The sequence below is a fragment of the Eschrichtius robustus genome, chromosome 3, assembly GCF_028021215.1.
Source record: "Eschrichtius robustus isolate mEscRob2 chromosome 3, mEscRob2.pri, whole genome shotgun sequence".
Lineage (NCBI taxonomy): Eukaryota > Metazoa > Chordata > Mammalia > Artiodactyla > Eschrichtiidae > Eschrichtius > Eschrichtius robustus.
In genome coordinates this window covers 103,878,430-104,166,787 of record NC_090826.1, presented here as the reverse complement: position 1 = coordinate 104,166,787, position 288,358 = coordinate 103,878,430, and the positions used below count along the sequence as shown (strand labels likewise).

The 288,358-nt window shown below is 40.1% G+C and overlaps 2 protein-coding genes across 4 annotated transcripts; both read right to left on the bottom strand.

Annotated features, from left to right (window-relative positions):
• Positions 1-14,033: 14,033 nt before the first annotated feature.
• On the bottom strand, positions 14,034-51,756 carry TENT5C (terminal nucleotidyltransferase 5C). Of its 2 annotated transcripts, none has more exons than XM_068538155.1 (2): positions 51,677-51,756; positions 14,034-15,235 (listed from the first exon to the last, which is right to left on the bottom strand). In XM_068538155.1, the coding sequence occupies exon 2, from the start codon at positions 15,207-15,209 to the stop codon at positions 14,034-14,036; it is 1,176 nt and encodes a 391-aa protein (XP_068394256.1). In that variant the 5' UTR covers positions 15,210-15,235; positions 51,677-51,756. The 2 variants fall into 2 exon arrangements, with proteins under 2 accessions (XP_068394256.1, XP_068394257.1); XM_068538156.1 differs by lacking the exon at positions 51,677-51,756 and adding an exon at positions 15,454-15,532.
• A 38,110-nt stretch (positions 51,757-89,866) lies between these two features.
• MAN1A2 (mannosidase alpha class 1A member 2) lies at positions 89,867-268,235 on the bottom strand. Of its 2 annotated transcripts, none has more exons than XM_068540587.1 (13): positions 266,532-268,235; positions 213,937-214,192; positions 205,217-205,313; positions 188,117-188,235; positions 182,553-182,633; positions 163,892-163,986; positions 157,479-157,602; positions 152,620-152,713; positions 144,281-144,396; positions 140,229-140,448; positions 134,505-134,677; positions 130,921-131,036; positions 89,867-89,978 (listed from the first exon to the last, which is right to left on the bottom strand). In XM_068540587.1, the coding sequence occupies exons 1-13, from the start codon at positions 266,831-266,833 to the stop codon at positions 89,882-89,884; spliced, it is 1,890 nt and encodes a 629-aa protein (XP_068396688.1). In that variant the 5' UTR covers positions 266,834-268,235; the 3' UTR covers positions 89,867-89,881. The 2 variants fall into 2 exon arrangements, with proteins under 2 accessions (XP_068396688.1, XP_068396687.1); XM_068540586.1 differs by lacking the exon at positions 89,867-89,978 and adding an exon at positions 96,761-100,382.
• Positions 268,236-288,358: the final 20,123 nt, after the last annotated feature.

Genomic DNA, 288,358 nt, shown 5'->3' with positions numbered 1-288,358 from the left:
TCTCCAGGTCAGTGTCCTGCCAGCTCTCACACCAGGTTCGGTGGGACCAGTGGGGAACTGATGAGTATTGTATAGATAAAGTGAAGGCTTCACCAGCCTGTCTTCCCTTCTCACCAGTGGGGAAGCTTGAGTGGAGGGCGTGGGGATGGGAGAGAGACCTGAAGGTGATTCGAGACCAACGGTGGAGGATCTGGAGCCTTTCTACAGGCAATGAGAAACAACTGAAGGCTTTTGAGAACAGGCTGACTTGATTGGAACAGGGCTTCCCATTGAAAAGAGGTGGGAAATGCAGTCTACCAGGGACCAGTGAGGTTACCAGAAGTGATCGGTCCTGATGTATGGACGCCACAGCTAGAGGTGCACAGGAAGGAGGCAGGCTGTGTCTCACCTGCACAGAGAGGCCTTCGCTGGAAACTCTCTCAGCTCGGAAGAGGTCATAATCAGAAGAGAAGACCCTCGGTAAACGGCAGCAGGGAGTCTGTCCCTGGATTCTGTGGTCTGGACCCAGGAAGTGTCAAGAGGTCAAGGATGTGGCCTTGGAGTAGCAGTGACAGTAACTGTGGGTCCCACCAGTGAAGGCTGAGACTGGGAGCCAGCCCCTAGGAGCTGGAGCACGGGACTGGCCAGCCAGGGATGGTGTGGGCTGCAGCCCCGAGGACCAGTTGACCTCGGGGAGCACCAGGAGCAAAGCTCTTCACCTTGTCCTATGGTTATACTCCTTGCTCTTTCTATATTTATTTTCTTTTTGTTCTCTTTTAAAATGTAGTAAAGTGTTGTTTTAAAACATCCAGACTGTCTCAGCTGGCTCCAGGGAACCAAGGGTGTTGGTGGTGCCCATGCAGGGCCAGGAGTGGGGGCAGCTCTCCAGGCCACTAGAGTGAAGGCTCCAGAGGGGTGGGAAGAGCTGCTGGTCACTTGCTCTGCCCACGGGAACATTCTCCTTGCAGAGTTAAACCTTCAAGACCAGGGATGTTGGGACTTCCCTGGTGGCGCAATGGTTAAGAATCTGCCTGCCAATGCAGGGGACACGGGTTCGATACCTGGTCGGGAAGATCCCACATGCCACGGAGCAACTAAGCCCCTGTGCCACAACTACTGAGCCTGCGAGCCACAACTACTGAGCCCTTGTGTCACAACTACTGAAGCCCACGTGCCTAGAGCCCGTGGTCTGCAACAAGAGAAGCCACTGCAATGAGAAGCCCGCGCACCACAACGAAGAGTAGCCCCCGCTCTCCACAACTAGAGAAAGCCCACGCGCAGCAACAAAGACCCAATGCAGCCAAAAAAATAAATAAATTTATAAAAAAAGACCGGGGATTTTATCATGGGAAGTGAAAACCTCTTACCACCACCCTCTGAGTGGATTTCAATTCTTGGACTCACTTTTGTTCTGCAAATCACAAATCCCCTTGATTTTATTACCATTCAGTACACAGTTCCTCCCCAGGAACAATGATTTTTTTTTTCAGAATCTGAAGTTAAAATGCAATGTATTAACAATAGTCAGCTAAAACCACAAAAACAAAACAGTCTTTTTGCATCTGATCTGGAAGCCTAAGAAAAAGACAGGCAGATTGGTCTCTCTTATTGAATCTGTGCGGGCAACCGTTTAAAAATTCAAACTAATTCTGAGGGTGTGGACATCTAGTTTATTGGTTTGATGTTTCTGGTTGTCTTTTTTTCTTGTTGAGAACTGTGACATGTGATCCCATTTTCAAGTGTTTTCTGCGCCCTGGGATGTCATCTTCGGGGACTGGGGCCCCGTTTTTCCAGCTCCTAAGGACCCTCTGGCCATCCCAGCTCCTGTGGTACATCTCCTCCTCAACCTTTAAGGCTGTGGTGTCCAAACTCCAAGCAGGTGAGAATTATCTGGGGATGATTCCCTGCCCCTACGCCAGACCTACTGAATCAGAATCTTGGGATGGGATCTGGGGAACCTGAATTTTTAACCAGCACTCCAGGTGATTTTATCAGATAATCTGAGGACCAAAATGAAAGCCACGACTTTACTGAAGAATCGCCCCGTTTAAACAAAAAATAGACGTGCCTACACACACAGGCTATCATTTATTAACTATCTGTTTACTGCTAGGGTCTTTACTAACTTTAGCTCCTTTAATCTTTATACTAACTTTAGCTCCTTTAATCTTTATACTAACCATAGCAGGTAAGCATCCCCATTTTTACAGCCAAGGAAACAAAGAGGTTAAATAACTGACCAAAGGACACGGAGTTGGGAAACGGCAGTGCAAAGTCCATCCATCTCCTCATCCCCCACCCACTTCTCACTCTCACTGCCTGTCCCCTCTTGAATGGGAAAAGGCAGACGCCCAGGAGGAACAGAGCGTGTGGGCTGGCTGCATGGCATCGTGGGCTCCATTCTCTCCTTCCCCAGGCGTGTGCCCTCCACATTCTTCTTAGTGAAGCCCAGTGTCTTTCAGATACTCTCTTCACGTCTTTGAGCCCTCTTGACTTATTCTTGGCAGGGTTGAGCCCCGGTCTCTCATCATGGCCCCTCCATCACTCTGTCCCTTGAACACCTGAACGGCCCGTAGAGTTACTGATGTCATTAGCGCCCTCCCCATCCCCTTCTGGACTCATCAGGGAGAAGGTCAATAGTTTTCCCGTTTGGAACCTCCATCTTTCTTGAGCATTTTGTATGTCAGGCCATTGTTTCTCCAAATCTCTGACAACCCATGTGCCTGCTGCAAAAGTGCAGGCTGAGCTCCTGGGGCAGGGAGGTCTGAGCCAGGTGGGACAGACCCTGCTGGATGCCCAGCCTGGGGGTACAGTCAGCTACTGCACTTTCAAGCAGCCCCAGGGACCCCCGAGAGAAGTGGTAAAGGTCTCTGGAGTCTGGGAGTCACCCCCCAGGATGCCAGAACAAAGGGCTCACTTTAGGCCTTAGACAAGTGTCTCAGGATTCTGGGGGATGTGGGCAGGAAGGATTCATTTGACTCAACGCTGAGGGGTACAACTTGAAAGTCCCAAGCAAAGCGACCCAAGGTCTCTGAGAGGAATTGTAAGGAGTAGAACCAGCCTGCCTAATAGGAGTTGTAATACTTGAGGGCTCTATGAAGAACCGAGGGAGAGAGTCCAGCCTTTCTGGGAACATGGAAGAAATTGTGACCCTCATGGGGAGAGGGGCTTCCCCCGCTGAGCGAGAGGTATGGTGGAAGGTGGACCAAGAGGACCATCTGGGGCTAGAGGGCAGTGGTGCCCACGTGGCTAGAATCTCTGGGCTCAAGTTCAGAGTCGTGGTGACAGAAACTCACGCTGGCAGGTACAGCGGGCCACCGCAACGAGACCCTGAGCAGGGAGCTCGCAAGGAGAATGTGACATGTGGGTGACAGGACTGGCAGGCTGCAGTTCCACCCGGTTGAGGGACAGGGTTGGAAGGGGGACAAAAAAGAGAAGTGTTTTTCTGTGAAGCAGCCTCTCATCTAGAATAAGAGCCGGCAAACTACAGTCAGTGGCTGCATCTGTCCTGCTGCCTGTTTGCTTACAGCTGGCAAGTAAGAATAGAGTTTACATTTTAAATGGTTGGGGAAAATAAAAATAATGGTATTTCACGATACATGAAAATTATATGAAGTTCAAATTCCAGTGTCCGGAAATAAAGTTTTATTGGAACACGGTTAATTTACATATTATCTCTGGCTGTTTTCGTGATAAAAACAGCAGAGTAGAATAATTGTGACAGAAACCATGTGGCCCACAAAACCTAAATTATTGCTAAATGCTTCTTTACAGTAAAAGACTGCTGACCCCTGAGCTAGAAAAATCCTGACACTGTCCCCAATGAGATATTTATCCAATTGGTTTCCACGACGGCCGGATCAGAAACTCACCCCAGCTGAACCCACGTGGCTGTGCAGTGTCCCCCCTCCACCTGCCCTTTTCCACAGGCCCTGACTGCTGACCCTGCTGGAAGCCACTGACTGCTCCCTGGGCGGGGGAGGCCCTTGTCTGGCAGAGAAAACACAATCCAGCGGGGTGGGGCGAAAGCGTTCGTGTGAAATCTCAGGCAGGGAAAGCCCCAGCTTTTGCCATTTTTCTGAGCTGCTGGGTCCCCGGTCAGGGGGAAGCAGGCCCTGGTGGGGGACGAGGGGGCTGGCTCTGGGGCTCGGGCAGTGGAGGAACATCTGAAACAGCAGCTTTGGAGAGAGGAAACGCCCCTGCCATGCAAAGTCCTCTTTGTTTATCATCACCATTATTAGAAATGTGCACATCCCAGCAAAACCAGTGGGTCACACAGTTACAAAAGAGCCTGCCACACTGGAGCAGGAGGTTTCTGGGCTTTTTCAGCGGGTAGGTTCTAATTCCTGGTACAGGGAAGTGGTTCAGTGAAAGAACAAAATGACTTCATTGTACAGCGAGTTCACTGTGGTCGTCCAGAACAGTATCTTTCATTCTCTGCTGACCGCCCAGCACAGGGGTGGGGGAAGTAGGTCTGAAGTTCCGGGGAACTGTGTGAGTTGGCAACAGGTCGGAAGTGAGGCTCATTGATTATCTAGTAGGAAGTATGATGATATTGCCACCCATGGGTCAATGGGCAATGAGGTGGTCTGCCAGGACAGAGCACTGGCTGGCGCCCCAGGGCTCAGCCCAACAGCTGGGCATGGTCCACACCATCTTGGCTCCAGGTATGAAACTGTTCAGCCCAGGCTGCTCAACCCCTCTGCGGCTGTGTGGGCTGTGACATGTTGCTTAACCTCTCTGAGCCTTGGTTCCTCATCAGCTAAGCGGGAGGTGGGATGGGGGGAGAGACTATCCTCACTTACCTGGCAGAGCTGTCATAAGCATTATCGATAGTACAGGTGACACCCTTAATTGGCCTTGTAGGTTTCAATAAATTGTAGCTAGCGTTACTATTTACTTCCTGATGTCCAACAGAGCTGAAGAATCTGTGGCACACGTGTTAGTGCTTTCACATAGTCTCTCTCCGCTCCCCAAGCAGATTATAAGCCCCTGGAAGGCAGAGGATATCAAGGAATACATACCATCTCTGAGCATCTGGTATTGGGCTTGGGGCTTTGTACCAAATACTTGCTTTTCTAATTCTCAGCAACCCCAAAGTGTGTACCATCTTCATTTACATCATCTCGAGGAAAGTTGGGCTGCGAGCAGTTTATGAGAGCATGCGGGGAGGAGGGGAGGTGTGCTGGGTTTGGAGCTCTGGCCCTTCTGCCTTTCTGGGTTGCTCCTCACCTCGGGTCCCTTGTACCCTGCTGGGTACAGGCCTGGCGCTTGGGCAAGAGGCTGGAAGCATAACGCACACAGCAAGCCTCTGGTTTGACGTTTCCTGACATAGGGGCTGCACCCGATTCAGCAGCAGCCAAACTTCAAAAGGCAAAAGCAAGGGAAGAATCATTTTCCTTTCAGTAGTGTCTGAAGTGGGATGGAAAATAAGCCTCTGCTGGAGAGCTGCCCGTGGGCCTGCGCTGGAGAGACGGGGGTTTTCTCCCACCCCGTGCTGATCGTGGGAAGGCCAAGGAAACCGATCCCTCACCTTGGGGGAAGGGACAAAAGCCACAAGGATAATCAGGTACGTGGAGCCAACCTAAAAGAAGGGCAGAAGCACAGAGGGAATCTGAAGTAGCGGGGGCGGCAGAGGAGTAAGAGGCTGCCGGGAGGCTGCTTCTCCCAGCCTCCAGCTTGCCTGAGCCAATGGCGAGATTCTTTTCTAAAAAGTCTTTACCTAGCTAGTGTTTATTTAGGGATAAGGTGACCCAACTACCACTATATTTAGTGCATGAAAATCGACAGGTGTTTGCCTCCGGGAACTGCTTCGGGTTTTGCTATTAGTTTTCTGAGTCCCCTCCCTTGTGGGTTTCATTGTGCCATGGCTGTGGGCAAGCTGGTTTCCTGACTTCCGCACAGTCCTCCCGCACTCCCGTACCCTGTGTTCCAGCTTGCAGGTAGTTTACGTACTCCTGTATCATGTAACTTCTTGTTTAAGGGAAAAAAGATGCTGTTTCCATTTTAATTCTGATGTTAAATTATATGCCAACCCCAATGCAACAGAGGCACCTTATTTCAGCTTAGTCAGTTGGCTTAATTTTTGTTTTGAGCTAATCAGTTTAGTGGGTCTCTTTGGCTTCCATTTAATACCACTTACTAACCATAGACTCGGGACGTGTGCTCTTCGCTCTCCAAACGCTCTTGCTGGAGGGCGGGATACCTGCTCTCCTGTACCTCCTCCACGTGCTACCCTGCAAAATACAGGTTGAAGGCAAAACAGCATATCGTAGAAGGGCTGAGAGCTTGAGCCCCAAAGTTACACGCCCCATAGCTTAGTCCTGGCTCTGCCGGCTGTACAACGTTCTGGTTTCCTCTGTAAACGGAATTGTCCCATCTCCAAGCTGTCGGGAGAGTCAGTGCCAACACAGCACAGGACATGGCGTTCGGTGATGTTCCCGGAACATGTCAGTGAGCCTGCAGTAGGTACCCCTCACCGTTCCCCACCTGATTCACAAAGGGAGGGTTGTCTGAGAAAAGCTGCTGGCCTGTCCAAGGAATTCCTTTCCTGCACAAGCGGAAGCGGATCTATTACCAAGCAACTCAACACCTCTTCGGCTCTTGGGCCCCGAGAGGCTGGCATAACAACTAATACTGTCCGGTGATTTATGGTTTACTGAGTGCCTTTGGGGGCATAAGAGTGGGAAGACTGGGGCCTTGGAGTTGGCCGTTGTGCACAGGCTCTGCCTCTCCCAAGATATGAAACCTTGGGGTGCTGGGAGCTTCCGGTCCCTTGTCTGTAAAATGGGAAAAGCGCTCCGCATCTCCCAGGTCTCTGAGGTCCACAAGCTGACACGCATGTAACGTGGACGCGGTAAACTCTAAAGCCTTAGTCAAATATGAGCAACTGTCATTCCATTTTCTCATGGCTTTAGCTTCCAACAGACCCTTTGAGCAAAGGCTCAGACGCTATCCATATTGAACAGATGCGAACTGTTTAGGAGAGTCACTGCTATGCTGCCGGTCTCCGTTGCTTTCTCTCTCTCTCTCTCTCTCTCTCACACGCACACACACAGTACAGCTTCAGACCCCTCCTTCCCAGGTAAGCATCTAAAAGAAGCCAGGTGACACTTGCTTCTCATGCCTTCCCCTAGGACCACTTGTAAGAAACTTCCTACAGTAAAAGGCAGCTTGAGTGGTGACCCTGATGAAACAAGCCTGTGATGCAGCTTTGGCCGGAACAGGTCGGCGGGCTTGCTCTGAGCTAGGTGAGGAAATCACCTTCCCAGGCATGAAGCCGAGCCTCCCGCCATGGCCCAGCTTCCCTGGCTTTTTGGCCGCGCTCAAGGAAACCTGCTCAAGAGAGGGATGCCGCTCAAGCAGCCGAGAGACATGTGGTTCATCTGCCAGGCCAGCACATTCTACTAGAGAGCATTCACCCTCGGGAGAGGGACACAGCCCCGTGTACAGGAGAAAGCACGGGGCCGGGAGGCAAGAAGCCAGCACCGTGGGCCCAGCTCTGGTGCTGTCACTCGGGGCAGGAAGTCGCTTGACCTCATCAATTCCCCCTCAGCTTTTGGGAGGTGTGGGGTACCAGACACCCCACCATAGTGCCTTCCAGCTCCTTACTATGTCCCACCTTGACCTGCCTCTCGACTCTACCTGCCATAAGGTGCAAAAGGAGCCGAAGGCCTCTGGAGAGGGTGAAGCCCCACCCCAGGTAAGGCAGTAGAGGGTGTGTCACACTGAAGCTTTGGCCTGTGCTTCTCCCAGAGGTTGTTTAATAAACCCTCTCAGGTCCTGTTAATGTTCTGAGCATCTTCCAGCGGATGTTAATCCCAAATCACATGTATGTGACTCTCCCACCCAAGTCACTACTTAGACAGTGAAGGAGAAAAAAAAATCCCCCACATTGAAAGTGTGCTCCTGGACATCCTGCGTGGCGATGGGAGCAGTATTCCAACGCCAAGGAATTAACCCTCGGAGGTGATTCAGGAGTTCTACTGAAACACCAGAAGGGAAAGTCTGGTGAGGGCGGGTATTAGGTGGGTGGGGAGTTAGGGAAGATACAACAGAGTGTGAAGTTTGCAGCCGTAAGTACTGACCTTGTTCAGGAGGTCGAGAGCTTGCGGTCAACAGTGTTCCAGCGTCCAGGAGATAACTACTCATTCTGGGGAACTGAGCACCACCACGGCCCGCATCAGTTGCTCTGTAAACACTGGTCTGGACGGTGCCTGGACTAAAATGTTTCCCAGCACGAGAACGAGGCATGATAACACATCCACGTTAGTATCCAGGATTCAGCCTCCTGGTTGCTAGTGGCCCCAGTCCAAGTTCTCGACGGGCAAAAACACCAAGTTCAACATTTGCACAAGTTCAATCTCTGACAGTTGTGTGGGAGGCAGGCTGGGGGAAACGAAACAAGCAGGTGTTCACAATCTAGGTGAAGAGCTGATGCAACACAGTTAAGTACAGGAGTCAAAACAGAAGCGGGGAAGGTGGCCTGGGAGGCAGGGTAGGTGCGACAGCCCCGCTGACTTTAGGGGCTCGCTGCACAGAAGGACCTGTGTGCCCTGGGACTGAAAGAAGGGCTGCTTAGCAGGGGAGGTATAAGGCTGGAGCTGCCTGCAAAGGACTCCTCATGGGTTTAAGTCTGACATCTGCCCTTGCACAGCAGAGCCTTAAGCAGGTTTTAATGTCTGGGAGGAGCACGGGCAAGTCTGTTTTAGAAAGAGCCCTTGGATGAGTCGAGAAAAATGGAGGAGAGACAAATGATCTGACTCATGAAATAACCCAGGCAAGAGGTGAAGGCCACACCAAAACAGGCAGAGTCAAACATTTCAGAAGGAACATGCAGTACAAATGAGGAGGAAAAGGATCCTGGCATTGGCTTGTAGGCAAACATAAAAGATTATAAAATTGCTCTCTGATGGATCCTAATTCTTGTGGCCATGGAGGGAGCTGCTCCGAACTTCAGGAGCAGCTCTAGGTCCACACAAAGTATAGCCCGTGTGAGTAGGTGGCCAGAACGGAGGTAGTCAACGTAAGGCTGAAGAGGCCACTGATTCGGATGTTGACAGCGCCACGATGAAGGGCGGGGTGAGGAGGCAACAGAGGTGGTGCAGGCTGGGACTCAGGGCTTCAGAGAAAGTGTCACCAGATAAACACGCCAAAGCAGTGATCTGGAAGGACTCCTCTGCATACTGGACTGCAGATAAGTCTCATCCTCAGACCAGAAGGTCTAAGAAGGAGCAGCAACAGGCAGGTGGAAGACAAGGGGGATGAAGGATTTTACACATTTAAAGACAAGACAACCACTCAGGCATCACTTGATCACTTCTATACTTCTTTTCCAATGTGAAGAAACCATGATAGCAGTTGTATACAGTATAGTTGAGGTTATTTTGGTTCTCTTATGGAAATAGGTCTGGGGCCAAGGTCAAGCTCAAGAGAACCTAGCCTTTAGCACTGAATCAAACAAGGTGCCAGAGAAGGTGGATTTCAAGACCACACCACCTAATGTAAACGTTAGCCGAGATGCTGTGGTCGATAACAAAGCTCAGTTTAAATCCAAATATTAAGGGAATTGCAGCCCCCAAGGTAACCACACAGAGAAAAGTACACCATCTTTCAGACAAGTATCCAAGGCTGATAATGTTGATAACCGCTTACCACTGTGCAACGTGTTTCCTGAAACCTAAAATAAGTTCACCATTGAAGAGACATAAAGAAATGAGCAGAACTGACATGGTCTTTTTAAATATATCTTTATTTCTCAAACTCAAAGCTTTATTTCATCAAGTTCTAACACATTTTGCATTGACAAGTGATTTCACCTGCATCCCATAAGAAGGTCAGTGGCCATTACACCAAAGAGGAAACCTCAAATATCCTAGGAAATTAATATTTGAAAGGCTATGCAAGTATAGAATAACAACAAAGCTTCCAATTTAGTCTAATCTGTATCTTTTCATCTATAGTAATTTGGAAATTAACGGATAAAAACTTAATTTTCCTAAAGCAGTGATTTTTTTAAAAATTCATGAAAAAAAAAAAAAGACCAGATTGCTTGAGTTTTAAAACACCCACAGATCCATATTATTTAACGACTTCCTCTTTAGCGGATGGTCTTCTCACCTTCCTGTGCAAACACACATGACAATTTGCACCACCCCTCACTAGCCCAGGCAAAACTCCAAGCATTTTCTTTTGCTTCCACTTAAACTATTCTTTAAGTGATAGGTAAACAAGATTTAGAACTTGAACTCAGAAGAAAGCATTTTCTTTCCTGATCCTCACTTTGGAAGTCTCCACAAATAATCCTGAAAAGTTGCCAGGTCTTTTTAAATACATCCCCTGCTACGCACCCCTCCCTTGGTCCTCTGAATGGAACTGGCCCCACTGGAGTATGTTCCAAGGTCAGCTGTGACCTTCTGGTCTCTGCCAGATTGAAAATCGAATCTAACCTTGGCAACTGGATGTTCTTTCACCTCACAGAATCTACCCCAAGGGTTCTTCCCTAGTGTGGAGCCCATCAGATACCCGGGAAGCAATGGCCCCAGGGAGCATTAGGGTCTCTGCTCACAACTAGATAACTATCATTTATTCTCTGGAAGAGGACGTTTGAGCTCAGAGTCTAGCTGCATCCTAAAACAAGGCACTGGTACCAGAAAGTTAACTAAAGAGGAGGTATTCCTAAAGTTAGGAAGTTGCTTTCGAGTGGCACCATTTTCCAAAGTTAACAAAGCAGTACTAGGTTAAAATCCTAATCTACCATGAAGGTAAGGGGCTAGTGCTAGCAGAGAGGCTGAAGGACAAGCAGATTCGGGGCTTTAGCAATTTCATTATTATTGCATCACCACAAAACACACGTTCACACACAGTTCTCTGTGACTCAAATCCCCAGTGGGGAAAGAATATCAAACCGGGGGGAAAAAAAAAAACAAACCCTTGAATGCCAAACCACATCTGTTACCACACACCAGGAACCCAGCATCTTTCCTACCCGCCTCTCCCCACCTGCGAGGTCCTCCCAGCTGTGAGCCACGCCACCTCCCATGTGCAGTCAGCAGGAACCCTGATTTGAAGGTGTCAGCGATGTAGTTTAGTTTCAGAGTTGAAGTTGTTGAGTGAGGAATAGTGTCTCACTGCCAAGGTAAGATTTAAAGGTGAGATTAAGCTCGAGGCCAGGAATTTAGTGTGTCCTCTTCCGCCAACACATTGGGGAAAAGGTACAGCTTTAATCTCACAGCTGCTCAACCTGATTCCAAGAAGCAGGCTGGGGTAACAAACTGCATGCCTGCAGAAAGCATCAGAAAACTGCTCAGAGTCCTGAAGCAAATGAGGCTGCTTACATTTATATTAGAACTTGCACTTGAACTTTAGTGCCCTTTACCACTGCCAAGTTTCATATTACTCAACACACAAAGAAGAGGAACCACTGGACTCAGTACAAGTTCAGAGTACCTGGTGCTTGTGTGAGCAGCACAAAAGGCAGGTTCCAGCTAGAATTTCCAGACACCTGAAATTCAAGGTTACCTGTTCCGAGGCAGGCAAGAGGCTCATAGAGCAGATGGAGACACCACTAGACCAGGGTGGTATTTAAAAGTGCAGCTTTGGGTGAGTGCAGCTTTTTACCCTGATGGTTCTAGAACACAGGTCTACTCTCAAAACTTCAAAACAGCTGGGCTGACTAAGAACTTCAGGTGAAGGGAGTCTATCGAGATGGCCATCGTGCAATGGTGGTAAATAACTGGGGGGCTGGGGATTTCTAGCAACTTCTGTGCCTCCCTTCATCCTTAAAGGAGGACTAGTACCAGATAGGAAAAAGATACAAGCAGAAAGAACTCCAAGGACAAACTGGAAATTTAATTACTTGATGCAGTTCTGATCCCATCTTCATCCGGACCCTCGTTACCCTGATCCACAAGCCTTCTAGTAGAAGCAACACTGACTTCTGTGAGCAAGTGCTTATGCTGGTGGCTTTGTCATATTTCAGAGCTTTGGTTAAACAGATCTGTCATCTTTGTGCAAACATGTTGCCATTTGACCACAATGGCAGCCTTTTAAGGTCATGGATGACCACAGAGTTTTTAAAGTTGGGGCTCACTCTTCACTGCCCTTTTTAACACTGAAGCACCCCAGGACCCGCCTCAATGTAGAACCAGCCTTGACTCAAAGCCAGTGAATTCAAATGTAACTACTGGTTCACAGGGAAATAGAAGCTGGTTACACTAAGAAGTGACTTCTATTCAACTAGTCCACAACAGCATGGATACCAACTAAGCCTTGGGTTTCAGTCATGCCCGATCTGCTTTCAAGAGGACCAAGACAACGTATTCCAGAAAAAAACCTGAAAATATAATCTTCAGAAAAAGGTAAACCACTCCTTTTCTACTAAGCATTAAGGTAACTTCATTGCTTCAAGCAAGGAGAAAGCAATCACTCAGGGCTTGGGATTTTTATGGCCACAGGAGAAAGTAAAAATCAGGAGCATGGATTTAATTAAATCACTCAAGAAACTAAGCTGGCTGGCAATATGGAGTTTCTTTGCCCTTGATACCCTAAAGTGATGCTTTCTAAGAGATCCCACAAAAAGCTTCAAAACACAAAGTCCCTTATCCTACTGGGAAAGCAACAGTAGCCTAGAACTCTCCCATTTGCTAAGCTTGCTTCAGACTGGAGATTAACACTGTTTGCCTTCTAAAGTGCAGAGTATAAACAAGTCTGGTCAATCTACCAGAGTAAGGAAGATTCTTCTTCTTCATTCTCTCAATTCTTCCCAAATACACCACAAGGAATCCTCTTGAGGATGCCCTGGGGGCTTGGACACACACGAGGCCCCACTGATGGAAGGAGCGTCCACGTCACACACAGCACAGGGACAGCAGGTGCGAATCTAAAGCAATTTTAAGCCAGAGAACTCTGCCCGCAGGCGCGGACCATTCCACAGGTCACTCGGATCTACTGAAATCCCTGGATTTGTCTGCTGTCCAAAAAAAGCCTGGAGAAGGAAACCACTATTTTTGAAAAAACAAAAACAGAAATCAGCCAAAGTACTCCAGAAAACACAGCCAGTCATACTTGGAATGTGACCAAAATGGGTTTCCGATTAAAACATGGGAAGACCCTCACATCAGTTACAGCAATGACTCTAGACTCGGCACAATCCTTAGTCTTGGGAAGAGCAAAACAAAAGTGATCAACTGATGAGGGAAACAAAAAAGTGTCATTCAATAAGAATTCCTCACTTTAAAGAAAAGAAAAATTGAACATTCACGTTTCCTATTTACAATCCCCCACCACAATTCTACTGAACATTATGTTGCACAGTTTATTTTATTTTCAAGTTACATTTCAAGAAAAGGTTTTTTTTTTTTTTTTTTTTTCTCAGCAATATCTCACAATTCCTCGTGATAGCACAGCATCTAAACCATAAACCACTTCCAACCAGATCGTGATTCTCCAGCTATCGGCTTTGGTTTATTGAGGAGAGAAATCCTCAGCTCTGCTGACAGAGACTAAACATAAGCAATTTAGTCCCTTGAACAAAAATTAAGCCACAAGAGCACCCTCATGTTTACCATTTTCTGCGGGACTAAAACTGACACAAGAAAATAGACCATCCGCACAACTTCCACGTAAGTGCTGAGAATTCCAGGGGAGGGCCGACATCCCCTACCCTAGGCTCCAGTGAGAAGCCCAGCAGCTGGAGACTTCTACACTGCCCACGTGTTTCCCAATCTCAACGACCGCACGGAGCTCAGACGTCCCCGTGCCGATGTTTGGAACACGGCATGTTAGTGTCTGTCTTGGAAAGATGTGGATAGGTCATAGTTCCTATAGCATTTTCCAAAGTGGCACTGGAATCACAGGTCCCTTTAGGGTTGGCTCATGATATACTGGAGACCCATTCCAATGGGCGCACAAAGAAAAAAAAAAAAAAAAAAAAGCAGAGTCAGAGCTGAGTTCCCCTTTAAAAGCCAAACACCTATGTCTAGAAGGAGGCTCCCCTAACCTGAGAGCCCTCGCCCTACGGGGGTCCCCCCTGTGGAAACCCTCGGGTCCCAAGGTTAGTTGCAGGGCAGCCAGGTGGGGTAGGGCTGGCTGTAGGTGACCGGAGGGTGGGCCACGTAGTAGTTGCTGAAGCTGCCGTCACTGACGTAGGGCGCGGGCTGGTAGTAACAGGTGACAGTGGTGGCGTTGGGGATGATGTTGTGCTCGGCCAGCACGCGCAGCGCCAGCAGGGAGATGAGGTTCAGGGTCTGCCTGCGCTCGTGGCCCATGAGGCACACGGTGCTCTCGTTCACCACCCTGCGCAGGGTCATGAGGTAGTCGTACTTGCTCCTCTCCTCCTCCGCGAAGTGGTTCTGCAGGTAGGTCTCCAGCTTCCTCTGCTGCTCGAGGATGTCGGGGAAGTCGATGAAGAAGCGGGAGCACATGTAGCGCTCCAGGGTCTTGATCTCGTCCTGGTCGGCGGGCCTGAAGTCCCGCACCAGGAGGTTGCTGTACTTGAGCAGCCCCCCGCCCCGGATCTCCTCGGGGTTCTTGGTGGCGATGAGTCTGTTCCGCAGGTGGGCCAAGGCTTCCTCGAAGTCCCCGTACACGCTCTCCCCGATGACAGCAGGGTGCAGGTGCTCGGAGAGGGGGCAGCTGGAGCAGTCGTAGAAGAAGAGCAGGGAGTCCAGGATGATCTGGAAAGAGTCCACACTGAACTCGAACTGACGCCGGATGGAGTCCACAAATTTCAGCTCCACGTTCCGCCCGTTCTTGTTGGAGAGGGAGATCAGACTCCAGCGGTCCGTGTCCGTGCACACCTTCACCAGCTTCTGGACGTACGCCTCCTTCAGAGTGACTGGGCTGATCTTGAGCTTGTTCACGCCCTCTGGCAGGAAGTTCAGGAGGGAGCACAGGACCACATCCCTGACCAGCTGAAACTCGGCCTCTGTGGGCAGAGCCACGTGAAAGATGAGGTCCAGGTCTTTGCAACCCAACCCGTTGTCCTTGACCAAGACGTGGCCGGCCGCAGAGCCGTTCAGCCGGACGTCCTGCACTTTGATGCCCGCCTCCTCCAGCCGGCCGCGGACCGTCTGCACGATGTCCTTCAGCGTGATCTCCAAGGTGGGGAAGTTGCCTCGTCCGTGGATGGGTACGACCTCGCTCAGGACCTCATGCAGCCGGCTCACCTGGTCCCAGGTGAGCACGCTGAAGGACACGCAGTCGCTGGTACTGCTGCTCTCCTCTGCCATCTTGGGGGATGTTCTTGCCGGGGAAACTGAAAGGGAGGGAAGAGAAACAGAGTTAGGACTCACTTCTATGTGGCAAAGCAGCTCCAGGACTCAGAGGTGATGCTGGTTTCTCTCTGAACACCTTCCTTACTGCAAAGTGGCAAAGAGCACCTACTGCCCGCTGCTGCCGTTGAGGATTAAATGAGTTTAAACATGTTAAGAACAGCGCCTGCGTGGAGTAAGGACAATACACACACAAACTTACCCTACACCAAATCTGACAACTTCGCACTTTTGTTTTCTGTGGGGTTTGTTTGTTTTGCCCGTTTTGTCCGCGTGAGGGTAGGGTCGGGGGTGGAGCCTGTGTGTGAAGGGAAGCAGACAAACTTACTAAACCGAGTAACCTAAACACAACATTATTCAACAGAGGGTCTATAGGTTTTGCTAGTTTTCCTTGTTTTCCACGGAAATCACCTCTCCTGCTTTTGGCTCCCTAACTGCATCCTGAGCTGGTTGATACCTCGGCTACAGTGCCCACACAGAACACAGGATCCACAAGAGAAGCTTCCTTCTCTTCGTGAACTGGTGGATTCTCAGCCCTGGGCTTAGTCCTGCTAGAATCAAATACGCCGATATCCTCTTCACTTACGGGAGCTGTCTGCCCCGTAACAAACAATCCTGTTATCCAGGGTAGGACCAAGGAGGTGTCTGAATGACAAAATTCCTGAGTAACAAAGGATTAGATCAGCTAAGCAGTGGAACCGCTCTGCCCAGCAAGGAGGCCCGACACAGGATGTGGAAAAACTCCTCAGGGCAGTGTGATTTTTCAACTGTATTTTGAAAAAGAATCCCTTCAGTCTACCCAAGGAGAACAAAGTTAGCACTCAGTACTAGGAGAAAAACGTGCTTCTCGCACATCACCGGCTAGAACCACAAGGTTACCAAAGTAATTTTCAACTAAGTTATATTGTTCAGAAAATGAAACAACAGATTTCCTGGAAATGCTAATATGGAATAACAAAAACGGATACATTAGAAAGTCCAGGTGCTGTGGATCCACATGGGTCCCACATTAGCTAGATGGATGTAAAAGGCTGAGGTGCTGTCTTCAGACTTCACTGCAAACAGGAAGTTTTGCCACCCTCTTCACTTTTCTGACTTGCTAGACACACAAAATCCATCCCAATGACCTGCAGCTTCATTGTTTGGACGCGGCTGCCTTTGAAAGCACATCCAGCATGCATAGTCCTGGGGTTCCAACTTGGGTTTTTAGTCTTGCACTGGTGCCAGGGACCCTCGCCTTATCTATAGAGCTCAGATCAATGGGATGGTTGTCGATCCATGTTGGGGGCACCACTGGACACACCAAGACGAGCTTTCCAGGAGCTGGCCATCAAGGAGGAGGGTGAGAACACAATGTCTCAATATGAGGCAGTGTGTCGGCGAAAGAAAATGTAATATGAAGGTAGAAGAAGTGTCAGTTGATCGGGGCGAACAGGAAGGCCACAGAGGAGCTCATTTATGGGGCGGGGACACAACCGACAGAAAGGCAACAAGAGCTCTCAGCTGGGGTTGAGGGGCGGAAGGCAGCCGAGACCTGACGAGTTGTCCAGTCCGGCCATCATGCGCCTCTTCTCAAGCCAGATCACAGGCTCCCTTTAGTATGTAGGTTAAGGGACTGAATTTGCTTAGTTGGCCATGGGAAAGTAGATCACGTGATTAAAGCAGGCTCCAGGAAGGCCAGTGGGGGATGGGCACTCTTCTGCTTGCTACTGAAGAATACTTGCCAAAGGGAAGGTAAACGTTTTCCTTCAAACCTGTTTGGACAGCGTTAGAAAGCCCTAGGCTGTCTAGATTATCCTACCAAAGCACTTCTAAGTTAAGGATACCAAGCAAAATTTGTGATGAAATACTTGATGTTTACTGTGGCTGGCCTTTGGTTTCAAGTCAGGTTTGGGACAGTAGAGATCTCTTTTTAATGTGCTCTATATACACTTGGTTCTTTGTGGCCCCTTTAATGATGAGCGTAGCACACATTACACTTGTGCCCACTGCGTAGGGCACTACCCAATTAAGTTCAAATGATTACAGAAAGGTATGGCTCCAGCTTTGTTTTGAAACACTGCTAAACTATGATTTAGTGACATCGATTTCTGCCAGGTGTGTTGATTTACCTATAAAAATACAACTTGCTTTACTCTGTGTATCAGCTGTTAGTGTGCTTCCAAGGCTCGGGTTTCTGGTATGGGCATAAGAAGTCACAGCAACAGAGGAGCTGCAATTCAGTCAGTACTTGGAAAAGAAGGAACAATTAATTTTAAGAAAATCTCTAGGAAGAAACTCAATAATGTTGTAGAGGAGAATAGTTGCAGGAATCATATTCCTTTTGACTCGTGCCTTTTTTTAAGGACTTGTTAAAAAAAGAAGTCATCTAAAGTCAGGACTACTCCCACCTCTAGAACAGTGGCTCTTAACATTAGAAGCGGGACATCTAAGATGAGGGAGAACCTGAGGAAAGCTATCACTCATTATTGGGGCGGAGGTGGAGGGTGGGAGGTGTAGTACATATGCATGAAAAATTTCACATATTTTAAAATCTCTGAAATTGTAGTAGATTCAGAGTTAGAATCTATTTTAGACTGAAAATTTGTAAGGTTCTAATGGGAGGAGGGGCAGGAATAGCCAGAAAAGTTATTAAAAATTGGAATGGTGTCTACTAGCCTGGTAAGAGATATTATGAAGCTACAATAACTGATAACAGCAATGATATTGGCAGAAAAAGGCAGACAAATAGATGAAACAGAATTTTTTAAATCTAGAATGAAAATCTAGTACATAAGGGGATTTAGTGTATAAAAAGGAGGCATTCAAAATAGTAAAGGGAAATTTTTGAGACATCTGGATAGTTATCTAGATTTTAAAAATAAGCAAGGATGGCTCCTTAGCTTGTGCCAATCTAAGATCTAGACGGATGAATCAAAGACTTAAGTGTAAAAGGATGAAACCCTAACAATACTAGAAAAACATGAAATTTATGTAAATTTACATAGAATAGGTATTCCTTTCTAAATCACACAGAAGTCACAAAAAATTGATACATTTGCCTATATAAAAATTAAAACATCTACATGGTGAAAACACCATAAAGATGTGAGAAGACAAAACCAGGAAAATACTTGTAACATTAGACAAAGCAGTCATTTCCTTAATGAATAAGGAGCTCCTACACATCAGAAATACTAGAACCCCAACATAAAAGAAGGGGCAAAGGACACGAACAGTGGCTCAGACACTTAACATATTCAAACTTACCTTAAGGGATGGGCAAATTTAGACTTCAATGTATCATTTTTACCTATCAGATTGGCAAAGACCAAGCAGCAGACACTTTTGGTACACTGCCCGTGGGTTCCCTCTGAAGAACAACATGGGACTCTCAATTTTAAGTGGACATACCCTTTGGCATAGCAATTCTACTTCTAGGAAGTCCACTTTGGATTTAATCCTGTGAGTATACTTGCAAGTATGCACAAGGATATTCACTGAAGAATTATTTATAAAGCTACAAATAGTCATCGGTAAAGAAGGTTAAATGACTTGATGCATGTATACAACAGGATACGAATGCCTGCAGTTGTCCAAAAGAATGGTGGCTGCTCTGTCTGTATGAATATGAAATGCTTATCAAGATTGATTAATAAAAAAGCAAGTGTGAAACTGTGTGTGTAAAAGCACAAGTCTATGCTTACACAATCAAAAATCTCTGGAAGGATATACAAGTAGTTCAGCTTACACCAAATACCACTGCTAGGTTGGGGTACAGGGTATAAAGAAAACTTATTTTATCTCTTTTGAATTTGGAACCTACATATGTATTAGTTGAAAAAAGTTACAATCTTATGAGCCATATTCCAAAATCTCTCCCCTTTGAGCCTTCTAATCTGCTACCTTGTTTAACTCCTTCAATTCCTTTCCTCCTAGCCCTCCCCACTATGCCTGTATCCACGTGCCAAAACCAAATACACTTAGAAGCTTCCCCTCCAAGCCTAAACACTGATCTCTAGCAGGGCAGGCAGAGGAGGAGGGACAGCGTTTATCTGGAATGGCTTTTAGTCAATTTTCTACTTTTGTGGTGTTTAAAAGATGATGTCCATTGTTTATCCAAAAAAACCCCAAAACTTTCAAAACAATGGATAAGTCATCTCATCTAGTGTCATTCTATGTTTAGTATCCAAAAATGTTTTCTGTAGTTTTACAAGAATTACTATTTCTCATTTCAGACATATTATTACAGCTATCCTCATGGTGCTGTTGGTGACTGGCTACAGTTGCAAGAACCTTAATAAATGCAGTAAACACTTTTTCAGGAACCTAAGATGCCTATAGTTGGCATCTTCCATGTCAGCAACTTCTGACATATATATGAATAATGGAGTTAACTCTTAGAAAAAAGTAGTCTATATGAAAGCACAGTGCAGAACATGTGCCAAGTCCATGGTATACTTTTTAATTCTCCCAATTGACTGTGACTTAGATCTGGAGCAGCTCTTGAAGCTACTGAAGGCTCAAATTTAGGCTGAGTTATATTTGTTGTTTAGCTTATTAGAAGAGCCCAAAATAAGTTATCAATGCCTATTAGAAATGAATCCTTTGTTTTCCCTCACCCATCCAATTTCAAATATCAAAAGTACATTTACAGGTTACTTAGACAAACGTGGTATTACCAGAATGAATCCAAGTCATAGGCCCTTAGTGCTTAGATAACACACCAGAGCTTAGTGTAACGGTTTTAGTTTTAATTAACCACTTGAGATCAACATTATTTATATGGGGATGAGATCAATCCCCATATAAAAGAATCACGTGAAACACACAGTCTCAATTCATGAAAGGCCCTGGTTAAAGGCAAATTCTAATTAGCAGAATTAACGAAATAGTAACTAGAAAAAAAGTTAATTTGCAGCCTGGTAAATTCAAACTAAAGTGTTTGATTTCCCTTTACTTGTCTGAGAAGCAGATGCATTGTATTTTGCACTAGAAACTGGGAAAGGTGGGAACCATGATTTCTCACTGATGTGAAAATTCAGGCACCTTTTTACAAGTGAGGATGGCCAACTGCCTGCTCAGTTTAAGCTACTTAATCTTCTAAAAAGTTTGACTTGTGATGAATGACTCTCTTAGGTTCCCTTGGATTCCCTTTTCTTTTAGCATCTGGCTGCAGCAGGAGGATAAAATGCACACATTAGTAGAAAACAAGTTTGTAGAGATGGCAGCAAAAGGTGAGAGGAAAAGACAAACTAAGCCCAAAGAGTAAACCAACCAAGCTCCCTGAGCACTCTAACTTACCTTTGTTTCCCACTGCCTGGCACACTCAAGGCAGGTTGATCTGAAAACCAGTTTGAGCCCCCATTGAAAAGAAAAAAAAAAAAAGTTATTTCTAGTCCCGCTCCCTACCTTATCCAGATCCCAGAAACAAGAGTGACAGAGGCTACGAAAGCATGAGGGGCCTCCGGGTGGGCAACAGGACAGGCAGACGGACAGGCTGGAGATGAATGCTAAGAGCCCTTGTAATACGTCTAGGCCTCACGGTCGAGGGCTGGGGTCAAATCGGCACTGATTTGTTTGCGCCTGGCAGTAGTTGTAGAAATGCCCAGAGTCTCCTTGGCATGTGTGGAGATGTACATCCGTGAAGTTAAAGACGGTACATATTTAAGCCTAGGTCTGTGACATCTGACATGGAAGCTCCAGAAGGTTTCATGGAAATGCTGCAGGGTGAAAGAGGCGCTCTCAGCTATGGCAGCCCAGCTTGCCCACAGACAACTGAGCGGCACCCTCTTCCCCTGACCCTGCTATGGGCTTAAGAGCACAAAAGAAACTCAAACACGTTACAGCGTTCCTTTGATGACAACATGCTGTTCACCGGATGTTACCCCAACGGCCTGGATCTTCCTAGTGACCCTTTCCAGCTCAGGGTCAGAGACCCAGCCATGCGCGGTAGACTAAGACTGGTGACAGACTCCAAGGGAGGTGTGTATGGGGCACAAAGGCCCCTGCCGTCCCCGGCTCCTGGCCCGGGGGGACCCATGCACCCGTGGCTGCGATCTTCCACACAAACTCTTCTCCTCCATGTACAACTGAGGGCCCTTTAAGCAAAAAGAAACTACTTCCTTGCCTATAAAAGCTTAGAGAATTTAAGCAGAAGTGAAAGTGCATGGCAACACTCGTCATAACATCCCATCCCACCTCTTCCCTCATCTGGCTGAGGGAATGGAAACCACAGCTCTGGGCCTATTTCTTTTTCTCCTACAAAATGAAGGTGTAGAGGTGTGTGGGCAAGCAAACAGAAGAGTACTTAGTACAAGCCACTTCACGTCCACTCCCATTAATCCTCACAAGTGCTCTGAGGAAGTGACAACTGTCCCTTGTACACAAAGAATAAGGATCAGGAAAGATTAAGCAAATTGACCCCAGATCCTCAGCTCTGGACCTAATGTTCTGACTCTTGGAACTGGAAACAACTTCCAACAAGGTCAAGTTCTGCCACTGGTGGGCGGCAGGTGGGGAGAAGGCAATAAGCTCTTAAGCTACAAACCCACACATACACTGGGATGACCAGTGCTTACTGCTACCAAAGTGATCTTTTCTAAAACAGAAATTGTACTGGTCTTATCCAAAAAAAGGAGCTACCTTCTGCCAACTATACAACTGCAACGCCTGGTCTTCCCATCGGCCCTTATCCCCAATGTACACGCTGAAGACAGCAAAGCTTCGGTCAACCAGCCTTTACTGCCTGCTTGAGTGCAGGCTCTTCCTGTAGAGACGGCCACAGCCAGGGGACACCAAATGTGACTAGATGTTTGGCCAGGTGCCCTATGAGCCACCAAACTATTTGACAATGTCCCAAACAGGCGGCAAAACAGTGCTGTAAGTTCATCTGGATCAACCCATCCGATTCCTACAACAATCCTGTAAGGGAGATACTATTTCCCTACTTTCATAGGTGGGGAAACTGGAGAACAAAGAGGATACACACATTGTTAACTGTCCAAGGACGCACTGCCGGGAAGTGGCGGAAATGGGACTTAGGAGGCTTCCTAGGTGGCAGACAGCTTTGGTATATGTGTTGGGGTAAGGGCAGGGCTTTGAAGGTAAGCTGGTTGTTCAGGTAGTTGTAGGAAGGAGATAGCAATAAGAAGTAAAAAGAGAAGAAAGGTATGAAGCTTTGTTATCAGAGGGTGGGAAAAGTTGACTAGAAGTGTTAAGGCCCCCTGCATGGAGTAAGGCCAGACGGCAAGTGCCGAAAGCAAGGCAGAAGCATTTAGAATGAAAGTAACTAACAACTGTCAGTACAGAAACTCTCTCCCTCAAAACCATCATGGATTTGGGGGTGCATCCAGCCTGATGGGAGCCACCAGAATGAACATAATTAAGTATAGTCATGCGAATGTTTGTTGTAAAGGAACAATGGCTGAAAGATGAAGGCCTAGGATCCTCATTTCTGAGGAAGCTCCAGGATACCAGCCAGGTTGGGAGGCAGTGGTGATTTCAGAGAAAGCAAGTCCTGAAGGGAGAGAGAAGCCAGGAGTGGAAGGAGCTGAGATAGTCAGCTTACCGGGCAAGCGTTAAGAGGCAAAAAGAATAGCACAGGAGAGAGCTTTTAGGAATGGGCTGATCCTGGTCTGGATCTGCAACTAAGGCACATGCCCTGCTCACAGAATAAAGGAACAGCTGCTGGGAGTCACTCTGGTGGCTGGAAGATCAGGAGTGTGAATCTGCGGATGAAGCAACAGAACAAGGCATTCCCTGCAGACAAGAGGGTAACTTTATCAGATCCAAGAACAAATAACCCAACTGGAGCTGCAGAGAGAAGGTAGGTAGATTGGCAAGAAGTGATCAGGACCCCAGGGGCTGGCACAGGAAGGAGAGCTGGAACAGACTTGAAACAGAAACAGCCTGGAACAGACTGACAAAGGCCTGCACGTTGAACCTAAGACTGGACACCTGCCCCTTTTCCCACCTGTGTGCAGTCTGACCCTTGAGATCCTTTCACCCTCGAGAGACAGCCAGGGACTTGGAAGGACCATGGACTTGATATACGCTGCAGCAGATAAGTGGGCAAAAAGGAGAAAAACCAGGGTCAACAGGGATTCAGCCTTCTGCAGAGAAATCCTCCCTTACTCCTTGAATTCCTAGGGAGGTGAAGGTCGAAGTCATCTAGGACCAGAGGGCAGCCTGAGGAAGCCTTTTGTCTGCCAGCTGCCAGCCCTTCGGCAGGGCCCCTGGCCCACCACCTGGGAGGAGGCCACATTCTGGAGACTCTCCCACTGCCCCCAAACACACTACAGAGTCACAGATAACTGAGACGCACACCTGTGGTTCATGTACCTGGAATAAGAGTTTCGATTAGTAGACAGCCCAAAGCAACAGAACCAGATAAAATGATGCCTTGTTTATTAAAAGGACAAGAAAATTTATTCTTTGTTAACTTTTTGCAAGAAGTTATGCTTACAGCTGCTCGCTCAAACACCCACAAATACACTCTACCTCAGTCCAAAGATATAAGTGCCCCACGCCACAAAACTGTGCCTGGGGAAAACTGCTCTCAGTCAGTGACACAACAAACCCCGCAGGTGGTCTTTTCTCACTCAGCTCCAGCACATTCAGCCAGAGGCCTCAACCTATTTTCTCAGCGTTATCAGTATCCTCCTAGCCATTCAGCACTGATGTGTACTAGAGTCTAAAAACTTGGATCAATTCCCACGGCAATGGGGATGCTGCCTGAGCCAAAGGCAAAGAGTGTCCCGGACGGAAGCAGAAGCGGGAAGAGAGGCCAGTGCCCCCTCGCTCTGCCCAGGCTTTCCCAGTGGGAGAGCCCTCACAAGCGCTCCCTCCCCACTGATGCCAACATACAGTCTTCACGGTTATCAATGCCTGGGCCCCGTCCACAGACACCCGCCCCGAGACGACTCCAAACAGAAAACTCTTTCCTGTCTTTCAAAATAGGACGCTTAAGTAAGTGTGGTTGGAGAGATAACGCTGGAAGAACTCATGCTGTGGCAGCAAAACAGCATGAGACAGAATAAAAACACTGTCCCGGATGTTGTAACAGGGACACCACAGAAGTTCAAGTGCTTAAAGGAATACCCTGAATCGTTGCAAATGTAAGTATTAACAAGGTCAGAACACAGATATCTCTGGATGGGAGAGAGGCATAGAAGCCTTGATTTTTCCAAGGTGTCAGCATGATTAAGTGCTACACACTCAACTTGAACTGGAAATAATCCTTGTTGCTCCTGGGTACCTCTCTCCCTTCTACCAAATGCCTCTTTCTAAATCAGAGATGTTACCAGTCTGAACTCATTTAAAGAGATCCCCAGAGCTGGCCCTACAGTTTTACAGACTGACTAGGCTGAGAAAAATAGGACAATTCCTAGGAGACTTTACCGTAAAGATGAACAAGTTTACATACAATCCATAGGGTTTAAGGGCTGACAGCCTCCAGGTTTTATCAAGGGCTGTGTCCACAAACTAATTTACCATCTAACTTTCTAGTTTAGAGCTTTGAACTGTTGTTAGTTGTCCAAAAGGAGGACCTCAGTCAGCTAAAGGCCCCACCTCATCACCAGCAGCGTCCCGTGGGCCTTATCAGGAAAGGGACCAGCACTCTCCGTTGCTCAAATGTAGCATTTCTCCAACTTTGGCCATATACCCCCCTTTCCCGATACCTAAGCATGAGCTGCCTCCATTTCAGCGAGGATGCTAATTACACAGACAGTTCCATCCCAGTTTTAGTTTTGCATAGAGCCTTCCCTGCAGAGTTAACTTTCGCATAGCAGGCACCTGACCTCCAGGTACTGAGCACGGCGGCAGCCCAAGTGAACAGCACCAGGCTCAGTGGTCCTTCTGACATCATCACAAATACTGCTAAGAACAGAAATTCGGGTAGGAGGGCAGGGGATGGGGGGAAGGAGTGGAGGGGTAGGATTAAAGTGAAGGAGCAAGACCATGGAGTGGTAGCTATTTCTGCACCAACTGCACATGAGGAGGCCAAACCGCCTTGTCTTCGGCGTCTTCACCTGTGTGAGCCGTACAAGCCGTGCACATGGCTCACTGGGATGCTTATCACCAAATTAGCATTTACCAAGTCACGTGCTGCTGTTATCAGGCATCTTGTAGACACCTTTCACATGAAAGTTATTTTCTCTCCCATTTTCAAAGTTTAATTGTTGTTAAGTTTTAATTGTTGATAAATTGTTAAGAGTCCTGGTCCCCTGCCAATCTCAGAAGATTTTATCTTCAGTGCTTCAAAATTCTATTATTACCTTATGATTATTCTCTAAGAAACTACAGAAAAACAAGAGAACAAGCACTGGACTAGGACTCAAACATCCTGCGTTTCAGTGTCAGGTCTGACTCACACAGTGAATGATTATCGGCAGGGGGGCCACAACAACTGAGCTTCCTTTCGTTCTGTCAGATGTCTGAGTACCTACAACATTCCAAGCACTGTTCTAGGAGCTTACGGTCTATTGGGAAGCAAGAGACCAAGATCTCTGCCCCTGCAGAGCTTAGATCCTAGCTCACACTCTTCCTCCAAAACCTCGTGTTATTAACTCTTGCCTCCCACGCGAGGAGAATCGGGATTTGACAGTGAAACATTTTTGCAGATGGTCTAGATCTGTGCCACCCAATAATGTATCCACAAGCTGTTGGGCGCTTGAAATGGGACAAGTCCAAATTGAGATGTGCTGTGAACATAAAATACACACTGGATTTTGAGGACTCCGTACGAGGGGAAAAAAAGTAAAATAACTCATTAATATTTTTATATTGATTACAAATTGAAAAGATAGTATTTGACATGATGGGTTAAACAGAATTATGTTCACCTGCTTATTTTTACTTTTTAATGTGACTACTAGAAACTTAACTGCGACTCATATTTCTACTGTCCTTCTTACAATGAAGAAACTGAAGAGGTAGAACCTAAAGGGGCAGTGGTGCTTCCAGGACCAGAACCCAGCTGTCCTCACAACTAAAGCAGCCTCAGAAGCAGGGAGGGGGTAAGGATGAAGACAACAAAGGGTCTGGGCAAGGGAGATAGCAGCAGCACCAGTGCCCCACCCAACACCCCCAGGGCCGGCACCTGGACACACAGCAGGTGCTCAGTTAGCGCCCACTTCATCTCTGCATGTGGGTCAGCAACCTTCCCAGGACTGGCCAAGCCCACACAGAGTCAGCCGGCTGCGGTGGTCCTGATGCCCACCTCCTCAGCCGTCGCGGCTCAGGGATAAACAGGGTGTGTCTGGAGGATAAGGGGTAGCCAGCCAGGCGAGGTGGAGGATTACCCCTTCTCCCACCCTGGTAAGGGCTATGCAAGGTGAGAGGAGCTTATGACAACACGAGAGGGTGGGGGCAGTACAAGATTCATGGATAATTTTCTTCTCAAAATGTGTTTACAGGGAGCAAATATAGAGACAGATATGGAACTTTTTGTGCTCATCCAATTTAAGATAAGGTTTGAAAAAAACTAGAAAATAAGGTACAAGGTAGAACTGTAAAGAAGTACTGATGAGAAGAGGCGTGGGATAAGGGGATCCCCAGATAGGGTAAGATCAAGACGCCTCTGAGAAGGGTCCAAAGCTGGATTAAAATAAAGTTTGGTGAGGAAGAAGGAGCATTAACTTGCTCACATATTTGAGTGTGTATTCCATGAGGCAAGGTAGGTCAATTAGGAAGGGAGGTCAGGAAAGAACAGATGGTCAGAAAGGTACAGGTCCTCAAAGGAGCGCATCTTCTAGAGGGAGGGGCAGTTCCCGTGAGCCCTTAAGGTGTTGGAGGTGCCGGGACGCAGAGCTGCCCAGAGGCAGGGAGAGGCGCTGGGCTAGCACTCTCGTGGAGCTGCTGTCTGCAGCCCTAAACCAGGTCAGCGATGGCAGCGGGAAACAAAAAGTTAAAAAGAGAAAGACTCAGCAGAACGAGCACCCAAGTGAATGTGGAGAGAGAAAGGCTGAGTGCGCGTTGTGAGGCCGTGCTGGGGTGGATGGGCAGCGGGAAGAGCTTGGAGGGCGCGGGTCTGGAGCTCAGCCTGAGGAGTTTCAGCTGTCAGCCAATTAGTCGTCACTGCTCCTCGCTCCAAACCTACACCCCTGAGGCCTCCGTTTTTAAAAAGGCCCCGAAGCCACTCAGCATTTTGGGCCCGGAGCTTGCGATCCAAAAATGTGTGCCAGCAGCACCTTGGCCCATCAGGACGCCATCTCCTGAAGTGTGCTTCCCTCTCTGAGAGGAATGGCAGTCGGATGCCAGCAGAGCACTGGATCCAGTTAACAGGCACTCCTTCGGAGTGCCAGGTCCTGCACTGGGCATTCAGCAATGAGCATAGACCCCTGCCTTCCTGGGGCTCACACGCCACTGGCTGCAACAAACCGGCAAAACCCGAGTGCCTCAAGGACATTCTGAGGCGGACCCAGCTCCTCTTGCATCCAGAGCATTTCCACAGGGCTTTTCACATACCATTCCCTTGGCCTGCTTGGCACCTGGCACAAACTACTACCTAGGAAGCACTTAACCACTTACGGACTCAGTCACTGTTATCCAAGAAATAAACACTTTACACAGTTGGGTGACCAAGACTCCCAAAGGCTCCAAGACTAAAAAACATCCTACACAGAGAGTTGCTTAACATCAGCAATTATTTCTTCACATTAGTTTTTCCCTATTGTTCCAAGAGGTTCTGCAAACAGTTCTAGAACAGGCTACAGGGCCCAGCTGTACAAAATCTATTAATTCTAAACAATTCATAAGGCTTCCTTACACAGTTGGGCTACACAAAGATGCTTCCTCTAAACCATTTAAATTTCAAACATAAGCTTCCTTATTAATGCATGTAGTGAAAAGATAAAAACGTTTGAAACCAGAAGTTCCACAAGCATCATAAGAGATCAGCACTACTGCTGTACCCAAGTGGCTTTAAACACATGAACATTTCTTTAAACATAGAGGTGTCTGCTTCATCATAATACTGCTTATGCCCATTTATTTAACATGTTACAGTCAAAACACCAAGATGGCAGAAAGCATTTTTCTATATTGCCTTGTTTATCTCAGTGACAACACATAAAAGCAATGAACCTTATCTAACCAGAGTAATGTTTTATCCCAAGTAACACCTCAGACTCTGCATTGCTTCCGCTTAAGCCCCGCCCCATCCCCCCCCCACCCCAATAACGACAACAACAGATACACCCCAGAGTCCCGTGTAAGACCGAGAAACCCAAACCACAGCATCACAAGTTTAACTTAACTCATGAAACTAGTCCTGGGTATCCATAAGATGTTTTCTCGGCAACACAAAAAGGGTTTACCACGTCCGTTCGCTGCTCTTGGCTTGTCATTCTTTAGTGACTGACACCATGCACAAAACATATCAAAGATGAAAATGAAGACAGGGTACTACTTAGTTGAGCAGTTGAAAAAATAATGGCATTTTCTAATTTAGTATCGAACGTGCCCAGTTTCTGGCACTGGGAGAACAAGGACGCTACAGTCCACTCTAAGGTATCTTTACTGCGGCGCAGTTCCTTGGACTCTCAGAAGTGCGAGGACTTCTCTGTTCTGATGGGTAGTGCATGATGTGCACAGTCTGGCCTGGCCTTGAGCACTGGGGGAGGGCAGGCTCAGTGGGGCACTACTGGGAGGTGGGGCAGGGGAGCTTCTGCAACTCAGGATGTGATTGCGGTGGCTACTTGTACTCACAGGCGAGCTGAGCACATTAGTAGGCAGAGCCATAGGTGCTCAACCAAATCACGGTCATTCTGACAAACAGGACAAACGCCAATCCTTTCCTTCAGTTACCCCAACTTAATCTCTGGATACAAGGCGGGTATTGTGGAAGAAATTCAACATAAAGAGTGCTGCTGTTCGCTCTATGGACACACACTAACTTATGAAATTAGGCACCTTTGTTTGGGGTAACAATTTAGAGGCCTTCTGGCAGAGAAAAAAGTTTTTTTTTAACTTTGAGGTTAAATTTACCCACAGCTACCTGAAAAATTATATATAATCTACCAAAATCTGCTTTCTAAAAACTCTTTTATTGAGAATAAATGGACTCTAAAGATGTGGGTATACCTTAAGACACAAGGTTTCAGTTATCTCAAGTAAAAGCTTGACTCCAGAGATAATAAGCTCTCCATCTTCACAAACAAGAATGTCAAAGGGCAGAACCCCTGCTGGTCCAGCTCAGAGCTTCCCTGAAAGGGAAGAGAAAAGTCAGCGTTCTCTAGTCCCCACCCTAACCCCTTCGATGGCAGGGTCTCAGGGTCTCCAGTTCGGGTCTCACTCCCTCGGTAACACCTCTGGGGGTTTAAGAAGGCACAGTTCCTGGTAAGCGCTCCTACCACCCTGACGGCTGCCTGGCTGCCTGCCTGGCTTGCTTCCCTGCCAAGTTACTCACGTTGAAAGGTTAGTGTAGCCAACAATGGCCACTCACATCCCCCCTGCAGGGCAGCTGGGCCAAGCCAGAAGTCTACTTCAGGAGGATTTAATAATCTTCACTTTATTTCCTGGGGAGGTTCAGGCTCCCAACCCACCTACCAAATATCCTGAATACCAACTGTCACAATACAAATGATTACAAAGTCTTTATAAACGCGTACTGTAATAAGTGCACTTGAACAGTCCACGGTTTGCATGCTGTAACTCCATAACAGATAAACAAACGTTAAAAGGCAGCAGGTCCCTACTTAAGACACAGATTTAGTCAGCCCTGAAGAAGTCTTCCTCCGGACAAAAACAAAAAGGGGGGGGGGGCGGAAGGGAACCGAGCTGATCCTTCCCGCGGGGTCCAGCCCTAACGGTCGGTTCTAGTGAGCCCGGCTCAACTCGCGTTCTCCAGAGAAACTCGCCAGGCATTTCCCCGGAAGTCCTCCCTTCCTTCGAGGTAGCGTCGTTTTGTTTTCTCCGGCAGGCGTTCTGCGTTTAGGTGTACAGGCTACCAACCTGTACTCGTCAGGTTCGTCCCCCTCCTCCGACTCCCTCCCACTGCCGCGATCTGGACTGCGACACCTCCTGGGCACCGTGCCTCTAAGCCGCCCGCGGCCCCGCTAGCCGAGTCCACTTAACGGCCGTGGCTTTCAGACTACAGGCTAAGCAAGTTTCACTCCTCAAAGGGGAGGAACCAGGTCACGGACGCAGTATTCCCGAGAAGTTTCCGAGAGGAGCGCAGCGCACGAGTCACTCGCTTGGATCACTTTGCGGCTCTCGGTGTCCCCAGTCTAGAGCGAGTGCAGGAAAAGTTAGGGATCTCCGCCCTCTCCTTAAAACCCCGGCCCAGGTTCCGAGCCTGGGGACCACCCCTCCCCTCCCCGGCCAGATGCAGCCCCTGAACGCTGCGTCTCCAACTGCGCCCTCCGAAACCGCCGCCGTCGAATTCGCGCCCGGCCGACCGGCCGAGGTGTGCGCGCCCGCGGGAGCGCCGGGGCGAGCCCGAGAGACCGCAAGCAAGGCAGTGGTGGGGCGGGCGCCGTCGGACCCGGGGAAGGTGCTGAAGGCCCCCATCACACACTCTTCGGCCGCCCGGCCCGCGCCCGGCCAAAGCGCAGCCTGCGCGATGCGCGGAGTAGGAACTCACTGAAGTTTGCCAGACCCGGCCGAAGTCTCTGGAAAGTTGTAGCTCCCTCTCGGAGCGTCTCGCCTGGCCCTCGGGGGCGGGCTGTTTAGGGGGCGGGGGTGACGTCGCGGGGGCTGGAGGGGAAGGGAGAACTGGGGCCTGGCACCTGTCCGCACCTCCCCTGTGGCCACCGTGCCCCCACCAGGCTTGGCCAACACTGTAGCTCCGCTCGGCCGGGGCAGATTTCCGCCCCCCCACCACCCCGAGGGCAGAACTCGCGGCTCTCCGGAACCGCGCATCCTCGCACCTTTAGAGGAGGGGGCCGTGGACTCACCTGGGCAGCAGCGGAGGAGACCACAGAGGCAGGTCCTTGGCGTGGGCAGCCCCCAGCAGGAGCGGCGCGGTCACTACAGCCCCCAGGCAGCGGCACAGAGTGAACCGTCCTGCCGCCGCCCCCTCCGTTCTTAAACGGCCTGACCACGCCCCCGCCCGCCACGACCGCCCCAACCCCCGCCCCTTAGCCTGCCCTCCCGGGGGAGCGAGGGGCGGGGCGGGGCGGAGCCGTCGCCCAAGGGATCCTTCCGCCTGGGCGCTGACGGCGAGGGCAGGGCGAAAGGTGCCCTCTGATTGGCTCCTCGGGTGAATGGTTGCCGAGAGACGAGTAAATCTTCGGCGGCTAGAAGGGGCAGGGGTGCCAATGGGGGTAGCACTACGCAGGCGCAATAGAGAGGGGCTGCGTCGACACCCCCTTAACTTTGGAGCTGCTGGGACTCCCTTTCTGCTTTCCACTGCGCTCTTTTCTGCCATTCCTATCACATAAACTTCTCCACCACCCCCCACACCCCGCCCAAGTTTTTCCCGTCTCTATTCCGCTCCCGCGCAGGCCTGTTTTTCTTTTGCTTCTCTGGGGATTTTCGCTTTAGTTCTCTCTCCAGGAGTGGGGAGTGAAACCTCCAAGCCTACCTCCGACGTGTGTTTTGAAGTCGGAAAAAACTTTTGGTTTCTGAGCGGGTCGAGCCTTCCTGATTCCCCAAGCAAATTGGCTGGACGTCATTGGGGAAAGGGCCGGCACAGTTGGTTCTCCGGTGCAGTTACCACCTGTGTGCAGTTAGTGGGACTAAGAGCCGTGAGGAATCCATCGCCAAGTCTGGCAACCGTGACAGCTTCAGCCCGACTCGGAATGTCACAGAGCTCAGTCGTGTATGTTATACAACATGCAGGCGGGGCTTGGACACCGTCCAGTCACTCCATAGCAAATGGTTTCGAGTCCAGGTTCTAAATTCAGATTAACCTGGGTTGGAATCTACATTCACCACCTAACTAGCTGTAAGGCCTTGGGCAAGTAACTTAACCAACCCTCCATAAGTCTCTGTTTCCTCACCTGTACGGTGGGACTAAAAATGGAACAGCTTTGTAGGGTTATATAAGTAATAAATAAGAAAATGGAAAGCTATTAGTGCAGTGCATGATATAAAGTGTGTGGTGAGTGTTATTTATATCCAGTTGTAGCTGTTATTATTTATCAATAAACGTTTATTGAGCTTGTAGTGATCTTCTATTAGGTTGTGGGAGGAAAGATTACTTCCGAGATGAAGTATTTCTCTACCCAGCCCCTCCATCCCTGCCTGAAATAAATGTAGTTCTCAATGTCTGCCAGGATAGAGTTCTCAAATATATGCTTTCCCTGGGGAGAGGGAGGTCCCCTGGAATATTAATGAGATAGAATATCAGTGTGAATGCTTGTAGGGATCAGGATAGACGGTCTAATTTTTTTTTTAACTTTTTCTTTTTGAGGTACAAATTCGGTAAAGTGCTTTGTGTACAGAACAATGAATTTCTATGTACGTGTATCCCCATGTAGCTGCCACCCAGATCAAGACATAGAACATCTCCAGCTTCCTCATGCCCCTTCCCATCCAGTGTCCCACAAAGGTAACCACTCTTCTCACCTCTATCACCAATGTTTGAACTTGTTGTGGATGAATTACATAGTATGTGCATTTTTGTGTCTAGCTTCTTTCACTCAACAGCGTGTCTATGAAATTCATCCATGTTGCATATAACATGGTTCATTCTTTTCCATTGCTGTGTATTATTTCATTACGTAAATACTCAATAGTTTATGTACTCATTCCACTGGTGGATGTTTGAGTTGCATCAAGTTTTTGCCTAGCATGAATGAAGCTGCTACAAACAATCCTTTTTACCAGCTTTATTGAGGTATACTTAACAAAAATTGTATATATTTAAAGTGTACTACATGTTGTTTTGATACACATGTACCTTGTGAAGCTAATTAACAGCCAAGCTAACTAACATATCCATCACCTTACATAATTACCTTTTGTGTGTGTGTGTGCTTGGGGACGGGGGTGGGGTACAGTGAGAATGATTAAGATCAAATTTCAAGTATATAATACAGTATTATTAACTATAGTCACCATTGCTGTACATTAGATCCCCAGAACTTATTCTGAACCTCTTTACCCTCTGACCTACGAACATTCTTATATATGTCTTTTGGTGGAAATACATCCATTTATGTTGGGTTTATACCCAAGGATTGGAATCGCTCGCTCATAGAGTACACACATATTAAGCTTTAAGTATACTGCGAAACATTTTTCCGAAGTGGCATAACAATTTATATTCCAGTGACGTGAGATTTCTGGTTGCTTCACATGTTTGCCAGGGTTGATATTGTCAGTCTTTTCAATTTAAAAATGGGGTTGTATATTTCATTGTGATTTATATTTACATTTCTCTGATGATGATGTTGAGCAACTTTTCATATGCTTTTTGGCCATTTTGATACCGTTTTAGTGAAATACCTGTTCAAGTCTTTTGCCTATTTCTCGGGGGTTTTCTGTCTTAATGATCTGTGAGAATTCTTTACACATCATGGATGAGTCCTTTGTCCAATATACGTATTACAAATACCTTCTCCCAGTCTGTGGCTTTCTTTTCATTCTCTTGATGTTATCTTTTGATAAACAGAAATTCTTAATTTTAATGACATCTAATTTATTAATCTTATCTTTTATGACTACCGCTTTTAATGTCCTGTTTAAGAAATCTTTGCCCAGCCTAAGGCCATAGAGGTCCTCTCCTTCATTTCCTTCTAGGAACTTGGTTGCCTTAACTTTCACATTTAGGTCTATAATTCATCTCAAATTAATTTTTTGTGCAGTCTGGGGTCAAGATTTATTTTTTCCCATACAGATATCCAATTAGCTCAGCACCATTGGCAAGTAGTTTTGTTGAATGAATGAATGGATATTTATTAAATGAAAAATTCGGTTAAGAAAACAAAGTGACCAGTTACTTAAAATCCAGATTGTCCAGAAAGATCCAGGGTACATGATCACAATAAGACGAATACAAATTATTACACTACATTGGCCCTAGGACCATTTCTACTTTTTCAGTATGTCATGGATACCATTAGCGCAAGCAGCCTCAGGGTAGAACACGGGTCAGAAATTCTTACCTAGAATTTGATCTAGCCTGATTTAGTTCTACCTTTGCTTAGGTCAAATTTTGTTCAGCGTCCTGACCCTTAGGCAATTTTGTGGTAGGGAGGAGGGGAGAGCCAAGAGCCAGAAGAGAAATTCCTTGTTCGTATGTCTGTATATATTTTTCTTTGAGCCCCTTTTTATTCCTGGGGCATTACTTGACTTTTATAGAATTTTATTTCCATTTTTTTGTTTGTTTGTTTTGTTTTTTAAAATACACACTTCTTTCTACCCCATGTGGCATCCTGGAACTGGAAGGAGACTCGAGAAGTCATCAGGTACTGCCCATTGGACATGGACCAGATATTGAAACTCTTTCCGAGATTACTGGAGCCTCCTTGCCAATTCAAAATGATTTAAAGACCTTTGCTTTGATTCACTGATCTGTACCTAGGAAAGCTGAGAAAAGGAATGAAGAGGGAGGAAATAGTCTTTAAAATGCAGGCATGGGGCTTCCCTGGTGGCGCAGTGGTTGAGAATCTGCCCGCCAATGCAGGGGACACGGGTTTGAGCCTTGGTCTGGGAAGATCCCACATGCCGCGGAGCAACTGGGCCCGTGAGCCACAACTACTGAGCCTGCGCGTCTGGAGCCTGTGCTCCGCAACAAGAGAGGCCGCGACAGTGAGAGGCCCGCGCACCGCGATGAAGAGTGGCCCCCGCTCGCCGCAACTGGAGAAAGCCCTCGCACAGAAACGAAGACCCAACACAGCCAAAAATAAATAAATAAATAAATTTATTTTTAAAAAAATTCAGGCATGACTCAACTGTCACCATGGCGCTGAAGAAGTTTTGTGTCTCAATAGGATTTAATTTAAATACTTAGGAAATTCTATCATTAATCCTCTTTTTTAAGGCAACAGCTACCTTTTGTATAGTGCCCAATTATCCTCATTTATCAGTTTTCCTAAGTCTTAAGTATTTGTATTACTTTATCCCAAGGTGAATCACCTTGGTAAGCATTTATTAAAATGTCCTTATCTAAATATCTTGTCTTAAAATGATTTTTAAGTTTTTATTGATGTTTACTGACATATAGAGAAGTACACAGATCATCAGAGCACAGCTCAATAAATTTTCACAAACTGCACAAACTTGTCACTAGCACACAGATCAAGAAACTAAGGAGCACCACAGCACTGGCAGACCTGTTTTAAAACAGTGGCATTTTCTACATCCTCACAAGTCTCTGGGGGGGCCAAGGCATGACTCAGCTTTCCACTTCCCACCTAGAACTCTCGCCAGTAAATCCCTGTCTCTTTTCAGGCTTCTTTAGAGCAATATTTTTCTTGGGTGTTGCAGAATGAGAGCTAGGTTTGGAGTAAGAAGGTGTGAGTTTTATGGGAGGAGGGAGAGGGCTGCATCTTTGGGCACAGCTATGACAGCAGGCTCAAGCACGACATGGCAGTGGAAGCACTGGGGCACGGAGGCAGCATGAAGCAAGATGGGGGACCGGAAAGGGGAAGGGGGTGATGGTGGCACTGCCAGAGAAATGAGAATGCCAAAGATGAGCAGGGCTGACCTCACCCCTCTGAGGAAGTATCTCTAGACACCCTTCCTGCCCACCACCCTAACAGTGTCACTTGAGAAAGGATGTAGGGTTTAGTCAGTTGGCTGGTATCCCTGTCAAATGGCTTAGCCCCTCTGAGTCTCAGCTCCCTAATCGACAAATGGGAATGGTAACTAGCCTCCCTGCTTCGTGGAGGTGTGTGCTGATCAAATGAGGTAGTGAATGCATGTGAGAACAGTTGCCCTGTTCACAGGATTTATCTCTTTGCCAACCTTGGGCCCTTTTCTCTCTTTCTGTTAGAAGAGCTTGGCAAGCAAGTCGGATGAGAGCAGAGAAGGGTAAATTCTCAACACCTTGCTATGGCTGCCTTCACTTCTGGGGCTCTGGATCTCTTATCTGAGGATTAAAGGTTTCAAATCTCCCTTCAGGGAAAAGGAATTCCATGAAAGTGTAAATTGTTAACTGATCATTTCATATCTCATCACCAATCACTGGGTCCATTCTGAGCCTGCCTTACATTTAGGTCCCGGATGTCTGTCTCGCCAGCCGCCATAACGCCTGAAACTCCCAGCACAGGAGTCTGTGCCTGTTGGCGAAGAGACTGCCGCCATTTCCACACAGATTACCAGAGGAAGAGGATGCCTCCCTGCTAGGAATGTCTACCTCACCTCCCAGGGGACCTCAAACGTTGTTTTCCAGGCCACATATTAGTCTAGATTTTCAGTTGCAAGCAATCAAAAATGACTCTGGATGATTTAAGAAAGATGGAATTTATTTTTAAAATATTGGGGAGCCCACAGAATCAGCAGGATGGCTAGAGAACTTGACCAGTTGGCTGTGCTACCAGGAACAAGGCTTAAAAATCATACTGTAGAACTGGTCCAGGGAAGATGCCATGACATCACCACAGATGTAGGCAATGCACGTTGCTGCTGCCGCCTCTGGAAACGATGTAATTGCCATTCCCACCACTGCCGCCACCCATTGATAGGTAGAATTTTTGTGTCCCATCACTAGCTTCCGATCCAAAATCTGGGTGGGCACATCTGATCAGCAGAGCCCAGATCATGTGCCCAAGCCCTGGTTGCAAAGAAGGCTCAAAAATCAGGTTATGTGATTTAACTCAGAGTTTTGACTCTGCAAAGTGGGCTCTACCTCTTAAGGTAGGGAATTCTCCAAACAGAGGAAGGAGGTTCAGATGCTGGATGGCCAGAACATGTGCCTCTTCCTTCCAGTCTTTACATCCGTCTCTTGTGAGCATTGATTGAATGAATAAGCATTCTTTGATCCATCTAGCCCTGGAACACAGATCCAGACAAGTTTCTGAAGCTTACAAGTTGGAGAAACAGGAAACGGACTCTTGAGAAGCTTTGAGGATGGAGACCAGCCAGCTAGCCTCACCTTGCCTGTACACTCTGCTGTTTGGCCAGGTGATACTTTTCCTCTTCAAAATTCTTCAAACAGACACTGAGTGAATGATGTTTGGTAAAAGGAAGGAAGGAAGGGGACTTCCCTGGTGGCGCAGTGGTTAAGAATACACCTGCCAATGCAGGGGACACAGGTTCAATCCCTGGTCCCGGAAGATCTCACATGCCTGCGGAGCAACTAAGCCCGTGCGCCACGACTACTGAGCCTGTGCTCTAGAGCCCGCATGCCACAACTACTGAAGTCCACGCACCCTAGAGCCCGTGTGCCACAACTACTGAGCCCATGCGCCGCAACTGCTGAAGCCCATGGACTAGGACCCATGCCCCACAACTACTGAGCCTGTGCTTTAGAGCCCGTGAGCCGCAACTACTGAAGCCCGTGTGCTCTATGGCCCGTGCTCCACCACAAGAGAAGACACCGCAATGAGAAGCCTGCACACTGCAATGAAGAGTAGCCCCCACTCGCCACAACTAGAGAAAGCCCGCACACAGCAACAAAGACCCAATGCAACCAAAAAAATTTTTAAAAGAAGAAAAAAAAGGAAGGAAAGGAGGGAGGGAAAGAAGGAAAGTGGGAGGGAGGGAGGGAAGGAAGGAAGAAAGGGAGGGAGGGAGGAAGGAAAGCGCCTTGAACACATCACCCACCCTTCCCCAAGTCTCAGGTTTCATTCCTAGCTCTGCGTTACTTTAACCACTGCTCTGGGCCGCAGTTTCTCCATCTGTTAACAAAGGAAAAAAAAAAGGACCCAGCCTGGCTTACCTCCAGCACCTCCAGCTCCAACAGTGTCATGAAGGAGGTAAAGGGTATGTGGCGCGGCTGCCCAGCACATCAGGGGGTTGGCTGCATATACTGACAGTGTCCCAGAGCTGGCGCTTGTGTAACAGGCGGATTTACTGAGAGGGGACGACTGTTTGCTCAGCAGCCGAGAAGTCTATAATTAGACTGTCACAACATCAGCAAAAGTACAGGATCAATGTAATCAGAGAAGAAATGGAAAAGAACATGGCATCAGTCAAAGTCTCCAGTGGGTCCCCGTGGTTTCCGGAGCACTAATCGCCCAGGCGATTCAACGTCCCGCTTGTGGGTTTCCTCCTGGTGATGACCAGGTTGGTTTGGGCCTGACTGCCCTTCACCACTACCCAGCTCTCCTCCTTCTCTTCTCCTTCTCCCTTCCCCTGCTCACTGAGTCTTAGGAATGAGAGACCAAAGGAGGCAGGACCTGTGCCCCAAACTCAGTGGCCAAGGCACCTCTGTTCCTCATGATGTGTATGTGTGTGGGAGTGGAGGAGAGCCAACTATAAAATCCAGATCCCTGGGCCCCATCTTGGCCCTACTGGCTAGGTGCCTTAGAATCTGCATTTAGCACATCCTCAGATGGTTCTATGTATGCTGAAGCTTGAAGACCACAAGGCTGAGCCATCCTCCTGCCCCATGGCAGCCCTGCCCTCTTGCTTCTACTCTTCATCTGGCCTGGTTATAACACCGTCAGGATGGCAGCAAGATTTGAGGCAGCCAAGGTTAAAGGGCCCTTCCAAAGCCAAGAAATGATAATGGGCCTCTTATTTTCTTTTTAATCACATTAAGAATTCCAAGCTGCAGACCGGTTTACCTCATTAATCCTCACGACATCTGATCTAGGGGGTAATGGCCAGTGTCTTTAGTTTCTTTCCATCAAAGTGGATCAGGGCCCAGGTCTGCCCCTGAAGGATCTGGATCCGAGGGCTTCTAGGCTTCCCCAAGCCCCATCCTCCTAGATAGAAACAACTGGATTTCATAAATCTGTGAATCTTCATTCATTTCAGACACAATTTTTTAACATAAATAATACATGTTGCATTGTATAAAAATCAGAAAGTGCAGGGACGCAAAAGGAAGAAAGAAGTCATTACTGAGCCCTGATCCCACAGCAACAATTCTGTAAATACTTTGGTGCTTATCCTTCCACACTAGTGTGTGTGTGAATACACACACACACACACATACACACGTATTCTGTCCCTGCTTCAGTCAGGGTCCCAGAGGAAAGAGATGGCACACTCGATCATGGCTACTGAGAAGAGCTTGATGAAGGGACCATTTATCTAGTCATGGGCAAGGTCCAGGGAGATCTTAACAAGGGCTGGGCAGCCCTGGAGGAGTAGCAGCAAGCAGCGGGCCATTTCCACGTTACGCCTGAAGGGGTGAGGAGAGGGAGGGCCGCCTCGCTGCAGCTAGGAGAGGGCCACCCGACAGGAGCTGTAGCCGCAGGCCCAACGACAGTCCGCTCCCAGCGGGGAAGGGGCCCGAGGAAAACCGCCTGACTACGTGTTCCTCCTGCCCTCTGCCCTCCTGCCTGGGCCTCCCTGTGTCCCGACTCAACCGGAAGGCAGGTGGGTGCAGTCACCGGAGAAGGCATCCTCCCCGAGACGCAGAGCCGGGAGTTAGAAGGGTGGTGGGAGGGTCTGGGTGGGCAGATGGAGACTGCCCAACACACTTTCCTAAGTGCCTTTATGCACGCGATGATTGCTTTTGAATTTCTAGAATTGCAGATCTAGGACGTGCGGTGTTCTGAGTTCATTCTCTCCTGGACCACAGTGCAAGAGTGAATTGTTGCTTTGTGGTGTCGCCCTCAACCCGGTGAGCTAGGAGCCCTGTCTGCTAGCTCTGACCCATCTATGTGGTCCTTTGAGGCAGAGACAGCTGTTGAGTCCTTCGGCCCGTGTGGCCTCCTCCACGTCGTAAGACCCAGTGCTGGGGATCAAGGCGGAATCCGAGCAGACTGGCCCCCAGGAGGCTAGAGCCGCACGGGGCGCTTCGAGGCCCAACACCAGTATCTTAAACCAGGCAGAGGGGCAAGCCGCACGGGGAAGGCACAGCGGTCTACACCAACAATAGTGAGTTAGTAATAAAAGCTAATATTTTCAGCCAGTAGTAGCTAATATTTATTAATAATGTTTACTATCCTGGCCTGTTCTAAGTGCTTTATAGGTATTTATATCATTTAATCTCCCAACAGCCCCGTGAGGCAGGTCACATTATTAGCCCCATTTTCGAGCTGAAGAAACAGGCATGGAAAAATTAACTCACACAGAAATTGAGGTATAGAAAGGTTCAATGGTGAAGCCAGAGTTTGAACCCAGGCAGTCTGATTCAAAAACCCACTTTCTCAAAATCTATGTTCTATTCCAGTGAGTCTGCCATCAAAATTATGTTGATGATAATACCAAGTCATCGTTTGCCTTTTGAATTCTCATCCTCTCATGAGTACCCTGTGAAGCTTCCAGAGGCTGCATGACGTGGGATGACATCACATTCAGGCTATTGGAATGTTCTGTGTTTTAAAACTTTCTCAGTTTGAGTTTCTAATACAGTCAATACCGATAGACATAACTCACATAGACAAAAGTTCCTACACGTCTTCAGGTGGGTCCTGCAGGGTCCTGTGAAGGACTCTTGAGGCCAAAAAGTTTGAGGACCACAGTACTACTCTTTTCCTGTGGGGTTCAGAGGAGGGGGTCCCACTGGATTATGAGATCAAATTTATTATCACTAGTTTCCTTGCCTAAATCATAGGACAGTGTAAGGCAGATTCTACACTAGAAAATTATAGAGCCTGAAGGAACCCAGAGGGGTCAAAGGGCCATTTTCTTGGTTTGGGGAGGATGGCTCCAGCTGGGCTGTGGGCTTCCCTGCCCCTGGCTGCCTCATGGGCCTGCTGATGGCCAGGGGGGCCCTGCTGGTATTGTCCAGGACCCCTGGGCCAAGTCCAGGTCATGTCAGGGGAATGGAGAGTATCTGGTTGAAAGACCACACCAGTAATATTTGTCATCTCATTTGCAAGGAAGAGTGAAAGTTTAAAGCTTTGTGATTTTCAGTAGAAGAGTATAATTTTACTTATCTGTCAAGATTTATAAAACATGATTGCCAGGTGCCCTTGTTTTTTTCAGTCTATGAAATGGGGAGTAAATAATAATAATTGCCTTTTAATTGGTAGATATTGGGAATTATAGCAAATGAAGTTTAGCCAATCATGGGGAAAGGCTAGAGTCTAACACTAGGGATGGCATAAAGTAATTGATGTTCCTTGCTTAAAAGTGAAGAGTTAATGGGAATATCTATGTAGTGGACATTCTAGGCTGGTGCCCAGCAACCAGTTCTCCTTCCCCAAGTGGGGAGCTGCCATGTTGCTCGGGTAGAACTGATGTGGACACCCCAGTGTCCTAATGATGGGCCTAAGCCCATCAGTGTAATTCCACCCCTTGCCCTTGACCAGTCAGGGGTGAGAAGTTATCTCAAGCTCATGTTCAGTGGCTGGAGGAAGGGAAGCCACAGATGTGCGTCTCTTTCTGGACAGGATGATGTGTAGATGTGAGTCCTGGGATGATTGTTGTCACTTTGCTGCCGTGAGAGAAGCAGATGTGTGATGAAGTCTACACTCCAACAAGAGCAGAGCCAAAGACTCAAGGACAGACAAGCCAGAAGACCACACTGCCACCGAGCTCGTCTCTTCCAGAAGCCCATGACTCCCTGTGTTTTAGCCAATTTAACTATTTTTCTGAGACTTAGCAACCAGAGCCTCTGATATAATTAAATAACTTTTTTCCAATTCAAATACTGTCAGATACAAAATGTAGGACTGTCATGTTGATCAAAGAGTGTCAAATCTGACAATTTAAGGATAATCAATCCTGATTTTCTATCAATCACCTTCACTTCCAAACCTTCCACATAGGCATTTCCTATACTAGTCTTTCTTTCCAAATAAAACACTCCTTCCCTCTTTGACTGCATAGTGACCAAGCATCAGATACTTTAGTCTCAACAACCGAAGCTTCTCAAGTGTAAAGGAACATGCGGGCCTCGAAGGACAGCACCACACGTATCATGAGGATCATTTAAGCCGACTTCTATGCAGCAGGACGAATGTGGCAGGCCGAGGGGCAGGACTCATCTGATGGTTGGAAGGATGGGCTCCTGGATCAGACTTGCTGGGTTCAAGCTCTGCCTGTCTCTCTGGGAGAGCTATTTGACCTTGCTAAGCCTCAGCTTCCTTATCTCAAGATAACAAGATGGTGATAATAAGAGGACCTCCAGCCTCTGGATGTTGCAGGATTAAACGAGCTAATGGATGTACCGTGCGTTTGTGTGGCAAACAGGAATTTTTCCAAAAATGTCAGAGACAGTCCAAGAGACTTCCCATCCCTGGGACTCAGGTTCCTCTCCTGACAAAGGAGGAGGGATGTCCAGGGTCCCCTCCAGTCAGACGTGCTGCCCTTGGCAGAGACAGGAGCCAGGTTCTCTGCTTGAGCAGCAAGGGGCCTGGAGCAGAGCTCTCTCCTGCAGGGAAGCCCTTCTGCCCTCAGAAATGACGCAGGGGCCATCTGTCAGGTGGCCTCAAGGGCCTTCAGGAAAGACACCTATGTTTGTTTGGTTTTGGCTTTGGTTTTAGGTGTAGAGACTGCAGCAGAGAAACAGGGCCGTCCCTGCTGGTTGGCACGTCAAGAGCGGGGCTGAGTGTGCAGACAGCATGGGTCCAAGGGTCTAAGATACTGTGTTGTTCATTCTGCTGGGCCTCACATTGTTCGTCCGTAAATAGGGACGCCCTCCCCGTCTCTCAGAGAGACTGTGAGGATTACAGAAAATAACCCACGCAATGTGGGAAAGTGCCTGTCGCACCTTAGCGCCTTGGTGTTAATACTGTTCCTTTCCTCTTTCTGGAGCCCAAGTCCACCAGCTGCCACTGCAACAGGGAATAGAGCTGGAAAGTGCACCCCCTGAGGGTGCAACCGAATAAGCTCTCTAAGCTTCAGATGGAGAGTTGCTGGGGTCCCGAGAGACAGGCATCACGCAAGAGACCCCCGACAGGGGAGAGCTGACCTCACGGCACCCAAGACCCACACCTGGATGTGCTAGTGTGGGAACTAACACATCAGGGTGGCTGTAGCGACCCATGTTCCTCATTGCCCTTCAGAAGTATATTCATGATTTCTGTTAACTCATGAGACTTGGCTACTCTCTTTTCTAGAGTCTTCACCCCCCACAAATTCCCAACTCCTCTGTTATTTAAAATTCAAACTCCCAGAGGGAGAATCTGAGGGGCAGGTTGGCATCAGTTGTCACCATGTGGGCGCCTTCCCTCTGGTGGCCTCCCTGTGTCAGGTGCTCTCAGCAGAGGTCACAGGGATGGGATCACAAGCACAGGTGCTCAAGGGACAGCAGAGGGGGGCCAAGAGCCTGAGGTCGCGCAGCTGGATGGGGCCACCAGCTTCAGGGACAGCAGTGTGACACAGTTGTCACCAGTGTGGGCTCCTTGCCCAGGGCTGCTTCCTCCCCCCACTTTCTCATTGTCTTGTTTTGGGGCAGCTCCACCGCAGGCCAAAGATCCTTTCCCGTCAAGCCGGTGCTACCCCCAGAGCTAGAGGGATCATGTTATGAGGGCCTGGCAGCTGTCTTAACCTATCGCCCAAAGGGCTTGTTTCTGTATGGAAGAGCCTGAAATAATCACAGGCCTGGTGCTTGCAGACAGCACCGAGGTTTTGTAACCACGTTGGCCCCCATCTGTACACAGTGGCTGAAGCCCAGGGTGAGATTGCTGCCGTGGCCTGGCCTGTGGGTGCAGGTTCCCTGCCCCAGTGTTTAGAACTCTGTTTCCAAGCTGTCTTGTTCGTCATCATGTACACGGGATGAGGTGACCCCTCTCCCTCGTTCTTGCTGGTGGGGTCTGGGGCAGCCTGGATAACTGAATGTCGCAGCAGTGAGGGATGACCCAGTATAACTGCATGGCAGAAGACGCTCTGGTCACTGCACTGCACCAGCACGGAGGACCTACCCTGGGGACCAGGCTGCCCTCTGTGAGGAGGGGGAGGGTCACCTCAGACCTGCTGTCAGTCACCCGGGGAAGAGGTGTGTCTCTCAGATTGGAATCAGCTGAGCTTCCGGGAGGAAGCCCATCGCTGGCATCTTGACCTGAAATGCCTAGAGAGGGCATCCCATCTGTGGGCATTAACTTTGCTCCTTTATTTAGGACATCGTTCTTCAAACTTTGAGACCATTGGAACCCCCCGGGGTACTTGCTAAAAAGGCACATTCCCATGTCCCAACCCCAGAGGCTCCTATTCTATAGCTCTGAGGTGGGACTCAGGGGTCTTTGATCTTGACAAGCACCCCTAGTAGTTCTGATCCAGATGACCATGGACCACATCTAAAGAAACCTGGTCTAAGAGGAAGGTTTGGGTGTCAGGTAAGCTTGGATTCATAGTCTGGCTCTGCCACTTGCATGCTCTGCGGCCTTTGGCGTGCTCTAACCTCTCTGTGCCTCAGTTTCCTCTTCTGAGAAATGGGAACAATCATATCAACCTCACTGGGGCATTAGGAAGAATAAATGAAGTGAGATGCTGCTCTCAAATGCTTGGGAAGGGTGGACATGGGTGATTGATAGAGTCTGACTGAAATCTCACTTGTAGAGCTGTACTTATCAAGGGACATGTTGCAGGAATGAATGGTAATTCTAACGTCCTGAAGAAATGCCATCCTTGGCTGCTCCATTCAGAATCATCGTTGGTAAACAAGGCAATCCTAACACACCCTCACCCCAGGCACACTCACACCCTCCTCCCTTCTCTCTCAACTGGCCAAGCCCTTCGCCTGGAAGTTCTCCATTGCCTGGTCCATGGTCTACCCCACGACCCCCAAACAGACCACCTGTCAGCAGGAAGCCTGTCTCCTGTGCTGACATCCCAACTGTGCAGGCACCCTGAGTACTCTTAGGTCTCAGACTTCTGTTTTTTTAAGTAGTATTCCAAGAACTGGTATCCAGCTTTTGGAGAAATAGGATATTCTGTGTGGTCAAATATCTGGGCTCACTGAGAGACGGTACGAATCAGTTGTTTGGCTGATTTTATATACATTAATATTTGAGAATATTTACATTACACAGAGCATCTGGCCACTCCCAAAGTCAACTAAAAATAATTGACTGTTCAAGCATTAGAAAGTTACATCAAAATCTTCCAAAGCTCTGTTGTCCTTATTATGAACAGTGATTATCATGGTATCTGAGAATCCCCGAAAGGGCATTTCTAATCATTAGAATTCAGGGTAAGCCAGCTTCTACCTCATTAAGCCTAAAGCCCTGGCAGACATCCAAGAATTGTGGCTATGCCACACAACCTAGCTGGGGACCTGGGTGGGGAGGGTTCAGAGACCTGGGTTCCAGTCTTTGCCCTCACCTTGTTGTGTAACCTTGGGCAAGTGTCTCTGAGCTTGTCCCATCCACACAGCTAGGGGGTTATCCCTCAGTCCCATACCTTCTAACGTAGAGCCTGTGTGTCTGGGTGAGCTGACCTTCATGTTTCCGTAGAATGACGCTTGGTCTTGGTTCCAGTTTAACAGGTCAGAGGGCAATTAGAATCCATCCTTGTTGCCAGTGATCCAATACAAAATACATTTCTATTTGTTTTGCACTAAACCAATTCCCCAGGGCAGCCATCCAAGCAGAGCGGAGTTGGTGGTAATGGAGAAAGCCCAAGATGAGGACGTAGTTTCCAGCACCAAGGCCATTAGCCAGGTCTTCCTGACGCCAGGATGGTGAGAGGAAGAGTGGACAGCCCCTCCGGGCACCCACGCTTTGGGCCTGACCTGTGCCTTCGGCCACTGTGCTGACAGAGTCCCTGCTTCTCTGGCATTGCGTAGAGGAGACACGGCTCTGAGGGGATGGCTGAGCAGCCATGGGTTTGTGCCACCCACCATGCCCCTGCCCTGTGTGCATGTCCAGGAGACCAGGGCCAGCTTCTTAATGGCCATCGTTTCCAAGATGGCACTTGGCAATGTCAGTCAGAGGGTGAGGGCTTGACCTGGCTTGTCCCTTCATCTGGCCAGCTTTCCATGGGTCACACTGATGAAAGGAGAGGCTCTGCAGGGTCGGGGAGAGGGGGGATTACAGAGCTTTGGAGCGAAGCTGGCCTGACTCTTCTGTTGGATTTGCCTCTTCTCCACACTCACCCTTGTGCCTGTTTGTTCCTGGCTGGGTCTGGCTCTAAGCTGTGGAGAAGCAGCAGCTGAAAAGGAGGAGAGGCTGCTGGAGTTGATGGTAACGATATTCCTAACGGTAGCTCACATTTGTTTAATGCGCCAGCAGCTGTACCAAGGGCTGTTTCCTAGAGGGAGGATCTTTTGTCCCATATGGAAAACCTGATGTGAGAGATTAAATGACGTGTCAAGGCCACAGGGCTGGTAACCCGGGAGAAAGGATTCGAATCCAGGCCATCCAGCTCTGGAGCTGGCCACTGTTGAAGAGCAATGCCTTTCTAGAATTTTCAAGGGCAGGGTGTCCTCCAGACACCTCCTGGGCAGCTCTGGGCACATCCCCTTTCCACCTCCTTTCTTGGAGCTCAATGCTGTGGCCTGGAGGGAAGCAGACTTCCCCCCTGAGAAGTTTCCACCGTTCACCCAGGGTGAGCAGTTTTGCTCCTTTGCTCCCGAGGGACGTGAGTGCGGCGGCCTCCGTTAGAAGCTGCGGGCAGGGGGCATGGCCTCTGCCCTCCTAGTCCCAGCTTTATAAACGCTCCTCAGGCCACTGTCTGGGGGGGCACCGCCTCTCACCCACCTCACACCGTCTGAACCTTAAGCAGCCAGAGGGCCTCTCTGGGGACCCCTAGCCTGGGGCGCTGTGCTCCAGCTTCGAGGTGGAAAGACCTGGGCTTATGTGCCATCCAGCCGGCTCCATAACCCTCTGAACCTTTGTTTCCTCTGAAAATATGGATAGCGATGACTGCCTCATACCTACTGCAGCTTTACCGTGAGGCTGAAATGAGGTCATCGATGTGACAGGTTTTTCATGAATTTTCATAACCAGCTCACCTTGACTGAACTTTCCAACTAAGGACTTGACAAGCAGCGTCTTCATTTTGTTTAGATGCACAAAAGGAAGTTCAGAGGAGTTCAGGAACGGCCCGGGACCCGCCGCTTAGGAGCAGCGGGCCCAGGCTTGCTCTTGGCTCCACCTGAGTCAGGGCCGTCCCCTCCCTCCCCAAGCCCCGGTGTCATACAGATGCAACGTAATGGTGATTCGGGACCCACCGCGAGGTGAGCCCGGTGTTCCAGAAGCCAGGGCGGAGCAGAGACGCTCTGCAGGAGTGTGGGAGCCGTTGCACTCAAAAGCGAGCCTTAGAAACATCTCCTGCCGACAGAACCTGCCGCTTCGGTCACTGGGCGCGGCTGTGTCACTGCTCTGCCTGCGGACAGGGACACCAGGTGGCAAGCATCTTCAGCCAGCCCCAATTCCGTGCTCTGGCCAATGGCTTCACCTGCTGCCTCCATCACATGCTTTCCCGGAGGCGTAGCCAAGGAGCAGGGAGACACTGAATCAGAAGGCATCACCACCCCCACTGCCACCTCTGTCACCTCTGCTGTCCAGCTCCTCACAGCTGAGTCCAGTTCACCACCAGCAGGCTTCCGCACCCCAGTCTTCCAGCCACGCTGGCCCGAGGGGCAGGCTTCAGCGACCTCCCTGAGACCCCAGACACAGGTGTTCGCACTCTCTTGGGAACCCCGTTCTGCAGCTGAGCTCTTGTGCCTAAATCTTTAAGCGTGAGTCCTTCCAGGTCCCAGTTTGTGTAACTAACATATTATTCTTTTACAATAATGTTAGCTACAAAGGAGTTGTTACTATTTTCCAGAGGACTAAGTATTCCTATAGGGCATTGTGCTGTGCCCTCTGCCTGCATTATCTTAGGGAATCATCCCAACTAGGACGCTGTTATTCCCATGGAACAGATCAGGAAACTGAGGTGCAGAGATCGGAAGCGATTAGCCATGCTCAGCAAGCTAGTAAGTGACAGAGGGGGGAATGAGCCGGGCTGTTGGGCACCCAGGCCACACTGGCACGGCCACCGTCCTTGCTCCCGGTCTGATCATCTGCCCGTCTCCAGACGCTGCCACTCCTCTGCCCTCCTAGAGGTCAGGGTGTGGGACCCGTGCAGAGACCCTGGGACCCTGAGCCCCCATCTTCCCGGACGTGACTCCTTCTCCACTCCACCAGGCCTCCGCACCGTCCATCCTCACGGGCCCTGCCCAGCCCTTAGCCAGGCCCGGCGTATTTCCAAAGCCTCCCAACCTGTCTCCCAGCTTCCAGGTTTCTCATGCTTCAATCCATCCTCTGGTGGCTGCCAAAGGCCTCCTCCTGAATCATTCATGCTCCTTCCTCAGCAAGACGCTCCAGCCCCAGCTGCAGGTGACAGAGTCAGGCCCAGACTTGGAGCCTGGCATCCAAGGCCTCAGAGTCTGACCTGAACCCCCTTCAGCTTCTCTCCCGCCCCGCCGCCTTCAGTCCAGCCATGCCTGCCTGCCCCCCTGCTCTTCACGGGTACCTACGATTTCTCCCTCCAGTCACATCGATGGTGCGGCTGGATTGCTCACTTAGCCACTCAGAAATGTCCATTGAATGCCTACACGTACTGGGCATCATTCAGGCACCGTGGGGACCAAAATGGCCAGCTCCTGTCGCATGGAGCTCGTAGATTCGCAGAGGACACCAAGTTTGGTGTCTCGGAGGAGCTGAGAAGCCAGGGTTGTGGTGCAAGGTGGGCTGGGGGCCTCTCAGGAAGTTTGACAGCAGTCACACCGAGGTGGCTCCAGCCAGTAGAGGGCAGCAGAGCTGAGAGACCCCACGAGGGAGGGCAGTCAGCAGATGCCACAAAGCACTAGACGGCGTGAGCAGTCAGAAGCACATGAGACGGGGAGGAGAGGAAAGAGACATGGCGGGTAGGAGCCAGGGAGGCAGCAGCCGAGACGAGCCGAGCTGCAAGGATGATGAAGACACAGGAGCAGAGAAGAGATGGTGCAGCATTGGAGGGACCACAGGCCACTGTGCTGAAGCCCTGCTGAGGCAGCCCGAGCTTCATTCCTGCTCACTGCTCTGCCGGCGATGCAGGAGGCTGCCCAAGCATGCGCCTGGTCCTTGCATCCCAAGAGCACCAAACGCAGGACAAAGCTGCCATGAGCTGGGGGGCCACCAGCCTACAGAGGCGGCTTCTTTTAAGGCCTCCTGTGATGATTACCCGGAGAGACCACACTAGACCAAGATTTGCTCGGAAAGTCTTCAGTGCAGGGAGAGCCTGCAAGGACTGGGTGGCAAATTGCAGGATTGGAGACCACAGAAGCCACAGGAAGATTCCCGTCAGGGCCAGGGGCAGACACAAGGGGAGAGGGGCTATGAATGGCTCCCTGGATGGGAGGGGAGATAGAACGCTCAGCTAGATGGTATGGAGGAAAATAAAGAAATGATGGAACAAATGCCTGGAACCCCTGAGTGGAAAGGCTGGCAGGGAGAAAGGGAACTATGTGACCAGATGTTTGCTTTGCCTCCTGGATGGAAAGCACTCCAAATGGAAAACTTGCCCGGACCAGTGAGGTCAGAATGTATGAGCAGCCCCTCTTCCAAAAAGCAAGATGGTGGTGTCTGCCAGCCCCTCTGTGCCTCTCGGGAGGACCGCTGCGGCCGGAGGGCAGGCAGCACGGCGGAGACCTCAGCCCCCTCCCTCTCTGGTCCCCTCTGAGAAGGACCACTTCTGGACCGGACAGAGTGTGGCAACACACCATTTGCTCCCCAAGTTTACAGACCTGGCTCTGGAAGGAAGACCCACGGGAAGGGAACCACATCCAACCGGAGGCTGGGAAATGTTTCCCTTGGTCTGTGGCAGCAGCTGGTGTTGGCCCTGCTTCCTTCTCATCCACAACAGGATGGCATGAGTGAAGGCAAACAAAACAGGAGCCAATGCAAAGGGTTCTTGGGCTTTCTGATGAGAACGATCCAGGAACCAAGGGCAGGAGCAAGGGAGGAGCCCCCGGGGTAGGGTGGGGGGCGAGAAGACCCTGTGGGAAAGCTAGCTGGCTCCAGGGACCTGCTGAGTAGTACAGGGTCTTATGGAAATAAAGGGCAGACGATGTGGAGGGTTTCTTTGTGTTTCACGTGTGTGTGTGCCCATGCACACCTGCGTGTGCATGTGTTTTGTCTACTTCAACCCCCTCCTTGACTTCAGCCTCCAAGACCTGACACCTCTCCTCTCTCGAGGCAGTGGGACACCTCCTTAGGGCCCCTCCCCCTCCCCCTCCTCCTCCTCCTCCTTTTTTCCCCAGTTTTATTGAGATATAATTGACGTACAGCTCTGTATGAGTTTAAGGTGCACAACATAATGATTTGACTTACATAGATCATGAAACGATTACCACAGTAGGTTTGGTGATCATCCCTCTTGACTCATACAGATACAACATTAAAGAAATAGAAAAAAAAAATGTGTTTTCTTTGTGATGAGAACTCTTAGGATTTACTCTGTCGACAGCTTTCATTTAAAACATACAGCAGTGTTGGGCTTCCCTGGTGGCGCAGTGGTTGAGAATCTGCCTGCCAATGCAGGGGACACGGGTTCGAGCCCTGGTCTGGGAAGACCCCACATGCTGCGGAGCAACTGGGCCCGTGAGCCACAACTACTGAGCCTGCGCGTCTGGAGCCTGTGCTCCGCAACAAGAGAGGCTGCGATAGTGAGAGGCCCGCGCACCGCGATGAAGAGTGGCCCCCGATCTCTGCAACTGGAGAAAGCCCTCGCACAGAAACGAAGACCCAACACAGCCATAAATAAAATAAAATAAATAAATAAAAAATGATAATAAAAATAAAGAAATTCCTTAAAAAAAAAACATACAGCAGTGTTAATTATCCTTATCATGTTGTGCATTACATCCCTAGTACTTATTTATCTTATAACTGGAAGTTTGTACCTTTGACCACCTTCATATTATTCCCTTCCCCCAAGCCCCCCACCTGTCTCTGGTAGCCACAAACCTGATCTCATTTTCTGCGAGTTTGTTTGTTTGTTTTTGAAGTGTCATTGACCTACAACACTATGTTAGTTCCTGGTGTACAACATAGTGATTTGATATTTATATACATCTCAAAATGATCACCATGGTAAGTCTAGTTACAATATGTCACCATACAGAGATATTACATAATAATTGAGTATATTCCCCGCACTGTACACTTCAGCCCTGTGACTCATTTATTTTGTAACTGCAAATCTGTACCTCTTAATCTCCACCACCTATTTCTCTCCTCCTCCCCACCCTCCCTCCCCTCTGGCAAGCACCTGTTTGTTCTCTGTGTCTATGACTCTTGTTTCTGTTTGGTTATGTTTGTTCATTTGTTTTGTTTAGATTCCACATGTGAGTGAAATCATACAGTATTTGTCTTTCTCTGTCTCATTTCACTTGGAATAATACCCTCTAGGTCCATCCGGGTTGTTGCCGGTGGCAAGATTTCATTCCTTTTTATGGCTGAGTAATATTCCAACCCCTCTTCCTCTCAATACTGTGTCAGTTTGGCTGCGGTAACAAGCAACCCCAGGGTCTCGGGGGCTCACAACCACGCACATCTCTTTCGCACTCACATCACCTGTGGGAGGCTGTCGGCTATGGCTCCACTGGCTCCGCCCCACAACTCCTCATCCCAGGGCCCAGGCTGTAGGAGCTTCCCCAGCTGGTCAGTGCATTCTTCTGACACACTTCTGAAGCAAGTGCGATGATGGAAACTCTCTTTAAACTTCTGCTGAGACCTGGAATACATCACCATATTTATTCACATTCCGTGGGCTGAATTGTATTACATGGTCAAGTCCAAAGTCAGCGGGGTGAGAATGAACATTTCTCCCAAAGGGAAGGAGGGTGCGAATGAGTGCAAACTACCATGTTATTTCATATCGTATGTCAATATTGTCTGCCTCCCTTCAAGCAGGTCTGTTCACAGCTCAGCAGTCTCCTCTGAGCAAGCCTCTTCCGTTCTCCTAACAACCTTAAGAAATAATCGCAATGGTAAAAGTAATTAACTTAAAAAAAAAAGTAATTAACTTTTACTACCTCTTTCTTTGTGCCAGGTGTTGTTCTAAGTGCTTTATAGGCGTTCTTTGAGTTAACAGTCACACCAGCCCCATGATGTAGCGACCACTGTTATCCCCATTGTACGTGTAAGAAAACTGAGGCTGAGAGGTTGACTGGCCCAAAGTCACACAGCTGCTAAGGGTCAGGTCTGGGATTCACTCCGAGGGCGCCAAAGGCTGTACTTTCAACCCCAGCACTACACGGCTTCTTCCTATGAGGCCAGGGTGGGGTAGTGGCCCCATATGACAGATGTGCAAACTGAGGCTCAGAAAGTTGACTTGACCTGACCAAAGATACACCCTGTAAACAGAACTAAAATAGAAATGCCCTGGTGTCTTCTCCTCCTCGGCAATCCCTCCCCTACACCAAGCTGGGGACATTGTCGTCCAGCGCTTTGGGGACACCGACCGCTACCCTGGCCTGGAGCCGTGCAGAGGGAGGGTCCAGTGATGGTGCCTGTCTGTCGGCCTTTTCCTACCGGTCAGCCCAGGGTGGTGAAGCAGCCCAGTCCTGGCTCGACCACTGACGACCTCAGGCAGGTTCCTCGACATCTCTGAGCTTTACCTTCCTGGTCTACAACACGAGAGCCACAGAGCTTAGAGCATAATGCCAACCAGAGTCACTGGCCTCACTTTCACTCTTCAGCTCCTCCACTCTAAACCCTGCTGGATTTCTTTGGTTAAGACACTCTTGCCCTCCACCCAACCTTCACTTTCTACCCCACCCCTCCATCCCTCCTTCTTGGGTTCGTGTCACCTCCACTGCGCACTCAGACAGGTTTGAGAGGAGGGAGGCGTGAGATGAGGTCGGGGCCACAGTCCCACCTGAGCTTCAACAAAGAACCAAATGGGCTGGCTCTCTGTGCTCCCCACCTGGATACACGTATACACGTGTGCACACACATGCCCACGTGTATATATCACACGCCCACATCACATGCGCATGTATACAACACGCAAAACACATACATACCTGTACACGAACACACACATACCCGTGTACCTGCATGCACACATGTACACACATATACACACAGACACCTGTACACATATACAGAGACACACATACGTATCCACATAAACACACACATACATATACCCACCTACACAATATACCTGTGTATACGTGTACACACATACCCACAAACACACACATGCACATGTCCACAAATAAACACACATATACACAAATATGCACACATACATACACTCCACGCAGGCACAGCCACTGGACCGGATGTGGCTTGTGAGCATATAATGCTGTCTGTCCAGCCGATCCCTCCCCTGGAGGGTAAGTGCTCTTCTGGGGGCGGGGCCTTGGTCACAGCCAGAGAACACGACAGAACATGAGGGCCCGTGGTGGTCAAGCCCCTCCCTCAGCTGCATCTTGCCAGTGAGGGAACCGAGGCTCAGAGAACAACGGAAGCACACGGTGCTTCAATATGCCAGGCACAGTTCCAAGCTACTTCATCTGTACCAACCCACTGAACACTCACAGTCACCGGCTGAGGGACCCATTATCTCGTTTGTCCAAACAGGAGAACTCAGGCCCAGAGGGTCACGCGTTAGTGGTCACCCAGTGGGTAGTGGAGTCAGGCTCAGGCACCAGCCCCGGTGCCCCTGCTCCACGCCGCCAACCTGGGCTGCCCCTCTGCTACCATCGCTGATCGTGACACTGGGCAGAGGGACCGTGATCGCTGCCGAGTCGGGTTAGACCCAGCCTCTGACCCCTGCTGCCTCAGTCAGCCTGGCTGAGAGGCTGTCGTCTGACCACGTGGTAATTTACAGGGACATGAGGACACGCCAGACAGGCGGGCCGAGGGAGGGAGGTGCCTGGGTGGGCGGCGCCATGTGTGCTGCGCTGGTCTCTGCCCCTCCCGCTCTCGGGGCATGAATGGCCCCCCGGCCCTGAGCAGGGAGCCCAGTGTCTGAGCAGGCCGGACGCCTGGTTTCTTTGGCAACTCAGCTCCCGTTCTCCTGGCCGTGCTTTCTGGGGCTGGATTTAAGTTTAATTCCAGCTGGAATGACTGGAAATACCAAGTATTCACTAGGATTAGTGCCTGGCTGGAAGAGCCAACTGCCTCTGCCACAACCAGGTACCATGGGCCTCAGAGGAGCGTTAATCCCAAGGAAATCTCCGTGACTCAGCCTCGAGTGGCTTCTCAGCCCCAGGAGGGCCAACCCAATGTACAGACGCCCAGGCTGGGCCCCTGCTGAGCGGGGGGAGGGGAGAGGCGGCACAGGAGGGCTTGCTGAGCTCAGAGCAGCCCTGCTCTCCTGCCCCCTGCAGGGACCCATCCAGCCCCTCCCCCAAAGCACACACCTCGGGGAGAGTGGGGAGCAGAGTGGGGCAGGGGAGGCACACAGCGTGGGCACGGCTCTGTGCCCGGGGGACAAGGAGGCACCGTCCGGTGGTCCGGGGCACAGCTGCCAGTCTCACCAGCACTTAGTGTCTCGGCCCTGGCCACGTCTAACCGCCCTGAGCTGTGGTTTCTCGTCTCTAAGTGGGGATACGATAACATCACCTCCCACGCGGAGCAGAGCGAATATGAAGATTAAACGAGGCAGGGTTTTCAAAACACACAGCACAGTGCCTGGCACGTGGAAAGCCCCAGATAAATACTAGGGATCGATGTGAAACATTAGCTTCTCCCACCTGCCAAGCCTTCAACATTCTGTGAAGGAAAACAGTCAAAAATGTGAAGCACCTCCCTTCCCAAGGTAATGGAGCTGGTTTTCCTTCCTACCTATTGGCTCCAGCCTGACAAAGGTGTCTACATCAGAGGAAGGTCTAGCAACAGGCTCAGCCCCACCTGGCAGCTCCGGGCTCCCATGTAGCCCTCTGAGCCCCCATGCTGCCGCCCAGAGCAGGCATCCCTAACTGCCTCTGCCTCTGCCCTACCCCATGGGCTTGGCTCCATCTTCTCTGCCCTGGTTCCTATGCCTGGTTCTGAACAGCCCTCCTACTGGGATCCCAGGTGCCCTCCGAGGTAGAGCCCTGCTGTGAGCCCCACGTGGTGATCAGTGAGCAGGTGGGGAGATTGCCCTTCAAAGCTGGGGTCCTGTCACCCTAAGACAGATCCCCACTAGTTCCCTGGGCATCAGCTGCCTGCAGGAGTCCCTGCCCTGCTTCTCGCCTCTCCACGAGCTGCTGGAGCAGCTCTAGACCCTGCTGTGTGGCTGGGAGGGTCCCGCAGTGCCTCACGCCCAGTCCCAGACTATCATAGAAGGGGCAAACCCAGAGGGAGACGGGGGAGTTAGAGGAAAGACAAGAGAAGGCCACGGGGAAAGGATGGCAGGGGCAGAATGCCAGCAAATGCCAATCAGACATAATTTGAGGCTGAAAGCAGTCAGTGAAGGATTGCCCACACTGCTTTCCAAGATGAACGTCTTCCTCCCCGCAGTCATGCTTGGTCACCCCAGCAACCCAGCAAGGACTTTATCAATGATCCTAGCTCTGTACCCTTCATGGACCTTCAGTTCTCCAGGCCCTACAGAAACTTTTCTTTCTGCTGGAATACCTGCCAGCCTTCCCGAGTATGCACCACGAATGAACTCCTATTTATCCTTCAAAACCCAGCTCAAACGTCACCTCCTCTAGGAGGCTTTCCCTGAACACTCCCTCCCATATTCAATCACAGCCTCTTGAGATGCCCCACAGTGTGCTCTACATCTATGTACCTCTCTTTGTTGTGGTTTACTGGCTCATATGTCATCTTCCCTTGCTGTGCTCAGGGCAATGAGTGTGTCTTATCTATCTCCACATCTCCAGCTCCTGTCACAGAGCTAAGCACGGAGTGAAGCCTCAGCTAAAATTTGCTGACATGGAAAGCAACAACAACAGAACAACATCTTTTGACTAATCCTTCACACCTCCCTGGCAAAGCAAATCTAAAGTCCTAGCTCAAGCCCTCTGAGGGGCTGAATGTCTAAGATAGACATCAAGACAAAGTCCCAAACATCACACAGCCCCATGGAAGTATCAGGACATGCCCGGCCTCTGGAAGGGTGAGTCAGAAGGAAGCTTCCAGGGGGGCTCAGAAGTCACCCAGTGGTGTCCTGCAGTGAGAAAGCCATCCTGGCCGGTGGCGATCTGAAGCACCAGCAGCATGAAGAATGAAAAGGCAGAGTGTGGCCAGAGCTGAGAGGTTGGCACTTGCAGGCTAGGAGCCGAGGAGGAGTGGCCCTGGAGGAGAAACTGAGCCAGGCGTGACCCCTAGCCCAGGGGGTTCCAGGCAGAAGAACAGCCCACTGATGTCCCTCTCAAGCTAGGAATATTGTGGGGACTGAAACCCCATCTCCTAAGAACACTCCACACTGCTCCAGTCCCAGGCCTGACTCCATCGGGACTGTAGTGCCCGGGGCATCAAGTCCAAGCTCCAAGTCTGCCTCCTGGCCCCCAGCACAACTGACCACCCCCACACCGCTGCCACCAACTGCTGCCCTCACTGAATTCTCTCCTCTCCCACCCACCGCCCAGGCCCAATCTCAGCCACCATCACCACCCTCCCAGCTCCTAGGGGCCAGCCTGTGGGGCTGTCGCTCTTCCAGCCCTGCCCCTGAGATGCACCTGGACAGTCCCCGTTAACATGTGGATCAGACCCTGTTTAAAAGTCTCCCTTATCGATCCTCCTCTGGAGGAGGCTGCTTTGGGAAATAAGGTAAGGGGTCAAATGCGTGAGAAACTCCCTGTCCAGCAGACCTGATGCCCTCTGCCCACCTCTCCAGCCACTTCTCATCATTCCCACCATACGACCTCTGATGCTCAGATGACAACATCCTTTCCTCCTTTTTCCACCTGCTGCCCTCCAGGTCTGTCCCCCTAGCTGAGGGAGGCACCCCCATTGTTCCCACAACCCCGCCCCCCATCTCTGTTATCTCTCTCTCTCTGGACTGGGGATTCTGAGCTCTAATTCCTGAACACCGGGAATACAACAGCAAACCAAACAGAAAAATCACGTACGGGATGGAGAGTACATAAGACGCATACGTAAGTATATATGTACACAAGATGTTTGGTGCTGGGGAGAAGTTTTAAGCAGGACAGAGGGAATAAATGCTGGTGGCGATTTAAACAGGATCCTAGGAGGGAGGGAGCCAGCTGTTGGATAACTGAGGGAACTTCGTGCGGTGGGGAAATGTTCTATATCTTGGCTGTGGCAGGAGGCTATGCAGTTGCATACATTTGTCCAAACTCACCGAACTGTACACTTAAAAACTGTGGATCCTACTCGTATAAATTATATACCTCAATAAATCTGACATCATAAAAGAGTGTCCCAGACAACAGAAACCTAGAGGCAGGAGTGTGCCCAGAAGAACTGGTACAGGGTTGGAGGAGCCACAGGCCAGGCACTGTGGACAGGGCAGAGCTGGTGTCCAGTGCGTGCGTGCGTGTGCCTGCGTTCCGTGTTCTGGGTGGGCCCAGGCGTCAGTCTCCTTATAGACGTCTGCAGGGGGAGCACCGCTGGTGCAGGTGCCGCCTGTCAGCATCTTCCTCGTCACCTACGCTGGCAGCCCCCGGAGGGCAGGAATTGTGCTCTACTCATGCCTGCATCCCTAGGAGGTACCGAGGAGGTGCTCGGTGCTCGGTGCATGGAGATTAAATGGAGCTGGTTCCCGCTGAACCACGCTGAAGGAATCTGAAGCTGTCTGCGGCAGTGGACGTCCCCCGTGCTGGAGGGGCAGGGCCCAGCCAATTTCACTGTGGATTTGGGCTGGGACAACCCTGTCTCTGGGGTTCACCTGTCCCAAGATGATGTGTAAGGAGGGGCCAGTCAAGGCCCGCTGTTCGTCGTGTGGATTCCAGACTCTCTCTCCCTCTACCTGACTCCGAGGGCTCCGGGTGGGGTGTCCTAAGCCTGGACACTGTCAGCCGCCTCTGTCTTCAGGGGCAAGAGAAGACGGCAGAAAAAGGCTGAGGAGCAACTCAGACTCAGCTTCCTTGAATGAGGTGGCCTGGCAGAGGCCTTGCATGCTTTATCTGTGTGCGCCTCTGGTGGGGGCTTGGGGAGCCTCACTTCAGAGACTCTGAGAGCAGAGCCTGCGGTGCACTTGGAGAGGAGAGGAAACCTCACATTTCTTGAGCAAATGCCATGTTTTGGGCACGAAGCCAGCACATCACCCATGTCATTGCTTTATCTTCACTGCAACCTGCAGGGCGCCAGGGTCCTCGTTTACAGGCAGGGAAAATGGGTCACAGAGCGGTTGAGTCATTGCCCAATGCGAGCGTGGCAGAACCGAGGTCTTTCTGCTCCCAGGGTCAGTGCCACCTCAGAGGCGAAGGAAGGAGGGGGCTGCTGTGAGGAAGGTCACTGGTTGAGAGGAGCTGGGAAGGGATGGGGTGAGTGGGGCGGCAGCGGCTGAAAATGGGCTGCTTTGTCCAGAAGCCAAGGGATGGCCCGGGACTCCAGGTAGAAAAGGTGCTGTTTCCCCCAGGCCAAGGTGAGTAAGTCTGGTAGGGGTCTGGGGTGGAAGTAGAGTCAGCCCAAGGAAAGGACAGGGGCCGCAGCAGGGCTCTGAGCCAAGGGCGAATGGAGCACAGGGGAGTCCAGGAGACCTCACTTCCAGCCTGAAGATGACAGATCCCTGTGGCGTGATTCACCAGCTGCATGACCACAGTCACAGCCCCTGACGTCTGCACGTCGTGTGGCACTCTCCACGGACCTTACAAGTGTCCACACATGACCACGTTCCATCTCACTAGCAGCCCCCTGAGGGTGTCAGGGAGGTGAGGCAACGAGGGCTGGAGGGGTTAAGTGGCTGCCGAGGTCACACAGGAGCAAATGGCAAATCAAGGCTTGAGCGACCCCCATAAAGGGCAGTGCTGATCCCCGGTCCGTCCATCTGTATAATCATCTGTGTGCTTCTGGAAGGCCTGGATGACCAGACTGAACGGTTGCCCTGGATGGAGCTGGTAGAGTGCTAGAGACTAAATGTTTGTGTGCCCCCAAATTCATATGTTAAAACCTAACCCCCAAGGAGATGGCGTTGGGAGGTGATTGGGTCCTGAGTGTATAGCCCTCAGGAACGGAATTAGTGCTCCTGTGAAAGAAACTCTGGAGAGCTCCCTCACCGCTTGTACCACGTGAGGCCACAGCGAGAAGACAGCTGACTAGGAACCAGGAAGTGGGCTCCACCAGGCAGAGTCAGCCAGCACCTTTCTCTTGGACTTCCCTGCCTCCAGAACCATGAGAAATAAATGTTTGTTGTTTAAGCCAACCAGTCTGTGATATTTTTGTTATAGCAGCCCGAACAGAGTTAAACCAGGCCAAGGATGCCAAGATCTTAGCCTCTGGAGGAATAGTATCACCCTCCGTGTCCATGCTCCCTAGGGCTCAGGGCTGAGTTGGCCAAAGCAAGTTGAGTCAATGGGCTTTTGGTCTGGGGACTGCCAAGGCAACATCTGTTTCAGCACTGGGGCTGTCAAACATGCAGAGACTGAAAACATCCATCCATTCATTTTGCCAGCCAGCCAGCCAACAACCAGAGCTCAGGTGTGTGCATGCGTATATGAGGAGACCTCTGACCCCAGGTCATCAGGTTATTCATGGTCCTCAGCACTTACCCCTTTGGGAGTCAGGGGTGAGGGTAGTGCCTCCCTCTGGCCTTGCTGGTGGGAGCCTGGAAGGAAAGGAAACCCTGTCCTTCATTGGGCACAAATGCTGGTGCCTATGGAGCTCTGTTAGGAAATAAAAACTGCCATCATTCCGGCCCCCATATTTATCTTCCCCCAGGTTCCCAGACAGGTATCCAGCAGACGGACCTCGGAGCCAATAAGCTTGGGATATTGTCCTCAAGGCCTGAGCAAGCCCCTCCCTGATCCAGGCTTGGAGAAGTCTCCCTAGTAGAGGGACCAGCTGACACTTTGTCACTCAGTGCTTCCCAAGCGTATCATCCCCAGGTCCCTTTTTGGGGTGTGTAGAAGTTTTTAGCCTGGCACATCAGTTGCCACGGGACTCACTAGAAATCACTGTGCCAGAGAAATTTCCTGCCTAGGGGCTCCCGTTTTCCATTCTGGGTCAGCACTCAAGGGCTTTGCACGCACACCTGCAGGGCTCCCAGAATCAAAGTGCTTTTTCATCAGAGGCGTTTTTGAGTGTGCAGCATGGAGAGTAGATTTGCGTTCCCTCATTCAAAAAATATTTATTGAGCTCCTTTATTGCCCTTCCCTTTGTTAAGTAATTGCTTCATACGTACTTTGCAGGTGGATCGACAGGAGGCAAGCATCTCCCACCAGGACCAACACAATCCTGAGCCTTCGGCCCTTCCCTTACTGCCCCCTTCGTGGAGCTGAAGGAAAGCTCCGGACCGGGGGCCCTGGCCAACTACAGAGCCAAGCAAGATCAAGCCTACGGCCAGTGAGGTATGTGCGTGGTGAGGGGGACGTGGGGGAAGGGCTGGGGCTTCAGAGACGTGAGAGGGTGGCCCTGAGAGGAGGGAGGCCATCCTGGGGTGAACGTGAGGAGGGGCCCAGGGAGAGGCCTGAAAGGCTGACGGAGCTGTGTCCTAAGCAAAAGGCAAAGGGAAGAGGAACGAAAGAGTTCCTTCTCTCCAAGGGGCAAGGAGCCCCCGAACTCAGTCCAGGTTTGGGTACCCTACTGGAGCCAAGGGCTAAGGACGTAGAGCTGGTTTGGGGAGGAATGGCAGAAGGGCAGAGGCCTGTGGGCCAGGCCAGGAACAGAAATCAGCCTCTGCCGTGACAGTAGGTATTGGGGGCCTGCACACCGAGCCCCACAGCTGTCACCAGCTCACAGGTTCCTGTGAGCCCCTCGCCGGTGACATCGGGTGCGCACGGTGCCAGGCCCCAGCACCGTGTTGGGTGGAATCGGGAGAAGCCCTGGCAGAGCTGAGCCTAGCACAGTGGTCCTCCAAGTGGGAATCACTCCGGAACTGGTTAGAAATGCAGACTCTCACGCCCCACTCCAGACCCACCGAGTCAGAACCTCTGGGAGTGGGCCCCATAGTCTGTTAACAAGCCCCCAGGTGATTCAGAGGCACACTCAAGTTTGAGAAACTCTGGCCTAAAGGAATCCCTGACTCTTCTTCCCCCCCACCACCCAGCATCCCAGGCCGGGGCTGGATCAGGGCAGGCGGAGCCTGTAGGGTTGGGCTCTTGAGAAACCCACGCAGGAGCACAGGAAGCCTGAGTGGTTAGAGTCTGTGAGCCGTGCCCTCTCAGGAAGGGAAGCCTGACAGATCAAAGGCAGCACCTGCCGTCCTGCTGCTCTGCTGCCGGGTTTGCAGCCTGGCTCCCCGGGCCTCGGGCCCTCCCAAGACCTGCCGCCCAGGAGGAGGCCTGGGCCAGGCACAGCCTCCTATGCGGGGACTTCCCTGGCCCCGAACAAGACCCCTCAGGGCACCAGGAGTGCTCCACATACATTGCATGCCCTGTTATCTCCACCCCAACCTACTGAATTGAACGCTTTCAGTATCCTGGCTGTGCAGATGTGGGTTTCATAGTTTCAGAGCTCAGTAACTTGGTTGATGCTGTTCACTCCTAAGCTGCAGAGGTGGGTCTTGAACCCGTTCTACACGTGCACTGCTTCTTCTGGTCTCACCTCTGATTCCCTAAGTCTTCGCTCTGAGGACGCCTGCTCCCCATCCCCGCAGCTCGGGGGGTGCAGACTGGCATCTCAGTGGCCGGTGGGTTCCCTTTCAGGGATGGGCGTTTGACTTGGTCTTCTCCTCCCGGAGCATGTGAATGTGTACACTTTGTCCAGCATCTCTCAGGAGTCTCCTTGTGGAAGGAGTCTCTAAGTTCTGAAGCCTCGCCTCCTGGTCTTCCTCCAAACCCAGCCCGCCGCGGGCATCCGCAGCCATCTGCAGGCAACATGGAGACAGGTGAGAAAAGCCCACCTTGTTTCTGGTGAGGCAGCGTGCTGGGACAACGGCTCGCTGGGGCCCTACTTCGTGCTGCTCTTGCCGTCTCGTTTCCACTGTGTGCTCACGCAAGGACCTCGCTTCTGGAGGAAAACAGATGTGACTGCGTGTGGGCAGGAAACCACAGGGCGGCCTCCTGCCTCATCTGTCCCCATCACTCGAGGCGGCCTCACGTGCTGACAGGGGGACGCTCCCTGGCGGGAATGCTCCGGAGCTCCAGCCTCAGCCTGGGATGCAGGGCCGGGGTGTCCCAAGGCAGCAGGAAGGTGGAGCTCAGCGCTGTGCAGCTGTCAGTAGGAACGGCTAGAAATGCAGACTGTCGGCCCAAACCCAGACCTACTGAATCGGAGACCCTGGGGGTGCAGCCGGGCAGCCTGTGTTTTAACAAGCCCTCCCGGCAATTGAGATGCACCCCGCAACGGGGGATGCCCAGACGGCCCCCATCCCTGTTTCCAGCCTCTTCTCTCACCACGGCCCACACCCTCGCGCAGCCCTCCTGCGTTGCTCACACCCCTCCTTCAGCCGGCACGTCCTCTTACCTCTTCCCGGCAAGCGGGCTCCAGGTTACCCTTCGTCATCCCCGGTGCCCCACACAGCATCTCACGTCACTTCCCTTCACGGCTCTTTTCTTCCACGTCCGACTCTCCCTGCCCGGGCTTTATGTCTATTTTCCCAACACCAAAAAAATTGAAGCCTCTGTTCATAGCGCACCTGCCTCCATCTAACATTTGTCAACTATTTACCACGGGGAATGCGGCAGCCGACAAGCAGCAGGGCCCCAGCTCTCGCAGAGCTGACAGTGCGGTGGGAACTCGTGGAAGAGGTGGGCTGAGGCCTTTACTGAGCCATCTCTTCACTCTCCAGGCACCCATCAGGCCCCTCCCGGCTTTGTCGCCTCTCTGAGCACATGCCATGCCCAGTGCCACGCCAGGCCAGCACAGCGCTTCCTCCCCAGGCCAGGCCCAGGGCTCAACGCTGCTTCAGCAAACCGGGAGGTGAGCACGAGCGACACACACTGGCACACACGTGCCCACACACACCGCACTCCTCACAGCCCTGCTGGGAAGGGGGCAGAATGCAGTGGGCACGGCTAGGCAGGACGCTGGAGAACCTTGGTGGCTACATCGATCCTTAGTACTGGTCGCTCTTGGTAGCCAAGGAAGAGGTACAAGGAAACATCCCCTTCCACTGAACGCAAAGGAAAATGCATAGAAACCATCTTCCATCTGTTTTGTGTACCTTGCCTCCTCTGACGGACACCAATACCTCACTAGGTCGTCTCAGGTATTGCTGAATCTCCCTGTCAGTGCTGTTCTCACAGGGGCTGACCAGAAGCTGGCCCCAGCCATGGGGTCTCAGGTCTCTGTACCCTCCTGCCAATTCAAGACTGGTTGACCAAGAGTCCCTGTTGCCCACCACCAGACAGTACAGCAGTGGTAACACTGTGCTGGGTGAGGGTATGGTCTGTAGAGTCAGACTGTCTGGAATCAGATCCCTAATCTACCACCTACTTACTCACTGTGTGACCTTAGACACGTTACTCGACCTTTCTGTGCCTTCATTTCCTCAACCCCCTGTTAACATGGGCATAATAATAAGGTCTATCTCATAGGATTACTATCAGGATTAATTACTTAATACACACAGCTTATTGAGTAAATACTCAATACACGTTAGGAATTGTTACGATTGACTGGTTGGAAGACGACAGACTCAAAGTCCCGTACTTCTCACAAGGACGGGCATTTTCAAGCAGCAGATGGCACCTGAGATCTCAGCACAAAGTTTCTGATAGGAGACTGTCAGCAGGAGGGGGAGATAATAAATCAACTCCCTCTTGATTTATTATCTACTTTACCAATTAGGCTTCCGTGGGAAGGTGCCCTGGGGATTTCCATAAACCCATAGAATAGATTCATGGAATTGAGTATTTCCAGTTACTAGTTAAGATAAGTTTTAACAAGTGTGAGATAAGGTCAGTTTTCAGGGGATCATCCAAATGGATGAGAGAGAACAGACGCCCAAGCTGGTTACTAATCTACCCTCACTGGCATGGCCAATGCTGCTCGTGGGAATGTGGATGTCTCAGCCTTTCTTTTCTGGAAAGCCGCCTGGCAACACACGAAGAACAGTAAATGAGTTCATACCCTTTCACCTGGTAATTCCTCTTCCAGGCATCGACCTCAAGGAAATAAGCAGAGAGGTGCACAAAAATTTCTATGTAAGTTTGTCCATCATAGCGTTGTTCGCATTTTAAAATAAAATAGGAACAAATGTCAAATACTAGAGAAACAGTGAAAGAAGGTACATGCCTAAGACAGAATATTATATAGCCTTTAGTAATCTCTGGAAGGACTATTTAACAGTGGCACGATGGCTGGTTTGCTCCTCTGTGAAAGAGGGTGAGCACACTGAACACACAGGCTCTCCCGAGCCTCAGCCCAGCGAGGCCCTGAGTCCAGCAGAGTGCAGGCCACCTGGTAAGCACTCAAAGGAGGGGCTGCCATTGCAAGTGAGAAGTGCAGCCACCAGCTGCCATGAGCTCCCACCAGCTGCCATGAGCTCCCACCAGCTGCCATGAGCTCCAAGGCCTAGCCTTCCATTTCAACAAGAAGGAACACAAAGCTCAGGGGCTGCAGGTCGGGACGAGGCTGTTCCAGCCTCAGAGGAAGTGGGTACAGGCGTGGCTCTCCCCGACACACCTCTCCCATCCTCACTGGCTAGCACGCACCCCGTCTGCAGAGCCCCTTTCGGCTCTCAGAGCACACTCTGCATTATTGCTGCAGATCTCTCTGCAACCCATGAGCCCAGCTGGGCCAGCGTCATTCCAAGTGCCCAGCCTGAGAGAAACACATTCAAATCCCGACACCACACCACTTAGTGGCTATGTGAACCTAGGCAAGCCAGCCTCGCGGGGCCTCAGATTTCGTTTCTCTGGCTTCCGCCTCTTCCTGGAGACGCTGCAAGGAGCAGATGTAGAAGTGTCTTTTTCGTCTGCACAATGCAGAGTCGTGCTCTGAGCCGTGCTTTTCAGAGGAGGAAACTAAGGGTTGAAAAGGTTTTTAAAAAATCTTGGTCCAGGTCCTGGGAATAGGTGGACACAAAGTTGGGAAGCACCCAGCTCTTCCAAAGTCCTAACCTTTCTTTTCTTTTCTTTTTTCTTTTCTTTTCTTTTCTCTTCTCTTCCTTTCTTTTTCTTTCCTTTCCTTTCTTTTCTTTTCTTTTTTAACAGCTTTATGCAACATAATCCCCATGCCATAAAACTTATTCCTTTAAACTGTACTGTTCAGTGGTTTCTAGTGTATTCACAGAGCTGTACCCCATCTAACTTTACAACATTCTTCTCGCCCCCCAACAAACCCTGTGCCCGTCAGCAGTCCTTCCCCATTTCCCCCCAAGTCCCTCTGCCCAGGGCAACCACTAATCTACTTTCTGTCTCTATAGATTTGCCTAACCTGGGCATTTCGTATAACTGGAATTATACTACATGGTCTTTCATGACTGGCTTCTTTCATTTGGCATAATGTTTTCAAGGTTTGTTTATGCTGAGCATGAATCAGCACTTCATTCCTTTTTATGACTGAATAATATTCCATTGTGTGGATATTTTGGTTATTCATTCATCAGTTCCTGGACATCGGATTGTATTCACTGCTTAACTATTATGAACAATGCCACTAGGAACATTTGTGTACAAGTTCTGTGTGGACATGTTTTCAATTTTCTTGGGCATATACCCAGGAAAGAAACTGCTGGGTCACCCTGCTTTTCTGTGCTGTTTCTCAGAACTTTTGACATAATGTGCATTTTCCAAACTTACTTGGCCAGGAAACCTTTTTTCCACAAAGCATCTCGGATGCCTTTGGGAAAGTCTGATTTAGCCCAACCCCCCTCATTTTGGGGAAACAGAAGCCCAGAAGGGTCCAGCACCCTGCCAAGATCACACAGGAAGTGAGAAGCGCAGCCACCGCAGAAACAGAAGAAACATGTGACCATCTGAATGGGAAAGGCAAACCAGGAGAAACAAGAGGAACCCCTTAAACATGAAAGATACTGAAGAAATCATAAAGGAAAAGAAAGATGAACATGGTTGCACACATAACATTTAAACTTCTGAACCCCAAGCTGCCTATAAAACAAAATTAGCAAGCAGATGATGATACAAAACTAGACCACCATATCCCAGCCTTGGCTACCTAGGAGAATGGCCTCGGGAATGCTAACAATTCCCACATCCAGGCCTCACCCACAGAGATGGATTTAAGTTTTAAAAGCTCGCAGGTGATGGGCATCTGGAATTAAAATTTAGAGGACCTAGTGTTCATGTAATTAACAGATAAAGACTTATTAAAAGATCAGTAAGAAAAAGTCCTGTACTGCAATAGAAGAGTGGACAAACAACAAACACATTATCTGTCAGAGAAGAAAGGTAAGAAATATGAAAGTTCAACTTTACCACTAGCCAAAGAAGTAAAGACGATACATTTATTAAGCACCTACCATGCTCCACATAGCTTACATTGAGGTAGTTAATTCTCACAACACTTCCACAATGTAACCCCATCCTACAGATGAAGAAACTGAGGCCAAGGAGTGTGGCCTAGTGCGAACAGGGCCGTATGGCCCTAGGGGCAGGGCCGGGACTATACCCATCAGTCTGCCCCTAGAACCTGAACTTAAACCAGCACAGCGTGCTTCATCACAGGGTGGGTGCCTTTTTTACCCATCAAACTGGAAACACTCTGCAAAAGCTAACTCTCCATGTTGAAGAGGACGCAGGGAAAGAAGTGCTTTCACCTACTGCTGGCGGAATTCTCAACTGACACAATCTCTCTGGATAACCATTTGGCAATATGCAGCACCAGCCTTAAAAGTGCTGATGCCGGGGCTTCCCTGGTGGCGCAGCGGTTGAGAATCTGCCTGCCAATGCAGGGGACACGGGTTCGAGCCCCGGTCTGGGAAGATCCCACATACCGCGGAGCGACTAGACCCGTGAGCCACAATTGCTGAGCCTGCGCATCTGGAGCCTGTGCTCTGCAACAAGAGAGGCCGCGATAGTGAGAGGCCCGCGCACCGCGATGAAGAGTGGCCCCCGCTCGCCGCAACTAGAGAAAGCCCTAGCGCAGAAACGAAGACCCAACACAGCCATAAATAAATAAACTAAAAAAAAAAAAAAAAAAAAAAGTGCTGATGCCCTTTGATCCAGGACTCCCACTTCTAGCAATCTGTTCTGAGGAATAAGTACAGGTGAGGACACAAGGACGTTCCAGGCAAAGTGAAATCCTGACCCCATTTCACAAAATGAGAAAATAGGGGCTCAGGAAGATGAGTAATTTGCCGAGGTATCTTGGGTCATTGAAGTTGAGGGGTTGCCACGCAGGGTCAGAAGCCCTGAGCCAAGCCTAGGGGTATGGCTGGCACCTCTCTTCCAGGGGCCGCGTACGGTTCCTGTTGGAACAATCCTAACCCTCCCAGAAGCAATGGACGGCACTGGCTGAGCCCGGAGAGGGCTGGTGGCAGGCATGGCAGGGGTGGGGGTGAAGGGAGAGCCCACAAATGGAGTTTAACACATTTCTCCCCATATAACAGGCGTATGTATGCATGTATGATTATTCTTATTTACCCGAGGCTGCCAGTGGAGAAGCCCCAGCTCATCACTGAACACTCCACAGGCACCACTACACGGCAGCTCTGGGTCCACCTCCCGCTCCAAAGTCCTGGAGGTCAGGGTCCGTGGTTTGCTCCTATCTTGATCCCCAGCCCCTGGCCCAGGTGCTGTTTGGATCACCTGAGATCAGGGACAGAAAATGTTAAATATTTAATAATTGTTAGTTATCCTTTGGTGACCCTTGCCCATCAGATCTGTTCTGCTGCAGGACAATGGCATCAAGGACGGCCTGAGGAATGAGTCCTCACTGCAGAGGCCTGCGGGACGGAGAGACAAGCCCTATGCCTGGAGGTATGTGACCTCGTTTCCAAATTATGTGACCTCTGGAAGTCAGCCTTCCCAAGCCTCAGGTTCCTTATCTATAAAATGGCTGCAATGATAGATTGGGAGGCCAAGAGGTATTCTTCGTAAGGCGACCTGGCTTCCTCCCGATTCTGGCATTTCAGGGCCTGCCACAGGCCAGAGGGTAGAAACGTGGTTACATACAGGCCTTCCCGGCCCCTCAGATCACATACTGTTTCCCCTGGGACCCATGTCCGGAAGTCAGCTGGCGCCGCGTGGTTCTGTGCCAGGACCGGGAAGCGGCGGGTGCTGAGCTGCCACGCCTCTGCCTGTCTATGAGCTCTCCACGCAGCTCGGCGGGCTCCCCCCAGCACAGCTGTGGCTGCCAGCCCATCCCTGGGCCCTGCAGTCGGCACCCTTCCGGGCTAACCAGGCAGACGGCTAGCCCTCTCCCTGGCCCTCTCCTGCCCCCGACCTCCCCCGCCCATCCTCCGTTCTGTCACCAAGGTAATGCTGAGCAGCGGTCTGTGAAAGCAGAAAGCAGGTGTCTGAGCTCCCCCAGGTCCATTAGTCGTGAAGTTGGAAGTGCCCTGGAGCCTGGAGCCTGAGGCGCAGGCAGACACCTGCGCACCCTGGGGAGGGCAGCTTCCTCGGAGCGGTCTTGGAGGCCTGCTTGTTTGTTGGCCTCCTCCCAGCCCCACGTGTGCTGGCTGGCCCAGCTCCCTCAGAAGTGTCCGGCCAGCCCTGCAGGGGAGATCTGGCTGGGGAGACCTGCCCCACAGCTCCTGCAGGGGCTTCCAGAGGCAGGGAATATGGTCGTCAGTGAGGCAGTCCTACGGCCCACTGCCCGTCCCCCAAACTTCTCCCCCACTCGCCAGCCACAGGATCGAGGATTCATTTTTTAACATATACAATGTTCCAGGCATCAGGCTAGACCTTTGAGAGACCAACTGCAGTCCCTGCCTCGTGGAACTCACAGTCTAGTCGGGGCACCGACAAGCAAAAGGAAAAATCACAACTCAGCCTAAAAAAAGCCATGACAGGGTATGTGTAGGCTGCTTTGGGAACACGCGTGGGGTTGAAGCAGGAAGGCTTCCCAAAGGAGGGGACGGAGCCTTGGATCGAATGGGGGCTGTGGAAGGGCGGCGCTGCGGACAGTGAGGCTGCACCCTGGCTCGTCCAGAGAATATCTTGGTTGACTGGTGATGTCTGTTTCAGAGAGAGAATAATGGCAGCACTTGTGCCAGATACCCACTGACCCTGTATTAGGCCTCAGCATGAGCAAGTTCATCAGATTCTTTCCAAGGAGCTGACAAGCGGAACTCAGATTATTTTGATTATAGCAGACACTGACGGATTATTTCTTATATGTCAGGCATAACCCTAGATGATTTCGCGGCAACCCTCTGAGGTAAGAACTATTTTTATCTCTCTTTTCTAGATGAGGAAATGGAAATCTGGAGAGGTTAAATAACTTGCCCAAAACCACAAGTCATCAAGTGTCAGTGCTGGGAGGAACCTCAGTGATCACTGGTTGAAAGCCCTTCTTTTACAAGTGAGGAAAAGGAAGGCCTGGAAGAGACGTGTTTTGCACCAGGTCATTCAGAGCCGGAAGGATGAGGAGCGGTCCCCATGTCCAGCCAGCTCGGGGGTGGGCTGTGGGCAGCCAGGGCCTGCGGAGGAGAGCCAGGCGCTGTTTAGAGTGCGACAGTGAGTCAAAGACCACTAACTGCCCCAAGCATCCATGCCGCCTTTTCCATTTGAATAATAAACCTCGCTGAGTTTCAGCAGGGCACGAGGCTGCTGCACTAGAAACTACATTTCCCAGGAGCCACTGTGGGATGCGTGACCATGTGACAGTTTAGGCTGAGAGATGTCAACAAAAACAACTCTAAGTCACTTCCCTAAAGACCAGCTAGCTGCACGCCCTCTGTCCCCTTCCTGCTGTCTGGAGAAATGGTGACACATGGGGCAGTTGCCTTGGACACATCAGGTGTGGAGGGTAGCAGGGCTGCCCCACTACTGGTCCCTGGATGGCCTCTGGGCCTACTCAGGAGAAAAGAGAGTCCTTGAGGGTCTCATGCAGGTGATGAGATATGCATCTCGGAAGGGGTCTGTGCCACTTCTGCCCTGAACTAGCTCCATGCCTCCACCCAACCACAGGGGACCTGGAAATCTAATCCTACCACGTGCCTAGAAGGTGGAGAGCCTTTGGCGAATGGCAGTAGTGAGGACTACAGCCTACTCTACAGTTCTGCCTGGGCTGGTTCTGAGAAGGGCTGCCCTTGACCCCATGAAGTCCAAAAGCCACAGTCTCTAGAGCCATGGCTCACAGACTGGCCCACAGACCAGCGTGGGAGAGGAAAGGCCTCCTGTGTTCCCTGGGCCATGTACCCTGGCGTGCCCAGAAGCTCCAGATGAATGCAGAGCTGTGTACCATCACCCCTCCTCCCCACGCCTTCCCAGCACCCAACCAGGGCCTGACCCAGAGCAGACGCTCAACCCAGGTGATGGATGGATGGATGAAGGGAGGCTGAGTGGCAAGGTGACAAGTAAAGGAACAAAGGGCTGAAGCCTCCCTCCTGCGGTGGGCATACCTGGGGCCTGTCTGCTTCCTTCCTGAGTCCAGATGCAGCTAAATTTGCTCCTAGGGCTTCTTAGTGGTGTCTGAGTATTAGATTGATCTGATTCAATTCCACAGGCACTGATGGAGCACCTTTCAAACGCCCGGCCCTTTTCTGGGCTCTTCTGGGGCAACGGGAATGGATCAAGCACAGCTCCTGCTCCTCTTGGCCTGGAAGGACTAAGAGACGCTTCCGAGGAAGGAGCCGCCCAGAGTGAAACAGCCCAAGCGGGACAAGACAGGAAGCAAGCCTGTGCTTCAGGAACACTGAGGAAAGAGCAGTGATTTCTGCCGCCTGGAGGTGGTGGGGGGAGGGGGGAGGGAGCTGGGAGGACGTCCTGAAGCGGTGACAGGTGAGCAAGGAGGCCCTGAATGATGGGTGGTCCATAAGGGTTCGGAAAGGGAGGGATGCAGGTAGAGGGACCTTCCTGAGCGAAGCAGGAGGGCAGGCGCGTGAATGCCAGGCTCTGGGTCACATAGGCAGAGCCAAGAGGGCTGATCACCTCTCATTTCCACCCTGGTGAGAGCTGACCCTCTCCGCTGCCTTGAAGCGGAAGACCTGGGCAGACCTCGCTGTTCTCTCGCTGTTTACCTTGGAGACCCAGTTATCTCTCTGGGCCTCGGGTCCTTCCTTGTGAATGAGGGCCCCGAGCTGTGGTAAGCAGCCCAAGAGCCGCCACAGGAGGAAGCTGCACGTGGGAGGCGTGTCTTTTGTCTCTGGGGGCTCTAGTGCCAGGTTCTCTCTACCCAGAGGGCCTCTGGCACCTGTGGGGCCGGCTGGCTGGCTGGTTCCCTGAGGTCCCACCCCTGGGGCCTGGGGCTCCTCGTTCTCTCTAAAGGTGAAGTGGTGACGTCAGCCAGGGCCCTGTGGACATTTCCCACTGGTTCTCCCTCCTCTTCCCAGGTGCTGATGACAGAAACGTGCCCTGGCAGCTGTGGGGAGAAAGGGCCTTTGACGAAGGGGGGCTGGGAGGGGCTCGGCTTTATTTGTTCACTATAAAAATGTCAGCTCCTTTGGGCAGCTTCTTGAATCAATATTTGCTGTTCTGAGGCTGAGTTCAAATGCTCAGTAATCCGCTCGGCCTGCCTTCTTCCTCCCTCACCTGGGTGAGGACTCACCCACAAATATTTGGCAGAGCCCCTTACTGCCCAGGATGGGCAGCCTGCTTCCTGCCTTCCCACCCCATCCCTCAGAGGGGCTGCCCCGAGAGCTCTGTGGCCCAAAGGTAGCTCCCTAGAAAGGAGGGCTCCAGGGGAAAGGATTTCTGAGTTTCATTTTGTTCATCTGAAAAATGGGCAGAATAATAACTCCTCCTGCCCAGGGTGTCGTAAGTTCGAATCAAAGAAGGGATGTGCAAGGGTTTCATCAGTTGTCAAGCTGGGCAGCACAACAACCATAATGACGACGACGATGATGATGATGATGATGATGATGGGGAAAGCCATAAAGCTTTCCAGGTGTTACTGTGGGGCAAGTTATCCTGTAGCCCAGTCTTGTGGCAGTGATCTGAGAGCAAACAGATTCTGGGACACTTTTCCTTGGGAACCGCCACACCAACTGGTAGTTCTCAACCTCCCGCAGCTGCCCACTTGAGGTCTCTTTCTGGTAAGGGGCCAGAGGAATGTTAGTGGAGAAACATGGGACTCTGAAGGTAGATGGATCCTGATTCCCCACTTAGTGCTGTGTGCCTTTTGGCCAGTTACTTAACCTCTCTGAATCTCAGGTCCTCATCTGCAAGGTGGAACAAAGCTTACCCTGCAGAGTTAAGTGGGGCTCAGAGACAACGCACATAAAATACCCAGCAGGGCACCTGGCACTTAGTGGGTGCATCATAAGTGCTTATTCTCCTGTTCCACAGTTGGTGTCTCCCAGTCTAACACAATTCTCCCCCTCGCACATGGAATTTGTATGGGAAAACACTGTCCTGGACATCAGCCTGAACAACACCATCCTGAGAAACTGTGACGCTTCTTAGCTGGCACATAAGCTCTCATTATACAGACTGCTTCCAAGTTCCTCTGTCCCTTGCCTTTGTTTAGCTTCTGAATTGGCTTGGCTGCCAGAGTTGGCAAGCAGCTTGATACCTGCAAGGCACAAGGGCAGGTGGAAGCCTGGTGTTTGATGCCAAGGGTGGCCTTGGGGTGAGGGCCACACAGCACCAGTCTGGGGCTCATAAACATCACTGCAGATGGACGCAGGGCCCCCCAGACTCTCCCTACCTACCGCCATTTGCCATGAAGCTCTGACGAGATGGCCATACCTTTGAGGAGGCATCATGGGGAAAAGTCTCATGTGCTAGAGGGAATAAAAAATTGTACCATTACTCCAGAAAACTGGAAGTTTCTTTAAAAGTTAAACACATATTTACCCTAATTTGATTTTATAGGGAACAACAACAAAACCACACTCCTGCATTTGAGATGTATTTTTAAATGTATCTTTTAAAATTGAAGTTATGAAGGTAAATGGTTGAAGAGTCAAATAATTCAGTATGATAAAAACGAATTTTCTTCAATTCCCCATTTCCCTTTACCAAGAGGGTTATCATTTTTCAATTCTATTAGTTGTTTCTTTTAGTTTTTTTTTTTTTCAGTTTTTCAGATTTTTCAGTCTAATTGTTTCTCATCAGAAGATGAGAATTTAGGTCTCTTTAACCACCACTACTACACATACTGGTATCTCTTCCCCCACCATCCTTCCAGTACAGCTATATCTCAAATTTTGTTGGATATTTAGTATTCATAATATTATGACTGAGCCATGTGCTATAGTAGTATTATTTTTCCTTCCTTGTACTACTTTTAGTTTTTGTTGAAGTTTCTTGTTGAGTCATTTGTTCAGTTTTAATCTTAGGCTACGTCCTCCAAAAAGCAGAGTCTGCAGTAGGGATTAAAGTGCATAAACCTCCTTTGGGAGATGCAAATCCAGGTGGGTGAGGATGAGGGGAAAGGAAGGGAGGCAAGGAAAGGTGGGAAGCAATGCAAAGTGGTATGTTATCAGGCTTGGCAACAAAAGAGCCACTAAGAGACACAGCAGGTTGCTCAGCAGGTATGTTCACTTGCACCTGCCATTTCTCCAGCTGAGCCATGCCCAGTGTCCTCTATGGAAAAGAAGAGAGAATTTATCTGTCTGGCTCCTTCTTCTCTCTGGTTTCTCATTTGGTAAAATTCGCCCCCTGTGAATTTATTCCCTTGTACTTCCAGATTGCATTATCCAGTTCCTTAGTGGGCTGCCCACTTGGGATACCAGATCCCACATCCTGTGGTGTAGTGTTTCATCCAACACTGGAAGTGATGGAAGGAGACGAACTCTGGGAACTGGCTAGTTGGCCCAGCAGCGGGAATAGCCAGAAGAGGCTCACAGAGTTTGTGTCTGATACAGTTTTCCATATACTTATTACTAAATGCAAGCCCAGCTCTCATCTGTCCATCTAAAATTCCCTTGAACAGTCGAACCCATCAGGTTTTCTGTCAATTTCCACTTCCTGGAGCTCTGCCTCTGGATCCTCCTGACCTGTTCTGTTTGGGACTGGCTGCTAGCTATACCTGTTGCACAACTATTGTCCTAAAATCTCCTTTCACCATAATTTGGAGACTTTCTTCCTCCCTTTCTCAAGTTGGAACTCCTGTTTCCTGAATCTCAGGTTTTCTTCTTTCTTGGTTTACACCTTTGTTTTGGTAGAAGACTGCCTAAGAAATGGGGCATAATATGCATAGGGTGCATACTAGTTCAATTTTGGCCTTGCTATGAAGCCTCAGACTTAAAAAGGCCAAAGACAGGAACAGAGACACAGACGTAGAGAATGGACTTGAGGACACGGGGAGGGGGAAGGGTAAGCTGGGACAAAGTGAGAGAGCGGTAGTGTATATATGGACATCTATACACTACCAAATGTAAAATAGATAGCTAGTGGGAAGCAACCGCACAGCACAGGGAGATCAGCTCGGTGCTTTGTGACCACCTAGAGGGGTGGGATAGGGAGGTGGGAGGGAGATGCAAGAGGGAAGAGATATGGGGATATATGTATATGTATAGCTGATTCACTTTGTTATAAAGCAGAAACTAACACACCACTGTAAAGCAATTATACTCCAATAAAGATTTAAAAAAAAAAAAAAAAGGCCAAAGAGCCAAATGCATACTTCAGCATAATTTCTTGCATTCATGAGTTTGTAATAATCAATAATCATGCGACCTTGAGAGTAACTACCATATATAATTAGTGCAAAAATGTCAGCAATGTGATAAGTCATGCCACCCAAATCACTGTTAATATTAGAATATTCACCTTCAAATATAAGTAATCATTTTTGATGTATTTTGGAGAGAGAACCTCCTTGTGTGTTAATTCTACACATTAGTTGAATATAAATATTATTGCAAAATTGAAATACTACCATAATTAATGAATAATTTTGCGTACAATAACAATTATTTTAAAAATTCAAATAAGGAATTCCCTGGCGGTCCAGTGGTTAGGACTCCGCACTTTCACTGCCGAGGGTCCAGGTTCAATGGTGGGGGAACTAAGATCCTGCCAGCTATGTGCAGCATGGCCAAAAAAAAAATTCAAATAGTTAAAGATATAGGAAACAGATTGTCAATTGATATGAAGTGTAAGAAAGAGTGGGTTAGAAAAACAGCTATAGGGAGAAATTTCTGAACCAAAAATGTTAATAAAAAGCTAAATACTATAGAAAAGAATAATAGAGTTTAGATTATAGCATGACTCGAATCATTATAGAATGGTCTGATATACTAGCATTCACAAAACTAACAAATTTCAAGAACTATTTTTAGCTTTGTGTCACTTAATTCCATTTAGGCCAAAGATATTTCAGTAAAATTTGTCACGGCTTGTGAGGACGTACTTTGTCCTCTCAACATTCCATAAGAAAGAGAAAAACTCCAAAACCATGTACAACATCATCCATGATAAACCATCATCTGTCTAAATACAGTATATAAATAATGTATAAAAAAGAAAATTTTTAGGAAAAAAATGAGGTAAACAAAACATATTTTCTTCTCACTGATCAGATTTCAAAGTAATAGACATCACAAGAGTGCTTTAAGATAGTTTTTCATAGTTTTGAGTCCTAGGAGGTTAAAAACGTAAACAATATACTCGACAGAAGAACTGAATAGAATGCCATTAATTTTCAGTAATTAAAGATGATGTATTTTTGAGATTTGTTCAAGCTATGATATTAGAAAACTTACTCCTAATATCTGCTATGCAGAAAAGACAATATTATCAGTAATATTTCTGATATATGCTTACTTTTGATTAGTACTTCCATGGTGTACCTTAATCCATTTTATTGCTTTTAACATTTCTTATCCTTATATTTCAACTGAATCCCTTGACAGCATCATATAACTTAGTTTTTTTGTTTTTTACTCCTTGCTGACAATATTTGCTTTTAATTGAAGCATTTACTTCATTTATATTTAATGTAATTGTTGAGGCATTTGGATTTAAATGTCATCTCATCATTTGTGTTTTGTCTCACCTGATCTATGTGGCTTTTTCTCTCCTGTCTTCTATTAAGTTAATCAAGATTTTTTATTAATTCTTTCTTCCACTCCATTAGCTTTTATTTTTCCTTTCATGACTACCCTTTGAATTTACAACAGGTGTCTTTGACTTATTAAAGTCTACCATAAATTAGTACTTTACTAATTCCCACATATGGTATAATATTGTGATATAATAAGAGAGATAAATGTTGGTCTTCATCCCCAGCTCCTGGTCAGTGCTCCTAAAACTCTTTATAATTTCCTAAGTGATAAAGGTGCTAGGAACATCTTTCGTCCTAATATTTGGTCTTTGATTTTGGTTCCTGACAGAGATTTCCTAAACCCCTTGGAATTTCCTGGGTGATAGGAGCATCTTTTGCTCTAATGAGGTGACTCTTGGTGGGCTCCTGGATAGCTTCAGGGTGGAGGCTGGGTCACCAGAAAGACCAACCAATGATTAGAAGCTTGGAACTTTCAGCCCCAATCCCCTCCTCCAGGGAGAAAAGAGGGGCTGGAGATTGAGTTTATAATCAATTATGCCTACATGATGAAGCATCCATAGAAATCTACATGGTTCAGAGAGCTTCCAGGTTGGTGAAGACATTTATGTGCTGGGAGGGTGACATACCCCAACTCCACAGAGACAGAAGCTCCTGCTCTCAGGGCCCTTCTGGACCTCTTCATGTATCTCTTCATCTGTATCCTTTATCATATCGTTTATTATGTAATAAACAGGTAAACATAAGTGTTCTCCTGAGTTCTGTGAGCTCTTAAAGAAAATTATTGAACCTGAGGACAGGGTCTTGGGAACTCTTCCTTTGTGGCCAAGTCAGACAGACATGTGGGTAACCTGGTGACCCACAGTTGTGATTGGCATATGCAGCGGGGACAGTCTTGTGGGGCTGAGCCCTTAACATGTGGGGTCTGATGCTAACTCCATGTAGATAGAATCAGAACAGAATCAAGTTATGGGACATCCAGCTGGTGTTGGAGAATTCGTTGGTGTGAAAAAAAATTCACACATTTGGTGACCAGAAGTATTGGTGTGAGTAGTAGTAGTGAAAGGAAACTGGTGTTTTTTTTTCCTTTTCGTACGATAAGGACTTTAAACATTTTAATTCCCTTTACCTCCTCTTGCTTTTTGTATTTTAAATATACATGTATTTTCAACCCAACAAGAAATTATTGCTGTTTGATACAGTCAATATTCATTCAGATTTACCCATTTAGGTACCCTGACCATTACTCTCCATTCCTCCTGTATTCCCAGGCTTCCATATGGGATAATTTTTCTTTTTCCTAAAGAAACATTTGTTTTAGTACAGCAGCAAATTCTCCCAGGCTTTGTCCCCCAGAAAATGTCTTTATCTCATATTCATTTTTGAAGGATATTCTAGGTTTCCAGTTATTTTCTCTTCAACATTTTACCAATATCATGCCAGTGCCTCCTATCTTCCATGGTTTTGTTGAAAAGTCAGCTATTGGTATTTTTGTTGCTCCTTTGAAGATGTATTTTTTTTTCCTCTGACTGCTTTTGTCTTTGATTCTTGGAATTTTCATTCTGATGTAGCTATTCTTTGTATCTATGCTACTTGGATTTCATAGAACTTTTAAATCTGTTGTCTGAATTTTAGAAAATTCTTGGCTAGTGGCTCTTAAAATATTGCTTCTGTCCCATTCTCTTTATTCTCTCCTTCTGAGACTCTAGTTGCATTTATATTAGAACTTTCACTATTTCACATATACCTCATGCTCTTTTTTATGTTTTCCATCTTTTTTTCCCTCACTCTTTGCACTTCAGTATGGATATTTTCTACTAACCTGTCTTCCTAGTCATGACTTCTCTCTTCTGCTGTATTGAATCTGCAGTTAATCTGTGTAATGCTTAGTTTCAATTATTTTATTTTTTACTCCTGTAACTTCCATTTGACTCTTTATTTTTTTACTGGAATATAGTTACTTTACACTGCTGTGTCAGTTTCTGCTGTACAGCAAATTAAATCAGCTATACGTATATATACATCCCCACTTTTTTGGATTTCCTTCCCATTTAGGTCACCACAGAGCACCATCCATTTGACTGTTTTTATAGGTTCCAGTTCTCTGGTAAAATTCTCCATATTGTCATCTTTTCTTAAATATATTAATCAATTATTTTAAAAATCATGTCTGATAAACTCCAATACCTGGATCATCTGTGAGACTGTTTATATTGTAAGTTTTTTTTTTCCCTTTGATTTCAGTTACGTGGTTCTATTTTCTATCCTGAATGGTGACTGTTATGTGTAAAAAACCGTAGAGCAGATTTGAGACTCTGGATGATGTTATATTCCTCTGGAGGGGAGTTACTTTTGCTTTCTGATAGAGTTAGAGGAAGGACAGGTTATATTAATCCAGTGTGGGGTTGTACTGCTTCAAGGTTGGGTTTCAGTCTTCTGTGAGCACCATCTATTTCTGGTTTACCCTGGCTCCCAGAGTTAGGCTCTTGGGGGTCCTAATGGGAAATCTGGGGTGTTTATTAGGGCCTGTTCTTGGTAATCCCAGGACTCACATCTTTTTTTCCTCAGCTTTTTTAGACTACGGAAAGCTCTGTTCAGCTCCCTATCTTCTCAGTTCTGTGCTGCTCCTAAATTGGCAAATGCGCAAATGTCTCCAAAGAAAAGCACTGCAGAATACAGGGTTCATCTCGATGCATCTTTCTTCTCTCAGGGATCTGGCCACTCAAGTCCCAGGTACCTTGTATCTAGCTCTCTGATGCCTTCAAAGAGATGCATTTTTGTATTTTGTCTAGCTTTTATACTTTTTCTTGGTGGGAGAGTTGATCTGCAACAAACCACCCCACCATTTCTGGAAGTAAAAATTTTCATAATGTTATTCAGTGTGCTACTTCTGTAACCTGTACTTCAGTATTTAGATAAGCAGAACCAAGCAGAAGAGTTTGTTTTTTAGAGATTGTCACCACAATGGATTAATGATGAATGCTTGCCAAGGAGTACAACCAGGGAGTGGGGGTAGGAAAAGGCAGTCTCACCAAGAGAATGGTGAAACTGATAGAAGACATAGTCACAGAATAGAAAACCAATCTTTAGACTGACAATAGAAAAATCAAAGTGAAGAAATTACAAGCAAAAAACGTCGTGTACATCCTTAAGTTGTGTATTAAGAGTTATAGCAGTATATTTGAACAGAATTCCAGGCTGAAGCAAAAAGATAGTGGGCCATTTTCATCATTCTTCTTCTGTAAAAGAGAAACTACGTGACTTTGAAATTGACCTGCCATTTACTGATATGAGATGGTCAAACAAGTTGGAACTGCAGCTATTACATATTAAAAATGACTTGACTTTTTAAAATGACTTAATATTGTGTGTCAGGTAATAATACTAAGTTGGTGGGATTTGCTAACACCCAAAGATTAGTTGCAAAGAAATAATTCATTTGCTGGAATCTGCCGGAAAATAACCAAAATAATGGACTTTGAGAGGGCAGGCTTTTCTTAAATTATATCTGTTGAAATCCTCTTTTCATCCTTCTCTAGGAAAGATGCTGAAATTAGTGTGCATGCAATAAAATCTTAGAGCCAGATGAAAAAAATTTTTAACAACTTCAAAACTCCATCATCTTTGTTTACCTTTATTTTTTAAAATTTTTTGGCCATGTCATGCAGCTTGTGGGATCTTAGTTCCCTGACCAGGATCAAACCCTGGGCTCTGTCAGTGAGAGCATCAAGTCCTAACCACTGGACTGCCAGGGAATTCCCCAGATGAAAATTTATAGAAGATTCTGAAACCCAGTTCTGTTACTTCATTTCCATACTTGATTATCCCAGGTTTAAAGAAATACAAATTTAAGTGAGAACAAAAATCTGAAGTTTCCTTATGAAAATATCCCAACAGTACAAAACTTCAGTTTGCAGGACTGCTTCAATCAAATGACATCTTCATCAGCAACCAGATTTTCAAGTAGGACTTGAAATAAGCAGTACCTTAGTTACACCAGAGAAAAGAAAAGATTAATATGTTGGGAGCATCATTACCATCAGGGGTACCTTGTGCTGGCGAGGAGACAATAAAAATAGCTGCTCTTCTAAGAAACCTCAGTTGAAAATGAGCATCTGTTTGTAAGACATATATAATGATCATAGGAGTAATCTAGCAACTTGCTGTGCTGACAAAATATCATTCCTGCATTATAATGCAAAATTTTTAAACTTGACCTCTAAAACGTTTAATAATAAAATTATATTACTAAGTAAACTCTAAAAATAAAATTTCTGGTTTAGTCATGTGTCTCAGAAGTTCATTCAATAATGGGGATTTTTGGCTTCAGCCAATTACCAATTTTAGCTTGCTGTTCTTCAGCATCTCTTATTAGGTGGTGAATTTTTAAGACCTTGCTTGTCTGAAAATGTCTTTATTTTAGCCTCTTGCTTGATAGTTTGACCAAATATAAAATTCTGGGTTGGAAATAATTTTCCCACAGAATATTGAAAGTAATGTTCTATATGTTCTTGCTTCCGGGGTTACTATTGAGAAATCTAAACCTATTCTGTTTCTGATCCTTTTTATCTGACTTTTATCCAACTGACCTTCTTTAGAAGCTCTTCAGATTTTTTCTTTGTTCACAGTGTTCAGAAATGTCACAGTTTCACATATGTAGTCTATTTTCACCTTTTGTGATGGGCACTCAGAATCCTTTCAATGCATAAGTTCATGTTTTTTAGTTTGAAGAAATTATCGTTATTTCTTTGATGATCTTCTCCTCTATTTCCTCTCTCAGGAACTATTAGTTGGATGTTGTGCCCCCCACCCCGCAGGAATTGCCTTCTGCCTCTTGAACTGAGAAATCTGTTAAAACCTAAATGCCAGGTTTTATATTTATCTAAAAATTTTCCTTCTTTGTTGGAAAAACACACAAACCAAAGAAGAAAGACTAGTGGGTGGGGCTGGGTGGAAATATCGGCTGGAGTTGGCCAGTTTCCCTTCCACTGCTCCCTCTTACCACCAAAACAAGCTCTCACACCTGACAGCAGAAAGAGTTGGCTCCACACCAGACAAGCTGGTTTCCATTTTCAGCTTTGCCACTTACCATTGAGTGATCCTGGGCAAGCCACATCCATTTCTAGGTTGGTGACTCCTCATCAGTAAGAGGAAATGTGAGAAATAATAATGCGTCCAGCCTAATAAAATAATAAGATCTCCTCACATGGTGAAGTGTGAAGGACTTGTGAGAGCAGGGTTTTTGATATCATCCAAGCTTTGTTCAAGAGGGAGGAAATCTTACTGCGATAACATTAGAGCTGGTAGTTTTAAGATACTGTGTGTGCGTGTGTGTTTCTCTCTCCCCCAGTGTTTTTCTAGTTTCTGAGAGAACAGAGTCTCAAATGACAATTCCAGAGACAGGGTTTCAGTGTGACAATCTGACAACCTCCTCCCTCAACAGCAGGATTAGGAGGCCCAGGCTGCTTAGAGCACCAACGATGTCACTTGTAAGTGAAAAAGGGTCAGCTTCTCACAGTTCCAGAGGCCTTGACGTTGAGCTCAGAATTCAGCTCTGGTTTCGGCACAAGGGCTTATGTGTCCCTGTTTGAGATCAGAGGCCCGAGGCTGTCATTCTGACTTTAAGGGCAGGGCCATTTGGGGCTTTATCTTAGGATAGCTGACATGTCTTTTTCATCTCCCCCACCCACCCTGCCTACCCCTGCTGTCGCTGCCAGAGCCTCAGCTCGGGCCCTCATCATTCCCAGCCCAGATGATGGTGAAGCTTCCTAATGTTTATTCCTGTTTCCTGTCTCGTCCCTTAGTCCACACTCCATGGTCCAGGCAGTCTCATCTTTCTAAAGCACAAGTCTGATGAGTCACTGTCTTATGTTAAACCCCTCAATGGGGGCACTTAACTTTTCCATGTCCTCATCGTTTAGTCTTGCCTGGCGTTAATAGCCTATCAAGGTTTTACTTTAACCTGACTATTTCTGGTTTTCTCCATTTTTGCCTTTTTAAAAAATTCATCAAGGTATTTCCTTTGTTTCTTTTTTTTCTCTCTCTTTACACATTTGGAATGTTTGCGTGCTATTTCTGGTCTTTCAGTGGTTACCTTCAAAGTTTACCATACATATTTAACCTAAAGTCTTAAGGTTGAACTACAACTTCCTTCCTCTCCTAGAATTCAGCTCTCTTCCTCCCTCTCTGAACTCACATAGTGCTGTTTAGAATATTTTTTAACTCAGCAAAGACATTTTTGAGTTTATTGATATAGTTACCATTTATTTGCTTCCCATTTTGCCTTGTACGTCATACCATCCTGTTGACATCACTTTCTTCCTTGAATTTTATTCTTTAGAATAGCTCTCCTGGTGGTAAACGCTCTCAATTTTGTTTCCTATATATAATTTGCCCTTATTCTTGAACAATACTTTTCGAGAAGTACACAAATCCAGGTTGACAGCTATTTTCACTCAACCCTTCATGGTCCAACTTCTGGCTTCTATTGTTCTGTTGAGAAGCTAGCGTCATTCTAACTGTCCTTGTCAAGTGATCTGTCTTCTCTTTCTGGCTGCTTTCAAGGTCTTCTCCCCATCTTGGATGTTTTGTCATTTCACTACAGTATGTCTAGACATGGATTTCTTTTTATTTATCCTGCTCCCTGAAGTTCAGATCCAAGTATCCCAACTGCCTGCTCTGTATCTCCACTCAGCTATCTAACAGCATTTTACACTTGCCACGTCCAAACTTAAGCCCCGGAAGTCCCCCGCCCCAGCATTACACCTCTTGCTATTTCCCTATATCAGAAAGGTCAACTCTACTTTCGTTTCTCAAATTGAAAAGATTTCACAAGTCCTCCTGGCTTCCCCTCTTGACCTTTTACAGTTTATTCTCAACCCCACAGTCATAAGCATCTCTTAAAAACACAAATCAGATCATCTGAGTCCCTATCCAAATCCTCCAATGGCTTCCCATCACCCTTAGAACATGATCCAAACTCCTGGTGTTGGCCCTTCCAGACCTGGTCCCTGCTTGCCTCTCCATCCTCATGCCCTTGCTATTCTGCTCATTCATGATGCTCCTGCCACGTGGCACTCAAACATGTTTCTACGTCTGCCGTTCCCTCCGCCGGGAGTACTCCTCCCCCAGAGCTCCCAGGCTTGTCTTGCCACTTCATTCAGGTCTTTGCTCAAAAGTCCCCACCTCAGAAAAGCCTTCTCTAACACTGTATTTGAGATGGAATACACATGCCTTCCCCATTTGTACTATTTGTCTCCTCCACCCTGTTTTAATTTACAACACTCATCATCACTGACATTATGATATATTTATTTATTCACTTGTTGGTATCTGTTACCCATCCCTTCCCTACTGGAATGTACGCAAATTGTTAGGCCTTTATCTGTGTTATTCATTGCTGCATCCCTGGTCTAGAATGGTGCCTGGGACATAAATATTTGGTGAATCTCTGGATGAATGATTAAATGAATGGACTTGGCTGGGAAGAGAAAAAGAGGATAGGACAGATAGAAGAGGGTGCAGAATTGAGGAGGGCTGTTTTAACTGTCTAAGGCCAACTTCTTCAGAATTTCCAGCCACGTGGTTTTACTCTCTCTGCCCACAGCATGTCATGCCTTTTTATGGCATGTAATTCACCTTGTAGTTCGGATATATTTAGACTGTGACCTTCTTGAGAACAGGGACTGTATCTTATTCACCTCCACACCCCTGGTGCCTAGCCTAGTACCTGCCATATAACAGATACTGACTCAATGCTTGCGCAGTTGAATTAAACCCATATTGGCTCAGCTAACTCTAATTAAAAATGTCTTTAGCCTAATTGTTAGCTGAGTCACTTTTGCCTAAAAACCCAGATTTAAATTCTACTGACAAAAAGCCTAGATGGAATGAAGCCCTTTCCAGGGCAATTTTCCTGATTCAAAGCAAACTGAGAACAAAGCTGAAATGACAATATAGTGATAGGTCCGTAAGGGTAGGGACTAAATATAACTAATCTTTGTAAACACTCCAGTAACTTGGCACTAATGATTACTGAATGTGCTTTGTAAATAAACAAAAGTTGCATGAATGAAGTTTTAAAAGAGCCCCCTCCCTCTCCCATTTTCTTTCTTTTTTTGGTTTCCTAATTTGCAAATTATCTTCAAGGACAGTATCTAGGACCCATTAAAGCTAGATTTAAAAGAAAATTCTAGCTTATTTTAGGAGGAGGCTGGTGGTTCTCAAGCCCAAGAAGGAGAAAGCTATGGGAAGCACAGTCGGCGGCTAACGTGTGCTGGGTGGTTTTGCCCTTTGCATCCTCTGCTCTCCTGATATTGCTGGGAAACCAGGAAGCATGTCAACCGAGGTCCCTTCTGGCATCTCCTGGGTCCTGGAGAGGCCAAGGAGGACCCTGCCTCTCTGTTCTTCCTTTTTAAGAAACTTTGCTGGCCTGGGAGCATAGGGGCAGGGCTCTGGGTGAAGTCGGCGGTTCTCCTCTGCAAGCGGTCTCCCTTGGTTCCTCCACCAAGGGAGGCCGAGTGGGCACAGCTGATCTAGGCGCTCAGCCTGAGCTGGGCTGACAGGGAGCGTGGGTGGAGGAGAAGGAAAGGACTAGAGTGAGCGACGAGTAACATCTGCCCTATAAATCATAGATGTTTGCCAAGTGGAAAGATACCCAACCCTCAGAATGTTTCATTTTGTGCTTCTTGTTTCATGAAAGGGGTCAAATGTAACGTGCCATCTCCACTGGAGCCAGGTGTGAGTTGCTTCCCTCTGTCCTCCACAAACAGGGCTGTGTTTCCCAGTATTTGGTCTGCAGTGTGCTGGGCCCTGAATGCCCAAAGGCAATGGCACACACTGCGTCACACACGGGTGCCCTCTTCAAGAGAGTATCTCTGACAAGCCTGGGAAGCTTCCAGCAGTGTCTCGTCCTCTCCTCACTCCTGAGCTCTTCAGGGACTGCACCCTGGGCAGCACAGCTCCTGTAAGCCACAGCCCGAGCAGGGAGGGACCTCAGGGCCACACGGGCACCCCAAGGAGCCCTTGAGGGCGGAGGCTGGCCAGGCTTCTGAGATCTGTTAGGTGCAGATCCCCGTGGGCAGCCCAGGGCTCCAGCTAGACTCACCCGGGCCTGGCAACACGCTTGGACCAGGATGGGGAAGAAGGGGCCCACCCAGCTCTGAAGGGAACTGCGGGATCCCTATACCTTTTCCAGTGGGTTCTCAGGGAAGGCTGGCTTCATGCTTAAGCTAAAGTGGCCAGCGCTGGGCCCGCAGGTGGACTCCGTCAGCCCGTGTCAGAGGTGGTATGGCTAGCGGTTAGGAGTATACGCTCTCATTTCAAACGACCATGGGGAAGCTACTTGGCCTCTCTGAGGTTCTGTCTCCTCATCTGAAGGTGGGAGTGATCATAGTACCTACCTCATGCTGTTAGGAGGATTATATGAGACGATGTCTGCAATGCGATTAGCAGGGTGCCTGACATTTTAGAGGGGCTTGGGATACAAGGGCATTATTGTTAATCTGAATGAGGAGAGCCTGAATTATAGAGGGATTTATAGTCATCACAGGATGTACGGCAACGACCCTCTACCTATAAAAGCGGTGGTAGACTGGGAGTTGTCGAGCAAGGCTGGAGCCAAGTGGTGGGTCTGTGAGTGAAGCCCTGACTCCTTGGCCTGGGCTCCCATCCAGCGGGACAGCTGTTCAGGAAGCAAGGCTGGTCTGAGCCTCGGCTGGTCTGGCCTAGTGGTGCCATGTGGGACAAGCTATTTAATCCTCCCAACCACCCTGTGAGAGGTATGTATTATCCCATTTTTCAGATGAGAAGATTGAGACTTAGACATGTTGGATTTGTGGCTCGTGGTCACCAAGTGAATATGCCCCAGACCTGGGATTTGAATCCCTAGTGTTTGACTTTATAGAATATCTGTCTTTTCTGTTGTTGTTTCTTGCCAGCACTTAGAACTTCCAAATTTTAGGGGATCCCTTACTACATGATTCTCGATGGGCAGAAAGCTCCTTGCCCCTGCCAGCCAGAGTAAGCAATTGGACCCTTCTCCACTGTTCACCAAACACAAACTTCCAACCTCACATGAGGCTGCAAAGCAAGGGGCCACTAAGAACAGGTCTGCGATCGTCCCACGATGGAAGCTGTGTCTGACAGTGGCCTCCTGCCCAGGGGTTTCTGTGTCCTGGCTTCCTGAGTCCCTGGTTCCCACCCAGTCTCCAAGCCTGTGCCTCAAGCTTTCCGCAGCTTTGCCCTAATAGGAATTGCAAAATTCACATGTTCAAGAACAAATTTCCAATTTCACTCCTCCTAAATATTAATCATTCCCATTCTGTAAGTGGTAACTCCATCCTGCCGGGTGCTCAGGTCAGAAACTCTGCAGTCAACCTTGCCCTCTCTCTCTTTCACATTCACCCCCACCCACGAACAGATCAACGCCAGCTTTACCTTCAAATTATAGACCTGATCACCGTCCCCACCACTGGTCTGAGTCACCACCATTCCTCACCTAGATTATTTCGGTAGCCTCTAAACTGTCCCCCAACAATCTGTTCTCCACACAGAAGCCAGAGGACCCTTTACAGGCACAGAGCTGATCACGTCGCACCTCGCTCAGTCTTCCAGGGGCTTCTATCTCACTCAACGTAAAAGCCAAACTGTCTACAGCAGACACAAGGTCTCAGGTGACTGGGCCCCTGTCACGTCTTGGGTCCCCTCCCCCTCTACTCCCCCCAGCTCATGCAAACATGTCATGCAGCCCTGCCTGGACGGACTGGTTGCTCTAAAGTGTAATCCCGCCTTGCCTCAGCATCTTAAATATGATCATATTCCTTTTCCTAGAATGACTTTCCCTTGTGTGTTGCAACTGGACTCCTACCACGTCCAACAAACTTCTTATTCCCCAAAGTTCAGTCAAATGCTTCCTCTCTGAAAGCTCGAGTGAGGATGGTTTGGTTCCTCGGCACTCTTTCTTCACCACCAAGTAGCTCTGCCTGCCCCAAAAGGTACAAACCCAGCCCTCAAACCTAGTCTTTGCTTAGGAAACTCACTTCCCCTGCTTCACAGATGGGGAAGACTTGATCAGGGCTGGTTATCGGTAATCGTGTTGCTGTCACATCCTCCTGCCTCCCCACCAGCAGCAGTTTCTCTTTTCTAAACTCCGGGAGCATTTGGTACACACCTTTACTGGAAAACATAATTTCTGGCTTGCCAATCTATCTTCTTCTAGCCCAGCAGATCCACAAGTTAAGTGTCAAAGCTGGCTCTGTATCTTCAGTGCCTTGCACGATTCTTGACATATAGATGTTCAATAAACGTTTAAAGAAAAAATAATTCCAAAAGGACTTAAGCAGAGTTGTATAAATAACTGCGAGCAATTAGCATTTGACTTATAAAGTGTCATTAAATACACTATTTCACAACATATCGATTGTCTATGTGAGCTAAAATCATTCGTAGGGTTCAAATTAGAATTTTTCTAGGTCTATCTTCTGGTATGAGATGTTTTTCATCTTCTAATAAGTCTTACCTATTAGTTCAAAGCTGAAGGGAGGTCATATTTGGAAAGAAATGGAAAAGTCTTTTTTAGGCAATATTTGTCTTCTGTTTGGCAAACGTTTCACCACTGACTTGGTTTCGGTGGGGGCATGAGCCGAGGGGTGGGCGGAACCCTGTGCTGAGGCTGCTGTAGGTCCCAGCAATTTCTTAGTAACAGGCTTTCCTGAGCAGCCAAGAGCTGTGGCATCTGTACATTAATCAACGTCAGGGTGTTTTGAAAAACTTAAGCAAGAGGTTTCACTGCATCTCAAGCCTCCCAGGCTTCAAACAGCTGAAGATTAAAAAAAAAAATTTTTTTGAGATTATCACCCTGTGGTGGCATACATTTCTGGCTACTTACTGCTGAACTGTTTCAAAATACTGTGCCCATGTTAATTTGTTTTGGAGTCATCCAAAGTTTTGATGAGTATTTTCGAAAGATATTTCCAGGGGACTCCCTTAACCTCTCCCTAAATAACATTCATTTTGTGTATCTCATGGGCTCCTTGATGTTGGTGGATGACTGAACCTAGACTTTCAGAAGGGACAGCCGCTCCTGGGATCTTGGTGGGTGCCCCTGTTGGCCCACTCTGGCTCATGGACAGTGCGATCTCAGGGCCTGAAAAGGACTGCGTGAGAGGACTGTTTTATGGGTCTCAGTGAAATGGGTGTACTTTCTCAAGTTCAAGGCTAGTCTTCCTACCTGTGCTTTGGATCTCATATCCCTTCCTTCTTCAGGTATCTCTGTCTTATCAAATAGCTCCTTTCCCCCTTACCTTCAAACTCTACTTCCTTGTGAAATTCAATTCAAATGTCTGGTTCTTGAAGAATCTTTCTTGATTATCTTCTCCCCTCCCAAACCTATCCTAAGCTTGATGAGATGCTCCTCCTACTCTGCCCCTATAATATGGAATGCATTCCTCTCTTAGAGCATTTGTCACAGTATTAAGCAGGCCAATCCCTGTTTGGGGATGGAGACTTTATTTTGATTTCTGTATACTTGAAGCTTATTAGAGCTTCTGGAAACAGCAGGTAAAAGTTCAGTAAACGTGTGTGCCATATAATAACCATATTAATTATCTCATGAATCACATGCAAATTTTCTAGTCCAGGTTCCTCATTTTATAGAAAATACACGGAGGTCCAGAGAAGTTGAATAACTTGACTAAGGCCCTACAATCATTCAGAGGAAGATAATAGGCTACAATTTTTGACTCCTGACTAATCGAAGATTCCTGTTCCTCCCACTAGGCCCTTCTGATATTCTGTGTACCAGCTGCACTGTGTATTTCCCATATTTGCATAAAAAGGACACAATACATGACATATCCCTTTTCTAATGTTTAGACTTTTCTTAGTGTATAGGCTTTTTTTTTTAACATCTTTATTGGAGTATATTTGCTTTACAATGGTGTGCTGGTTTCTGCTTTATAACAAAGTGAATCAGTTATACATATACATATGTTCCCATATCTCCTCCCTCTTGCATCTCCCTCCCTCCCACCCTCCATATCCCACCTGTCTAGGTGGTCACAAAGCACCGACCTTAGTGTATAGGCTTTGATAAAGTTTTTGCTGCAAGAAAACTCCAAATCAAGAGAAATGGACCCTTAAATGGGGCAGCCTGATCTGGTGGAGAGTACTGAGGTCTGAGAAATGGGTGCTCATTCGACAGATATATAAGTTGTTAAGTGGGTTAAAAAATGACTACCATACTATGTCCTTAAACGTCTGACAAGCTAGTAGGGGACGTAAAGGCATGTTCCCACATAAATGTAAGGTAGTATGTGAGAAATCATAAGAAAGTTAAGAATAAGAACAATGGATGTACAAATGTGGAAGAAATCGCTCGAAGTTAGGGAAGTTAGGGAAGTCAGGGAAGGTTCTGTAAAAGTTTCATTGTGTGAGAACACAAAAAATGAGTGGAATTTTGATAGAAGTGGATAAAGGTCTTTCAGGTGAGAAGAGCAGGGCTTTAAAGCTAAAATTTCTAGAGGAATTTACAAAGAATGTCAATAAAAATATCCATCCATCCATCCATCTTCTACTTATTCCTGGAATGGCAAATGGCAGAGTGAGGAGCAAATCTCTTTCCCCAAAAGGAATAACATAGATAAACTTTCTAGAAATTGAGCAAAGGCATACAACAAATCAAGAAGCACTTACTCAAGAAAAATTACTGACCTTTGGGTAAGGACAGTGTGTCTGCAGTATTTCAGCCTAGGGCTGCTCCCATGTCCTTCCAGCTCCATCAGCATGGCAGTTCTCCCAGGCAGGACAAACTGGAGTGGAGCGAGTGCAGAAAAATTCCATTCTCCTGGGCATTGTTAGAAATAGCAATCTCAGTGGCAAAAGAACTGGAAAGATCAATGCAGCTAGCCTGAGGTTTTGGATCTGGTTGGGACAAGCAACAGTTGGCAGACTGGCCAGACATTTAACAGGGAGATAGGTCCATGGAATGACACAAACATGGTGCACCTTGCCACATGTCCCTGGTGGTTTGGAAGGCTGCAAGCAAGAGCAAGGAAGAATATATATTCAGGGGAGACTAGAGAGAGCCCTAGCTATCTGTATACATTCCTGGCTGAATGTGAGGTCTTGGACCCAGGCAGTTATCACTAGTGAGGGCCCAAGGTAAAGTGAAAGCTACATGAACTTGTAAGATGCACACAGTTTGAATGTGTTCCACAACCTACACACAGATCCACTGGCAAAGGGTGGAAGCCCTTACTGGCTAAAGATGTTTGAGCACAACTTCTGACAAATCACTGGCTGATCACTAAGCTATGCTGACGCAGGGCTTACTCCTAGGAAGACGTATTTAAAAACATAAATAAGATTTAAAACATACAACACTGAGCAGAGATATCAGTGGTCATACACCCCAGGAAAGGTGATCTCTATAGAATTAGTCCAGGGAAATCACTAAACAAAAAAACAGAAAAATGGCAGTAGCAACAATCACCACCTCCCTGGGTGGAGGAGATCAGATCAGAATCCAGAGCTGCTACAATATTACCTAAAATATCCAGTTTTCAATTTAAAAAGATATAAGATATGTAAAGAAACAGGAGAGTGACCTATTTTCAGGGGAAAAAATGTAGCTAATAAATACTGTCTCTTGTCCGTGACCTCCATCCACTAGATGCCAGTAGCACCATCCCCCCAGTCCCCCCAGGTCATGACAATCAAACATGTCTTCAGACATTGGGGGATGCAGGGCAAAACTATCCCTTTATTGAGAACCAGTGCTCTAAAGCAACAGTCATCAACATAATGTGGTATTGGCATAAGGAAAGACATAGATCAAGGAACAAAATTAAGAATACAGAAATAAAACCTTACGTTTATGATCAATTGATATTTTGCAAATGTGCCAAAGCAATATGATAGGGAAAGGACAGCCTTTTCAACAAATATCAATAGCACTGGGATAATTAATACCTACATGCAAAAATGACTTTAGACATTTATCATACATGAGAAATTAATTCAAAATGAATCATACACCTAAATGTAAGAGCTAAAACTATAAAACTTTTAGAAGAAAACATAGGTCTAAAGTCTTTGTGACCTTGGATTAGGCAAAAAAAGGAAAATCCATAAAAGAAAACACTGTTAAATTACACTTTATCAAAATCAGAGTATTTTGCACTCAAAATAGAGAATTAAAAAATATTGTAAGATGACAAACCCACAATCTTAGAGAAAAGAAATACAGAATATATAAAGAACTCTTACAACTCAATAAGAGAGTCCACTTTTTTTAAATGGGCAAAATATTTGAATAGACATTTTACCAAAGACATATGCACAGCTAATAGCGTAGACTCAACGTCATCAGTCATCAGGGAAATGCAGATGAAAGCCGTATTCAGATGCAACTTCACACCCACTAGAATGGCTATAGAAAAGACAGTAACAAATGTTGGTGGGGGTGTGGAGAAACTGGTACTCTCACCCTTGTACGTTGCTGGTGCGTATGTAAAAACAGTCACTTTGAAAGACAGTATGGAAATTTCTTTAAAAGTTACACATAACTTTGCCATATTATCCAGCATTTCCAACCCCTAGGTAGGTCCATACACAAGAGAAATGAAAACATATGTCAACACAAAGACTTGTATGAAAGGTTCATAACAGCGTTGTTCACAATAGCCAAAAAGTGGAAACCAAAATGTCTATTAAGTGATGAATGGATAAACAAACTATGGTATATCCATAGAAATGAAATATTTTCAGCAATAAAAAGGAACATACTCTTGATACTTGCTACAGCACAGATACAGCTTGGAAACCCTGATAGGTTAAAGAAGCCAGATGCAAAAGACTGTATACATAAGATGCCATTTATATGAAACGTCCAGAAAAGACAAATCTATAAGATGAAAGGCAGATTAGCGGTTGCCAAGGGCTGGGACAGGAACAGAAACCATCTGCCAATGGGCATGCAGGATCTTTGTGGATTGTGGGAGGGTTGTGTAGCTCTATAAGCTTACTAAACATCACTGATATTCCCACTTACAATGGGAAAGTTTTATTTTATGTGAATCATACCTCAATAAAGTTAATTTTAAAAAGCAAATGGCAAAAAGTAATTCTCTTATATCCTTGCCAAAGAAAGATAATTGCTGTTAACTTTCAGTGTATTTATTTGTTGGTGTTGTGTATGTGTTTTAACAAAAAGTAACTTCTACTGTACAGTTTTTAAACTGATTAGTTCATATATATTATTTGCATGTCACTAATAACAATAAGAAAACTGCATGAGACTTCATGAAATCATGAATGATGAAACTGCAAAACCACTTTAGAGATCATCTAATGCCTTCACTTTATGCCCTTTTGTTTCAATTTCCTTTCGTATAAAACAAGGAGGTAGAACTACATAGTTTTCTTGGTTCTTTACTGCCTTTCCCCTCTTTATTAATTCTTTTCTATTTCTTTCGGAATTTTTACTCCAATCTGCTGCTAATGAAAATAATTAAAAAACAGCAACTATCTGCTGTTTGTGAGCTTATTTCAGTCCAGGTACCTGGATTTTTTCTTATTTAGTTCTCCTAAAAAATCAGTATTATCTTCCTTCTACAGACAAAAAAAAATTAAGATTTTCTTCAGATTAAGAAATTGAAATTTTCTTGAGGGAAGGAGAGAATGGAGAATTATTGCTTAATGGTTACAGAGATTGTTTGCAGTGATGAAAAAGTTTTGGAAATAGATAGTGGTGATGGTTGCACAACATTGTTAATGTAATTATTAATGCCACTGGGTTGTACACAAATATGGTTAAAATAGCAAATTTTAAGTTATATTTTATCACAAAAAAAAAGTTTAAGAAATTTGTTAGGTCAGCTAACAAGGTACAGTCTCTCACCATCTGAACCCACAATCTTTTTTTTTTTTTTTTTTTTATTACAGCCTTACTGAGATACAATTGGCATAACATGATGTAAATTGAAGGTGTATATGATTTGATATATGTATGTATTGTACAATGATTACAATAAGGTTAATTAACACATTCATCACCTCACATACATTTTTTGGAGTGTGTATGGTGAGAACATTTAATACCTACTCTCTTAGCAACTTTCTAGTATACGATAGTGTTAACTATAGTCATCATGCTGCACATTACATCCCTAGAACTTGTTTATCTTACAAATGGAAGTTTGTACCCTTTGACCAACATCTCCCATCTTCCCCACCCACCAGCCCCTGGCACTCACCAGTCTACTGTTTCTATGAACCCATACTCTTAACATGATTGCTATTTGCATGTTGACAGTGTTTTGTAACCCAATAAAATAATGACGAAAATTTCAGATAACTGGCAGACAGAGGCCAATTTTATCACATTATAGTCACTCTGAGATCTTATTCTTTTATCTGGTCCTGTTTTAGTTGCTTCTGAAAAGATAAGTCCATAATTAATTTTGATAAATCTATAATTTAAATTTCCTAGTTTAAAATTTTGATCAAGTTAAAATCTACTGTGCCAGGAAGAAGTAGACCTCAGTGATGTAAATTGGTTGTTATTTTGGGCTTTACTACTACCCTATTTGACACTCCATGGGTACAGAGTTTTAAATATCCTGTGCTTTACAGTATCCATAGATTAAACCACTATCTATAGTTTAGCTGATCCTATTCCTCAAGCCCCTTAGGCCTATTTTTGCTCAAGAATCACTTAAGAATTCTTAGGGTCAGGTCAGATTTTAATGTGACAGAATGAGATCCAGTGATTAAGCCAATTTTTAAAAAATATTTATTTACTTATTATTTATTTGGTTGTACTGGGTCTTATTTGCGGCACTCAGGCTCCTTAGTTGCAGCATGCGAACTCTTAATTGTGGCATGCACGTGGGATCTAGTTCCCTGACCAGGGATCGAACCTGGGTCCCCTGCATTGGGAGTGCGGAGTCCTATCCACTGTGCTACCAGGGAAGTCCCAAGGCAATTTTTAAGCTTGATGGTCTCAGAGGTTGGACTAGACTAGGTCTTAGAGATAACAGGCACAGTCATACTATAAGATTGCCACACAGGCCTATAGTTTGTTTTCTTAAAATCAGATGGCATGAAAATTACCCTTTAAGTAAGCTCTTCATCTTTCTATAACATCAAGGAATGTGAAGATTAGCTGAACCAAAAGAAATACTCTCTGAATGTGGGAGACTGAAGATTACCAGTTACTGTAAAAGCCAAAGTTGTTCTGAAAAGAGGAAGATGGAACTGTATTGTCATCCTGGGTACAAATGAAGGCTAAACAGACTTTTCACTTAAAGAACATCTTTATTTAATCTTTAATATACAATATTACCTTTAATTTATAAAAATTACATATGGAGGACATAACTGGAAATCAGTTCAGGAGCGGCCAGTGGGTACCGATTTAGGAGGTTATACTTGCCCCTCTTATTAGTTTAGGGAAAAACTTTACCACTGAATTTGAGACCAGTAAGATTGAGGAACGGCATTTCAACTTCCAAATCCAGTATTAAAATTGGGGAAGCTTTATTCAGTTAATCCAAACAAAAACTGATTTCTAAGTTTTCTAAAAAATAACTTTTCCCAAGAAGAGCTGAGCTTATCTCCATGGAGTTTTCTGGTATGCAATCTGCAGTAGAATTCTGTAGCATTCAAATCGTTTAAAATCCTCTGCATATTAACATGTATGTATGTGGGTGTGTTTGGGTACTCACACTTAACGTTCACACTGAGCTGAAGCCATCTGTATAGTACGCTGGACCTAGAAAGGTAGCTCATTTATAACGTGTGCTCCCCTATCACTCTGAGTACAGGCTTCCCCTCCTCTAGAATTTCCAAATACAGTGAAATATTTGATAAACTTCTTCGTGGAAAAGCTATTCTCAGGATGATTGGTGCACTGCAACATACATACATACATACTAGCAATATGGTGTCGTGTAATTTCATGAGTTCTGCTGTGCTCAAAGTTTAAAATGGATTAGTTGTTAAACAGTTAAAAGGCTAAGGCTGAGGATGCTTTAATTTAAATATGATGCACACTGACATTCGGAAGTAATGCTATTGACTTGAAAGAATTTGAGGCAAGTGCAAGAAGAGGAAGGGGAACTCTTCTTTTGGATACATCTTTTCTCTGCACTCCTCAGATTTAGGCTGTTGTAGAGGTAATAAGGGCAGTACCTTTCTGCACTCTAAAAAAGTAATAGTGGTTGCCAAATGGCAACTGAGGCACATAACCCATTTTTCCTGTTGCTTAAAATTTTTCCAAGAGATTGGTTTCTTTAGCACAACGGTCAGAAATTCTATCATATTCTTGTCATAGGGCTCTACGAGTATTCAAGTGGAGGAATTTTTGCAGCTCCAGCAATCCACAGTCGTTGGTCCAAAGGTCAATGAGCAGGCAGAACTTGGAGCAAATATACTATTTTGACACCACAGAGACCCTTCCTTTTACACAGAGACTCTGGAATTGTGGCATTAAATGACAAGGCAAGGATAAGGGCTGATAGCATACCCCATGAACAAAAAAATGCCTCTTTCAAGATAGTTGTACCATATTGAAACCTGAACAGACTCCAGTAGAGTATAGCTGTTTTCAAGACAACAAAATATATAGCTTTAGGTTACACAAATACATACAATCGTACATACACACATCTTTTATTTTGCTTTAAAAATGAATTATGTACTTCAAAACACAGATAAAAGATGCATATCAAAGATTATAGGGTCTTATACAAATGTAAATTGGGATCAAGGGTTAACAACTATGATCCATGGGCCAAATCTAGCCCTCCATGTTTTTGTAAATAAAGTTTTATTGGAACACAGCCACATCCCTTCCTTTATATATTGTCTATACTTGTTTTCACAGTTCAACAGCAGAACTGAGTAGTAAAGACAGAGACCGCACGGTCATAAAGCCTAAAATATTTATCATCTAGCCCTCTGGAGGAAGCTTGCTGATCCATTAGACATCACCAAGAGTGTGATCTGAATGAGCTGAAGGAACAGAAAATCATCTTCACCAGTGTTCCTGAACCAAGTAAGTGCATTAAAATACCTCCAGATCATATTTGGTTCCTCAAATATTCTGCTTAGAATTTGTGCAGCCAAAACGCGTTAACAACCGTGTTTGTTAATTAGCAGACAGAGACAGTATTAAAAATCTCTGCATACAACTGTATTTATGTATGTATCTACGTAAAGAGTGGATAAGATATGAGATAGCCAATTTGAGGGTAAGGAAACCTAAAGAAAAATAAGAACTCAAGGTACCATTACTAGGAACTGTTATTAGCAACTCAGAAATATTTCAGTATATTTTTCTTTATATTTAACAGCATGGGACCATTACTAGGAACCACAGCAGAGCATGAACAATTCACAACTGCAAATTTTACCCATGAATTAGGTGATAAAATTTTTGAATATAAAATAACCAGCATTTCTATAAAACATTAACTTTTAATTATGTAATTAAAGTGATAATAGCAAAATAAGAATGTTTTTATTTCTAAAGTAGATATTTTAGTTAAAGTTGCATCAGAAATCAAGTATTTCTTTGACATTTTCCAAGAGACTTTAGTTATTAACTACAATTATAGCTGTTAGTATTATATAGTAACACATTGTTTAAAATATATTATAAACCATTTCTTTCCTTATTTAATTTAAATGAAATACAAAATTAAGGATTCTGTAACATGAATCATACTGGAAAACACTTTAAATGGTATGAACAACTCTTATACAGTAAATGCCACTGGAATCACAAAATGTTCTAATACTTGAAAGTGCCTAGCACAACGCTTGGCACATATTAGGTACCCTGTGTTTATTCACTCACCCTCTCATTCACTCACTCATTCATTCAAAGAAATCCAGGCCTAAGGAGAAACTCCATGATGAGAATGGCAAGCACAACCTTTTAGCAACAAATTTGTAGTTTTGACAAAGACTTTGGCAATGGAGAATGGAGATGAGAAGTTAATGATCAAATTTTAAACTGCTTGGTTAAAATCTACCAAGTGAAGCCCTGGGTTGTCCTAGAGGACATCATAGAGAATCAGGGTCAATATTCCACAGAAGGAATATATTCCTTCAATATCCAGGTTTTGCTTTTACATATAAACATCTGCTCAAAGACAAGAATAAGTTGGTGTCAGAGAGACATAAAACAGCACATCTGTGCAACCCACGAGAAAGTAAGAACCCTGTGACTGGGTACTTACTTTTCTGCACCAAGACTTCTTTTTGATTGGGACCACATTCTCTTGGTCTTAACAACTTTATACTGGTTTGAACCAAAAAGTATGATCCTAAAATTCTAAAAGAAAAATAAATATAGAAGGTAGAGGGGGTGTTCAGCATCTCTATTCTTTTTTCTCATATACCAAATGATCTATCTACTCTGCACATCTGTGCCAAAGGCACGAAGTAATGTGTCTGCTTTTGAGGAGGCACCTGGAAAGGAGCATTTCTGGGCTCTCTGCAGAAGGTCTTATAAATGTAATGAGTATTTAACCTGAGTAATAAGGTCTACAAAATGCAAAGGACTGTAAAGGGACAGAACAAAGTAAAGTATGTTCTTGGAAACTAAGCAGAATATGGGATACTATGGAATAAGGATGGATCTCGGAGAAAGTAATTTTTTTAATCTATAACAAAAATAAAACATGACACTGGCAAGTCATTTGTAGCTGACTTAAATTTAATTGCCTTTGGTATTCAGAGAAGAAAAAACAACAAAAAAAGGAAGCATACTCATAAGCTCTAGTCTTCTCACAAGGAAGGTAGGGAGATGATGAAAAAGACTCTTCCTTTGTCCCCCTCAAGCTTTTTGCTTGTACCAGAACTGGCCATGCCTGTACACTTCTCAGCCTTTTCCCGAGCTCCACTCATCCGAGAAACACAAATGGAGCACTTGGGGCGGGGGTTTTGTCTTCTCATTCCTTGAGCAGTTCTTGGGGAACCAAGAAGGCCCCTTGACTCAGCATTCTTCTAAACGAAGTGAGGGAGGGTTCACTGCCATCTCTACAGCTGTTCTGGGTCTTTTGCCAAGTCAAGTTTTTCATTCTTTTTAGTGACTCATAAGTGGGCTTCTGCTATTTTTAGGAGGAAAGCTAACATTTTTTGACAACCAAATACTTTCCCCTTTCTCTTCTAAAGTTGGTCATCTACACTTTTCATTTAAAAATTTTAATTTTTCAACTAGTAAAAGGTATTATAGTCTCAAAATATGTACTAAAATTTAACTCTCCTAAAGATTTAAATAATCAACTGGCTCTACATCCTTACTTTCTATGTATACTGAAAATCTTGAGGTGGTTATCATTTATGGGTCGTTTGCTGAACTGCGAGGACTGCTTGACTATGTGTGATATAAGATGATCACCCTTAAAAAATATTTAATTACATTAATTTATTAAATCTTTCTCCAATTTAAATCTACCACATGCTAATAAAAGAGTAAACAAAATAAGAAAATAAGCCTTCAGAACTCTAAGGTGGGCTTCCTGCACACTGTTTCATGAAATCTTCAAATTCAGAGTAAATACTAGACTAATAATACTACTCCCAACTATTACTGTCAATGGAAGCAGTCTGTATTAAAGGTAAGGAAGAAAAAGTGTCTTGCTCTGTGACATAAATTCAAGGGACAGAAAATTTATTAAGTCTTAGATATTTATCTTACAGTTCTTGATAAAATTTAAGTGATTCCCCTCCCAATGTAGAGAAATCATAATTTCTTTAAAAAGAAATATCATTGCAAAATCTTTTGATGGTAAGAGAAAGCCCCTTAGATATATCCCATGTTTAGCGTAATATAATTAATTACACCACATTTAATCACTAAAAATTATTTTGAAGCTATTCTGATTAATTCTTTGAATTTCTGTAAATACCCTTGGAGAAAAAAAAGTTGAATTTATTTTTTACATAAAATATTTGTGAAAAGCTCCCTCATCTAATGGGATAATAAAGGATCCCCTGTCCCAAAAATACTTAAGGAAGTTTCACTATATTTTGTTTTTGATTTAGTAAATTGTAAAAGTAATTTGCCTCATCAAGGTAAATTCAGAGCTGCATGACAGTATAGTGAATTTTGCCAAGCCACATAAAGAGAGTTGTAAATCGAGGGATTCTACTAAGTTTATAATGAGGTTAAAGTAGATAAAATTTACTTGGTAGATTTGCTGCTTTGGAAAAATAATCTCCTACCAACAAAACCAAGGCTTTCTCTTAGAAGAGGTTTCAAGGCAACAAACTGCGGCATTTTCCCCACTTTTTGTCATGCTACCAACACTAGACTGAACAACATGCACAAAATCCCAAACCCAGGCTCGTAAGTAGTGGTTATGATAAACAGCAGTTTCAATGATTCCATATGGAGACAAAGACTTGAAGAGTATTCTTTGTGAGACCATGCCTCCAGAGAAAACAAATTTAACCAAGGAATTTCAATGGAATAGATAGACTGAGATTTGAAATGGCTGCCAGTCTGGTCATCTAATACGAAACTTGAAAATTCAGACAGGGATAGGTATTCTGTTTCCTTTTTGACTCTTCTTGCTGCTGATGCAGTTACACTGTTCTTTTGTTCTTATTTATTTTCATTCATTCCATTATTAAAAATGGAGAAAAAAGGGATAAACAATGTGTAAATATTTTGACTTGAGAGCTGCTCCACTTTGGGAGGAAACAAATATATAATTGGTTCCAAAGGCCATCTCCAACTCCTGCAAGGTGCTCCACATTCTTGGCTTATTCTCAGGAAATCTAGCCTCCAGATTCCAGGACTCTAAAAGCAATAAGCAGTAACAGGCATACTTTCTCATGTGACCATCTCGTTAAGAATCAAAGCACATCAGGTCTCTGTCCTACACACACCAGAATATGTTTTGGTCAGGTATAAAATGGAATCATTTCAAAGTTGAAATATCTACAAGTTGAAAAGTCTTGCGGGGAATAGTCACGTTTCACCCTGCCATGCTGACTTAAGAGGTCCAGGTTTTCAAAAGGCCCCTCTCCAGACTAATTTCTGTAGTGGTCCATGTAAACAAAACACAGGTGAGAATGGTCTTTCTGGAGCTGCTTTCATCGAACAGCAGGATTTCTTGAAAGTGTGGTGTTGGCTAAATGTAACACAGGCAGAGGGTGAGCCTCTGTATTAAATACCCAGTGGTCTAAAGGTAAAAGGTCATCACTGGAGAACAGAAGATACAAGTATCTGAAAATAAAAGGGGAAAATGAGTTTCAATTAGAATTCAACAAGAAGATCAAGTGATCTCAATTATAATGGCAGATGACACCCATGACCTATTTTGAGCAGCTTTGATGAAAAACACACCAGAAAATGAACCTCATCCATTCAAATGATTAGAAACACAAAATATTCCAGAAGAGTGCATAAGAAAATCCAGTAAGATGAACAACTAGACCTCTGAAATAAGGCAGTTAAAAAGCAAATCCCATATACCTGCCTGAAACACATAAAACAACAAACTGTAAAATGGCATAAAACAAACCAATTCAGAATTCTTTAGAGACCTTCTTTTAAAAATCAGATATAATATCAGTCATATGTTTTGGCAGCTTAGAGACCTCATAGTATAACTAGAAATTAATTAATCTATATTTATTAATAAACACTGAAGGAACAAGTAAAGGACATTATTTGGACACAGCAAGGACTTTCACATACTCCTAACACATTAGTTTTTGCAGTTCTTGTAGAAGGTACTGCAAACTTAAATAAAGGTTTCAGAAACATTATGGATTTACAGGAGGTTTAATAATTAGTCTCTCTTAATAGGTAATAGCACTGTCTTTTCGGGGTTTTTTGGCTGCATTGGGTCTTTGTTGATGTGCACGGGCTTTCTCTGGTTGTGGCGAGCGGGGGCTACTCTTTGTTGCGGTGTGTGGGCTTCTCATTGCAGTGGCTTCTCTTTTGGTGGAGCACGGGCTCTAGGTGTGCGGGCTTCAGTAGTTGCAGCATGCGTGCTCAGTAGTTGCAGCGCATGGGCTCTAGTAGTTGTGGCTTGCGGGCTCTAGAGCACAGGCTCAGTTGCTCTGTGGCATATGGGATCTCCCCGGGCCAGGGCTCGAACCCATGTCCCCCGCATTGGCAGGCAAATTCTTAACTACTGAGCCACCAGAGAAGTCCAATAGGTAATAGCATTGTTTATATGAAGGCATATGTTTATACCTTTCCATAAACACTGCAGGCCACAGTGGTAACTTAGAAATTAAAAATGATAGTCTACAAAATGATTCTTACCATTATAGGTAAGAATATTATATACTATAATTGGGCAAATTCTAATCTGAATTCTATTAGGGGGTCATCAAAGTAAGCCTAAAGAAACAGCTATACAGAGTGAGGAAATCTGGGTTCTAACTCTTGATCTTAGCAATGGCTGGGCCTTACTAGGCTTTGGTGGAGAATCCCTTTACAATATTTTAGCTAAACTTACTTTATTTTAAAAATAGGCACATTAATATCTTTTCTGCTTACTGTTATAGTTCTGGATGACAGAGTAAAAACACAGCACTGGGGTAAAGGAGGGTTGCTTATCAACTTTATAACTGGTAAAGCTGGAATGGAGAGTGACAGTGCTTCTAATTTCACTTTGATCCTAGACCTTGAGCTCTGCTTGACTGATTTATTCACCAGGTTACAGGCAAAGAAGCTAGCACTGAAAAAAGACTTGGATGGACGTAGCAAGAGACTCCGCTGGGTCAGCTTACGGTATGGAGATCAGAAGCACAAGCTCTTTGTGTTCTGGGCACAAATACGTCCAGGAGAGCTACGTTGTGTGCAGTTCCATGTCTCTTGGTTAAATGTGGGCTAATGTATCAGGCTCACTCTAATCTCATCACTACTTGGGAGAGGAGTTAAGTGAAGGAATAGAGAGAAAATGCAGTTTCCTGCAAAATGATTCCTTTCCATTGGGGATGCTATAGAAGTACCTCACATAAACACAACAAGTTATAAAAATCAATAAGATAGTGATTGTGTAAGTTTTAGATAACAGAAAGTGGTATTATTATTTTTAAACAATCATTTAAAAAATAATCGTAATACTACTGTAGTGGGTTGAACAGTCCCCACACCCCCCAATTCATGTCCATCTGGAGCCTCAGAATGTGACTTTATTTGGAAATAGGGTCTTTGGGGATATAATTAGTCAAGGATCTCAAGAGGAAATCATCCTGGATTTAGGATGGGCCCTAAATCCAACGACTTCTACCTTTACAAGAGAAAGGAGAGAGAGATTTGGACCCAGAGACACATAGGGACGAACGTCATGTGAAGGCAGAGGCGAAGACTGAAGATAAGCTCCCACCATCCAAGGAACACCTTCAGAAGAAAATGATTTCAGACTTCTGGCCTCCAGAGCTGTGAGAGAATAGAATTTCTGTAATGCCACCAAGTTTGTGGTAATTTGTTATGGCAGCCCTAGGAAACTAATAACAACTTCCATGTCTACCCTCCTTAGGACACCTCTGGACCTTAAGTAGGGGTTTGGAATAAAACTAACTACTTCTTGGAGAGTCAAATAATCCCTAGAGAGCAGAGGCTAGACTATAGATATACAGATATATTTTAAAATTTATAACAAAATAAATGTTTAAAAGTACAGTAATATAGCTAAACAATTCATGTCAAGGACATGGTACACTACTACTGACTTAAATTTAAGATTTTTAGCTTGGATTTTAAAAATAGAAAATTGGAGAAGTGTGATCTTTGCTGTGAAAGTTGAGGAAAGTCTAATCTAAATTAGCTATCAGACTACTAGATGTTTTTTCCTCTAATAAGGATTTTTTAAAACTATAGTTCAAAGTTAGAGATAATAGATGACAAATGGCATTGACAAAGGCCTGTAAGTATATAAAAAGGTGCTATTTAGTACTTCAGTTTTACTGGATGTCTTGCTGACTTTTTAGAGCTATTTTTAAATGCTGCTCACATACATCTCTTTTATCTTTCTCTTATCTACAAAGACAAGACATTCAGAGGAGGTGATGGTTACAGAAGTCATCTCAACATAAGTGTTGGCGGTAACCACCAAATAGGAAGGTTTTACAGAAAGAACAGTCAACAAAATCTGAGGAGAAACATTTAAGTGTCTGTGGAGAAATGGTAAGGCTAAAAGAACCAACTACCAAGCTAATATGTTCTTTACTTAATCCTTTATGTTTATCAAATGAGCTTTGCCAACATGTCTATTCTTTTTCACAACTAGCAGTGGCAATGTCCAGGGTATTATGGATAGATGTTACAAGGCTAAAGGCTTGCATTAGGGACTGCAAGTAACTCATAATAAAACCTCAGATTGTTTGAAAAATAATTTACTTAAACCTTCCATTTCATTTATACTCCTAATGTTTAAATAATGTCTTAGAATAGACTGGTTAGAAATCAAATTAAAGACACTCAGTGGAAATTATATTCTAAAAGATGATATATTAAAATATACAATTATTAACCTCTCCAAAAGATCTGCCCCTCTCTGCCTTTCCCCACATCTTTTCTCAAATCTTAAAGTTGTTTTTTGGCGGGAAAGGGTGGGGAAGAAAAAATATTGAAACAAATGTGGGTGTATTGTGGATTCAAATGCATTTTTTAAAAGATAAACTGAAGGAGGCAGAACATTTCTGGTATGCTTCAATGGTTTAGGCTTTGTCGTGAAACATAAGGGGGCTGGGGAAAATTCATCTTCCTCTGCCTTTAGGGGTCAAATAATTTAGGATGACTTTCTTATAGGATAGAGGATACCTAAACTATCAGTACGTAAACAGTTGGGGTTATCTCACATAACAAAAAGCCCAGAGGTAGATGGTAACAAAGGTTGGTTAATTCAGCGGTATAACACTGTCAGATCTCTGGGTTTTTAAAGATTAATGAAAAAATATTAAATTTTTCCTGGTGCCAAAAGACCTTATCCTTTTTCCCCTATTCTTAGGTCACTGCCTTGAGAAAACTTCTAACTGTCCCTTTGATATGTATGTAAAATCTTTTTAAAAGCTTCGTAAACCTCTTGCCAGCTTTAAAATCCAGGAATGTTTTTCTTAAAAGGCCTGGGAGCCATGCCTTTGAAATATAAACATCAAGGAAGATAGCACCCCAATCTCTCTGTCACTGTGGGAGGTTAGCTTAGGTACCTTTCTCCAAGCTCTGATTACCCCTTTGTCATAAATGCAGAAGTATTACTTTTCCACTGGATAAAGGCAATTAACACAGATGGCCACCCCAATCACCATGTGAATTTAGAATGTATAGCAAATGGTGTTGTCAAGAAAGTACCCCTGATCCCTAAACTACGTGGGGGTTAATTCGAGTACAGTATCCCCGGGTCCTCTGTATTCCTAGTTCCTCCGCATCCATGGATTCAACCAACCTCGGACTGCGTACTACTGTAGTACTGGATTGGCCAAAAAGGTTGTTCGGATTTTTCCATAATATGGCTCTAGGAGCGCTTAGTTGTCTTTAACTTCATTCAAAACAACTTTGTTAGATTGTATTGTGACAGCTGTCATATCAGCGTGCATTTAAAAAAAAACAACAACATCAAAATTGGTGAATTTTGTGTAGCCATTTTTATACTGAAGATTGAAGAAAAAAGCAACGTTTTCGGCATATGCTTTATTATTTCAAGAAAGGTAAAAACGCAACTGAAATGCAGAAAAAGATTTGTGCAGTGTATGGAGAAGGTGCTGTGATGGATCAAACATGTCAAAAACGGTTTGTGAAGTTTCATGTTGGAGATTTCTTGCTGGATGAGGCTCCACGGTTGGGTAGACCAGTTGAAGTTGACAGCGATCAAATCGAGACGTTAATTGAGATATAACAGTCAACGTTATACCACGCGGAAGACAGCCAACATACTCAAAATAGCCAAATCAAGTGTTGAAAATCATTTACACCAGCTTGGTTATGTTAATCACTTTGACGTCTGGGTTCCACGTAAGTTAAGCGAAAAAACACTTCTTGACCACATTTCCACATTTGATTCTCTACTTAACCGTCACGAAAATGTTCCGTTTTTAAAACAAATTGTGATGGATGATGAAAAGTGGATACTGTACAGTAATGTGGAACGGAAGAGGTCATGGGGCAAATGAAGTGAACCACCACCAACCACACCAAAGGCCAGCCTTCATCCAAAGAAGGTGATGTTGTGTATATGGTGGGATTGGAAGGGAGCTCTATTATGAGCTCCTTCCGGAAAACCAAATGATTAATTCCAACAAGTACTGCTCCCAATTAGACCAACTGAAAGCAGCACTTGATGAAAAGCATCCAGAATTAGTCTACAGAAAAAGCATAATCTTCCATCATGATAACCCAAGACTGCATATTTCTTTGATGACCAGGCAAAAACTGTTACAGCTTGGCTGGGAAGTTCTGATTCATCCGTCATATTCACCAGACATTGCACCTTCCAATGTCCATTTATTTTGGTCTTTACAAATTCTCTTAATGAAAAAAATTTCAATTCCCTGGAAGACTGTAAAAGGCACCTGGAATAGTTCTTTGCTCAAAAAAAGATAAAAAGTTTTGGGAAGATGGAATTATGAAGCTGCCTGAAAAATGGCAGAAGGCAGTAGAACAAAACAGTGAATATGTTGTTCAATAAAGTTCTTGGTGAAAATGAAAAGTGTCTTTTATTTTTACTTAAAAACCAAAAGAACTTTTTGGCCAAACCAATATTTACTATTGATAAATATCCACGTATAAGTGAACTCATGCAGTTCAAACCTGTGTTGCTCAAGAGTCAACTGCAGGGCTTCCCTGGTGGCACAGTGCTTAAGAATACACCTGCCAATGCAGGGGACACAGGTTCGAGCCCTGGTCTGGGAAGATCCCACATGCTGCAGAACAACTAAGCCCGTGTGCCACAACTACTGAGCCTGTTCTCTAGAGCCCGCGAGCCATAACTACTGAAGCCTATGCACCTAGAGCCCATGCTCCGCAACAAGCCACCACAATGAGTAGCCCACACACTGCAGTGAAGAGTAGCCCCTGTTCGCCGCAACTAGAGAAAGCCCGCATGCAGCAACAAAGACCCAACACAGCCAAAAATAAAGAAATAAAAAAGAAAGAAAGAAAGAAAAGAAAAAAAAAAAAGAGTCAACTGTACTTTTACAGAAGGATAAATTATCATTTATCTTCAGAACATGTATGTAACTGACATATCTGCCTGGTTATATAGAAAGGTAAGATTTCTTTCTGTCTTTGCAATCTGCCTGTGATGGAAACTGGTTTAATGCTTATTCAACAATAAAAATGTTTTCTTTCTCTGCTACATTTGTAAAGGCAGGAGATTTTATTTCTAATTTTTTCCCCAGTAATCAGACTCTCCATGACTTTCTTGACTTTCTCCTCAGAATTTTAAGATGCTCCACGCATTTTATCTCCACACAAAAAAGTCCAAACTCCAGAAATTAAAGAGACATATCTTCAGGTGTGGGTAAATTCTGACATTCTAATAGGTGTGTAGTGGTATCGCATTGTAGCTTTAATTTATGCTAATGACGTTGAGCACTTTTTCATGAGCTTATTTGTCATCCTTCCTTCTTCTCTGAAGATATGTGACGTGTCTGTTAACTCTTTTGCCTGGTTTTAAACTGGTTGCATATTATCTTATTCTTGAGTTTTGAGAATTTATTATATAACCTAGAAACAAGTCTTTTATCAGATATACACTTTGCAAAGATTCCAGTCTGTGACTTGACTTTTCATCATTTTACTTCATTTCCTTTCAAATGTCTTTCAAAGAGCTTATTTTTTTAAATGTTTATTTATTTATTTATTTCCTTATTAGTCATCCATTTTATACACATCAGTGTATACATGTCAATCCCAATCTCCCAATTCATCACACCACCACCACCCCCCGCCACGTTCCCCCCTTGGTGTCCATACGTTTGTTCCAAAGAGCTTATGTTTTTAAATTTTAGACCAATTGATCAATTTGTTCTTTTATGGATTATGCTTGGTATAATATCTAAGAAATCTTTGCCTAGCCAAAGGTCACAAAGATTTTCTCCTATGTTTTCTATTAAAAGTTGTATATTTTTAGGTTTTAAATTTAGGTCTATAATCCGTTTTGAGTTGATTTTTGTATATGCATACAGAAATCCAATTATTGTAGCACCTTTTGTTGAAAAGCCTATCTTTTCTCATTGCATTGCATTGCATCTCTTTGTACCTTTGTCAAAAATCAATTCCCCCCCATTTTTTTCATATATTTGGCTATCAATTATTATTATCTATTACACCAATACCACAGTGTTTTGATTATGATAGCTTTATAATAAGTCTTGAAATCACATAGTACTACGCTTTCAACTTTGTTCTTTTTCAAACTTGTTTTGGTTATTCCAGGTTCTTTGCATTCTCATATGAAATTTAGAAAGAGCTTATTAATTTCTACCCAAAAAAGCCTCCAGGGATTTTGACCGGGATTGCGTAACTATAGAACAATTGAGGGAGAATTAACAATACTGAATTCTCAGAACCATAAACAAAGTGAGTCTCTCCATTTATTTAGGTCTTTAATTTCTCTCAGCAATGATTTTTAGTTTTCAGTGTACAGGTCTTTTATGTGTTTTGGCAAGATTTATCCCTAAATATTTCAATATTTATAAGTTGCAATTTTTTCAGTTTCAATTTCTGATAGCTCACTGCTAGTATATACAATTGACTCTAATATATTAATCTTCTATCTGTAACCCTGCTAAATTCAATTAGTTCTAGTAACTTTTTGAGAAACTCCATAGGATTTTCATAGAGAACAATTATCCTCTACAACAAAGAAAAAAGGTAGCTTACTTCTTTCTTTCTAATCTGGATGTCTTTTATTTCTTTTTCTTGTCTGGCTGCACTGGAGAACCTCCAATACAAGGCTAAATAGAAGTGAAGTGAACAGACATCCGTGTCTTGTTTCTGACCTTAGAGGAACTTAGGAGGATTTTAGTTTTTCAGTATGATGCTAGATATATGTTCTTCATATACGGCCTTTTTCAGGTTAAGGAAGTTCCTTTCCATTTTTTGTTTGCTAAGAGTTTTACCAGGAATGGATGTTGGATTTTGTCAAATGATTTTTGTGTCTATTGAGGTGATCATATGGTTTTTCTTTTACAGTTCACTGATTGATTTTTTCCAATGTTAAATCAAGCCTCCATACATGGAATAAACCCACTTGGGTCATGATGTATTAACTAATATGTTGTAGATCTGATTTGTAAAAAATCTTGTTTAGCTATTTTATAGTTATGTTCAGAGGGATATTAGTCTTGTTTCCAATGAAAACTCTGATGTCATTCTTATATTTGCTCCTTTTTGCCTAACTTGTGATTTCCCTCTGGTTGCTTTTATGATTTTTTTCTTTATCACTATCTTTGAGCAGTTTCAGTACAGTGTGCCTTGGGCGAAGTATTCTTCACGTTTCTTGTCCTTGAAGTTTATTCAGCTTCTTGGATCTGTGAGTATGGTGTTTACATCAAGCTTGGAAAGAGTGTGGCCAATTTTTTTTTCATCCATATTTCTGTCCTCTCCTTCAGAGACTCCAGGTTCATATATTTTAAGCTACGTGCGGTTGTTACACAGTTCACTGATGCTCTTTTCATTTTTATAAGATTCTTTTTTTTGCCTTTGTTTCATTTGAATTTCTATTGCTATGTTTCTAGTTCACTAACCTTCTCTTCTGCAACGTTTAATCTGCTATTAATCCTATTTGGTATATTTATTTTCCAATTCAGACACTGCAGTTTTCATTTCTAGAAGTTTTATTTGGGTTTTTATATCTTCCATGTCTCTACTTAACGTTTTGAATGTATAGAATATAGTTATAATAACTGCTTTAATGTTGCCTGCGAATTCTAACATCTATATGAGTTCAAAGTTAGTTTCAATTGATTATTTTCATGATAGGTCATGTTTTCCTGCTTCTTTGCATACATGATATCTTTGAGTGGATGCCAGACATTATGAATTTTACCTTGTTGGTTGCTAGATATTTTTGTAGATTATCCACCTCTACTGAGGCAGGACTTTCCTGAGTACTCTACTTGGTGCACCATAAATTAGGAGTTTTTCCAGTCAGGCTACTGAAACCAGACACTATTCCTGGTCCTATGTGATTACCATAAACTGTTCCCTTTAATCCCTCACAGATGAGTCCTTCCCTCAATTCAGGTAGTTCCTTCATTCTGCTGAACACTCCAGGGGGTTTTCCTGGGATCTCTGTGCAGCTCTCTCCTCTCTAGTACTCTCCTGTGAACACTAGCTATCTTAGTTTCCTTGGAATCACAGCTCCATCTCCTCAAGGAATCTGTTGCACTCTGCCTCAGGTCCCCCTTCCTGTGCAGTGGACTGGAAACTCTATCAAGACAGCAAGCTGAGGCAAACACAGGGTTCACCTGGCTTGTGTCCCATCCTCAGAGATTACAGTCCTTCATTGCCTCTTGTCCAGTGTTTTGAAACCATTGTTTCAAACACAGTTTATCTGTTTGTTTCAAGAGGAATGGTAAATATGATCCCTGGTATTTCAGCTTGGAGGAAGCAAAAGACCAACTCTTCCATTTTGAAATACTTTGTCAAATGATTTGCTGAACACTATGTAACTATGTTCATGGAATCCCTTACCCTCTATTATCAACCCGATTCAAAAAGATCATTAGAGTTTATCCAGCAAGAACTTGTTCTTAGGAACCCTTTCTGGCTCTTCATGATCACTGATTCTTCTCTAAAGACTTCATACCATGACTTTCTAGAATTTTGTGAAAATGGACATTAAGTTCATCTATCTTTATTTTTCTCAATCCAACTTTTCCCTTCTTTAAAATTATGTATCTATTCTGTTGTGTTTCTCTCTATCATTCCTGAAAGAACATTAATATTGATTACAAAATCACATTTGTTGTAGTACCTTGATGTGTAATTTCTTTGGATCCTTGCAATCATTTAAAATAACAAGTTACTTTTCTCCCTTTGGGGCCCTCTCAGTCATATTTGTTTTCCTGTCACTACATTCCAGGGTAAGCTATAGGGGTTGGAGTTAAAGTACAGATGCTTTGGCATTTTATCTTATAATTCCCTTTGTAGCATGCCATTGATTCTCTAGTTTTTTATTGTGGCAAAAACACAAAACATAAAATTTACCATCTTAACCATTTTAAAATTCAGTGGTGTTATGTATATTCACATTATTGTGAAACATATCTCCAAAACTTTTTCATCTTGCAAAACTGAAACTCTACACCCTTTAAACAACAACTTCTCTTTTTCTCCTCCCCCAGCCCCTGATAACCACCTTTTACTTTCTTTTTCTATGAATCTGATTATAGATACTTCATGTAAGTGGAATCATAACAGTATTTGTCTTTTTGTGACTGGCTTATTTCACTTCCCATAATGTCCTCAATATTCATCCATATTGTTGCTTCCCTGATTTTGATTCTGGAATCCTATCTCCCATTACTTCTACTGAATATTCTTTAGTCAGGATACTTTTCTTACCGTATTTTTAAAGAAAGGTAGCATTTATTTTCTCAAGCTGGGTCCCTCTTTTCATGAAGTGAGTTTCTGCTTTATATCACCTATTAACATCTTATGTATCACTTAGCATCATTTCAATCTTTTTTCATAACTACTCTAGCTCACACCAAAGTTCCTTTCTCTGAATTTCCAAAACATTTATATTCTCTTTAGCACTATATATATACTTTGTACTGAGTTTGCCCATGACCAGAAGTAAGAGCTTTCTTAACTACATTGCAAGCTCATGAGTAGAGTATATGTTTCATACACTTTAATTCTCAAATAGCACAATTCTGAGATGAGAACAGCTCCTTAATAAATACTTTTGACTTGACTTAGTCTATAAACCAGGCTTCAGGGGTAAGTGAGCAGAGAATAGCAGAGAACAGGAGATTTAATGCTCTTTTCTCATCCAGCTGGAAAAATAGCCCTCTCATGGTAGAAAGTTAACTTTAGGATACAATTACAGATAAGATAAAAGATTTAAAAAAAAGATAAATGGAAGAGAATAGTGGCTTTGTTTTTTTGAGTGTTCCCTCTTGAACTATTTTTTCCTGTCTAAGAATCCTTACCCCAGTAATCTATCTCATTGATTCTTCCTCTCTCACAAATATATTACTTAGACACTTTTGATGACAAACTTGAATCATACTACTCTTGATGCTTTGTTGACAAAACCATTATCACAACTGTCTTTGAACCTACTTCAAAACCTTGTTCACTAGGGAATTAGCTTTAACAGTCTGGTAGCTGGCTAACTGTACATTCATTTGCTTATATTGAGAATAACTTTACAGGCAAAGGAAGATAACAGTAGCTATAAAAAGAAGAATTGGAACTACTATAGGATATGATAACAACATCAGCAATAATATCTGTCTCCTGGATAACAATTTACTGGCTCTTTTCCTCCTTCCTCCCACCTCAATATTTTATTATAAAACTTTCAAACCTACAGAAACTTGGAAAGAATTTTACAGCGAAACCCATATACACTCATTTTCTAGATGCTACAATTAACATTTTTGGTAATTTATCACAAATCTGTTACTCTATTTGTGTATTACTAGCTTTCTTATAATATTAAAATATTCCCCTAGAAAAAGTACCTAATTAGCCAACTTAACTAAATATCAAGAAAAACATGCGTAAAATTGCTTGCAAAGGGAGAAACAGAAGTCTCACTGGAATTTTTTGAAAACCAGGACAAGCTTAGAACAAAAAACTTCAGTCAACAATATTTACTTGAGTTTTGAGAGGAAGATTGTTGCCACAAATTTTAGCTCCTACAGTTCTATATTTGCCATCTCTGCTTTAAGAAGCACCAAGATTAAAAACATTTAGAATTTTATTTAATAGCAAATTATTTGATAGTAATTATTTGGTAACGGCAAAATAGATGGCATTAGTTACTTTTAAGGGAGAAATTTTAAAATTCCTAGATAGAAAAACCTAAGAGCAAGACACTGATATGTAGTCAAATGGTAAACAAACATAATTCCTTTTTTTTCTAGATTCCTTTCAAAAGTGTATGACTAATGAACCACCAAAAAGTGAACGAATAAAGAAAATGTGGTATAGCCATACAACAGAATACTATCAAGAGAAAGGAATGAACTACTGATACATGCAACAACACTGACTGATCTAAAAAAAATTATGCTGAAAAGAATGCCAAACAAAAAAAAGTGCATAATTATATGAAATTCTAGAACAGGTAACCTATAGTAACACAAAGCAGCTATGTGTTCAGGGTTGGGGTGGAACTCACTGCAAGATGAGGATGGAAATATTCCATATTACCTGTGGCTGTAGTTACCCAGGCTTATATATTTGCCAAAATACAATGAACTGTACACTTAGAATACTTTAATAAAGCCAATTTTAATTTTATTTATTTACTTTTTATTGACGTATAGGTGCTTTACAATGTTGTGTTCGTTTCTGCTGTACAGCAAAGTGAATCAGCTATACATATACATATATCCCCTCTTTTTTGGATTTCCTTCTCATTTAGGTCACCACAGAACACTGAGTAGATTTCCCTGTGCTATACAGAAGGTTCTCATTAGTTATCTATTTCATACATAGTATCAATAGTGTATATATGTCAATTTTTAAAGTTAAGAAAAAAAGAATGATGGAAAACGAAAATAATCTTATTATGTGTTACTGCTACATAAGTACAATTTGAAATGTAGCTCCCTCTACTGTAGCAAAAGAAAACTGGCAAGGATATTTCAAAGTACACAGCTTGCAAACTGAAAAAAAATGCTTATATTAAACAGCGCAAGTGAAATTCACTCTGTGTGTGTGTCCCCTAGTGTCTAATATGTGGATTGCAGTGACACTGTGGTAAGTCCTAAGAGGGATTAAAAAATATGGTATACCTTCAGTATACCATTTGAGGAGACTGGACCACATAAATATAGCCATGATTTGCCCACCTGACCTCATGGTATACTAGCTATTCCTTGTCAGTATAGGTAATTCCTTGATCCCTAATTGCTTCCATAAGTGGTTTACTGGGTCACAGGTGTCAGTGGTCTCAAAGTGTGATCCTCCAGACCAGCAGCAACAGCATCACTTGGGAACTTGTTACAAATGAAAATTCTCAGACCCCACTCTAGACCTTCTAATCAGAAACTTTGGCAATGGAGCTCAGCAATCTGTTTTAAGAAGCTTTCCAGGTGATTCTGATGCATGCTCAAGTTTAAGAACCACTGCCCTAGGTTTACCAATTTTCTAACTTCTATCAGCAGTTTGTACTGTTTCTGCTTTTCTCCTTCATGTGAGCATCTGAACCTTTGACTCTCTACTGAAAACAGATCAACTGCCCTGACTCCTCCACTTTTCACATCTTGCCTTGTGCCTTTCCTTCTTGCTTTATTAATTTCTTGACCCGCTCATTATTAGCTATATTCTAGCACTAACTGAATTCTGAGTTCAAGCCCTGAGCCTCAAGCAGGAAATAAAATAGTTCTATTATTCTCTTCTCCTTCCCACTCCCATTTTTGTAAGATCTTATAAAATTGCTGTTTTTCAGCTCTCTCTCAGAATCAAATGATTCAATCCTTTACTCCACAAATATTTGATACTGAAACAACTATGTGTGGCTCCACCACTGATGCTGGGGATAGAACAATAACTAAAATATACAAATATCACCACCCTTGTGGAGTTTGTATTCTAAGGCATATATTCTTATATGCCTAAGGAAATTATACAGTATGTTAGAAGATAGGCGCTATGGCGAAAATTAAAGTAAGAGAAAATGAGGGAATAAGGGGACAAACTGAAACTTTATATAGGATAATCAGGAATGCTTTAAAAAATACAGTTAGAAATGATAAAGTGATACAATCAGAAGCTACTTAAGACCTGAAACTGTAAAACTCCTAGAAGAAAACAGAGAAAGAGCTCCTTGACATGGGTCTTGGCAACGATTTTTTGGATATGACACCAGAAGCACAAGCAACAAAGGCAAAAATAAATAAGTGGAACTACATCAAACTAAAAAGCTTCTGCACAGCAAAAGAAACAATCCAAAAAATGAACAGGCAACCTAAAGAATGGGAGAAAATAGCTGCAAATCATATATCTGACAGGGGTTAATATCCAAAATATATAAAGAACTAACACAACTCAATAGCTAAAAACCAAACAACCCAATTAAAAAATGGGCAGAGAAATTGAACATTTTCCCAAAAAGACACACAAATGACCAACAGCTGATACATGTAAAGATGTTCAACATTACTAATCATCAGGGAAATGCAAATCAAAACCACAAGGAGCTACCACCTCACACCTGTTTCAAAGACTATTATCAAAAAGACAAGAGATAACAAGTGTTGTTGAAGATGTGGAGAAAAGGAAACCCTTGTGTACTGTTGGTGGGAATGCAGTACAAGTCTTACACATGATGTTCTACACGATGAATACTTAAACGATGATGATGACACAAAAACATCTCATTCCATACAGTTCTTGCCGTATAGTTATTAGATTTTCACACGGAGACACTCACACACATGCACAACAGATAAGTTTATTAACTGTACAACATGATGATCTAATCATTAAGTGGACCACCATCAGAAAGGTCTCCATCCTCACCATCTTCATGTTGAGTAGGCTGAGGAGGAAGCGGAAGAGAGGAGGTTGGTCTCGCTGTCTCAGAGGTGGAAGGGGAGGTAGGAGAGGCAGGCGCACCCAGCATAGCTTTATGGAAACACATCATAAATTCTGACTTTTTTGCTTTTTCATTTCTCCAAAAATGTTTCTATGTGGTTCCAATCCTTCCTCCACTGTTTGCTTTAGTTTCAGTGCCCATATCATAGAAGGTCCATGTCATAAAAGAAGTCAAAAGCAGTCTTGAATAATCAGAACCCTCCTGCCAGATTGTCTAAGGTCCATCTGTTTTCTGGCACTGCTTCTTCCATGTCTTCTTCCTCATCATCTGCCACTGGTTTGGAAGCGTTCATCTTTTGTTAATTCCTCTGGTGTGGTGCCTAATAGCTCTTAAATTCCTCCAATATCCGTATCTTGAAACCCTTCGCCTCCTCCCTGTTCTTCCATATCCACAATCTCTTTCATGACTTCCTTGACTGGCTCTGTAGTAAATCCTGTGAAGTTATGCACCACATCTGGACACAGTTTCCTACAACAAGAATTTAATGGCTTTTTCTTTAATAACGATGGCATATTCAGTGGTGTAATCCTTCCAGACTTTCATGATGTTTTCTCTGTTGTGGTTCTCTTCCACAGCGCTGACAGCCTTTTCCATAGAATACTGTGTGAAATGAGGCTTAAAGGTCCTTATGACCCCCTGATCTAGAGGCTGAATTAAAGATGTTGTGTTTGGAGGCAAGTAGGCCACTTTGACGCCTTGGGTGGTGAACTCTGGGGTTCTAGGGGGCCAGGGTCATTGTCCAATCATGAAAGAACTCTAAAACGCAGCCTCTCTTTTTTTTTTTTTTTGAATTTGATTTTACCTATTTTTTTATACAGCAGGTTCTTATTAGTTATCCATTTTATACATATCAGTGTACATATGTCAATCCCAATCTCCCACTTCTTCACACCACCACCCCCCTTCCCCGCTGCTTTCCTAAAAGGCAGTCTCTTACTGGCAAGGTACTTCCTGACTTCAGGGACAAAGCAACGATGGAACAAATTCAGAAAAAGGGTTCTCCTCCAGGCCTTCTTATTGTATAACACAACCAAAAGACGTGCTGCTGGTGTTTGTCTTTTCCCCTCAAGGCTCAAGGGTTAATTAGCAGCTTTGGAGATAAGGGCAGTTCTTACGATAAACCCAACTGCATTGGCACAAAACAGTAGAGTTAGCCTATCCCTTCCTGCCTTAAATCCTGGTGCTTACCTCTCTTCTTTACTGATAAATGTCCTCTGTGGCATTTTTTTTTCCAGAAGAGGGTAATTTTGTCTGCATTAAAACCTGTTTAGGCAGATATTCTTTCTCCTCAATGATTTTTTTAATGGTGTCTGGGAACTCCTCTGCTGCCTCTTGGTCAGCAGTAGCTGCTTCTCCTGTTGTGTTATCGTGACATTTTTTAAGCCAAATCTCTTTCTAAAATTAGCAAACCATTCTTTACAGGCATTAAATCCTTCACCTTCCTTTTGCTTTAAGTTGTCATATACTGACTTCGCTTTTTCTCAAATCACATTCGAGTCTAAAGGAATGCTTCTTATAGCAATCCTGCACCCACATAAAAAGCTGCATTTTCAATACAAGATTAAAAGGTATTTTGCAAAAAGTGCAAAGTTTTTGTGCCTGCTGGTGTAGCTGCAGTGATGGCTTCATGAATCTTTTTTTTTTTTTTCACACTCGTCCTAAACACTGGATTCATCTATCATGCAGTCGTGAGAAAACCCAGCTGCAGACCTCAATCTACGGTACATATCAAGCAATTCAACTTTTTCTTGAAATGTCAACGTCATGACTTTTCTCTGTTTCTTAGGAACATGTCCAGCATCACTAGTGGCACTTTGTAGGGGTCCCATGGTGCTATTCAAGATTTACAGCATTACACTAAACATGATGAAAAATATACTTAAAAACTGTGAGAGACCACTTTTTTCTTGATACGCAATTTACTAGAGAGATGAACTGCTCACATGGAGATGATTAGCATCACTAGGCATTTTTTTTTAATTTTGGAATTTTATTTTACTTTTTTATACAGTAGGTTCTTATTAGTCATCAATTTTATACACATCAGTGTATACATGTCAATCCCAATCGCCCAATTCATCACACCACCATCCCCACCCCCCCGCGGCTTTCCCCCCTTGGTGTCCATACGTTTGTACTCTACATCTGTGTCTCAACTTCTGCCCTGCAAACTGGTTCATCTGTACCATTTTTCTAGGTTCCACATACATGCGTTAATATACGATATTTGTTTTTCTCTTTCTGACTTACTTCACTCTGTATGACAGTCTCTAGATCCATCCACGTCTCAACAAATGACTCAATTTCGTTCCTTTTTATGGCTAATATTCCATTGTATATATGTACCACAACTTCTTTATCCATTCGTCTGTCGATGGGCATTTATGTTGCTTCCATGACCTGGCTATTGTAAATAGTGCTGCAATGAACATTGGGGTGCATGTGTACTTTCGAATTATGGTATTCTCTGGGTATATGCCCAGTAGTGGGATTGCTGGATCATATGGTAATTCTATTTTTAGTTTTTTAAGGAACCTCCATATTGTTCTCCATAGTGGCTGTATCAATTTACATTCCCACCAACAGTGCAAGAGGGTTCCCTTTTCTCCACACCCTCTCCAGCATTTGTTGTTTGTAGATTTTCTGATGATGCCCATTCTAACTGGTGTGAGGTGATACCTCATTGTAGTTTTGATTTGCATTTCTCTAATAATTAGTGATGTTGAGCAGCTTTTCATGTGCTTCTTGGCCATCTGTATGGCTTCTTTGGAGAAATGTCTATTTAGGTCTTCTGCCCATTTTTGAACTGGGTTGTCTGTTTCTTTAATATTGAGCTGAATGAGCTGTTTATATATTTTGGAAATTAATCCTTTATCCATTGATTTGTTTGCAAATATTTTCTCCCATTCTGAGGGTTGTCTTTTCATCTTGTTTATGATTTCCTTTGCTGTGCAAAAGCTTTTAAGGTTCATTAGGTCCCATTTGTTTATATTTGTTTTTATTTCCATTACTCTAGGAGGTGGATCAAAAAAGATCTTGCTGTGATTTATGTCAAAGAGTGTTCTGCCTATGTTTTCCTCTAAGAGTTTTATAGTGTCCAGCCTTACATTTAGGTCTCTAATCCATTTTCAGTTTAGTTTTGTGTTTGGTGTCAGGGAGTGTTCTAATTTCATTCTTTTACATGTAGCTGTCCAGTTTTCCCAGCACCACTTATTGAAGAGACAGTCTTTCCTCTATTGTATATCCTTGCCTCCTTTGTCATAGATTAGTTGACCCTAAGTGCGTGGGTTTCTCTCTGGGCTTTCTATCTTGTTCCATTGATCTCTGTCTCTGTTTTTGTGCCAGTACCATATTGTCTTGATTACTGTAGCTTTGTAGTAATGTCTGAAGTCAGGGAGTCTGATTCCTCTAGGTCTGTTTTTTTCCCTCAAGACTGCTTTGGCTATTCGGGGCCTTTTGTGTCTCCATACAAATTTTAAGATGATTTGTTCTAGTTCCATAAAAAATGCCATTGGTAATTTGATAGGGATTGCATTCAATCTTAGATTGCTTTGGGTAGTAGAGACATTTTCACAATATTGATTCTTCCAAGAACACGGTATATCTATCCATCTTATGGTATCATCTTTAATTTCTTTCATCAGTGTCTTATAGTTTTCTGCACACAGGTCTTTTGTCTCCCTAGGTAGGTTTATTCCTAGGTATTTTATTCTTTTTGTTGCAGTGGTAAATGGGAGTGTTTCCATAATTTCCCTTTCAGATTTTTCATCATTAGTGTATAGGAATGCAAGAGATTTCTGTGCATTAATTTTGTATCCTGCAACTTTACCAAATTCATTGATTAGCTCTAGTAGTTTTCTGGTGGCATTTTTAGGATCCTCTATGTATAGTATCATGTCATCTGCAAACAGTGACAGTTTTACTTCTTCTTTTCCAATTTCTATTCCTTTTATGTCTTTTTCTTCTCTGATTGCTATGGCTAGGACTTCCAAAACTATGTTGAACAATAGTGGCGAGAATGGACAGCCTTGCCTTGTTCCTGATCTTAGAGGAAATGTTTTCAGTTTTTCACCATTGAGAATGATGTTTGCTGTGGGTTTGTCATATATGGCCTTTATTATGTTGAGGTGGGTTCCCTCTATGCCCACTTTCTGGAGAGTTTTTATCATAAATCGGTGTTGAATTTTGTCAAAAGCTTTTTCTGCATCTATTGAGATGATTATATGGTTTTTATTCTTCAATTTGTTAATATGGTGTATCACATTGATTGATTTGCATATATTGAAGAATCCTTGCATCCTTGGGATAAATCCCACTTGGTCATGGTGTATGATCCTTTTAATGTGTTGTTGGATTCTGTTTGCTGGTATTTTGTTGAGGAATTTTGCATCTATATTCATCCGTGATATTGGTCTGTAATTTTCTTTTTTTGTAGTATCTTTGTCTGGTTTTGGTATCAGGGTGATGGTGGCCTCATAGAATGAGTTTGGGAGTGTTCCTTCCTCTGCAATTTTTTGGATGAGTTTGAGAAGGATGGGTGTTAGCTCTTCTCTAAGTGTTTGATAGAATTCCCCTGTGAAGCCATCTGGTCCTGGACTTTTGTTTGTTGGAAGATTTTTAAACACAGTTTCAATTTCGTTACTTGTGATTTTGGTCTGTTCATATTTTCTGTTTCTCCTGGTTCAGTCTTGGAAGGTTATACCTTTCTAAGAATTTGTCCATTTCTTCCAGGTTTTCCACTTTATTGGCATAGAGTTGCTTGTAGTAGTCTCTTAGGATGCTTTGTATTTCTGCGGTGTCTGTTGTAACTTCTCCTTTTTCATTTCTAATTTTATTGATTTGAGTCCTCTCTCTCTTTTTCTTGATTAGTCTGGCTAATGGTTTTTCAATTTTGTTTATCTTCTCAAAGAACCAGCTTTTAGTTTCATTGATCTTTGCTATTGTTTTCTTTGTTTCTATTTCATTCATTTCTGATCTGATCTTTGTGATTTCTTTCCTTCTGCTAACTTTGGGTTTTGTTTGTTCTTCTTTCTTCAGTTCCTTTAGGTGTAAGGTTAGATTGTTTGAGATTTTTCTTGTTTCTTGAGGTAGGCTTGTATAGCTACAGACTTCCCTCTTAGCACTCACTGCTTTTGCTGAATCCCATAGGTTTTGGATCGTCGTGTTTTCATTGTCATTTGTCTCTAGGTATTTTTTGATTTCCTCTTTGATTTCTTCAGTCATCTCTTGGTTATTTAGTAACGTATTGTTTAGCCTCCATGTGTTTGTGTTTTTTACGTATTTTTCCCTGTGATTCATTTCTAATCTCATAGCGTTGTTATCAGAAAAGATGCTTGATATGATTTCAATTTTCTTAAATTTACTGAGGCTTGATTTGTAACCCAAGATGTGATCTATCCTGGAGAATGTTCCCTGCGCACTTGAGAAGAAAGTGTAATCTGCTGTTTTGGGATGGGATGTCCTATAAATATCGATTAAATCTATCTGGTCTATTGTGTCATTTAAAGCTTCTGTTTCCTTATTTTCATTTTGGATGATCTGTCCATTTGTGTAAGTGAGGTGTTAAAAGTCCCCCACTATTATTATGTTACTGTTGATTTCCTCTCTTATAGCTGTTAGCAGTCGCCTTATGTATTGAGGTGCTCCTATGTTGGGTGCATATATATTTATAATTGTTGTATCTTCTTCTTGGATTGATCCCTTGATCATTATGTCCTTCCTTGTCTCTTGTAACATTATTTTAAAGTCTATTTTATCTGATATGAGCATTGCTACTCCAGCTTTCTTTTGATTTCCATTTGCATGGAAGATCTTTTTCCATCCCCTCACTTTCAGTCTGTATGTGTCCCTAGGTCTGAAGTGGGTCTCTTGTAGACAGCATATATATGGGTCTTGTTTTTGTATCTGTTCAGCAAGCTTGTGTCTTTTGGTTGGAGCATGTAATCCATTCACGTTTAAGGTAATTATCGATATGTATGTTCCTATGACCATTTATTTTCTTAATTGTTTTGGGTTTGTTTTTGTAGGTCCTTTTCTTCTCTTGTGTTTCCCACTTCGAGATGTTCCTTTAGCATTTGTTGTAGAGCTGGTTTGGTGGTGCTGAATTCTCTTAGCTTTTGCTTGTCTGTAAAGCTTTTGATTTCTCCATCGAATCTGAATGAGATCCTTGCCAGGTAGAGTAATCTTGGTTGTAGTTTCTTCCCTTTCATCACTTTAAGTATATCATGCCACTCTCTTCTGGCTTGTAGAGTTTCTGCTGAGGAATCAGCTGTTAACCTTATGGGAGTTCCTTTGTATGTTATTTGTCGTTTTTCCCTTGCTGCTTTCAATAATTTTTCTTTGTCTTTAATTTTTGCCAATTTGATTACTATGTGTCTCAGTATGTTTGTCCTTGGGTTTATCCTGTATGGGACTCGCTGTGCTTCCTGGACTTGGGTGGCTATTTCCTCTCCCATGTTAGGGAAGTTTTTGACTATAATCTCTTCAAATATTTTCTCTGGTCCTTTCTCTCTCTGTTCTCTTTCTGGGACCCCTATAATGTGAATGTTGCTGCGTTTAATGTTGTCCCAGAGGTCTCCTAGGCTGTCTTCATTTCTTTTCATTCTTTTTTCTGTATTCTGTTCCACAGCAGTGAATTCCACCATTCTGTCTTCCAGGTCACTTACCCATTCTTCTGCCTCAGTTATTCTGCTATTGATTCCTTCTAGTGTAGTTTTCATTTCAGTTATCATATTGTTCATCGCTGTTTGTTTGTTCTTTAATTCTTCTAGGTCTTTGTTAAAGCTTTCCTGCATCTTCTCGATCTTTGCCTCCATTCTTTTTCCGAGGTCCTGGATCATCTTCACTATCATTATTCTGAATTCTTTTTCTGGATGGTTGCCTATCTCCACTTCATTTAGTTGCTTTTCTGGGGTTTTATCTTGTTCCTTCAGCTGGTATATAGCCCTCTGCCTTTTCATCTTGTCCATCTTTCTGTGAATGTGGTTTTTGTTCCACAGGCTGCAGGACTGTAGTTCTTGCTTCTGCTGTCTGCCCTCTGGTGGATGAGGCTATCTAAGAGGCTTGTGTAAGTTTCCTGATGGGAGGGACTGGTCCATCACTAGGCATTTTAAGCATATACTCGAATCACTGGATGCAAATGTCGCCATCTATAGTCTAAGTGTTTGTGTAAGTTTTGAGAAATTGTAACTTTTAATAACAGATTTGTGTATATTTTATGGCAGTAAATGGTAAAATGGACCAGTATCTACATATATTTTATGAATTCATGATGTGCCTGACTTTTTCCTTAATTCTTTCAATATTTCTAGACCACATGGTTCACCTGCAAGTTTTTCCAGTTGTCACAAATCTCCAATAACTTTCCAATATATTTATTGAAAATAATCTGTATATAAGTGGATCTGCGCAGTCGAACCTCTGTTATTCAAGGGTCAACTGTAGTTATCTTTGGCAAGGGAAACTAGATGTGGAATACAGAGAAACTTTTATTTTTCATTTTTTCTGTTCCATACTACTTAATTCATTTTGCTATATCCACATACTGTTTTTATACTTTAAAAAATATCTATTTTAAAAACAACCACATTAGCCTTGATTTCTGAGGACCTACACAAGACAGAGGAGATAGATGTTTATATGACTAATTTTAACGTGACAAGTACTATGCTGTTAATTCTGTACAGTTCAACAAACATCTGTTGAATGTATGTATACTGTATCCCAAACATGAAACTAAGCAGTGAGGATATTAATATTTCACATAGACTATCAGAACAAAGGAAGTATTATAAGTATACCTAAAAATGGCTAATTCTGTCTTAGTGTTGGAGAGGACTCACAGAGATAGTGATATTTGAGCTAGACCTTGATGGAGTAATAGGATTTTGTAAGGGATTAAAAAAAAGGAATGATAAATTTCAGGCAGAAGGAAAAGGAAGAGTAAAAACACATAAGTGAAAATGTACAGTAGGCAGGTATGGATCAAATAAATGCATGGGGAAAGTGGTGTAACAGGAGATGTGACTAAAAAGGTACATGCAGCACTTAATCTTAATTATTCAGTATAAGAGCAAAGAATATAAACAATATGGAAGTAAGCAGCAATCTTCTTTATCCATCTTTCTCATTTGGGGAAGTATACCTGTAGGATAACTTCTAGAAGTAGGATTACTGAAGCAAAATTAATGTGCTCTTAATGTTTCAACAGGTTCTTTTTCAGATTTCACCACTCACATCAAACAACACACATTCTCACTTCCAGTGTTTATAAGTGACTGGATCCATACATCCTTGTTAACACCAGATTGCAAACTTTTAAAATCTTAAGTAATCTGATAGTGAAACATGGTATTTGATTATAAGTTTTATTTCATTTCTTTATGAGTGGGTCAAATATTTTTCATGTATTTATGGTATTTTCCATCTGTATTTTGCAGTGAACTGCCTTTACTTATTTTAACTTAATACTTATTCCTTAATAATTTCACATTTTAAGAAAATTTACCCATTGACTATCAAATGTATTGCAAATATATTTTCCCAGTGTGTCATCTGTCTTACTTTGTTTAATGTTCTTTTTTTTTTCTTACAGATGTCCATTTTTCTGTAGTTAAAAATTTTAATCTTTTTCTTCTATGGTTTCTGGGTTTTGTGTCATGCCATCTTCACCCACAGAGTTGGGAGAAAAAAAAACTTCCAAATTTTTTCAGGATTTTATGTCATTTTTAATATTTAAAGCTATGTTCTATAAGATCAGTTTTAGTATTTACAGGAATCCAGTTTTATTTTTTTTCTAATGGATAATTTTTCTAACTTCCTTTTTAAATTATTTAATTTTTCCTCAATGATCTGAACTGCCATTTTTCAAAGATAACATTTCCACATATAAGTGGGCCTATTTCCAAACTGTATCCTGTTCCACTGTTCCATTTATTCTTGTACTACTACTAAACCCTTTTAATTAGTATAGCTTTATAATACTTTTTGAATGATCTCTTTTATATACAAATACTGTATACTATATGATACCAAGTACGTTATAATATTTTTCACTATCTGGAGGGACCTGTCTCCTGTGGTGATTGTATACTTTGTCAGCATAGCTAAGCTGGAACTATATTTGTCAGAATTACTTTCTCTGTATGATTCTGGGTTAGGGTTGGCTACAAAAAAATACGCATGTGATGTGGAGGCTGAAGTAAAGCAGGAGCCATAATGCTCTGAGGGGCAGTGCAGGGTTGCCACGTGTTGTTAAAGTTATGCATGTTGTCAGTGATTACCTGGCTCACCTCGGACGTGTGGGGCAGCTGCCAGACCTGCAATTTCTGCAGTTCCTGTTGGAGCTCCTCATCAATTTCTCCAATTCCAGGGCCAGGCATGTATAGCCCCATGGCAGAAGGTGCCAGCTACTTCTGCAAGTCACCTGTTTATCAACGCTGGAGGCAGTGAGACACATATGTGGGATCGTTGGTCCTTGTGAGTTCTAGTTTGTCCTTCTCCATTGCTTCACGTCTACCATTTTTCCCCAGCTCCCAGCCCTACTGTCCTATAGCGACTTTATACCTGCTATCTTGTATTTTGTGCCAGGTATAATTCTAAGGGCTTCGCTATATTAATCCCCATAACAAGCCCTTGAGGTGATACTATTAGTAATTCCTCTTTTACAGATGATGAAACTGAGGTAGAGAAATTAAGTAACTTGTCCAACGTCACACAGCTATTAAGGGAAAGAGCTGGGAAAAGATAGATAAGTATGAACTGGTTAAGAATACATAGGTTAGATGTCTTTAATGTTTGATTAACTTGGGTATACACAGAAAAGGCATACCTATTAAATCTGTACGTGACACAAAGCTAGAATAGCTAATACATTAAATGAAAAACTCAAGAGTTCAAAAAAATTTCAATAAGTTAGAATATATTAAATCTAACAAAATAAGATTTAATAATGGATAAAGGTAAAATATAATAAATTTCATAAAAGCTAATCATACCAATGTAAGATAGAAAATAATTATCTTAGTTCATGTTAAAAAAAAAAAAAAGACCTATATCAAAATTTCAAGCTATATTGACAGGGCTACCAGAAAACAGAATACAATAGTATCTTGCTTTGATGAAGGTATAAAGACCAACTTAGCAATTGGTATTCTGCACTGGTTTATTCACATCTTAAATGCAGTGTTCAGTCTAGAAAACCATGGAATCATCTCCAGAGAAGTCAACCAGACTGGTATCGGAAAGAAATAGTACAGAAACTTGTCACCTTTAGCCTGATAAATACAAGTATTTTTAGTTAATATCCATGTAGAAGACTCTGTATTTCCAAATGGTAAAGTATGGATCACTGAATGGAACGCACAGTGAAGCAGATTTTAACTCAATGTAAGAAAGATATTTCTAACAATGAAAGCTCCTGAACAATGTAATGGGTTAGCCTTATGAGGCAGTGAGCGGCCTGTTAACTAGAGATTAACAAAAGACTTTATGACAAAATATTCTGTATGTCGTAAAGAGATTTTTAGCATTGGGAATGTCTATGTGTAGAGGGGAGGGATGGGTTGCAGTGGTGTATGTTGGATCTCTAAATTTTTTTGCAGCTCAAAAAATGTCTTTTGATTCTAGGCACAAAGACAGCAAATGAATTTGAGACAGGAAAATGTGACTCCAGTTTAATTTATTTTTAAAAATTTTTTACCTGATTACAAAAGCAAAACCAGAACTGGATTTAAAAGAATAACACCAATTAAGCTAAATCACAGTATACATTTTGATGTTATTGAAATAATATTAAGATGTGCATCTATAACAGAAATCTCTTGCATTCCTATACACTAATGATGCAAAATCTGAAAGAGAAATTATGGAAACACTCTCATTTACCATTGCAACAAAAAGAATAAGATACCTAGGAATAAACCTACCTGGGAAACAAAAGACCTGCATGCAGAAAACTATAAGACACTGCTGAAAGAAATTAAAGATGATACCAACAGATGGAGAGATATACCAGGTTCTTGTAGTAGAAGAATCAGTATTGTGAAAATGACTATACTACCCAAAGCAATCTACAGATTCAATGCAATCCCTATCAAATTACCAATGGCATTTTTTACGGAACTAGGACAAATCATCTTAAAATTTGTATGGAGACACAAAAGACCCCGAATAGCCAAAGCAGTCTTGAGGGAAAAAAACGGAGCTGGAGGAATCAGACTCCCTGACTTCAGACTATACTACAAAGCTACAGTAATCAAGACAATATGGTGCTGGCACAAAAACAGAAACATAGATCAATGGAACAAGATAGAAAGCCCGGAGATAAACCCACGCACTTAGGGTCAACTAATCTATGACAAAGGAGGCAAAGATATACAATGGAGAAAAGACAGTCTCTTCAATAAGTGGTGCTGGGAAAACTGGACAGCTACATGTAAAAGAATGAAATTAGAACACTCCCTGACACCAAACACAAAACTAAGCTCAAAATGGATTCGAGACCTAAATGTAAGACTGGACACTATAAAACTCTTAGAGGAAAACATAGGAAGAACAGTCTTTGACATAAATCACAGCAAGATCTTTTTTGATCCACCTCCTAGAGTAATGGAAATAAAAACAAAAATAAACAAATGGGACCTAATGAACCTTAAAAGCTTTTGCACAGCAAAGGAAATCATAAACAAGACGAAAAGACAACCCTCAGAATGGGAGAAAATATTTGCAAACGAATCAACGGACACAGGATTAATCTCCAAAATATATAAACAGCTCATTCAGCTCAATATTAAAGAAACAAACAACCCAATCCAAAAATGGGCAGAAGACCTAAATAGACATTTCACCAAAGAAGACATACAGATGGCCAAGAAGCACATGAAAAGCTGCTCAACATCACTAATTATTAGAGAAATGCAAATCAAAACTACATTGAGGTATCACCTCACACCAGTTAGAATGGGCATCATCAGAAAATCTACAAACAACAAATGCTGGAGAGGGTGTGGAGAAAAGGGAACCCTCTTGCACTGTTGGTGGGAATGTAAACTGATACAGCCACTATGGAGAACAGTATGGAGGTCCCTTAAAAAACTAAAAATAGAATTACCATATGATCCAGCAATCCCACTACTGGGCATATACCCAGAGAAAACCGTAATTCAAAAAGACATATGCACCCCAATGTTCATTGCAGCACTATTTACAATAGCCAGGTCATGGAAGCAACATAAATGTCCATCAACAGACGAATGGATAAAAAAGTTGTGGTACATATATACAATGGAATATTACTCAGCCATAAAAAGGAACGAAATTGAGTCATTTGTTGAGACGTGGATGGATCTAGAGACTGTCATACAGAGTGAAGTAAGTCAGAAAGAGAAAAACAAATATCGTATATTAACGCATGTATGTGGAACCTAGAAAAATGGTACAGATGAACCAGTTTGCAGGGCAGAAGTTGAGACACAGATGTAGAGAACAAACGTATGGACACCAAGGGGGGGAAACCGCAGTGGGGGTGGGGATGGTGGTGTGCTGAATTGGGCGATTGGGTTTGACATGTATACACTGATGTGTATAAAATTGATGACTGATTAAAGAAAAGAAAAAAAAAAAGATGTGCATCTATATATGTATACATGCACTTAATAGCTTACTTAACATTATACTGTGATGAGTCTATAATTGCTATTGGTTCCATAATACCCGTGTGGATGTGTCATAATTTATTTAACCTTTCAACTAATATTGAACATATAGTAACTCTTTATTTTTATAACTTCAATAAACATCCATGTACATCTTTTTCCATAGCTTTCACTATATAAAAGTCTTGACATATTCTTATATATATAGTTTTCCAGAATTTTGCCATTATATTCAAATTTTGAATTTTAAGATAGGAAGGGGGAAAAAGCACACAAGCAAGATACACAGACAGGTGCACACACGCAAAACAACTTCTGCCCTGGAGATTCTGATACCAGTCAAAGCAGACACACCATGGTGGTAAACTTGGTCTTAATTTTATGCATTTCTCTTTTCTTTTAATAATAAATTCATTAAGAAGACTATGTTTCCAACTAACCTGTGATTTTTCTTAGCCATTTAATACCTGACATATATGAACTCAAGAAAAACTGACTGAAATGTATCCTCAACATGTACACTTTTCTCAGTTTATCAGACCTTCAAATAAAGATGCAACAATTGAGCTGAGGTGAAATGAATGTAGTGCTCAACTGTGATAATTTTCTTAGCCTAGGTTTTGTTATAAATACCTGTATGATTCCTCCTTTGACTTTTTCTACTTTTATTGATCCAAATGTATTTGTGTGTGTATATATATATAACTGGTTACCTAGAGTACTGCGTTGAGAAGGATTCTTCCTGAACTTGAACTTGGCAGGGAAAAGTACCAAGGTCAACTGGTGATATCCCATATACTGCAAGGGGAAAAGCAGCATGGCACATAAGTATTTGCAGCCCTACCCCATGTGCTAAAGTGCTCAAGGTGTGTACTGAGGAGGCATTTGAGAATTAATTATGAAAGCCAACCTGCAAGAGGTAAGATCTGAACTTTTTTTAGAGAGGGGCATTAACTGATAGAAAGAATAAAGACATTCCTGCCAGAGCCAAAGAAATATGAAATAGACAATGAAATGCAAAGGAACAAATTATAGATAGATAAACAGATAGATTAACTTGGTTTAAGGATAGAATATATAAAGAAAAGAAGTGAGAAATGAAGCTAGAGATGAACGAACCATTGGAGCTTTTGAGCAGGAGAAGAGTGACATGAAGAAAATGGTATATGAATGTCGAAAATCAAGTAATTTCTAAGACTAGGGGAGGCCTCAAAATCAGCATTTTACCACTACTGTAGTAATATTCAATTCACGCAAGATGCTCAGGAAAGACGCCAATAACACTGAGTGAGAAAGACTTGGAAAAAGGATATTCACACAGTCTCAAAGTTATCACTCCACACATCACTTATGACAAAAATATTCTTTACATGACCTTATAATCAAATCTAACCTTATGATCAAATTTAAAATCATCAATAACGAGTTAAACCGTTATCATGTGCCTCTTTATGAGATGAAATGAGGTCACATCATCTATATAATATTCATGCCAAACATGTTTAACCTAAATCTGATCATAAGGAAATAATCACAAATATCTAAATTGAGGGACATTCTTCAAAACAAGTAGCCTGAATACTTAATGTCAATATCGTAAAAGACAAAAGAAGAATAAGGAAACTTTGTTCTAGGTTAAAGTAGACTAAAGAAACATGACAAGCAAATGCAACAATTGATCCTTTATTGGACCCTGGGTTGCGGTTAAAAGTTATAAAGTATATTATTAGAACAGTTGAGAAATTTGAAAATGGACTATATACTAAGCAGCAGTACTGTATGAATGTTAAGTTTCACAAGCGTGATAACTGTATTGTGATTGTGTAAGATTATGCCCTTTTCCTAAAAACTCCCGGGTAAATAACAGAATGCTGGTAACTCTCAAATTATAAAGCAAATAAATAAATAAGCAAACAAGTAGAACTGTGTCTATGTATACATATACATGGGGGTACGGGAATGCAGCAAAAATTAACAAAAGGTAAATCTAGGTGAAAGATACAATCATTGTACTATTCTTATGATTTTTCTGGGCTTAAAAAACAGTAAAAAAATTTTAAAAAGAGATCTTACATAATTTGGGTCAAATTCCACAGTTGACAGCTATGAAAACTGAAAGCAAGGAAGTTTTATTTTGACATGTTCATTCAGCTAGGTTGTAGCAAGTGTATAACTAAAGCTCCTGCGGTTTTATCTTCCGGTCCAGTGCTCTTTCAACTATCTCGTACAGTCTCAAGCCTAATCACACAGGATAAACAAATACAAGAAATGACTGGAGGTAGGGAACTGACTAAACCATCTCAGCAAAATAAGGGTTTGGTCTAGGGTCAACTACAGATACGGAAACGAGGGGGCAAAATAAATAAACGATATAACAAGAAAGTGATATATTAGAATGAGAAAAAAAGAAATAACCATAACGTACAAGCTGAGAAGATAGGAAAATAAAAATATCAGGGATAATAAAAGAAAAATTGGAGTAAGACTGTCATTTAGGATAAGAAACGTAGTTTGAGACATGTACATTTAAACCATAATACACCAGAATGTAAGCTAGAAGTATACTAGAATGTAAAGTCCAAGAGACTGAGAATTTTTGTCCCTTTTGCCTACTGATATATCCTCAAATAACCTGAACAATGTCTGGAAATAACATTTTTTGAAACAAATGTAGTGACAGTTTATGAGGCATTCAGGTAGAGACTGACTGGAAATAGAAATGTGAAATTTAAAAGAAGGTATTAAGGACCTTATCTTGCAGGGTTTTTGGGAAGTAGACATATTTAAGGTCTCCACCTTCTTCCAGAAAAGTTTATAAAATTCTGCCTGGGATTTTGAGTATAGCCCAAATAATAAAGCTGTCTTTTTTCTTTTCAATTATTCCCTTTATACAGATATCTTTACAGGAAACCTCATTGGGAGGATGAGTGGCTATGGTCATACACCCTCTAGTAACCATCAAAACTCTATGATTGTTGCTAACAGATTTCATTAGCTAGAACAGGGAGTTGAGGTGTGATCCCAGGACCAGCATCATCCGTACCGCCTGGGAGTTTGTCAGAAATGTAAATTCTTAGGGTCCACCCTAGACCTACTGAATCAGAAACTGGGTATGGCCCGGTAATCTGTATTTTAAGAAGTCTTCTAGGTGATTCTAATGCATAGTAAAGAGCTAAATACAAAATAAAGGTACTCTTATTTGACAAAATGCCTTCATGAGATGTAGCTAAAAATTGAAGACCCAATCACATAAAAAGATTTTTGTAATAAAATTTAGTGTAACATCACATAGTCATAATTCATCATGTAGTGACCACAGAGCAAAACCCGCCCACAATTAAAAAAATTTTTTAAGGCATCTACTTACTTTAATGTTTCAGCAAGAAAGAAGCTCTGCTGTACATCGTCATGCGTAGGAGTAGATGAATATACATCCTTCACCCCAGAAAATCCACCATTGACTCGGCAATACTTTTCAATAGCCTGTGAAAGAGATGAGACCAAAGAGTCAAATCCATAGAATTTCAAACTTTGAAGGACAAGTTAAGGAACCATAGTCAAAAGTTTACAGAGATCTCTATGAGAATTTGACAGTTTCAGAATAAGATTTTACTTGTCTGGTCTTCCTTCTTTTTAATGAAAAGCTAATTAACACTAAAAGTGTTTATTTAATCAAATTGTTAATTTTTATATAGTTCCATTTTGATTACAGCTTGGTTTTTAAAGTCTCCTTACCAAAGGGTTTGGTACTTTTCTCTAAGTATTTTAAACATTTTTTTTTTTTTACGTCTTTATTGGAGTATAATTGCTTTACAATGGTGTGTTAGTTTCTGCTTTATAACAAAGTGAATCAGCTATATGTATACCTACATCCCATATACCCTCCCTCTTGTGTCTCCCTCCCACCCTCCCTATCCCACCCCTCTAGGTGGTCATAAAGCACCGAGCTGATCTCCCTGTGCTACGCGGCTGCTTCCCACTAGCTATCTATTTTACATTTGGTAGTGTATATATGTCCATGCCACGCTCTCACTTCATCCCAGCTTACCCTTCCCCCTCCCCATATCCTCAAGTCCATTCTCTACGTCTGTGTCTTTATTCCTATCCTGCCCTTAGGTTCTTCAGAAGCTTTTTTTTTTTTTTTTTAGATTCCATATATATGTGTTAGCATACGGTACTTGTTTTTCTCTTTCTGACTTACTTCACTCTGTGTGACAGACTCTAGGTCCATCCACCTTACTACAAATAACTCAATTTCATTTCTTTTTATGGCTGAGTACTATTTCATTGTATATATGTGCCACATCTTCTTTACCCATTCATCTGTTGATGGACACTTAGGTTGCTTCCATGTCCTGGCCATTGTAAACAGTGCTGCAATGAACATTGTGGTACATGTCTCTTTTTGAATTATGGTTTTCTCAGGGTATATGCTCGGTAGTGGGATTGCTGGGTCATACGGTAGTTCTATTTTTAGTTTTTTAAGGTACCTCCATACTGTTCTCCACAGTGGCTGTAACAATTCACATGCATACGTTTTTAAACACATATTCTTCAAAATGATCATGCATCTTTACCACTGTAGAACATCAGAGATGTCTAAGGATACTGTGAAAGTATCAGGGAGGCATGACTAATCTTTAAGCCATTTAGAGACATTTCTCAAAGGCACGTTTTCATGCATAACATATTCAAGTTTGGAAATTTGAAGATGTAAATTGGAATAGTTAAAGCTACAGAAGACATGAGATACCACTATTCTGTTCCAGCTTGTCTTCCCTTTTCTTTCTTTAAACCCAACATGGGAGCCAGTGGTGGGCAAGAAGGAAAATTCTATTTAAGATGTGAGTTCTTCTCTTTTGTCTCCACACTGCACCCCCTTCTCATCATGTCATAATTTTGAAACTTGAATTTTAAGTATAATTATTTCAGTTCTTGTTCTTCAGAGTTTGTGTGTGTCCATATAGGCTATAGAAGCAAAATTTTAACTCTGTAATTCAAATATGGACAGATATGGGTTAAAGTTTGAGCTTGTCAAACCTTTAAGAAGGTGCACAGAAAAAAAAAGAACCTTAGGAAAAGGATAAATTATCCTTTAGTGTTTCTCAATGAGAAGATGCATTTCTGCCACCACCCCTCACCTCCCTGCCCCACATGATTCAGATACATCTCCCATATTCCTCTAAATAAGAAGCATTAAATATTAGTGGACATTCAAGTCATATTCATTGCAGGATTACTTTACCTATTTCCCCTATATAAAATATTGCTTGATATATGTAAGCATTAGTAAAAGCCATTGCTACACAACAGAAGTGTGTGTGTGTGTATGTGTGTGTGTCCTATTCCCAAACCACTGTGCCAACATTTTGTCTATCTCTCAACTGCAGCAGGACCCTCCCGCACAGAGAGTTTCACTAGCAGCTGTGTTTCCAATTTTGGACCCAGGTAGTCAGAGAAAAGCAGCATCAATAAATGCTTCATCTGTTCCTGCTCTGTATTCATAACTGCCTTGTTTCCATTAATATTCTCTTATTGTTAAACTCCATAGGGATCATCTATGTCTGAATGACAAATGACACATAAGTGTCCTCACCTTAGTTCGTCTTTATCACATTATTCCTAGATTATCGCAGTGGTCTCCAAAACCCACCAATTTGCAGATTATAATCAGATCCTTCTGTTTTGTTACTCCTCACTAAAAAGTCTTCATAGTTCCTTCCCCTTTCAAAAACCTTTAGTAGTCCCATAACGGATTCTTAAAGTTAGGGAGCTTTGGTGGGCAGGAGATGGTGAAGAAAAAGAAGATCTGAGGGGCTTTTCAGACAGGCAAAGGACTTTTAATCCCCACGTGCCAAATGAGAAACATTTATATAGTAACTGAGAAAACTAAGTATGTGTGTGTTATTCCTGAAGCGCTGAGTGTAAAGTATTCATGCCTTGATCTGGCATGTAAGGCCATCTACATAATGGCTCCAAACTTCTCTCTCTGGAGTTGCCCCTGTGAAACCTTTTTACATAAATTGGTCTATATTCTGCCCTAAAACACATCTTGCACATTCTTGTCTGAGCAATTTACTAACACTGCTTACCTCACCTAGAATGTCCTCATTCTATCTAGATTGCAAGTTTAAGCTAAACAATTTGAATATGAATATCCATCATAATTAGTACTATTTATCATAATTAGTATGTCTTAGAGAATAAAACACCTCCACTCTCAGTGATAAGCTATACTTTCATGAAAACTCTAATGATTTCTCTTCCTCCGAGGTACTGATGACAAGGGAATTCTCTGAAAGGTTAGCATTTTATGAGTAAACAATTTGCTTACTTTACTTACTAACCATTAAAAATTCCTCATTTCAAATACACACACACACACACACACACACACGTGTATATATATATATATATATATATATATATATATATGTATATATATATATATATATGGAGAGAGAAAGAGAGAGAGTGTGTTGGGGTTTGTCTTTCAATGTAGAAAATTTTTAACAATTCACTAGTCCTTCTTATGGTGCCACTAAGGAATTACTCTGAACACAAGCTGAAGTGAATGGGGGTTAATCTACCCAGGCTGTGAATCTGGGCAATTTCACAATGATTTTATTTTTCCCCCGAAGGTTAAGCATTAATAGGCAAGTGTAGAAATTTTATAATCATAGTGAAAAACTGCCATTTAAATGACTCCTTTAGTTATTCAGTAAGAATAATGAGTGAATACTAGGAGGAAAATAGTTCTAACAGAGAACTAAACTGGATTTTAAGGTTTACTTCTACTGCTTAAGAAACAAACTAACAGTTTTTCCATCAAAACAATGAAAGCAGCCCTCTAGTTACTGAACATGAGGTAACATGGATGAGGATACAATGGCACTGCAGGAGGCTTAAGTGAAAACTCTTGCACATAAAATGAAATATTGGCTTATTTACCAGCGCTGCTTCCCAGCCCCATTCCCTATATCTTGGGTCGTGAGTGAATCGCCACAGGTACCAATAGGTTTCAATTACTTCTGGACGTAGGATGTAATACTTTTCAGCCTGCCGAACTGCCACAGCCTCTACTGCACCATCAAACTTGAATGATTCAGGACCTAGCTTTAATGCTGTAACATGACAAAAGAAATAAATGAACACAATAAACCATTTGTGTTTGTTTGCCAGAGTTTTTTCCTCCCCCTGAAAGAATGCAGCATGAAGTAAAGTTGTTTTGTTGTTTGCCTTATTTTTATTGTTGCTGTTTTGCAAAATCAGTGATTTTCAAAGATCCACATTTGATTTTCTTATATAAATATTCCTATTATTCTGACGTGAAATATTTCTCATAAATAATGTACATCAGCATACTGCTATATCTAACTAAACTGACAAAAGTCTAGTAATCCTTTGGAAACAAATGCCAAGCGAGACATAAACACATCACATATTCTGTTTTGGTCCAAAATCAAATGAGACAGGTAACGGTATTGTGCACAATTATTTTTTAAAAAGTCAAGACAATTTAAAAGTCCTTTTAATATAACACATACATATAAGAAAACATTTTAGAGCTCAGATTTTGAATTAGATTTAGTTAGTCCCTAACCTTTTAAAGCATACCACAGTAAGAAACAATACATTTTTAAAACTTAAACCAGTTTTAAAAATCATCTCTCTTTGCCTATAGCTTCTGTATATACAGCTAGGAAGAGGTTCAAAACGCCAACCACTAAGAATTTCATCAGTAAATTGCCTATATATCAGTTTGAATAAACACCTGAAACTAGCACAATATTGTATATCAACTATAGTTAAATAAAAATAAAAAAATTTTAAAAACATGGCCATAACACATAGATTTCAACATTACATAATGCTCCTTAAATGATATGACTTCCATTCAGGCTGGAATACAGCACTACATGAAAGGCTTTTTAAGAACTTCTTTCTAATCACACCCAGCACCCTAAACCTGGCAATATAAAACCATCCTCCACTGGGGTGCTGGAGTCACACACAATTACCGCTCTCAGCTGCCATCTTTCTTTCATTTTACTAGTTTGTACCAGTGGCAAATAGTTTCAAAGTCTCTCGCCTCTTTCAAGAAATGCTGGACACTTTTATATTTTCTCAGAAAAGGGAGTGCAAAAACTATACCATAAACAACATCATGCCACAGTTGTTGGCATGACATGTGTTGCAGCAGCCAAATTTTAGCATTCCAAGGGTGACGCCATAAACTCCAAATAATCACAATTCAAAGGAGGTGAAAATAAAGCATTTCATACCACTCCCCACCCCCAAGAAAAAACACAAAACCAAAAACACTATAGTGATGGTAGATAGCTCTATTAAAAGCAAGGCGTGTGATCCAGAAGAGTTAATACCCACAGTTTGTTTACTGCTGAGTCTTGGAGAACTAAAGCAGAACTTAAGCAGGGGTTTTTAACCTGAGGATCATGAACTCTACGGTAGGCTTTGGAAGAGGGAGATTAATGTTGTGCCAAAGAAGCCTCTGAAATTACATGCTAAACTTTATGTGTGCTCACACAGCTCTGACCACCTCCTCAATGGGATTTGAGGTTAGGACTAACTAAGAAATTATCAATGTTTGGTAAGAAAACTTCTACTCAGCTTATTGACAAGGTCTGGCATACAATCAAATATTATCTGTCATTTAATAAATGTTTTAAAAATAATAAAAGTCAAACATCATAAGCACTGAGATGATGGTAATCCAATGAATAGTAAGATAAGTCATTTTGTCTGGATTTCTTTTCTCAGAGACTATGAGTGTTAATTGATCATACAGAGTTTTCAAATGTTACTCTTAAAGCTAACTTTAAATTAGATAATAACTTCTGTAATTATAATGATATTATCACCTGAATTGAAGTAGAAATTGGCTGCATGGAACTAATATTTTAGACTTCTTACTAAAAATTTTATTTCACTGATCAGTCATTCATAACTTCACAAATGAAACATACCAGAAAGATAACATATTTGTTCTGTGAGGAGCTGGTGAGTAAAAAACATACAAGCCTCATATATACATACCACATCCATTATTTTTGTCAAATCATTGCCTTCATGTTTCTGAGGGCATTATTTCTTAGGTGCTCTTTTGTCTATGCAACGTGGTAAAAAAATAATTTCATAACATTCTACCTTGCACTGAATTTCTACTCCCTGTCTTAAATTTCCCACTTACATTTGGTATATCATTTCTAAAAGGAAAATAATCCAACAAGTAAAAATTGAGTCAAAATCATAAACAATTTAGTGTCTAGGTAAAAAGAACTCTAGAGGATGCAAAAATCATATAATGTAGGTAAAGGAAAGAGACATGCACAAAGAAAAAAACTGAAGTAAAATATCAAATGTGATAAAAGTCAGTTGTAAGAAAATAAAAGGTAATTTTAAAGAAGGCACAGATTAGTTTGTAAAGTCATGGGAAAAGAAAAATTCATGAGTCCTCCAAGATAGGTAGAATCTGTAGAGATGGAAAAATAAGTACACTTAAGTCAACAAAAGAAATTCAACAAAAGCTAAAAAGCATGAGGAATATTCTGGGACAGGCAATCTGAATACAGTTTGAATGGGCTAATAGTAAGGGAAGAAAAACTATTTTCCTGTATCCTTCCCTCCTATTAACTTCTCTTAAGGAAAAAATAGTTGTAGAAACTCTTAAAATATGTCCATTACTCCATGTTCAATGGATGTTTTGTCCATTGGACATGTTATATGTATCTAAACAGATTAAATTTCCCCCCAAAATGTGACAGCACACAGTGTAAGAAAGGTGTTATCCAATTTCAGTATGAAATAAATTAAGTTATATAATAGTCATTATTTTAATGATGTTCAGCAATTTTTTTTTTTTTTAATCTAGAAACCCAGATCAAGAAGGTACTGTATTTTGGAAGTCTAAGATCTGGTTTGGCATTAATTTTGCATTTTACCTCAGAATAAACTAAAACAATGTATCAATCTAGCTTCCCATGTAGATATAATAATGTTTAACTACCACAAAGTTACTGCTCAGTCTCTTGAAAAGATTCAGCAACATTTCCTACAAACCCAGCTAAGTATTAAGCAGCAGGCCATGTTTATCAGTAAGTGGAATATATGAAGAATACCAGATTTTGAAATAATGTTAATTATAATTCCAACAAACTGAAGTGAAATCCCAAGGCAGTAATTATTGCATGACTTTAGCCCAAATAACTGCTAAGAAGTGAATATATTTTTAAACAAGGTAGCCAAAAATTATAGCATAGCTATAAGAAAATACAGCAGAAGATGTAATGGTGGGAAGTAAGCAAAACTAGAATTGCACTTCTTAATTAAAGGATCTAAGCTGAGATTAAAGATAAGTAAAAACAGTGAAAGATGTGAAAATATAGGATACAAATCAAATAGTAATCTTTTGGGGCATACCATGGCAAAGAGGGTCACATGTTCATTGACTGGCAATGTGAAAATGATGTCAGAACAAGCATGACAGCAACAACCATAGACTGCATTTTTAAATTTTTCATTTATACTCACAACATTCTGAGGAAGACAGCGTAGCTATTATTACCCCAATTTTTTGCAGATGGAGCAACTGAGGCTTTAGGAAGGTTAAATGATTTGCCTAAAGCTCATAGATAATAAATAGTGAAACATGGGATTTCTGCATCCTAGTTCACATGTTCTTTTCATAATATCAGTGTTTCATATCAGCATTATGAAATGTGAAAGTCAGAAATATAGGGAATCCGTTTGTAACTCTTGCATTCTATGAATTTCTCAAAGGCAGTGAAGATATCTTGTTCACACTTCAACCTGTAAGAATCCAGCATAACGCCTGGCACATAATATGTGCTCCATGTTTAATGGAGTGAATGATTAATAACCATAATATACCATATTTTAATATGTTTGTTGCATGAAATGCTACTATTTTAGATCTAGTATTTGATTTGTGGTCAAAATCTACATAACAACAAGTCTTATTATCATGGGTCCTAGTACAAACACTTAATATCCATTCTGGTCCTCAATGTTTTACTAATTTCAGCTTTATTTTAAGTATATATTTGATATTCTATATCAACAACATGACAGTATATTTTAACTTCTATTTGTAACTCAGATAACAGACTTTAGATGTATTATACACTAACTTAAACCACCACAAAATAACATCTGCTTCAATGTCCCTTTGACTTAGTTATATTTTGTCACGAAATGGAATCCTTGATTTAGTTACTGAGAGAACTGAAGGGTCAATTTCACCACAAATTCAATTCTTTATTATATAAAAATAACTTGACAGATTTATGAACTAGGATAAATTTTAAGCCAACCATATTTGTTTCATGGTACCTAAGGATAAATTAACCCTAAAACATAAATTCAGTTTTTTAACTAAAGCAACAATTCAACTTCTGAAATCACAATCAGAAATTCCTAGTTTTTAGTTTTTCAGGGAACTCATTTTCCATTATTTCATATAGAAACATAACATTTTTGGTACTTCCCTGGTGGAGCAGTAGTTAAGAATCCGCCTGCCAATGCAGGGGACACGGGTTCAAGCCCTGGTCCGGGAAGATCCCACATGCCGTGGAGCAACTAAGCCCATGTGCCACAACTACTGAAGCCTGCGGGCCTAAAGCCCGTGCTCTGCTACAAGAGAAGCCACCACAATGAGAAGCCCGCGCACCACAACGTAGAGTAGCCCCCGCTCGCCACAGCTAGAGAAAGCCCAAGCGCAGCAACGAAGACCCAACGCAGTCAAAAATAAATAAATAAAATAACAATAATAATAATAATTTTTTAAAAATACAGGTTTAAAGCCAGAGAAAAACTTGGAAGACCTAGTCCAGTGTTTCTCAACCCTATTCTCCAGGCTTTTATTTAAACCTAATTGCCTTCTCCTTCCATGAAATATTATTAACAAATATAAACCGTTTATCTATCTATGACTGTGTGTGTGTGTGTGTGTGTGTGTGTGTGTGTGTGTGTGTGTGTGTGTGTGTGTGTGTGTGTGTGTGTGTATGCTTTATATTTAAAGATATTTTTGCCCCCAGGAACCAATTTTTGTCACGTGTAAAACTGAGAATCGTCTCATTTTTTTAGGTAAGGACATTGAAGCCCAGAAATATCACATATTTGCCTAAAGCAACATAAGAGGTTCGTTTTAAAGGCACAAACAACTTAAAATTATTGGTGAACTGACCACGAGACAAACTACTGGTTATCTAGATACCAATTATACACTCAATATAACTAATATCTTTATAGGCAAGGCGTGTAACCTAAATCAACTCTGTATTCTTTTAAACAACTGATTTTACAGAAGCTGAAATAAATGGATGAAATGGATTCTTCTATATTAAAATAAACAACGTTAGCCCATACATCCCTAAAAGCCCTACCTATTGTCTTTAAAACAACTTCTTCAAAATCTTTATTAACAAAAACAGAATTCAGAATAATAATTTTTAAAAAGATGCAGGAACATAATTTTCAGAATTAAAATTCAAGTTTTTAAGAAAATGATTTACTGTGTTAGAATAAATTATTTTGAAGTGAAAACTGCCTATATATTTCCCTTCTAATTCCTGGGCATATTTTTATCTTAGAAGTTATTTTAGACTAAGTAATTAGCATTATTAATATTCTTACCAGTTCTGTCATATGACTCATGACATGTACGTGCAATTTCCGCTCCTAGCTCTAAATAATGTCCAGCTTGATCCGTTCTGGAACCATCTGCTCCTAGTACAAACATTCCCCCAGCAAAGCAAGCCAAATGCCCCATCTTCTTTTCCAAGTGCCCGTTCTTCCATTCTCCAATAAAGGTAAGCCCTCCACGAGACTTCCTAATAAGATGTTTTTCTATAGCCTATAAGAAAGAGTAGATATTCAAAATTTTAGAGGAAAAGTGTTAGTATTCAAACTTACTACATCCTTCTCACACAAAACCTTGGTAATATGAAATTCTGCAAAGCTGTAACTTTCCCAAACTGGAAGACTTAATTTACAATAATTAAGTTTGGGAGTGAGCAATCAAGTTACACATAATCTTGAACAAATATCCAGATCACACCTATAATGAGACAAGGTGGGAGAGAGGAAACTGGTCTCAAGATTACCTTTCAACACAACAGTACCCGTATTACAGGTTTTTCTTCTTGCTCTAAATGAAATTCATAATAATCAGTCAATTGAGGTCAGGATGACAAGTTATAACCCAGAGGCTCTACCAGTTTATTTTCTATTTCATACAACAAAAAATGAATAGGAAGAAAACACCCAAGTTAATCAGAAAAATGTGATTTTGATAATCAGTTAAAATGGTTTCTTTTTCATGTAACTATACATCTTGTCAAAGTGTTTTTAAAAGGCATATTAGGTGAGATACATTATATGTTATAAAACTTAGAAAAACAGTTGAAAGTTCAAACTTAACTCCTTAGTCCCTTACTTCACAGACTTAGGCATTTGTTTTGGATGCTGTGCCAGGATTAAGAGAGGCCATGGGACAATGTCAACTTTACTTCTTCTGAAATGTCAACTTTCCTTAAAGCAGTGGGAACGGAAAGATAAATATTTTACATTAAACCTGAATATAACATGAAGTAGAGCCCAACAATCACATTTCATTTTAAAAATGAAAAAGTTTAAGAGCTTTGTTCCTTTGGACCATGTTTTTAGACTTTACTGAGAGGGGCTAAAGAATAATTCTCTACCTTTAGAGGTACTTCTTTGTAAAAGTATAAGGAATTGCATTAATCCAGTTATCTTTGGTAGAAATTATTATACATAATTAAATACTATACTTTTCTGACAATAAAACGTAATAAGACTCAACTCACATTTTTATTGTGGGCTGTTTTCTGACAAGCTCAATAACAATCAGCTTTTGAAAAATTTATTCTATATTCTTTATCACAATAATGTTTGTTCTACAGAAACACAAGGACTATGCCTTTATTCATCATCTTACACTCCACAAACCCTATAAGTGTAGTATGCATTCAACAATTGTTCAATTAATAAGTCATTTTATAAATAAATGGTACTCTGATAATTGTATTTGACCTATTAGAGGAAGAAGGGGTAGCTGATAAGCAAAATAATAAGGGACTACCATTGGATTATAAATGTTTATTGTTGTTTTATTTTAACCATAGTACTATGAAGCACAAATGACAACATTAGTTTTTTGAGTAAAGGGACAATGTTTTTCATCTTTGTGGACCTCCCGGCATCTAACATGTGGGTAAACTTTTTACCAACAATTCACTTACAGACCCCTGAAATTTCTTGTATGGCTCCCTTCTCTCAGTAAAATTAAGGCAAATGTCTAAGAGTTCAACTTATATAAAAATTTTTGAATGGCAGTTAAGAGTAATATTATTGCTCTTCTATTAAAAAGTGTTAAACAAATCCTCATAAATAGTGGCATTAATTTCTTGCTCCAAAAGGACCTTTAAAAAGGTATACTTTTTCTTCATTATTTTAAATAAAGACTAAATATAAAACCCATAACTACATAATTTTTAAAAAGAAAGCTAAGATGTAGGAACCAGGAATATGGGTAGCCATAAGTGTAGAGGAAGGTAAGATGAAGATGGAATAATTTAAATATATTACTTCAGAAAGACAAATTTAAAAAATGACTTATCTCAAACTAGAATGGATCTTAAAATTCAAAATCATTCCTATCTCTTCTGTGCATACCACGTCATTTATTTTACAATTTGTATATACTCTGTCTCCTAACAGAATTAACACTCATCGAAGATGATTAACATTGCAAAAACTGCATACATGTCTCCGAATGAAAGTTAGCCAACTGGTTATTTAAACACACTTAGTAGGTGCTCATTTTAGACTTAAGAACTAATAAAAACAGGACACAGAAAACAAATTTAGAAAGATCTTTAGGACACATAACTTATATAGCAGATGATTCATGGAAAATAATTTTAATTTATGAGATTAACTTTCAAAACAGGTATCATGCTTTTCAAAGTATATATGATTTAAAAAGCAATGACAGTACAGATGAACCGGTTTGCAGGGCAGAAATAGAGACACAGACGTAGAGAACAAACGTATGGGCACCAAGGGGGGAAAGCGGGGGGGTGGGGGTGGGATGAATTGGGAGATTGGGATTGATATATATACACTAATATGTATAAAATAGATAACTAATAAGAAAAAATAAATAAATTTTTAAAAAAGCAATGACAAATATCATGCTCTTTTTCCTTTAGGAAACATTATGCAAAATAAGAGAAAATGGTTTTAGATTCAAAATATTACAAGAAAGCAGCAAACTATGAAGAAAGAATGATTACATGGTATATGACATGTCACGCTTTCTCAAAAATAAAAATAGTAAATACAGTCATTCATTTATCAAATACTTATTGAATACCTATTGTTTCAGGTCATGCTAGACAATAATAAACAAATTAGTCTGTCTTCAAGGAACCCACAGACTAGTGGGAATGACTAAGGGTGGCTATTTTCAACATTGCAATTCTAAAATTATTACATTCTTCCTAGATAATGACTTTTCTTGCATCATAAAACTTTCTAGGTTTAAAGTTTAATAACAGGATAAAGTTCTCCAACTTTTCAAAATATAGGTCTTCATAAAGAATTTTAGAAGTCACATACTAAAGTGGAGATTCCTGATTACACATCAATTTAGTTCAATTTCTTACTCAACACACTCCTTCAAGAAACATTTATTGAATGCCTACAATGGGCGAAGCACTATAATGCCACATATTAGTTCAACTCCTGTGCATTTTTATAAACAACTATAGGGATTAGTTCCTCAAAAAGTAAGGATATAAATGGGTAGTAAGATCCTTGGTTTAACTTAAAGACAAAACAACTGTAACTTTGAGTATGGGTCATTGACTAGAGTCAGAAATGGTGTTACATACAAGATACACAATTTTTAAAAGTGATTAAATTATTAAAGGGATAGGGGTTTATACTAGATCAGAAAGCAAATAACTTACAAAGTGATTAAATCGCTTTTCTATTTCACAGTTTCCACTTGGAGGTATCACATATAAGTGTTTCCAAGAATGAAACTTGTTCCAATTTTAAACTTTTACACTGTGATACGAGGTTACATAAATATAAAACAGTACAGAATAGTGGTTAAGAGCATAGGCTTTGGATCTAGACTCGAGTTCCAGGCTCCATCACTAACTAAGCTATGCGACCTTTAGCAAGTTACTTAACCTCTCTGCACCTTAAGGTCCTCATGTGTAAAATGGTAGAGAAGATTAAATGATTTCACATATGTAAAAGGGGTCAGAACAGTTCCTGGCACGTAAGAAAGTACTATAAAAGTGTTTTGTCCTTATTATTTACCCATAAGGCTCTCAATATGTAGCTTTAATGGGTCATTTCAAAAAAGAAATGTTTATGGAAAAGTATGTGAAGTTATTAGCTTTTCCAGTCTCTGTAGAAAATAGCTACAAGTAATCAAGATAAATTTTCATACATAAATATGTTACACTAAATTCTTCAACAATTTCTTTAAAGTGCCACAATAAAGAAAAACTTAATATATGACTATTTTATTAAAATACTAACAAACTCTAAGGAATGTATATAATATGTACAAATGCTCATCAATTTCTATCAAATACATTATATATTCGATATGTTAAGTAGGTAAATGTTCTGATAATAATTACCTCAATAGCGTCATCATACATTTTTCTGGCCTCATGATCTGTTTTATCTGACATCAACCATGCTTTTAGTAAGTACTCATAAAAACTGTCTCCTAGCCCGCCAACTGATGTATGATCTGCAACAAAAGAGAAAAGAGAAGGATGGAGGTGGAAGAAAGAGAAGACAGAGGATAAAAAATAATGTTTTTTAATTACAATGACTATATTAAGACCAATAATTTAAACATTATAGTGACAGCCATATTTCCAACATACTTCAAATTCAGTCCAGTAGGAGTATACCATAATCACTCTCTTCAAATATGTATCCAATTTTCTAGGATATCTTTTTCTCCTGGATGTGGTATTTCACATATTTAGTAGTCTTTTTCATGTATTGGTGATTATGTGGAAGAACACTATTGATGGGAGTGTAAAATAGCACATCCACTTTGGAAAACAACTTGGCAGTTTCTTAAAAAGATAAATATACACACCTACCATATGATACAAACATTGCATTCTTGGATATTTACTCATGAGAAAGAAGAACACATGTCCACTCGAAGGCTTGTGTGTGAATGTTCAAAGCACTTTATTTGTAACAGCCCCAAAAGTGAAAATAACCCAGATGTCCATCAACAGGTGAATGGATAAACAAATTGTGGTATTCCACAAAGTGGAATAGTACTCGGAACTACGGATATACACAACATGGATGAATCTCAAAATAATAATGCTGAGTGAAAGAAGCCAGACAAAAATAAAAAGTACATATAAAGGATTGCATGTATATAAAGTTGTAGAAAATACAAACCTATCTGTAATGACAGAAAGCAGATCAGTGGTTGCTCAAGGAAGGAGTGAGGAAAATATCATAAAGGGGTATGACGAAATCTTTTAGGGTGATATGTTCATTATTTTGATTGTGGTGATGGTTTTCATAAGTGTATACTTATTTTAAAGCTTATCAAATTGTATACTTTATTATGTACAGTTTATGTCAATTTTACCTTAATAAAACTGTTTTTACAAAAGCAAGTAAACAAAATAAAAAGGATATTTGGAATCAGCCCAAACCTATCAGTAACATCAACAAATTAAATTAAACTCATCTTTTTTTTTTTTTTTTTTTTTTTAAGTAAGTGGTTTCTTTCTTTCTTTCTTTCTTTCTTTCTTTATGGCTGTGTTGAGTCCTCATTTCTGTGCGAGGGCTTTCTCTAGTTGTGGCAAGTGGGGGCCACTCTTCATCGCGGTGCATGGGCCTCTCACCATCGCGGCCTCTCTTGTTGCAGAGCACAGGCTCCAGACGCGCAGGCTCAGTAATTGTGGCTCACGGGCTTAGTTGCTCCGCGGCATGTGGGATCCTCCCAGACCAGGGCTCGAACCCGTGTCCCCTGCATTGGCAGGCAGACCCTCAACCACTGCGCCACCAGGGAAGCCCTAAACTCATCTTTTAAAATAAACTGAGACTGTCACACAGGAATTTTTAAAAGTTTTATTTTATTAATCTATATAAATACTTTTTACTAAAGACATACCTAAACTAAAACTGCCCAGGAAATTGAAAATAAAGAAACAGTCAAAAGAGAGATGAGGATGGATAGGAGGTTTATACAGAAGACTTAAGGAGAGTAAAGAATAAGAAAGTAAACTGATCAAAGTTAGAGTTGGGAGGGGTACTGGTGATCCAGTTAGAATTGGAAATTATAAATTTATAGTGACTTTATCCTGTATTACTGATGATTTTCATCAGCAATGCTCAGCTGACTCTGTAGATGAATGCGAAAGGTACATGGCTACATTGATACAAGTATTGGGATTTGTAGGACAGGTAACACAGAAGACTAAACGTACTCGCGTATTCTCACACTATTTTGGATCCTATGCAGTCTAGGCTGGTTAGGAAAGGAAGCAACAGGTGATCCTCTTGTCCAACCATTCAGGATCCTTGCTCCACTGTTCACCTATTGCACGCAACCAGTAAAACATCAGCCCACCTGTCAGTCTACTCTACTATTATCCCCAAATTCACAATTTTCACCACCAATGAGAACCTCAGCATTGCTTGTCGACTTTTCTATGACCCCTTGATTAGTGCTCTTTCCCATTCCCTAAAGCAGATTGTTTTTTTAACATCTGTATTGGAGTATAATTGCTTTACAATGGTGTGCTGGTTTCTGCTTTATAACAAAGTGAATCAGTTATACATATACATATGTTCCCATATCTCTTCCCTCTTGCATCTCCCTCCCTCCCACCCTCCCTATCCCACCCCTCTAGGTGGTCACAAAGCACAGAGCTGATCTCCCTGTGCTATGCGGTTGCTTCCCACTAGCTATCTATTTCACGTTTGGTAGTGTATATATGTCCATGCCACTCTCTCACTTTGTCACAGCTTACCCTTCCCCCTCCCCATATCCTCAAGTCCATTCTCTAATAGGTCTGTGTCTTTATTCCCGTCTTGCCACCAGGTTCTTCATGAGCTTTTTTTTTTCCCCCCTTAGATTCCATATACATGTGTTAACATACTGTTTTTGTTTTTCTCTTTCTGACTTACTTCACTCTGTATGACAGACTCTAACTCCATCCACCTCACTACAAATAACTCCATTTCGTTTCTTTTTATGGCTGAGTAATATTCCATTGTGTATATGTGCCACATCTTCTTTATCCATTCATCCGATGATGGACATTTAGGTTGCTTCCATGTCCTGGCTATTGTAAATAGAGCTGCAATGAACATTTTGTTACATGACTCTTTTTGAATTATGGTTTTCTCAGGGTATATGCCCAGTAGTGGGACTGCTGGGTCGTATGGTAGTTCTATTTTTAGCCTAAAGCAGATTTTTGAAATCTCTTCTTCAAAAGACCTCTAGAGCTCTACCTTCTTCCTTACTCTCAGCAGACAACCAAGCCTTCAAATTCACATAAAAAATACAGATCATTCACCCCAAAAATGTATCTTTCAACTTTCTATACCCCCATCTATCAATTTATCTATTCCCTTTGCCTGTTAAAGAGGAAGAAATGTTCCTTCCCTACTCTATACACTCCATCTAGCTCTGGACACTAACCACTTCTGCTTCCTTTCCAGGAATCCCCCTCTTGGTTCATCAACTTCTACCCTTCAACTGAAACTACCTCTTATTATTAACATCTTAAAATAATCTAATTTTTCTTGACTCTACCACACTCTTTTGGTTTGGTATCTATCAGGTGTTTACTGAAAGAATGGAGAAAGAGAAATCATGGATGATGTCTAGATTTCTTGCTGGGGCAAATGAGTGAACAGTGGTGCTCTTCACTGAAACTGGGAGTACTAGAGGGGGAAATGGCTTAAAGTGGAAAGAGTGTCAATCTTGGGCATGCTGAATTTGAGGGACTAGCTGCATAGCTAAATGGATATAACAAACATGTGGAAATCCAGAGACAGATAAGTTGGGGGTATAACTTTGGGAGTTATAAAATTGGGATTGATAAAAATGTATTTGAGCCATAATGGAGTTTACTCAAGAGAGAATGTATGAAGTGATCAAAGGACACAAATGGTACTTAGGAGCAAGACACTTGTAAAAGTCATTAAAATAACATGTAGGGCAATTTTAAATTTTGCACTTTGGTCTCAAACATACATTTCTGGATATGTTGTAGATCTAAGGATTAATAAATGAGCAGGAGAAGAAAACATAAAGAAGAAAACATAAAATTAAAGTAGGTGAAATAACGAGAAAAAGATGAAAAAGCAAAAGTCTTTGGCATCACGGTTTATGGGAAATGATTTTTAGATATGTTAATTATTGCTAGGGATTACAGATTTAGTTACAGGTTACTTAGGTTATAGGATGTAGTCTCAGTCCTGCCTGACAGGCTCTCTCTAGCTCTTCTAGACTCTTGTTCCAGTGGAAGTTTATATGCTTAATAAATAAATACACAGCAGAAGCCTGAAATCCTTGGTTAACTACGGAATTTATCACCCAGCAGTCTGACTTTCTTATTTGAACCACTGAACCATGCCTGCCTAGATGTCAAATCTGATGAACCATGTCACTCCAAGGTCCTTTTGAAATTCAGAAATTGATAACACGTTATAAAGTATTACTAAATACCAATGGTTCATATTATCTGTCTTAGCACGTCATGAAGTTAATGGCAGGTTTCTAAGAAGTTAATTCTTGAAGTGTTCTTACAAGAAATTCTAGAATAAAAATTAATATTTGTATCATGTGTTATAGTTTATGAAGCATTTTCAAATATATTTATTAGCTCATAAATATGACCCACACAACTGTCTTATTAAAATAAGTACAATTAGAACAGATGAAGAAACAAAGGCATGAGGTTAAATAACTTATCTAAATTATTAAGCAGGAAAGCCTGGATTAGTCTTCTAACTCCAAATATTACACCCATTCTTGCTTTTTTTCACAGTTTTTAAATCAGTAGTATAAAATTCAGTGAATCAGTAATGATGAATGTCCTATATTTTCTTCACTTAAGTCATTAAATGGCATAGGCTAAGTATTGTACTTAGAAAGGTAGTGAAAAAATAAAGTAAAAAAGAAAAAAGATATTAATGATGTGCCTTTAAATCTAGGTTGCTTACTATATTCTTTTATATCTGTTGCCAAGTACTTTTCCTGAAGGTAATTACCATAACTATTCTCTGTGATTGCTGTGTGCATGTCACAGACATTATCATTACTCTAATTATAATACAGTTAGCCAAAGCTGAATTGTTAAATTTCAGTTCAATTCACTGTTTGTTTTGCAGACTATTTATAGTTATGACAGATGTATACTGCTCAAAGATAATAATGGAATTTGATACACTTTTCAGAAGTTGATACAAAATATACAAAAACACTAAAAGGAACAAATTGGACAATTTAAAAGGACTGCAGCTGCTAAAGGGATATCAGGATAGCTCCCCTAGAATTTTAAAGACCTCTTGTCAAAACAACCAGTGAATAGCTCTTTTTATAACAGTCTCAAAATTAATAAATGCTGAGAGTGAACATACTCTAAAGAAGTCATCTGGATTTGTTTGTGGGAAAAACAAGTATGAATGAAAGAATTGTTTTTTACTGCAATTTTTTACTGTGGTAAAATATATACATATAACATGAACATTACTATTTTTACCATTTTTTAAGTGTACTATTCAGTGGCATTAATTACATTCATAATGTGGTACAAACACTGTCATTATTTCCAAAACTTTTTCATCACCCCAAATAGAAACTCTGTACCTATTAAGCAATAACTCTCCATTCTCCTCCCACCCAAGCCCCTGGTAACCTCCAATCCACTTTCTGTCTCTGTAAATTTGACTACTCGAGATATCTGATGTAACTGGAATTATACAATATTTGTCCTTTTGCAACTGGCGTTTTTCATTTTAGCATAATATTTTCAAGGTTCATCGATGCTGTAGCATGTATCAGAACTTTATTCCTTTTTATAGCTAAATAATATTCCACTGTATGTATATACCACATTTTGTTTATCCATCTGTTGGACACTTTGGTTGTTTCTACGTTTGGGTATTGCAAATAATGTTGTTGTGAACACTGGCATACAAGTATCTGTTTGACTCCTTGCTTTCAAATCTTTTGGGTAGATACCTAGGAGTTGAACTGCTGGATCATATGGAATTCTATGTTCAACTTATTGTGAAACCACTAAACTGTTTTTCACAGTGGCTACACCATTTTACATTTCCACTAGTGGTGTGAGAGGGTTCCAATTTCTCCACACTTCCTCACCAACACTCATTATCTGTCCTTTTGATTACAGTCATCCTGGTAGGTGTGAAGTGACATCTCATTATGCTTTTAATTGCATTCCCCTAATAACTAACGATGTTGAGCATTTTTTTCATGTGTTTGTTTATTTTCCATTTGAATATTTTCTTTGGAGAAATATCTATTCAAGTCCTTTACCCATTTTTTAATTGAGTGTTTGTCTTTTTGCTGTTGAGTTTTAGAAGGTCTTTATATATTCTGAATATTAAGCCCTTATCAGATATATGACTTGCAAATATTAACTCTCATTTATTTGCAAATAAACTCTCGTTCTGTGGGTTGTCCTTCAATTTCATGACAATATCCTTTGATGCACAAAAGTTTCTAATTTTAATGAAATCCAATTTATCTATTTTTTCTATTGTTGCCTATGCTTTTGAAGAAGTCACTCCCAAATCCAAGGTCATGAAGATTTGTCCCTCTTCTAAGAGTTTTATAGTTTTGGTCCTTAAATTTAGGGCCTTGGGTGCATTGTGAGTTAAGTTTTGTATCTGATAAAAGTAAGGGCCCAACTTCATTCTTTTTCACGTGGCTATCTCGTTTGCACAACACCATATGATGAAGAGAAAGAGTTATAACTTTAATAATTAAGATGCCATCAGTGAGATACTGCTGGTCATTTCAAAGGCTGGCAATTCTCAAACAGTGATTTATTTTTTCCAGTATTCTAAGATTTTGGTGTGGAAAATAGCATCTTATTTAAAAATGTTTTTAATCTTACTTCAAAAGTAATACATGTCCATTGTCAAATTTAGATTAATAGAGGTAAACAAAAGAAGAAAACAAAAACAAACATTCTGTAAAAACCCACAGGTAACACCTTGGTTTCTATCCTTGTGGTATGTTTTCTCTCTTTTTCTCAATATCTTTCTAGATATTACATATTTATCTATGTCAAGTATTCTATAACATAACTTTTAATGACTATATTGTATATCAGATCTGGAGGGATTATAATTTAACCAAATCTCTTTCATAGGATGTTTAAAAACTGCACTGTCCAATGTGGTAGGCTCTAGTCACAAATAGCTAATTAAATTTAAATTAATTAAAAGTAAATAAGATTTAAAATGCAGTTCCACAACCATACTAACATTTCCAGTGCTCAATAACCACATGCTAATAACCACTACTATATTAGACAGGACAGAAATAGAACATTTTCATCATCATAGAAAGTTCCATTGGACTTTCTATGGAGTGCTTTAGAATGTTTCCAAATTATCCCTGTTATAAATAACTCCAAAATTGTAAATTACCTCTCTCTATATACATATATATGTGCTCTGTGTGTGTGTGTGTGTGTGTGTGTGTATCTATATTTATCTCTCTCTCTCTCTCTCTCTCTCTCTATGTATATATATATATATATCTGAAAATTTCTTTGGAATAAATGCTTAGAAATGAGTCACTAGTTCAAAGGTCATACAAATTTTAATACTTTTTGAAGCACTGGATACAGGGATGTGTCCATTTCCTTTACAGATCTGATAAAGAACAGTGTCTTCCGTTTAAAAGCTTCATTGATTTGATTAGGGACTTGGTGAAGTGGGAAGACAGAGGGACAAAGGTCTCTGATGACCAGTCTACGGAGATGCTACAAATACGGTACTACAGACGGCAGTCTTTTGTACATTCTAGTAAAGTAGCACCAGTCTGTACAGAAAGAGTGTATTGTTACACTACGTTGTCTCCATGTATCATCCTCATTAGCGCCACTTTTAGGATTAAATATGAACATCTGTATATTGTCCACTTGTGTTTTGTTTTTTTCATGAACTAACAGAAAACATTTATTATTTATTGTTTTTAAAAAATCAATTCCTTCAAAGATCAATTCTAAAACTCTAATAAGAAAATCACCCCATCCCCAAACAAAACACTGTCTCCTGAGACAGAGGAAATCACTTCTACCACAGTCTCACCTAACAATTGGTACATGCCTCTACTATCAATACAACATCTATCACATTATATTTCAACTACTTCTAAGTGTGTCTGCCTACCCTGCCTGCTAGCCTGAGAGCTGCCTGAATTCAGACCAAGTCCTATATATTCTTCCCCTATCTCCAGTCTCATTCAAGAGCCTGGTAAATAACAGACACTGATACCTTCTTTTAAAATGAATGACCAGACGTGGCCTGTCCAAGAGCAATCACCCCATTTTCTAGTCATTTAACACACTCAACTGTTCTTCATATTCCGTTACTACATACTTATATCAAGCAACGCTCTTATTTACATGAAGATATAGTTTACAAATAAGGGCTTAAAAGTACAACCCTTTGCAAATGCCACACTATATTTTAGCAAAGTACTTACACATACACAAAATAAAATACTCCTGTGAGAGAGGAAATTCATGTTTCCATTTTACAAGTAGAAAACCTGAAGCTACAAGAGATTAGAAACTTGCCAAAGGTAACAGCACTAGCAGATCACAGGGTTATATACTAACTGAGGCTTCTAACACTACATGTAGTATATTTATCAACACATCAAGCACAAGTTTCAATCTTTCAACAAAGCATCAGTTGTAATAGAAATACTTACACTGACCCCAGCGACCTGTTCGTGGATTCAAATAATTTGGATAAAGACCATTTGGACGATCCATTTTCTGAAGTAGTTTCCGAATGTGCATGACCTAAGCAAAATAAAATTAAGAATGCAATTAATGAAAACAAAATCATTAAGATTTTATATTAATCTGGGCTTTGTTTTTCTCCTCACCCAGAGCCTACACTGCCATCCCACCCCCAATCGTGTGTGTGTGTGTGTGTGTGTGTGTGTGAGAGATGGTAAGGAAAGGCATCTAATGACTCATTATTTTTATAAGATGAAATATGAGCATTATTTAAAAGTCAAGAAATAAAAATACAAAGAAAAGAGCACAGACGGAAACCAATTTAAATTCCAACATTCTACTATCCAGAAATAGCAATCAGAAACATCGGTGATAAACATCATTCCAGACATATTCAATGTGTATATAACTAAACATAAGAACAGAAATAATTTCATAGAAATATAATCATAATAGGACATTTGTAATAAAAAAGTATGAAACCACTCTGAAGTTAATAGATGAAAAAGTAAATAAAGTAAAACTAAATTGCTGAACTTTAAATATTGATCCCATAATAGATATCCCTATATTTCTAAAATTCCTAAACTTCCAATTCCTAAAAGATATCCTGAAGTTAAGGGGGGAAAAAATCATGAAACATATTAAGAAGCTAGAGACCTTCCCAGAGACTTTGTTTTGATTCATCTCTAGATTGGATGATGGATTTTTTAAGTGCTTAAAAAAAAAAAAGCACAAAGGTATTCCATTTCTTGTATTCTTATTTGAGAATGTTATCTTCTCATCTGAAGGATAACTTAATTGGTATAAATGAGTTGGGGAAACATTTTCTTTTTCACAGGACCTTATATATACTTCACTATTTTCTGGACTTGAGCATTATAACATTAATCCTTTTAACACAAAGTTCCCAATCATCTTTCACTCAGCTGGATTCTGTCATCATGCAGTTTTAGGAATGGGCTCAGGGATGCTTATTACCTGTGTTCATTCATGTTTGAGACCAACTCTACGTACAACAATCTCAATCTGAATAATTCCATGAACCAGGTTTAGTCAGTTCAGGATGATGTTGTTATGAAAGATGAAAAAATTAGCGTTCTTTTGTCTCCTGAAAATTATGCATACATTGAATCCTCTCTGCTTCTCTTCTACATCTATTATTTCCTTTCTAAATCTTTTTATCTATCTTTTCATTTCCATATGTTTACTAGCCTGTCTCAATTTTGTCTTCTAAGTCTCTTAGTATATCTTGAATGCTTTCTTTGTATTGCTTCCATTTTGCCCTTCATTTTGACGATAACTTAATTTTTTCTTATACTTTATTAATGATATCACATCTTATATTCTTGTTTCACAGAGATGAGAGCTTCATTATCTTCTCTCTCATGGTGATGTTTGGTCCAGGTCTTCAGTTGCTATTTTCTGATAAGCATTTTTTGGCCATCATTTATCTTTCACATTTTTTCCTTTTTTTTTCTGGTAATATTTTTGTATAGATTCTATACATGTTCTTTTTTGATGACTTACTCATTACTATTTTTCTTGAACCAGCAATTCACATGAGTTTTGACATAAAAGGATAAGTAGAGTCCAAATGTGAATGTGCTTTTTTAAGCCTTTGCTTCTCCTCAGGCAACTGAAACTAGCAATGCAGCACTACGCATAATAGAGAATCTGTCATTCATTCTCTTCCCTCACCAAAGTGTATGGGCACAAATACAGCTTGCCAGTGAGATTCCTAACTGAATTCTGCTTTTCTAGCTTCTCAGCACATCATATTTAGTGAGGTCCAAAGAAGCATCCACCATCGGTCTGTGATCCTGTTCTCATTGCTGCTAATGAGGATTTGGTTTTGTACCTCAAGGTGTACCACTTAATCTAGAGAACTGCTCTATTAGCTTTTTATTTTTGAAATCTGTAGCCACCAATATCCTCCTCTCCTCAGTTACCCAAACCTCTCTCTGACCTTGACTGTTTATGCCAACCTTTCTTCCTATTTTGTTACATGAAGTATCAAGTATCTCCTAATTTTGTTAAAAATGGAGTTCATAGTTCTGTTTCTCTTTTTTGTTGCTTTTAGGTGAGTTCTATGGGTTAGGTCCTCCACTTAAGAAATACCACATAGGACTTCCCTGGTGGCGCAGTGGTTAAGAATCCGCCTGCCAATGCAGGGGACATGGGTTCGAGCCCTGGCCCAGGAAGATCCCACATGCCGCAGAGCAACTAAGCCCATGCGCCACAACTACTGAGCCTGCGCTCTAGAGCCGGCGTGCTACCACTACTGAGCCCACGCGCCACAACTACTGAAGCCCACGCACCTAGAGCCCGTGCTCCACAACAAGAGATGCCACCACAATGAGAAACCCGTGCACCGCAACGAAGAGTAGCCCCCGCTCGCCACAACTAGAGAAAGCCCACACACAGCAACGAAGACCCAATGCAGCCAAAAATTAAAAAAAAAAAAAAAAAAAAAAGAAATACCATAGGTTAGATTACCTGTTTTACAAATTTATCATCTTTTTAATCTCTTTATGTTTTTCCTTGTTTTCACTATGATTATCTCTTGCTTTTATTCCATGTCAGTAATTCAGTTTTCAACTATGTACAAGTTATTTGTTATTTTTCATTTATTTATTTTACAGAAATATATTATGTAAGGTCTCAATTTGTTTCTTTAGCTCTACAATTTTCTTGTATTTTACTGTTTTATTTTGGTTTTGAGTTCTAATTTTACTGAATTCAATCTCTATTATAGTATGAATTGCTCACAGAGACCTTTAAAATTTCAAACTGGGTTCTTTATCAGTCTTTTACATGCTATTTACTGCCCTGATTTTGCTTCCTGCAGTATGTCTGTATAATTGCCATGCTTTCTCTTTCATCTTGCTCACATTTAACTGGGTCAGCTCTGACCTGAACTTTGGTTTGATAGAGTATAGATGAATTGTCCTCAAATTCCTTCCTACTGTGTGTGTGCGGGGATATTCTCCCCTTCTGGATACACTTTGAGATTTGGAGTACTAGTGTACTAGCTCATTTCCTGAAGCCTATGTGCTCACGAAGGATGGAAGGTGAGAACCCCTCTGGTGCTGTGGGAATTATATACTGGACACCCTACACACTGGTCTCTCCTGTAAGATTAATAGGGAATACCAAGAATTTGTTGACTTTCTTTCTCTGCCCAGTAAGGATTCAAGATAGGGTGGGAAACAGACTTAAGTATCATAGCAGATATCTTTTGCTTTTTTTTTTTTTTTTTTTTTGCCATCACATGTTTATGACATGAGGCTACAGCCTTTCCTTCTTACATTGTTATTGATGAATTTTTGATGGTCTTTATTATTTTCACTGTTATTGTTCATTTAATCAGGAAAGGGAAAATTCTGTCATCTGGCTCCATTTTGCTATCTTTAACTGAAAATCCTTCTCAGTTGATGAAATATTTCATACACAGAAAGGAATATATATAGATTCTACTCACAGCTCGATTTAAGAAATACAACACTACATAACCTTTGCTGTTCTGTTTACTGCTACCCATTCACATACTACTGCCCTTGTCCTAGATATCGTCACAGCTCTGAATTTTATGTTCATCATCCTGATTCTATTAAAATCACTTTTGAATCCCTAAACGATATTTTCTTCAGCTCTGCTTCTTTTAAACTTTATAAAAGTTGTATTATACTCTTTTGATTGATGAATGTGACCATAATTAATTTATTTTCACTGCTGTATTAAATCTTATCATATAAATTGCTAATATAAACAATGTTTTTATGTATGTGATATAAATGTACATACCAAAGAGTGGAATTGCTGGGTTATAGAGTATATGTATTTTCAACTTTATTAGATTTTGTCTTTTAAATTTAAACCTTTAATGCTCCTAGAATTGTTATAATCTACAATGCTACCATTGTTACAACATTTCCACAAATATGTGGGTCTGTTTAAGGGCTATTTATTCTGTTCATCAGTCTTACTTGTCTCTATGCACCAACACTATACTGTTAGTGTTGATAACTGGGTAATACAAACCCACCCAACATGTTTTTCTTCAGGAATATTTTGAATGTTTCTCTTCTATTTAAATGCTAGAAGCGTATAGTCAAGTTCCATTAAAAAAAAAAAATAGGCATTGGGGAATTGATTGGCATTGAATTGACACTATAGATCAATCTGGAGATGACTGAAATTTTTATGATATTGTTTTCCTGTACATGAACATAATACATCTCTCGATTTATTTAGGTCATCTTTAATGTCACTTGATAGTTTTGAACTTTGTTTATCTTTTGTTAGATTTATTTGTGGGAAACTTATACTTTCATCCTACCACATAAGATATGTTTTTATAAATGATACTTTCTTGCCTGCTGTAGCTGGTACAGAGAAATTCTACTGATTTTTAATATTTATATTGACCTTTTATTCAAAATATAAATTAAGCTCTTATTTCTAATAATTTATATGTAGATTGTCTTAATATTTTAGGTAATCATCTAATCTGTGAACAGTTACTGTTTTTTTTCTTCCTTTTCAATTCTTTACCTTTTTGTTCATTTTGTTTGTCTCATCTTGCCATGCTGACTAGGAACTTCAGCACAATGCTAGAGATAGTAATGGAATTTTAAAAATACTTACTAGTGGTTATATCTTCTCAAGTAACAGTAAATATTTTAAATATGTTCTAAATAGAAGGGACATTTCTTTACATAATTTTTAAAAAGGCAAACATTTCCTAAGCATTAATCAAATCTTTGGGGTAGAATCCTAAAGGATTCTTTTATAACAAAGAAAAGAAGGCAAGAAAACTAACCTTTTTGTAGTAAATCGGGTTTCCTGTCAAGTAGCTGAGGTGGACAAACTCCATATGTAGTGTACCAAATTCAGCAAGAATGCTGCTACCTGCAGATGCCCAGCCCCAGTTTCGCCCTACTCCACTGAATGAAAGAAAAAGTAAAAGGAGACAGGATTGGGAAAAAAAATGAAACATTTTTTTGAATGAATACATAAATTTTAAATATATCTTTTAGAAATTATTATCTCAAACAATAGATTACTTATATCTAAAATTTTATTATTTTAAAATTATTGTTAATAGAATATCCACATGTTCTAAAAAGCAAAACAATGTAGAAAAGTATACATTAAATATATTTCACCCCATTCTCATCTCTCTTCCCCTTACAGGCCCCAAATATAATCATTCATTAGCTTATGTGTAAGTACAGAAATTTCTATGCATATATAAGCAATCCAAATATATATTCTTATTTTCCTCCTTTCTTAAACAAAACATAGCAAAGTATACTTACTGCTCTGTACGTCGGATTTTACTATTAAGATGTACCTCAGTAGGCGTTCCATATCGGTTCATAAACAACTTTCTCATTTTATGTTTTTAATAGATGCACAGAATTCCATGACATTAATGATTTTCAATTGAAATGTCTCGCCCCAGAGGCATATGAAAATGTGAGAGCATTCTGAGTTGTTTCAAACCTTGAAGGTACAACTTACAGTTATTGTGCTGGGGCCAAAAATGTAACATGACAGTATCCTGATAAAGAACTGTCCTGCCTCAAATGCTCATAGTGCCTGTATGAAAACTACTATGTTATATGAATAGACATAACTTATTTAATCAATCCTCTACAGTGGTCCTTCGGCAAATTTCTAATATTTTGCTATTATGAAAACTTTTACACTGAATAATCTTGTGTACATTTCATTTGTGCAGATATATGTCTAGGATATCTTCTAACTTTTTTTTCTTTTTTTTTTTAGCCTGCCTTATAAATTTTTATTGGAAGCCAAACTATATAAATGAAAAAGTGTAGACTCTTTGGATGTTATCTTCTTTCTCAGAAGGTTAAGTTTCCTCTCAAACATAGGTTGAGTATAGGCAGATTACCTTGGTTTTAGGCTTTGTTAAGGGTAGTCTATTTCAGCTTTACCTCTCCCTCTAGGAACTGGCCCTCTGGGATCTCAGCTGAAAGCCTGGGGTGTTTACCAAGGGCCCTTCACCTTGGCAGCTTTAAACACTAACCTCTGTCTCCCCAGTACCATGTACTTGTTAAACTTTCCCCTTTATATCTACCTGTATACTGGCAATTCAATTTGATATGTTTTATTTATGTGTTGAGAAAACATTAAAATAGATATCAGGGTATATCACTACCTTGCTGAAAGTTCGTTAATTTTTTGGTGCTAAGAATCAAGGAAGAAATATGGATACAGTAACTATGTAGGACAGTCATTCATTTCACAAATATTAAGTGCCTACTATTATCTGGGACATATAGTACTGAACCTGACATATAACATTCCTGTTCCCATAATAAGTAAGACCATTTTAATAGTGATAATTGTTATGAAGAAAATTAAATAGAGTGACAGAATACTGAGTACTAGTGATGGAAAATGAGTTCGAAGACTTTACGTATAATGTTCAAAGAGTTTCTAAAATGACACAATTTAAACTGAGACCTGAATGATGAGAAGGAGCTAGTGATGAACAGAGACGGAAGAAGAGAATTCCCAGCAGAGGAAACAGCAAACACAATGGCCCTGAGGAAAAAGTTGGCTAGTGTGGCTGGAGCTCAGGAAGGGGAAGTGAATGATACAGAATGAGGTTAGAAAGCTAGGTAAAATCCAGACTGTGCAGAAATTCTGTAGGCTATGGTGACATTTAAAGTTTTTTTTTAATTTTAAGTATGATGGAACATCATGGAGAATTTTAAGGAATGTAACATAATATTTAAAGAATAAAGCATACCATTTAGAAAGATTACCTAGGCGTCAGCATGGCGAATGGATTATAGCAGTCAAGTATAAACACAAAATCCCATTTCCATGTAAAAACTTCTGTCCCAAAGTCCCAAATGAAAGTTTCATTCATAGTGCATTTAAACATCTCAAAATACTAAATTCTAAACAAGGTTTTTCACTTTTTATTTTACAGACAGCCTCACAGGGCCCTCCACCTTGGCAGGCTTAAACACTAACCTCTGTCTTGCCAGTACCATGTAGCTGTTAAATTAGCTTCCAAATGCTGTTATCTAGTTTTTTTCAGTCCCCGTGCATGGGCAGGTATAGAATCAGCCAACAATTTGAGGAAAATTTGTACATAAATTTTGGGGCTTTTCCTCTGCAATTCCTTCCTGTCTTGAGACACTTGTCCCTCGTATCTCAGCCATTCTGGCAGCTCCAAGACCTGACCATAGTCTTCTTTGCCCTAAATGACCGCTACTTTAGGCTTGGCTTCAATTGCCCTGCACCATAATTTAGAATATGCCCTCGGGGGTAAAGCCAGTGTTTCTACGGAGATGATCTTCTCTTAGGATCACAGCCCCTTGGGTCCTCCCTTAGTTAGTTGCTCTCTAATCCCTTCAAACCATCTTGCTGACCTTTTATGATTGTTTTCAGTGGGAGAGTTAACCTGATATAAGCTATTCCATGGCTGGAACTGGAAGTCTAGATTAATTATTCAAGTAGTAGAGTTCACAGGTTATTCCTACTAGAACTCTAAACCATTCTCTAAGGTCTTTTCTACTTTTAGGAGGAAGTAAAAAATATAAATCTTTCTCTCACCGAAGGACTGATGTTATTGGTTTTAGATCTTTTAGCACTAGCTGATTTTTTAAATTCTGTATCACCTAGATAAATACTAAATTAGGTAAGTCAAATGACAAGTATGGAATAATTATGAGCTTTTTTAGACACAAGAACCATATCTTAGAATTACCACTAAAGTGTAAGCAGAATAGAGTAATACATGATTTGGTAGAGGAGCTGAAATAGATGTAGAAGATAAGGATAATAATCTTAACTACTGATGTAGCACACAGGCTCCTAGTCCTGCCATTAATTAACTGTAGGACCTTGAGCAAGATATTTGCCTTCTCTGACCCAGGAATCCCACTCCTGGGCATATACCTAGAGAAAACCATAATTCCAAAAGATACTTGCACCCCAGTGTTCACTGCAGCACTATTTACAATGGCCAGGACATGGGAGCAACCTAAATGTCCATCAACAGAGGAATAGATAAAGAAGATGTGGTACATATATACAATGGACTATTACTCAGCCTTAAAAAGGAACGAAATTGTGCCGTTGGCAGAGACATGGATAGACCTAGAGACTGTCATACAGAGTGAAGTCAGAAAGAGAAAAACAAATATCATATATTAACGCACATATGTGGAATTGAGAAAAATGAACCTATTTGCAAAGCAGAAACAGAGACACAGATGTAGAGAACAAATGTATGGACACCAAGTGGGGGAGGGTGGGATGAACTGGGAGATTGGGATTGACGTATGTACACTACTATGTATGAAGTAGATGGCTGGTGAGTACTACTGTATAGTACAGGGGAAGAAAAAAAAAGAAGGTACCATGTTTGCAGGACATATATTACGTTAACCTTAAAAATGCATTCCAATATACATTAGGTGCAGACAAATACTGTTTGATTCCACTTATATGAGGTACCTAGAATAGTCAAATTCATAGTCAGAAAGTACACTGGTAGATGTCAGGGGCCGGGGGTGGGGATTGGGGAGGGGAATGGGGAGTTAGTGTTTAAGAGGGACAGAGTTTCAGTTTAAGAAGGTGAAAAATTCGGGAGATGGATGATAGAGAGAGTTGCAGAACAATGTGAATGTACTTAGTGCCACTGAACTATACAGTTAAATATGGTTAAAATAGTTATGCTTTTTATTATGTGACTTTTACCACAATAAAAAAAAAAAAGGTATTTGCTTTCTGTGAGACTCAGTTTCCTTACCCATAATGTGAGAGTTCATGATACCTAGTTCACATGGTTGTTAGGAAATTAAATGACATTTAAGATTGTGAAAACACCTCACAAAGAGTCTAGTAAGAATAGTATCTAATGAGTTTTTGAATAATTTTATTCTAAGTTATTTTAACAGTTTATCTAGAGAAAAAAACTTCCTCAATCTGATAAAGGCAATTGATTAAAAAATCTACAGCCAACATCATATTTGATGATTTTTTTTAAAAAAAGCAGTATTATAAAAACATTTTATGGAAACCCAGAAGACTATGAAATATAGTGAAGACAATCTTTTAACCAAGATTGAAAACCCTGAAGTTATAAAAGATATATTTGAATATATAAACATTTAAAACTTAGGAATGAAAAATTATTACAAATAAAGACAACAAACAAGTAGTAGAACAGGGAAAAAAAGAAATAATTCTATAATCTACAAGGCTCTTTTATAAACTAACTAGAAAAGACAAACAATCCAATCAACACTAGGAACAGACAATTCATAAAAAACAAATCTAGATGTTCAACATATTTATGAAAAGATGCTCAAATTCACTAAGCAGAAAATACAAATGAAAATAACAATAGTAACACTTTATAGCCATCAATCTCTTGAAAATTAAACAGAACATATACTTGTAGACTTTTGGTACTCTCACACATTGTTGATGGAAATATGATGACCTACAGCCTTTTGGAAAACATCTGGGGAGTAACTACTAAATTTAAAAATACATATATGCTTTGATCCAGAAATTCCACACTTGGGAATCTATCCCACAAAGAAAAAAGAGACATATGCCCTTTGATACAGCAATCATATTCCTAAGAATCATTTTCAGAGAAAATTCCCCACTAAACAAGGACACATATAACAGGATGCTATTGTAACAATGTTTATGGTAGCAAAATAATGGAAATAAACAAATACCACTGATGTGGAATGATTAAACAAATTATGGTATAACCTATGTATTATAATATATCCTATATTCCACTATGTAGTCATCACAAAGATTGATTTAAAGTTCTGTGGCATGACCTGGAAGAGTATTTCCATGAGATTTTGTTGAGTGAGAAAAATATGAAGTAGAAAAGCAAGTATCCAAACAAACCATAAAAAATTTTAAAAGCTCCACCAGTATCTATGTGTGTGCTTCTGTATGCTATATATCATACTGTAGGAGATACATAATGTTAGATTATTAACATGAGTTGGCTTTCAGACAGCAAGATTGGGAGAAAGTCTGTTTGTGAGACACATGTAGAACTCAATCAAAAACAAAAACTTTTAAAAAATAGGTAAATAATTACATCTGTGATCTATAAACCCAAGTAAAATATGCACGTGTATGAATATATACAAAGAAACAACATGAAAATTAAACTTATGTTCAAGACATGGTCCTTGAAAACCCTTCTATTTTCATCTCAATCTAAGTTTGAAGTTCTGCAATGCTGGATTTTTCAGTTATTTTCTATATAGACAAATAATAATAATAATAATATCCTGCAGTCTTTCTTCATCTCAGACTTAAATTGTAAGCTAATTAAGTTAACATTCTTATTATCTAAGAAAGTTATATGATATGACTCTGACAATGCTACTGAAGGAAACATCAGAAAATCTATCATGAAACTAAGGACAGAGAACAGGTATGCGACCACATCCTTTTGTGGAGGTTGGTCTGGAACTCTAGCTAGCTTTTTCCTCACAAACAGGGAGTTTACATTATATATATTGCATGACATCAAAGAATAGTAAAGTTAGATGTCACGTTCAGTACTAAATACTGATTTCTCAGTGAAAATTAAAACTTTATAAAGTTCTCCATTAGAAAGAAATGACTAAAATAGATTAGTTTTCCCAAATAAAGCTGTCACAGAATCATGCCTCACTTTGAACTTCAACAGTGTAAATACCATAATAAACGACCCTATAGTCAATGTCATGAATTATGTCTCCCCTTATCATCAGTAAGACGTTCAGCAATAGGAAGCCCTGATTTTAAGGTATACTGTGTTCCATTTTGACTTAGAAAAAGATCAACACGTCGTGTACATAAAACAAAAGAGGGAAAGCACTTTGAATCCATTACAGCGTTAAATGGAAATGAATAAGCAAATCATAAAGAAACAACTATTCTGTAAGAGACAGAAATCTAGACTTAGAGAAACAAGCAGTAGAAACTGGAATACGGTTAAGGCAAGCGAACTGTTTCAAAGTAAAGAACATATTTTAAAAATCAGACAATGTTTTAAAGAAATATGCTTCTGTACATATGAAGAGAAAAACAGTTTAAGTCTTAAAAAGTATGGTGGGGGCTGATCATTAGAAATTTCTAACACCTTTTTAAAGGGTCAAAAAATCAGTTAATCTAATTTATTTAGAACAGGAATAACCACATAAAAATAGAATCTACCTTTTCAGATTCACCATTGCCCAAGGAATCCCCGTAGGTGTGTTAAAGGCAGGAAGGAGTTTCTCAGCCAATTGGACTGCTTTAATCTTGAATATCTGAGATAAAAACATGAACATTCATAAATTATGAAATTACTGTTGTCAATAATATTTCCTGGTCTCTTACAGGACGCACACCACAATGTACCGGATAAATGAAAGTACGAGGGGAAAAAATGGCATCTCTTTTGGTACCACAGAGCATACAGCAATCAGAGAGAATGGTTGTAAAGTGGATGGACACTGAGGAAAAAGCTACCCAACGTGAAATGGCCAGAAACTGCAATTAATTGAAAGGGAAGGACATGGTTTTGGTGTTGATATTATCTGTATTCTCAACTGGCAAAAAAATCTGAGAGAAAACACTAGGCTACGAAATCTTCATCCATGGTATACAAGCTTGGTACAAATATTAAAACAAAAGAAAGAGATGCGACCCAATTTGGATAAATGCCCTTGAATTACTATAAGCTTGTTAATATCTCAACATTCTCCAACAAGGTTCAGCCACATTTATTAAAAGAAAAGAAAATGTTTATGTTCACATTCCAAGTTTATTTTATGAGTTATAAATGCTTCACCCCTTGGTCCCAGCTGCTGCTTTTTTTGGTACATAAAACAATAAATTGCCTAAATATCAATGGCTCTCAAACTTTCAAAACCATGTACTATTACCAAGACATATATAGTAAGATTTCTAATATTCTTAGCATATACCAACAGATTTGTGTACCTCATTTTGTAGACTACTGACTTATAGAAGAGACTCAAAACTGAGATTAGGTCATAATATCCTACTAGGAAAAGTGGCGTGTTCTTCTATATGCCCCAAATCTATCCTCTCTCAAATTAATTTCAAATTCGTTGGACATTTAAGGTTCCATCTTTTCATTGCAGTCAAGTACTTTTGTTAAAATATTATTAGATTTTTCAAATAAGTCAGTAGTTGAAAGCCAGGACTAGATCAAAGTTCTAAGTTGACGTTATATTAACAAAGCATACCAACATTATTGGGGGGATAAATTAGAGAGGAGTATGTGCAAGTAGACAAAGCAATATGATGTTCAGATGTTTTGCAAGGTTCCTTAAATAAGGAAAAACTCAGCAGAACTTTTAATTAGATATTCTCATATATCTACAATTTACCATTTCCTTGAATACTTACTTTAACACAAAAATACCCGTGAAAAATGTAACAATTTACGGTAAAAGTTTTAATAATTTTCTCATATTCATCCCATGAATTCAGAAAAGCAAATGGAAAACTCAGTTCTCTCTGTATTAACATTTATATGTTAGAAAAGAGAAATTACATTATACAGTAAAGAGTATTGCTTCTTTACCTCATGCTTCACCATGAGGACAAAGGGACTAAGTTCTTATCTAAGAACTAATATTAATGCTGTGTATTTGTTAATCACATATTTTTGTATCACATCTTTTACATATAAAACTAATATTCAAAATGGTAAATTAACTTATAAACATAAGCTTTTTCTAAATAGAAAGCATTCTCATTTCACTTCCAGGAGTAATTAGCGACACATTTTCTAATTTTCAACTTCCTATGTCAGTTAACATATATAGTAACCAATTATAGTACACGACCCAAAAAGAAAACACCAGCCTCATGTCATTGAGAAAGAATTCCTTATGTAGAATTCTTAATTTATTCAGGAATATACAAAATCTTTAATGATAAATATACCACAGCCTTACACTCCTTATTTGCAGAAACATAGTTTGGCAGACAACAGCAGTAGCTAATTTAAAACAAATTAGTTAGTATGCAATGCAGGCAAATAATATAAAATCCAAAAAGTATCAAAGTAAACCATAAGTCCCTTTTCCAGTCCTATCCCTTGACCACACAGTTCCTTCCATTGATACAATGCAAATAGCTATCAATTTCTCAAATATCTAGTCAATATTTTGTGCTAAATCAGTTCTATCGTATACATGGCTCCTAGCATGTCACATCAAATCCTCATTTTCCATTTCTGAGAAATAGAAATTCTATTACAGTTTATACACACATGCCTTTGTCTTTCTGTCTTTCAAACACAGAATATCATATACTCTATGCTCATCTTGCTTCTTTCATTTATTGTACCTTGGAGATCTTTCCAAATCATTCCACATCCTTCTCTTCAGTGGCTGCAGAATTTCCCCTGTATAGATCATACTGTAATTTATTTAGTCAGTCTCCTATTGCTAGACGTATGTTTCCACTATGTGACTCTGTATGATAAATTCCAAGAGTGGAATTACTGAATCTATGGGTATATTTATTTGTAATTTTAATAGTTAATGCCAATTTGTTCTCTACACATGTCACAAAGTTATGTTTCTACCAGAATTTATGACCAGCTGTTTCCCTGTATTTTTGTTAACATAAAAGTTGTCAAACTTTCGATTGCTGCTAATCTGATCACTGAAAAGGGATACTCCATTGTCATTTTCATTTTCATTTTTTTTATTATGAATGTGGTAGATACTCAACACTCACTCAGATCTTTCAAGCATACCTTCATACATTGCAGAGGATGGATTACTATACATAACATTTCCCAGACTCCACTCCAGCTGAAGTTCGAGACAAGGCCTAGGCATTGCTGAGTAGACATAAATGTGCAATATTTGGAAGGAAGAAGTAAATGATCTGAAGCAGTGATCTTTCAAGCACAGTGGTGACAGTGTCTGATTCTTCTGTGGTGGCTCTGACAGAAGTTCCAGTGACTGGTGCCTAGCTTCAAAGATAACATGTGGGCAACAGAGGGAATGGTGCTGGATCATACCATGAAAGCCACATGGTATGCTTGCGCATTTCTCCTGCCTGCACGTTTCCAAGCTATATAACAAAAATATCTGATTTCATGGCCCTCCCAAAGATTCTGTTAGCTGGTCAGTACCCTCTCATAAATCACTAGATAAAACAGGTTGTTTTCTGCAACTAGGACTCTTGACTAATAAGATGATGAAAGTGAATCAATTATTTACATGTTTAAGAGCTCCAACAACACTTAAATGAAGACTTCCAAAACATTCATTTATAGAAAAAAAACTTTTATGTATTCATTATCCATGATGTAAAATCTCCCAGTTATTTTTACCAGAACAAATTGTAAGTAATGGAACTATGCTAAAACTGGTCCTAGGTTTAGAAAAATTAGGACTAGAAGAATTACCTAGGTCTGGAAGAATTGGAAGAAATGGGATTAAACAGGTAAAATGTGGCAAGACTATGAAGAGCTTTAAAACATAAGCAATGAAACTTAGGGTAACACAACAGATAACACAGAAGCACTGTAGATTCTTGAGGAGGGAAGTGATATTAGAATCCATGTACACTTTTAGTTGTTCTTTTTTAATTGGAGTATTTACTAAAGTAATAATCTGTTTTCAACCTAGTAGAGTTAGAATGTAAAATAGAAGTCAAGAGTTCATAGCGCTCAAATGACTTCCCATCTCATTCAGAGTAAAAGTCACAGCTCTTTAAAAGGCTACAAAACATTTTTTTTCCAAATAAATATATTACTTCTGTGGCCTCACTCCCTTTCTCCCTGCTCCAGTAACCTTCTTCAGCCCCACTAACCTCTTTTGTTATTCTCTGAGAATGCCAGTAATGCTTTTTCTTCACTAACTTTAACTTTCATTTGCTGTTCCTTTCAACTAAATGCTCTTATAAACGAAACCCTCAAGGCTCTCTCTTATCTCCTGCAGCTCTTTACACAAATGTTATCTTCACATGCACTCCCTGATCATCCTATTTGAAATTAAAAACCCCTTATCCCCTTCCATGCTTTATTTTTCTCCTGAGCACTTATCACTAACAGTGTATATACGTGTATGTAAGTGTGTGTATACACACACTCTCTCTCCCATATATACCTTGTTTATTGCCTTTTACCCTCACAGCAGAATGTAAGCCATGGTTGAACAGGAATTTTTTTCTAGTATTCACTGCTGTATTCGTAGTACCTAAAAGAGTGCCTAGTGTATTCAAGATGCTCAACTAGTGTTGAATGAATTAATTTAAGAAGCCAAAGTGTACAGAGATTTAAAGTAAACAAGTAAATTATCTTCTCTCGCCTCCATACCAACCCCATCTCCCTGAGATATTCAATGTTAACATATAAAAGTTTTAAGGACTCTTTACAATATTCTACAAAAATGTTGGGTTGATGATGACGATGATGATAATGGCAAGCATATATATTAATCCATTTGATCCCCACAACAACCCAGTGAGGTAGGTATTATTGTTACTCCCATTTTACAGGGTTGAAACTGAGGTATAAAACAGAGAAGTTAACTTGCCCAAGGTCATACAGTGGTAAGTCTGAATTTAAACCCAGGCAGTGCAGCTCAAGTTCATGTACTTGCTTTACTATTTCACTATATTAGATATAAATACAGATATAGACATATTTTATACTGTGCATTATTTAATCATAATTTTATCGACAATAAATTCTTTAAAATGTTTTATTAATTTATTGCACAACTCTGTCCTCCCTCTTGAATGATCATTTGGCTAATATAAAATTCTGCACTGGCAGTTATTTTATCTCAGCAGTATAAAGATATTATTCCAATGTCTTCTGGCATCTATTGCTGGGGAGAACTCTGCTGTTAGCTGTCATTCTTTTGTAAGTAATCAGCCCTTTTTCTTTGGTAGCTTTTAGTATTTCCTCCTTATTCTTGATATTTTTTCAAATATTGATTCTCTATCATTTATTCCATTAAACTCATCTGAGACTCCTAATAAACATTAATATTTCTCAATCTATTTTATATCTCTCAACTCTTTTTCTTATTCTCCCTTTGGCTCTCTATACTGCATTCTAGATGAATTTTCATTATCACCATGAACAGGGGCACCCCTAAAGGCTAGACAGGTGTTCCTTAGGACCAAGTGAGGGATACTACAAAACTGCTGGTTAACACAGAGGTAGAAACACATCTCCCACTCATAATGAGCCTGCAAACAATATTTCATAACTCATGATGAAATCTAAGATTTTATTCTACTTGCTAACAAGTTAGCCTGCCACAGTTTCATGAATATTGGCAGAAGACAGAAGACTACTGTGTCAGAGATAAAAAGACTACATTATTCATGGCAAAGTAGCAGCCAAAGCTTCAAGTTTACTTCCATTGGTCGTACACGTCCCACCCTTACCCCCACCTAAGTCGCAGAGAGATGACCCAAAGGGCCCATGATGGATTCCTGCACATACAGTGGGCTGCCTTACAGAAGAACACTGAGTTTGGAGAATCTCTTTTATACTAAGTGAAAGCAAGCCTATTTGTCCAGGGTAAGACATTAATTCAACCCTGCAAGCATAAGCCTGATGACCCGGGAAAAGAGCAGTCAGGGGCTTATTATATTCTTGGTATTCCCAGCAAAAGTGTGCAGAGATGCTCAGGCCCCATGGTGGATGGCTTTCCTGAACCTTCCACATCAGCAGTAACAGAAGTGCCTTCCTGTAGCAGCAGCTGAATCCACTTTGCAGTTTTTCCAACACTTGCAGAACCAGCTTCATCACCCTCAATCCTCACTCCAAAGACACCTGCCAGCACATTTTCATCAGAGGTCTGAGTTTCAGCTATGTAGAGCCCTTTCTCTGAAGTTTCTAAGTTTCAGTAATTAAAACCTCTTGCCCATATTCCCTCAGCCATGGTTGCTTCCTGTAGGAGCCACCTCCATGATACCTTAGAGTATTTTTTAATCTAGCACTTTCCTAGTTAATTTTATACCCAGTTAATAACTCTTTTTTTTTTTAAATAAATTTATTTATTTATTTATTTATGGCTGTGTTGGGTCTTCGTTTCTGTGCGAGGGCTTCCTCTAGTTGCAGCAAGCGGGGGCCACTCTTCATCGCGGTGCGCGGGCCTCTCACTATCGCGGCCTCTCTTGTTGCGGAGCACAGGCTCCAGATGCGCAGGCTCAGTAGTTGAGACTCACGGGCCTAGCTGCTCCGCGGCATGTGGGATCTTCCCCGACCGGGGCACGAACCCGTGTCCCCTGCATTGGCAGGCGGATTCCTAACCACTGCGCCACCAGGGAAGCCCCAATAACTCTTTATATGAAATTCTCTCTGTTCAAATAACTGGCATGGTTTCTGTCTCTTATAAATCGAATCCTGACTGATAAATAAATAATCCATATTTTCTTATTACCTATTATTAAATATTTGCATATTTAAAACAGGAAAAGGAAAAAAAAATTAAATCACACCAGTTCCTCTATTCTGAACCAAATACTATTAAATATTTTGATATATTACCATCCTCCTTTTTTCTGTACAAACATACAATTTTTAAGTAATTGGATTTTTATTCTTTCATTTCCTGCTACTAACATAGTATCGTAAGTACCTTTCCAATTTTTACAAAACTGCCTAATTTACTGTATCCATTTCCTCTCCTACCACTCACTACTCCACCTATTTCAACCTAGTTTCTGCCCCCATCATTTTACTTAAAGGGATCTTGCTAAGGATTAGCCACACATTTGAGCAAAGAGCATTTTCAGACATTATTGACCAGTTCCTCCTTAAAATATTTCCCTTATATTCAATAATACTACAATCTCCCTGCCTCCTTCACTGACTCATCCTCCTCAAACTTGACCTTTAATGTTGTGCTTCTTGAGGGTTGATTCTAGGTCTCCTTCTCTTCCTTTTCTAAATTGCCTCCCTGAGCAAGCTCATGTGTGCCTGTTTTCAATTATCAGCAAAGCAAGTGACTCCCAAATTTATATCACCCGTCAACACCTCTCCAGTGAGTACCAGATCCATTACATCTGTCTACTATTTATTTCTACTTAAATATAGCAAAATCCCCTCAAATTCAAAACACCTGAAACAAACTGATGAGCTTCCCCTCCCAATCCAGTATTCTTAAAGTTTTCAATATCTAATAACTGCCCCACCATCAGTCTAGTACCAAAACCCAGAAAACTGGAGGCGAGACCAACTCATCCTTCTGCCTCATTTCCCCCTGCACAATATCACCTCTCTCTCATCTCTACAGCCCATCTTTAGTCCAAGTTGCTATTATTATTTGCCCCAAATACTGCAATGGCTAACTGACTGGATGAATGGAAACACACACACACACACCCCACAAGCTATTGGTCTATAACTTGCTTTTGTCACTAAATATATCAAGCCTATGTTTACTGGTTGAAATATATCAAACTTATGTTCATAGTTGTACAGTATTCTATAGTAGTAGATGTATCAATTTATTCAACCATGCCCCCAGATGAACATTCAGGTCTTTGCAAACGCTGGCCTACTACACGTTTTCAAACATTGGATACTACAAACACTAATGTAATGAAAAAATCCTTCTGAGTATACCTTATGTATCCACGTTGTTACTTTTAGATAATACATTCCTAGAAGTGGGTTAGTGGGTCAGAGAATTTTACATTTTAAATGTTTACTTGACACAAGCTAAATCATTTTCCAAAAAGTTTGTATCGTTTGTATTCTCTCCAACAGCATATCAAACATTTGTTAAAATTTAAATGTATTTAATTAGATACTATAAAGTGGGTACATTTTATTGTATATAAATTAACTTCATTCAATAGAGTTGCTTAAAATAAACAAACTTTGAACTTTTAAGTTCTTTACCAGGCAGAGAATGTGGAAGGGTGAGAGTCTATTTCAGGCAGAAAATTATGGTATAGCTCGATAAACATATAGGGAAATAAAACAAAGTGATCTAAATACACAGTTTCATGCATGCAGAATTTGGGGCTTCTCCTCTGTGGCTCCCTCCTGTCCTGGATTTTACCCCTAAATTTCTAGCACCTGTGGTAGCCCTAAACTCTGTCTTCTGACATGATTTTAAACAGGATTTTTTTACTTTCTCTTTCTGATATTTCACTGTTAGTGTAAAGAAATGCAACAGATTTCTGTATATTAATCTTGTATCCTGCTACCTTGCTGAATTCATTTATTAGTTCTTTTTCGTGTGGATACTTTAGGGTTCTCTATAGAGTATCATGTCACCTGCATATAATGACAATTTTACCTCTTTCCTTCCAATTTGGATACTTTTGTTTCTTTTTCTTGTCTGACTGCTGTGGCTAGGACTTCCAATACTATGTTGAATAGAAGTGGTGAGAGTGGGCATGCTTGTCTTGTTCCAGCATTTAGCAGGAAGACTTTCAGCTTTTTGCCATTGAGTATTATGTTGACTGTGGCTTTGTCATAAATGGCTTTTATTATGTTGAGATATGTTCCCTCTATACTCATTTTGGTGAGAGTTTTTATCATGAATGGATGTTGAATTTTATCAAATGCTTTTTCTGCATCTACTGGGATGATCGTGTGGTAAACTCTAACTTCTGATCAAACCAGTAATCATAATCATAATCAACTGTGGATTGGTATTAGTACTGTGACTTTAAACATGTATGAATGTATACAAATGTGTAGATGAACTCACACATTTAAGATGAAATGTTGGAGAGTATATTTAAAATGCTATCTAGGTCAGCAAAGCTTAGTGGAATGTTTTATCCAATTACCAACACATCTACAGAAAATGCAGAGGTCGAATTTTCAATGGAAATTACAATAACTTCTGAAGCAAAAATAAAATGAAAATTAGTGCAGTAAGGACAATAATGGCTAATATTTAAGTCAGGAAAAATTAACACTGCAACATTTCTCCTTTTTTATTCAGAACTTTAGGGCAAAAAAGGGACACTCTATTTGCCTTGGAAAATACCCCTGGGACTTGCCTGGTGGCGCAGTGGATAGGAATCTGCCTGCCAATGCAGGGGACACGGGTTCAATCCCTGGTCCAGGAGGATCCCACATGTTGCGGAGCAACTAAGCCCGTGCACCACAACTACTGAGCCCACACGCCACAACTACTGAAGCCCACATGCCTAGAGCCCATGCTCCGCAACAAGAGAAGCCACTGCAGTGAGATGGCCGCGCACCGCAACAAAGAGTAGCTCCCACTCGCCACAACTAGGAAAAGCCCATGCGGAGCAATGAAGACCTAATGCAGCCAAACGTAAAAAAGAAAATATCCCTGAACTTATTCAGAAACGATCTTACCTACAGGCAATGAAGTACATAATTGTGTTTCAGTAAAGAAAAAGTTTGCTGTTGTTGTTTCTTTTATTTTGTGTTTATATTCTGTGAAACGTATTAAACTCTACATAACCATTTCTCTATTTTATCTGACAGATTTCAGATGCATTTATCCACATAAATTACATTGTTATCTTAGGAAGGGATGCCACTTTGAGAACTGTTAAAAAATGAGAAAATACTGTAAAAGAAACGTCATATATTTGAGGCTCAAGTAAACATAATAAATCATCAAGATTTTTAAACTTGTGAATATTTAAAATAAATAGGCTTGTTCTGAGAAAATATTATAAAGATTCACATTTATAATATTAATAAATCACAGGACAGAGGAACACTTTGTTAGGATGGCATATAACCCTCATTTGGTTCCCCATACCAGAACATTGAATGCATATAAAATGTTCTTTATTCTAGTTACACTCTATCTAAATATAAGAAAGGCACTTTGCCATGTTATAAATTATAGTTAATTTTCTGTCTTATGTGAGACATAGGAATTTATTGGCTATCCAGTATTAGAATAATCTTATATTCAATGTTTTATTTATTTTTAGCAGATTTCAGGGATTTATTTTTGGTTTCCTGGAATAGATATGGATCAGAGCTTTCAGTGTAAAATGATCAAGTAGAAAAGTAAAATGGTCAGTGAAATCTGATTGTATGAGAAAGTCAAAAAAGTAAAACGTTCTCTCTACTTTTTAGTAGAGTAGACTCTATCCTAAGAAATTAACTTACCTATTTTTAAATAAGTAGAAGGATTTCCCAGCTGTTAGAAACAGTATATTTACCACACAGGAAAAAAGTCAAAGGAAGAGGAAAAAAAAAGTAAAGTAGTATCCATTGAGTCAGGTGATATTGTTAGGCCCCTTCACATAATGTAATCCCCCCAACAACTCTCAGGTGAACTCTCTCGTTCTTTTATAAATGAGGAGACTTAAATTACAGAAGGTAAATAGCTTGACAAATATTTTTATGAAACGGAGGCAGAATAGAGACTCAAACCTCTAGCTCCAAAGTACTTGTGCTTCCCTCCATTTCAAAATGTTTCTTCCTGAAGTCTGAGGAGTTAAAACTGCAAAAATGGAAATATTGGTAACATTGTATACTTTTTCAGCATTTTAGTGTTTTCCTATGACAACAGCAACCAAAATTTCAACATTTTGCTTCAACCTTCAGATAAGGAGCCTAATGAAATGGCAGAGGCTGACACTTCTCTTTCATAAGCTGTTCATAGGTAATTTTGAATCATATGCTTTTTGGTATGCAAATTAGTCAACTACACACAAACAACTTAGTATTTCCTCTACATAGTCAGACAGGCATGAAAGTAAGAAAAACATGCTCTATCTCAAAGACATCATATAATGTTTAACCTGGTAAATATTAGGAAGCATGGAGTAGCAAGTAACAGCAGTTCATGGCTGGGAGAGGAACAGGGGGTAGAGGCAGACGCTCTCTGAGGCACAGGCATACAGGGAATGCCGAAAGTGGACAGTAGAGCAAGAGCATTAAGAAAAACTTGCCTGCAAAACAGGCCCACTCTAATTACAAGGTAGTGTTAGAGAAATGTGAAACCAGTGGTACTTTGTAGGTAACCTTAGCAATAAAAAACCCAAACCTGGTTCAACTCAGACTAAACTGATTCAGCTCCTAACACTAATAGCACAGTCATGCTATTCCAGGCATAAATATTATTAAACTCAGTCTTCACTGTCCCATCCATACATGATATTTTGCATTAAATAAAAAATTATTAAATACTTAAGAAAGCAAGAAAAATTAATCCACTTTCTAGAGACAAAGCAAGTGACAAACCAGACTTAATGAGGTTGAAATAATCACAAAGAATTTTAAATGACTATAAGTACTATGTTAAAAGACGTAGTGGAGGACTTCCCTGGTGGCGCAGTGGTTAAGAATCCGCCTGCCAATGCAGGGGACACGGGTTCAAGCCCTGGTCCGGGAAGATCCCACATGCCGCAGAGCAACTAAGCCTGCAAGCCACAACTACTGAAGCCTGCGCACCTAGAGCCCGTGCTCCGCAACAAGAGAAGCCACCGCAATGAGAAGCCCACACACCGCAACGAAGGGTAGCCCCCGCTCGCCACAACTAGAGAAAGCCTGCACGTGGCAACAAAGACCCAACGCAGCCAAAAATAAATAAATAAATAAATTTATTTTTTAAAAAAAAGACCTAGTGGATAAGGTGGAAAACATACATGAAGACAACGAGGAATTTTAGCAGAGAAATGAAAACTGTAAAGGTCAAATGAAGTATTAGAAATAATCACTTTAAAAATCAAGGTAAAACAGAGATGCAAAATGCCTTCAACAATGACCCAGCAATCCCACTACTGGGCATATACGCAGAGAAAACTGTAATTCAAAAAGACACATGCACCCCAATGTTCACTGCAGCACTATTTACAATAGCCAGGTCATGGAAGCAACCTAAATAAATGTCCATCGACAGATGAATGGATAAAGAAGTTGTAGTACATATATAAAATGGAATATTACTCAGCCATAAAAAAGAATGAAATTGGGTCATTTGTAGAGATGCAGATGGACCTAGAGACTGTCATACAGAGTGAAGTAAGTCAAGGAGAAAAACAAATATCGTATATTAACGCATACATGGAATCTAGAAAAATGGTACAAATGAACCTGTTTGCAAGGCAGAAATAGAGACACAGACGTTGAAAACAAACGTATGGACACCAAGGGGGGACTGGGGGGTGGGATGAATTGGGAGATTGGGATTGACATATATACACTACTATGTATAAAATAGATAACTAATGAGAACCTGCTGTATAGCACAGGGAACTCTACTCAATGCTCTGTGGTGACCTAAATGGGAAGGAAATCCAAAAAATAGGGGATATATGTATACATATAGCTGATTCACTTCGCTGTACAGCAGAAACTAACACAACACTGTAAAGCAATTATACCCCAATTTAAAAAAACAAAAGCCTTCAACAGGCTCAAAAGTAGATCACATACATTAAAAGATATACCATGTGATACCACCTGAAAGAAAGTCAGAGTGACTATAACAGTATCAGACAAACTAAAGAACAGTGAATATGAACAGAGATAAAGAGAAAAATTTTAAAACAATAAAAAAACAAATTCACCAAGAAGACATAACAATCCTAAATATGTACACACCTAAGAACAGATCTCCAAAATACACAAAGTAAAAACTGATAGGACTGAAAGGAGAAACAGACAAATCCATAATTATAGCTGGAGGCTTCAAGACTCCTCAACTTAGTATTTGACAGAACAAGTAGACAGAAAATTAGTAAAACTACAGAAGATCAAGCAACACTATTATCTAGCTTGACCTAATTGACATTTTAACCCAACCACAGCAGAATACACATCTTTTCTAGCATACATTCTTTTTGATAGACCATATTCTGGCCCATGAAACAAACATCAAAAAATTCAATAAATTTGCTCTCTATTCACTGCCAATTAAACAATTAAACTAGAAACCAGTAACAGAATGCTATCTGGAAAATCCTCAAATATTTGGAAATTAAACAGCATACTTCTAAATAACTCAGCAATCAAAAAGGAAGAAGAGAAATTAGAAAATATTTTGAATTAAAGGAAAATAAAAACATAACATATCAAAATTCATAGGATGCAGTTAAAGAAAGACTGAGAAGCAAATCTATGATATTAATGCTTACAAACTACTGGGAAAAAATAAGTTACAAAGATGTAATGTACAGCACAGGGAATACAGTCAATATCTTAAAATAACTGTATGGAGTATATGCTATGAAAATATTGTATTACTATGTATACATCTGAAACTAATAGAATATTGTTAAGTCAACTATACTTCAGTAAAAAATAAGATAAAAATAAATCAATAAAATAAAATAAGAAAAGATGTCATATTAATGAACTAACAAGCTCCAACCATAAGGAACTGGAAAAAAACAGGAAAAAAAATGGGGAGAGAAGTGCAACTTAACCCTAAAGCAAGAAGTAAGTAAAGATAAAAGCAAAAAATTAATAAAACTGAATACACAGAAATAGAGAAATATCAATGAAACAAAATCTAGTTCTTTGAAATAAAAATATTAATACACTTGTAGCCAGACTGACAACAAAAGAGAAGATGAAATGGGGAACATTACTAAAGACCCTACAGATATAAAAAGGATAATAACAAAGTAATACAAACAACTTTACGTCCACAATTTAGAGGAAACAAATTCCCTGAAATACACAAACAACAAAAGCCACACAAACTACAAAAGCCACTCATGAAGAAATAACCTGAACAGTGTTATATCCACCAAAGAAATTGGATACATACATTTTAAAACTTAGTGGGAAAAACAAAAACAAAAAACTCCAACCCCATGTGGCTTCACTGGGAAATTCTACCAAACATTTAAGGAAGAAATAATACCAATTATACACAAACTTCTCCAATGGAAAAAAAGAAGAAACACTTCTGAACTCATTTTACAAGGTCAGTATTACTCTTATACAAAACATACATACACAGAAAGATATTAAAACTATAGATCAATATCCCATATGAACACAGATACAAAAAAATTCTCAACAATACATTATCAAATCAATCCCAGCAATATTTAAAAAGGATAATACACCATGACCAAGTGGGGTTTCTTCCCAAAAATGCAAGGTTGGTTTCATGGTCAAAAATCAACCAGCATAATTCACATTATCAACAGATAAAGAAGAAACACCATATAATCATCTAATTAAATGCCATAAAAACATTTGACAACATTCAACATCCATTCATGATTTAAAAAACCTCAGCAAATAGGAATAGCAGGGAACTTCTTCAAGATGATAAAGGGCATCTACAAAAAAACAAAACAAAACAAAAACCCTATGGCTAACATTATGCTTAATGGTGAAAAACTAAATGCTCTTCCCCTGATATCAGGAACCAGGCAAGGATGACACTCTCACCACTCCCATTTAACTCTGTATTTAGTGAAGGTTCTGGGCAATGTGATAAGGCAAGAAAAAGAATTAAAAGAACTATACAAATAAAATTGTTCTCTATATAGAGAAATAAAACATCTCTGTTCACTGACGACATGATTGGTTACAAAGAATCTATTAAAATCCATTTAAAAGTGACTAGAATTAACTAGTAAATTTATGATAATCTCAGGCCACAAGGTCAATATAAAAATCAACTGCATAGTGCACAACAATGTGAATGTTATTCTTTTATGTTATGTACATTTTACCACATTTTTTAAAATAAATGATAGTATCAGAAAAGTTATCTAGAGAAAAACAAAATGTCTTGAGCCAGCTGAAAATTCAAGTCTTTATTAAAAATATACAGTACCACTTTTTTTTTTAAACCAGTTTAAGCCAGTCAACGTTTTTTTTGTTTTTTTTTTTTAATTAATTAATTAATTTATTTATTTATGGCTGTGTTGGGTCTTCGTTTCTGTGCGAGGGCTTTCTCCAGTTGCGGCAAGTGGGGGCCACTCTTCATCGCGGTGCGCGGGCCTCTCACCATCGCGGCCTCTCTCGTTGCGGAGCACAGGCTCCAGACGCGCAGGCTCAGCAGCTGTGGCTCACGGGCCCAGCTGCTCCGCGGCATGTGGGATCCTCCCAGACCAGGGCTCGAACCCGTGTCCCCTGCATTAGCAGGCAGACTCTCAACCACTGCGCCACCAGGGAAGCCCCAGTACCACTTTTAATAGCATCAAAAAATATGAAATAGATACAAATCCATCAAAATATGTATAAGATCTGTAAAAACTAGAAACACCAATGAACAAAATTAAAGAACTAAATAAATGAAGAGATATATTATGTTCATGGATTGGAAGATATCAACTTTCCCTAAAGTTACTGATAGACTCAATATAATCCTACTCAAAATCCCAGTAAGATATTTTGTAGAAATCAGGAAACTGATTCTATAATTTATATAGAAAATAAAACTAGAATAGCCAAAACAATTTTGAAGGGGAACAAAGTTGGAGGACTCACACAACCTGATTACGAGACCATAAAGACCATGATTTCAATTCCATAAAGCCATAATTATGAACACAGTGTGGTAATAGAAAAAGGACAGACACACAGATCAACAACAGAGTCTAGAAGTATACCCACATTTGGTCAGTTGATTTCATATATGGTCAATTGTTTTCAACAAAGGTGCAAAGTCAATTAAATAGAGAAACACTAGTCTTTTCAATGAATGGTGCTAGAATTTTTGGATATCCATATGGAAAGAAATGAATCTCAACCTCTACCTCACAGCATATAGAATTTAACTCAAAATGGATTATAGATTTAAAAGTATAATAAAGTAAAACGATAATACATTTAGAAGAAAACAAGAGAAAATCTTTGTGACCTTGGATTAGGCAACACTTTGTAAATAAAATACCAAACACATGAACCATAAAAGATGAAACTGATAAACTGGACTACTTCAAGACGTAACAACTTCAGTTCTTCAAAAGATAATGTTAAGTCACTGAAAAGCCAAAGACAGAGAGAAAATATTTGCAAACACATAGGTTATAAAAGTCCTATGTCCAGAATATACAGAATATACAAAAAACTCTCAATATTCAATAATAAGAAAACAAAAAAAATTTGATGGCCAAAGACTGAACAATTAAAGAAGATATATGAATGACAAATAAGCACATGAAAAGGTGCTCAACATGGTTTGTCATTAGAGAAAAGTAAAATAAAACCACAGTGAGATACTAATACACACCTATTAGAACAGCTAAAAATAATAAAGAAACTCTCAATACCAAGTACTGGTCATGATGGAAGGCAACTATTTGAAAAAGTCTGGCGAGTTCTTCCAAAGTTTACTTACCATTTGATCCAGCAATCCCACTTCTAGATAGTTACCCAAGAGAAATGAAAATTTATGATCCCACAGAATCCTAATGGAAATATTTATAGCAGCTTTATTCAGAATCTCCAAAAATAAAGACCAATCCATTGGTGAATGGATAAACTGTTACAGCCACACAATGGAATACCATACAGCAGTAAAAAGGAATGAATTACTAAATACATGAATAAATCTCAAATGCATTGTGCTACATGAAAGAAGCCAGTACTCCTTACTGTACGAACAGAAAACAGATCAGTCGTTACCAGAGGCTGGTGGTAGCATGCGGGGTAACTATAAAATGGTAAAAGGGAATTTTCTGGGATGATAGAATTCTTCTATATCTCACTTGTACTGGTGCTTACTAGATTGTATGCACTGTCAAAACTCAAAGAAGTATACACTAAAGTGGGTGAATTTTACTCTATATAATACCTCAATAAACCTGACCAAAAAATCCTATCGATTAATTTACAATGATTTTATTCATATAAGCTAGGTCAGAGTTTCTCAAAGTATAGAACCAGCATTTCCAAAATCACCTTTAACACGGAGTACTTTATTAAAACCATAAATAATGGTTTCCACCTCAAACCAACTGAATTTCAGTCCTGTGAGTAGGGCTTGGAATCTTCATTTTTATAAAACACACTATGTGACCCTGAAACACACTGAAGTTTGAAAACCTCTTTGCGAGAGTATAAACCTTCTATTTTATTAAATGGGAACTGAGGTGTTCTGACAGTTGAAAGATAGGTTGGAGGTATAATCAAATTACATAGTAAAGGCTGACAGTAAAATCATATATTAAGTAAGAAATGTTATTTATCTAATATTATATATTAAATACCATCATCTTCAAACATATTTCTTCTGCAGAAAAAGTTGTACATGGGTATCTCACTCTTTACACACAAAAGCACACAAAGATAGATGAAATAATTAAATATAAGTATATAAAATCATAAAAATCCAGAAGAAAAGTGGAAATATTTGTTTTGTAATGATACAGCCAGAGGGAAGGCTTTCTAAAGATCAAAATCTAGAAGCCATAAGGGGAAAAACAATCCTAAAAATGACCACTTTAAAGTTAAACACAAAAAATAAAAACTGAAGACAACATAAAAATCCATCTTTAGAATACATATAATAAAAAGTGAGCTTTCTTAAATTTACAAAGCTATCTTACAATCATTTAGACCAACAAGTCAATTAAATCTATGTGCCAAGTAGTTTCTCAGAAAACAAAACAGAAATGACTATAACCTCTTCCTTTAGTTTCTCTTTCTCACACTCTCCAACTCCACTCTTTAACCCATCTGAGTAGTAAAAAGCAATTTCCTACAGCCACTTCCCCATCACCATAAGTCTCAAGTGTGTCTGTGTGTATTACACCAAGACTTCCATAAAGGAGAATTCAGAGTTGTTGTTTTGTTTTGTTTTAATTTACAGCAATAAATTGCATTCAATTTCTAAATAGGCAGTTTTATTAATTAATTTTTGGACTTAGGAGGATCCATATTCATTCTTACTGATTCATTCCTTAATTCTAATCTTATTAATATATTTTCTACTTTTGTTTCAACCATGTAATTAATTGCAATGGCAAATCCTGGAGAAGGATAACTCCTACAGAGGAGACATAGTGTATATAACGCTAGGATCTGTGATGAATTTGTTTCACTGAGATTCTCAAAATGGAAAAATCATTATTCCCAAGAAACAGAGCTCTACCTGAAGATCTGATTATTTCAGCAAATCTGTAGATTAGTTCAATACTAGACAATGTAAAAAGACGACATGGGGCTTCCCTGGTGGTGCAGTGGTTAAGAATCCGCCTGCCAATGCAGGGGACACAGGTTCGAGCCCTGGTCCAGGAAGATCCCACATGCCAGGGAGCAACTAAGCCCGTGCACCACAACTACTGAGCCTGCGCTCTAGAGCTCCCGAGTCACAACTACTGAGCCCAAGTGCTGCAACTACTGAAGCCCGCACGCCTAGAGCCCATGCTCCGCAACAAGAGAAGCCACCACAATGAGGAGCCCGTGCGCTGCAACAAAGAGTAGCCCCCGCGTGCCGCAACTAGAGAAAGCCCTCGCACAGCAACGAAGATCCAACACAGTCAAAAATAAAAATAAATTTATTAAAAAAATAAAAAGACGACACGGGGGCTTCCCTGGTGGCGCAGTGGTTGAGAATCTGCCTGCTAATGCAGGGGACACGGGTTCGAGCCCTGGTCTGGGAAGATCCCACATGCCGCAGAGCAACTAGGCCCGTAAGCCACAACTACTGAGCCTGTGCATCTGGAGCTTGTGCTCCGCAACAAGAGAGGCCGCGATAGTGAGAGGCCCGCGCACCGCGATAAAGAGTGGCCCCCGCTTGCCACAACTAGAGAAAGCCCTGGCACAGAAACGAAGACCCAACACAGCCAAAAATAAATATATAAATAAATAAATAATAAAAATAAAGGAATTCCTTTAAAAAAAAAAAAAAAAGACGACATGATGCTAGGGAAATCTTTCATTTTACTAAATTCCATTCACAACCCTTTCCCCCCAAACAACATATCACTTGATTTTGCTCACCTCCTCTCCTGAAAGGTAATATGCTGCAAGTAGGCCTCCAATAAATCGAATGTTGACTTCAAACACAGACACCTCTGAATTCTGTGAAAACATATTGAAAATATTCACATATACATAAAGCTGTAAAGGTTTCAAAATATCTTCAATCCTTCATATGTTTCTCACAATCATGCTGGGTAGAATGTTTTTTTTCCACTTTCTACGTCTTCGTTTCTCATGAAACTGCAACCTCACCTCCCATTTGTTAATGTTACTGAAACTCCTCTATTGCTGTCAGCACAGCTTCCTAATTGCCATAACCAATGGGCCATTTTCATGTGCCTTACATATTATTGTGAAATTATCAAGATATTTGATGCTATTGACTATTGTCCCTCATGAAAGCCTCTACTTCTTGAATTTTGGAATAGTGTTCTCTCTACTGGTCCCTTTCTGTTCTAATCACTACACTATAACGTCCATTTTTACTTCTATCTCTCCTCACGAATTTTAAATGTTTTTCTAGTATATGTAACTTAATCAATGTTAAAGGAGGTACCAAAAAATAATGGCAAGATGATAGATTTTTCAATTAATAATGTTGAAAAAACTGACTCCTAGGTAAGAATTTAATTTGGATACTCATTTCATATATATATATATATGAAATCCAAATGATTTAGAAGTAAATACAGAAGAAAACTGAAATAAAAACTAGAAAAAATGTGACAATATATCTATACTTCCTTGAGAAAGCAGGTACTTTGTAAGCATAAAATCAATAGCATTGATAATAAATGATGATAGAAGGGCTTGAATTTCCCCATAATGAAAATTACCTATAAGAAAAAAAATCATGAACAAAAGTAAAAGGCAAACAACAAACAGAAGGAAATTTGCCACAAGTATAGCAGTATTAATAATCCTACCACATAGAGTCTATAGGTTTGTATTAAATATGGATAAAGATATTGCTGAAGAAGATTCTAATGCATGGAAAGAAATTAGAAGTGGCAAAGAAAATAACCAAAGAATCCACAGAATGTACAAAATTGACTAAAAGAAAAATAGCACTCATAATTAATTTTTAAATAAAAATTAAAAGGAAATATATATTACCCTGAAGTCTTTCCAACATTCATAGGCAGAAATCATTTGCTAACACAAGCATAATTCTCTAATATAGAATTTTCACAATATAATGTAATTTTTTAATAACATAACTGTTATCCTAACCCATCCTCAAAAGCAAAGTGGTTTATACTACTTTATATATTCCCAATATATAGCATACTGCAGGGTACATAGTAGACATTCACTAAATATAGAGAGGAAGGAAAAGAGAGAGAGAGGGCCTTTCTCCACTCACTAGAACAATAATACCATCTAACCAGTTTCCCTGACTTCATCCTTACCCTCTTCTCAGCACTCTACTTTTTCAGCCCCATATAGTTACAGTGGTGAACCTTTTAAATCTTAAGTTAGCATAGGTTACTACTCTGTGCAAAACCTTACAATGACTTCTGGTTACACTCAGAGTAAAATGACTTACTAGACCCAACATAATCTGATTCCCCACAACCTCTCTGACATCATCTCCTACCAATGTCCCTCTGACTCACTTTATTATTACCCAACGGGTCTACCTGCTGTTTGAGAACTGTCAAACTCACTTCTGTGTCAGTCTTTATACTTTACCTGCAGATCTCTAAGCAAATTTCACTTAGAAAGTTTTTCTGACCACACAATATAAAATTGTGAAGTAATCCCTCATCACTAATATTCCTTACTCTGTACTATTTCCCCAATTAACACTTATCATCATCTGAATATTATATAATTCTTATTTGTAAAATTCATACCTTCCTTCACAAGAGACAGAAGATAAGTTTCTAGAGGGAGAGAAGGGAAAGACTGAGGGAGAGGCATTATTCACAGGAGTAATGACTGAGAATCTTCCTAAATTGATGAAAACAAAAGTCCTCAGACTGAAAAAACACGAGTCCTTTAAGGAATAGTCTAAATACAGAATGGCAATGGAATTACAGAACAACAAAGCAAAAAAAGAAAATATTAAAACAAGGGGAAAAAAGACAGATTACCTTTTAAATATTAAACTGATAGCATACTTGTCAATAGCATAACAGAAACAGGAAGACAATGGAACTGTATCTTTAAAAGGTTAAGAGAAAATAATCATCAACCTCTAACTCTATACTCAGCTATCATATCTATTAGGAGGAAGCTTGGCTCTCTCATATCCACATGACTTCCCTTGGGTTTCTTCTCAGAAACGTCACCTTCAATATCCAATGGATATAAAATAGCAACCTCTCACCACCGCTTACTCCAATCCTACTTACTCTTCTTTAAGAGTAAGCACTTATCACTATCTGACGTGCTATATTCAATATATCTTGAATATGTATTTACTACTTTTCTCCTCAAACTAGAATAGAAACTAGTATAAACTAGAGATAAGACTCCGTTTTGTTCATTCCTGTATCCATAGATTTAGAACAGTGTCTGTCACAGAGAAGGCACTCAATAAATATATTTATTTATTTATTCATTACTTAATTTGGAAGTTTCAAATACAAGTTGGGACCAACTAGACAACAATTACACATAAGACAAGAGGGAGATGAGCTAAATTAAAGCATTCTAAGATCCTTATGTTTTTCAGAAGAAGGATAGAGAAAATGATTATTTTTAAACTTTGGTAAGTATACCTATTAAAATTTTAAGGGTAACCCCAAAATGAATGGAAATGGAAAGTATAAAGTCAAACTAGTAGAGGGAAAAAGAGACATGAAGTAATTTAATCCAAATAAGATAGACAGAAAATAAAGGCAAATGAGAAGTACAATAATGATATAGGTAGCAAAACAATGATTGAAGATTCAACTCTAAAAATATGTTATACTAAATGCAAATATTTCAAGCTTAACAGTTAAAAGACTCCGAGACTGGATAAAAATAACAAAATCTAAATACGCACTATATGTAAAATATATGACAGCTAAAACATATGACACACAAAGGGTAAAAGTGAAAGAATGGAAAATGACTGTGCTGATTATTAAGCTGTTTTTTCTCAGCTTCAAATCATCCTTCTACACTCTACTTCGGTATACTGAAACTAGAACTCTTCAAATGCATCTGGCTTCCTTATAGGCCCTGCTGATGATAGAAGGTTCTACAAAGATAATACAAAGCTGAAGGAAGAAAAAGGAACTTATTCCTTCCAGTCTACTTCTAGTTTCTGACAGTGTCAAACCAGCCGTGGTTCTTCACCCTGGCGGTGGCAGTTGGTTCCAGGTTACGGTTCCCCTGCCAAAGACACATTCCCCAAATCAGCCTCCTTGTGCCCTTTAGAGATACCAAGCCCTAACTAGGTACCCCCTCCTCAGAGGTCTGAGTCCTAGGTCTGAGAAGCCCCTTTTAAGAACTCCTAAGGTATCAAAAACAGAGTCCCAAGCTAGTAAATTTTAATGATCTCAACCTCTCCCCATCGTTCTCACAGTTCCAGGCATGGCAGCCATTTATTGTAGTTACTACCTCTTGTAATACCACAATGTTCTCTTTCTGTCTTTTCAGTGCCCCATTACTTGGTTAACAATTCTAAACACTAAATCCTCTAATTAAAAAAACTGTACCGTTCTGGTTCTTGATTGAGCCAACTGACACAATGATATACCAACAAATTATTAGGCATAATAAAGCTGCCATGTTAACAAACACGAGTATTTGAGATTCACAAATGCCAATCCTCTCCAAATTAATCTATAAATTGAATGCGATCCTCATCAACATTTCAATACAGTTTTTCCAGAGCTTAAAAGAACAAAGAACTGATAATTGCTAAGATAATTTCCTAGTAGAATAAGATCAGATACCAAGATTCAGATATAGATATTAAGCTTTTCTTATAAAAATAGTTAAGACTATAATAAATATTTAGACTACTAAAATATTGATGTAGGGATAAAGAGAAAAGCCAGTAGAAAAGAATAGACTAATATAACTAACACATGACTAATGTGGCATGTATAAATAGTAGAGGAAATAAATGTTCTAGGATCAATAGATAGTTGCCTATTTTAACCTACCCACAAACTCAACTATATAAGGACTAAAGATCTAAATGCAAAAGCAAAACTTTAAAACATTTAGAATTAAATACAGGAATATATCTTCATGACCTTGAAGTACATAATCTCTAAGAGCTACATAACTATACAGGGGGAAAAACCTTGCATTTCTCAATCCCCTTTTACAGTAAGGTGGGGCCACATGAGTTAGATTCACTCAATAATACACAAGCAAAAATGGGGTAACCAACTTCTGAGCAGTCACATATCTTGTCTCTATCTCTTCCTCCTCTATGCAGCTGGAAGGTTTATCCACCTTATCTTGAGGAATCATCTTGTACCATGAGGTTGAAGCTTTATACTGAAGTTGACAGAATAATAAGACAAAGGATCCTAGGTCCTTGGTCATCGAGGAGCTACCCAAACCAGCCCTAAACTGTTTATCTTTGTAATTGACTTGCATGAAAGAGAAATAAACATGTATCTTGTTTAAGCTATTTTGTACTAGATTTTCTGTCATTCACAGCCAAACCTAAACTTGACAATAAAAATTGTTCTGAGCTGTGTCCAAAATGCTAAAATAATATAAAAGAAAGTAATCAGTTTTTGTCTAATTAGCATCAGGAAAGGCATCAGAGAAGAAATAATTGTGGATTTAAATCACAATTTGAATGATACAGAGTTTGCCAAAGAGAAAAACACATAAGGAGTGGTTTCTCACTACAGTCAGAAGAACAGCAAAGTAAAAATATCATGAAAGATGAAAATGAATATGACAAAATAGTCCACACATCTTTTAGGTGAAAACTGGTTAACAATGAAAATAACTGCTAACATTTACTGAACACTGAATATGTACCAGATTATTTCAAATAATCCTCAAAATATTGCAATAGGATAGCAATTTTATGACAGGTTTAGAAAGAATAAGTAGCACTTACTTATAGATAGGTTTCCCAAGTAGCACTAGAATTGTGGCTGTGCTGGGCTTCAAACCTAAGCAGCACTACTTAACAACTATGCCAAAATGCTGGAAGGATGAGCATGTGTCTAACTATGAAGGCTCTTCAAAACTGTGCCAAATCCACAACACTGTAAATCAGCTACACTTCAATTTAAAAAATAAAATAGATTTTTTTAAAAATGTTTAAAAAAACTGTACCAAATCATTATTTCTTTAAAAAATAATAAAACACTTAATATTTATAAAGTAATTTATGGTTTCCTGATATTTCTAATTCAATGTGCTTTTTTTCTTTCCCTAACTCTTGCCTTAACACATGCAACATATTACCTTCAATGATAAGGGTAAGAAAAGGAAAAGGAAAATGGTGAGAAAGGGTGTTTAGTTTACGCAAAAACTGAACAACTGACAATCGCAAAAGAAGAAGGGGGACTTAGGATTTCCTTAAACTGCTAGTATAACACTCAAAACTATTGTTACAGTGTCTTTTCATAGTCAATGTAATAAATTATGAATTGTATACTCACCACGCTGAAATCAAGGTTGTTTTCGATCCATTTTTGCCCATCTCGGAATTCATCATGAAGTCCCATAATATAAAGGGTATCCAAAGCATCTACTATAGTAGCACCCATTTGTGAACTTCCTATATATGGGGGGGAAAATGTCATTAAAAAGATGCCCTTCATACAAGGTCTATTTAATTTTTTATATTTAAAAAGTAAATCAGGACTTCCCTGGTGGCACAGTGGTTAAGAATCTGCCTGCCAATGCAGGGACACGGGTTCGAGCCCTGGTCCGGGAAGATTCCACATGCCGTGGAGCAACTAAGCCCGTGCACCACAACTACTGAGCCTGCACTCTAGAGTCCGTGAGCCACAACTACTGGGCCCGTGTGCCATAACTACTGAAGCCTGTGAGCCTAGAGCCTGTGCTCTGCAACAAGAGAAGCCACAGCAATGAGAAGCCCACACACCACAACCAAGAGTAGCCCCCACTCGCCGCAACTAGAGCAAGCCCACGCGCAGCAACGAAGACCCAATGCAGCCAAAAATAAAAATAAATAAATACATAAATTTATTTATTTATTTTTAAAAAAAGTAAATCAAAGTAGAAATATAAGGATGAAAAAAAATACCCAGCATGGTTCACTTTTCCATAAGAATAGATAATATACATTGTTTAAAACATTTTCCTAAAGATGACACATTGATAACTAATAGGAAGATAAAGGGAAACTAAAATTATAATTCTCCTTAATTTTCTTCCTGGTCAGAAAATGAGATATCTATCTACTTAACTGAGATAGATTGGGGGCTGGGGGGGGGAAAGAGGATTAATTTAAGAAATGGGGAAGGTGGTTCAAGATGATAAGCTAAGTCATAAGACAACCAGGAACCATGCTCTTTTGGTATAAATTCATAGAAAGGGCAAAAACTATACTTAAAATAATAACAAAAGTGTAACAAGGCTATATAACCGTGGTGGAATATAAACTATAACAGTCCTTAACAATCAAAAAGCAGGTAGAACATATTTAAAAAGAAGTCACAAAATAAAATGTGAGTAGAGAAAATCAAATTAGTAAGATCTACCCATCTTCAAGAAAGAGATCATCTTGATCTTAAAAGAAAATGTTTCAGCGAGGGAGGAACTAATTCAACAAAGCTAGCCTAACTGATACCAAAACTAGATACTGTAAACACAAGAAAACAGAACAGGCCAATCTTCCTAATGAATATAACTGCAAAAATCCTGAATAAGATACTAGCAAGACAAATCTAGTAGTGTAGTAAAAGAACAAATAACATGGAGCAGCTGGGTCCTCCCTAACCCCAGGAATGCAACTATTATTTCTACCTTCTGAGAATGAAAATCACCCACACAGCTTATTGTCTACATTAACATGACTTTACTGTTACACTGTTTTCATCAACCTGAGTTTACTCTTCCAGGAAACGCTTGCTCAGAAAGAGAGAAGCTGCAAAATAAGTTATTGTTCATTCCAGGAACTTCTTGAAAGATCCATCAACTCTTTAACAGAAAGTATCAAATGATGGCTAACACTCCAAAACTCTAAACCTCTTGCCTCTAAATTCTCCACTCACCAATCCGAAACTATTATTATCATGATCCTTACCCAATCATAACCAAGCCATAATCAACCATAACTCCCCAACTGAAAGGCCCTTGTTAAACAAGACTTAAAATCTCAATATATATCTCAACTTTGTCCTTCCTCGTCTGACAGGCTTACTATGGCTCTGGTGAGGTAGTGATCTCCCTTACCATGGTAAGCATTAAACTCAGCTTTGTCTTATCAACAAGTTATCTTGGTGATATTTTAGGAGTCAGCATTCGACACTACTTAGGTTCACATTTTCCATTTAGTATTCCTTCTTTTCTTTCCTTTTTAATTCCATTCCTTTTTCTCCTAAATAAGTAGTGTTTTCTTGTGATGGTTTAAGGCTATACAAATTTGTTCTTATAATGACTGTCCTCAACCTACATCACATTTTCTTATTCATGTGCTCCTAATAATTTCTTCAACTTAAGAAGAAGTATATCTTCCCACTAATAAAACAAGTACTACACCACACTCTGATAAATCCCTTGGTCTTCTCCCCACTCAGTTCCCTTCATGTTGATATTAACTGGGTTATTACAGACATACTTTCCTTTTGCTTTTCTTGTTCCTCAGCTTTTAATTAAGATAATAAAAATTTTATCAAGCCATTTAGTCACCCATATATCCCTATCTCTTGCGTAATCATTTGAATTAAATATGTACCTCTTTTTTATTTTTGTATTTTGTCCACAATATTTATCATCCTTATTTTTAAATCCTTAGGAGTCCCTGTTTTTGTTCTTATTTCAATTTTTATAGGTAGTTATGCTCAGTTCTCTAGTTGTTTTTATTTAGCTCTGTAAGTGCATGCTCCCCTAAGGTGCTGACTACTCTGAAATGGAAAAAGGCCTGACCCACATATTTATACCAATTCTAGTTTGTTCCACAGGGAGAGGTTTGTGCCACGAGCTAAACAGCACAAAGAAGAAAAAGGCAAAACTGAAATTACTGGCTATCACTGTGAGTGTTTATCTAGACAACTCAAGGTTTCAACTGGAAAAAAGTAAAGGGTCTAAAACTACCCTTGGGTCAAATAAGAATTAAAATATGACACTACAGAATATATAAAACATTAATAAAGATTTATTATGAGAACATAGGAGTCAACTGAACCAGTTCTCTGAGAAAAACTCATAACTTAAAAATTGTATGCTATTTAATAAGAACAAATGAAAATGTTCTACTAAGAAAATAAGAAAAAGAATGATAAACTTGAGCAACAAAGTAGAAGAATCAGAAAAGCTAAAGAAATCAATGAATTAGGAATAAAGAAAACTGTCAAAATAATAAATTCAAGAGATGGTTCTATGAAAAGAACTATACAATAAATCTAGGACCAACTGATTTTTTAAAAGTAGTCATGTGAATATAAAAACACAAAAAAAGGAATTGAGAGTATATTAAAAGGCAGATACAAAGGAAATTAAGAAAACTATTTTTTTAAAAGCCTAATTTAGCCATATCTTCCCAATAAATTTGAAAATGAGTGGAATTGACAATTTTCTAAGAAAATAGGTATTATTTTGACTTATGAAAACGGAAATAGAAAATCTAGATAAGCAGACCAAGAAACAGGAAATTGAGAAATTTTCAAAGAGCTACGCACTATAAAAGTATCACACTCTAGAAGTTTCATAGAATAAATTCTACTTTAATTTTAAGGATGATAACTCCGACATAAATTTTGATAGAACATAGGAAAAGAAAGCTTAAAATTCAACTTACGAATTCTGCATACCATTGATGCAAAAATATAACTTAGTAAGAAAAATAAAACTATTATCTGATCTCACTCATGAGCATCCTGGAAATATTTAGGAATGGACTTGCTGGGGGGTAAAGTAAGTTTGTGTTTAACTTTATGAGAGACTGACAAACTGCTCTCCATAGTGTGCCACTGTATACTCCCAGCAGCAATGTATGAGAGGTCTAGTTGTTCCATCATCCTTCTCAGTATTTGACATTGTTGGTCTTTTTAATTTTATTCATTCTACTGGGTATGTAGGATTTTGCATTGTGGTTTGAATTTTAATTTCCCTGGTGACTGATGTGCTTATTGGCTATTCATTTACCTTCTTTGGTGAATTACTAGTAAATCATTTATATATTCTGAATACATCCTTATACATGTATCACAAATATTTTCTCCAATTCTGGGGCTTGCTTTTTCATTTCCTTAATGTCTTTTGGAAAGCAGAAATTTTTTATTTTCATGAAGTCCAATTTATCAATTTTTTTTTCCTTAATGGTTTATTCCTTTTGTATTCTAAAAACTCTTTGCTCACCTCAAGGTCACAAATATTTTCTCAAATATTTTTTACTGGAAGTTTTATACTTTTAGTTTTTATGTTTAGATCTATGATTCATTTCAAGTTCATTTTTGTATACAATGTTGAAGAGTCAAGGTTTTTATTTTTCTACATGAATATATAACTGACCCAACACCACTTATTGGAAAGACTTACCTATAACCCACTGAAAGCACCCTTGTTGAAAATCAATTAAAAATGTATGTGCAGTTCTATTTCTATTCTTTTTCAGTGATCTCTATGTCTATCTTTATGCTAAAACCATACTGTCCTCATTACCAAAGCTTTACAGTAAATCTTAGAATCAAGCAGTGTAAATCCTTCAACTTTGTTCTTTTTTAAAAATTATTTTGATTATTGTACATGCTTTGTGTTTTCATACAGATTTTAGAATCAGCCTATCAATTTATGTGGAAAGGTCATTTTTACTTAGATTGCTTTAAATCTAAATATGGATTTCAAGAGAACTAACATCTCAACAATACCGAGTATTCCAATTCATAAAGGCATCTCTCTCCTTTAAGTCCTTTTAAATTTCTTTCAATAATCACAGTTTTCAGTGTATAGACTTTGCACATAGTTTGTTAAATTCATCCACATATACTTCACATTTTTATGCTACTGCAAATGATATTATTTTAAAATTGTACTTACAACTGTTTATTGCCAGCATCTAGAAATATAATTTATTTTGTATATCAAACTTGTATCATATGGCCTCATTACTAAATTAGTTTTCATTCTAGTACTTTTTTATTGTTGTTCGGTAGATTCCCTAGAATTTTCTTGTGTGGGTGGGTGGGTGGGTGTGTTTTAATACTCTTTATCAGGCTAAAAAAGTTCCCTTCCAGTCCAAGTTTGCTGAGAGTTTTTATTATGGATGGATATTGAGTGTTGTTAAATGCTTTTTCAGCATCTACTGAGATGCTCATAACATTTTCCTCTTTTAGTCCCTTAATATCTTCAACTATATTGACTAATTTCCAAATGTTAAACCAACCACACATTCCTCAGATAAACCCCACTTGGTCATGAGGTATTATTCTTTTTACATATCGCTGAATTAGATTTACTAAGATAAATCTAATTTGGTCAAAGATTTTTGTGTCCATGTTCATGAGGAACATTGGTCGATAGTTCCCTTTTATTGTAATATCGTTGTCTGGTTTTGATATTAGGGCTTTGGTGGTCCTATCAAGGAGACATAATTATCCTAAATGTGTAAGCACCTAACAAGAGTACCTCAAAATATATAAAGCAAAAGCTAACAGAATTGAAAGGAGTAAGAAAGAAATCCAATATTAGAGTTGGGAACTTCAACACCTCTCTCTCAGTAATTGACAGGACTACTAGATGAAAATCAGCAAGAACAGAAGAAGCCTGAACAACCCCATAAACCAATGAGATCTAACTGACATTAACAGAACATTCTACACCCAGTAACAGTCACTACACATATAAACATTCTTTTCAAGCACCAATGGAACATTCACCAAGACAGGCCATATTCTGGGTCAAAAAGTAAATCTTAAATAATTTAGAAGAATTGTAATTGCACAAAGTATATTCTCTGACCATAATGGAACTAAATTAGAAATCAATCACAGAAAAAGAAAAATCTCTAAGCACTTAGCAATTAAACAACTTACTCAAGGGAAGTTTTCAAACATACTGAATTGAATAAAAATGAAAACACAACATATCAGAATCTTTCAGATGCAGCTAAAGCACCACTTAGCAAAAAATTCATGGCACTAAATGCTTACACTGGAAAAGGGGATCATGAACCTATAATCTAGGCTTCTATTTCAAGAAACTAGAAAAGCAAGAACAAAAGCAACCCAAATCATGCAGAAGAGTGGAAATAACAAAGAGCAGAAATCAAAGAATTGAAAACATAAAGAAAATATAAAGAAGATCAATGAAACCAAAAGCTGCTTCTTTGAAAATATCAATAAAATTGATAAACTTCTAGCAGGACAAAGAAAAAACAACATAAATTACCAATATTAGCAGTGAAAGAGTTATAACTACCGCTGCCACAGATATTCAAAAGGTAACAAGATAATACTCCAAACAACTCTATGCACACAAAATCAATAGCTTAGATGAAATAGACCAATTCCTCAAAATCATCAACTACCAAAACTAACCCAAGGTGAAACAGATAAACCGAATGGCCCTTATAGAGGATGTGGAATAAACTGAAGTTGTAGCTTAAAAACCTCCCAGAAAAAAAAGCTCCAGATGCAGATGGTTTCACTGGCAAATTATATCAAAAACTTGAGAAAAATATAAAACCAACAGTACACAATCTTTTCCAGAAAAATGAAGAGCAGAGAACACTTCCAAACTCATTTTATTAGGTCAATATTACACTGATACTGAAACAAGACAACGATAGTTCAAGAAAAATACAAAACAATATCCTTCCCAAAATATGAATGCAAAATCCTCAACAAAATATTAGAAATCATTAGCAAGTAATAAATATCAAGAAGAATTTATACATACACACATACACTGAAAATAAAAGGTGCACTTCAAAAAGCTTTGTAAGATCAAGTAACATTCTGTTCCAAATCAAAATTCTTTGAAATGCAAAAAGATCTATTCCTAACAAAAATCTTTCAATTCTCCAGGATATCTAAGTAAAAATAATTCATTGTGACTATTAATCACTGCTGGAAAAATTATTATCAGTGATAACTTATGTCCATCAACATTTTCCTCTTCCCACTCACAAGCTCCAGGGCTGAGCCCTAACTAGGCAAAACCAAAGGAAGCTATCCCAACCCTCTGGGTATAGCTTTCGGGTCAAGGCTGGACACAAGACCCAGATAAACAAGAAACAAGGTGGTTTCTGAGAAAACCAAGTGCTCTTCTCTACAGTGTTCTCTTTTCTATAGATGTGTTAGTAGGAAGATATGAAGCTTCAAGTTGCTGCAGCCATCCCTCTATGAAGCCAGCCTGAAGATACAAACACAAAGAGGAAAATAGAGGAAAGAGATAAAGAAAAAAGCTTAGCTGGTATCAGATCTACTCTAGAACATCACTGAGCCGATTAAATTTCTTTTTTAGTTTAAGCCATTTTGAAATGGATCTTCTGTTATCTGTACATAAAGAATCCTCTGATGCCAAGGACAAACTAGACAAAAGTCAGAGGAATATGATTTCAGTTACCATATAAAAGAATGTTTTAATAATCAAGGCTAAGAGACAGGAAATGGACACATTTTAAATTGTTTTCCTAATAATCTAGAATACTGTAAGAGTTCAATACCTGCCTATATGTTCCTATAGTAATAGACTAGACTTTTAAAGTCCCTCCCAACTCTTAAGATTCTGATTCGGTAAAGGCATACTGAATTTGGGAGGTCAAATGAGACACTCAGGACTATGACTCCTCCCTTAGACTTCTTCTATGTAAATAAAAAGGTTAAAAACAGATTTTTTTAAAAAAAATCTCAAATCATACTCACCAGCAAGAATATGAGATGCAGAAAAGGAACAGAGCAAGTAGGAAACAGAGTCAAACTCTTTTTTATTAATCCTTTAGTAAACTAACTACATGTCTAAAAATATAAGACAAAATAAACAATAAAGGATCCATTCCCACTTAGCTTATTTGGCTGGGAAAAAAAATGTAACCACTCAAAAATTTTTCTAAAAGTATAAGCAACTAATTTTGACTACTGAAAATAATACAGATTGCATTTTCACTTTTCTACCATTTCACTGTAATTTTGTCATAATGGATTTTTCCCATGTGCTGGTATTAATTTTTTTCTATCTTTAAAGTTTACTGAAGCAGAATAAAATATCAATTAGAAGCATGAACCTTAGCACTAAGCTGCCTGTAATCAAATTCTGGCTACATTATTTACTAGCTGTGCAACCTTGAATAAGTTAGTTAACCCTAACTGTGCTTCAGTTTCCTCATCTGTAAAATGGGAACAATAATAATAGTACCTGTCTCATAGTGCACATAAATCACTTATATCAGTCCTTGGCATATAGCACGTTTATTAGTCTGCTCAGGCTGCCATAACAAAACACCATCCACTAGGACGCTTAAACAACAAAAATGTATTTTCTCACAGTGCTGGAGGTTTGAAGACCAAGATCAAGCTTCCAGTTTTTAGAGGAGCGCCTTCCTCTTGGCTTGCAGATGCCCACCTTCTCACTATATCATACCCACACGGCCTTTCCTTGGTGCATGTGCAGGGGGAGAGAGAGCTTGGGTGTTTCTTCCTCTTCTTTTAAGGGTACCAGCCCTATCTGATTAGGGCCCCTCGTTCAATCTTAATTACCTCTTAAAGGCTCTATCTCCAAATACAGTCACATTGGAAGGTAGAGCTTCAACATGTGAATTGATGGGGGACAAGACTCAGTCCACCACAATATGCATTATATAAATACTACTGATGTTGCTACTAATAACGTGTATGTGACTATTGTTCTAAAGGAAAATACAGTTTATTCACAAACCCAATCACAGAGTCTCTAAAGCAAATAACTGACCTGATGACTCAATAAAAAGGTACAACTTTTTATTGGAAAATACTTAATTGCTACTCATTACAAGATGATCCCTCAGAAATGGCGGACCAAAACTGACAAAATATTGCTTCTGCTCTTTTAATGAGTTAAAAGGCTCATTTTGTAAAGTCACCCTTTCCATCTCTAAGCTCCTTTAATTTCTATGACCTCACAAATAACTTTGTTTACCCAGTAAATCAACTTAATGATCCTAATGAGCAGCTGACAATAACTCACCTGACAATAATCTGAAGCTGCCACTGCCCTGGTCATCATTTAACAACCTAACTAAACAGTGGTCTACAAAGGTCACTTTTGAAGAAGTCTGACAAAAGTACCACAAATTAAAACCACCTTTCCTAAAAAAATAAATGCTATTATTTTTAAAAAGAAAAACATTGAGTCAAAACTTACCCATTAGGATTTTAACAGAATCACATTCATTTAAGAAACATTCCTTTTGCTCCCTAAAAGAGATGATTTATATTGACTTATACGGAATAAAATTTTAAGACGTTATCGGGGTTTAAATTCAGCAAATAGTCTTTCCTTACACAGTTACTGCAATGATTAAATAAAATAAATGTATATTATTTACCTACTACCTTGCCTAGGACCAGTATCTATCTGATAAGTGTTACTACATTAGATGTTCTGAGAAATAAGGTTTAAAAAACCAAGCAGAAAATTAACATCCAACTCATGTTTGATACATGTTCATATTCCAATTGTTTAAAAGGGCTCAGAGTTTACCACTGAGTTTAATATAAAGGGATGGTTACTTGCAGAGAGGGTCTAATTTTAATTAATCACTAAATATAATGACTTTTAGTACACTAATGTCTCATTGTGGCATCCACAAAGCAACAGGAACTCTTCAGATCACTCTATAACCTCTGCTGAAGAAATAAACTGTTTCATTAAATGATACCCACTAAATTAAATGTCATATATGAGATCTCTGGTGTCTTTGATTACCTAAAGGAAAATTTTTTTCCATTATTCCTCCACCCCAACATCTCTCAGACCCAGGAGAAATGATTTTTCAGTCATTTTCTTTTTTGACAGAAAACAATCAAGTATCAAACAAATTGTAAGAGAAATCATAGTGCTAGAAAAATTCTTTCAGAGTCACAATTTAAAAATAATGTTATTTGGATTACTGTGGTGTTGCATTACAATTAGTAAAGATGATTGCACTGCATATGACTAACATATGTGCTTTCTGCCCCATTAATATTTTCTTGCTTTCACCTGTTATTTAAAAGATACCTATCACACCAAGAAGCATCTAAAATAGGGGAAAGAAGTGAAGACTATAAAGAACAACTTGGTAATTCTCAAGACTTATCCTTGAATTAAGTAAAAGTTGTTAAGTAAGTTAACTTACTCTTTTAAACTGATAAGTTTAACAAGTGAACTGAACTCAAGAAAGGTAGAAAGAGCAAATCCAAGTTAAACAAAGCTCTTCCCCAGGGACTTCCCTGGTGGCGCAGTGGTTAAGAATCCACCTGCCAATGCAGGGGACACAGGTTCAATCCCTGGTCCAGGAAGATCCCACATGTCACGGAGCAACTAAGCCTGTGTGCCACAACTACTGAGCCTGAGCTCTAGAGCCCACAAGCCGTAACTACCAAGCCCACACACCACAACTATTGAAGCCCACACACCCTAGAGCCTGTGTGCCACAACTACTGAGCCTGCATGCTTCAACTACTGAAGCCCACACGCCTAGAGCCCGTGCTCCACAACAAGAGAAGCCCGCACACTGCAACAAAGAGTAGCCCCTGCTCGCCGCAACTAGAGAAAGCCTGTGCACAGCAAAGAAGACCCAACACAGCCAAAAAAAAAACCTCTTCCCCAGACCTCCATCCAGACACACATAATGTTAATTTTTCCCTTGGAACTGTGAATGTACAATATAATTCACTCAATTTACCGAATGAGTCACCTTGGGCATGTTACTTTTTTCTTTTTTTTAAACATACATAGATAGCACTACTGGAATTTCCCATCCTTTTTCTCCTTCTCTAAAATGTGCAAGTATCAGAATTGGTATTCCGTTGAAGATAAAAAATTACAAATAGGTACCTACCTTCCTTAAAGTAAAACAATGCAGAAAAAGCTTCAAAATACTCAAATAAATGACTAAAACCTCTGTATGTAAATAGAAAATCTATCACATCTGTGTTTTCAAAAGCAACTATAACTAAGTCTTGACTGAAACTTGCCAAAAAATACATGTTGCTTCAAATTATAGTTCCACAGAAATACAACAGTTCCCCCTTATCCACAGGGGATTCATCTCAAGACCCCCAGTGGATGCTTGAAAGCCTGGATAGTACCGAACTCTATATATACTATGTTTTTTCTCCTATACACACACACGTATGATAAAGTTTAATTTATAAATGAGGCACAGTATGAGATTAACAACAGTAACTAATAAAAAAACAGAACAATTGTAATAATTTACTGTAATAAAAGTTATGTGAATGTGGTCTCTTTCTCTCTCTCTTCCTTAAAAGATCTTATTGTACAAATTTAATGCCTTTTCCATCTTAACTAAGCACTTACTGCACTGTGGCCATAACTTGTACAGTTTAAGGTATAACAGCAAAATTAGCACAGTATTTCCTTCCTCACAATTTCACAAATACAACATTACCTTACCTTAGATCCATCAGCATATGATTTTTTTTTTCTTTCCTTATTAAGTCAAGAACTTTCATCTTTTCACTTAAAGCAGCAGTTCCCAACCTTTTTAGCACCAGGGACCAGTTTCATGGAAGACAATTTTTCCACGGGGAGCAGGGGGTGAGGGGGCATGGCTCAGGCGGTAATGTGAGCGATGGGGAGCGGCAGATGAAGCTTCACTTGCTTGCCCGCCGCTCACTCCTGCTGTGCGGCCTGGTCCCTAATGGGCCACAGACCAGTACCGGTATTCAGCCCAAGGGCTGGGGACACCTGACTTAAAGGAAGCACTTACAGCTTCTCTTTAGCAAATCCAAATTGCTGGCATCACTACTGTTGTGCTTTGGGGCTATTATTAAGTAAAATAAGGGTCACCTGAACACAAGCACTGCAATAACTCCACAGTTGATCTCATAATCCACATGGCTAGTAAGTGACTAACAAGCAGGACAAAGGGATGGTTCACACCCCAGGCTGGAGGGAGCAGGATAGTGCAAGATTCATCACGCTACTCAGAAAGACACACGATTTAAAATTTATGAATTATTTCTGAAATTTTCCATTTAGTATTTTCAGACCAAGGTTTACTATAGGTAACTGACTACTGCAGAGGGAAAACAAAACCTTAGATAAGAGGGGACTACTGCACTCAGGTTTTAGAAAGTACCTAAAAAGTTAGGTCCTACTTTTAAAATGAAGGTAGAAAATGAAAACAGTAATTAGAAAAAGTAAACCTGAGAGCAACAGCCAGCTCTACCCACCACCAGTCCCTCCCATCAGGAAACTTGCACAATCCTCTTAGATAGCCTCATCAACCAGAGGGCAGACAGCAGAAGCAAGAAGAACTACAATCCTGCAGCCTGTGGAACTAAAACCACATTCACAGAAAGATAGACAAGATGAAAAGGCAGATGGGTATGTACCAGATGAAGGAACAAGATAAAGCCCCAGAAAAACAACTAAATGAAGTGGAGATAGGCAACCTTCCAGAAAAAGAATTCAGAATAATAATAGTGAAGATGGTCCAGGACCTCGGAAAAAGAATGGAGGCAAAGATCGAGAAGATGCAAGAAACGTTTAACAAAGACCGAGAAGAATGAAAGAACAAGCAAACAGAGATGAACAATACAGTAACTGAAATGAAAAATACACTAGAAGGAATCAATAGCAGAATAACTGAGGCAGAAGAATGGATAAGTGACCTGGAAGACAGAATGGGGGAATTCACTGCTGTGGACCAGAATAAAGAAAAAAGAATGAAAAGAAATGAAGACAGCCTAAGAGACCTCTGGGACAACATTAAACGCAACAACGTTAGCATTATAGGGGTCCCAGAAGGAGAAGAGAGAGAGAAAGGAGCCGAGAAAATATTTGAAGGGATTCTAGTTGGAAACTTCCCTAACATGGGAAAGGAAATAGCCACCCAAGTACAGGAAGCGCAGCAAGTCCCATACAGGATAAACCCAAGGAGAAACACGCCGAGACACATAGTAATCAAATTGACAAAAATTAAACACAAAGAAAAATTATTTAAAGCAGCAAGGGAAAAACAAAAAATAACATACAAGGGAACCCCGATAAGGTCAACAGCTGATTTCTCGGCAGAAACTGTACAAGCCAGAAGGGAATGGCAGGACATATTTAAAGTGATGAAAGGGAAGAACCTACAACCAAGATTACTCTACCTGGCAAGGATCTCATTCAGATTCGATGGAGAAATCAAAAGCTTTACAGACAAGCAAAAGCTAACTGAATTCAGCACCACCAAACCAGCTTTACAACAAATGCTAAAAGAACTTCTCTAGGCAGGAAACAGAAGAGAAGGAAAGACCTACAATAACAAACCCAAAACAATTAAGAAAATGGTAATAGGAACATACATATTGATAATTACCTTAAACGTGAATGCATTAAATGCTCCAACCAAAAGACACAGACTCACTGAATGGATACAAAAACAAGACCCATATATATGCTGTCTGTAAGAGACCCACTTCAGACCTAGGGATACATACAGACTTAAAGTGAGGGGATGGAAAAAGATATTCCATGCAAATGGAAATCAAAAGAAAGCTGGAGTAGCAATACTCATATCAGATAAAATACACTTTAAAACAAAGAACGTTACAAGAGAGAAGGAAGGACGCTACATAATGATCAAGGGATCAATCCAAGAAGAAGATATAACAATTATAAATATATATGCACCCAACATAGGAACACCTCAATACCTAAGGCAACTGCTAACAGCTATAAAAGAGGAAATTGACAGTAACACAATAATAGTGGGGGACTTTAAAACCTCACTTACACCAATGGACAGATCATCCAAACAGAAAATTAATAAGGAAACACAAGCTTTAAATTACACAATAGACTAGATAGATTTAATTGATATTTATAGGACATTCCATCCAAAAACAACAGATTACACTTTCTTCTCAAGTGCACACGGAACCTTCCCCAAGATATATCACATCTTGGGTCACAAATCAAGGCTCAGTAAATTTAAGAAAATTCAAATCATATCAAGCATCTTTTCTGACCACAATGTTATGAGATTAGAAATCAATTACAGGGAAAAAAACGTAAAAAACACAAACACATGGAGGCTAAACAATACGTTACTAAATAAGCAAGAGATCACTGAAGAAATCAAACAGAAAATCAAAAAATACCTACAGACAAATGACAATGAAAACAAGATGATCCAAAACTGATGGGATGCAGCAAAAGCTGTTCTAAGAGGGAAGTTTACAGCAATACAAGCCTACCTCAAGAAACAAGAAAAATCTCAAATAAACAATCTAACCTTACACCTAAAGGAACTGGAGAAAGAAGAACAAACAAAACCCAAAGTTAGCAGAAGGAAAGAAATCATAAAGATCAGAGCAGAAATAAATGAAATAGAAACAAAGAAAACAATAGCAAAGATCAATGAAACTAAAAGCTGGTTCTTTGAGAAGATAAACAAAATTGAAAAACCATTAGCCAGACTCATCAAGAAAAAGAGGGAGAGGACTCAAATCAATAAAACTAGAAATGAAAAAGGAGAGGTTAAACAGAGACTGCAGAAATACAAAGCATCCTAAGAGACTACTACATGGAACTCTGTGCCAATAAAATGGACAACCTGGAAGAAATGGACAAATTCTTAGAAAGGTATTACCTTCCAAGACTGAACCAGGAAGAAATAGAAAATATGAACAGACCAATTACAAGTAATGAAATTGAAACTGTGATTAAAAATCTTCCAACAAACAAAAGTCCAGGACCAGATGGCTTCACAGGTGAATTCTATCAAACATTTAGAGAAGAGCTAACACCCATCCTTCTCAAACTCATCCAAAAAATAGCAGAGGAACGAACACTCCCAAACTCATTCTATGAGGCCACCATCACCCTGATACCAAAACCAGACAAAGATACTACAAAAAAAGAAAATTACAGACCAATATCACTGATGAACATAGATGCAAAAATCCTCTACAAAATACTAGTAAACAGAATCCAACAACACATTAAAAGGATCATACACCATGATCAAGTGAAATTTATCCCAGGGATACAAGGATTCTTCAATGTATGCAAATCAATCAATGTGACACACCATATTAACAAACTGAAGAGGAAAAACCATATGATCATCTGAATAGATGCAGAAAAAGCTTTTGACAAAATTCAACACCCATTTATGATAAAAACTCTCCAGAAAGTGGGCATAGAGGGAACCTACCTCAACATAATAAAGGCCATGTATGACAAAACCACAGCAAATATCATTCTCAATGGTGAAAAACTGAAAGCATTTCCTCTAAGATCAGGAACAAGACAGGATGTCCTGTCTCGCCACTATTATTCAACATAGTTTTGGAAGTCCTACCCACAGCAATCAGAGAAGAAAAAGAAATAAAAGGAATACAATTGGAAAATAAGTAAAACTGTCACTATTTGCAGATGACATGACAAATCGGAAAAGAAGAAGTAAAACTGTCACTGTTTGAAGAGAATCCTAAAGATGCCACCTGAAAACTACTAGAGCTAATCAATGAATTTGGTAAAGTTGCAGGATACAAAATTAATGCACAGAAATCTCTTGCATTTGTATACACTAATGATGAAAAATCTGAAAGAGAAATTAAGGAAACGCTCCCATTTACAATTACAACAAAAGGAATAAAATACCTAGGAATAAACCTACCTAGGGAGACAAAAGACCTGTATGCAGAAAACTATAAGACACTGATGAAAGAAATTAAAGATGAAACAAACAGATACAGAGGTATACCATGTTCTTGGATTGGAAGAATCAATATTGTGAAAATGACTATACTACCCAAAGCAATCTACAGATTCAATTCAATCCCTATCAAATTACCAATGGCATTTTTTTTACAGAACTAGAACAAAAAATCTTAAAATTTGTATGGAGACACAAAAGACCCCGAATAGCCAAAGCAGTCTTGAGGGAAAACAATGGAGCTGGAGGAATCAGGCTCCTGGACTTCAGACTATACTACAAAGCTACAGTAATCAAGACAATATGGTACTGGCACAAAAACAGAAATAGAGATCAATGGAACAGGATAGAAAGCTCAGAGATAAACCCACGCACCTATGGTCAACTAATCTGTGACAAAGGAGGCAAGGATATACAATGGAGAAAAGACAGTCTCCTCAATAAGTGGTGCTGGGAAAACTGGACAGCTACATGTAAAAGAATGAAATTAGAACACTCCCTAACACCATACACAAAAATAAACTCAAAATGGATTCAACACCTAAATGTAAGACCGGACACTATAAAACTCTTAGAGGAAAACAAAGGAAGAACACTCTTTGACATAAATCACAGCAAGATCTTTTTTGATCCACCTCCTAGAGTAATGGAAATAAAAATAAAAATAAACAAATGGGACCTAATGAAACTTCAAAGCTTTTGCACAGCAAAGGAAACTACAAACAAGATGGAAAAGACAACCCTCAGAATGGGAGAAAATATTTGCAAATGAATCAATGGACAAAGGATTAATCTCCAAAATATGTAAACAGCTCATGCAGCTCAATATTTAAAAAACAAACAACCCAATCAAAAAATGGGCAGAAGACCTAAATAAACATTTCTCCAAAGAAGACATGCAGATGGCCAAGAAGCACATGAAAAGCTGCTCAACATCACTAATTATTAGAGAAATGCAAATCAAAACTACAATGAGGTATCACCTCACACCAGTTAGAATGGGCATCATCAGAAAATCTACAAACAACAAATGCTGGAGAGGGTGTGGAGAAAAGGGAGCCCTCTTGAACTGTTGGCGGGAATGTAAATTGATACAGTCACTACGGAGAACAGTATGCAGGTTCCTTAAAAAACTAAAAATAGAATTACCATATGACCCAGCAATCCCACTACTGGGCATATACCCAGAGAATACCATAATTCAAAAAGACACGTGCACCCCAATGTTCATTGCAGCACTATTTACAACAGCTAGGACATGGAAGCAACCTAAATGCCCATTGACAGACGAATGGATAAAGAAGATGTGGTACATATATAGAATGGAATATTACTCAGGCATAAAAAGGAATGAAATTGGGTCATTTGTAGAGACATGGATAGATCTAGAGACTGCCATACAGAGTGAAGTAAGTCAGAAAGAGAAAAACAAATACCGTATACTAACGCATATATGCGGAACCTCGAAAAATGGTACAGATGAAATGGTTTTCAGGCCAGAAATTGAGACACAGATGTAGAGAAAAAAACATATGGACAACAAGGGGGGAAAGTGGCAGGGGGGCGGGGGGGTGGTGGTGGTGTGATGAATTGGGAGATTGGGATTGACATATATACACTGATGTGTATAAAATGGGTAACTAATGAGAACCTGCTGTATAAAAAAATAAATAAAATAAAATTCAAAAAAAAAAAAAAGAAAAAGTAAACTTACCAAATATATTAGTGGAGTGTCCTTTCCTTGCAATAGGTCTCAGTTCATTATGTCCCCATCCATATATCCTGTAATTATCCCATGCATGTTTCATCATCTGAGAAAGGAAAAATTATAACCCATCAATTTATATTTTTCACAGACTGTTATCTTTATATTCCACATAATTTAGAGATTCTATTACTATATCCTTACACATTCTCCCGTATCTCCTATTTTAGTATATTATTCTATTAACACCTGTATCAGTGTGAAAACACACATAACCATGTTTACCTTTAGTCTACACAACAGAACAAAAAATGAGGTGTAATACAAAAACTGTTTTTATTGGGGAGAAAGGTGTCTATTTGGCATTCTTTCCTTTTAGGAACTGCCAATCCTTTTGGAAACGGCTCTCCTTCCCTCACTGTGATTATGACAAAGCTGTCAAAAAGCGGCTCTGATTCCACAACCAATTAACACAGCCTGGCTAGAGTATCCATAACCTTTAGACCAAAGATCAGCAAACTCTTCCTGTAAAGTAAATATTTTAGGCTTTGCAGTCCATAAGTATGTATAGCAACTACTAAACTCGGCTGTTGCAGCATAAAAGCAGCCCTAGACAATACATAAACAAATGGGCATGACTGGGTTCCAATTAAACTGTATTTTTAAAAAATAAAAGCAGCCCTAGACTATACATAAACAAATGGGCATGACTGGGTTCCAATTAAACTGTATTTTTAAAAAATAGGCAGTAGTCCGAATTTGGCCAGCAGGTTGTAGTTTGCCAACCCCTGACCTACGCAAAGTGATTGAGTACATGTGACTCAAATAAAGGCTATCAAGTCTTTTCATACATATTGTTATAGACACCAGCAGACAGAGGGACTCTCATTTTGCAATCTCAAGATCTATGTAGTATATAATCCTGGAGCTGATGGGGTCTAACTCTCTCCCAACATGTAGAAACTAAATAACAAAAGAAAACAGAAAAAGACATGCATATTATTGACAATAACATCTACAGACTTGGATTCAGCCAAACTTGAAGCTCTACTTTAGAGCCCCTAAGCTAAAAAATATTTTTGTATCAATTAGTTTGAACTGAGTTTCTTACAAGCCAGGGAGTACTAAGCTACACAACAGCAGAGTATTTAATTATATATTAGTTGAATTATGTAATAGTAGCCTGTGGTATATCAAATATAATATTCATTAAAAAATTTATCAACTTGTTTTTTGCAGCCAGCATTACTCAGACACCAAAGCTAGGCAAAGACATTACAAGGGAATTAAAAACCAATATATCTCAAAAGCACAGATGCAAAATTCCTTAACAATTCCTTAACAAAATGTAACAATATATATATAAAGAGGATACTACACAATGACCAAGTGCAGTTTAACCCAGGAATATAAGTCTAATTTAACATTCAAAAACCCATCACTATAATTCACCATGTTAACAGAATAAACAGAAAAAAATCATACAATCATCTTTTTAGATGTAGAGAAAACATTTGACAAAATTCAATACCAATTCATGAAAAAAACTTTCAGTAAACTACAACTATAAGGCAACAGCCTCAACTTAATTAAGGGCATCTTCAAAAAAACCTACAGCTAACATCATACTTAATGGTAGAAGACCCTACTCCTAAAGTTGAGAACAAATCAAGTACATCTATTCTCACCACTTCTTTTCAACAAAGTACTGAAAGTCTTAGCCATGGCAATAAGAAGAAATAATAGGCATAAAAATCAAAAAGGAAAAAGGAAAAGTACCTCTATTCACAGATGACATGACTATGTACAAGGAAAATCCTAAGCAATCTTAAAATAAAAAGCCACTAAAACTAAAAGATGACTTCAGTAAATAAGATACAAGTTCAGCAAACTAAAATAAATTATATTTCTATATGCTAGTAATGAACAGAAATGGAAATTCAAAAACAATTCCATTTATACTAGCATCAAAAAACATGAAATAGAACATGTGCAAGAACTATACACTAAGAACTACAAAACACTGCTGAGAGAAATTAAAGAAAACCTAAATAAGTGGACAGATATGCTCAGGGAATGAGAAAAAGTCAATACTGTTAAGATGACAATTCTTCCCAAATCATCTACAGATTCAATGAAATCCCAATCAAAATCCCAGGAACCTTTTATTTTCACAGAAAAGCTAATTCAATAAAGGCAAAGGACTCAGAATGGCCAAAACTATTTTTAAAAGAACAAAGTTGGAGGACTTAACCTGATTTCAAAACTTAACTATAAAAGTTAATCAACACAGTGTCACATTCTCATTAAGGACAGGAATATAGATTAATGAAATAGATATGAGTCCAGAAAGAGACTCAACATCTGCTGACTGTGTCAATTGATTTTGAACAAAAGTGCCAAGGTAATTCAATCAAGAAAGGATAATCTTTTCAACAAATAATGCTGGAACACTAAAAAGCCCTATGGGGAGAAAATGAAGCACAACCTTTACTTCACACAATAAACAAAAAAAATTAACTCACAACAGATCACAGACTGAAATGTCAAAACTAAAACTAAAACATATGCCCACAAAAAGACTTGTACACAAATGTACATAGCAACTTTATTCATAATAGCCAAAAACTGGACCAAAGGTTGAACAAATGTTCAACAGGTGAATGAATAAAACAAATCATAGTATAGCCATACAATGGAATACTACGAAGAAAATAAAATTACCTTTATTGCAATATACATAGATGAATCTCAAAAACATGCTGAGCCAAAGCCCAGAAACAAAATATCACATACCTTATGATTCCATTTCACTGAAACTCTAGAAAAGACAAATCTAATCTATAATGATTAAAAGCGGACCAGCAGTTGCCTGGGGCCAAGGAATGGGGTAGACTGACTGAAGAGGGGCACAAATAAACCATTTTGAGATTATGGACCTATTCACAGCTTGATCGCCACTGTTGTTACACAAGTATATACATCTGTCAAAGCTCATCAAGCTATACTCTTAAAATAAATACATTTTATTGTACATAAATTATCTCTCAATAAAGTTGAATTTTTAAAAAATCTAATAGCCTGTCCTATCTTCCCCACTTTCCTTTCCTTCCACTTTCCTGAGCCAATTACTTAGATTCTTTCACCTGTTTTTCTATTTACCACTGTATTTCTAAGTACATGTTTTAGTGCTATTTCTTGATTTTAAAAAAAGTTTTAGCTATTTACTATATTCCCCTATAGTTAGGATAATTTAGCTTTCGTATACACTATCAGCTCACCTCCACATAAACTCCCCCACATATATTCCCTGGCTCACATCCTTCCAATGTAGTTAACGACATGTTTTTCTTACAATTACTATATTATTTTGCTCAACTTTTGTTTTCCTTGCTGTTAACTACCGGTCTGAAGTTTGGTGGGTATTTTTGTTGATGTAGTTTTAAATGTAACAATTATTAATTTACTTCCAAATTATGCTTGAGTTTCAAAACTTGTCTCAATATAATTAAACACATCAGATAAACCATCAGTTCCATCTTATTCTCTGATAAATCCTTCCTGAGGCTCTCTATCCTCCTAACTCTAACCTGGACTTCCATTCTCTCAACCTGAAGCACAGCCATCATCCTGCTGAATCCTGAGACTGACCTTCCTTTCTCTCTCTAGTGACAGATCCTGTTCCCAAAATCGCTTATCTTCCTATTTTTATGCTGAAGCATATTTTCCAGTAGCAATCTGAGAAAACATCTAAAAATATCTTTACCCTCAGATTTGATTCATAATTTGGCTGAATATATAATTCTTCCTAAGCCTTAGCTCCATTCTCTTCCAATTTCTAATATTATTGTTAAGGAATCTAATGTGCCATTATGTACAATCCAAATCTTTTGGGTGAAACTATTTTTTTCTCTGTGAACTTTTAGGATCTGTTTTTTATGCCTCTCTTTCTAAAATTTCAGTAGGAACCTTTGAATTGTTTCTTTGACTTCTTCCCCTCTATTTTCCCTGTTCTTTTCCCAAAACTCCTAATTAATCACTTGTTAGATGTTCCAGATTGATCTTATCATTTTTCTTGTTTTCTTAATCTTTTGTCCTTCCAAGAGATTTGCTCAATTTTATCTTCCAACTCTTCTACTGAATTTTTTAATGTATCAATATCTTTAATTTCCAAGAACTTTCTTATTCTGTAAATGTTCCTTTTTATAACTTATTCTCATTTCATGAATTTTTTGGCATCCTAAAGATATTAATTCTTTTTTGATATATGTATTCTGCTCCCTGTATGGTTTCTGTATCCTCTAAATTCCTTTCTTCCATTTGACTCATGTAAGAAACTTTCCTTACATGTCTAGTGATCCGTGGTTTGCTCTTCACATTTGAGTGAAGCACTTACAAGATAATCAAAGGCTGTCAGTGAAGAGGCAAAACTTATTGACTGAGCCTCATCTTAGGGAGCTCAGGTGAAACCCAGGGGTGTTTCACTGAGGAATAGACTAGGTCTTTCTTCTTGGGCCAGTCAAGTCTCCCCAGAGAGAAGTCCTTCATTTTCCTGCTTATTGAAAATAAACCTGGCTGCCAGAATTTGAAGAGTTGAGCAGGATAAAGTTGTCTCAATATTCAGAATCCATTTTTCACTTAATTCCCTCCAACCCTACCACTCGCTTTTTTCTTTTTTTTTAAACATCTTTATTGGAGTATAATTGCTTTACAATGGTGTGTTAGTTTCTGCTTTATAACAAAGTGAATCAGTTATACATATACATATGTCCCCATATCTCTTCCCTCTTGTGTCTCCCTCCCTCCCACCCTCCCTATCCCACCCCTCTAGGTGGTCACAAAGCACCGAGCTCATCTCCCTGTGCTATGCAGCTGCTTCCCACTAGCTATCTATTTTACCTTTGGTAGTGTATATATGTCCATGCCACTCTGTCACTTTGTCCCGGCTTACCCTTCCCCCTCCCCGTATCCTCAAGTCCATTCTCTAGTAGGTCTGTGTCTTTATTCCCGTCTTGCCCCTAGGTTCTTCATGACTTTTTTTTTTTTTTTTAGATTCCATATATATGTGTTAGCATATGGTATCTGTTTTTCTCTTTCTGACTTACCTCACTCTGTATGACAGACTCTAGGTCCATCCACCTCACTACAAATAACTCAATTTCATTTCTTTTCTTTTTATGGCCACTTCACTTTTTAGAATGACCTCTGCCCTTTCCCCTCAGCCATACTTGGTATTCCCAAAATCTAGATCTTCCCTAATTCATCCATCCAAAAGTAAACTTTTGGTCTTCTTTTGGGGAAGGGAGGACAGCAGCTAGGATGCTTAGGCTAGAGAACTAGGGATCTAAGGTTTAAGAGCTCCTTTAAAAACTTTCAAATAACCCTTTTCCAGCTCTATTTTATACCCCTGCCTTCAGAGGTAAATGGTGTTTCTAATTCTTGAAACTTTCAGATATTCTGCAGGTATTCACATCACCTTGCCTCTTGTTAGCTTCTTCCCTTGCAGGCTTAGATCCCAACTTTCTCTGCTTACTAAGTCAGTAACCATAATGTTTAACAGGAGCCTACACAGGGATTCTTAATATGTTGTATGTTAATTTACAAGAACCCTGGATAATATGGTATGCCCTACAGGATTCACTTAGCAGGTCTGGTTGTCCAAACCCTGCACATCCTCAAAAAAGGTCTGGCCTGTACCAGGCTCCTGGAAAGTAACCTCTAAACGTTTATTATCCTGCCTGTTAAGAGTATCTTTGTTTACGTGAAGCCTTGGGCCATGTCAGATAGTTTATGCTAAAACGTGATTTATGGTGGGGACCTTGAACCACAGGTATCAGCATGACCTCTGGAGGGGCTGAAGAACTAAGATTAGCCAACACTACATAATGAACTCTTGATAAAAAATCTGGACACCAAGGCTCGGGTGAACTTCCTCGGTTGGCAATACATCGTGCACATTGCCACAAATTATTTCTGGAAGAATTAAGCGCTGTCCGTATCACTCCACTGGGAGAGGACAACTAGAAGTTTGTACCTGGTCTCTACTGGACTTCGTCCTATGTGCCTTTTCTATTGATTTTAATCTGTATGTTTTCAGCTGAATACACCAAAACCATGAAGGCAACAGTTTTGCTAAGTTCTGTGAGTACTCCCAGTGAATCACTGAGCCTGTGGGTGGTCTTGGGTCCTCTCAACACACACTGTTACCTATCTGAATTATGATGTACATCAGACAGTATTTCAATAAATTCTAATGACATCTAAAAAATAGGTCAGGCATCTGAAAAGAAATGTGTCAAAGTCCTCAACACTGTCCAAAGAAAGTGCCTCAAGCAGCCTGAGTATAAAACATAGAATCCAAAGGTGAGGTAAATCAGAGGACATATTTTATACCAATTCATAAGGCCACGCTTAAAATACCTGCAAATCTTCCATATTCATTACTAGAATATATCCAAATAGATATCTATTTGAACTAAACTTATTGTCTTATTTTATGATGAACAATAGATTTGAAATATTGTTGATGCTATTACACTCTAACAAAGTCTTTTTCTTCATAAGCAGTACAACTACAAACTCCACCCAGAATTAGCAGGAGTTCTAATTAACAAAGTTCTACTAAAATATTCACTAGATTTCCTCTCCCTCTGGTATTCATTCTCTTTACCTCCAAATAACTCCTAGAATAACAAATTGACAGACTTCTGAGACCAAAAGAAATTTCAAAAATGTTGAAATCAATCCTTCCCTACTCTTCAATCCACTGAGATTCTTTGGAAGGATGTGTTCTTAATCTGCAGTATGGTTAAGTGGTATCACAACAGGTTCCTTGAAAGACGGCAGACATAATGTTAACTCTTCAGAAACATGTTTATGAGAAGATTTACATAATATCTAGCAGAGTTCCTAGTAACTAAACACTTAAGAAATTTCTTATTAAATGATAAATTGTTATGGATCTATTCTACATTATTTATAAAATACTGAACATCAAAAGATCTCTGAACACAGGGTGAGTAATGTAACTATCCAAACAACATTATATCAAAAATTTTAAGTATTCTATAATTATAATCGATATTAAGAGAGTTTTAGCTCTTACTGCCAACTTGCAAACTGAACTACAATTTTGACCTCAAAACAAACAAGATCAAAATATGACACCATAGATGGTACAAATACAGATAGATATTGGGTTGGGTGGCCAAAAGATTCGTTCAGTTTTTTCTGTAAGATGGCTCTAGTAGCGCTTAGTTGTCTTTAACTTCATTCCAAACAATTTTATTAGATTGTACGGTGACAGCTCTCATGTCAGTGTGCATTAAAAAAAAAAAAAAAAAAAAAAAAAAAAAAACTGGTGAATTTTTGTGCAGCCATTTTAATATTGAAGATGGAAGAAAGAAAGCAACATTTCTGGCATATTATGCTTTATTATTTCAAGAAAAGTAAAAACGCAACTGAAACACAAAAAAAAGATTTGTGCAGTGTATGGAGAAGGTGCTGTGACTGATCAAACATGTCAAAAGTGGTTTGTGAAGTTTCATGTTGGAAATCTCTCGCTGGACGATGCTCCACGGTCGGGTGGACCAGTTGAAGTTGATGACGATCAAATCGAGACATTAATTGAGAACAATCAATGTTATACCACGCAGGAGATAGCCGACATACTCGAAATACCCAAATCAAGCATTGAAACTCATTTGCACCAGCTTGGTTATGTCATCGCTTTGATGTCTGGGTTCCACATAAGTTAAGCAAAAAAAAAAAACTTCTTGACCATATTTCCACATAGCAATTCTCTACTTAAACATAATGAAAATGTTCTGTTTTGAAAACAAATTGTGATGGGCGATGAAAAGTGGATACTGTACAACAATGTGGAACAGAAGAGATCGTGGGGCAAGTGAACTGAACCACCACCAACCACACCAAAGGCCGGTCTTCATCCAAAGAAGGTGATGCTGTGTATATGGTGGGATTGGAAGGGAGTCCTCTATTACGAGCTCCTTCCGGAAAACCAAACGATTAATTCCAACAAGGACTGCTCCCAATTTGACCAAACTGAAAGCAGCACTCGATGAAAAGCATCCGGAATTAGTCAACAGAAAATGCATAGTCTTCAATCAGGGTAACCCAAGACCACATGCTTCTTTGATGACCAGGCAAAAACTGTTACAGCTTGGCTGGGAGGTTCTGATTCATCCGCCGTAGTCACCAGACATTGCACCCTCTGATTTCCATTCACTTAAGTCTTTACACAATTCTCTTAATGGAAAAAATTTCAATTCCCCGTAAGACTGTAAAAGGTACCTGGAATAGTTCTTTGCTCAAAAAGATAAAAAGTTTTGGGAAGATGGAATTATGAAGTTGCCTGAAAAATGGCAGAAGGTAGTGGAACAAAACGGTGAATACATTGTTCAATAAAGTTCTTGGTGAAAATGAAAAATGTGTCTTTTTTTTTACTTAAAAACCAAAGGAACCTTTGGCCAGCCCGATAGATAGATAGATATAGATAGATAGATAGATAGATAGATAGATAGATAGATAGATAGATAGATAGACAGACAGACAGACAGACAGACAGACAGTCAGACAGACAGACAGACAGACAGACAGATAGATAGATAGATAGACAGACAGACAGATAGATAGACAGATCATTTAAATCTAGCCAAACACATATCCATATCCATAACCACCCCATATCACAAATCTCAGATTATTACCTCTTTAATTTTTTCCCTTTTCTCTCTTAGGTCATTATCTTCTGGGTCTCCACCATGTGTTCCTATAAGGTTTGGTATAGGAGCTGCTGGCACTGGCTTTTTCTCTTTTGTCTTCATTTCTTGGACTACCTTATTTTTCTCTGTCTGTATTTCTGCTTGGATTTCCTCTCTTGACTTTTTTAATTTTTCTTTTGCTTCTTCCAAAGCCTTCTCATGATCAGCTCGAATTTTATTTCTCAAACGTTCTTCTTCTTCCCTATAAGAAGAGGAGAAAAATAAACATAAAACTTAAAGTTTCCTCCACCAAACCCTGATAGTTGTTTTCTACTCCTGCCATTAAAAAGAATGATCCGTGAGAGAGACTTGGATCTACCTGCCTGAAGAAGAGGACAAATATATCTTAGTATGAGAAAGAAAATGAGCTCTAGATGTTGAAGAGCAACCACCTCACACAGTGGAGAAAAAGGGAACCTAGAAAGTTACAATTTAAGGGCCAAGTGAAAACAGAAAATAGCAATCAATAACTTACTTATTAACTTATTAATTAACTTATTAATCAATAACTTATTAGTAGACACATGAGGAAAAGAAAAAAGAGAGAGAGAGAGAGAGAAAAGAGAGACCAGTGAAAAACTAGATGGGGGAGAGAAAATAAAAAATAGAAATAAGTATCAAGAGGGGACCAAATAATAAACAACAAGGTCCTACAGTATAGCACAGGGAACTATATTCAATATCCTATAATAAACCGTAATGGAAAAGAATATGAAAAAGAATATATATATGTATAAGTGAATCACTTTGCTGTACACCAGAAACTAATACAACATTGTAAATCAACTACACTTCAATTAAAAATAAAGAAAAAAGCTTAAGTAAATAAATAAATAAGAGCATTTCATAAACTGACGTGAAGAGGGGACAAAATATAAACATAGGGTCAAAGAAAGAGAGAGAAGCAGAAAAGATAAGAGGATGGGAAATTTTTTATTTGTTAAATATACATCATGCACTTCTAAAATTCTGGAAGTTCCATAGATCTTGTAACACAATGGTCCAACTGATGTGAGCATGACCACTTAAAATTCTCTTGAGCCCTTGTTAAAAATACAGATTCCAATTTAGCAGGTCTGTATGAGACCCATGAATTTGTATTATTAAGAGCTCCTCTGATGATTCTGGTGTGCATACAGGTTTGGAAACCACTACTGCAGTAGATACCTACTGGGTTTCTACCCAGCCCTGAATCTTTTCTCCACCTCCACCCCAATCCACATGAATGAATATAGGAGTGGTAGTTACTATTTTCCAAATCATCCAATGATGACTACTCTAAGGGGGTCACCAAAGTTACCTCTCCAGGAATTGAATTCAAACTCTGGACTTACAACATTGCTGGTGAGACTGTAAAACAGTACAGCCACTTTGGAAAACTTTAGCAGTTTCTTTAAAAACTAAACATGTAACTATCACAGAATCCTGCAATTGCCCTGGACATTTATCCCAGAGAAATTAAGGCTTATGTTCACACAAAAACCTATACGCAAGCCAGTTACAAAAAGACAAATACTATATGACTCCAATTATATGAGATCCTTAGGGTAGTCAAAATTATAGAGACAGAAAGTAGAATGGTGGTTGCAAGAGGCTAGGGGAAAGGAAAAAATAGGAAGTTACTGTTTAATGGGTATAGAGTTTCAGTTTAGCAAGATGAAAAGAGTTCTGGAGATGGATAGTGGTGACGGTTGCACAACAATATGAATGTATTTAATACCACTGCACTGTACACGTAAAAATAGTTAAGATGGTAAATTTTATGTTATGCATATTTTACCACAATTTCAAAAACTGGGGGGGGGGGATCCTATACAAAAATGTTTATAGCAACTTCACTCATAACAGGCAATAACTGGAAGCAACCGTTATGTCTTTCAACAAGTAAATGGTTAAACAAACCACTGTTTATACTGTGGTATAGCCACACTATGGGAATACTACTCAGCAATAAAAAGAAACCATTCGTACACACACCTTGAATGCATTTCAAAGGTATTATGTCAGTGAAAGGAGACAGTCTCAAAAGTTACATTCTATATGATTCCTTTTACTTGACATTCTCAAAAAGACAAAAATAGAGGGATGATGACTATATTAGTGGATGACACAAGTTATGGATAAGGGGAGAGGTTAACTATAAGGGAATAATACAGGACAGTTTTCCTGGATTATAGCATTGTTATATATCCTATTTCAGTGGTTACACAAATGTGAACATGTGCTGAAAATCACAGAACTGTATATCAAGAGAGAAAAAAATCAATTCACAGCCTAGTATTTTTAAAAAAATGTTAAATGTTTAGAGAAAAAGAAAATTGGATACCTTGCTGTGAAAAGGGGCTGATGAGGAAAACAGAGAAAAGAGGAGGAATCACAGCAGAGCCAGAGACTCAGGGACAAACAAGGTCATTTGGGTAGCAAGAAAAAGTCCATAGGGCCTGCAGACAGACTGGATATAAAAAAAGTATGGCAGAGAGGAGCCAAGGTTGGCCCCAGTGTGCATCCAAGGGTAATCCTGAGCTGATCTGTTCAGGAGACTCAGGCAGATGAGGGCATCAGCAGCAGACAGGGGCTGAATAAAGTCTTAGATAAGATAACCAAGGTAAATGCAGGCAGGTACCACCCAATCGCCTTCCAATCCCCCTCCCCCTCCTTACCAACAGAAAACATTGTGCCTAGGCCCAGAGAACAGATCCAAGAAGAATCATTTTGTAGTTGGGAAAAAAGTACTTGAAGTAGAAGTACTTAAGCAAAAAGTCAGGAGACAAGGATTCCAGTTCCAGCTCTGCCCCAAACTCACTCAGCAACCTGGCACAAATCACTCGAAAACCTCTAACATCAGTACTTTCTTCAATAAAAATAGGAAAACAAATAATACTATCCTAATACACTTGGCTACACTTATCCAAGGTAAGTACAAGTATTTAATAAATTGTAATTTTCTATACAAACATAAACCATTAATTATATCAAATCCTCCAATCTCTTTGTTTCAAAATACAAGTGAATGCAGCAATCCCTACAACTTACCAAAGAATGCACTTTATTCCTGCTTTTCCTTTCTTCCTTAAGAACATCTTTCCACAATAATCATTTAGTAGCACCATGAGTTTTCTTTCTAGTTTTTTCCCCTATATATCTCAAATTCTTATTTTCATTTTGATCTCTTTTCAAGGAGCTCCTCGAATTTTGCTTTAGTGCCCAAATTTCTAGATTTTAAATTACACCAGCTGGATCAAATGTTCTGGATGTTTATTTTCACCTGAATGATCTTTCTTTTACTTACGTGTTTTTAAGATTTTTTTTTAACTTTGATATCTTCAACAGATAATCATGTTGAACTTCCATTTGCAAATGTCTCTTGCTTTTTCTTCAGTGCCTTATATCTTTCTATGTAGTAAAGAATTTGGCCTTGCCCAAAGAGAAGTCTGGCCTTGTCCTCAGCTTTTGGGAGGTAATCTGTCAAACTTCATAGAAGTGTCCTTGTTTATGGTGGGTGCTGGCCACACCAGATTTTAGGATGGGGTTGGCCACATCCAATAGTCCTAGGGTGGGGGCTGGCCATGCTAAAAAAATCCAACAATACAATTTAGGGTAAGAGTTCTGGGTCACAAAGTATGAGCCAACATGGAGACTGAGTTCAACTACGTGGGAAATCAATTAATCATGCCTTGAAAACTCTGGACGCCAAAGCTCACGTGAGCTTAGGTGGGTGGCAACACATACTGTCACACATTGATGCTGGGAGAGTAATGTCCTGACTTTACAAGAAGAGGACACCAAAAGCTCCACATTTGGAACATTCCTGGAATTTATCCTATGTGCTTCTTTCCCTTGGCTGATTTTAAACTCCATCCTTTCTCTGTAATCTATAATCCTTTCATGAGTGTAATAACTTTCAGTGACTTTTGTAAGTCCTAGCAAATTATCAAACCTGAGGGTGGCTTTGGGAGTCCCCTGAAATTTCAGGTGGTATCCGAAGTAAGGGTGGTCTTGTGGAGGACTGTGCCCTCAAACTTTGCAGTTTGGCTAACTCTGGGTACCATCCAAGGCTTCCAAAAAAAAATCTAATCTTAAATCTACAGGTTCTCATGAGATTTGAAATTACTTTTTCAATTATATCCTATGTGTAATAGTTAAATCACTTTTTGATATCCCATAAGTAATATTAGGTTTGGGGTTTTGTTAGTTGTTGTTGTTGTCTCGTTTTGTTTTGTTTTTGTTTTTTCCTTCCACACACCCTTGATCCTTGAAAATCAAAGGCAAATGACAAAACTAATAATTGTTGTTGGGTTAGATATACCAGGCACTGACTTAGTCAACTACTTGGATTATCTTATTTAATCCTCATACCAATTTATGAGGCATCTTATATTTAACACTGTTCTCCATCTTATTAGGAAAACACTAAAGCACAAAGAGAAAAAGGAATTTGCTCAGGGTCACAGAGCTAGTAAGTAGAGAGCCTAGGTACAAACACGTGCATTTTGACTTCTTAAACTATGCAAATACTGCCTTTCACACAAAAGATGAATTTTATTTAAGAGATTGTCTCTACTGTGTAGACACTGATACCTTTCTCTCAATATCTTGCTCCCTTCCTCCTTAGTCTTAGAGCCATCAATTTTTAGCTAAGCATATGCTCCTGCAAAATAAAAATTCTATTTTTCAGCTTCCCTAATTGAAACTGCCCTATAGATCAGAAACAGACTTCTACTTTGCTTAAGCTTAAGCCACTATTATTTTGTGATTTTTATGGCTGGTGAATGACCTAGTCTTTACTGAGCCACTCTCCACCCTAGATGTTCTCTTTCCCTGAGACTCTCGTTAGTATCTGAGGGCTGATTGGCCAGAAATAAACTAACCAAGTAATAGATTTCCTTCTCCAATTAGAGTGTTTAAATAAATCATGTTTGGAAACATACTGAAAGACAAATACAATCCTAGATTACAGAAGAATAGATAAAATTACATTGAAATCTTGTTTGGCAAAAATTTAGGTGAATATACATTTCCCTTTTATATTCACTGCATCCTTCTTTACTAGAGCTTTACTCTTCACCTACAAACATGAAGTCTCATCCACCCTTAAAAAATTAAATAAATTAAAACTTCCCTCAAAACTGCTCCAGCTCCACCTTCATTGGTGTCCCCCCTCCTTCCTTTTACCACGATACTTTTTCAGAGTACTACATTTGCTGTTTCCACTTTCTCTAACCTCACATCACTCTTCTATCCATCACAGTTAAAAACTGATAGCTAAGTTTTTCCTTCCTTTGAACTCCCTCTTTCTCACACCTGCCTTTCAAACAAGCCTCTAAATCATTGGCTTTACCATCATCGATGCACCCCCAAAATGTTGTATTCCATCTGCATTTCTGTTCTTACTCTATATACCTTCCTATTCAACATCATCCAGCTGTATTTCCTCAACTATTATATCAAAATATTTACAGTCAGCCTTTTCCATGTTACTAAGTACTCCAGATCCAAATTTCTAACATCATGTAAGACACTTGCCAAACACCTCTAATTTAACATGCCCAAAACGGAACTGAATAATTACCATGGAAAAAGGACAATCACAGGCTAAGCTCATTCATGAATACCGATTTTTTTTTTAATATTAGCAAAGTTATCAGTAACATTTAAAAAATAGAAAAAAAATTCATCATAACTAATTGGACTTACCCCAGAAGTGAGAATAGTTTAACATCAGAAAATTCTATCCACGTAATTTAGCTATTATTAAAGAAAAACTGTACAAAGTAGAAACAGAAAAGTGACCAAATTCAACACCCATTCTTAAAACTCTACAGCAAGGGAGAAAAAGAGAACTTCAATCCAATAAAAGATATCTTCCAATACCTAGAGCAAATATCATTCTTCATAGTGAAACTTTAGAAGCGTTTCCTTCAAAATGAGAGAAACAAATAAGGATGCTCACTATCACACTTCTATTTGATTGTACTTCTAGCCAGCAAAGTAAAACAAGAGATGAAAATAAGATTAAAATATAAGAAAAAAATTAAAGTTTCAAAAAAAATGCCTTCTATGACAGATAACATGCTTTTTATATAGACAATCCAAAGAATCTACAAATTATTATAAATAAAAGTACAACAAGGAAGGGAAAGAAACTATCTAACAGACATAAGGTACTCAGTAATTTCCTTCTCTTCCTACTCATTGGGTCTCATCTTTCTAGACTCCAAGCATTTAAACTTCTGTTGATAACATTCTTTCCTCATATTGATAGAAACACTTTTTACATCAGCTTTCATTCACATCCATTATTTCATTGCTAAGATTTCCAGGCCCTGTTCTTTGACCTAGATTTAAGAAACATGAGAGCCCTTAAAGACTTTGGCATATATTAACTACCCTTAACCATTATAAGGGAATTTTACTAAACTGACTCTTACTAATCTCCAAACTCTATGAAAACTCACCAAAGCCCTTATGAAGTGACTTTTAAAAAAATGCTGAATAAATCAACAATGTAATTCTATCTTTTAAAAGATAAAAGACAATGGCCCTTGTTTTTAATAACAAGGTTAGATACTAAAAAACCTTTCAAACACCCTAAATTTTAATAACACCTTAAAGATATTTCAGAGGATCCAGGAAATACAACAAAAATAGTTGAAACAGTTACGTAAATAGCTACTTATGTACAAGTATAGGCCAAGAATGGTTTTAGGAAACAACTATAGGAGAGTGAGCAACCAGTACAGAAAATACTCAAATAACAGTATTCTACAGAACTCAGTGGCAAGTGCCTAAAGGAATTAAGCCCTTCCAAAGAGAAATGTCACTCCTTCAACGCAATGAATAACTCTTTAAACTCAAAGTAACCAAGAGGTATCAACCATTTTAAGGGAGTTGTTCACAAATACAGTCTAAGATGATTTGCAATAGCAAATTAATATATCCCATTTGCACAGAATAACATTGTCATATAAATAACAAAGAACTTTCTGAATGTTACCCTTTTAAGCAAAATCATGTATTCTTCTGGTGTACTGATTTATAGTTAAGAACCAAACAATACAAATTCTATCACACTTGGGCTCACAAATTCTATAAGAGTGAATCCCATTCTTAAGAAAACATGTTAATAGAAAAGTCCAACTGTTTCTCAATACAAGTAATTGTCAGCCACCTGAAAGAGGATGAAAGCAATTCAAGGTAAAACACAGAGAAATTCACTGACCCTCAGCTTCTACACCAAATCCAATTACTCTGGTCATGTAGCTCCCACAGAATACCAACTTCTTTAGTGTTCTCACTTTAATAAAGCAGTTGATGAACCATCAACACAAACTCACTGTCTCTATCTTAAATTTAGTTAGATACAGGTCATTTATGTGGCTATTAAAATATTTTATTTACATAAAGAGCTGTTACAGATTAATCTAACTTGGGTTTTAGGGGATTTTAGTTTGAATTAATGGTAATTTCAGGTTAAATAGTTATCAGTCATTGAATTAACTTCAGCCTAACTCAATGATAATCAACAAATATTTACCAAATGTGAGTGGCATTGAGCTAGATGCAGGGAATATAAGAAAAATAAGACACATTATTTGCCCACAGGAGTTCACAATCTAATAAATATGTAAACAAAGTAAGCACCAAACAGGTAGATCACAGCAGAGGAAGTAAATAACTACAGGTGAGGTACCAGGGGACCATAGATTAGATAGAAGAGGTATCTAACAGCACAGGCATTTTCTAATAAGCACACGAGTACAACCTGAAAACAGATTTACATAGGAAATAGCATTAGAAAGGCATGATCTTCAAATAGAAATTAAAAGAAAAAACCAAGTTTGCCAGGCAGATCAAGAAAATAAGGGCATACTAAGCAGAGAAGGGATAGTGTACAAAGATATGGAAGAAGCGACACAATACACCAGTTAGGAAATAAGTTGGTATGGCCACTAGGGTATAGTATGCAGGGTGGAGAAGGGTGCAGTAGCATAGAATAGACTGGGCATAATAAGGAAGACAGAGAAGACAAAAGCTCAATCATGAATAGAACTTGTGTTGCAACCTGAGGACAAAAGCAAACCATTAAAATACTTCTAATTGAAAATGGCATACCTGTACTTAAATCTTCAGAAAAACACCTCCTCAGGATTGACTTGGGGGAGGAGGCAGAAAGGGAGATGATACAAGGCTGGCAGAACGAGAGGGAGTTAGGTGATCACAGCAGCCCTAGGCAAAAAATGACCAAAAACTAATAAAATCCGTCTAGAGTAGATGTGGAGAAGGACCAAATATCAGTGACCTTAGCAAGTCAAGACCAGTAAGTTTAGGTAAATGATTAAACATGAAAGGGAAAAGAAGTTAAGGATGATAGGTTTTCACTATAGTGACTAAATAGAAAGGAGTACCATTAACTAGACAGAGACTAGAGAACAGGTGACTTGGAATAAAGGCAAAGAATAAGAAAGAATTATTAAATATGGTTTTTAGACACGCTAAGTTTAAAAGGTCAGCAAAGCACACAGGTTAAGATGTCCAGGTCTGAAGACATGGATTTGGAAATCATCAACCTACTGGAGGCAGCTAATGCTCCAACCTAACTGTTCACTTATGTGGGTGAACTTTATGGTATGTAAAGAAAACTTCAATAAAGATGTTTATTAAAAAGCGGGAGCAACTTATATTGATATCAAACAGTACCTTTCAGAGCAGAGATTAAAAGGGTTTTATAACAAGAGTCAATAAAGCAGCAAGAGAATATAACAATGCTAAACATTACATATCTAATAGAGAGTTGAAATATATGAAGTAAAACTGACAGAAATAAAAGGAAAAGTAGACAAATCCACAATATAGTATGTAAATTCAATACCCTTCACTCAATAATTCATAAAAGAAGCAGGAAGAAAATCAGCAAAGACATTAAAAAAAAAACAATCAAACAACTTGACCTGACATTTATAAAACACACTACCCAAACAGCAAAATACACATTTTGTTCAAATGCAAACAGAACATTTACCAATACAGACCATTTTCTGAGCAGTAAAACAAGTCAATAAATTTAAAAGGATTCAAACCATACAAAGTATGTTTTTTGCTACAATAGAATTAAAATGGAAATCAATAACATGAAGGTATCTGGATAATCTCTAAATACAGTTGGTCCTTGAACAAGGGAGTTAGGGGTCCCAAACCTCTCTGCAGTCAAAAATCTGCATGTAACTTAAGAGTCAACCCTCCATACACATGGTTTCTCTATACGCATTCTGCGTCCTTGGATTCAACCAACCTTGAATCATGTAGTACTGTAATATTTTTACTATTAAAAAAAAAAAAACTATGTACCAGTGGACCTGTACTGTTCAAACCGTGTTGTTCAAGAACCAACTGTACTTGGAAACTAAGTAATACACTTATCAATAATCAAAGGTCAAAAAAAAAATCTAAAGTAAAATTAAATGACTGTAGTGATGGTTGCATATATATATGCATATACTAAAAACCACTGAATTGTGTAGTACAAGTGGGTGACTATATGGTACGTGAATTATACCTCAATAAAGCTAGTTTTTTTTTAAAAAGTGGGATTAGAAAGTGCCTTGAACTAAAAGAAAATGGAAACGTCAAAATTTTGTGGATGAAGATAAAGGAATCCTTAAAGGAAAATTCATAGCACTAAATGCCTCTATTAAAAAATAGAAGAAAGGTTAGAAGGAAAGTCATAGTATTAACCAATCTATATTAGGAAAGAAAAAAAAGATCTCACATGAAGGACCTCAAGTTCTAACTTAAGAAAACAGAAAAAGAGAAAATTAAACCTAAAATTAGCAGAATAAAGGAAATAATAAAGATAAAAGTGAAAAAATAGAAAACAGAAGATTGAGAAAAAGCAATAAAAAAGCTGGTTCTTTGAGATTAAAAAATTGATTAATTCTGACAATACTAGTAGGAAGGGGAGGGGGAGAAAAGCCACAAATCACAATAACACAATGAAAGAAGCATAACTACAATCCTACAAATATTAAAATGATAGTAAATGATTATCACTAACAACGTTACACCAAAATTTCAACAATTTACACACCTTGTTAGAAATTAAAAAATACTCAAGTAAATTTAAGAAGACCTAGATTACCTAATAGCCTATATCTATTAAAGAAATAGAATGTGTAGTCAAAAACTTTTCCACAAAGAAAATTCCAGTTCAGACAGTTTCACTGGTGAATCTACCAAATATTTAGGGAAGAATTAGTATCAGTTTTACAGAAGCTCATAAAATTGAAGAGGGAATACTTTCAACTCACCTCATAAGGGCAACATTACTCTGATATCAGAACCAGATAAAAAAATAATAAATTAATGAAAAAAACAGAACTGGTGTTTTCCCAACACCATTTATTGAAGACACTATTCTTTCCCCACTGAACATTCTTGGCTCCCTTGTCAAATATTAGCTGGGCTCTCAATTCTGTTCCATTGGTCTATGTATCTATTTTTATGCCAAGACCATATTGTTTTAATTAGGATAGCCTGGTAGTGTAGTTTGAAGCAAGAAGTGTGATGCCTCCAGCTTTGTTATTCTTTCTCAGGATTGCTGTGGCTATTCAAGATCTTTTGTGGTTCCATACTAATTTTAGAATTGTTTTTTCTAGTTCTGTGGAAAATGCCATTGGAATTTTGATAGAGGTTGCACTGAATCTATAGATGGTTTGGGGGGTGTATGGAAATTTTAGCAATATTAATTCTTCCAATCCAAGAACATGGGATATCTTCCATTTATTTGCATCTTCTCCAACTTCTTTCATCAAAGTCTTATTGCTTTCAGTGTACAGATTTTATACCTCCTTGGTTAAATTTATTCCTAAGCATTTTATTGTCTTTGATACTACTGTGAATGTGACTGCTTTATTTCTTTTTCAAATAGTTTGTTGTTGCTGTATAAAAACATAACAGATTTCTGTATGTTGATTTTACACCCTGCAACTTTACTGAATTCACTTATTAGTTCAACAGTTTTTTGGTGGAGTCTATCTGCAAACAAAGACATTTTACTTCTTCCTTTCCAATTTGGATGTCTTTTATTTCTTTATCTTGCCTGACTGCTCTGGCTAGAACTTTCAGTACTATGTTGAATAGGAGTGGTGAAAGTGCGCGTACCTGTCTTCTTTGTGATTTTAGAGAAAAAGCTCTCAACCTTTCACCACTGAGTATGATGTTAGCTGTTATTTTATCATATACGGCTTTTATGTTGAGGTATGTTTCTTCTATATCCAACTTACTGAGTTATCATAAAAGGATGTTGTATTTTGCCAAACGCTTTTTCTGCATCTACAAAGATGATCATATGATTTTTTATGCTTCATTCTATTAACGTGTTGATTGGTGTATTTGAGGCATCCTTGCAACCCAGGGATAAATCCTGCTTGATCATGGTGTATGATCCTTTTAATGTGATGTTGAATTCTGTTTGCTAATGCTTTCTTGAGAATTTCTGCATCTATATTCATCAGATAGCCTATAGTTTTCTTTACTTTTAGTATCCTTATCTGGCTTTGATATCAGGGTAATGCTGGCCTCATTAAATGAGTTTAGGATTATTGTCTCCTCTTAAACTTTTTGAAGAGTTTGAGAAGGATTGGCCTTAATTCGTCCTTAATTGTTTGCTAGAGTTCATACGTGAAACCATCTGGTCCTGGGCTTTTTCTTGTTGGGAGGTTTTTTATTACTGATTCAATCACGTTACTCATTATTGAACTGTTCAGATTTTCTCTTTCTTCATGATTCAGACTTGGTAAGTTTTATGTTTCCAGGAATGTGTCCATGTCTTATAGGTTATCCAATTTGTTGGTGTATAATTGCTCACAGTACTCCCTTATGATCCTCTGTATTTCTGCAGTATCGGTTGCAATGTCTCATTTTTCATATCTGATTTTATTTGAGTTCTCTGTCTTTTTTCTTAGCCTAGCTAAAGATTTGTCAATTTTGTTTATTTAAAAAAAAAAACAGCTCTTAGCTTTGTTGATCTTTTCTACTTTTCTATTGTTCTTCTGGTCTCTATTTCTGCTCTGATCTTTGATATGTCCTTCCTTCTGCTAACTTTGAGCTTAGTTTGTTCTTTTACTTAGTCCCTTGATGTATAAAGTTAGGTTGTTTATTTAAGAGCCTTTCTTTTTTCTTAATGTAGAAAACTACATTGCTACAACTGCTTTTTGCTAGATCTTCCATCCTAGAACTGCTTTTACAGAATCCCATAGGTTTTGGTATGTTGTGTTTCCATTTTCATTTGTTTCTAGATTTTTTTTTATTTCTCTTTGTATTTCTTCTTTGACCCACTGATTGTTCAAGAATGTGTTGTTAATTTCAACATATTTGTGAATTTCCAAGCTTTCCTCCTGTTATAGATTTCTAGTTTCTCTTTGTCTTTTACTTTTGGCAGTTTTATCGTAATATGTCTTACAGAAGATCTCCTTAGGTTTGGTTTGTTTGGTGACCTGTGAGGTTCACAAACTTGAATATCCAAATCTCTCCCCAATCACTATTTCATTAAATAAGCTTTCTGCTTTCTTTCCCCTTCTCCCTCACTTCTTCTGGAATATCAAAATTCATTAATTGGTTTTGAACACATCCCCTAGATCACATAGGCTTTCTTAACTTTTTCATTATATCTTATTTGTTTTCCTCTGACTATAATTTCAAAGTTCCTGTCTTCTCTTTCACAGATTCTTTATTCTGCTTGGTCCATTCTACTGTTTATGCTCTCCACTGCATTTTTTCTTTTTCTTTTCATTAATTAAATTCTTCAGCTCCAGAATTTCTGTTTGGTTCTTTTTGATGATTTCTAGCTCTTTGTTAAACTTCACATTTTGTTTGTATTGTGTTCTTGATTTTGTTGAATTGTCTGTATTTTCTCAAGTTTCCTTAAAACAGCTATTTCTGAATTCTTCATCAGGTAACTATAGATCTCCATGTCGTTGAGTTCAGTTACTAAAAGTCTGTAATCCTTCGGTGGTGTCACGTTTCCTTGGTTTTTCATGTTCCTTAGAATTTTGTGTTGCTGTCTTCACATTTGAAGTATCAGTCAGCTCCTCCAGACTTTACTGCCTTCTGGGGAGAAATATCTCCCATCAGCCCTGTTAGAGATTCTGGGGCTTTCTCAGACCTTCTATGGATACACTTGCTCCATGCTTCTTGTTCCCTCTTGTGGCAGAATTCTTAAGCTTGTATGCTTTCTCTCAATCCTGCAATGCACCAGACCGAGTGCTGACAGCCTCTCTTTTGTCTTCCCAAAGGTGGCACTATGGCTCAAGTTTGTGTTCTCTCCCTGGCACACAGATTGGAGAATTCCAAAGCTTGCTCTCACCACTACTTTCAGGAACACAGAGAGCCAGCTGCAGAGAGGGAGGGTATGTGAATGATACATGTGGGATGCTAGGGATGCCCGTGGGCCAGTTGGAGGAATCCACAGGTGAGGCTTTCCCAGCAACTCATGGGCAGGCTTCTTGATGGAGTCCATGAAGCACTTAATAGGATCCACGTCCCTTTAATGTTCTCCAAGGGTCCTATCTGCCACTATCCCACTCTTTTCCCACCCCCAGTCACAGAGCTCACAATTTAACACTCTGGATAGGCTGAGAGAAATGAGCCTCTTTGGCAGCATCCTGCACAACTAGGGAAGCTGGTTGCTCACTCACCTGCTCTCCCATTCCCCAGAGGGAGAAACCACAGGTTGAAATAGGCTCTCTTGGCCCTAAGTTGTGCCATACCGGGGGAAGCGTGATTCAGGTAAAGTCAAGCTGTTCCTTTTACCCACTCCAATGAATCCAAACTCTTTTTTTTTTTCTTTTTTTTTTTTTTTGCTCTAACAGAGTGTTAGAACTTCTCCTCTGGAAATCCAGATGTCCACTAAGGCTCTCTAATCCACGGATGATTGTCTAAGTCAGTGTTCTCCAGAGGTTCCAGACCACAGCCAAGAAAAGCTGGAGCTGGTTCACAGCTGCATGGCCCACAACTGGGACCAAGGTCTGTCTATTATCCAATGCACGGATGGGTGAGACTCTTCCTGGATCCCTTGGCATATGGTGTTGAGTACCATCGTACCCATAAAGGCATTTTTGTACGTGAATGGATGCCAGAATTTTGTTGGCAGGGGTGAGGAGGGATGATGGATGTCTGATGCAGCCATGATGCTGAGGTCACTCTTCCCTTAGTCCTTTATTTATAAATCTTATAAATTTTCATATTTATCATTTTCCTGTGAGCTTCTTAAGCTCTCTGAGTTTAGGGCATTGTCTTACTCTATGTTAATCCTTACTGTTTAAAACACAGTACTCAATAAATATTTGATGAATGAATGAATGATCACATGGAGAACCACCTTAATTCTCTTTATGTATCTCAGACCCTATATTATTTCAAGCTGATCATCTATGTTGACCATACTATTTCATCCCCCCACAATAAATATAATGCTGTATAACAAGTTTCTGTTTCCTTCATGTGATCATTTTGATTGTTGTTTCTCTCATGTATTTTTTTTAACCAAGCCAATTTTTATAATATATTTTCAAGGCAAAAAAAAAAAAAAAAAAAACACATTTTGTCAATTCACTTCTCTCCACCCTCAGGTATCACCTATAGCCTGAGATTAAAATCTAAGCACATCCAGGCATAGAAAACAAACTTATGATTACCAAAGTGAAGGGGGGGAGATAAATTAGGAGTGTGGGATTAACAGATACACACTACTATTTATAAAATAGATAATCCACAAGGATTTACTATATAGCACAAAGAACTATATTCAATATCTTGTAATAACCTACAATGGAAAAGAACCTGAAATATGTGTGTGTATGTATCTGAATCACTTTGCTGTACACCTGAAACTAACACAATATTGTAAATCAACTATACTTCAATTTTTTAAAAAATCTCAGCATAGATAAATGCAGACACACAGATAACTAAACAATATATGTAAACACTCATTATAAACTTTATAAGACCTTCAAATTGTTTTGCTGGAGTTTAAAAATACATAATAAAAAAAACAGTAAAATCACTATCCCAGTATGCAGGTTCTATATAAAACAAAGCCTGGCCTTTCTGCAATGAATCAGGACTGAAAATGGGTATAAAGTTCAAAAGAAAAGGAAATTATCATGCATACTAACTCCTCCCCACCTTCTTCCTTTCAGCTTCAATATTTTATAAGACTTTCACTGTTTTTTGGTCTTAGAAGGTGATCTGGTATTTTAAGTAGTCCCTTTGATTGACTAAAAAAGTATAAAGGATGAAAGTTGAATGGTTTTCTGATTATAATCAAGATCCTCTCCCCCCAAATCATTTATGATCATCAGAAAGTTACCATTAAATGCAGAGATGCCAAAGACAACACTAATATATTAGACTACTGATTATAAAAAATCATCAGTACAAAACAAAACATCACTACAGGTCATCTGTCAAGACACGAAAAGAGTTTATTTAAAATATTCTTTATAAAACGGTTTTGTTAAGTTATTCATTATTTGCTTATGGAATAAAGTATCATCCACTCAGGCTTCAGTGCAGCTCCTGGCCCAAAGCAGCTATTTCAATTTAAGTATCCTTACCAAGTACCCTCTGCCTACACCTAAAGCAGTAAGACTCAATAACAAATGCTGTAGCCACCTCTCCTTGTTCCAGGGAATTTCTCTAAGCTCTGCCTTCCCATTTTCTGGTTTTGAACCTTTATTTTCTTCTTCTTTCTCTAATTTTTGTCTTATTGGCTCACACCCTCCTTCTCTGACAAACTGACCCCCTTCAATCTGACATTTTGTTTCTGTGGTCTACCTAGGTTTACTTGTTTTCTCCCTAAGACACTATCTGTTAAACTAAATGTGTCCTTCAAAATTCATACTAACGAAATGTTTGTGTCCCTAGAAATTCATATGTTGAAACTCTAATCCCCAACGTGGTATTTGGAGATGGGCCTTTAGGAAGTGATTAGGGTTAGATTAGGTCATAAGTGTGAGACCCTTATGATGGGTAGTGGCTTTATAAAAAGAGGAAGATAGAAATAGATCTTTCTCTGCCACCCTACCATGCCACCACAAGCACAAAGGAAAAGCAATTTGAGGGCACAAGAAGGCAACCACCGGCAAGCCAGGAAGAGAGTATTCACCAGAAACCAAATCCTGCTGGGCCTTGATTTTGGACTTTCCAGGCTCCAAAACTGTAAAAAGTTGTTATTTAAGCCATCCTGTCTATGGTATTTTGTTATGGCAGTCTGAGCAGACTAAGACAGCCCCTGACACTCAGCTCAAGCCCTGCAGTCCACAAACTAACAATGGCACAACAATTTTTAATTTTAATGAAGTCCAACTTATATATTTTTTCCTTTTGTTGCCTGTGCTGTTGATGTCATATCCAAGTAACCATTGCCAAATCCAATGTCATGAAGCTTTTTCCCTAACTTTTAAGGGTTTTATAGTTTTAGCTCTTACATTAGGTCTCTGACCCACTTTGAGTTAATTTTTTATACAGTGTTAGAGCCAGATTTAAAAAATTTTTTTAAGGAATTAAGCCCCTTGAAGTAAGGAAATGGACCAAGAAGCAAAGCAAAGAAGCAAGAAATAATGCTCAAGTTAAAGTATAAGACAATGAAGCAAAGGAGGCCAGTAATAATTTTTGGCCTTTCATTAAAATAATCCATATAACCTAGTATTTCTCAAAGGCAATATGGACATTTTGGGCAAGACAATTCAAACCTTTTTTTGTGTGCAACCACCAGGACACTGTGGAATGGTTAGCATTCTTGGCCCCCATACACTAAATGCCAATAGTGCCACCTTTCCCATCGTGACAACCAAAAAATGCCCCCATGTTTCCAAGAATCCTTTAAGGGGAGCATTACCGACTCCTGTTTTAAACCCCTGCACAGAAGGTCTGAAAATGTAGAGTCTAGAAAGACTATTTATATCTACATTTCTAAATAGCACAACGCAGATAAGAAATTCATCCCTAACTATAAAACAAGTCACTGTAATAAAACTTAGGGTTCTTTTCAGTTTACTTTATGTTTCTTAAGCTTTTTACATGTAATTCCCTACTTAAATTCAGGAATTCACCAGTATACTGGTAGCAAAATTCCTTCCCTTCCTATAGAAGCCAGAAGATTCAAGATACTTTATCTTTCTATCATCTAATAGCAAGGCAAGTGCCTATGACTACACTTAGGCAATCATATGCTCTGGCCAGGACTACAGATCCAGGGTAAGTGATATAAAGAAACGAGAACTCAATTTTACAAATCACTCAGGAAACGGAGGAATCTAGCATCCAGAGGTAGCAAAGCCATAACTAGTGTTCAGAGACCAGCAGCACTGACAGTGGTACACTAACTGTTCCTTAACCTTCACTACAGTTCTGCATATGTGATTTCCTTTAATGCTTGACTATACACTAAACCTAGTTCTCCAGACTTTAGGTCAATTCTGAAAGCCAATATCCTTCCAATAAATACCTTTTTTTGCATGCATTACAGTTGGTTTCTACTATTTGTAACCAAGATTCCTCTCCTATAATTCTTTTTAATGTAAATGGAAGAGGTATTCTGGGACTATGACTTAAGCACATAGCTTTGACTCATTCCCTCTCAATTCTTGCTAAGGCAATTAAACCAATGCACAATGGAAAATTCTGACCCATCAGTACCACTGAAAAATAGAGAAGTCTCACCTACATGTTTAAAACTCCAAGTTATTTTGAAAATGTCATAAATGAGAACAAGATAAAATGCAAGAAGGTAGTCAACCAGCCCATAATTATTATTTACTACTACTCACTCATATAGAAGGTATTTTTCAGGAATCTGGGAAGAGACCTCGGACCTAGCAAGGGACTAACCTATACAGCCTGCTCTCCTGCAAGGCTATTCACCTACCTGAGTTGAGAACTGCTGTAACTTCCATAACTTCTAGCACAAGCTGAGAGAACCTACCTCAGTTGCTCCTGGGGAGAGGTCCTTTTAATCATCTACCCAGTTCAAAACCACCACCTGAAGGAAACTGCAAGGCTCTCCAGAGAAAAGGCCGATCCCAAAAGGCATTAAATTTTGCCTGAGGTGAGGTGCTAGCTATTCAACTCCAATTCTATAAAGCGGCCCTTCATAGACTGCTTCACTGACTGTTCATCTAGACCTAATTAAAGTCCACACACTAAAAACAAGGAAGACAGGTAGCATCAGTAAGTAAACCCAAACGCTCAATTCCAAATTCACTCTTCTATGCTCTCCTTCATGATGCTGGGTCTTAGACTTTGTAAACTACCTCTCTCCCTTTTGTTAGCTGGTTTCCTATTAGGTTCAACCAACAGGCAGTACCAAAGGGAGACTGGAAAGTAGAAGGATCAAATCTTGATACCTAATTCTAAGATACTTATGGAGGCCAGTCATCAAGAAGACACAACAATATAAAAATATATACACTGAGACTTAGAAAGATGGATTATTTTGTGCATTTACTATCTTATCCAGACTCTCTGACTTGACAAACTGAGAATAGGGAAGGCACAGCTAATTGGCCAGCCATGAACTGAGGAGGCAGATCTACACCTCAAGTCTCTATGACGTCCTTTTCAAGACATTTAAGAAGCATCAGCTATTTTTCAAGCGTTGGCGATATAGAGATGAGCAAGTGCTGGCATGCAAGAAGAATATAATATCAGGAAAGAGTAACTGAAAGGTTGCCTGCTGTGCAAAAGACTCTGTTCTGCTAGCCTGGAACCTGACTGAACACAGCATTTGCCAACCAGGTGACAGAAGCAACAGCACAATGAAATAGTAGCTTTTCTTTTACTCTGTTTTTTTTATTTTGTTTTGTTTTTTGTCTTCTGTTTAGGTTAGTTTTATTTTTTATTATTGGTATTCGTTTTGAGGCTCTCTTGTTTGTTTGGGTGTCTTCTTGTTTTCTGCTCTCCATGTTGTTTCTTTTGATGCTGTTGTTTGCTTGTTGATTCGTTTTTTGTTTCTTTGGATTTGTTTTTGTTACTTATGTTGGATTTTATTTGTCTGTTTGTTTTCTTTTTTGTGTGTGCTTGTTTTTGTTTTTGTTTGCTCGGTTTTGTTTTTATTATTTGCCTTGGGCTTTGTCTGTTTTTTTTTTCTTTTTGCCACGCCACGTGGCTTGCAGGGTCTTCGTTCCCAGGCCAGAGGTTGGGCCTGAGCCCCTGTGGTGGGAGCCCCAAATCCAAGCCACTGGACTACCAGAAAACTTCAGGCCCAAGGGAATATTAATTGCTGTGAACTCTCCCAGGGGTCCTCATCTTGGCACCAAGACCCAGCTCCACCCAACTGCCTGCAATCTCCAGTGCTGGACGCCTCAGGCCAAACAACCAGCAAGAAAGGAACACAGCCCCACCCATCAACAAGAATGAGACGACAGAGAAACATGAAACAGATGAAGGAGCAAGGTAAAAACCTACAAGACCAAATAAATGAAGAGGGACTGGGCAATTTACCTGAAAAAGAAATCAGAGTAATGATAGTAAATACAAAATCTTGGAAATACAATGGAAGCACGAATCGAGAAAATACAAGAAATGTTTTACAAGGACCTAGAAGAACTGAAGAACAAACAAACAGTGATGAACAACACAATAAATGAAATGAGAAATACACTAGAAGAAATCAATAGCAGAATAACTGAGCCAGAAGAACGAATAAGTGAGCTGGAAGACAGAATGGTGGAATTCACTGCTGTGGAACAGATTAAAGAAAAAAGAATGAAAAGAAATGAGGACAGTCTCAGAGACCTCTGGGACAACATTAAAGGCACCAACGTTCAAATTATAGGAGGCCCCGAAGAAGAGGAAGAGGTAAGGTCCGAAAAAATATTTGAAGAGACTATAGTCAAAAACTTCCCTAACATGGGAAAGGAAATAGCCACGCAAGTCCAAGAAATGCAGAGAGTCCCATACAGGATAAACCCAAGGAAAAACATGCCGAGACACATATTAATCAAACTAACAAAAATTAAATTCAAAGAATAACTATTAAAAGAAGCAAAGGAAAAGCATAAGGGAATCCCCATAAGGTTATCAGCTGATTTTTCAGCAAAATGTCTGCAGGCCAGAAGGGAGTGGCAGGATATATTTAAAGTGATGAAAGGGAAAAACCTACAACCAAGATTAATCTACCCAGCAAAGATAGCATTCAGATTCGATGGCAAAATCATAAGCTTTACAGACAAGCAGAAGTTAAAAGAATTCAGCACTACCAAACCAGCTTTAGAACAAATGCTAAAGGAACTTCTCTAGGGGGGAAACACAAGAGAAGAAAAGGACCTAAAACACAAACCCAAAACAATTAAGCAAATGGTAATAGGAATATACATATCAATAATTACCTTAAATGTAAATGGATGAAGTGCTCCAGCCAAAGGACATAGACAGGCTGAATGGATACAAACACAAGACTGATATATATGTTGTCTATAAGAGACCTACTTCAAACCTGAGGACACATACAGACTGAAAGTGATGGGGTGGAAAAACATATTCCATGCAAATGGAAGTAAAAGAAAGCTGTAGTAGCAATAATCATATTAAACAAAATAAACTTTATTTAAAATAAAGACTATTACAAGAGAAAAGAAAGGACACTACATACTGACAGACGGATCAATCCAAGAAGATATAACTACTGTAAATATTTATCGACCCAACACAGGAGCAACGCAATACATAAGGCAATGGCTAACAACCATAAAAGGGGAAATCGACAGTAACACAGTAATAGTGGGGGACTTTAACACCCTACTTACACCAAAGGACAGATCATCCAGACAGAAAATTAATAAGGAAACACAAGCTTTAAATGACACATTAGACCAGATAGACTTAATTGATATTCATAGGACATTTCCATCCAAAAGCAGCAGAATACACTTTCTTCTCAAGTGCACACAGAACATTCTCCAGGAGAGATCACATCTTGGGTCACAAATCAAGCCTTGGTAAATTTGAGAAAACTGAAATGGTATCAAGCATCTCTTCCATCTTTTTCTAATCAAGCTGAGATTAGAAATCAATTACAGGAAAAAAAAACTGTAAAAAACACAAACACATGGAGGCTAAAAAATATGCTACTAAATAACCAAGAGATCACTGAAGAAATCAAAGAGGAAATCAAAAACTACCTAGAAACAAATGACAATGAAAACACGATGACCCAAAACCTATGGGATGCAACAAAAGCAGTTCTAAGAGGGAATTTTATAGCAATACAATCTTACCTCAAGGAACAAGAAAAATCTGAAATAAACAACCTAACCTTACACCTAAAGCAACTGGAAAAAGAAAAACAAACAAAATCCAACGTTAGTAGAAGAAAAGAAATCATAAAAATCAGTGCAGAAATAATGAAATAGAAACGAAGAAAACAATAGCAAAGATCAATGAAACTAAAAGCTGGTTCTTTGAGAAGATAAACAAAATCGATAAACCTTTAGCCAGACTCATAAAGAAAAAAGGGAGAGGACCCAAATCAATAAAATTAGCAATGAAGAAGGAGAGATTACAACTGAAACTGCAGAAATACAAAGGATCATAAGACACTACCACAAGCAACTATATGCCAATAAAATGGACAACATGGAAGAAATGGACAAATTCTTAGAAAGGTACAACCTTCCAAGACTGAACCAGGAAGAAATAGAAAATATAAACAGACCAATCACAAGTAATGAAATAGACACTGTGATTAAAAATCTTCCAACAAACCAAAGTCCAGGACCAGATGGCTTCAAAGGCGAATTCTATCAAACATTTAGAGAAGAGGTAACACGGTACTTCCTCAAACTCTTCCACAAAATTACAGAGGAATGAGCACTCCCAAGCTCCTTCTACGAGGCCACCATCACCCTGATACCAAAACCAAACAAAGATATCACAAAAAAAAGAAAATTACAGGGCAATATCACCGATGAACACAGATGCAAAAATCCTCAACACAATACTAGCAAACAGAATCCAACAACACATTAAAAGGATCACACACTATGATCAAGTGGGATTTATCCCAAGGATGCAAGGATTCTTCAATATACACAAATCAATTGATGTGAGACACCATATTAACAAACTGAAGAATAAAAACCATATGACAATCTCAGTAGTTGCAGAAAAAGCTTTTGATGAAATTCAACACCCATTTATGATAAAAACACTCCAGAAAGTGGGCACAGAGGGAACCTACCTCAACATAATAAAGGCCATATATGACAAACCCACAGCAAACATCATTCTTAATGGTGAAAAACTGAAAGCATTTCCTCTAAGATCAGGAACAAGACAAGGATGTCCACTCTTGCCACTCTTATCCAACAGAATTTTGGAAGTCCTATCCACGGCAATCAGAGAAGAAAAGAAATAAAAGGAATCCAAATTGGAAAAGAAGAAGTAAAACTGTCACTGTTTGCAGATGACATGATACTATAAGTAGAAAATGCTAAAGATGCCACCAGAAAACTACTAGAGCTAATCAATGAATTTGGTAAAGTTGCAGGATACAAAATTAATGCACAGAAATCTCTTGCATTCCTATACACTAACAAAAGAAGATCAGAAAGAGAAATTAAGGAAACAATCCCATTTACTTACCACTGCAACAAAAAGAATAAAATACCTAGGAATAAACCTACCTAAGGAGGTAAAAGACCTATACTCAGAAACTGTAAGATTCCAATGAAAGAAATCAAAGATGACACAAACAGATGGAGAGATATATACCACGTTCTTGGAGTGGAAGAACCAATATTGTGAAAATGACTATACCACCCGAAGCAATGTACAGGTTCAGTGCAATTTTTATCAAATGACCAATGACATTCTTCACAGAATTAGAAGAAAAAAATGTACAATCTGTATGGAAACACTAAAGACCCTGAATAGCCAAAGCAATCTTGAGAAAGAAAAACGGAGCTGGAGGAATCCTGCTGCCTGACATCAGACTATATTACAAAGCTACAGTAATCAAGACAGTATGGTACTGGCACAAAAACAGAAATATAGATCAGTGGAACAGGATAAAAATCCCAGAGATACACCCACACATCTATGGTAACCTAATCTATGACAAACAAGGCAAGAATATACAATGGAGAAAAGACAGCCTCTTCAACAAATCGGAAAAGAAGAAGTAAAACTGTCACTGCTTGCAGAGAATCCTAAAGATGCCACCAGAAAACTACTAGAGCTAATCAATGAATTTGGTAAAGTTGCAAGATAGAAAATTAATGCACAGAAATCTCTTGCATTCCTATACACTAATGATGAAAAATCTGAAAGAGAAATTATGGAAACACTCCCCTTTACCATTGCAACAAAAAGAATAAAATACCTAGGAATAAACCTACCTAGGGAGACAAAAGACCTGTATGCAGAAAACTATAAGACACTGATGAAAGAAATTAAAGATGATACCAACAGACGGAGAGATATACCAAGTTCTTGGATTGAAAGAATCAACATTGTGAAAATGACTATACTACCCAAAGCAATCTACAGATTCAGTGCAATCCCTACCAAATTACCAATGGCATTCTTTACGGAGCTAGAACAAATCATCTTAAAATTTGTATGGAGACACAAAAGACCCCGAATAGCCAAAGCAGTCTCGAGGGAAAAAAACAGCTGGAGGAATCAGACTCCCTGACTTCAGACTATACTACAAAGCTACAGTAATCAAGACAATATGGGACGGGCACAAAAACAGAAACAGAGATTAATGGAACAAGATAGAAAGCCCAGAGATAAACCCATGCACCTATGGTCAACTAATCTACGACAAAGGAGGCAAAGATATACAATGGAGAAAAGACAGTCTCTTCAATAAGTGGTGCTGGGAAAACTGGACAGCTACATTTAAAAGAATGAAATTAGAACACTCCCTAACACCATACACAAAAATAAACTCAAAATGGATTAGAGACCTAAATGTAAGACTGGACACTACAAACCTCTTAGAGGAAAACATAGGAAGAACACTCTTTGACATAAATCACAGCAAGATCTTTTTTGATCCACCTCCTAGAGTAATGGAAATAAAAACAAAAATAAACAAATGGGACCTAATGAAACTTCAAAGCTTTTGCACAGCAAAGCAAACCATAAACAAGACGAAAAGACAACCCTCAGAATGGGAGAAAATATTTGCAAATGAATCAACAGACAAAGGATTAATCTCCAAAATATATAAACAGCTCATTCAGCTCAATATTAAAGAAACAAACACCCCAATCCAAAAATGGGCAGAAGACCTAAATAAACATTTCTCCAAAGAAGACATACAGACGGCCACGAAGCACGTGAAAAGATGCTCAACATCAATAATTATTAGAGAAATGCAAATCAAAACTACAATGAGGTATCACCTCACACCAGTTAGAATGGGCATCATCAGAAAATCTACAAACAACAAATGCTGGAGAGGGTGTGGAGACAAGGGAACCCTCTTGCACTGTTGGTGGGAATGTAAATTGATACAGCCACTATGGAGAACAGTATGGAGGTTCCTTAAAAAACTAAAAATAGAATTACCATATGACCCAGCAATCCCACTACTGGGCATATACCCAGAGAAAACCGTAATTCAAAAAGACACATGGACCCCAATATTCATTGCAGCACTATTTACAATAGCCAGGTCATGGAAGCAACCTAAATGCCCATCAACAGACGAATGGATAAAGAAGATGTGGTACATATATACAATGGAATATTACTCAGCCATAAAAAGGAACGAAATTGAGTCATTTATTGAGATGTGGATGGATCTAGAGACTGTCATACAGAGTGAAGTAAGTCAGAAAGAGAAAAACAAATATCGTATATTAACGCATGTATGTGGAACCTAGAAAAATGGTACAGATGAGCCGGTTTGCAGGGCAGAAGTTGAGACACAGATGTAGAGAACGGGCATATGGACACCAAGGGGGGAAAACTGCGGTGGGGTGGGAATGGTGGTGTGCTGAATTGGGCGATTGGGATTGACATGTATACACTGATGTGTATAAAATTGATGCCTAATAAGAACCTGCAGTATAAAAAAACAAACAAAACAACTAATACTAAACTTTCATTGGGTTATTTGTATGGAAAAACGTTAATATAAATGTTTCAGACATTACATGAAATTTCTAAAAATCTTATATGTTCCGGTATAATGTTACAACTCATAATCCTAGTGATTACTTTAAAATGTATATCTCAGAAATAACTAATTTTCTTGTCAACTGAATTATTATGAACTTTCATCAAATCTTTAACTGTGGTCATTTTTAGGTCTTTTGTCATTCACAGACAGTTCTGGGTGTACTCTGATGCTTTTGCAAATATGTTCCTATAAAAGGGTTTCATCTTCAAGAAATTCATGGAAAAGACTCTGACAAGTACAGGTTTCTGGTAACTGACTGTACTGCTGAACTGAATGAATAAGCATTTTCAGAACTCTAATGAAAAACTGATGAACTCATAAAAGTGCTAACAAAAGATCAAGATGAAAAAAAATTAATTACATGGGACTGAGTGAACTGATGAGGATGAGTATAATTTTTGTGACTTTCTGTCTGAATTAAAAAAAAAAAAAATCCCACAAGGACTCAGAGGCAAAGAATATACAAATCAATTTTCACTGCAAAGTAAAGGAGCTGTTACTGCGGAGGATTACTGGACTGAATGTCAATATTATGACATAGTATGAGTGTGTTTCATGTTTGGTAATTGCAATCATTGTTGCTTTTGTTGTGGTCATCCATGTACAATGCTTGGTGTCAGTCTATTTATCTCTTGTAAAAATAAAATACAGTGTGTGTGTGTGTGTGTGTGTGTGTGGAAAAACTAAATAAATAAATAACTTCATGTTTGACGGAATGAGATTCTGTAATACACTGGAAAAAAAAAAAGAATATACAATGGAGAAAAGACAGCCTCTTCAATAAGTGGTGCTAGGAAAACTGGACAGCTACATGTAAAAGTACAAAATTAGAACACTCCCTAACACCATACACAAAAATAAACTTGAAATGGATTAAAGACCTAAATGTAAAGCTGGACACTATAAAACTCTTAAGAGGAAAACACAGGCAGAGCATTCTTTGACATAAACCACAGCAAGGTATTTTTTGACCCACCTCCTAATGAAAGTAAAAACAAAAATAAACAAATGAGATCTAATGAAACTTAAAAGCTTCTGCACAGCAAAGAAAACCATAAACAAGATGAAAAGACAGCCCTCATAATGGGAGAAAATATTTGCAAATGAACCAACTGACAAGGGATTAATCTCCAAAATATACAAACAGCTCATGCAGCTCAATATCAAAAAAACAAACAACACAATCAAGAAATAGGCAGAAGACCTAAATAGACATTTCTCCAAAGAAGACATACAGATGACCAACAGGCACATGAAGAGATTCTCAACATCACTAATTATTAGAGAAATGCAAATCAAAACTACACTGATCAGAATAGCCATCAAAAAATCTACAAACAATAAATGCTAGAGAGGGTGTGGAGAAAAGGGAACCCTGTTACACTTTTGGTGGGAATGTAAATTGATATAGCCATTATGGAGAATAGTATGGAGGTTCCTTAAAAAACTAAAAATAGAACTATCATATGACCCAGCAATCCCACTCCTGGGCATATACCCAGAGAAAACCATAATTCCAAAAGATATATGCACCCCAATGTTCACTGCAGCACTATTTACAATAGCCAGGACATGGAAGCAACCTAAACGTCCACTAACAAAGGAATGGATAAAGAAGATGTCGTACATATATACAATAGAATATTACTCAGCCATAAGAAGGAACGAAATTGTGCCATCTGCAGAGACGTGGATAGACCTAGAGACTGTCATACAAAGTGAAGTCAGAAAGTGAAAAACAAATATCATATATTAACGCATATATGTGGAATCTAGAAAAATGGCACAGATGAACCTATTTGCAAAGCAGAAATAAAAACACAGACGTAGAGAACAAATGTATGGATATCAAGGTGGGGGGGTGAACTGGGAGATTGGGACTGACATATATACACTACTATGTATAAAATAGATAACTGAGAACCTGCTGTAGAGCACAGGGAACTCTACTTAATGCTCTGTGGTGACCTAAATGGGAAGGAAATCCAAAAAGGAGGGGATATATGTATATGGATAGCTGATTCACTTTGCTGTACAGCAGAAATTAACACAATATTGTAAAGCAACTATACCCCAATAAAAAAAAAAACTAAAAAAAAAAAATAAATACACTAAACAACAGAACTCCAAAATATATGAAGCAAACAAGCGCTGATAGGAATGTAGGAATAAAATAGACAATTCCACAATAATACTTGGAGATTTCAATACCCCACTTTCAATAACAGCTAGAACATCTAGACAGAAGAGTAATATGGAAAGAGAATACCTGAACAACATAAAAACCCACTAGGCCTAAAAAGCATATATAGAACACTCTACCCAACAACCGTAGAATCCACATTCTTCTCAAATGCACATGGAACGTTCTCTAAGATAGACCATATATTAGGGCACAAATTAATTATCAATAAATGTAATGAGATTAAATCACACAAAGTATCACTGATTACAATGAAATGAAATTAGAAATCAATAGCAGAAAAAAATAAAAATTCAAAATATGTAGAAATTAAACAACACACTCTTAAACAAACAATGGGTCAAAAAAGAAATCACATGGCAGATTAGGAAATACAAGAAAAATGAAAACAAAATCACAACATACCAAGAATTATGGAATGCAACAAAAGCAGTGCTCAGAGAGAAATTCATAGCAGTAAATACCTACATTTAAAAAGAAGATATAAAATTAATAATGTAACTTTACACCTAAGTAGCTAAAAAAACAAGAGCAAACTAAACCCAAAGCTAGCAAAAGGAAAAAACAATAAAGATCAGAATAGAGATAAACAAAATAGAGAACAGTAAAAAAAGAGACAGATGATGGTTCTTTGAAAAGATCAACAAATTTGACAAACCTTTAGCTAAATGACAAAGCAAAAAAAGGGAAGCAAATAAATAAAATCAGAAATAAAAATGGGGACCTCGCTACCAACTTTACGAAAATAAATAAGATTAAAACAGAGTACTATAGGGACTTCGCTAGTGGCACAGTGATTAGGAGTGTGCCTGCCAGTGCAGGGGACACAGGTTCGATCCCTGGTCTGGGAGGATCCCACATGCCGCGGAGCAACTAAGCCCGTGCACCACAACTACTTAACTTGTGCTCTAGAGCCCGCACACCACAACTACTGAAGCCCGCGTGCCTAGAGCCCTTGCTCCGCAACAAGAGAAGCCACCGCAAGAAGAAGCCCATACACTGCAACTAAGAGTAGCCCCCACTTGCCACAACTAGAGAAAGCCTGCGCGCAGCACCGAAGACCCAATGCAGCCAAAAATAAATTTTAAAAACTTAAATCTTTAAAAAAATAAAAATAAATAAAAGAGAGTACTATTAACAACTGTACACCAACAAATTAGATAACCTGGATAAACCAGATACAATCCTAGAATGGCACAAATTACCAAAACTGACTCAAGAAGAAACAGAATATCTGCATAGACCTATAACAGATAAGAAATGAAGAACTGATACATGCTACAGTGTGGCTGAGTCTCAAAAACATCATGCTAAGTGAAAAAAGCAAAAGCTAGATAAAAAAGTCTTACATAGCATGATTCCATTTATGTGAAATACTTACCACATAGGTAATAATACTTACCAGAATAAGTAAATCCTTAGAAACAGAAAGCAGATTGGTGGCTTGCCAGGGAATGGTGGAGAGGAAGGAATGGGGAGTAACTCCTTAATGGGTTTAGAGTAAACTTTTGGGATATGCAAATGTTCTGGAACTAGACAGAGATGGTGGTTGCACAACACTGTGAGTGTATTAAATGCCACTAAATTGTTCACTTTAAAATGGTTAATTTTATGTTTCGCAAAATTTACCTCAATTAAAAAAATAAATACTTGTGGAACACCTTAGAATCAAGAAGGCAAACACAATTTTAAAGAATGACGTAGAACCCACCCTACCTGTCTTAGTCAGTTTGTGCTGCTATAACAAAGTGCTATAGACTGAGTGGCTTATAAACCACAAAAATTTATTTCACAGTTCCTGAAGGCTGGAAGTCCAAGATCAGTGTGTCAATATGGTCAGGTTCTGGTGAGAATCCTCTTCCAGGCTGCAGACTGCCAACTTCTCAAATGGTAGTAAGAGCAGAGAGAGAGAAAGCAAGCTCTCTCGTGTCTTTTTATAAGGGCACTAATCCCATTCATGAGGGTTTAATCCTCATGACCTAATTACTTCCCAAAGGCCCCATATCCTAATACCATCATATTGGAGACCAGGATTTCAACATAAGAATTTGGGGAGGACACAGACATTCAGTCCAAAGCAGTTCCTAATATCAAGACTTTCTAAAACTACATTTTTTTTTTATAGATTTATATTACCTATTTATTTATGTATTTATTGGCTGTGTTGGGTCTTCGTTGCTGTGCGCGGGCTTTCTCTAGTTGCGGCAAGCGGGGGCTACTCTTTCCTGCGGTGCGCGGGCTCCTCATTGCGATGGCTTCTCTTGTTGTGGAGCACGGGCTCTAGGCGCACAGGCTTCAGTAGTTTTGGCATGTGGGCTTCAGTAGTTGTGCCTTGTGGGCTCTAGAGCACAGGCTCAGTAGTTGTGGCACACGGGCTTAGTTGCTCCACAGCATGTGGGATCTTCCTGGACCAGGGCTCAAACCCATGTCACCTGCACTGGCAGGCGGATTCTTAACCACTGCACCACCAGGGAAGCCCCTACACTTACTATTATTAAAACAGTATGTTATGCTAGTTCAACAAATATACAAAAGAACATAGAGAATCCAGAAACAAACCTATGGAAATATGAAAAATTGTTATATGGCAGAAATGGCATTACACACCCATAGGAAAGGAAAGACTCTTCAATAAGTAGCACAGGGACAAAGTGGACACCCATATGGATAAATATAAATTCAGTCCCTACCTCATCATACACAAAAATCAAAACCAAGTAGATTAAATCCCTAATGTGAAAAACAAAATTTTAAAACCACCAAAACTGAACATATAGAAGACTGTAACTTCAGGGTATAAAAGCATTCCCTATGTAAAAATCCAAAAAGCAAAATACCATAAAGGAAAATATAATGAATTTCAATCACACTAAAACCGCTATAGAACTAAAGAGACCATAAACAAAATAAAAAATCAGACATCCATTGCAAAAAGGTATGTGTAATGCATATAACTAATGAAGAATTCATCTAGAATGTATAGATAATTCCTACAAATGAATAGAAAAAAACAATCTCAAAAAAATTGTCAAAAAAATGAACGAGCAACTCAAAGATGAGGAAACCCAAACAACCAATAATAAAAAATATTCCACCTCACTAGAAGAGAACTAAAAACTAAAATTGGCATCAGATTGCTAAAAGATTTTTAAAATTTAACAATGCCATGGTTTGCAAAGATGCAAATGGGAGTGTAAACTGGTACCCCTTTAGAGACTAACTTAGCAACAAACTATGGAGACAATGATGCATATACTTTACAACTCAATAATTTTATTGCTAAGTTTTTACCTTGGAGAAAAAACACATGTGCCCAAGAACACATGTACAAAAATGTTTTTGCAGTAAAAAATATGGAATTAACCTAAAAAAAAATCTATCGACAGGGGCATATATAATTTGAAGTTTAATCATACAATAGAATATGTAAGTGAATAAAATAACTAAGCCAGAGCCTGATATGTTAATATACATAAATCATTTTTAAAATGTTGAATTAAAAAAAAAAACTTGCTGAATGAGATATACAATGTTTAAGAACGTGCAGAATATATTATAATTATATATTTTTATATTTATGGTATATATAATTTATATCGATATATATGTAGTAGAAGTACAAAACCATGTACTGAGAAAGACAACGTCAAACTCAGGCTAGAGGTTTACCTCAAGAAGGGTAATCTTCAGCTAAAATAGAAAAAAGTTAAGATTTAAAATAGTGGATACAGTGACAATATTAGCTGTTTAAGACTTTTATGTATGCTTATAACTTTTAAAAAAAACAATGATAAAGAGGACTTATACCAGCTATCAAAATATACTACTGTATATTATTATAAAACTATTAAAATAGTATGTCTTTAGGGAGTAATCGGAAAGATCCATGGGGGTTTAAAGAAAAAAAGAACTCTATATTCTGGTATATATTATCTTTTATTTAACCAATTCTCTGATAACAGACATTTGGATCATTCACAATATATCATGTTATAGCTTCAGGGGACATTCTTAAACATTTCTTTGTGCACTGATGTAAAGATTTTCCAAGAATAAGTTCTTAGAAGAATTTCTAAATTAAAGAATATGTACTTTAAAGTAGTTGATATTTACTAAAATAGTTGATTACTAAATTGTTCATCACAAAAATTCTATTAATTTACATTTACACCAACAGTATAAGTACAAGAGGAGCCAGCTGCTCAATGTTCATTGCACCCTAGATATAACCAATCTTTTTAAGTGGAGGGAAAAAATCCAGGTCATGAAAAGGTAAATGTTTATTAATGGCATCACAAATTAACAGAAAAAATAATTCACATTTATTATACACACCAAAAAGATATAAACTTTATATCAGATGCCACCTTACTGCAAAGTAATTAAAGAAGTCATGTACACACATGTAACTTTATAAATAAACTTACAATATAACCCTATAGAGCTAAACATAAACAGTTTTAGATACACGAATACATATAATTGTAGCAAATCTCAATTTAGCACAACGATTGGCATCATCTTTTAGATGCCAGGGTCTGGTTCCTTATTAAAGAAAGCTTCAGAACATTGCATCTCACTTCCTGATAACCCTGTCCATATGTCAGAAATGCATAAATTAATGACATAAATGCATATTCGGAAAAAAAGAAAGGAAGAAAGGTAAGGCAACAACTTATCTGAACTCTCAAAAAATACCAAAGACCTAAATGCATATACTTGATCCTCACCTAGGTGAAAAGACATCTCTAAGACCCCTAGAATCTGACTCCAAAGATAATAATATATGCTTTAAGACAATGTTAAGATTTGAATCTAAGGTTTAACTTTCTCAGTAGTGTCCAACTGAAAATTAATCCTCTGTAATATTCTCCAATAACCCCAATACTTAGTATAATGCTTGGTACAGCATACTCAAAAACACTTGCTTAATAATTGAATGTGATATCACTAAGGAGAGACCAAAAGGTCTACACAAGTAACAGAGATTGATATTATAAATATGTAAATGTCAAAAATGTAAAAGGAAAAACAATACACACATTGTTCTTTGTAGTCTCCAGATTACTTCACATCCTTTTTTTTTTTTTAACTATTTATATAACTTATCTCTAAAGCTCTTATTAAGATATGGAGAACAAAAGAACAGACACTTTCAATGGCATATTTCAATACTGAGGTTAGGAAATTATAACCTTAAAGAAAATTTGGCATTGGGGTAATAAGAGCCTTCACAGGGTCTGAGACCTGAATTACTCAAGCACTCTTGTTTTCCATAGAATCTATCCTGAAGTTTTATATGAGAGATGTAATTGTTAACTGAGCTCAAAAATGACACCTGGAAATACTTTTGTAAATATACCTATTACTTTCAGGCTGGTATAAAAAAATGTCCAGTAAGTTATACTTTTAAACTTATGAGAAATAAGAATGTATAAAAACAGCATTTCAGTCATTTACACTCTTTAAATTGGTACACATTTCATTATATAAATAATCATAATATGATATAAATGAATTAGTCATTTATAAAACGATTTTTTTAATCTTAATTTTTATATATAGAAATGACACTAATTCCTTTTTAGTATGTACTTTATTTTCAAAGTATCTGTAATGCCTTGAACTAAATTACTACACATTCTTCAGTCCCCACTTCATAAAATTACTGGTATTTCATATGCATAAGCTGGAAGGAATCTTTAAAGGTTCATTCAATTCCTTCATTTCATAAATAAGGCACAAAGAAGTTAAATAGCTTTATGAAATGCATCCAGCAAGTAAGGACAACACTGAAACTAGAGCCCGTATCTCTTAACACTGAGCCCAATGCCCTTTTCAATATACAATGATACCTTCCTTCTGGACTACATAAAATTCCAAGATAAATCATTGGAATCAATGCCTTTTAAAGCGGATTTTGCTTTATAATAAATCCTAAAAGCTAATCTGTAAATAAATCTCCATTCATGCTTCATTACAACCATGTTCTAAAAGGGAAAAAAATCCAGCAAAAATTTAATGACAATCAAAACAAAGTTTTCTGACAGAATTTGCACAATTATGGAAAAAGAAAGTAGCAAAATGATTTTCCTAGCCAAGAACATATAGTCAGCCTAAACCATAAGTTAAATATTTTTATAACCTTCAAACAATAGTAAACATAACATTTGCCCAGTTAATCAATTAAATTAATGTTTACCATGTACTACAGATTTTAAGTAGATGCTTAGCTTCTGTGGTGCCAACTTTCCAACTATGGCACGATCTAAATTTTAAAGTGTTCATATTTGTAAAAATAAGATTAGTAATACCTAACTTACAGGTCTGATGTAAAGACTAAAGGTTAAACATGTGAAAACACTCATCACATACTCTTTACTGTTATTTTTTTTCCTAAAGAAGGAAAAATTCAATGTGAGGACATGCAAAATACCTTAGATACATGTGTACGAAAAAGTTTTTTCTAGAAAGGACAAATATGAATAATTCCTGAGTATTTAAAATTATTTTTAATAAAGAGCCTTTATTAAAGACTGTATCCTTCTCACTTTAAGACATCATTCATCCTACTTTTGCATCTTATCTCTCAATACTTCCTAGCATTTTGTTTATATCTTCTCTTGTGGAATTTGTCACCTTGCCATGGACATCGTTTATTCAAGATATATACTTTTCCAGATGGCTTCAATGGGGAATTCTACCAAACATACAAAGTAGAACTTATACCGATCCTTCTTAAACTCTTCCAAAAGACTGAAGAGGAGGGAACACTCCCAAAGTCATTCTATGAAGCCACCATCACCCTGATACCAAAACCAGACAAAGACAATACCAAAAAAGAAAACTAAAGGGCAATATCTCTGATGAATATAGATGCAAAAATTCTCCACAAAATATTAGCAAACCAAATCCAACAAGACATAAAAAAGATCATATACCACAATCAAGTTGGATTCATCCCAGGCTCACACGGACAGTTCAACATATGCAAATCAATCAATGTGATACACCACATCAACAAAAAAAAAAGACAAAAATCACATGATCATCTCAATACACACAGAAAAAGCATTTAATAAAATTCAACATCCAATCATGATAAAAGCTCTTACCAAAGTGAGTAGAGAGGGAACATATCTCAACATAATAAAAGCTATTTATGACAAACCTACAGTTAACATAATACTCAATGGTGAAAAGCTGAAAGTCTTCCTGCTAAAATCCAGAATAGGACAAGAATGCCCATGTTCACCACTTCTATTCAACATAGTGTTAGAAGTCCTAGCCACAGCAATCAGACAGTAAAAAGAAATAAAGGGTATCCAAATTGGAAGAGAAGAGGTAAAATTGTCATTATATGCAGATGACATGCTACTATATATAGAAAATCCTAAAGACTCCACAAAAATCTACTAGAACTGATAAACAAATTCAGCAAGGGAGCAGGATACAAGATTAATATACAGAAATCAGTTGCATTTATGCTCACAATGAAATATCATAAAGGGAAAGTTAAAAATCCAATCCCTTTTAAAATCGCATCAAAAAAAAAAACATACTTAGGAATAAACCTGACCAAGGAGATGAAAACTTATATGCTGAGAACTATAAAACATTGATAAAGGAAACTGAAGATGATTCAAAGAAATGGAAAAATATCCTATGCTTTTGGATTGGAAGAATTAATATTGTTAAAATGGTCATACTACCCAAAGCAATCTATAGACTTAATATGATCCCTGTCAAATTACCCATGACATTTTCCACAGAACTAGAACAAATAATTCTAAAATCTATATGGAACAATAAAAGACCCAGAATTGCCAAAGCAATCCTGCAGAAAAAAAACAAAGCTGGAGGCATAACCCTCCCAAACTTCAGACAAAACTACGAAGCTACAGCAATCAAAACAGCATGGTATTGGGAATTCCCTGGCGGTCCAGTGGTTAGGACTTGGTGCTTTCACTGCCAGGGCCCAGGTTCAATCCCTGGTCGGGGAACTACACAAGCCATGCGGCATGGCCAAAAAGGAAAAAACAAAACAAAACAACATGGTATTGGCACAAAAACAGACATATGGATCAATGGTACAGAATAGAAAGCCCAGAAATAAACCCACACACCTACAGTCAATTAATTTGCAACAAAGGAGGCAAGAATATACAATGGAGAAGACAGTCTCTTCAGCAAGTGGTGTTGGGAAAACTGGAAAGCCGCATGCAAATCCATGTTAGAACACACCCTCACACGATACACAAAAATAAACTCAAAATGGCTTAAAGACAAATATAAAACATGACTCCATAAAACTCCTACAAGAAGACACAGGCAAGACATTCTCTGACATAAATCGTACCAATGTTTTCTTAAGGCAGTCTCCCAAGGAACAGAAATAAAAGCAAAAATAAACAAATGGGACCCAATCAAACTTATAAGCTTTTGCACAGCTAAGGAAACCTTCAACAAAACAAAAGACAACCTACGGACTAGGAGAAAATATTTGCATATGATGTGACTGACAAGGGCTTAATTTCCAAAATATACAAACAGCTCATACAACTCAGTAACAAAAAAACAAAGAACCCTATCAAAACATGGGTAGATTACCTAAATAGACATTTCTCCAAAGAAGACATACAAATGGCCAACAGGCGTATGAAAAATGCTCAATATCACTAATTATTAGAGAAATGTAAATCAAAACTACAATGAGGTACCACCTCATACTGGTCAGAATGGCCACCATTAAAAAAGGTCTACAAATAACAAAGGCTGGAGAGGGTGTGGAGAAAAGGGAACTCTCCTACCCTGCTGGTGGGAATATAAATTGGTGCAGCCACTATGAAAAACAGTATGGAGGTTCCTTAAAAAATAGAGCTTAAAAAAACAGAGCTGCCATATGATTCACCAATCCCAATCCTGGCAATAGAACCGGACAAAACTCTAATTTGAAAAGATACATGCACCCCCATGCTCATGGCAGCACTATTTACAATAGCCAAGACATGGAAACAACCTAAATGTCCATCAAAAAATGAATGGGGCTTCCCTGGTGGCGCAGTGGTTGAGAATCTGCCTGCCAGTGCAGGGGACACGGGTTCGAGCCCTGGTCTGGGAAGATCCCACATGCCGCAGAGCAACTAGGCCCATGAGCCACAACTACTGAGCCTGCACGTCTGGAGCCTGTGCCCCGCAACAAGAGAGGCCGCAACAGTGAGAGGCCCGCACACCGTGATGAAGAGTGGCCCCCGCTTGCCGCAACTAAAGAAAGCCCTCACACAGAAATGAAGACCCAACACAGCCAAAAATAAAAATAAATAAACAAACAAACAAAATGAATGGATAAAGAAGGTGTGGTATATTTACACAATGGAGTATTACTCAACCATAAAAATAGTGAAATAATGCCATTTGCAGCAAAATGGATGGACCTAGAGATTATCATACTAAGTAAAGTCAGAAAGAGAAAGACAAATATCATATGATACCACTTATATGTGGAATCTAAAATACAACACAAATGAACTTATTTACAAAACACAAACAGACTCACAGACATAAAAAATAAACATGGTTACCAAAGTGGAAAGGGGGTGAGGGAGGGATAAATAAGGAGTTTGGGATTAGCAGATACAAACTACTATATGTAAAATAGATAAGCAACACAGTCCTACTGTATAACACAGGGACCTATATTCAATATCCTGTAATAAACCACAACAGAAAAGAAGATGAAGAAAAACATGTGTATATATAACTGAATCACTTTGCTGTATACCAGAAACTAACACAACACTATAAATCAACTATACTTCAATTTAAAATAAAAAGATATATACTTTCATTAAGGGTCAAATGTACCTCAAGCATTGGAAATACAAAAATAATTAAAAGAACAGTCATTTGTCCTCAAGGAGCCCATGTTCTACTGGGGACAACAGATAAGTAAGCAGATAATCATAAATATGCAGTCACAGACAATACATGAGAAAGATAAAAGTATATGGGAAAAAGATTAAAGGCAGGGAAAGTAAGGGAATAAATCTATCTGTGGATATGGGCAATCTCAGCTGTTAATGGGTAAATTAATATTAACAAGACTGCTGTAGATCAAAGAACACTATTATGAAATAAGATTAAAAGCAAATCAAGGTAATTCAAGCACAGATTTATAATACTAAATGATGATAAAAAATAAAACCTAATCTTAGACTACATATTATAGAGGCTACATAATCTACATAAGTCTATGTTAATAATATAGAAGGAATATTCTGAGATTGTACGTTTGATACTTTAATAAGAAGAAAAATCAAAACAAATATTAATAAATAAAAATAAACATTTCATAGCCCTAAAACACTTGTTATGAAACCCAAGAGAAATTTTGGAAAGGCTATTATAGCTTTAAAGCAAATAAAGTATCAATATGTTTGAACAAATTTTATTTCCTTAAAATATTTAACTTCATCCAATAAATAATGTTTACCTATTAGCATTCAACTTCTGGGGCACTGAATAGTATGTCATCTCCTGCAATTTCCAACACTTCCTGACCAACATGAAATCCAGGACATACCTTGGCATTCTGCAATTTAACCATACCATACTAATACTTTATTCATTTCTGAAAAGAATGGAAAACATACTGATTTTATAACAGTGATTTTATAATGCTGAACTAATAAAAGCAAAGTCACTATCACTTCCCTTAGGATCAAAATTAGACTTTAAATAAGGGTATACAAAATGTCATCTGGTGAGCAGACCCAAAACACAGCTTCTTCCAAATTACTATTAATACTTATGAAAGATGCAGAAAATAATAAAAACTCAGACTATCAAAGAAATAAGAGCCATCATGTCAGAATCTGGAAGAATTCTTCAATAACTTATAACCATATCTTACTCATGAAACAAAAAATATCCAAACTACCACACAACCCCAATTGTAACTTATCTCAGAGACACAATGATAAAATGGGACAGAAACCTTTATGTAGTCAGAGCACTGTTCAACTTTCCTTTCCCCACAGTCTCTTCCCAATTCTTTCCTTATTATTTAACTAGCTAGGCTATGTCAGAGAACAACTCTTGGAGGATGGGGGAAGTAGAATGAAAAACTGTATTCTAGGTGGTAAGAGGCAGAACAAGAAGAATCTCAGTAGTTGTCCATGATGCCAATTGTACTCGGAATTGTGAAATCTACTCTAGCGCCACAGTTGAGACGACTAAAGATATTAGAACAGAGGAGAACAGACTGAGAGCTATACAAATCAATTTGCCCTCCAACTATGGAGTTGAAAAAGGTATTCACTCAATATGCAAGTAGATCCAAAAAAAAGCAACAAAGACATCTACACCACAGATTACTGATTAATGTCAAGTATAAACTGATCTTACGTTATTCACATCTGAGTAAAGGGAAGTAGGAAAAATAACCACGAGCCAATTAGGGGAAATATATAACAAAGGAAAGCCCAGCAGACTTAGAGGATAAAATGTGTGACCTCCCTAAAACAGGAGCAGTAAGCCCTAAGTAAAGAACAGGATGAGGGTGGGGTGGGGGTGGGGGAGGCATGGAAGAGAGATGAAATGAGGAAAGATGATAAGAAAGCTAAAATCACAATAGTGAGATATAAAATCTCTACTCTTGCAACAGAAAGCAAAAATGAATCAAGCAAAAAATACAAATCATGACATGAAAAACTTGAGAAACTCTCACCAAAGCACGGTACAATCTGGTGTCAAGTTCAAAAGCCACATGACATTAGTGACTACCGTATGTCCAGTACAGGTTTAGAGTGATTATGTCTAGTACAATGTCACACAGCTAGTTAGTAGAACGAAGATGCAACTTTAAGTCCTTCTAACTCCAAAGCCTATGCTCTTTACGTCTGAGGAAACTATCAGAAGTTAACATACACCCGACCCTCAAGCATTCAATTCATACTTGCAAAATCCTGACTGGAGGATGAAACTTACTGGCAGTTCAACTAAATATTTTAAAAACAAAACAAAACCACAAAGCCCATTTATATAATGCCAATATATAAAACAAATGTCAATTTCAAAAGTGAAAATTAATGAAATTCTTATTATAAAAGAAACATTGTTTATATCATCCTCAACTTAAAATAACACAAATGGCCATTAATAAGAGACCGAATTAAGTAAACTGTAATATTTTCATATAACAGAATGCTACATAGTGATGAAAATAAACTACCACCACATACTTCAACATGATGGAATCTTAGCAAGATAATATTGAGCCCCTTCACAAAAAAAAGGCAAGACACAGTACATACATTATTTACATACTTATGTAAAGGTTAAAACAGGAAAATCTTAACTATATTGTTTAGTGATGTTTACCTAGTGGTAAAACCGTAGGGAAACACACGGCTGTAATTACCATAAAAGTCAAACACACGAATGGGGCCAGGAAATACTGAGGAGGGTTGGTTTGGGAAGTGATGATCTGGAGGCTTTTGGGGTGCTGACAATGTTTGTTTTCTCAATCTGGGAGGTGGTTGCATGAGTATTTATATATAAAAACTATCTATTATAGTGTGGATTATTCTTTTATATATTTTTGTATAATAGTTACATTTTACAAATTAGAAAGGTTTCAATAAAATGAATGTAATAAATGAAAACCAAATGTAGGCACACAAATAGGAAAATGTAAATAACACACTGACAATATACTGTATGTATGTATTTTACATACATATGTATAAAACTATTGTGAATAAAGGGTTACTATCAGGCCTGTTTCAGGAAAAAAAAGAAGTAAAATTCTTATTAGATAAGTCTATTATTTACACAAATTATGAACATGATACTTTATGTGTATCATTGTATATTTATAACAGTATTCATGTATACTATAACCAATACCTGTTTTGGTTACTTCAGAATCACAGATGCTAAACTTGACTGTCATGAACATCAAACTATACATTTTATGTCATCATCTGGAAGATATATATTGTTTGAAACCTCTGGATTATTTATGAACCACTTAACAGAAGGGAACATATAGGTTTTCTCATGAAAATACTTTATCTTAAATTTATGTAGTAACAATTACATAAATTAAAGTATTAGTTAAATATAGCAGATATTTCTGGGACTTTCCTGATGGTCCAGTGGTAAAGAATCTGCCTGCCAATGCAGGGGACATGGGTTCGAGCCCTGGTTGGGGAACTAAGATCCCACATGCCATGGGGCAACTAAGCCTGTGTGCCACAACTGTTGAGTTCACGTGCCTCAGTGAGACAGCCCACGTGCCCCAAACTACAGAGCCCACACTCTGGAGCCTGCGCATCACAACTAGAGAGAGAAAACCCACATGCCACAACTAGAGAGAAACCCGAGCAGATCGTGAGCCATAACAAAAAGATCCCGTGTGCCGCAACTAAGACCCAATACAGCCAAAAAAAATAAGGAAAATAAATAAATAAAACAAATATTTTTTTAAAAAATACAGTGTATATTTCTTAGTAATCCATAACCATGTCAGCCAGAAACTGGGAGTTATCCTGGACTACCTCATCCTCCTACCTTAGCCCCCATATTCAATCAACCACCAACTTCTGTGAAACTTAACAGTTTAACATCTCTTGAATCAACTACGTTTCTCCACTAATTTCTCTCCTTCTCCACTTTCATCACTGTGGTCTAAGCCAATATCCTCTGTGACCTAGGCTCTCCTAACTGATTTCACTACATTTTCTCCTGTTGCTCTCCAATCCACTGTTTACACTGCAACCAAAGTAATTATTTAAATTTTTTAAAAATATTAAATGATTGACATTCCCTTGCTTTAATGAAAACTCTTCAATGACTTCCCATAGTCCTTAAGATAAAGATCAAAATACCTGACTAAAAACTCTCCAGGATCCTGCCTAGGGATTCCAAACTCAACAACAACCAGGTTAAATATTGATTCATTAAATTTACTTATCGGGCAACTTAATTGAGTGGCATAAAATGAAGAGTCCATGCCCCACTAGAGGGAGTAGCAGCTGCCTGGATCCAGCTGAGTGTTGCCATCTGAAAATGCAGACTTGGATGTTGTTATATCCTCTCATTTTTCAAGAGAAGCCAGAAATCCAGACTTTTGTGTGAAATTTTCCTGATACGTCAATGCTGGCAACTCATTCAAACTTTCCAAACAATAAGGAGGCCAAATCTGACCTGTCATCTAGTCTCTTCACCTAGCCGCACACCAGTAATCTCTACACCAGCCATACTGCATCTGAATATTTCTCAGATCCTCAATGATACTCAAACCCAGAAGGACCCCATGGGGACCTCCAGGGCACAAAACCCTTTCTGCTTCCGGTTTCCTGTTTGTAGGAAAAAGGCTTTCCACCTCCAAGACCTTTCCTAAGTTCCACAGGGCAGATTCAGTTACTAACTAGGGGAGTGAGGGAACAGCAGAAAGAAACAATAGTGCAGTGATGGGGCAGGGGCCTGGTTCTTCCTCAGGGCTGTGCATAACAATCTCATACATATCTCTGAGTTCTTCTACAGGAACTAGGGCCCCCATCCAGGTGGAGGGTGGTATTTTCAGGCTGAGCACAAGCATGTGGATCTCCGACTGGTTGGAACCAGAAGGCTGCTGATTCAAATTCCTAGAATACCACCCTGTTACCTCACCACCAACCAATCAGAAGTAGGTCACAGACCCTGCAGCTCTCCCCTGAAATTTTGCCTATAAAAACTCTTCCCCCAAAATTTTTGGGTGTTCGGGTCTTTTGAGCATGAGTCACTATTCTCCTTGCTTGGTTGGCCCTTGCAATAAACCTTTCTCCACTCCAAACTCTGACGTTTTGGTTTCTTCGGCCTCACTGAGCATCAGGCACATAACTTGGGTTCAACAACAGTACTACTTAGGGCTCTCACATATGTTGTGTCCTCTGCTTTGACCACTTTTTTTCCCACAACTCTACCTGACCTAGCAATCTCCTACTTGTAAGCTTCTCAGCAGTTGTTTCCTCAAGAAGCCTTCCCTACTCTCATCTGCCTGTCCCCGTGACCCCCACTCCACAGGCTAAAACACACCATTATATGCTCTGATAACACTGAGTACACCTTCATAACAGTCATCACACCTAAAAAATAAATTTATTTAATACCTGTCATCCCCTCCCACCCCTCCCCCAAGATGGGAAGCTCCGTAAAAGTCGGGCCCGATACACAGCAGACATGCAATACACATTTGTTGCTGAATAGTTTGGTTATAAAACATTCCTTTAAACAATAAGGGTCTGGTATACTTTTAAAATATTAATTAATCTCTACCCAACTTTTCAGGAACATGTACAATATTTTAAGGTAAGTAGACTCAGAATTAAAATATTCAATTAAAACTATAATGATAATAATAACTAGTATTTATTGAGCATTTACTAAATGCTAAGAACTATGTTGAGTACTTCACGTGTACTATCTCATTCAATATAACAATCTATAAAGTGATGCCACTATCATCCAGAGAAAGTAACTTACGCATAGAGTTTAAAAATTTGCTCAAAATCACACATCTAATCAGTGACAAACTAGGGTACGAATCCACGCAGTCTGACTCCAGAGCTTAAGCACCTAACTACACTAATTAAGAAAAGACAATTCAACAAGTATCTGTTAAATACTGTGAGTAGGAAATAACGGCCATCATTTATTTTTCATTACTTCTCCATTAAAGTAAGGTTCCTCATCCCTCTATCCTGCACTCCTCTCCACACATATAAAATTAAGGTAAATCATCACTTTGTATTTTCCAAATTAAGAAAGATGGTTCTTTGACCCACATACAAAATAAGCATGATCTTAGTACCAACTATATGTTAAAATGCTATCTTTCCGAATTATTTTTAAATATGTTAATGTTTATATATTAATGTTTTATATTTTACATTGTAGTCTTATTATTGGAATGATCTCTAATTTGAAATGTATTTCATTGATCAAATTAGAAGAATTCTTATAACTACAGACTGTGTTTTCAGATACGGTGACAATCGATATAAAAATAAACTGAGGGGGGGACCTTCAAGACGGCTGAGAAGTAAGACTTGAAGATCACCTTCCTCCCCACAAATATATCAAAAATACATCTACATGTGGAACAACTCCTATAGAACACCTACTGAACGCTGGCAGAAGACCTCAGACTTCCCAAAAGGCAAGAAACTCCCCCACGTACCTGGGTAGGACAAAAGAAAAAAAAAAAACAGAGGCAAAAGAATAGGGACCTGCACCTCTGGGAGGCAGCTGTGAAGGAGAAAAAGTTTCCACAAACTAGGAAGCCCCTTCACTAGCAAAGACGGGAGGTGGGCGGGGGGGAAGCTTTGGAGCCATGGAGCAGAGCGCAGCAACAGGGGTGCGGAGGGCAAAGAGGAGAGATTCCCGCACAGAGGATCGGTGCAGACCAGGGCTCACCAAGCTGAGAGGCTTGTCTGCTCACCCGCCGGGACGGGTGGGGGCTGGGAGCTGAGGCTCGTGATTCGGAGGTCAGATCCCAGGGAGAGGACTGGGGTTGGCTGCATGAACACAGCCTGAAGGGGGCTAGTGCACCACAGCTAGCTTGGACAGAGTCCGGGAAAAAGTCTGGACCTGCCTAAGAGGCAAGAGACCATTGTTTTGGGATGCGCGAGGAGAGGGGATTCAGAGCACCGCCTAAATGAGCTCCAGAGACAGGCGTGAGCCACAACTATCAGCACGGACACCAGAGACAAGCATGAAACGTTAACGCTGCTGCTGCAGCCACCAAGAAGCCTGTGTGCAGGCACAGGTCACTATCCCCACCTCCCCTCCCGGGAGCCTGTGCAGCCCGCCACTGCCAGGGTTCCGTGATGCAGGGACAACTTCCCTAGAGAACACACAGCACGCCTCAGGCTGTTGCAACGTCACGCCAGCCTCTGGCTGACCCAGGTCTACTCAACGACCAGCAAGCTACCGTGCTGGACCCCCTATGCCAAACAGTTAGCAAGGCAGGAACACAACCCCACCCATTAGCATAGATGCTGCCTAAAATCGTAATAAGTTCACAGACACCCAAAAACACAGCACTGGACGTGGTCCTGCCCACCACAAAGACAAGATCCAGCCTCATCCACCAGAAAACAGGCACCAGTCCCCTCCACCAGGAAGCCTACACAACCCACTGAACGAACCTTACCCACTAGGGGCAGACAGCAAAAACAACAGGAACTACGAACCTGCTGCCTGCAAAAAGGAGACCCCAAACACAGTAAGTTAAGCAAAATGAAAAGACACAGAAATATGCAGCGGATGAAAAGAGCAAGGTAAAAACCCACCAGACCAAAGAAATGAAGAAGAAATACGCAGTCTACCTGAAAAAGAATTCAGAGTAATGATAGTAAAGATGATCCAAAATCTTGGAAATAGAACGGAGAAAATACAAGAAACGTTTAACAAGGACCTAGAAGAACTAAAGAGCAAACAAACAATGATGAACAACACAATAAATGAAACTAAAAATTCTCTAGAAGAAATCAATCGAGAATAACTGAGGCAGAAGAAAGGATAAGTGATCTGGAAGATAAAAGAGTAGAAATAACTACCGCACAGCAGAATAAAGAAAAAAGAATGAAAAGAATGAAGGACAGTCTCAGAGACCTCTGGGACAACATTACACGCACCAACATTCAAATTATAGGGTCCCAGAAAAAGAAGAGAAAAAGAAAAGAACTGAGAAAATATTTGAAAAGATTATAGTTGAAAACTTCCCTAAAATGGGAAAGGAAATAGTCAATCAAGTCCAGAAAGTGCAGAGAGTCCCATACAGGATAAATCCAAGGAGAAACATGCCAAGACACATATTAATCAAACTATCAAAAACTAAATTCAAAGAAAAAATATTAAAAGCAGCAAGGGAAAAGCAACAAATAACATACAAGGGAATCCCCATAAGGTTAACAGCTGATCTTTCAGCAGAAACTCTGCAAGCCAGAAGGGAGTGGCAGGACATATTTAAAGGGATGAAAGGGAAAAACCTACAACCAAGATTACTCTACCCAGCAAGGATCTCGTTCAGATTCGATGGAGAACTTAAAACCTTTACAGACAAGCAAAAGCTAAGAGAATTCAGCACCACCAAACCAGCTTTACAACAAATGCTAAAGGAATTTCTCTAGGCAGGAAACACAAGAGGAGGAAAAGATAACAATAACAAACCCAAACCAATTAAGAAAATGGTAATAGGAACATACATATCGACAACTACCTTAAATGTAAATGGATTAAATGCTCCCACCAAAATACATAGACTGGCTGAATGGATACAAAAATAAGACCCGTATATATATGCTGTCTACAAGAGACCCGCTTCAGACCTAGGGACACATACAGACTGAAAGTGAGGGGATGGAAAAAGATATTCCATGCAAACGGAAATCAAAAGAAAGCTGGCGTAGCAATTCTCGTATCAGACAAAATAGGCTTTAAAATAAAAACAATTACAAGAGACAAAAAACGACACTACATAATGATCAAAGGATCAATCCAAGAAGAAGATATAACAACTGTAAATATTTATGCACCCAATATAGGAGCACCTCAATACATAAGGCAAATGCTAACAGCCATAAAAGGGGAAATCAACAGTAACACAATCATAGTAGGGGACTTTAACACCCCACTTTCACCAATGGGAAGATCATCCTAAATGAAAATAAGTAAGGAAACACAAGCTTTAAATGATACATTAAACAAAATGGAAGTAATTGATATTTATAGGACATTCCAGCCAAAAACAACAGAATACACTTTCTTCTCCAGGGCTCATGGAACATTCCCCAGGATAGATCATACCTTGGGTCACAAATCAAGCCTCGGTAAATTTAAGAAAATTGAAATTGTATCAAGTATCTTTTCTGACCACAGTCCTATGACACTAGATATCAATTACAAGAAAAAATCTGTAAAAAATACAAACACAGGGAGGTTAAACAATACACTACTAAACAACCAAGAGATCACCAAAGAAATCTAAGAGAAAATCAAAAAATACCTAGAAACAAATGACAATGAAAACACGATGACCCAAAACCTATGGCATGAAGCAAAAGCAGTTCTAAGAGGGAAGTTTATAGCAATACAATCCTACCTCAAGAAACAAAAAACATCTCAAATAACCTCACCTTACACCTAAAGCAATTAGAGAAAGAAAAACAAAAAAACTCAAAGTTAGCAGAAGGAAAGAAATCATAAAGATCAGATCAGAAATAAATGAAAAAGAAATGAAGACAATAACAGCAAAGATCAATAAAACTAAAAGCTGGTTCATTGAGAAGATAAACAAACTTTATAAACCATTAGCCAGAATCATCAAGAAAAAAAGGGAGAAGACTCAAATCGATAAAATTAGAAATGAAAAAGGAGAAGTAACAACTGACACCTCAGAAATACAAAGGATCATGAGAGATTACTGCAAGCAACTATATGCCAATAAAATGGACAACCGGGAAGAAATGGACAAATTCTTAGAAAAGCACAACCTTCTGAGACTGAACCAGGAAGAAATAGAAAATATAAACAGACCAATCACAAGCACTGCAATTGAAACTGTGATTAAAAATCTTCCAACAGGAAGCTTCTGGGCTGCTGCTCTTCTTGCTGCTCCCTGGCTCACGGCCGCTGGTCGACCCCCACCCTCCCCGCTCCCCTTGGCCTCGATGTTCTCACCTTACAGGCGGCTCTTTGCAGAAGCACGAACTCCTCACCCGGCTCCTCTTGGTTATCCCGCGCCCACCACCCCCCCGTCTCTCTTCCTCCCGGTCCGCAGCGGTCTCCAGGGTTCTCCGACGGTCGGAGCCATGGCATCCCGACATGTGGCAGGCCGCTGTGCTCCTGCTGCTCATCACGACCCGGCCTTTGGAGGGCGACAACCCCAATCCCAGCTGGAAATTCCACTTTGACTTCTAACCTCTCCTCGTCTGACGTTCCTGACGTCATTCTGGACTTCTTTGATTGATCCTCCTGAGGGCAGAGAACTACATTCTGCTTCTGATTTTAAATCGAGAAATGTTTCCCACCACCTTGTGATGCCAAAGTCCGTATCATTCGACACTGAAGAAGAGAGTGAATATCATTATGAAAATGCTGATGAAGAGAAAGAGGATGGAAATGAAAAACCAGAAGAAGGATCCAAATTGGATATGGTCTCAGCAGAGGGCAGCTCTGGAGAACACAGTTGGAAGGCATGAAAAGAAGTGGACATCAAAAGAAAAGAAGAATTTGTTCTTCATGGATATTCTAGTCTTCATTAGCCCACAACACAAATTGTTTCAAAGTTCAACATCCCAAAATGATGTTAACTGACATCTGACTTTACTCTTACCTTTACAGATAAATTTGACAGTATTGTTCACATTGAAAATAAAAGCTTGTTTGACATGAAAAAAAAAATTTTCCAACAAACAAAAGCCCAGGACCAGATGGATTCACAGGCAAACTCTATCAAACATTTAGAGAAGAGCTAACACCCATCCTTCTCAAACTCTTCCAAAATAGCAGAGGGAGGAACACTCCCAAACTCATTCTACGAGGCCACCCTCACCCTGATACCAAAATCAGACTAAGATGTCACCAAAAAAGAAAAAACTACAGGCCAATATCACTGATGAACATAGATGCAAAAATCCTCAGCAAAATACTAGCAAATAGAATACAACAGCACATTAAAAGGACCATACACCATGATCAAGTGGGGTTTATCCCAGGAATGCAAGGATTCTTCAATATACACAAAACAATCAATGTGATAAACCATATTAACAAACTGAAGAAGAAAAACCATATGATCATCTCAATAAATGCAGGAAAAGCTTCTGACAAAATTCAACACCCATTTATGATAAAAACCCTCCAGAAAGTAGGCATAGAGGGAACTTTCCTCAACAATAATAAAAGCCATATATGACAAACCCACAGCCAACATCATTCTCAATGGTGAAAAACTGAAACCATTTCCACTAAGATCAGGAACAAGACAAGGTTGCCCATGCTCACCACTATTATTCAACACAATCTTGGAAGTTTTAGCCACAGCAATCAGAGAAGAAAAACATATAAAAGGAGTCCAAATTGGAAAAGAAGAAGTAAAACTGTCACTGTTTGCAAATGACATGATACCATACGTAGAGAATCTTAAAGATGCTACCAGAAAACTACTAGAGCTAATCAATGAATCTGGTAATGTAGCAGGATACAAAATTAATGCACAGAAATCTCTTGCATTCCTATACACTAATGATGAAAAATCTGAAAGAGAAATTAAGGAAATACTCCCATTTATCACTGCAACAAAAAGAATAAAATACCTAGGAATAAACCTACCTCAGGAGACAAAAGACCTGTATGCAGAAAACTATAAGACACTGATGAAAGAAATTAAAGATGATACAAACAGAGAGAGAGACATACCATGTTATTGGATTAGAAGAATCAACATTGTGAAAATGACTATACTACCCAAAGCAATCTACACATTCAATGCAATCCCTATCAAACTACCAATGGCATTTTTCACAGAACTAGAATGAAAAATTTTACAATTTGTATGGAAACACAAAAGACCCCGAATAACCAAAGCAATCTTGAGAAAGTAAAACGGAGCTGGTGGAATCAGGCTCCCCGACTTCAAACTGTACTACAAAGCTACAGTAATCAAGACAGTATGGTCCTGGCACAAAAATAGAAATATAGATCAATGGAACAGGATAGAAGGCCCAGAGATAAACCCATGCACCTGTGGTCACCTTATCTTTGATAAACGAGGCAAGAATATACAATGGAGAAAAGACAGCTTCTTCAATAAGTGGTGCTGGGAAAACTGGACAGCTACATGTAAAAGAATGAAGTTAGAACACTCCCGAACACCATACATAAAAATAAACTCAAAATGGATTAATGACCTAAATGTAAGCCCATACACTATAAAACTCTTAGAGGAAAACATAGGCAGAACACTGACATAAATCACAGCAAGATCCTTTTTGACCCACCTCCTGGAGAAACGGAAATAAAAACAAAAATAAACAAATGGGACCTAATGAAACTTCAAAGCTTTTGCACAGCAAAGGAAACCATAAACAAGATGAAAAGACAACCCTCAGAATGGGAGAAAATATTCGCAAATGAAGCAACTGACAAAGGATTAATCTCCAAAATATACAAGCAGCTCATGCAGCTCAATATCAAAAAAACAAACAACCCAATCCAAAAATGGGCAGAAGACCTAAATAGACATTTCTCCAAAGAAGATATACAGATTGCCAACAAACACATGAAAGGATGTTCAACATCACTAATCATTAGAGAAATGCAAATCAAAACTACAATAAGGTTATCACATCACACTGGTCAGAATGGCCATCATCATAAAATCTACAAACAGTAAATGCTGGAGATGATGTGGAGAAAAGGGAACCCTCTTGCACTGTTGGTGGGAATGCAAATTGATATAGCCACTATGGAAAACAGTATGGAGGTTCCTTAAAAAACTAAAAATAGAACTACCATACGACCCAGCAATCCCACTACTGGGCATATACCCTGAGAAAACCATAATTCAAAAAGAGTCACGTACCACAGTGTTCACTGCAGCTCTATTTACAATAGCCAGGACATGGAAGCAACCTAAGTGTCCATCGATATTACTCAGCCATAAAAAGAAACAAAGCTGAGTTATCTGTAGTGAGATGGATGGACCTAGAGACTGTCATACAGAGTGAAGTGAGTCAGAAAGAGAAAAACAAATACTGTATGCTAACACATATATATGGCATCTAAAAAAAAAAAAAAAAAAGGTTCTGAAGAACCTAGGGGCAGGACAGGAATAAAGACACAGACAAAAGAGAATGGACTAGAGGACACGGGAGGGGGAAGGGTAAGCTGGGACGAAGTGAGAGAGTGGCATGGACATATATACACTACCAAATGTAAAATAGATAGCTAGTGGGAAGCAGCTGCATAGCACAGGTAGATCAGCTTGGTGCTTCGTGTCCACCTAGAGGGGTGGGATAGGCAGGCAGGGAGGGAGATGCAAGAGGGAGGAGATATGGGGTTCTATGTATATGTACAGCTGATTCGCTTTGTTATACAGCAGAAACTAACACACCATTGTAAAACAATTATACTCCAATGAAGATGTTAAAAATAAATAAACTGACATAACCACGTAAAATATACACAAAGTTAATACAGGGATCCCTCAATACCTCAACTCTATTCGAATTCTTGCCTTCCAAAACTCAGGAACCAAACAGATTTGAATAAGTTCTCACATGTACCACTTGTTATCCAGACTCTTACTACCCAAAACCCAGAATTTGGCTCACTCACCATCCCTTATTAAGAGAACTCAATAACCAATCTCTCACTCCAAACTCAGGGATCCAACAGTATCCAACAGTCTCGTACAGCAAAACAGAAGCATATGTATTCAAGGGCTATATAAATTTTAGAATTCTTGTTTTAAGAGATTTAAGCAGATTTTTTTAAATGTGAAAAACATGGACATATCTGTATTTTCATTCAAATTTGAAATTTAAATTCCACTTAACGAAGAAGTTTTCTATGTGAGTGTTTTTAAACTAGAAAGTGCCATATTTTTTAACCTTTAGACCACACAAAGTATAAAGTAAATTGTTAAGTATATGACAGACAACTTATAAAAGTTAAATAAAGTTAATTCATGGCTTCAAAGAGCTCTGAAGTCAGTCTTAGCATCTTTTTTTTTTAAAAAATACTTATAAATAACATGGGAAATAAGGTTTTCAAGGAAAACAGTACTTTCAGCGTTAATTTTTCAGCAACGTATTTCACAGATTATATCAGATTTTTCTTGACGTCACCAAGAGCAAAGGGCAAAATAAAAGAAACAAATGAAAAGAGTACAGAAGTTGAAAATGATGGCAAAAATTTCAAATTAATTTGGTTACAGACGAATGATATGAAACAATTTTAGAAGTAATTACTCCGTAAGGTTCAGCCCAAAGTCAAAGAAACAGCAAGCAAAGAACAAATTAACTAGATTGAGAAAATGGAAAAAACAGCTCTCATTACAACAGTGCATTTTTCTAAAGTATTTAACTTAGGATAACATTTGAACACAAGCTTTTTCAAAAACCTCGTGCATGATGAAAAGTTAAAACTAACATCAGTTGAGAACAGAACTAAAACATATGATTTTTTTTACATACTCAAAAATTATTTTAAGACATAGAGAAAAAAAGGGGAAAGGTTTAGCAGGTGAAAAAAAAAAACAAAAAACTGTAGGGTTGAAGAAAGCAAACTACTTTCCCCCAGATTCTTTTGATACAAATTGCATACATGATTTAAAGAGACTGTAACTAGAGCTCCCATTTTATCCTAATTTGCCCATATTCTCCCAAGAGCTCACTTCGGATTTACTGATTTTAAAGACTGTGAACCACTTAATCAAGCAAATTCTAAGAGTTATTTGATACACTCCATCTTTCACATTTAGGGAAAAAAAAGAAAAGAGCAAAATTAAATTGTAAAACATAACCAAACCTTGTCTACAAGCGTCACAAAGTGAGTGACTTAAGATTCAGTGATCTCTTTAACTTAACTGATTCCACACAGAGCACCAAAACACATCTATTGTGCCTGTGTTTGTCTTCCTAAAAAGCTAAGATTCACTACTGAGCTTTAACTACCTGCCAGAGATGAGAGCCCTTTGGGAGAGAACCCAGAGGAGATGTCAGGATTCCATGGATCTATTTCACAGGGGGGCACAATGATTGAATGCAACACATTCTTAATAAATGAAGGCGCAGCATATGTCACTATTTCTTCAGGTTAAGTCTTCATACCTCCATCCTCAATTGTTCACATCAGACACAACACCCCTGAGCACAAACATTCCTCCTACATAATAAGAAGGAGCTGGACTTTGGATGGGGCTCTAGGTGTCCTTCCAGTTTATGATTCTATCTAACTAGCTGTGAAAAAGTACAACTCTCACGACTCAGGGAAAGTTACATTTTACTGCCAAAAAATGACAGATTTGATGCAATAAACCATACCTTGCTCTGCCAAATGTTAATACCAGAACTTCTGAAATAAACAAACCTGTGTCTATGTTCATCTGGTCCATGGATCAGGAAGACTCCAGGGTTTTTAGCCCCTTTGCCGGCATCTACATGAGGAATTAACACATCTTCCAAACCCAGATCAAAACGTTTGTGTTTTGAGGAGTCTGGAAGGAAGAAGAATGCCCCAAAACACAGGGTGATGAAGGCACTTAGAATAAGGAGGAGGATAAACTTCTCAGAAAGTCTCAAGGTAGCCCTGTGATGCGGGAAGGAAGGCGGCCCCAGGTTCAGAGGTGGTATCCTTCGTCCAGAGAGGGGTAGCAGCGCTGGGGTAGTCATCGTTTACGCTCTTGGGCAGAATATTTTATAAAGTTCTCATCTTACATCAAATGTACGATACATTGAACAGTCTTCAGAATCCTGGCAAAAATGGGGAAACTCAATTTTCCTCCTCTTAAAGGACTGCTGTGCCTTTCAACAGGGCACCTCTTTCACGCTCATCCAATTACATGCAGAAACGAGTGTGGCCCCTAAACGCGATCCCTAGTTTAAGTCCTGTGATATTTTCTTTCTCATCTGGCTCTCAGTACCTCACCGGGTGATTACAAGTCTCCTCTTCATTCCTAAGGGTAGATCAGACAAGCAACACCGCACAGAGGATGCAAGGTGGGTTCTTCCATTCCTGAACCTCCGGGAGATGCTCCAACGTGGTGTCCCGCCCCAAAAGGGAGCCTGACGTGATCCAAGGAGTTGTGGAAGGTTCACTTGCGCTCCTCCGATGCTTCGATTGCAGAGTCTCTGAACCTCACTGGTGGAAAAACAAGGGGCTCCTCGGAAGTCAGTCAACCGGGAGGAGGGTCACCCGCCTCGCCGGGAAGCCGAAGCAGCGGCGCTGGGCGAAAAGCAGGAAGGAGGGCTCGAACGCCCGCGCCTCCCGACGCTGTCCCCGGGCTCCGGGGGCCGGCGACAGCTCCGACGCTGCTCCCTCGACGGTTGGCGCGAAGAGCATCCACGTCCAAAATACCTGCCCCCTCCCAGCCGCGGCCGCCGCGGCCGCTGTCGCTACCGCTCGGGTCTGTCAGGGAGCGGAACTTCCTCCTCGGCGGCCACTGAGAAGCCCCGGCGTGTGCGGGGGGAGGGGAGGCGCGGCGGCCGCCCCCGCTCGGCTCCTCCTCCTTCCCCTCTCGGCGGCTGGTTAAGTTAACCCCGGCGTCGGCTCCCAGAGAGAGGCTGCCTCTGACCTCGCGGCGCCCGGCCGCGGCGACCGAGCCCCCGCGGCGTGGGAAGAAGCAAAGCCGCGGCCCCCCTGTCCGAGAACCCGGGGCAGGCGCCTGCTCATTCCCCGCTCAGCCCGGGGGCGGCGGCGGCCCCGGGCTCGCGAGAGCAGTCGCGCCTCGGGCGGGCAGAGGTCAGCTGAGTCTCCTTCCTCCCTGGCCGCCGTGGGGGGCCTCCGCCGCGCAACCTCCGGTCGCTCGCAGCCGCTCGCTCTGGTGGTGGCGGCGGCGGCGGCGGCTGCGGGAGAGGCAGCGCGTCCACGCGGTGCGGAGCTGCGGCCCGGTCCTCGTCCCGTGGCTCCCTAGGCCGGAAGGGCGCGGAGCAGCCGACTGCCGACACCCGTTGGGCACACTCCTGAGGGGAGCCGGCGTGTGGGGGTGGGGCGGATGGCTCAGGGCCTGCCTCCGGCCCCGACTCGCGAGTGGGCGTCCCCGGGCGGCGGAGTGTGAGGTGCGCGCGCACGCTCCCGGCCTCGCCGCCGCCCCCGCCCTTTCTCCGCCCCGCCCGGCCCGGCCCGCGCTCCGGCCTCGCGCTGCTGCTGCGGGTTCCAGCGCCCGCCCTCCCGCACGTCGGCGGCGCGCCCCCCGGAAGCGTCCTGCAGCCTGCGTCTGGGCACGTGACGGGAGAAGGTCGACCGTTCGCGCTTCACTGATAACTTCACCGGTGCCAGGCTTCGGCATCGCCAGTTCGTGGGATTGACCCGGCGTTTGGGAGGTTGGGGGCGGGGAGGGCGGGGAGGCTCAGGTCCCGAAGGCGTCGCTGCAATCCAAGGGTTACTAGGACTAAAGGGATCTGACGGCCAAGGTTAACGTTTAATATTGCTTTGTGGAGATCGTGTCTTTAGTTATGGACCATTGGTCCCTAGGGCTCAACGAGTGAGTCTCCAACTTCTTCCTTGCAGCCCATGTGCACGTCGTTGGGCACCCGAAGCTCAGGTCATCTCTACTGAGCGCCAACTGTGTGCCAGGCTCTGTGTTAAGAATAAAATGGCGACCTTCAGGTTAGGTTTCCTGGCTGAGGTGTCTCTGACAGCAGCCCATATGACCCTAGAGGACAGCAGCTTCCTCATGGTTCAGTTTCTGGAAGACGTTCTCCCATCATCACACTCCTCACCACCACCCCTCCCATAAAAGATAATAAGTATGAACGAGAAGGTGCTAAAATCCAAAAAGACAACAATGTTGTTTAAATTCAGGTTTAAAAGCACCCTGAGTTGATTCTGTTATCCATAATCTTAAGAACCATGTTGTGATTAAGTCCAAAAAATTTCTGTGTAATACCCAAATATTCTCACTTGTTTGATATTAAGACGTCAGTGCCTCTACACATCCTTAGTGATGACTGGGAATTGGAGAGCAGTCCCTTCAGCGGCAGGGACGAAAGGTCAGCCTTAGTTAAAAATCAAGCAAAAATCCTCATCTTCACTGGCACAATTCGAAGTACAATTCCAGTCTGCAGTATTTCCAAAAGCTCTGCATGTCTCACTATCTACCATATGCCAAAGAAGTCATTGTCATTGATTCTCCAAATAAAGACATAAAAATGTTAAGTGCCACCTCTCACCCAGTCAGGCTGGCAGCCCAATCCAAAATGAAATTTTTGTTGGACACTTGTGAAAAGTAGGTATAAGAAATTCCCTGCCTTCCCAATGTGTCTTTATAAAGTGTGCCAATTTTATGAATAAGTTTCTAATGCTGAGCCTCTCTGTAAGCCAAAGGAAGAGAAACACTTGGGTTTCCAACTACTGAGGTCATTAATTTCCATGGAAAGATCAGGGGAAATAAATATTGACCTCTGAATGAAATAGCAAGTTATTTAAGCCTTGAAAGGTAAATATTATCTAGGTTGACACCAAATTGTTAACCACAGAAACATCGATCATGAAACCTGCCTTAACCTAGTTGACAAGCATGACTTAAGCAGGCTCAACCTCATAACCAGTGGAGAAGACTTATCTGTGTCCTTTCCTCTTTCTAGCCCTTGCCTGTTTTGCAAAATTCATTTTTCCTTCAGGAGAGTAAAAACATTATTTAAATTAGAGGTTATTGCAGATGTCCAAATGGAGTCTGCAATTCTAAGGCCCTTGATGATGTGATCAGTTATTATAATCCTACACCAGCATCAAAAAGTATGTGTGTGTGTGTGTGTGTGTGTGTGTGTGTGTATTCTCTTCTAGAGACTAGGTCCCTCTCAAATGAATTTTAAAAGAATTAGTATTGTTTTGTTGGTTTTTAAAAGGAAGTTGAAAATGTATTCATAAATTATGATTACAAGTACATAAAATGCATATAAAAAATTAAAAGGGAATATTTGAAAAAGATTATAGCTGTTGTGTTAAGATGTTGGTATTATATATAGTTTTTCCCCATGTGTTCTGTTTGTGTTACTTTTATAATTAAATAAATAATTTTTAAATAAAATGGTACTTGAGAAAGTTAAGGTCAGATTTCAAATAGGTGGACTCAGTTGTATCAAAATGAACACATGTCTGAGGGCAATCAAAAGAAAGCAGAATGTACATGAAATATACATATTTTTTTTTTCATATATACGTGTAACAGGGACGTATCTCATTCTAGACAGTACAAAGAAAATATTTCATTTCCAAGGGGTAGCTGTGCTTTGATCAATGGTATAGACAAGATTCCAAAGTGGCAGATAAAGTGGTAATTTCCCTTTTATAAATCCATGTAAATTAATTAATATTCTAGGAAATAGGAATTGTTCAATTCCTAACAAAACAAAATCTACCCCGACATATTTCAGATTTATAGGACCATTACTGGGATACACTTATATATTACAATGCAGAAGTTAATTGTATTTGTTCAATCATACGTTAACTTTTCTATTATCGAAACAATTTAACACCTATTAAACACACACACACACACACACACACACACACCATCTAGCTCTGTTTTAAGTGAAACTGAAGTCATATGCTAGAGAAAAAAAATACAGCTGGTATGCCAAAAGAGGCTTTTGATTTACTTACATGACTTGTTCCTTCTTAGTTTCAACTGGTTCCCAAAGTATCCCAAAGACATGACCACTAAATGTGTAGAAAAATAACCAAGCTTTGACCCTGCTCTTTCCACTCTTGCATTCTTCTATAAAGCTTTTTTCCTACAGGTCAGGGATAACCTAAGTTCAATGTTATGAAACTCTCACTTTAGCTCCATGTTAAGTCAGGAGAGCCAAAAATCTTCACCTGTCTCTCTGAGCCAAAGTATTTGAGGCTCATTTGCTTATAAAAGACACATTTGTTGAAGGACCATTGTGTGATACAGCCTCTACTAGGTGCTAGAGGTTTGGAGAAGTCAGAATGCCTATCTCAGTGAACTCAAAGTCTTGTGTGGGGTGGTAAATGAGCACTGACAATTACCTGACAGGGAAGAGTGCTGTTAGACTAAAGCCCCAGGGGCTCACGGGTTCACTGAAAGGGCACCAGGGTGAGGAGAGGGAGATTGGGCATGTGTCAAGGAAGGTTCCTAGATCAAGTGCCACCTGAGCTGAGCCTTTGATTAACCAGCAGGGAAGAAGGGTGGTGTTCCAACATAGGGAGCAGAACATGCACAGGCATCCACAGCTGCTTGTTCCTGCCACTTATCCAGAAACTTCCCTGCTTTACTCTTCCAATAAATAGCTTGCCTGGCCCTAAACCCCCAATACTCTTGAAGGGGGAAAGTGAAATTTTTAAATTTTAGAAAAACATATGACTGTGGAAACACATTACTCTCTCCCAGTGCCTAAGACAGGGCCAAGCAATTAGGAAGCCAGAAGCTTCGGCTTCACTGGGCTCATAGTAAATCTGCTTCTGCTCTGAACCCAGCCATATCTAAGGCTAGTCATCCTTTGAACCTCTCAGTTACACAAGCCTATGAATTCCTTTTGCAGTCAGAATTAGTTTCTGTGGCTTGCAATGTAAAGTCTTGACTAATACACAGCGTGCCTTTGCATGGAGGTGCTGTAGCTGCCTGTAGTATGTGAAGCACCAGTAGTTTCACAAGTGCAAAGGATCGGGAACCAGAAGGAGCCCACTCTTTCAGGCAACCAACAGGCTTGGGCCAGGGACAAAAGTGGGGAGAAGACCTAAAATCGAAAGGGCTGAACAGAAGTGCCAGCAAAGGTAGGTCAAACCTAGCAGCCCGTACAGAACCCTTCAAAATTGGATGCCCACATCCACCTTTATAAAGAGCAATCTGATGCCAAAGGGGATTAAGCATTCTTTATAAATCATCATATTAAAGTTGTGTTTAATCCACTCAAGGCAGTTATCTTGACAATATGTGTCATTGATTTATATTTTCATTCATTAAACACTATTGAGCATCCACTCTCTGCCAGTGCTATACTATGTTCCAGATATCAAAAGGTAAACGAAATATGGGAAGCAGTTGCATATGATGAAAAGAATCTAGGCTCTGGAACTAGAGAATCCTGGGCCTAATCCTGCCCTGCCATTTACCTGTGTGACCTTGGAAACACTGGAAAACTTCTTTATGCTTAGCGTCTTCATCCGTAAGATTAAAATAAAAATACATACCTCCTAGAGTTGTTATGAGAATTAAATGAGATAATGTATATGATAGTGCTTCCCCCATAGTTGGAATTCAGTAAATATTAACTATTGTTTTTATTATAGGCATCAGGATGAGTAGGAGTTGGCAGGTGACAAAGGTGTGAAGAACTTGTGAAGAGATAGATGGGAGGAAGGGGAAAGAGCGTGGCATGTGTTAGCGGCAACTCCTTCCCCTTGGCCCCGTTTTTCCATGGTGGGGATGTGTGTAGGGGAGTGTTCCACTAGAATACTACTTTTGGCTCCTTACACCACTATCCTTCGCACAAAGGAGTGAGTTACTTGATTGGTGAGTACCATTGCATTCATTGGCTCATAGTCCTTGACTGGATGGAAGTAATCTATTAAAAAGTGCCAGTTACTGAGGTTTCACTCTCTTGTTCCCTTTCTGCCTCAGACCAGTGCAACGATCTTGGGTAAACACGTGTGCTCTGCAGACCCACCATTCCCCTTTGGTGGGCTGTTCTGAGGCTAAATTTTGTGGTGGTTAGGAGTTGGCTGAGAGTATCCTAAGCCCTTTGGGATTACAGATCTAGGAACTTGTTCTTTATTAGCTTATCTGTAACAGAGCTGACATTTTTTAAAAACCTTCACTTGACCATCCTCTATGTTTTATTTCATTCAAAATCAGTGGCTGGGGGGGACGAGACATACATTGATCTTCTCAAATAATTAATTATGGCTAGAACATAGATTGTAGAGGGAGGGTTGGTGAGAGATAAAGCCAGAAGGGTAAACATAGAAAGATTTCTGCTCAAGTTGGTGCAGTAAGGTCATGCTTTGATCCACAAACTTTACTTCACACAAATAGTAATGATAGGTAAAATATAGAAAGAGAAAGCCAAAAAGACATAACCAAACTCAAAAACAAAATAATCCTTTTCATAGATCAGAAATGGAATTGAAACAGAAAGCACTTAGCAACTCTGAAGCCACAGGCCCACTGAGGTCTAAAGTTCGAAAGCCAAGATTTGTGTCTCTTGTAAGGTGACAGCAACTAAAGAGGTGCCAAACTGGGTGGAGGACAGTAGCCAGGCTTAGTTCTTAAAGTCAGGAACTTGTGAGAGGAGGCCGAAAATAAGCTGCTGCCAACCCACTGCCCGGGGAAGCAGAAGGACAAAAACACAGCCTTGGAATCAAGAACCAAGCCAAGCAGCTGGCCAAGTGTCTAGTTCTGCAATATCCCCAACATCACTGTGGGGAAGGAGCATCAAAGTGCCAACGGTAGTCCCGATTCCATAATGGAAGTTCAGTGAGGCAGGTGGAAGCAAAAATCACTGAGCCTGGAGGGGTGAGCACAAAGAGGGTGAGAGGGGAAAAAAAAAAAAGCACACTAAATTAAAATAAGACAGAAAAAAACAAATAGAACCTTTCCACTCAAAATGAGCCTGACCACCAGATTCCAAAGACATTCAGATGTCTAATACTAAGAAAGATTGCCAACAAAATGAACACTCAGAATATGAACTTACTCCAAATAAAATTAACTCTATGGTACTGTGTGACAAAGATTTTTTAAATTAATGTTTTTGCATTCTCAAAGTGATAAATGAAGGCATAGCACTCATTTTGAAAAGAAAATAAATTAGGAAACAGATAAGCTGAATAAAGAACAGGTAAGTAAGGTAAACATGGCAAAGAACTGATAGAAATCTTGAAAATAAAAATCTGGTCATTGAAATTTTTTAAAAAGTCAATACATGGGGTTAACCCTGGAGCTGGCCAAAGTTGAAGAGGAAAAGGAATTCGCTCAGAACTTAGTATAGAAGAATTGACCCAGAAGAATTCACCCAGAACATAATATAGAAAAATAAAGAGATTTTAAAATGTGAAAAATAATTCAGATTCATGGGGTTATATTGAGTGGCTTCAACATATGTCTCATAGGAGTTCCAGAAGGAAAAACTGAAGGGAAGAGTGGATAAGCTATACTTTAAAAAAGAAGAAAGAAATGACTGAAGATTTTCTAATCAAAACATCAGAACACCATATGTACTGAGCGAGGTAAATAAGAGTAAACGAACACTTTTCTCACTATAGGGAAACTACAGAGTAATACGGATAAAGATAAAATCTCAAGTTACCCAAGGGAAACCACTGATTATTTACAAAGGAACTATGACTAGAGTTCTCAAAAGCAACCACAGAAACAAGAAAACAATTGAGTTTTCTGAAGTATTGAATGGAACACTATCAACCAAGAATTTGATTTCCAGATAAACTGCCATTTCAGGGAGAGGGCAAAACAAAGACATTTTCAATCATAAAAGGCAAGGGAGTTTTCCACCCACAGACCTACACCAAAAGAACTATTAAAGAATGTACTTCCCCCAATGAGAAAATTAAGCCCAGAGGGAAAGCATAAGATACAAAAGATACTAGGGAGGGAAGAAATTAACAAAATGTGATGGTAGAGTTAAAAATAACTACTTAAGGAGTATGGGATTAACAGATACAAGCTACTATAGGCTGAACAGAAAGGGCTGAACAGAAGTGCCAGCAAAGGTAGGTCAATACAATAAAATAAAATAAATTTTATGCTTATAAAATAAGCATAAATAAATAATTATTTATGCTTATAAGCATAAATAACTTTATGCTTATAAGCATAAAATAAATTTTATGCTTATAAAAGATAAGCAACAAGGATTTACTATATAACACAGGGAACTATATTCAGTATCTTATAACAACCTATAATGGAAAATAATCTGAAAAAATACATATATATAACTGAATCACTTTGCTGTACACCTGAAACTAACACAATATTGTAAATCAACTATATTTCAATAAAAAAAAATAGCTACTTTAGTGTTTAAAAGGAAAGGAAAGAAATGGTTACAGTGGGTAGTTAAAACATGCTAAGGTCTTTGTCATGTTTGGAAGAGGAATATAAATAATGACTGTGTCTGAATACTTTGTCTATAAGATATTTTATATTTAAAAACAACTGATCTAGAGCTTCTAAACATGCAGAGAGAAAAGAGTAGCAAGGGATGAGGAGATTTGATATGGAAAACTGATCATTCAATAGAAGGCAGAAAAGGAGAAAAAGGAAGAAAAAGACACGTCAAACAAAACACACAAATTAAATAGAATAGTAGAATTAAATTCTAATATCAGCAAGCACAATAACTAAACAGATTTAAATTACTTATTAAAAGACAGATTACCAGACTGGTTTAAAATAATATTCAGGTATGTAACGCTAGCAAAAAGCAAAACTAAACCACAGAAATATTGGCTATAAAGGGATAAAAAAAGAAATTATCAAAATACTGTCAAAAAGAAAGTCAATGAAGCATTATTAATATCAGACCAAAAAAGTCTTTTAAACCAAATGTATTTATAAAAATAAAGAGGGTGGGGCTTCCCTGGTGGTGCAGTGGTTGAGAATCTGCCTGCTAATGCAGGGGACACGGGTTCGAGCCCTGGTCTGGGAAGATCCCACATGCCGTGGAGCAACTAGGCCCGTGAGCCACAACTACTGAGCCTGTGCATCTGGAGCCTGTGCTCCTCAACGAAAGAGGCCACGATAGTGAGAGGCCCACGCACCGTGATGAAGAGTGGCCCCCGCTTGCCACAACTAGAGAAAGCCCTCGCACAGAAACGAAGACCCAACACAGCCAAAAAAAAAAAAAAAAAAAATTAATTAATTAAAAAAAATTTTAAAAAAATCAATAAATAAAGAGGGTCAGTACCAAAAGTCAAATGTACCTAATAACACAGCTTTCAATTACAGAAAGAAAAACCACCAGAATTACAAAGAGAAACTGACAGACCCACTCTCTGAGTGGGAGATTTTAACAATCTATCAGACACAACTAGATCAAGAAGAACAAAAAAAACAGAGGTAATAGGGACTGAATCATGAAGGGCCTCTAAGAAGGCCACATTAAGGAGTTGGGTTTTATTCTGAGAGTAATAGGAAGCCATTAAAGGGTTCTAAACAAAGTAATGATTAGATCAGATGTCCTTTTTTAGAAGGATCACTCTGGCTAGAAAATGGAGAATGGACTTCAGGGTGGTCAGACCACATAAAGGCAAGAAGACCATTTAGAGAACTCTTCCTACCCTCTAGCTAAGAGATATTAATGGCCTGAACTATAGTAGTATCATTGGTGAAGGAAAAGAGTGGGCATTTCAAGGGACATTCAGATAGCATTGTTGATCGAATGGCAGGGGAGGGGATCAAAGATAGCCTCCATATCTGTGCCCTACAAGACTTGATGCATAGCAATGAGGAGGAAGAGCAGGGTTTTGCTGGAGGTGGGGGGAGCGGGGTGTGGGTGGAGGTAGGGAAAGGTAGAGATATTGTTTCCTTGTTTCTGATCATACCACTTAACTCTCAGCCCCTCAATTTTGACATGCAAACTGGTTCATTAAAAAGTTAAATTATATTCAATGTACAAGGAATATGTAAATCAATTTTAAAAGATGTCTACCAAAAAGTATTCTGTTTCAAACTATTGGTGCTTAGGGAATGTTTCAATCATCTGTGGGAAAATTACACTTTAACAATATCAGAAAAATGTGTGTATATTCTAAATAATCATTTTCCATATAATAATAATAGTCCTTTAAGATTATTTATATTTTTATTGTAGATTTTCATAGTTTTCTGTACATAATGGATTTTCAGACATACCTATTTGCCTAATTACTACAGTAATAAAGTAGTCATGACTTTCCTTAGTGAACAGCTGGTCTTAAGAACAAGGAAATCCAATCTGTTGACCTGTGAATTTTTACAGAGTCATAGATTTCATGGCACATAACTCCCTTTCTTTTCCTGGTTGTTATTAATTACCTTAAACTAATTCCAAGTTTACAATGTGTGTTTATCTTTCAGAGAACAATGATTCTGCATTGACTTAAGTTGGGAGGGGTGTCAAATTATACAACCAAACTGAGGTTACTTACAAATGCTGGAAATTAGGAGCTATTTTTCCAAAGACACCTTTATTCAGTAGCTTCAAGCATGAAAAAAGTTTAAAGAACTTACAGATTTCCAATCATGAATTTTAAGCTTTTGTATTTATTTTACAGCCATTCCAAATTGCAAATGAGGTTCAAAGTTCCAAACATGCTGTGCAATTTCAGTTTAATATTCTAATGCATGGAGTGAAGTTTGAGCCTATAATACAGAAACAGGACTACTTGAACAGCCAAGAAACCCTTTGGAGCCTTAAAGGGAAATTTGCTTGGGAGTCTGCAGACTAGAAGGTTCCTGGTAGGAATAGAGCCACAGTGAGATGTGTGACTCTAGCATTGCCTCTCAAGTGATGGCAAGGATGTGTTTTGAAAAGACAAAACCCTTTTTGTGTCTGATTTTTAAAGTTAACACTTATTTGAGGGCTAATATTGCACTAAATTTCATACACGGAGTCTGCTGTTTATTATGAGCCATTATGTTCAAGTTCACTTCAGACCATATTGCTCCTTCAGTTGCAGTCCTCTGCATTCAAGGGCAGTGCAAGCAAAATAGTGAAGAGGGCTCTTCTCCTTTAGGGCCAATTGCTGTATCACCCTACCTAAAACCTGATTTGGTTACCATCATGCTATATAGACATCTCTGTCTTGATGCAGAAATGCTAACTAAAATCAGAGATTACACTATCAAGATGTTGTAGGGTTCTTCCCTATAACAGAAGTTGAAAGAACGGACGCATTACACTCTTCTGATGTTTTTCAAAATTAGAGTAACATGTTAGTTTTAAACAGCATGAAAAAAATTAGGCCACATCAATAAAATTATAGTTCTTTATATTTCTAGTTGAGCCAGATACGTATTAAAGTTGAAGGGGGCTTTCATTTCTGTTTTTGTGTTGGTGGTAGTTTTTTTCTTCAAATCTTTGTGCTTCCTGGAAATATATATGCAAGGAAGGAAGGAAGGACTTGATGCACCAGTAGATGTGAGTAATGCTGAAGATTTACACACACTACACAGAAATTACTACTACCTCTACAACTACATCAAGATTTGAAGATGGGATTAGCACCCAACAGAAAAAAAAAACTAATTGTATCATTTTCACAGTAGCAATGTTAATCATTATGTTAATGTATCAATAATAAGGAACTTGGAAAGGTCTTTAGTGCTTTCTCTCATTTTTCAGCAAAATATCCACAGTGTCCCCTTATTTTTATGAATTGGGGGAAAATGAAGACCCCTCAAATGGCTGTCTTGCCCTTTCATACAAAGTTGTCCTCTGCATGTAAACTGAACTTCTCTCCTGACTTAACTTCTCTACCAGGGATTCCTATAGGCAGTGGGGAAAATGATAGTCACAGCCTCTTCTGGGTATCAGGTTCATTTAGGCTGATATAACAGAAGAAGCAGAAATTCCTTACACAGATAAAAGCAGAGCTGGGGAGTAACCACTAACCCCAAAGTAAGCAATCAAACTAAGCACTGCATAAATATAGAAAAAAGAACACCGAGAAGCAATATGAATAAAACCTGGAGGGAAGATGGACCAAGGGTCGCAGAGCTGCAAGTCAATGATGGGTAAGGGACACAGAGGTCCCAAGTTGTAACTTTCCATAAAAGAGCTGGGTCTCTTGACGTGACTGTGGCACAGCAAAGGCAGGGAAATATGTTTATTTCTAATGAAATAACCAAATAGTCTAGGAGCATTTAAATCCCAAGATTACATTGAAGCATTCATTTATTCATTCATTCAACTAATTTATTTATTATTATTATCATCATCCCCACCATGACTGGTGTCAGGCCTTCTTTACCTTTTTCTGTTAACCAGAGAGATTAATGACTCCCATCTGATTAACCAATTCCAGGGGTTCTCACTTCTAGCTGTAGATCATAATCACCTATGGAGGTGTTTTTGTTGTTGTTGTTGTTGTTTTTATGTTTTTGGGTTTTTTAAAATTTGCAAGGCCTTGTCCCTTCCCTGAGCCACTAAGTGAGAATCTCCTGAGGCAGGATGTGGTCACGTAATGAACCTTAAGACGCTTCTCCAGAACAGAAAGCTTCCACGTCGTCACTGCCATCGACCTTAGGCTGAGGATTTCTGGAGCTCCCTGAGGAGGAGCCAGGATTCCAGCCTGGGTGAAAAACATACACACCTGCAGGCAGTCACTCCACTTCCGGAGAGCCAGGGTTCAGGCGGTTACTGCTTCTCTAAAGGTACAAGCTTTACAGACATCCTATTGTTTGGTGCAGGGGGAAATGAGTCAGAAGCACTGGGGGTGGGGTGGCTGGTAGATTTATCCACAAGGTTGCCTTCGAATGGTTTTATTCCGTATACTGCCGGAGAATGGACTCATGGCTTAGCTTCCAGAATTTATACAGCAAGCACTCCAAAATATCTGAGGAGCGAATAGTTAGATCTAGCTATTGATAGATTAGGACTCTGCCACCTGCAACTGTGAAACTTGGAGCAGGCTACTTGATTTCTCTGATCCTCAGGAAAGTTGTAAAGATTACTTCCTCGTAGGCTCTTGCAATGACTAAAGGATAGAGCATGAGGAAAACAGCTGGCACAGTGCCCAGAACAAAGTTAATATTAATAGTTAATACACGTTTAGAAAAGCAGCACAGCCAAGTGCACCCAAGACTTTCATTTTCCTGATTTTGTCTTTCCTTATTTAATAAAAATGGATGTTACGACCATAATTGTCACTATCAAAACCCCAGAAAACAGGGGAGACAGGATGAAAGGGCAGAGGTTACTGCTCTGCCGTTCTCTCAGGTAGACATTTATGAATTCTGACTCATTAATATTGATTAGACAACTTGTAGAGACCAGGTAGCACATACAGGAAAAATGGCCAACTGAGAGCTCGGCCTACTTTCATAGCAGCTCCTCTGCACAGAAATTAATCCAACACAAAGTCAACATTTGCAGAACTGAAGTAAAAGACATAATTTAAAGCCCAGCTAAGTGTGCCCCTTTTCCCCATTCAAGAACCCGGGGTCAGGGACAAAAGAACCACCAATCACACATCAGATGCCATTTGAAAAGATGTCTGTTTTTTTGGGTTTTTTTTAATAATGTATTATTATTTATTTATTCAGTTTTTCCCCATTTTTATTGAGATATAATTGACATGCAACACTGTAGAAGTTTAAGGTGTATGGTATAATGGTTTGACTTACATGTATTGCAAATCTGTTTTGCCTTTGATGATAATACCTAGCATTTAATGGGTGCTTACTACAGACAATGCGTACATGTTATCTCTTGTAATTCTCGGAACATAGTTATTTCCTTGTTAGAATTAAGGAACTCAAGGTTGCCGTTGAAACTGTAAAGGTTTAGAAATGTGCCCAAGATCAATTGGTTAGTAGGAACCAGACTGTCAGACCCCACAGCCTGAACTCATAAGCACTGCACTGAACCACCTTGTCAGACGCCAGCCTTGGGATTTCCCCGGTGGTCCAGTGGTTGAGACTCCACACTTCCACTGCAGGGGGCATGGGTTTGATCCCTGGTCAGAGAACTAAGATCCTGCATGCCACGTAGCAAGGTCAAAAAACAAAACAAAACAGATGCTAGCCTTCTCCCCGACTGGGTGGGCAGGTCTGGTCCCCATCCTGATTTCCCATTTCATTCGGGTGTCCAGTTTCCTGAGGCTGAGCTCTTCTGGTCCCTGAGCTTAGCAGGATCTCTCTTAGTCTGATGAATCTGGGTGATATTTACTGCTAGTTCGCATAACATCTGAACTGTAGGAAGGCTGGCCCTTGCCCTTCCCATGGTGAAGGGAATGCTGTGATTTCATGGCAGGAATCCACCGGTGTAACGCCTCTCTCTGCCTATTTATTTAGGCATGCAGTCCTCGCGGGATCCCCCCACCGAGGGGACACAGCCACTCAGGCAGATGAAAGAGACTATTAACCAACAGCATGAGCTTTGGGGGAGAAAGAGAGCCAGGAATAAGGCAGGTTATTAGGGACATGTATTCACTGAGTCAGGGACATGATGTGGAGTGTAATTGGTAGCAAGCTGTCACTCCCATTCCACTTGTGCTGAGTGTCTGTCTCACTTTGAGGCCCAGCCACTCGTATTCCCCCTCCCCCAGAGCACAGGTGCTCTGGGCTTCACACGGCAGATGAAGGATACCCTATTTTGCAGAAAATTCTAATAGTCTTAATTAAGAGATCTCAAAACATCATAACAACCTCGTTTCCTCATATCTCATCCAAAACATGCTTAAAGGATACTTCTATCTGTAATGACCACATTATAATTCGTAAAGCTTATAGGCATTTGAATGCTATTTTCACAAACAAGAATAATGTGGCTTAGTCTCTGTGTCAACCATTTATGACCCACCCCACCTCCCACCTCACCTTACCCCAACCCTCACTGATAGGAAGATGAGGAATGGTCCTTTAATATTTTTGAGAATACTCTCTAAACCACATTTTGTACTGATTCTGCATGTGGAATGTTTCTTTGCTAAGAAAAACCTCGTTTCAGTCCAATCCTACGTTGCCTTGGTTCTATTTCCTAGAATGAGCAGGAGGAAACTGAATAGAATATCACCGCGTTTCCCATTTTCATTTTTCTGCATGAGGTTAGTGGTGACGAGAACCTGCTTTTCAAAGCAATTACATCTGTGGCAACTGGCCAGAGTCTGAGACTGTCTATCCCTAGCTGGCCTCAAGGTGGTCACCGATGCGGTGAGCTGTGGCCAAGGCCTTTCCTGATTTAGCTGTTATTCCAGAGAGAATCCACACAAGTAAGGACCATAGCAAAGGCACTGGCAACAGATTTTTTTTGTTGAGGGAAGAGGATAGCAGGTGTGGGAATAGGGCTGCGGAGACTGAGGATTTGAAATGCAGATTTTTTTTTCTCCAGGATTTCACAGTGTTAAAGTGAGCTGAAAGATAGATGATATTACTATTGCTGAATCCAAAAGATAATAAAAGAGTGCCCTCATCCTCTCCTACACACATACCCACCTCCCTCCAACTATTTCTGTCCAAGTTTTTGCTTTCACTTTGGAGGAGTATTTTCTTATGGCAGGAGTATAAATGCAATTATGAAATACTGCCTGTTTCTCTAACCCACAGTGAAGCTACCTCCATCCTAAAACAAAAGAAAATGTGGTGGTTGTTTTTGTTTCCCCTGCAGGTATATTAAAATTAGTTGCTGAATTTACTCTTCTCTAAATTGTTTAATGGCAGTGTTTTGGGGCATCTTCATAAAAACAAACCTCATTTAGGCAGGCTGTAAGCCTCTAATTGAAGTAAATCTTAACTTGCCTAAAGTGATTAAAGATAAGTGAGTCTGTAAGTTTGACTTACCCTACTTGAAATTCTTCTCTGTCCACAAAGTATATATAAATCTTTATGGAATGACCTATTAACTGCCTGCTGCTGGGACCAAGCTTTGGGCTTTGTTTCTATTATAAAATAAGGTCACTCTGCTTTTGGTATAAAAACGGATGTAGCTGCTTTGATAATTAAAATCTACAGGGTCCTGAAGAGATGATATATTTAAACCTCTAAAAAATAATGTGGAAGCTATAAAATTACAAAAGGAGAAGGGATGTGTTCCCTATTACTGGTCATCAAATTATATGTCGTAATAGGGTATTGATGTCATTCTTTAAAAAGTAATTTCAAGAAGCTTTTTTGAAATCTTTAAATCCAAATCCTGAGCTACTTCTTGTCTGGCAGACATTCTCCACTGAGAATGGAATGCCCTCCACAAAGGGCACCTCTAGAGAGGGCTACAACTTGGAGGGTATCATTTAAATGTCTTACACTTTGTATGAAGAGTCCTACTAAAAAATTCACTGATGCTGCCATTCGAGGAGCCTAGACTTAAAGGAAATCAACCTGACCCTTAACATGGGGGTTTTACTCATAGAGAGACCTATTCCCTGCAAGCTTGTAGGCCCCAACCTGCTCTAGAAGTTCTTTTCCCACTTTTATCTGCCGTAATTCAGATCAGGTGCTTCGGCTCCAGTGTGAGAACACCATCTGGAGAGGCAGTACCTAGAAGTGAAATCAAACAAATGCTTTACTCCTCATGAGGTTCCGGTGGTCTCATGGACTAGAATTTTTTTTAAGTTACTCTTTGAATCGAAGAACTTTTAGGCGAAATCTTTGAGATTTTTATAACAAAGCTACACTAATCCTACCTCAGTCAAGATACTTAACCTCGCTAAGCCTTTATCATTTATAAAACAAGTAAATCGTAATTTATTTTATGAATCACAAGATTATTCTAAGTACTAAAAACAGTGGTGCCTGTCGAGAGAACACTGAGCATAGTGCTGGCACTTGGTAATTGCTTCTGAAATGCTAGGTACAATAAGGAAAGTCAGGCAAGTAGTTTTAGCTCCATTTTACAGATGGGAAAACTGAGGCTCAGAGAGTTTAAGTGGTTAAGATATTTAATGTAGAAGATAAACAGTGAGGTCAGGATCCCAAATTAGCAGTCTAGTGATACAGTGCAGTTACTTCTACGGGATACAGGCTTCTTGTAATTGGTCGTTCTACAAATCCCCAAATGGCTGATTAGTCCAGTCTCCTCTCCAAATGGGAGGAAGTGCACCCTGGCACTGCATGCTGCAATGCTTGCCTGGCTCTCCCCCTGACTCCCTCACCTACCTCTGCCCCCAGAAGAACAGCCCTACTCCCCAAATGGAGCAGAGCTGTACTCTCTCGATCCTGTCCTGCTGATTGCTCACACTTGGGTTACGGTAAGGTGTCCCTGGAAATGTTGAGATTTACTTCACTTAGAGGCTATATCCTGGCCCTCCCTCACTTTCCCCTCTGTCTCTTTTTCTTCCTCTTCCTTTTATTCTTGATTCTCTCTCTCTCTTGTTCGCTCTTCCTCCTCTCCCTACTACCTCTCCCCCATCTCCGTTTTCCTCCCCCTCGCCTCCTTTCTCATTCTTCCCTCACCTCCTCTCCTGTCTCATCTGCTCTGCCACCATCACCACCATCCTTATCATCACTACCACATTCCCTTCTAGAAGGCTCAAGAGTCTTGAAAGCAGATAGACCTGGGTTTGAATCCTGTCTCTCATACTAGTTGTGTGACTTGGGGGAAGTTAAGTAAACTTTTTGTGTCTAAATTTCCTCCTTCCTAGAATGGGACAGTTGATGATAATAAATACTGGTAATGATGGAATTAGAAATCATGATGGGCACATTGTGTGAGTACATGTGAGTACATGTTTCTCCTTGCCTGTTTCTCAACATCCTCCCCTCCCTTCACACCCATCACTGAACCCCACGATTGCAGTTTGTCATCCCACATGATTTGCCCCAGGCAGAGGGTGCTGCAGTGTGCCAGCACCTGCATGCTATTTGGTTCACATGGTAGTAACGTTTCTCACAATTAATAGACCAGCCTTTTGGTGTAGACTTTGGTCCCTTCTGGGCTTTGTCCAGGTGCTTCAGTTGACTTTGAGAGCAAAATTCTGGGACATTGACAAGCTAGGGACAGATCTCTCAACTTGCTGACCCAGTGGAGTAAGGACACCTGTGAGGTCTCTGAGGAGACCTGAAAATGAGGACAGACAGCTTCTCCTCCCCTGGCAATGCACCTGCCCCAACGCATGCTCATTTTGAATGTCAGCTTCATTCACTGGCTGTGTGGGCTTAAGTCACTCAACCCTGCTGGACCAGTCAACTCCCCTGTACAGTCTACCTACCTCACAGGGTCACGGTGAAGATCAGTAGGGAAAACACTCTATAGACTGCAGTGCACTACACAGGTGTAAACTATTATTTTTTAAATTTTACATTAAAATCTAGGAAGTCTTATCATTCTGCTTCATTCTCTCAATGCGAGGACAAACCAAAATTGGAAGGAACTTTGAAAATTCAGAAAATCACATTTGGAACAGTACTTGAGAAACACCATTTTGAAGCTTTCAAAAAATACGTATATATATTTACGTCTTCTTATATTATGTATATATTAAGTATATTATTACGTATTTATGGTTATTATGTTGAGTCACTGTTATAACCCAGATGGTGGAATTTTTAAAGCAACAAAACACAGTTTTCTGTTAGTTAGCATACGTGTAGCTTCCGATATGATATAAAAATATCTTTTACCTTGAGCTTTATTGGTCTTCTACATATTTACCCTGCGCCAATCAATACAAATTATTTTCCGAGGCATAAATGTCAACTATAGGAGCCCCAGGTGACCCATCTTTGCTGTGCCGTAACCTAGATTATATAGTGGAATGGCTAAGGGGATTGAATACCAATGCGTTGGGTTTGGAGTTTTATTACTCTCTCTGGCCATTGAGCCTACCAGTTATAAATTACATCTTATTACCTTCTAGAAAAACAAATTAAGTGATGAGCAACTCACATTCCACATGCAAAACAGCTATCTGAGAAGTAAGATTCAGCTGGACAAATTCCCGTTTTTCCCCAGGGGGAGGGGGAAAGAGAGGAAGAGGGATGAAGCCTGTGTTTGTTTGGAAGTAGCTGAAATACCTGACTTGCCAGTCCATCCTGTAACTTGAGCCAGCTAGTTCCCTCCTGTGATGATGTAACAGTGGGCAGGGAATTCCCTGGCGGTCCAGTGGCTAGGGCTCAGTGCTTTTACCCCTGGGGCCCAGGTTCAATCCCTGGTTGGGGAACTAAGTTCCCACAAGCCATGCAGCGTGGCCAAAAAACAAAAAACAAAAAACCAGTGGGCAGTCAGAGGGGTCTATAGGCCATATCGCCCACACCATCTCGACTCCCCCTCAAGAAAAGAGGGCAATGAATGCAGCTCTATTTACAATAGCCAGGACATGGAAGCAACCTATGTGTCCATCAACAGATGAATGGATGTGGCACATATATACAATGGAATATTACTCAGCCATAAAAAGAAACGAAATTGAGTTATTTGTAGTGAGGTGAATGGACCTAGAGTCTGTCATACAGAGTGAAGTAAGTCAGAAAGAAAAAAACAAATACCGTATGCTAACACATATATATGGAATCTAAGAAGAAAAAAAAGGTCATGAAAAACCTAGGGGCAAGACGGGAATAAAGACACAGACCTAATAGAGAATGGACTTGAGGATATGGGGAGGGGGAAGGGTAAACTGTGACAAAGTGAGACAGTGGCAGGGACATATATACACTTCCAAACGCAAAATAGATAGCTAGTGGGAAGCAGCCGCATAGCACAGGGAGATCAGCTCGGTGCTTTGTGACCACCTAGAGGGGTGGGATAGGGAGGGTGGGAGGGAGGGAGATGCAAGAGGGAAGAGATAAGGGAACATATGTATATGTATAACTGATTCACTTTGTTATAAAGCAGAAACTAACACACCATTGTAAAGCAATTGAACGCCAATAAAGATGTTAAAAAAAAAAAAAGAGGGCAATGAATGACAGTTGATATGGCCTACAGAGTTAGTCCACATGCTTATTTGGATAATTTCTGCTCATGCTTATCTTGGTTGGATGTTGGTTGGATGTGATGTCACTTGGTAACCACTTTCAGTCTTAAAAGAGCTTTGCTTCTTCCTTTTGTTAGTCGTCTTTGTTTACATTCAAATAAGTTTATCCCCTCAACTTCTTTTACATTTTGCCTTATGGTTGTTCATTTTTTGCTCCTGCTTTGTTTCTGCTTCATAATTTTCCTAATTTGTTTTCTAGACTTTTTTATACCTTCTTTCTCTGATTCCCCACTGTATTTCCACTCCATTCAAGGTGGATGAGGTTTACATCATCTTGGGAGGGTCAAGAACTGTGTTTCCCAAAGTACACAGCACACAAACTGTGATTTGGGCTTAAGTGGCACGGGAGAGGATTATCAGTAGTACCAGCCGCTGACATTAAATGACATTGAATCACACAGTGAGAAAGTTTTTCCCTTTCCGATTCTCTCTCAGTCCTGCTGATTACTTCAAGGGAAAAGTTTCCATTTGGTCCTTGTACAGCTATCACTTCCTAATCTCCCTTTTAAAAGAGAGAGCAGGCCTCAGGCTGAGAGCCTCTGGTATGCAGTAGTATCTAGCTGGAGGTGGTTTTTTTTGCATTGTTTCGGTTTCTATTACATAAGTACTTGTTTTTATTGTTACCTCCTATTTATGGCAAGTGTTTTTTTTTTTTTACAGTCATGTTATAAAGTCTCTTCTTTAAAAGAGTATATGTAAGTTTAAAGTGCATAGTGGTTTAAAGAAACACATTAAGTGAAGTTAAGCACAAAGAGATGGCAAAAATGTTGAGGGTGGTAGCATGGGAATGGCTAAAGTTTAGGAGATAATAGCCTTGAATCACTCCATAAACGTTTGTTATTTTCTTATTGCTTTACAGTATTATATGTTAGTTTTCAAAGCATGCTTGTTAATAACATCCAGGTCTAGACACAAGTCATTCTACTTCCGAATTTCTCCAATTGAAATTATACACTGATTATGTCATGGTGTCTTTTAGGTCCCTTCAGTCATAGGGTTTTGACAAGCTTCTCTTCAAATAGACACTGAAAATCACTGATGTTCCAGTAGGCAGTCTAGGGCAAGTATTCTGGACAGTGGTCTGCTACAATCTATAGTTTTTTTTTCAACCCTGTCTTCCCTCTTCTGCCATGAGGAAGAATATAGGCCATAGGACTTCAAGACTTTGACATTTCTTTAGAATTCTTCAAGATGATCTCACTAATCCCAAGTAATGCAATCTTTGCAAACTTTTCTCTAAAGGGAAAAGGTTCACGCTGCTCTCTTTTATGCTGCTTTCCCTGAAGACCACTCAGTCCCATTTATAGAAAGAAAAATGTTGGTCTTAGGGGATAACATTCTTCTCAACCTCTCTTTTCACCCAGCAGCGAAACTCTCTAAGATTTCTAAATTTATTCTTGGGGAACCAGTTGAAACATCCTCAAGAGCAGAGGCCTTTGGCTCCTCCTGAGTCTGTCTCGGTGGGCTTCAGTCTGCAGGCGTTGGGGAAAACTTCTGGATCTCTGTTCCAGCCTGCTGCCCAGTGTGGAGCAAGCCCTCTGAATAAACCGGAGCAGGTTTGAGCCCATGCGGCAGCTCCTTGTCCCACCTTCTTG

Bases quoted from the DNA above. Each gene is read 5' to 3' on its own strand.
- TENT5C (XM_068538155.1), bottom strand. From the start codon at position 15,209: ATGGCAGAGGAGAGCAGCAGTACCAGCGACTGCGTGTCCTTCAGCGTG.
- MAN1A2 (XM_068540586.1), bottom strand. From the start codon at position 266,833: ATGACTACCCCAGCGCTGCTACCCCTCTCTGGACGAAGGATACCACCT. The intron at 205,314-213,936 runs GTAATAATCTGA...TTCCTTTCTCAG, and splicing joins AAAGGGAAAAAATTAAAGAG to ATGATGAAACATGCATGGGA. The intron at 131,037-134,504 runs GTAAATAAGCCA...TCTCTTTCACAG, and splicing joins GGGGCTGGGAAGCAGCGCTG to GCTATTGAAAAGTATTGCCG.